The 288,358-nt window shown below is 45.9% G+C and overlaps 5 protein-coding genes and 1 non-coding gene across 34 annotated transcripts in view; 4 read left to right on the top strand and 2 right to left on the bottom strand.

The window, feature by feature from the left end:
- The window catches only part of PTPRU (protein tyrosine phosphatase receptor type U), a 77,511-nt gene extending 40,838 nt beyond the window's left edge, over window positions 1-36,673 (bottom strand). For 2 of the 5 annotated variants that reach the window (XM_036025648.1, XM_028511758.2), the window contains exons 1-11: window positions 36,472-36,667; window positions 21,913-22,044; window positions 18,571-18,842; window positions 18,022-18,103; window positions 17,802-17,917; window positions 17,304-17,478; window positions 16,476-16,769; window positions 6,692-7,000; window positions 2,131-2,240; window positions 1,403-1,604; window positions 951-1,053 (exon numbers count right to left, since the gene is read on the bottom strand). In XM_036025648.1, coding sequence (XP_035881541.1) covers window positions 951-1,053; window positions 1,403-1,604; window positions 2,131-2,240; window positions 6,692-7,000; window positions 16,476-16,769; window positions 17,304-17,478; window positions 17,802-17,917; window positions 18,022-18,103; window positions 18,571-18,842; window positions 21,913-22,044; window positions 36,472-36,544 — 1,868 coding nt within the window. In that variant the 5' untranslated portion in view covers window positions 36,545-36,667. Of the gene's footprint in view, window positions 1-950; window positions 1,054-1,402; window positions 1,605-2,130; window positions 2,241-6,691; window positions 7,001-16,475; window positions 16,770-17,303; window positions 17,479-17,801; window positions 17,918-18,021; window positions 18,104-18,570; window positions 18,843-21,912; window positions 22,045-36,471 lie in introns of all 5 variants that reach the window. The other 3 variants (XM_036025649.1, XM_028511757.2, XM_036025650.1) reach the window with 2 other exon arrangements.
- Window positions 36,674-43,256: 6,583 nt separating this feature from the next.
- Window positions 43,257-73,379, top strand: MECR (mitochondrial trans-2-enoyl-CoA reductase). 3 transcript variants are annotated; one of them, XM_036025651.1, is made up of 10 exons: window positions 43,257-43,476; window positions 55,402-55,499; window positions 55,981-56,112; window positions 62,365-62,508; window positions 65,189-65,291; window positions 66,322-66,424; window positions 67,283-67,356; window positions 68,563-68,623; window positions 68,778-68,850; window positions 73,032-73,379. In XM_036025651.1, exons 1-10 carry the CDS (start codon window positions 43,301-43,303, stop codon window positions 73,106-73,108), a joined length of 1,041 nt encoding a protein of 346 aa, XP_035881544.1. In that variant the 5' UTR covers window positions 43,257-43,300; the 3' UTR covers window positions 73,109-73,379. The 3 variants fall into 3 exon arrangements, with proteins under 3 accessions (XP_035881544.1, XP_035881545.1, XP_028368816.1); XM_028513015.2 differs by lacking the exon at window positions 73,032-73,379 and adding an exon at window positions 70,276-72,604 and having other exon boundaries at window positions 43,259-43,476; XM_036025652.1 differs by lacking the exons at window positions 68,563-68,623; window positions 73,032-73,379 and adding an exon at window positions 70,276-70,348 and having other exon boundaries at window positions 43,258-43,476.
- On the top strand, window positions 44,869-44,972 carry LOC114498244. Its single transcript, XR_003684688.1, has one exon. It is a non-coding gene; the product is annotated as a U6 spliceosomal RNA (small nuclear RNA).
- A 3,305-nt stretch (window positions 73,380-76,684) lies between the features above and the next one.
- On the top strand, window positions 76,685-102,650 carry SRSF4 (serine and arginine rich splicing factor 4). Its single transcript, XM_028511153.2, has 6 exons — window positions 76,685-76,983; window positions 93,184-93,326; window positions 94,222-94,334; window positions 97,656-97,870; window positions 100,790-100,879; window positions 101,146-102,650. The coding sequence occupies exons 1-6, from the start codon at window positions 76,877-76,879 to the stop codon at window positions 101,987-101,989; spliced, it is 1,512 nt and encodes a 503-aa protein (XP_028366954.1). The 5' UTR covers window positions 76,685-76,876; the 3' UTR covers window positions 101,990-102,650.
- Window positions 102,651-116,233: 13,583 nt separating this feature from the next.
- Window positions 116,234-120,235, top strand: TMEM200B (transmembrane protein 200B). Of its 2 annotated transcripts, none has more exons than XM_028511610.2 (2): window positions 116,234-116,347; window positions 118,332-120,235. In XM_028511610.2, the coding sequence occupies exon 2, from the start codon at window positions 118,352-118,354 to the stop codon at window positions 119,273-119,275; it is 924 nt and encodes a 307-aa protein (XP_028367411.1). In that variant the 5' UTR covers window positions 116,234-116,347; window positions 118,332-118,351; the 3' UTR covers window positions 119,276-120,235. The 2 variants fall into 2 exon arrangements, with proteins under 2 accessions (XP_028367411.1, XP_035881540.1); XM_036025647.1 differs by lacking the exon at window positions 116,234-116,347 and adding an exon at window positions 117,687-117,818.
- Window positions 120,236-120,735: 500 nt separating this feature from the next.
- EPB41 (erythrocyte membrane protein band 4.1) lies at window positions 120,736-286,970 on the bottom strand. 22 transcript variants are annotated; one of them, XM_036025637.1, is made up of 23 exons: window positions 286,824-286,970; window positions 212,801-213,261; window positions 208,587-208,799; window positions 206,136-206,240; window positions 196,246-196,288; window positions 190,226-190,301; window positions 187,903-188,121; window positions 179,045-179,132; window positions 174,838-174,990; window positions 172,268-172,365; window positions 169,954-170,126; window positions 165,500-165,705; window positions 162,196-162,252; window positions 162,005-162,046; window positions 160,991-161,053; window positions 155,996-156,172; window positions 154,218-154,268; window positions 134,663-135,112; window positions 133,337-133,465; window positions 128,116-128,217; window positions 126,919-126,999; window positions 123,757-123,861; window positions 122,256-123,061 (listed from the first exon to the last, which is right to left on the bottom strand). In XM_036025637.1, the coding sequence occupies exons 3-22, from the start codon at window positions 208,638-208,640 to the stop codon at window positions 123,763-123,765; spliced, it is 2,466 nt and encodes an 821-aa protein (XP_035881530.1). In that variant the 5' UTR covers window positions 208,641-208,799; window positions 212,801-213,261; window positions 286,824-286,970; the 3' UTR covers window positions 122,256-123,061; window positions 123,757-123,762. The 22 variants fall into 22 exon arrangements, with proteins under 22 accessions (XP_028367408.1, XP_035881530.1, XP_035881524.1 ...); XM_036025631.1 differs by lacking the exon at window positions 286,824-286,970 and adding an exon at window positions 267,571-267,787 and having other exon boundaries at window positions 212,801-213,278; XM_036025627.1 differs by lacking the exon at window positions 286,824-286,970 and having other exon boundaries at window positions 134,702-135,112; window positions 212,801-213,278.
- Window positions 286,971-288,358: the final 1,388 nt, after the last annotated feature.

Here is a 288,358-nt window from a genome sequence, read left to right as displayed (position 1 = left end):
GGGAGTGAAGAAGTGAGTGGAAGGGAGTGAAGAAGCGAGGGGTGTCCAGGGCACCTGAGCGACCCACTGCCTTCTCGAAGGGCTTGCTAGGCCCCGCCCACAGCCAAAGACAGGTTTTCACCTTCTTCCCGAGCATGTACCTTTGTGAGTGGAGAAGATGGACCAGAGGTGCAGGGAGGCTCTGTGACTTCGAGAAAAGGCAGCAGCTTTGCAGACAGACCTGGGTTCCAAACCCCAGCTCTGTCTCTCCCCAGCTGTGTGGCCCTGGGGCCCAGTTCTTTAGGCTCTGAGCCTACTTCCTGATATGTAAAGTAAGGTACTAGTACCCCCTCCGCAGGGTGCCGTGAGGACAAGTGACTGTGCAGGTAAAGTCCCTAGCACGGTGTCTGACTGACAGTGAGTGTGTACACATACCCCACAAATACCCTCACACTCTCTCTCTCTCTCATACACACACACCAACTTGTCTCCAGCACCTTCTCCCCAGTAGAGGCAGCCCCATCAGCACCCCAGTGGGGAAAAGGAAGTGGAGAAGCCAAGTTCTCGGCCACTCCAGAGATGTGGCCCTACCCAGCTGGCTGCCCTAGCCTTCGAGACAGCCCATCCCCGTGTCTCCCTCAAATGAACCCTCCAGGAGATGAGCTGGAAAGAAACAGGGCCCCCGAGTGCCCTTCTCCAAGGGGCCGGAGGGAAGGCTTTCTGGAGCTCCGGGCTGACACAGTCCAGAGATCTCATGACGATCACACCTGACCCCGTGGCCTCGGAAGGGAGTGGCTACAGGCATTCCGCCCGCCCAGGATCAAAGGACATCCTCCTGCAGACACTCCGAACTCTGAGTGGGAGGCTGAGGGAGGAGAGGGTGAGCTGGCCTGGGCAGTGGGCTCTGGGTCAGAGCAGGGGCCTCCTCCCAGTGACCCTGGCCTCCCACCCCTCCCTGCAGGCTCTCCCACCTGATGGGCGCACCACGGCCCTGTGCGGGCCTCAGCAGCACGGTGATGGTGTTCTCGGACTCTCCCAGGGGCGATGGCATGTCAGCATAATCAAAGCTGGGAGCTGGCGGAGGGGACAGGCACGTAAGCACGGAGCCACTGGACCAGAAAGCCAGGCCTCCAGCCTCCTTGACCCCTGTCCTTAGAGCTCTTCCCCTTCAGCCTTAGGCTCCTTGTCCCCTCTCACCTGAGCACCCCTGACCCCTGACCTCAGCCCTCTGATTCCACTGGCCACAGTCTCCTGCACCCTCTGACTTAATTTTCCCTGACCTCAAACCCTAAACAGTTCATTCATCTCAGCAGGATCCAACTGTAACCACCCCCAGGAGGCTCTCTGCCCACCCCACCTCCCATGGAGCCCTAGGATTCTGGGTCTCCTGCGAAGGGGCCAGGCCAAGGTTGCAGGGGCTCACCTGAGATGTTGGTGGTGATCTCCGTGAGGGCCGCCTGGCCGAAGCCTTTGCCCGTGCGGGCCCGCACAGAGAAGAGGTAGGTGGTGCCTGGGTGCAGGTTGGAGAAGACGTGGTAGGTCTCATTGCGGAGCTTGGAGATGGTGCGCCGTGGGCCCGGCACATTCACTGCCGGGTCTGACGACTCGATGCTCTGGTAGCTGATCTGGGGACAGAGGGGCAGGTAGGCAGGCACAGGGATCGGGGAAGGCATCGCTGGCCTAATAGCCTCCCATCCATTAAGGTTAAGGGATGAGGCTGGGCAAAGGGAGCAGCTCGGTGGGACTGTGGGGGCCGCTTAGCCCAGGCTGCTGGGAACTTTCACCTCCTTCTCCTGCCTTCAGGTCCCTTGTCCCTATAACCCAGGGGTCCCCAACCTCTGGGCTGCTACAGACCAGTACCGTTCCGGGTCTATTAGGAACCGGGCCACACAGCAGGAGGTGAGCCTGAATGTAATGTGCTTGAATCATCCCTAAACCATCCCCCCCCACACCCAGCCCATGGGAAAATTGTCTTCCACAAAACTGGTCCCTGATGCCAAAAAGGCTGGGGGCCGCTGCTGCAACCCACAGACACTGATCAGAGTTGAAGGACCCTCAGTGGCCACCCCAGTCCCCACACCACGCTCCTCCCTCTCCAAGCTGTGTGTCTGCTTCCACCGGGCGCCCCCACAGTAAGGGGTCCACACCCACCTCATACTGAGTGATGAGGCCATTGGGTTCCTGTGGCTCCTCCCACTTGAGGAAGATCATGTCCTCCAGCGGAGTGAAGGTGAGAGACTCGGCGGCGATCCCACCAGGCACTGCGAGGGGAAGGCAGCAGGGGGCAGGGGAAAGCTGGCTTTGTAGCCAGAGATCTGAATTCAAGTTCCAGCCCCACCATTTCCAAACAGGCACGCTTGGACTACTCGACCTCTCTGAGCCTCGGTTTCCCCATCAGTGAAATGGGGGTGATTGATAACCTTTCCCTCACCAAAATTAAATCATGTGATGTACATAAAGCAGTTTCCTGTGGCTCAACCTGCTCCTGAGTACTCCAGAAGCTGCTGGCACTTACATCACTCTGCAGGTTGCATTCCTCAGAGAAGGATGTTTAGATGGTCTCATTTCGACCCAGTTGAGTAGTTTTCAGAAAATATAAACATTTGCCAGAGAAATGAAAATAATTGCCTTAGTGGGTAGACACATTCTTTTCTAATTACGTAAACAATATGCTCAATGTATAAAATCAAAATGAGCGGAAAGAAAATTAATGGCACCTACAATTCCATTACCCGAAGAGTAATACTGTTAACATTTCGGCAGAACCCCTTTCGGGCACAGTTTTGTTTTGCTTTGTCTGTTTTTGTTCTCATGTATCATCTTAACAGCAAGTCACAAGATGTTTCTTCTGGGAAGAGAATGGTCTTTGTTTGGGAAAACACCTTAATCAGCCGCTGCTGGGAAGCTCAGCTCCTGGGACAGGGGAAAACTGAAACCGAGATCACAGTCGCCGGAAGCCGACGTGGTCTGCGTGACATCGAGCGGTTGGCGAGGCAACACCACCATCCACCCGCCAAAAGCATGAAATGAAAAAGACAATTCCAAGTGTTGGTGAGCACACAGAGCAGCCAGTTTCCACACTCCTGCTAGTGGGCGTGTAAACGGGTAAAAGCACTTGGGAAAACTGGGTCTATCTACTGGTTGTGAATAAGTCTACTGAAAATATTCTACAAAGATTTTTTCTTTTCAGCACAGTTGAAAGTAGCTGAACATGGAAGACAACGCCAACGCCCAGCGACAGTAAAGAAGATACGTAAATGCAGGGCCTTCACGCAGCGGTCTGCTCAGCCGTGAGAGTAAATTCCCCAGAACCGCACACGCAACATGGCCGAATCTCTCATGCAAAAAGTTGAGAGAAAGAAGCCGAGTGTTTTATACAGTGTATAAAAAGAGCACAGGCTGCATGGTTCCACTGATATATGATTCAAAACCGAGTGGAATTTAATCCACGGCACTACGGGTCTGGACGCCCCGGGAGCCTGTGGGTGGGAAGGTAATGGAGTGGGTCTCCTGGGAGCTGGCGATGCTACTTCTTGGTCTGGGTGCGGGTCATCCTGACGTGTCCCGTCTGTGAGAACCCACTGAGCTGACCCCTTAGTGTAAGCACACCTCCTCTAAGTACTACACTCATCTTAAGTGAAAAGTAACACATAGTAAGCAGTGTGCAGTGGCTGGGAGGAGGAGGGAGGACAGGGGCAGAGAAAGGAGAAAGAAGCCCAAGCCGCCCGAGTGCGGCCTGGTTGGAGGGAGGCGAAGTCTCAACGCTATCCCTCGTGGGCGAGCAGGGCAGAGGTCAAAAGGTTTTAAGAACAGAGTGATCTGATGTTGAACTTGAGGTCGTTTGTGAAGGGTGGCAGAGTATGTTGCCCCCAGACATGCCGCTTGGGCTTCAGGATTACTTTGAGCTGAACTGAGAGGGGAACTGAGGAGAAGCAGATACAGAAGGTCCTTGAATAAGGTCTTTTCATCCAACACGGCTTTATTATAGTGTTGACCGGGAAAAAAGATGGCTTCCCGGCAGGGGCCACCGTCTGTGTGGAGTCTGCAGGTTCTCCCCATGTCCGTGGGCGTTCTCCCCGGGTCCTCCCGGTCCTCCCCACACCCCGCAGACGTGCATGTGGGGCGAGGCACTGTGTCTAAGTGGTCCCAGTGAGTGTGACCTGCCTGAGACGGAAGGGCGTCCTGTCCAGGGTGGGGTCCCGCCTGGGGCCCCGAGCTCCAGCCATCCTCTACCCTGAACTGCGATAAACAGGTTGGAAAATAATTATCTTACTTGTCTTTCATCATCTTTGCAATGTTTACTATTAGAAGTGCTTTGGGTCATTAACTGGAAATATGCCATAAGAGCCTGATTCCTGTTTATAGCAATTAGCCTGCGGTAAACCTGGTGTTGTTCCATGTTGCTTCACTGGAAGTCACGTTGCCGAGAACTTATCACTGACGTTAAGCAGGGACTGTGTAAGAAAAGCTCTCTGCCCTCACCCATGTGCCTAAAAGAAAGACACAAATTTGTAGAGGTGCGCCCCCTCCCCTCTCTCCCCTGAAGGAAAGAAGTTCATCAATGAGACAACGCTACACTAGAAAAATCTACACAAACTTTACTAAATAGCCCTTCTCTACCATTAGTTTCCCCATATTTTTGCCTTCGCATACTCTTTTCCTCTGTCTTGTCACCTCTCTAACAATTCACTGTTCTTTGGTTACGATGCCATCGAAGCCCAAGTTCCAACCAGCCCTTCGAGTTACTCATCGCTGAGCACGCGCTCCTGTGTGTCTGCGCCACGCACATGGTAATAAACTCCCATATGTCTCTCTTGTTAGGCTGTCTTTTCTCAGTCCGATTTACAGAGTCCCGGCCAGTGAAGCTAAGATGGAGAGAAGGGAAAAAGTCCAGCTTTTCCTTCTCTACATTGGCAGTTCCAGGGGTAGACCCCTGGGGTCCTCACCCCCAGCCCAGCAAATCCTCCCCATGTCTGCACGGGGCACGGGGCACGCATGCTGCCTCGGGTGAGCAGGGTTTGGTGAAAACCAAGGGAAGAGCTGAGCCTTGTGTCTGGTCGCTGCCGGGTGCAGCAGGAAGCTGCACACATGGACAGGCAAGGAAAACCATCCGCCAAGCAGCTTCGGGCACCCGGGGATTTGCAGGAACCTGGGGAAGGCTCTGGGCCTGTGCTGGCAGCGGGGCTGCCAGGAATGAAGGAAACTCTGAGGCAGATGCTGGGTTTACAGCCCAGCTCTGTGACCCATCCACTAGCTATGTGACCTCATCTGTAACATGGGGATGGTAACCGTAACCTACCACGTAGGGCTGTCGTGGAATTATATGCACAAATAAATACATGGAAAGCATTCAGAATAGGGCTTGACGTGGGTAGTAAGTGCTGGCTAAGTATTAGCTGCTGGGCGTCAGTAGAAACAGGTCACCCAGCAACGACAGAATGCACGTTTTCCCAAATGCACGTGAAACATTTACCAACATTTAACTATAGGTTGGGCTGCAAAGCAAGGATCAAATTTCAAAAGACCAGAATTAGAGCATGTACTCTGCCCACAGTGGAATTAAGCTAGAAATGAATAACGAAACAATAATTAGAGAAGTCCCAACTGCCCGGGAATTAAGCAACATAATTCTAAACAATTCTTGTGTCAAAGAAGGAATCATGACAAAAATTAGAAAATATTTTGAACAGAATGACAATAAAGATGGGACTTATCAGAACTCATGAGTACAGCTAACGCAGGGCTGATGGGGAAATTTATGGCTTTAAATGCATATATCAGAAATGAAGAGAGTTCAAAATTAATGCTTCCTTTGGAAGACAAAAGGAATAAGCCTCCATCCCAAAAAGCTAAAAGAACAGCTGATCAGATCCAAAGGCAGTATAATAAAAAAGGAAATAAGTATACAATAACAAAAATCAACTAAGCCAAAGCTGCCCCTTTGCAAAGGCTAATAAAATGTATAAATCTCCAGCAAGAGTGAGCAAGTTTTCGAGTCGGGGGGGTCAGCTCTGAATCCCGGCTCCACCAGGTGCAGCAGGAACCTCCTGGCGGTGGAGTCGCTGTCCTTCTCCGAGCCTCAGTGTCCTCAGCTCCCCAGTGAGACCACGAGAGGCCCGACCGCACAGCACGGCTCTGAAGTTCAAGGGAATGTGTGTGAAGCATGTGCAGCAACAGCTAACACCCAATGGGCCCTAAGAAATATTAACTATGGTTTTGTTTTAATGACACAGTTCACCTCCTGAGAGAGCAGACACGAGTTACCATATCAGGAATGAAAAGGGGGATATCATTTAACAGACGTTCAATAAATATAATAAGAGGATTTTATAGCCAACTTTATGTCAAGGAATTTGACAATTTAGGTGAAAGGAAGAAATTCCTTAAAAACACAGTACACCAGAACTGATACAGGAAAAATTCTGAATATCCTAAAATCTATTTTAAAGATTAAAACTGTCACTTAAAAACACTGCCACAAAGAAAACTCCAGGCCCATGGCTTCACTGCTGAATTCTTCCAAACATTTAAGGAAGAAATTATACCCATCAACCCAAAGGCTTCCAGAGAATAAACACTAGCTATCATGACTTTGCTGTCACAGAGTTGATTTGATCCCAAGCAAAGACACTCCCTACGTACGTGTGGGTCCCAGACCCAGGGTGTCTGCGGGAGGCCCCGAGGGCCCTGGGGACCAGGGCGGGGCCCTTACCGTCCTCGTCCGTCTGGAAGGTGACCTCCTTGCCCTCCTTGCGCCCCTCGGGGTTCGTGAGGGCCAGGCGCACGTGGACATTCCGGTAGGGCAGCAGGTTCTTGATGGTGTGGCGGCTGACCCCGCGCTCCATCTTCACGCACTCGCGGACCGTCTGGTTGCGGCTGCTGCCCAGGGTGTAGTGGTAGCACAGCGACACGGTGTAGGTGTGGCAGCGCGTCACGTTGTAGCCCAGCGGCTCCCACTGCAGCGTCAGCTGGCGCGCCTGGACCTCAGCGAGAGCCAGGCCTTTGGGGGCCCTCATGGGCTCTGGGGACCCCGGGAGAGAGAGAGAAGAAAGCAGAGGCAACGGGAAGAGAAGTCAGAGAGGAAACATCTCAATCAGTGGACTGAAATCATCCCTCCTCCGTCCCCAAGAGCTCAAGGGGTCCCCTAGAAGTGCACAGGTGTGTGTTTTGGAGCCAGATGGGGCCACATCTGAACCCTGGCTCTGCCGCTGGCCGCCGACAATCACGGGCTGAGTCGCTGCCCCTCTCTGAGCCTTAGCTTCCTCAGCTTCAAAACGAGACAATGATAAGCCCTGCCTCACAGGGCGGTTGTGAAGTTTACGGTGATGCGTGCAAAGGACACGCAACAACACACACAAGAGGCCCCACAAAATATTAGCTATAATTCTGTTTTGATAACTCAATTTACCTCCTAACTCCTGGACCGCATCAGGCCAGCCTGAATCAACCCATTGCTATATGTTTCCTAAGAGATTGATTCCAAAGTTGTTCTGCAATATATGACACAATAATATATAGAAATCAGGATGATAGAGGAAACGAGAGCCAAATAGTTTGAAAACGCCAGAGAGTGTTAGGGGAAACAGAAGCACATGCCATTATGCGGAATCTAAAATAAGATTCAAATGGAGTGACGAGTACCCTGGCTACCACAGCAACAAGAGAAATACGGTGTTATATAAGGGAAATACTAATAATGGCAGTTAACGTTTACTGGGGGCTTTGTATATGCCGGCATTGTTTTAGAGCCTTTAAAATGCTTTATTCCTCTTTTCCTCCCTAAAATCCAACAGACAGATGCTATCCTTAGCCTCATACAAACGTGCAAGTGGACACACAGAGAGATTAAGTAACCTGCCCGCAGTAGCACAGTCAGGGAAGCGGTGAAGCTGGGATTTCCCTCAGCACAGACTGCCTCCAGAATCCGTGATCTTAACTCACCACCACCACCCAACCTCCCTGCTAGAAATTCACTGTCCAAAAAAAAAAATCACACCGATGCCTCAGGAGAGACAGCTACCCCAACACAGGGAAGGAGCATGCTGTAGCCTCTTGATGGCTCTGTGGGGCCATAAGCATGTCCCCATTGGATAAATGAAAAAAACTGGGGCTTCTGCAGCGAAGCCAGCATGGAACCCAGGGGCTCAGCCCCAAGTCCAGCATCTTCATTGGCCAGCGGTGTGATCTCAGGCGAATCCCTGAGCCTCCACCTCCGCACCTGTAAAACGGGGGCATGAGGGAGAAGCCAAGATTACTTGTGAGGGTCCTCTTCTCTCCTGCACCCAGACCCCGTGAAATGCAGTTTTTTTGCCCTCAAGTTCTATGAGCACCAAAGTGTCCCCAGTGGGACCCCAGTGAGAGGACCTCAGGAAACGCCTTAACGAACCAGAGAGAGAGCACCACTGCTCGGTCTCTCAAAATGATTACGTCCCTATCGTAGTTTCGTCTGTGATGGGTGTGCTCAGGACACACTTCACAAAGAAGGTGCAGAGGGGAACATCAGCCCAGGCTGCTCGGTACAGGGACACGTGGGCGGTACAGCTTTAGAGGCTGGCCCCAAGTCCCGCATGGTACAAGTTTCTGTCTCCACCCTGGAGCTCTCCTTTCTTCCCCGAGCCCCAGGCAAAGACGTCTTCAGGCATGTATCTGGCCACCCAAGAGATATTTCTGCACCTGCTAGGAGCAAGGCCCACCCCTTGACTTCTTGCAGCTCTGGTTGCCTCCTCCCCACAGGAGGCAGTGGCAGACCTGGTCCCCCCCACCCCACGAGGACATGAAAGGGCTGGCTCCTGCTGCTCACTGCAACTGGAGGGCTGCAGACTGCAAGCCCACTCACCACACTTAGGTTTCTCCTGCCCGGACCACAGAGATTTTCCTAATGTTTTTCAATGCAGTCTTGTTTCAACCCATGATTCTTATGTGTCTGGGGTAGAAGGGGTGGATTTTGTGTGTGCTGACTCTGCCGTCTTTTTCAGCGGTCCTAGGTTTATTCCTTGACTTCCTGGCTCTGCTCCTGGCGGCCCCACCTGTTTTGTCCCGAGGTGTCTGTGGAGGCCGGAGCAGCGCTGCCTTCTGTGCACTAATGAGAGGAGGCCTGAGCAACTCTGCGCATGCCGTCCCTGCCCCCGGGAATACCTGCCCCACATTCCTCTCCATCCTTCCGCTCGGCCGAAGCGCTCTGCTTCCTTTGCCCTCCCTCGGCATTTAGGGGCGGGCGGGGAACGTTACATGTGAACTGGTGACACAGACTGGGCCCGGGAGTCTGATAAACAGGACAATGAGCACCCCGTCCAAAACGGGCAGCTGCTGCCCAGCACCAGGCGAGGTCACCAGGCCCGACGACAGGCTCAGGGTTGCCAGATGCCCCCATTTTTTTTACAGAGAAGCCAAAAATTCAGGTTTTTATGTGAAACCTCCAGATTTTTAAACACTGGCAATCTGCTCAGGTCCTTTAAAACCACTTTGCAGGGCCCTGGCTGGTAACAGTGGATTGAGCACAGGCTGTGAACTAAAGGGTCACTGGTTCGATTCCCAGTCAGGGCACATGCCTGGATTGCAGTAGGGACCATGTGAGAGGCAACCACACACTGATGTTTCTCTCCCTCTCTTTCTCCCTCCTTTCCCCTCTCTCTAAAAATAAATAAATAAAATCTTTTTTAAAAAAGACACCACTTTGCAGGGCACAAACAGCAGCCTCTAACTCAGGAGGATGACATGTCCACCCACATGCAGGGGTATCCCCTTCTCCCACGGCGGTGCCAGCCCCCACCGACCTCGCTGGGCCGAGGGGTCTTTGGAACGAAACCTCGAGTTTCTCCTCACTCCCCACCCTGATCAAATCTGGGCAGATCCAGAGGCTGAAAGAGTTTGTTGACTACAGGCTGATATGTTGATTGAGGGGTGTGAATTCATGAGTCTCTGTGTTTCCAAAACCATCTGGCACCCAGACGCACTCCCGCACTCCCGTCAGCTGCCAGCACGCACTGGCAGCGCAGAGCCTGGGGGCCTCCAAGCCCCCTCCCTCTGAATTCCACAGGCTGCAGGCCGCGCAGAGACCAGAGGTCAAAATGCACATTACAGCAAGGAGGCTAACAGTTAGCATCTGTTCAGTTGGTCCAAAATGCGTTTATTTTAATAATTCTGATGAAGATACAGTAACCCTGAACCTTTCAACTGTTTCTGGTGGAAGGGACTTTGGGGTGGGGCCAGGCGCTCCAAATGCAAACCCTACGTCCACCCCCTATTAGTTCTGTGACGTCAGGCAAGTGACTCAACCCCCTTGGCACGTGAGGTCCGTGACCAAAACAAAACGGAGGTGACAACACCCACTTTGAAGGGCAAGTGCGAGAGCTCCAGGGGAGGGGTCAGGCTGCCCAGCCCGAATTCATGAATTAAACAGGTGCGCACTAAGGTGAGAGACACCGGTGGCAGTGCAAGTTAGTACAAGCATTTTTTAAAGCACTATGTGCCAAAGCCCTTTCTTAAAGCACTTCTGTCTACTTATCCTCAAGAAAACTCAGGAAGGAGAGGAAGCACTATAAGCACTGTTTTGACGTCGTATTATTTATACTAATGGCAATCTAGAAATAAACAGTCCAGCGATATGGAGATGCTCAGTGGACTTCTACACCCACTCAACAACGCGATAAACAACCTAACACGTGTACCAGCATCCAGCGAAGGAAGCAGAATACAAACACTTTCTACATCCCAACAACAAGGGTGTAAAAATGTGCACATGGGCAGAGAGTGGAAGAAGACAGAAAAACTGAAACAGCTGCTGGGCTAGGGCAGCAAGATTGAGAGCGATTTTTTCAGTGCCTTTTACTGACATTATATTATTGTTTTTATGGTAAACGATGTTGTGGGAGGGGAGTGTCAGGGGGACAGAGGAGATGACAACACAGCTGGCCACCAGCACAACAGCCACCGGCCCAGGCGCCTGAGCAAGGAGGAAGCGGCTGTGTGGGTGAGGAGAAGCGTGCAATTAACAGGGGCGGGGCGAGCTGCTTGGGTCCTGCCTGCCTGGTCCCTGCCCCGGCTTCCCTCCTGGCCGGCCTGTGTCAGATGGTTCGCAGTGCCCGGCACAAAGCAGGCACTCAGCCCATGCTGGCAGCTGTTTTGATGTTGTTTCAAACATTGGATTGGAAAGCAGGGCATTCGACCTTTGGTTCTGACTCTGCTATGGACTCACTGTGTAGATTTGGGCAAGTGACTAGGTTTCAAAATCTCAAGTTTACTCATCTGGAAAATGGGATCAACAGCCATTACCAGGAAACCTGGAATCTTAACCCACTCGGTGGCCACAGGCAAGTGCCCGCTCCCTCTGGCTTTCCCCCTGTACACCAGCAGGGGCAGAACGGAGATTCTCTGTGGGTCCCCAGCTCTGATTTCTTTCATTCTAAGTACCTACCTGACCGGAACTGGCTTTGAAGAGTTAAAAACACCATAATGATGACAGTTGTCATTTATGAAGTGCTTACTGTGTGTTAGGCACCATATTTCCCATGTATTTAATGCATTTGTATGCAATTACCAGCACTTAACCCCAAATACTGGAGGGCCCTAGGGTGCAGACTTCAAGACTTCACCAGTCCTCTCTTTTCCATCTGCACTTACGCCAGAAAACGTAAGGGCTAAGTGTGGGGTTCTCGGCCTCGGCATTATCAACATTTTGGACTCGATAATTCTTTGCTGTGGGGGGCCGTTTGTGCATTGTAGGATGTTTGGCAGCCCCCCTGCTTCCTCCACCCTTTAATGCCATTGGCAACCCCCACCCCCTCCCACCCCCTGTTGTGACAAGCAGCATGTCTCCAGACACTGCAAATGTCTCCTGGGAGACAAATCACCCCTGGCTGAGAACCACCCGCGTAAAAGACCTCATCTGGTCTCAGGGCTTTAAATACCATCTACACCATGTCTGCTCTGATGACTTCCAAACGTATATCTGCAGCCCGAACCTCTTCCCTGAACTCCACACTCGTAAATCCATCTGCCTGATGAATGTCTCCACTGACCCTCTAACAGGCTCTTCGGCGTCCACAGCTCCAGCCCCGAGCTCCTGACCTGCGACCCGGCCTCACACCCGCTCCTCCCGCGGTGTGTGCCTTCTCACAGTCAACGACAGTTTCGTCCTCCCAGCTGCTCAAGCAAAACACCTTGGAGCCATCCTTGACTTCTCTCATTTCCTTCTCTCTCGTCACATATCCAACCCACCGGCGAGCGTGGTCAGCTCTACCTTCGGAGTCAACCCAGAATCCAACTGCTTTTCACCACTTCCACGTGCCTTCCCGGCTCTCAGCCTCCAGCGTCTCTCAGCCAGAGCGTGGCTGCAGCCTCTTCACTGGCCTCTCCTATGGTCCCCTTGCACTTTTAGAGTCTATTCTCCACAACAGGGCCAGAATCGTCCTTTTAAACAAAGCAGGTGGTGTCACTCCTGCCCTCCAAACCCCACAGTGCCCCCCAGCTCACCCCGAGTAAAACGGCCCTGAGTCCTACATCCCCAGCACGGTTGTGACCTGGTCTCCAGCCCTGTCCCCCTCAGTCACTAGCCAGCAAGGACACCGGTCTCTTTGCCGCTCCTCACCCAAGCCAAGCACACTCCAGCCTACACGGAGCTCACTCCTCCCCATCAGCCAGGAATGCTCCTCCCCCAGCAGTGCCTCCAGCTTCCTGCGTGGCCCAGTCCTCCCCTCCTTCAGGTCTCTGCTGTAATGTCACCTTCTCGGTGAACCGGACCCTCGAGCCTTTTCACAATGACATTCTTGCTACCCCCACACCCCCTGCCCCTCCCTGACCCTTATCATCACTTCACAAACTATATAGTTCCTTGCTGTCTGTCTCCTGCTGCCAGAATGTGAGCTCCACACGCAGAAGAACTCACATGCAAGCGGCCTGTGTCCATCTTGGTCCCAGTCCTATATCCCTGGCAACTATATAGTGCCTGACACATGACAGGCACCCAGTAAGCCTGTTTGGATGAGTCTTCACAGTCTGTACGGTAAAGGTTATTCTCATTCCCACTTTACAAAACAAGGCACCAAAATTCCAAGAGGTTAAGTGACTTGACCTAGATCCCGCAGCTAGAGAGTAATTCCCACTAGAACGCTCTGCCCCACCACCCTCGGGTCTCCCCAAATGTAGCATTAAATTGGATTTTAGCTGGTTCCCAGATCAGCTTTTAAATAAAGCAAAGAACATATATTACTTGTAACTGTAAAAGTCAATATATGCAAATGAAATATGAAAAATCTTGCTGTTACGGATAAAAAGAAACACTTAAGAATATGAATGGCAAAAATAAATAAACCTCAACCTAACACCTTGTCCCTTATTCAAAAATTAATTCAAAATGGGTCATGGACTTAAGCATAAAACATAACACTATTTTACAATTTCGTTAAAAAAAAAACAGGAGAAAATCTTTTGACTCTAGGCTTAGGCAAGGAGTTCTTAAACTTGACACCAAAAGCACAATTCATAAAAGGAAACTTTTACAAATTGGCCCTCATCAAAATTAAAAATGGTCGTTCTATGAAAGACCAGGTAAAGAGGGCAAAAAGACAAGTTAAAAGCTGGGAGAAAAGTATTTACAAAGTATATCCCCAACAAAAGGACTGGATCTAGAATGTGGAAAGAATGCTCAGAACTCCACAGTAGAGAGTGAATAACCTAGTTAGAAAATGGGCAAAAACATGAACAACTGATTGACGAGGAATACGGGTGGCAAATAGCGCACGAAAAGTTGATCGACATCACCATCTTTGCGTTTGAAGAAACGCAAATTAAGACCAGAATGCAATATTACTATACACCTCTCAAAGTGGCTAAAATAAAAAAATCCGACAACAGCAAATGTTGGCAAGAATGCTGAAAACTGGATCACTCACACATGGCTGGTGTAAATGTAAAAACCCCAGCTGCCCTGGCAGTTTCCCATAAAACTAAATATGCCATTACCACATGACCCATCCACTGGGAGCATCAATCCCAGAAAGTTCGTGTCCATAGAACCTCCACGCAAATGTTCACAGCAGCTTCACTTGTCACAGCCAGAAAGCAGTACCAGCCCAGATGTCCTTCAACAGGCAGAAGGTTAAACAAATTGTGCCGTGCCCATACCACAGAACACTACTCAGCCATAAAAAGGAATGAACTGTTAATATACACAACAACTTGGATAAATCTCCAGGGGATTATGCTGAACAAAACAATCACTCTCAGTGCCAAAACAATTCAACCAGAAAAGAAGATTTTTTTTCAATAAATGGTGCTGGGACACCTGGACATCCACGTGCAAGAGAATGAGGCTAGGTCCTTACCTCACACCATATACAAAAATTAACTTAAAATGGGTCAAGGGTCTAAATGTCTATGAAACTCTTGGAAAACATAGGGGTAAATCTTTGTGACTTTGGATTAGGCAGTAATTCTGGATATGACATCTCAAAGCACAAATTGGCTTCATCAAAATTAAAAACTTTTTATGCTTCATAGGACACCATCAAGAAAGTTAAAGGACAACCCACAGAAAGGAAGAAAATGTTTGCAAATATATCCAATAAGAGTCTAGTATCTAGAATATATAAACAACTCCTATAACTCAATAACAAAAAGAAAAAAAAACAACTTAAAATGGGTAAAGGATCTGGATAGACATTTCTACAGAGAAGACACACCAATGACCAATGAGCACATGAAAAAATGTTGAATGTTATTAACCATCAGGGAAAAGGAAACCAAAGCCACAGTAAGATACCACTTCACACCCATGAGGAGGGTCATAATCAGAAGACAGACAATAACAAGTGTTGACGAGAATACGGAGAAATCAGAGCCCTCATACACTACCAATGGGGATGTAACATGGGACAGCCACTCGGAGGTAGTTACTGTGTGACACACATGCTATATACCCAGAAGAAATGCAGACATACATCCACACCAAAACCTGTCCCTGAATATTCATAGTGACATTCTTCATAATAGCCAGAAAGTACAAACACCCCAAATGTCCATCAGCTGGTGAATGGATAAATTGTAGTATTGTCCGTACAACAACAGAATATCAATCAGCAATAAAAGGAACGAAGTACTGACACATGCCACAGGATGGACAAACCTTGAAAACATTATCCTAAGTGAAAGAAGCCCGTTGCACACACAAAAAAACAACTATATATTGTAAGGTTCCATTCACATGAAACGTCCACAAAGAGGTAGCTCTGTAGAGACAGAGGAAATGACTGCTCGCCTAGTGTCGGAGGGCCAGGGAGAGATGGGCGGGCTGCTGAAAGGTGGGAAGTTTCCTCTTGGGGAGATGAGCGTGTTTGAAAACTGATGGTGTTGACGGCTGCCCAGCTCTGTGAATGTGCTAAAAACCACCACGTCCTAATGAGTGAATCGTATGAGGTGTGAATTATAGCTCAGTAAAAGTGGTACCAAATGTAAAAACCAACTCCAAAAGGTTATATAATAACATCATGATTTATATGCCATTTTTGAAATGACATTTTAGAAATGAATGACAGACTGGCAGTGATCAGGGTCTGGGGCACAGGAAGGTCCGGAGGTGAGTGCGGATGTGAGAGGGCAGCACCAAGGTCCTCAGGCTGCCGGGACTGCCTGGCATCTTGACTGTGGTGACACATACACACGCCCACACGTGTGATAGACTGTGTAGCACTAACTGCATACAAATGACTACAAGCGAAACGGGAGAAGTCTGAATAAGATCTGTGGAGTGCATCCATGTCAATATCCTGGTTGTGATATTATGCTACAGTTTTGCAACGTTACCATTGCAGGAAACAGGGTGGAGTGTATAGGGGATTCTGTCTGTGTGTTTTTTTCCTTACAACTGTGTATGAATCTACAATCATTGCAACATAATTCCAATGTTAAGAAAAGCTGAAATCACAGAATGAAAAATTGTTCTTTTTTCAATTTCTCTTCAGATTAAAATGCTTTACCCTTTTCAAGGTGCAAGAGCAGACCTCAGGCTCAAATACCTAGACCAGAGAACCCAGCTCCATTTAATAACACATTTTTTTATTTAACAGGGGTTAGTTGTTTATTTTATCTAGATGATATGATACAGAACAAAGAACACAGATCCTGGAGACAGTCGAGGGTGGCAATGCCAGCTCTGCCACCTACTAGCCATGTTACTTTGGACCACTTAACATCTCTGAGCCTCAGTCACTTCATCTCCAAAACGGGTATGAGCAGAGTACCGAGACCATGGGGTTGCTGTGAGTTTTACATCAGTAAGAGTGTGTGTGCACACACATGTGTAAGTGTCTGGCACAAAGTTACAAGTTAGCCATCATTCTTATCTTTCCCATAACAACGACTGAGGAAAAATCACGTCTTAGCAAGTTTCAGAAGCACAGATGCAGCCCGCACGACCTCTGGGATTGCGCCACTTTCCCCCTTGGATGCCCTGAGCCGGGACCGGGTGTCTGAGGGAAGGAGTGGGTTCAGGAAGCACACACCTGCGCACTTGGTGCGGCTGACCAGGGGCGGCCCGGGGCGGCCGGTGCCTCCCTCACCCGGTCGTGTGAGCAGCACGCTGATCTCGTACTCCGTGTCAGGGTCCAGGTGCCACAGCTTGTAGGTCTGCAGGTTGACCGCGTGCACCTCTGCCCACGGGCCGCGCGACATGCGGTACTCAATCTCCTTGCGCACTATCGGCCCGTCCCCAATAATGGAGTTGGTGTTGAGCTGGATGATGAGGTAGGTGGGACCGGCACGTAGCAGCTGTGGGGGTGCGATGGGAGTGGGGGGCTCTGCGAGGACAGAGGGTGGAGGAGGAGCCGAAGGATGTTGCTGTGAGGCCCCGGGCCCCAGGTCCCCATCCCGTCACACCCAAATCCTCAAGAGCCCTCCCTGTCCTGCCAGGACCCTCGCGCAGCCCCCAGGTCCTCGACCAGAACGCTTCTCCCTTCCCCATTCAATGCCCAGGCCCTAAGGGGCGCCCCGCTCCAAAGGCTGACCCCTACCTAACCTCTCAACCCACACCCTCTCCCTCACTTCCCCTTGGAAGCCCCAAGTCCTCGCCTCCAGGGACTGATCCGGTACCAACTCGGGTCAACCTGGGTCCCTGCTGCTTGATCCCGCCTCGCCGGGCTCACACTTGGACCAGGTGGTCCCGCAGGCCCGTCTCTTGGTCAGACCCCACCCCCTCCATAAAGACCTCCTCAAGAGAGAGACCCTTCTAGCTCCCTAGGCCACGTTTCCTTTGGGTCAGACCCGGAACCTGTAAGACCCCGCTCCCCAGCCCCCCTCGGCCTCGCCCTCCGCGAGCGAGCGCGTGCGCTGACCCTTGACGATGAGCTCTGCGAAGTTGGAGACGCCCGCGCCGCGCGGGGCCTGGGACACACAGCGGTACAGGTCCTGATCCGCGCGGCCGACCGCGGCCAGCGGGAAGGTGGCTAGGAAGCGACGGTGGCTGATGTGCCGCACGCCTGCCGCGGGCACCAGCGCCCCGCTCTGCCGCTGCTCGAGGAGAGGGGCGACAGAGTCAGGGACGCCAGGGAGAGAGGGTCCCAACCTCGCTCTGACCCGGCCGGAGGGAGTAGCAACTGTCCTGGCCCCCGTTTAGCCGTCCCTGCTGCCTACACTGGGGGCACAGGGGGTTGCCGGGGCCCGCTCCGCCACAGGAAGGTGGTCGCTCCGCCTTTGATGGACAGTGTGGCTGGGGGACCCTGGGGCCGCGCTCTGGCCTGGGGGGATGCAGGCACCCAAGAGGGCAGGGCAGAGCCAGGGTCCCGAAGAGGCCCCCAACGCACTGCGGCCAAGGTTCCCTCGCGCCCCCTCACCTGCAGGAGGAAACGCTCCGCCTCCGCAGCTCGGCCCGCGGCCATGCACTGGAAGGAGGCGTTCTGGCCGGCATTGACCTCCACGTCGCCCAGGCGGGAGAAGTGCGGGGCCTTTGCTGCAGGAACACGGCCACGGAGTGAGCTCGGTCTATGCCCCCCCGCAGGCAGAGCCGCGAGGGCCCGCACCCCTCACCTTGAACCCCCGGGGTCTGGAACTCACCGCAGGGGTAGCTGAGGAGCAGGATGTCGTCTAGGCCCATGTAGCCCCTGCGGTCTGGGGAGATGAGGGCCTCGAACAGCACCTGGGAGAGGCGGGAGGGCCCCTGTCACGCTGACATTCCTCCAGCCCTGCCTGGGGAGGTGTCCACAAGAGCCCCCGCCCAGCTCTGCTCCAGCCCCATCCTCAAACCAGCAGAGGTCAGCCCTGCCCGCAGTGACCTGTCAGCACCCAGAGCTAACAAGGTCAAGGCCAGAGGCTCCATCCTAACCCTTCAAGCAGCAAAACTCTTCCCAGCCAGACAGGGGCACAGTTCCAACTCACCCTTGACCCCAGCCGCAGACTATCCCCACCAAGAATGACCTCTGATGCTGAGCCCAGACTGAACCCTCACTGAAAAACCCAGCACTGACCACACACTGACCCCTGACCTTGACCACAGATTGACTCTGACGCCGAACAAACTAATCCCAACCTCAGTCTGGCCTCAAGGGGACGCCCCTCCAGCCCCGCCCCAAAGCATGCGCCGACCACAGACTGCACGCAGCCTACCTGATACTCATTGGGCCAGAAGGTGCTGACAGCCATCTCCGCCTGGTGCCACTGGCGGCCGTGGGATCCGGTCATGTTCCAGACGGGGCTGCCCAGGGGGCCTCCGTTGACCCGCACGTAGATGCCCAGCGTGCCCGGGCTGTGCCCGTCCCGGCTGTACAGGAAGTAGCTGAACTGCACGCAGTGGGTGTCGTTCTCGCTCAGGCTCTGGAAGATGATATGCGCCCGCTGGCCTGGAGCATGCTGGGAGGCATTGACCAGCAGGTAGGAGCCTGGAAGGAGAGGGGGACGAGTCAGGAGCTGAGGAGGGTGCCGGGGAGCACCGAGGTCGGGGGGGCACAGAGGAGGGGGCTCAAACAAGGGACCCCAGGCATGTGCACCCGCCGTGGGCCAGGGGTTCTGAGTTCGGGTCCCAGCTCTCGTTCACCGGGTTCCCTGCACTTCCCTGCATCTGTTCCCCAAAGCAGAGGGCTGGAGCAGCAAAAAAGCCCCAAACCCTCTCGTGCTCCTCTCCCCCTACCATCGCCATCCAAACTCAGGCTGATCCGAGGCTTCCCCGTGTTCGGAGCTGTCCCTCGAGGCAGGGACTGGGCCACTCACCCCTGCGGTCAAGAGCCTGGCATGACTGGCCCTCAAAGGCCGCCTCTTCTGGGGTTTCACCCCCCCACATCTTTCTACGGGCTTCCCCGCCCCCGGCCCTTGGATCATTAATAAAGCCGTGTCTGTTGCCCAGCAGCCTGTGGTGCCTCGGGCCTCCACGGTGTCCCCAGCACAGGCTCTGGACCCCAGCCGAGTGAACATGCAGAGCAGATTGCAAGGAAGGACTCTAACTTCTCTTCCAGCACTGCCCCCCTCCAGCCCCAATCTAAACTCCAATTCTCTTGGTTTCCAACCTGAGGAAAGGCAGCCCCGCCCCTTCCCCAGAGATGCAGGCTGTGGGCAGGGCCTGGGACTGGGGTGAGGGAGTGGGCGGGCCTCCTGGGGACCTGGCTGAAGGGTCATGGCTCCCCTTCTGTGGAGAGAAGGCCCCAGCAGCTGCCAAGGGGGTGCCCGCAGCCACCAGCGCTGCCTCCTCCTGGGCTTGGCCGACAGCCAACACAAACTCATTCAACTCCCAGCTCCGGGAGGACTCCCCAGGGACTCCACGGAGGCGATCTCATTCATCTCCGCGAGCCAGAAGCCTGTGGAGGCTGCTTGGGGTTCGGCCCAGGCGGGTTCGTAAACAAAGCCCCAGGTCCCCGTCCCCTCTCAGGAAGGGACAGATCCCGGCCCCCAGCAGCCTCCCTTGGCCCACTCCACGTCCTCCTCTCCCCTCTCCCTGTCAGCAGCTGTGTGTGCCGCTCCCCACTCCATCTGACACTTTGTTCTTGCTTCTTCCTTCTGCTCCCTCCGCCTCTCTCCTTTCTCTAGGTTTTCTCACTGGGCATCCCCCACCCTTCTTTCATTTACTCCCGTCATCCTGTGGCTCTGCCTTCTCCTGTCTCCTGTCTCTGTCCCTTCTCTCTCCATCCTCCTCGCCCTCCCCAAGACGGACAGCACCAGGAAAGCAGAGACTGTGTCCACCCTGCTGACCACTGCATCCCCAGGATCCAGCCCAAGGCCCACGTTATTTGCTACATTTCTCTCTCCCCTGTCTCACTGGATACGCCTCTGCTCACGTGTGTGAGAGAGGCACAGCCCGCACTTGGGGGTCAGGCCTGTTAGAGGTGAATGCACATCACCTCGTCCCTGCCTGCCAACCACGCACCAGACGGAGCCAGGGCCCTGGGGACACACAGACAGTCCACACAGGGCCCTACCATGGGGGGTGCCTTGACAGGTCACTGTCACACAGGTCAGACTTTGACACCTGAGGGTACAGAGGTCAAACAGAGAGCTGGGAGCCCTGAAGAGGCAGAGAGGAAAGCTCCAGGGAGGGCGCAGGGTGCAGAAGGGGAGGCGGGGAGGCCTCCAGGAGGCAATGCCAGCGAGGGAGGTGAGGACTGGAGGCCATCCAAGCCAGGGCGTGGAGGGCATCTCTCCTGTGGGCTCCCACTCCTGGCCCCGTCACGCAGGAACTTTGGTGCCCTTCCCCCTTCCTTCTCCCCCAAACCCTCAACAGCAGTTGCAATCCTGGCCACTCGGAGAGCTGAGCTGTTGGACCCTGGCCCCCTACTGTGATAGGGCAAAGAGGAAGGGCCCACAGGCTGTCTGTCCCTGAGGGTCCCTCAGCAAGCCCGTGCGGTTCTCACACTATCCTATCTCCTCCCACCCAGTCTTCATCGGTAAGAAGGTCGGTAATTTGGCCTCTACTTGTCTTATCCCTTTACTAACTCCCAGTTGATTCTGCACCCAGCGAAGAGGGGTGCTAGTAATTGGGCCCCCTCAAATACCTCCAACAGCAGCAACTAAACATTAATCAAACCCCTACATGCCATCCCATGTTATGTACTTTATCTAAAACCCCTGTGGGGTGAATTACTCTCCACATTTTACAGTTAAGAAAATGGGAGCCACCCTGGCTGGCGTAGCTCAGTGGATTGAGCGCGGGCTGCGAACCAAAGTGTCGCAGGTTCGATTCCCAGTCAGGGTACATGCCTGGGTTGCAGGCCATGACCCCCAGCAACCGCACATTGATGTTTCTGTCTCTCTCTTTCTCCCTCCCTTCCCTCTCTAAAAAATAAATAAACCTTTTTTAAAATAAATAAATAAATAAATAAAATCTTTTAAAATAAAAAATAAAGAAAGAAATAAAAGAAAAGGGAAGCCCAGAGAAGTTAAGTGACTTGCCCATGGTCACACAGCTGATAAAGTGACAATGCCAGGATTAGATGCCCATTCTTCACGGTGCTGGGACCAGTGCCCTAGGGGCCAGGACCAGAGTAGGAGGCCAGAACTAGAGTCCACGTAGGTAATTTGTCTCCTGGCTCCGCAGTCCAGGGCTCACAACACCCAAAGTGCCCCATCCTGAAACAGCGGCAGGGCACTGCAGAAGGCGGGAAGGATCTGGGGCTTGCAAGAAAAAGGGGCACAGGAAGGAAGGTTTCACACATATATCCAGCCCCTAATGTTACTGCTCTGTCAGCATCTTCGGGTCCTGGGAGACCAGGATGCAGAGGGTTTCTAGGAGAAAGGAGGGGCTTTAATTACCTGGATCTACACCCACTTTACAGGGAAAACCACAGGCTGTGCACAGTTGGGCGGTGTCCAGAGAGCTCCACGTTCGCACTGTAGCATATGTTGCTACAGACGCCAAAATGCAGGAGGCACAGAGGCTGAGGGGTGCACCCGCGGTCACACGGCAGGTGGGCAGAATGCCCCAGAAGGAGATGCATGGGCAATGGCAGCTGAGAGGACACTCACCGTGGGGCAGGTCCGCAGGCGCCCGGGTGCCAGGGTGGATCCGCACCTGCTCCCACTGGAAGTCGTCGTACTGGGCCTGGCTGTACTCGCAGGGCACTGCTGAGTCACTTGCCTCCTCGAAGGTACAGCCGGCTGTGAGGGCGGGGCCTGGTTAGCAAGGCCAGGACAGGGCTGCCGGCCAGGAGGGCTCCTGGGTGTCCTCCAGGTGCCCCCACACTGCCCTCTCCCACCCAGGCCCACCCACTGCCACTCCCTCCCCTCACTGCGCCCTCCCACAAAACTCTCCCTCCTCCACCGTCCCCCTCTACCAAGACCCTCACTTCATCGTCTCCCCCCAATGCCAGGCCTCTGCACAATGCCCGTGCCCCGGTACTTTCCAGGACGCCCTACTGCTGCACCACCCATCAAAGACCCCTCGACAAGAGCTAGTTATCATCACTGCTCCAACATCAGAGTCTCACGACAGCTCCTGACAGCAGGACTAGAACTACCCCCATTTCACAGGTGAGGTGACTGAGGCCCTAAGAGGCAAAATGACCTCTTTCAGGTCACACAGCTGGTGAGTGACGGAGACGGAGTGTGAAACGAGATCCCCTGACTGCCAGTCAGCGTCCCGTCGCCTGCCCCTCCGATGCCATACAGGGGACAGACACAGCGGACCCCGAGACCGGCCAGGTCAGGAACACCCTACGCCAGCCCTGACAGCATGTCCTTCAAAATAACACTGGTGACGGGCTCACGACAAGCCCTGAACACTTCCGACACAGACGCACACTCAGGCCTCGCCTTCACAGCGAGCACCACCACCATCCCCGCTCGGCAGACGAGCTCCGGAGTTTCGGTCATTGCCCAGAGTCACCGGACTAAGGTCTCTGCCTGCAGGAGTGTGACACGCGAAAGCATAGTCGTGTGTGGACAGGGCACACGTATGAGTAGGGGAAGCAAATTCTCATGATTTGGAACCAGTATCTGCAGGTTACACGAGAAGAAGAGGAAGGGGGAGAGGACCGAAGTGGCCGTGAGACCTCTGGCTGGCAACGAGGGCCATAAATCTTAGCGAGCTCATCCAAGCGCTGAGACGGACACCGATGAGCCTGAGAGCACCACGGGATCGGAAAGTGACCGCACGCCGGTCCCTGCACCCACTCCCCAGCCTGTGTTCAGAGTCCCATGGGGGCAGTCGGAAGCATTCAACACTGGACAAGTGCCTGAGCGAGTGGCAAGGAAGCAGGCACACACGCACCAGCCCCGGGTGCCCGCCTGCAGGAGACACACGTGGTGGTGGAGGCTCCAAGGGGTGGAGGGTGCAGCCACAGTGTAACCTGGTGGACGGGTGAGTGGGCTTTGGCATCAGGCAGGCTTGGGAGTGAGTCTTGACTCTGCAGTTTGTGGGCAAGTCACTCCTCCTCTCTGAGCCTCAGTGTCCCATCCACACGTGGGTTGTGAGGATTCAGTGTAGGTCCACTTAGCACAATGCCTACAGCACATGCAAGTACTCAGGAGGAGACAGCAGCTCCTCACGCAGGCCGCTCGAGCCCTCATGAACAGCAAGCAGGATCTGAACCCATGTCAGTCGGTGGCCAAAGTCCACATCTCCCACCAAAAAGGCCTTCACTAAGACAGGGGGCAAATCTGAGCTGCTTCCCAGGCTCAGGAAGAGGTGGGAAGAGACACAGACAGCAGTTGGGGAGTGGGTGCCACGTGCCAGGAACAGTAGTGGCTTTGCACACGCAGCCAGCAACGTCACTGCAGGAGGCTCTTGTTTCATCTGCAGCAGGGACGCGCTAGGCTGTCATGAGGGTCACGTAAAGTGGCGTATGGAAACACGCCCGGCACGGACAGACACAAAGGGGCTCGCCGCCGTTGGGGCGTTTTCCCCTCCTCTCCTTGGACCCTATCGGTGGGCAAAATGATGAGAAGTGGGCATGAGGCTGGCACAGAGGGCATGCGAGGAAATAACAGAAGCCTCTCTGCAGAGCTGGAGCAAGACCCAGGCTGAGCTCTTTGTCTTTTTATGTGAAAAGCCCTGGTCAGCATCCTGTCCTGTGGCCGGTGGGAGGTGGGATTTAACCCCATCAGTGCTGGGAAGGCCTCAGTTCTCCCACTAGAAAATGATCCACAGTACAGCACAGAGACAGGACTTGGCCAGGAGGGGTGGTCAGGGAGGGCTTCCTGGAGAAGGAGATGAGTGAATTCATTCTGCCTGAACTGAGTCTGCTCCTGAGGGTCTTAGCCAAGGCCTCCCTGAGGGAGAGGGATTGCCAGGAAGGGAAGCCGAGGATTTAGAGCCCTAGCGAGGGCTCAGGCTCCTCCTTTTTCTTCACAGGCAACAAAGCAGCTGCCCCACATATCTCACCCACAGCCCTGGCGTGAGCCTGAGAGTGCCAGCTCCCTCCTTCCTGTGCTGCCAGGACTTCCAAATGGACTGACCTGGTCAGAGGGACTCCCAGACCATCCGACCTTAACCAGGGTAGCCCCCCAACTGGCTGACCCAGGTCAGTGACCCCGCACAGGTAGTCCTGAGCCAGAGCGGCCCCACTGCCACCCAGCTGACTGCCAGACCACCTGGCCTCAGCCAGAAGGACCACCAGACTGACTGACTGACCCCAGACCAGCTGACCATGGCCAGAGTGACCCCTGACCTCTGCCACATAACGGACCCCAGCCAGGGAGACGTCCCCAGCTGACGGACTCCACCCAGAGGGCCCCCTGGGGCAGGATGGCTCCCTCTCCCTGGCCCGTGTCCATCCCCAGTCCTGCACATCTGAGCCAGGCCCACTCCAGCCACAGCTCTTAGTGCGTAATATCCTCCAGGAAAGCCCCGCACCCCCGCAGCTCACCCTGGGATGGGAACAAGCAGCCCTCCCAGGCCCTGGGAAAACCCCCATGACCTCCAGTCTGGACGGTGCAGAAGCCAAGATCCAAAGCCAAGTCCCAGCTCCTGCCCGAGACCCGGCTGCTGCCAGGGGCCAGCAGCCCAGGAGGAAAAAATCTAGATCAGACTTTGGGTTCAGAGCAAGAATGGTAGCAGGGAATCCCTCTCAGCTCCACCAACACAGGCGTGGGCACAGGCGTGAGCACTCACACCAACACCACCACGAGGGGGCTGCCCCTCTCCCCTGTGACCGCCCGCACCGGTAAACCCTCACAGTAACTCAGAAGGTGTGTGCTATCGTTATTTCCGTTTAAGCTACAGAAACTGAGGCCCAGAGAGATGAGGTGGCTTGCCCGTGGCCACACCTTCAGCCCCAGAAGCTGGGTCTGAAGCCACCTATTTCTATTCAAGACGACAAGGCAGACAAAGCCAGGCCCTGAGCTACCGCTGGCCACAGGTGTTAGCTCAGCGCCATTCAGGGACAGTGTCCCCTGACAGAATGAGGCAGGGCCCGGGCTGGCACCACTGGAGACACAAGGACGGTAGGACCGCCCTGCCCACAGACCTCCCACTGTGAGTGGGGCGGGGGGACACACAAATGAGAGGTCGCAGGGCGGGATCTAAGAGGGAACGGTGCAGAGGAAAGGTTCCTGGAGATGGGTGCACCTGAGCAGGGCCTGGAGGGACGGGCACCGTCCTGGCCAGCACAGCCAGGTGGAAGGGCCCTGGAGGCACAGGGCCCGGCAGTGGCTGGCGAAGAGAGGCCGTGAGTAAACGCAGTTCGTCCATCTGTCGGGGCACAGAGAGGAGCGACTGCCCGCAGCAGTGGGGTAAGACTGGGGGGAGGGGGTCAGAGCTACAGCAGGGAGGCCTGGATGCCAGGGAGAGAGGGTTGGCCTTCTTTGAATTGGGAAGCCGCGGGCAGGCAGCGCTGGAACAGGGAGCTCCCGAACCCTGCAGAGACGGAGAGATGAGTCCTGTGAGCCCCGAGGAGGCAGGTGCCTCTCCACAGGGCACTACGGGACCAGGAGCCCGAGAAGCCACCAAGGGGCCGGGGGTCAGCTGCCAGGAACTGGTGAGGAAAGGGGCCTCAGTCCCCATCCTGGACGCAAACATCGCACACTCCAGTCTGACTCAGAGAGACACACAACACACTCCCTTACCCCTGCCTAGTCCGAGCCTCAGGGGCACAGTCCCCACTGCACTAGGGACAGGGAGAAAGCCAGGCCCCTCCCTGTCTCCGCCAGGACCTCCCTGAGAGGGCGGGCTTGATCAAAGCAGGACCACCACAAGCTCCCCCAGCCTCAGCTCCAACTGGCCCAGCCACATTCCTCAGCTAATCTCCCCAATCTGGCAGGCGGTTGCCTGAGCAACCGTCAGCCACAATTTGGGGAGGCAGGAGGATGGTTTATCCACATCCGGCTGGCTCTGGATGGGGTGATATAAGGGGCAAAGTAACCTCTGTAGGAGGAGCCAGAGTGTGTGGGGGGTTGGCCCTCGTGTGGGTGTGGTGCGTGAGGGTCTCTGCCACCCCACTGCATGTGTTCCCATGTGCTGAGGCGTGTGCGTCTGTGTACGCATGGCCGTGAGAGGGACAGCCTGGTACCGACTTACAAGTACCCAGGCAGGAGACCCGGATCTAACTCCTGCTGAGCCTCTAGCACACACCCCATGTGACCACGGGGCGGGTGGCTTGCCCTCCCTGAACCCCTGCTTCCTCCCTTACGAAGTGCAAGTGGGGAACCAGGTCACTGCTGACTCCACCTCCAGCACTCTGATCCCATTCGAGTGAGTACGCACGTGAGCAAAAATTACGTGACAGCAAAGATAGATGTCATGGTGGGGAGGCGAGACTGAGCCTGGCTGTCTCCCAGTGGCATCCCCCAGGCATGTGCTGTGAGGCTGTGGGTGTGCAGGGGCATACTCGTGTGCATATTCAGCGATATGCACGTGCCTAAGGGGAAGGTGAGCTGCATGGGGAGGCGGGGGTTGTGCACGCATATGTGTGTGTGTGTACGTGTGGGCACCACAAGCACGTGAGTGCAGACCCTCCTCCCCACCGGGCAGGGAATGCTGCTCTGTGCCCCCACAGCTGCCAGCCCCCACCGGGGGTCCTGAAGGCCCTGGGGGAGCAGAGTTTGCATGCAGTGAGATTTGTGTTCCCTTCAGTTTGTCAACAGAACATCCGTCCTCAAGGGTGGCCCCAGGAGAAAGAAAACTTCTCCCAGAAGATTACACATTGAGAGCTAGGGTCACACCCAATCCCAGCACAGCCCTGGCGTGGGAACCCAAACACCACCCCAGTGACAACACAGGCCCATGTCATCAGCCGAAGCCACACCTCTACTCCAGGCAGCCCCCCCCAAAAAACATGGAGCCAGCACCAGCCCCACCCCTGGACATCCCTGCCCACCCCAGCCCTGTCCCAGGTTCTCCACCCCAACTGAAGTCCCAGTTCCGACCCATCTTACCCCCACCTCCTCCCTTCCCGATGTTAAATCCCCAAGCCCTGTGCAGACTAGATGGCCAATGCGCTCCCCGAGATCTGACCCCGACCAGCCCCACCAGGCTCCAGGACCAGGCATGACCCCAGCCCAGAGACCTGACCCCGCCCACTTCGCTGATCTCCTTGTCCGGACCGTCACGTGCAGACCCCAGCCAGGGCTCTCTGCCGCTGCCCTCCAGAGCCCTGAATAATTGATGAGCAATTAATGAAGGGCAGAGCTGGCCGCAAGAGTCCACCTTCTAATCACACAGGCTTCGGCAGAGCTGCAACCAGGAAGGTCAACGCAAAGGCCAGCCGACTCAAAGGCCAGTGATACAACATCCCTCATCTCCACTGAGGCCAGAAGGAAGCTAACCACAGGAAGGGAAACGAGCCAGACCCACTCCCCATCTCCCTGACCAATAAGCACCCCAAATCCCCAGGCTAACCGTAGGGCCGGTCTACCGGCCATGTAAGGGAAGGCACAGGATGGGGCCAGACTCCTCGGGGAGGCAAAGGACCGCATGGAGGACGGTGCTGTGCAGAGGGACATGGGCCGAGAGGACACAGACCCCTGCCGTGCAGACACCCGGTGTCACACACAAACACAGTGCGGAGCAGGGGGGCAGAGGGCTGTGCACACACCGTGCAGTGGGCGTGCCGAGGGCGCAAGGCCACAGCTCCATGCTGCGCAGAGGCAGAATGTGGCCTCCAGCACGGGGTCCCCTGCAGACTCCAGCACGGGGCCAGGCATGTGGTTGGTGTCCCGTGCACTCTACGGAACGATGTGTCCGGTGCAGGCATGGGAACAGCATGGAGATTCGGGGAAGGAAAGGACACATGTGGTGCAGAAGGAGCTGCTGGGTGTGGAATACAAGCTCGACACAGTCCCACGGAGCAGGGTAGGTGTAGACATGAGGACAGGGGTAGACTGTGGCGCAAACCGGCCCACAAAAACCCAGGCCACTCCCCAGGCCCAACACAGTGGCCCCAAGCTGCAGTACCAGCACAGACCCCTGAGCAGCATGCACGGAGGGGTGGAGGGGCACCCAGTGATGGTGTTCCATGCAAAGATGCTGTTCGGCTGGGGCTGCCAGCAGAAACCCGGGAGAGGCCACCAGCAGGCACCTCAGCGGTCACACTGAGACGGCATGGGTCCCAGGGGGCAGGCAGCATGACAGAGGCAGTGGTGCACAGGGGAGGGCTAGGCCAGGCGCGGGCTCGCACCCCGAGCAGTTCAGCGCAGAGAAGCCATGTGACACGAAGACGCAGTGTTGTGGTGGCATGCCATCTGTTGGCACAGCACAGTGGTGCATTGCTAGGAGCTCTGCCCAAACCCTAGGAGAGTCCACAGCCCAACGCAACAGTGGCATCTGAGAGAGGAATACAGCCCAGACGGGAATGGCAGCGCAGCTGCAGGGCGGAGGTGCAGCCTAGCAAGACTGAGCAAAGGTGGGGCCTCCAGACGCTCGGCCAGTACAGTGCAGCATCCCAGCACAGTCCTGCAGCGCAGGGCGCCCCGGCCTGAGGGTCTGGGTCCAGGGGCCCCGGAGAGCACACACTCAGAGCGGTCCAGGGCCACGACACAGCGCGGTTATCAGTGTAAGGCAAAGGCGTGGCTCACCACAAAGTGGGGAGGGCTGCACCTGCTTCCCCATGATGCCCCAGGAGCAGCGAGCCCAGACCCCTGGAAACACCTGTGTCCAAAGCTCGGTCAGGCTGAGCTGGCTGCCCCAGGGGTCAGGAGCTGAGGCCTGGTCTGCCCCCCGGGCTTCCCTCTACCCCACCCCCAAGCCCCAACATCTTCCACCCCACAGTGGCTCTCCCAAGGCCCAGGGCGAACCGCCGCCACCCATGGGACGGGCAGCACAGCGTCTGGGCATTCATCTCTGAGCAGGGTCCCAGGGCACTGGCAGGCAAACAATGAATTCAGATTTTGCTAAAAAGCTTTTGGACAGCTAAGCACCTCTCCTGGCCCCCAGCCCAAGGCAGAGCAGGAGAGAGACAGAGGGAGACCCGCTGGGTCGGGCGCCGGCACAGGGCGGGTGGCAAGTGGGATGAGTAGCAGAGTGGAAGCCAGAGGCAAGCCAGCCCCGACCCCTCCCTCGGGTCACTCTCGGCCTCCCCACCCCGCCACCCCTCGAAGGCCGGGACTGCATCAGAAGGCGAGAACACACACACGGAACAACAGCTAACACAGGCAGTGCTTACTGTGGGCCAGGACCTGTTCCGAACTGCACACGAGTGCACGTGCACACACACACGCACACACACACACTACACCCTCACAGCAACCCCGGGCAGCGAGTTCCGGAATGACCCGCCTCACCGGTGAAAACACCTCAGGCCCAGGGAAGCCGAGTGCCTCGCCCCAGCGCTGAGCGGCCAGCAGTGGCAGAGCCAGGATTAGAACCCAGAGGGGCTTTACACCCTAGGTGAAGCGTGTATTCACACACATGCACAACCACAAGGGTACACACGTGCCCACACACACACGTGCGCACACTCTGAGTGACGCGTTTCCCACTCCCCCACGTGAGACCCGTCTGTCCTGTCCAGGTGGCCTTCTGACGCCTCCCAGTGGTCACCTTATCCCCCCCCACTGTCCTGCACCCCTGCTCTCCATCCCCCCCTGTCCCTCACACGTCCCCCAGCCTTCAGCTGTCCCCAGCACCGCCCAAGCCCTCACTCCCAGCTGTCCCCACCGCCCAATGTATCTTTATCACTAGTGACCTCTCACCCCCCAGCTGTCCCCAAATCCCCAGCTATCACACCACCCCTGGCTGCAATCTTGACCATCACATGCATCCTGTGCCCCAACAACGCCCAGTTTCCCCATTCCATGCCTCACACGCACACACACACATGCCTCTATCATCAACGCCAAACCGCGATGACCTCTCTCAGCCCCCTTCTCCTCCTCCCCACTGATTCACCACCAGGTCCTGGGGTCAGCACCTCTGGGGTCTGCCAAGACCTCCTGAGTCGTAGCTGCCCTTCCTGTGGTGTCCGCCCGAGGGGTCCTCCTCTCTGCAGGCAATGGCGGCCACTGCCCAGGGCCGGCCAAAGGGGCCTACCACCCCCCTCCCCACGACTGTCCCCTGGAACCCTGCTCCACCTTCCACCCCCACCAACGAGCGGCCCTGTGTACCCAGGGGCTCACACGGATGCAAACACTGAGTGGCACCTGCCACGGACAAGGCCCTGGGGACAGGAGGTGCAAAGACTCGGCCCCGCCCTCAGGGTCTCACAGGGAAGGAGACAGAACACCAGTGCAGCACACCGTGACAGTGTGTCTCGGAGCACTCGGACCCACTGGGCCGGAAGGGTGCGGGAAGACTCCGGTGGGGAAGGGACCCCAGAGCTGGACGCTGAAGGCTGAGCAGGTAGGCAGCCCCGGCAGGCAGCGAGGCCCGACCCAGGCAGTGGTGGAGAGTGTGCAAGGCCCTGGGAGGGGGCAGGGTCAGCACCAGCCTGGCGAGCCCGGAGCTTGTGGTCTGGAGAGGGCAGAGTGGGGTGGGGGTGGGGGTGGGGGGCAGCCACAGCACAGAGCTGTCACAGGAGGCAGGGGCTGGCCCACGCAGGGGCCCCACACAGGGCTGCATCTGCCCATGAGGGTTAGGGTTTCGTCTCGGGGTGCGGGAGAGCCCCAAGGCCGCAGCATGGCAGCCTCCCCTGACCACCTGAGAGAAGTCCCGCGGGTCCCCGGGCAACAGAGGTGCCAGCAGGCTGGTGGCAGAGTCAAGACCCAGGAGGGGCTGTTGCGACCGTCCAGGCAAGAAACGGGGGAGCAAGGGAGCAGGGGTTGTGGATTCAGCCAAACTTTCCTCAATGGCCACTGAGCAATGGTCCATCCAGACCCATCCCACCCCCTGAGGCATCCAGGCCTCGCCCCCCAGACCCGCACTGTCTACAGAACTTCCCACCGTGATGGAAATGCCCTCCACCACACTGACCAATATGGCAGCCACTAGTGACTGAGACTCTTGAGGACCTGAAATTCGGCTGGTGAGACTAAGGGACTGAATTTCTCTTTTAACGAATCTTAACGAACTTCAACTTAATAACCACATGTGACCACGTGGCCACCGTATTAGAGAGTGCAGGTGGAGAACACTTCCATTATTGTTAGAAAGTTCTGGTGTGTTGCGCCGCTCTAGACAGACCACACACGGGGACACGGAGCCACTGGGGCCTCCTCCAGGGGCTCCTGGCCTCGGGGTCTCCAGGAGGATCGGGAGACATGCCCCAGGGAAGGGGCGTCACAAGCTGAGCTGGCACAGTCCCAGTTCCTGGTCCACAGCTGGGCACAGTCACCAGGACATTCCCCAACCAGCTCTCGCACACCCCTTTCCTGAAGACGCTCACACCTGAACAGACAGACAGACACCCCGACCACAGGGCGCCCCACGGCCGAGCTCAAACGTGGGCAGTCCAATGCCTGTGCACCCTGGTGCTGGCTACAGAGACAGCCGTGCTCGGCTGTCCAGGGCCCACCTGCCTCACACCCAGACACCCAGGCTGGACAGCCCCACAGCTGGACACGACACAGAAACACTCCTGCACTGGAACACCCACTGCCCCGAGGACTCCCCGACCTCGGGGCACACCCACCTCCGGACACAGAGGCTGGGATATCCCTATGACGGCTCACCCGATCCTTCCCGTCCTGGCACTGGGAGGCCCACACTAGACACTGAAACACACCCACCAAATAGCTCCACATCCAAACTCCAGGAATTTAACCCTTCGATACCCAGACACCCTGGCATCAGGCTCCCCAAGGCTCAACACAGCTGGCTGCCTCCCTACTCCAAACTCAGGTCCTTCCACACAGAGTAACCAGATGGCCAGACACCCTGACGGGCCACATGTGTGTCCTGTGCCCCGGGCTAGAATCATTCATACACACACACACACACTCACACACACACTCCCCATTCTAACTGTTCAGATGCCAGAATCGCACCTGCCCACACCTTAGCTGGCCTCACCCCACCTGCAGGGGTCGTCACCACAGGGAGCAGCTCTCCCCACTCCCCTCAGGCTCACAGGCAGCCAGGACAGAGGCTGGGACCCCACCTGCCCACTCCCAGACGGGGGACCGAGGGAGTCTCCCCTCCCCACTCCGCCCCAGGCAGGCTCGCTGACGGTTGGGACGCAGCGGCTCTCACCAACTGCCCAACTGCCGAGGCCTCCAGCACAAAGGGCTGTCCACTGACGCCTGGCCAGCTGCTGGGGGTGGGGTTGCCGGGAGGTGGGAGGCAGGGGGGATCGCTGGGGGAGGGGCTGGCAGGCAGCGACCTGCTCCCTTCCTCTCTGCCAGGGACTTAACCTCCCCAATTCACAGCTCCCAGACGACACTCTCTTCGTGGCCTGTTCACACACCACATCATGCCCCAGCAGAATTTTCCAGATTCCTGGAGGGAAACGTCTTTCATCTCCACTTTCAGTGGAATCACTGCGCCCCCATCTGGCACCTCCAGCTCAGAATGTGACCCTCTGGACTTCATTCATTCTCTCTCGCCACCCATCCTTCACTCATCACGTCCGCGGGCCTCGCGCCTGGCACTAAGGATTCAGAGGGGAGCTAAGTACTCAGTCCCTGTCCTCACACAGCGCGCGGTCTGTAAAGGAAAAAGAACCAATAAACTGTAATTACAATAATTACAATGGTATAAAAAACCCAATCAGCCCCTCCTTCCCTTCCAGGGCTGGAACAGGGAGTGACAAGGAAGACTGCAGGCAGGATGTGATGTCTGAGCTGGGAACTGGGGGAGGGGGAGGGGCGCGCCGAGCGAAGGGACAGAGTTGGAAAGTGCAAAGGTGCAGAGAGGAGATGGAGGGCAATGGGCACTCAGGGAACACTGATAAGTGGGTCAGACTGGCCAGAGCACCGGGCAGAGAGGCAAGGGGCACGGAATGAGGTGGGGCCACACAGGCAGACAGGAGCTAGGGCAGGCAACGAGGCCGAGGGAGAGGGACTTAACCCTGAGGGCAATGGGGCGCCTTCAGAGGGTCTCAAACTGGGGCTCCAGACTTGTATTTCATTTTAGGCAGCTCCCTGGCACCATGGAGGGAGCGATGGAAGCAAGAGGCTGGAGCCTTCCTGCAGGTGAGAGAGGCTGAGGGTGGAGAGACGGGGACTGATGGGAGGTCCTGGGAGAGGGTGAGGGCAGGGTGCATCAGGATGCAGGGAAAGAGAGGGCTTAGAGGACGGGAGGGGTTGGAGAGAGGGAGGGGGCCCAAGGCACCCTGCAACTCCAGCTAACCTGGCCCCTGGAGTCTGGCTTGACTGATGAAAGCATGTAAGGGTGGCAGCATGCCTGGAGCAAGCAGGGTGCCCACCCTGGGTTTTCTCTGACACCTGAGCTGGGCACCCCCACTCTGGCCACTGTCACTGCTACCTGCGGAGTCCCCTCCCCTGGCCCCAGGCAGAAGGGCCAGCTGCCCAAACAAGCCTTTATTGCCCAACCTGAAACCACTGGGCAGCCTCTCCCTCATTCCTGCTGTCCACAGCTCTTGCAACAAAAAGGCCCAAACGGGCTCGAATGCAGAGGAAGCAACTGACTGCCAGATTTACGTGACGGAGGGGCCTCACCACCCAGACTAAGGAGGGGAGGGGGACGCAGAAGGCATTCAGGGACCCGGGTTGGCTGTATGTAGACTGGGGGCAGGGCTGATCCCACCCCTTCTACTAAGAGCTTCTGGATTAAGCTCTAACAGTAAGCAATAGCTGCAAGAGTGCCAGGAACTTTAGAAGTGAACTGACCCGCCCAAGGTCACAAGGACGGCAAGTGGTGGAGGCAGAGTTTGAACCAAGTCCCGGAGCTTCAGATCACAGCCCCAGGGGCACTCTGCCACAGCCCTCAAGTCCATCCCTCGTCCCCTGACACTCACAGACAGAGCCTTCCACACCACGTACCATACACCATTTCGATGATGCCCATGAAACAGAGGGAAAAACTGAGGCCTGAAGAAGGGAATTACTTTGCTCAAGGTCTCACTCTCAAAACCTCAGTTCTTGACAATCGTCCCTGCTGGTGGGAGTTGGGGCACCTGAAGAGTCTTGGAATCAAGGCGAAGGTGATAGGGGTGGGGAGAGCACACTGCCCCTTGGGTTAATCTCCAGGCGGGGGAGGGGGACAGAGCTGCTGTGGGGCTAGGGAGGCGTTGGGGAAGCACAGGGAGCAAGGTCGACTTGGCATCCTCTCAGGCCTGGCCAGGCCGAAGGTAAAGCTGTGCGTTAAGGCCCGGGAGCCTGAGAGCTAGTGCCCAGCGGGAGCCGGGAGCCTGCGAGCAGCGTTCGGAAGGCCTGAGAACACAGTGGGGCCCTGCATTCGATCCCAGGGAGGCCCGTTCTCAGAGGCAGGCAGCCAAGAGCAGCCTCTCTCTCCGGCCGGGGCCGAGGTGGCTCAGGCACGTGTTGATCCGGCACAGTGCTGATCCTGCACTGTGCTGATCCCTACCCCGGGCCTCTCCCTGTTATTCGGTGCCCTGGGTACCAGGCTGGAACCGCCCAACCGGTGGGAGTGGGGGAGGCTGAGGCCCCAGGGAGGCGGCTCGGTCACTCCTCCCCAGGGGAGGGGCCGGACACAACTCCGCGGGAGGGGGCCACAGTCTGGGATCCCAGGCCTCAGGGTGGGATGTGGGGGGTTTCGGGGGTGGGGGCGCACAGACACACGGTCCGCAGCACACACGGGCCCAAGACACAAGCTCCAGATACACGCGTAGATATCCGATCACACATACACCTACACACACACACACACACACACACACACACGCGCGCACGCACACCAAAGGACGCCAGACTCCGAAACACACCCAGAGCCGGCGCGATCGCACAGCAGACAGCACAGAGACGTGAACACGCTCTCACACACGCGAAGGTTCTGGCCGGCGGGGAGACAAAGTTGCGGAGTCGACCAAGGGAGTGTCCCGGGAGACCCCGTCGTCCGCGGTGCCTCCTGCGAGCAACCAGAGGGGGGGCCGTCTGGAGGCCGAGAGCCCGGCCCTGCCCTCGCCCGGACGTCGCAGCCCCGCACGGGCCAGCTTGTGCAGTCCCAGCCCTCCCCGCCGCCCTTCGCGTCCACCTCCCGCGTGGGGCTCTCCCAGCCGGCCGCCCGGCGCCCTGCAGCGCCGGCGCGGACTCCGATCAGCCGCCCGCCAGCGCCGCGCGGAACTTGCGAAACAACAAACGGCCCGACATGTCGGAATCGGAATCGGCGGCCGCTGGGCCCCATTTCTCCCTCCTGAGCCTCCAGCCCGGCCTGACCCGGGAGGGGCGGGGGAGACAGGCGCGACAACTTGTTCCGGGCCCGCGCGCCACCCGCACGCGCGCGCGCGCGCGCACACACACACACACACACACATCCTGCCACTGCCCCTCGGGCGGTCCCGGGCACACACTCAGCCACGGCCCAGGCGCGCACCACACTCACCACATTCCTGGACACGCAGCCAGCACGCACGGACACACTCACACACTCACATCCGCTCCAGACACGCTCCTGCACACGCATTCCGGGGGTCACTTGGCATTCACTCGGACCCACGCAGCCCCGGGTGGAGCACACCACCAACCCCAGACACTCCCACAGGCACACAGTGCACGGGGACACACGTTCCGGACCCGTTCCCACGCCTTCACACACGTACACGATCTCACAAGCACACACACCACACACGCGTTCTCTGATCCACACGCGGGCAGAATCCACAGAGCACTCCCGGCCACACATACAACACACAACACATGCTCAGGCACAACAAACATGCTCTGCCACGGCACACAAAATGCGAACAAATGCAACACTAAGCAGATACAACTCCAGCCACACAAACTCAGATGCACACACAACGGACACACAACCTACTTGGCTGCACAAACATTACACACAGGCAAACACACAGATCCTCTGTGCATACCCAGTGCCTCGATATACACAACATTCACTCCAACAAACTCGTGGACACACAACACACACAGCACCTTTTCTTACACACACAACTCATAGATACACAACATTCGCAGGCACAGAGCACCATAAACCCAGGATCGCACATCCAACACTCAGACACACACGGAGAGCAAGCTCGTAATGCCCGGTCATCCCAAACTCACACTTTCTTCCGAGCTGCGCCACGGGCCCGGGGACTCCGCAGGGCAAGCTTGGTCCGACCGACGCGCACTTACCTGCCGGAGTCTCGGTTTCGGGAGCACAGAGCTGGAAGGTGAGCGCCAGGACGAGAGCCTGGGCGCGGGCCATGGTGTGCCGCCGTCTGCCCGGGAGCCTGGCGCTGGGGGCGCCGCCGGAGCCCGAGCCGAGCCCCAGGCAAGCCTGAGCCCGAGCGAAGCAGCGCGGAGCGGACCGGGACTGGCGCCGAGTCCAGAGCGGGAGCCCAGGCAAGCGGGGCGCTGACGTCAGTCCCAGCCTCAGGTTCCGCGGTCTCGAGGCGCCCCCTGGTGGCAGCCTCGGCTTCTGGCGTCGGATACGGTCTAAGGCTGCCTGGGCGCTCCCCTCCCCCACTCCTGCACCCCATCCCACCCCACCCCCCCTCCCCCATCCCGCCTGGAGATCCGGAGTGGGCCTGGACTCCACGCGACTCTGCACTGAGCGATCCAATACCGACATCCTCAAGCGAGCATGCTCACGGTCCACGCCTACCGCTCACACAGTGCTCTCAGGGACAGAGACCCAAAGAAACCCGGCCTCTCTGTCCCGTTTGATGCTTGCACCCCCTCTACCTCTGCCCCTACAAGTGCGCATTCATGCATACCTTGAAGGACAGGAAGCTCACTGCCTGCCAAGAGCTGGTGGTTGGGTCTTTGGAATGTTAACTTTTAGAGCTGGTCATAGTATTCATTGTCCTTTTAATGTCCGTGGGATCTGTAGTGATGTTTCCCCTTCTTTCTGATGTTAGTAATCCACATCATCTCTCTTCTTTTCTTAGTTATCCTGGCTAGAGGCTTGTTTACTTATTGATCTTTTTAAAGAAACAGCCTGTGGTTTGTTTGGGTTTTCTCTATTGATTTTCTGTTTTCCATTTCACTGATTTCTGCTCTCAATTTTATTATTTTTCTTCTGCTTCCTTTGGATTTAATTTGCTCTTTTGCTTTTCTAGTTTCTTAATGCAAGAGCTCAGATGGTTGGTTTTAGATCTTTCCTCTTTTTCTCATATATACATTTGGTGCTATAAATTTTCCTCTAAGCACTGCTTTCGCTGAATCCCACACGTTTTGATAAGCTATGCTTTCATTTTCATTTAATTTTCACTGAGTTCAAAAAAGTTTTACATTTCTCTTGAGATTTCTTCTTTGACTCGTGTGCTATTTAGAAGTGTGTTATTTAATCTCCAAGCGTTTGGGGGGGTTACAGCTCTTTCTGTTATCCATCCAAGTTTAATTCCATTGTGCTCTGAGAGCAATCATCGACTGAGTTCTACTCTTCTGAATTTGCCAACATGCGTTTTATGGCCCAGGATGTAGCCCATCCTGGAGAATATTCCATGTGAGCTTGAGGAGAACGGGTGCCCTGCTGCTGGGTGGAGGGTCTATAAATGTCAGTTACATCCCGTTGACTGATGACGTTGTGGAGTTGGACTGCATCCTTACTGATGCTCTGCCCGCTGGAAATGTCCATTTCTGACAGGGGGGTGCTGACGCCTTCGACTAAAACAGTGGATTCGCCTATTTCTCCTTGCGATGCTGGCTTCTAGAAAGCTCTTCCTTTTCATTCTGTGAAGTCCACCTCCCTCAGGAACTCTCATTGGTTCTAGTCTACTCTCTGGCCACACAGGCCGAGTATTATCAGGGCTCCCACCCAGTATAAACCCTTGTGCCCTGACCACAGACTAGTTGTCCGTGACTGTGTCAGACCAGACACCTCCTGTGGGCTCGCCCGGTCCTCGGCCCTGCCATTCCCACTACGCAGCTGAGAAAACTGAGACACAGAAATAGAGGTGACTTTTCAAAGGTTACGCAGTAGCAGTATGCAGCAGCACCGAGATCTGAATCAGGGTCACCTAGCCTGAATTGCATTGGGGCTGAGAGCTGCCTTCCATCTGGAACAAATCAACGATTACTGAATACTGATTCATTCATTCAATATTTGCTATGAGTCAAAGAGTAGATGTAAAACAGACAAAAATCCCTAGGCTCGTGGAGCTTATAGCCAATGAGAAAACAAGGAAAATGAACAACCAAAAACAGCAAATTCTCTCGTATGTGAGACAGTGACGTCCCAGAGAAACGGGAGAGGGGGACAGTGAGGGGAGAAGCAGGTGGCAGCGGTTTTACACAGAGCATCCACTATACGGCAGATTCGGTATTTGTCTCCACCCCTAGAACATGAGCTCCCCAAGGGCAAGGGCTCTGTCTTATACTCCAGTGCTTGGTATCTGATGTAGTTGGTGCTCAATAAATAGTGAATGGATGAATGAGTGAGCAGTGAGCGAGCGAGTGAGTGAATGAATGAATGAACGAATGAATATAGACATTGTCTTTGCCCTCATGTGGTTTACATTGTAGGGGCAGAGACCAATCGCAAACATGCATGAAATATATCATTACACTCTGCGATGTGTACTCTAAAAGAAATGAATGGAGTGTTGTGATAAATAACTGGAGGGGTGGAGGGATCTGCTTTGGTTAAGACGACCCAAGAGGGATTCCCTGAGCAAGTGATGTGGTGACATTTGAGCTGAGGCTGAAGTATGAGAAGGAGCTGGCCTCATGCAATCACTGGCGAGCAACACTGCAGCCAGAGAAGACAGCCTGCGCAAAGGCAGGAGCTGGTGCGTCTGAGGAGCAGAGAGGCCACGGTGGCTGGAATGGAGTGAGTGGGGAGGAAAGGGGGGCCAGACGCAGCTGTGAAGGCTGGGAGGGCCTGCAGGTCACACAAAAGAACTATGAGGTTTTAGGTTAAACCATAAGAGCAGTGGGAAGTCATTGAAACATAAAGCAGGAAAATTAAAGGTTCTGATCTCTGTTTTTTGTTTTTGTTTTTTTTTTAAAAAAGGAAGGAAAGAAAGAAAGAAATGCTCCCTAAGCAGCCAAAGGGAGAACAGGCTGAGGAAGCAGAGGCCCCTGGAAGCAGATGGATCTAACTAGGTGGCCAGTGACATTGAACAGTACCTAGCAGTTCAAGGTGTATCCAGGCCCTTCCTGTGCACCGCCTCCGCCGTCTGCTGCCTCCGCACTGGGGCTGGCACCGCCAAGGTTGCCCTGGCCCAGAGGAGGCAGGACTGAGGATGCCTGAGCTCTTGGTCTCCTCTCTGGTGAGCCCAGATGAGCTCCAGGCTGAGCCGGGAAGGGGCCAAAAAGACAGCAGGCAAGGACCAGAGGCAGAGAATGAGAGAGAGTCACGGGGAGACAGACAGAAGCAAGAAAAAGGTGATAAGTCCCTGACTGGTGGTTGGGTGCAGTCCCGCAAAGCAAAAGATTGCCAGTTCGATCCCTGATCAGGGCACATGCCTGGGTTGAGGGTTCGGTCCCTAGTCAGGGTGTGTAAAAGAGAAAACCAATCAATGTCTCTCTCCCTCACACTGATGTTTCTCTCCTTCTCTTTCTCCTTCCCTTCCCCTCTCTCTATAAATAAATTCCTTATTTTAAAAAGTGGCGATGGGGAAGAAACGGAGACAGAGAGATGCTGGAGCAGGGAAGAGACAGAAGGCACTACCCAGAAAATGAAACTCAAGGAGAGAAACCTGGGGAACAGCGGGAACAACCAAGAATGCTGCTGTTTGCAGATGACGCTGACAGGGGCCTCCGACAGAGGAACGCCGTGGATTCTACTGGTTCTGGACGTGGAAACCAAGGCTCAGAGAGCATAAGGCACTTGCCGAAGGTCACATGGCTGGTACATGGTGGGCCCAGGACACAAACCTGCACCGGACTGATTCCACTCCCCTCCACTCCCTGTGCAGGGGGGAAGTCTGCAGGGCAGGAACTCTGGTAGAAGGAGGAGGAACACAAGCAACAGGTGGGCAAATGAAAAGAGAACATTCTGCTTTCCTGGAAAAAGACCACAAACCTCTCTCATCCTAGAGAAAAGAGGGAAGGAAGAAGGAAAGTCCTGCCCTGAGTGACCCAAATCTAAGGAAAAGGAGACAGCGCCACAGGCAGGATCAGGCCATGAGGAAATTCAATTACTTTCAACTCATGGAATATTCATGACACCAACCCTGCGCCAGGCCCCGTGTTGGGTGCTGGCGTCACGGAGATGCACCAAACAGGGTTCCACTCTTGCCTGGAGGGGGAAATGGGCACGTAAACAAAAGAGAGGCTGCGTCCTAAAGGCTGTAACACCTACCCAGAGAAAACACAAAGGCAACAGGGGTTGACTCAACTTAAGGATTCAGGAAATAACATCCAAAAAATAATGTGTGAACCTGGAGTTTCCCAGGTAGACAAGGCAGGGAAAAGCATATCAAGCAGAAGGAGCAGGCTGAATAAAGACACAAGACATGGAAGTTCTGAGAAATGTGAGTATCAGGTACAGTTGGATCATGGTCTGTTCACGGTCCAGTAGTAAGAGATAAAGTCAGTGTGGGAGACAGAGTGCAAAGGCCTTGATGCAAGCCCAGGACTATTGGACTTGGCCCCCCCAGATCAATGGTTTTCAAACTTGTCCCTGGGGGGGACCCAGGTGTTCCTCCAGCCAAGTTGAGGGGTTTTACCATTGCATTAAAACCAGTCATATTTTTTCTAATTCACAAGAAGGGAGGTTAATTGCATTGAACGTCATTTTTGGTTGTTGCTTTAAGGTGTCTTTCCTCCCTACATTTTTCTGAAGACTTCAGTAAATGTCAGTAGTGTGAGAGAATTTTAAGTTTAAAATATCCATTGTTAGTGGTGTTTTACAAAGAATATAGTTGCCGGTTCTCTCTAAAGGAAGGGGAGGCAGAAAAAAAGGAGGGGAATTCAGTTAGCGAGAAGCCGCTGACACAGTTATGATAGCTGAGGGCCTACACAGAAGGTGAAGGCGATCAGGATGCAGGGGACTAAGACCAGCCCCAAGGAGGAGACCTGCCAGGCTGCCCACAGAATTGAAAGGAGCCAATTTGGTAGAGAAGATAACGTCAACAGTTCGATGTCACCTAAGGAGTCTCACAAGAGAAGTCGCCCTGTGTGTCACTGTGAAAACAGAAGATAAGCAAGACTGGGAATGTGTGTGTGCATGTACATGAGTGCAATGTGCATCCAAGTCTTTCCCCCGTCATGGGACACCAACTTTCTCTGTCATGAAAGCAAGTACAGCCCTTTCCAGTGCGGCTCAGTTGGTTAGAAGTTGCCAGTTCAGTTCCCCATCAGGGCACATGCCTAGGCTGCAGATTCAGTCCCCAGTCGGAAGCATGTAAGAGAGGCAACCAATTGATGTTTCTCTCTGTCTCCCTACTTCTGTCTCGGAAATCACTAAACATATTTAAAAAAGAAAAGCAAATACTTTTCTGAGCACATCCTCTGAGCCGGATCCTAGTCTGTATATTTCACAGGTGATCTCTCTTATGTAACCTTCACAGTAACCCCCTAAGCACATTGAGCAAAAGCCCTCATGTGCCAAGCATTCTTGTGCTCAGTGCTTCAAGTGAAGTGAATAATATCTCACTTGATCCTCGAAACAGCCTTGAAACAGACGCTATTATTTCCTTCATTTGAAGATAAGGAACTGGAGACACAGAGAGTCAAGAGACTTGTCCAAAATCACTCTGAAGAGGCTTTAGAAAGTGGCTGAGCCAGGACTCAAACCCACATTGGCCCGAGTCCCGCACCTGGGCCCTTCATCCCAGCACTTTGCTTTCTTCTCTTCCTCAAAGAAAAGGCTCTGAATTAAAGAGTTTTGGGTCCATAAAATCCAGCAGAAGGAACTTTTCCTTATCCTTCAAAGCCCTGGCTCAGTGTTTCTCAAAGCCTCTTCCCTGGGCCACCTGCATCAGAATATTCTTAAGAGCTTCTAAGAAATGTACATTCTGGAAGGCCTCTCCAAGATTCTAACCCAGTAGGTCTAAGATGAAACCTCAGGTGCTTTTTGTGCATATGGAAGATTTTGAGTCACAGAACTGGTTCCAACAGCACCTCCTCCAAAAACCCCTCCCCCAGCCCCTTCCCAGATACCTCTCTCCTTGACTCCTACAGTGCCCAGGTCATGTTCTTAACCTTCCACTGGGATTTTAGTCAAACTCATGTCTTCACTCCACCAAAAACATGATCTAGTGTCTTTACTGGGCTACATCTTTTTACAAAGCACTTCCATTGTCCCACTTAATCCTTTTCTACACCAATTTTCAAACGGGGCCCTCCTCCTTGTGAACCCTCCCTTACATCTGACCACACGGCATTTTACAAGGCACTTCCCCGTCCACAGTAACATTATTCTACTGTTTCATCCTATCCGCACAACTGTCTTGAAGGAGGAATATTCTCTCCCTTGTTCCTAGAGGACGACAGACTCCGCGTTCCTGGGGACGACAGTCACTTCCCCAAGGTTCCCAACCTAGGAAGCAGCAGGGCTTAGTTTAGGACCTAAATCTTCTAACTCCAAAGCCAGTACTCTTGCCTCCACGTCAGCTTACATGTACTCTACTCAGTGTAGGGAACTCAGCTTTGCCTCCGTGTGCTATTGAAATCATGCTTTTAATGGCCTGGGCACAGTGAGCACTCTAAATGCTGGGGAAAGGGAGAAACTGAGGCCAGGGGAGGGGAAATGTCTTCCCCAAAATCAAACAGCAGATCGAAGAGTGCAGACATAGCTTTAGGCCAGTCTCAGGCGTTCCTTGTTGGGAAATCAACTGTGGTGGGCTCGAAATCTTCGCGACTCCCTCAAGTTCCCCCACCGCGCACCGCGTAACCCTCGCTTCCCGCGCAGCCTCACAAAGCGCTACAGCGCTACCGCGGAGGAAGGGGATGTCCCTTTAAAAGCAGCAGGGGGCGTGGTCAAGAGGTGGGCCTGGGGGCGGGGCGTCAGAGCGCGGTCGCGGGGAGATGACGTAACCTCGGCGTCCGGCTACGAGTTCTTGGAGTGAACATGTGGGTCAGCGGCACTTTGTGGTTGGCGCGAACCCCGGCCCTGCTGCGGCGGAGGTGGCTACCTGCCCCCGGCTGCCGCCGGTCTGCTGCCACCACCTACTCTGCATCTGCCGACCCCTCCCGGGTCCGGGCGCTGGTCTATGAGCACCACGGGCACCCAGCCAAGGTCGTCGAGTAAGAGACAGCGCCGAACCGGGGATAGGGGACTAGGGTTCTTGTAGGGTTTTAACACGGCTGTGGGGAAGGGGGCCGGGAAGGAAGAGTCAGGGTCCGAGGAAGAAGTCAGAGAATAATAGGACTGAAACAAGCCCAGGGTACGTTTGGTAGCTTGCAAAATCCGTGCTTCTAAGAATTAAAGACCCAAGGGGCACAGTTGTAATGGTAACAGTGGCTGACGTTTATGGGTCAAGGACTATATGTCAGGCAACCCCCGTGTAAATGGATGCTCTCATTTAATCGTCACCACAGCCTTTGGGCTAGGTACTTGACTTAGTCTGAGTTTTCAGATGAGAAAACAGGCGTAAGAGAGGTCAAATCACTTGCCCAAAGCCACACAGCCAATAAGTGGCAGAATCGGAATTTGAATCCAGGTCTGACTAACTGATCTGCCCGCGCTCTTACCTTCTATTATGTTTTGGAGGGGATTTTCAGAATACTTATATACCCATTTGGATCTTCAGTTCTCAGTAAAGTAGGTCAGAGATCATTGCTTCCATTTTACAAAGGACAAGGGACTTGTCCAAAGTGCTTTACTAATAAAGATTGGAACAGAAACGGGAAGCCATAGCTCCTGACATCTCTTCTCCTGTGGTTTCCTCTCCACTGCGCTGTATGTGTGTCTCTAGTTGCAAAGTGCTCCTGTTTTGGAGTCAGTGCAGACCTGAGGTCAAATGCATACTCCGCCTCTTAGTAGCTGTTTGATCTTGGACAAGTCGATCAGCTCCTCTGAGCCCTCATTACTTTCATAATAATGTCCTCCAAAAATTCTGGTAGATCTTAATGATTTTTGCTCATGATGATAAAGACAGTATGTGACTTGTCAACCATTATAAATATGCACATAAGTAACTACGGGCATACCTCGTTTTGTTGCACTTGACAGACATTGGGTGTTTTGCAAAATGAAGGCAAGACCCTATACCAGCGGTAAGATTATGACTCGGTTTATTGATAGACTCACTTTGTTGCAGTGCTCTGGACCCGAACCTGGAAATCTCCTGTGTAGCTACTCAAAAGGGCGAGTGTGGGCTGCAGTGGAGCTAAGGTGAAAGCCCTGATCTGGAATTCAGAAGACCTGGGGTCAAACCCTTGCCCTCCCTGTCTTAGCTGTGTGTTTGGCAAGTGACCGAGGTTCTCTGAGCCTTGGGTTCATCATCTTTAAAAATGGAGACAATACCCTCACAGCTCACAGTGCTAATCAGCGGAGGTCAATCTGGTGCCAGAAAGTACCTACACACTCTCCTGCAGCCCCCTTTTTACAGTTCTGGTCTCCAGCATATAGTGGGACTGTTTTCCAGAGGATAGGCGGAGGGGACTACTTCATGGTTAACAGACAGGCAGGCCAGAGTGCTCGCGTCAGCAGCACATGTAGTGAAATTGGAACGATACAGAGATCAGCGTGGTCTCTGCACAAGGGCGGCACACAGATTCCTGAAGCATTCCATATTTTTATAAAAAAAAAAAAAAAGACAAGGTGGATGTTTTGACAGCCCGAGGGGACACACTTCAGATAAATTCAAAGTCATTCACTCAGCCTAGCCACATCCATTTGAATTGAGACCAAAAGGATTTTGAGAAGACTCATCGGTCAATAAATCCCAAATTGTATGTTGCTCATAAGTAATAAATCACCTGTAAACCCTAAAGTGTATGTTAATCATGAGCAATAAATCACCAGTAAACCCCAAATTCTGTATCAGTCATAAGTAGTAAATTACCCCAAGGACTGTGCTGTAACGATCTGGTAAATCTCCGATGAGCACACCTTTTCCAAACAGGAACAACGCAGAGCCTTTCTCACAGGCTTGTGACACATTTATGTGTCTGCTCCGGGGCCTGCAAACAGGCGCTCCAAAAATGTTATTAGTGTGTGTCTGATTTCAGTAAGAAGTGCATCTTTTATTGCGTTCCGCGGTGCTGAGGAAGGCATCTTCGATGTTCAGAGACCCTGTGGGAAGGCCTGGGAAGGTTGGGCAGTGAGGGCAGTTGCCTTCTGATTGATCTCCTCTTGCAGAGCGAGGGGCACTGGAACAGGCTTGCTGCAGAAGCCACTTAGGGAAAAACAACAACTGTCTTGTCTCCTTCTGTGGAGCCCTAGTAGTAACTTCCCAGCAGTTCAAAGCACAATACTTCAGTGAACCATCGTATTCGGTCTTGGCTTCACATCCCAGTCACCTACGACACTCAGAAACTGCATATTCCCAGGCACCACCCCTGAAGTACTTAGCAAGGCTAGGATGGTCCTGAAATCTGTGTTTTTTAAAGCTCTCCAGGCGACTCTGATGTCTGGCCAGCGTTGAGAACCAGTACCCTGTGGATACGGACGGTCAGGCGGGCAGTTCTCCCTCTGCCTCGGAATGGCAGCTTTCCCGTCTGACCCAGATTCAGGCGGCTTGACTTGATCGTGTATGGACTTCGGCCAGAGGCCGGGATTCTCTTCTTTGTAGTCATGTCTTAGGAGGATAGGGTAACCGCACTGTCACGGAAAGGATCAGGTGTCCTTTAAACATCCTAGCGACTGGGTATGTGGGTCAGGTTACACCAGGTAGGGTCATGGAACTGCAGTCCAAGCAGAGCATTCCCCAGACTCCCGTGGTTCGTGGCGCTGGCACCGAGCGCTGGGAGCAGCGGGGAGGGGACGAGGAATCCTTGGGTCGGAGAGACTGCAGAACTTCTCGGAATGAGGCCTCCAGGGAGCTCCTGCTCTCATTTCAACATTCTGAATGTCATCCTCTTCAGTTCTGCCCCCCCCCACCCCCCGAAAACTGAGCTCTTCCCTCCTCTACTAAGTCTTTTCCCAGATATTTTAGAGTTTCTTTTCCCCCAAAGTGAACTCCCCCATGTACTTGGGCCTTCTTCCTTTAAAGAGGTGAGCTGCTGATCTAAGGAAAGTTATGCGCAGGACAAAACGACGACATGGGAGAGTGACAAGCATTCTAGAGATTGCAGAGGCCCGCGTGGCCATTACCCCTTGTGCAGAGTTCCGGGTTCTCTCCGATGTCCTTCCCTTTCTTTCTGTTCCTGAAAGTTCCCTTCCAGAAGTTAGCATTCGCTGGGGCTTCCGGTGGAAGCTGCTGTCATCATTCTGTACCCACCCTGTGGCGGGCACGGGGCTAAGTTCTCCACATATATTATGCAATTTAATTAAATACCCCAGTTTGGTCATTGTTGTCCCCATTTTACAGACAAGGTAACTGAGGCTCAAGAAGCTAGAAAGTCATTTGTCCAAAATCATACAACTAGGATGTTGCTTAATTCAAAGTCCTTGATACAGACGTAGACCCGAAGAAACAATGACGATCACCCCAGATGGTTTTTGAGACTGAGATGGGGATGGAACTGGGATGAGGCAGGTCAGAAGAGACAAGGGGATGACAGGTCTGCTCTTCACTGGAAGGACACGCACCCGGGGGGGAGATGGCAGGAATGCTGTCCTCTGTCTCTGCCTCTTTTCAGGATCCTGAAGCTTTCGTAGCACAGTGTCCTGGCCATCACGGGTCTCACCTGCCGCTGCTAGCTCAAAACGAGACGCAGCCGGAGAGCCCTTGGACACGCCCCCACTCTGCTGGCCCATGGAGTGTGGGGAGCAGGTGGCAGGCAGCCGGGCGGTGTGGCCGTAGGGGGTTCCCACTGCAGGGCGCTGTCTGTTCTCACGGCGTTTCTTCTTTTTCCAGTTGATGTGAGTGTTCAAACCCGGACTCTGTGCTGGTGACTTGGTTTATAAAACAGAATTGTGGTACTTTGAAAAAAATTAGCATTCTGGTTTGGCATCCTGTTGAAAACCGGGATTTTGTTTGTTTCGTCTCCTGAAGCTCTTTACTGTGGTCCTGAGTGAAGGGGAGGGGACAGAATCCACTAAGTTAGCCTGCATTCATTCTCGGAGGGCCTAGCTCTGTGTGGTCCTCGCCCTCAGGGAACTTGCGATCTAGTGCAGGAGAGAAAGTACAGAAATGTTCCAGGCAGGGCTCCTGCACGTGCAAAAACCTGGAGGGAGGAGAAGAGAGAACGTGGTGTGTGCCATGAACAAATACTCAGTAAGTGCCCATTAGTGACCCTCGGGGGGAGGTGCCTGCTGAAACGGGCGCAGAGGGGACCAGCCTGCACTCCCAGGATTCTGACTCGGGCTGGATTCTGCATCCTGTGGCACCTGAACATCGCCTTCCCTCTGGACTTCACACTAGGCTTCAGGGTTTGGGGCCAAGCCCTCCCCCTCCCCCGCCCCCACTTGCTCATTCTTGCCTCTAAGTGTGAGACCAGCAGGCACACCTCTGGAGGCTAAACGTTCTCCCTGTGTCCGGAGTGTCTGGGAGGAATGTTGCCCCCAGTGTGACCCCAAGTTACTGTGGCTGTCTGGCCCTGGCCTAGCAGCTCGGGAAGCTTCTGGTACGGTTCCAGGCTGTCCCCACCCTGGACGGGGTGGCAGGGTCCTCAGGTTAGAGAAGGACAAGCAAAGCAGATATGAGATTAGTCTGTGGCTCAGGGCATGTCACGGGGGACTGGCTGGGGCTCCGGTCCCCACTCTGCCACTCATTATTACAGCAAGGAAATTGCTCCAGTCTCCATTTTTGGGTTTTTGCTTTTTTCAGTTTCTTTGTTAAAGGGGTTGACCAAAAGTCAGCCGTGGTAAATGCAAGCATTCGTGCTGTCCCCACACCCCCACCTTCTGTGCCAGTGACAAACCTTCAGCAGCTTCCTCATTTATACACCCCAGACCCTGCACACCTCCGTACCCCATTCTTCCCGACAACACTTTCTCCTGCCAAGACAAGAGGAGGCCTCAGCAGTCTTCTCAGCACAGCACTGCAGCCATGGAAATTGTGAGGAGACACGAATCCTCCCGGATCCAACAATTATCTGGCTCCAACGATTCTATGAAACTGAAGCAAGCCTTGGACTGCCTGCTTGCCGGTGGTTGCTCTGGCAACCCCGGGGAGTGCTGCTGTGGCTAGAAATCTGAGGTCCTGGGCACAAGATTTCACTGGGGCCCCCCCTTTGCCATCGGTTGGTTACCCCGTCAGTAGCCCACCAGGCAGGGGCTGTGCAGTCACCTTTGCACGTGTCAGAGACAAAGCAGTGGCAGGCAGAGACTCCGCCTGCTGCCCTGGCCCGGTCGTGCTCTCTGGAGCAACAGGGAGAGTTAGGCCTCGGCAAAGCAAGCGGCGGGACTCGGCAGCTCCCCTCAAGCAAGCATCCTGACGTCAGCAGACTACAATATTGCGGGGCTTGCACGCTTCCTGGGCATCTTAATTGCGGAAGAGTAGGGGATTGAGAAGGAGGGGAGAGGGTTTCCTTGCCAACCTTGGGCAGAAACTTCCAGAAGCTGCCCCAAATCTCTGATTCCCTTTTGTTCAAAATGAGTGAGCAAAACGTCCTGGATGGTAGGAGGGCAAGATTTCTTTGAGTCGGGGAGGAAGGCAGGCGCACCTAGCACACCAAGAGACGTGGAACGGATGAGCTTTGCTCAGGGAAGGGAGCTTCCCTGAGGGCCGAGGACTCCTGTGGAGCCCCTCCCCCACCATTGAGGCCGAGGACATCCCCTGCTGGGGGGTGAGCTGAAGAACTTCATTCCTCCACGATTTCCAGGCTCTACTTATTAATTATTAATCAAGTCTCAGGACAACGTGCCCAGCACAGCAGGCGTTTGACCAAGTCACGGAAGAAGGCTTGTCTGTAACCAGGGGGTTGCAGGCAGGCCAGGGAGAGCTGCATACAATGTCAGCTTCCTCCACCCAGTGCGCCCTGTGACGGGACACGCTCTTTGCTGTCCATGGTGAGCAAGTGAGAACGTGCCCGTGTCCTCTGACTCACTCCCTGCCTGTCCGTTCTGCTCAAAATGACCCTGACCCGTGTGAGGGGACTGGGTGGAAGATGCAAGATAAGTACAAATGGCTGCTCATTAAATGCAGAAGGCGGGAAAGCTGTCCTAGCGGCGCTGGCTAGGGCCCGCCTTACACAGCAGATCTAACTGAGCAGTCCCCAGAGCCCTGGCCTCTTTTTCCCCTCTCAAAAGGCTCTTTCTTCGGCCTGCTTTTGTCTCCCTTGTAGTTCACATGGCATCACAGGTGTATGGCTGCAGCCTCAAAGGAGCCATTGTGACCTTATCCAGCCTGGGATCTGTGGCGTGGAGGCAGCGGCGTCCCTCCAAGGTGCGCGGCGCCATTACCCTCACAGGGGAAGGCCCTGGACATGCAGGGGGAGCAACTAGAGATCTAGCCAGGCTGTGTCTGGGTGCCCCATTTGCGCCCCACTGCGCAGCCACCAGTGCCTTTGGGGAGTTTAAAAAAAAAAAAAAAAAAACAAGAAGAAATTGCTGTCATTACACCAGAGGTCCGACTGCTGGAATTCAGACTCGCCCGCTTTCCTTCCTGTCTTGGCAGACTGGTATCCTTGACGACGCCGTTAGAACTCGGCAGGAGCAGCGGCGTCTGTGGTGTTGATGGCATTCCACGGGGCAGGCCTGGGCTCGTCTCCCCGGTGAGACGCAGCTGGTCCAACACACCTTCCCCCGGGCTCACAGTGTGTATGTCGGGCCTGCCCGCCGTCCTCGCCCACCTGTGTTTTGGCTTCAACTTTCCATCTCCTAGACCCTCGTCCCCACCACGTTCTCCTTCCCTCCCACCTCTGTGGATGTCACCAAGCGCAGAGCGGCCAGGCCCCCCAGAAGACAAAGAGGAGAGCTGGGAGCAGGCTGGCCCCGGTGCAGCACTTCTCCAACCGCTGTCTGGGGGCCACAGTGCCTCGGTGTGCGGTGAGACAGTGTCCCCGGCTGAGCCAAGAGCTCTGATTGCCCGGAGCCGCAGGGGTTTCTTTCCTGGAGGACTTCTCAGAGCCTTGATGACTCTGCTGCTGTGCTGTCTGGATCTTATAAAGGGGATTTAGTAGGCAGCGGTTCCCAAACGAATAGCACCCCAGGGAAGACCTAATAATAGCATCTCTCAGGACAAAATTCCACGAACAGTGGGGGGGGGGGGGGTGCAGGCTTCGAGTTCTGCAGTCTGAGCTGTGGAGTCGGTCTTCGGGTCAAGTCCTGCCACTTCCTAACAGGTCAGCCTTGGACAAGTTACTTACCTTCTGAGCTTCGGTTTCCTGTATGCAAATTAGAGTGATAACGTTCTCCAGGCAGATGTTTTGAGGACTAAACTGTGGGGTATATAAAATGTTAAGCGTAATGCCTGGAGCTTAGTAAACTGTCAACGTTAGTTGCCATTTAACTGTCCAGCCATCGCCCAAAATGTGTTCACTGCCCTAGACTCCACACCATTCGGCTGCGGCCTGCTGTAAGCTTTCTCCCCAGTCCAAAGCACTCTTCTTTTGTCCCCTGGTCATCATCCAGTTACCCAAGCCACAGGCCCAGGGGCCATCAAAGACTTCTCCGTCCCCCCATGTGGAGTCCGTTACCAGGTGACATCAATGCCACTCATTTAAGAGATTCCAGGTCAGGGGCATCAAACTCATTTTCACCGGGGGCCACATCAGCCTCGCAGTTGCCTTCAAAGGGCCGAATGTAATTTAATGCTGTATGAATGTAACTACTGCTTAACTAGGGGCAAGGAGCTCCGAGCTGCTGCTGGGTAGAAACAAGGTGCCGGGGCGCATAAAACAAGGCGGGGGGCTGGGTTCGGCCCAGGGGCCTTATGTTTGCCACCTGTGCTCTGGGTTGTCCGATCCTGCCCATTCCCACAGCTCCAGTCCCCACCACACCTGTCGCCTGGCCGTTTTCTGTGCCACTCTGTCCTTCTTCGCTCCATCCACCCAGTAGACTCCTGTTTATCCTTCGAACCCCAGTTAGACTATCACTTCTTCCCAAGCCCTTTGGCCCACTCCGTTTTCTTCCTCCAGCTGGTTCACCTCCCAGCCGCCGTTAGCACCGTGCGCCTGCCTCCGAGATAGCACTGCTCCCATGTGAGTGCCCACACTGTCAGGTCTTGGGCAGATTTTTTTTCATCTTTAAACCCCATGGTACCATACCTGACACTTAGTAGGACTATCGATAAGTATTTGTTGAATCAAATTCACTTGAATTTTCCAAATAATTTGTCTTCCTTTCAGTGATCCTTTACAGAGGTATGGCCAGCTAATTGTGTCAGAGGCTTCCCTGGACTGGTAACAGGCGCCACGTCGTCAGCACCCGCTGTGTACCGGGCACTCTGAAAGGTGCTTTATGCACGTTAACTCGGGTCACCCTGTGAACCGGGCTCCAGTGTCCTCCCACTTCCACCGACCAGGGTTTTAAGGTTTGCCTAGCTGGTAACTGACCAGGGCTGCATTCAAACCCAGGGCTGCCAACTTCAACCTGAACCCACACTCTGGCCTTCATCTATGAACTGAGTTCTACCTGGGTTCTCATCTTGACCACAGCCGTCTAGATCTTTAAGTTAAAGTGCCATCTTACTGCATATCCGGGCTGAACTTGCCTGTGAGGAAGGGCCATGGGTTTTTGCTCAGACCAGACTCTCTGAGAGGTCATCTCCGTTTCCTTATTTGCTCCCTTCCTTCAGGCCTGTTTTCCCTAAGAGCCCAGGATCAGGAAGAGCAAGTATAAGCCTCGATAGCCAGGTCCCTGTGGTTTGAGCCTCTCCACTGCCCTGAATGACTGGCATTTCCATGCCACGTTTTCTCTCTGGAGAAGAAACTGGGGTCGTCTCTGCACGGAGCCGCGAGCGCTGTCCTGGTCCCAGGCCTTGTGCTGAGACCGAGAGTTCTCTGCCCTCCGTGAGCTCCCGCTCCAACAGGGAGACAGCTCACTGTGACTACAGAACTAGGAGGTCAGTAAAAAGAGCACTGAACTGAATCTGAAGGACCCGGATCTAATTCCAAATTCATACCCACAACTCCAGAATGCAAAAAGCTCTGCACACTGATCCCTGTTTTTCTTTTTTAATCATTTGTTTGTGGTTTTTCATAACTCTTTTGGAGGCAAAGCCTGACCTCCAACACGAAGTTCTTACATGGTCGTTATTCATCCCCCTGAGTGTGAATATGTATGTGTTCTGCTGCAAAACAATGTGTCTGACCGTGGAATGCTGCCCCACCCCCACACGGGGTGTAGATAATACACGCTTCAGAACTCTGAGGTATGTACATCTCACCCCAAGTGTTTTGAAAAGGAATGTGAATTTGTGCCTTGTGATCAATTGAAAAATGTGTGTGAAAAGACTTCATAACCTAGGAAGCAATGAGCTCAGATAAGAGGGTCTTACGGTATGATCACTCTTTCTGTGTAATGGGAGTGCTCAGGATGGAGCCAAGAAGTGGGTCAGAGGATGTCTTGGGGGAGTGAAATTTGAGTTGGGTCTTAAAGGGTCAATTGAATTTTTCACGTCCTGGAGAAGCTGTGGGACAGTCTGGGCTGAGGCAAGAGCATATAGAAACTGCAGGAAAAAAATGGCTTAAATAGCTTGAGCGCATGGACTTTGCCGGCTTAGGCAAAAACTCCGTGTATGTGTCAGAATGCACGAGAGAAGCAGCACGGATAATACACAGGGGCCACTGGTCCCTAGTCCGTGCACCCTGGGCACAGTTTGTCTTCGCAGGGCCAGCGGATACGTGCATTCACAGAAAAGCATCGCCGCCTCCCTGCTTAGCCAGCTGGGGAGCTTCCGGCCCCTTCGCCTCCCCTGGCCCGTCCAGCAGGGATCAAGCCCGCTCACCACTCCTGGCTGGTGCTCTCCTTGCTGCCCTCTGCTCGGTCTGGAGGAAGCCGCTAACCATCTGGCTGCTCCAGCATCAGGCTACCAGGGTCATGTCGGATCAGCCGCTTACTACTTTTGGTGGCCTTGAGCAAGCTGTATCACTCCTTTTGTGCCTTTGTTCCTCAAGTATAAAATCAGAATTATAGTAGAAAGCTGGCGTGGAGAGCAAGCACTTAGCAGAGTGACGCGCTGGCAGGCACTCCGGCAGCAGTTAGTTCTCATTGCAAGCACCTCCCTCCAGCCGCACATAAACACACGCATTCCTCAGCGTTTACCAAAAGAGGGGGCGGGGGATCCCTCTCTGTTCTCTCTGCCCTGGTCATCAACTTCTTCCTGGTTACCCACTTTCTGTAGCAAGTATTTTTATTTTGTTTTTCTGTAGCTGTTTCTCAATCATGGTGAGGCACGGCCTCCCTTATTTTGGTCATAGTCTGGTACAGGGATTCCCACAATGGGACCCTCAGACCCCCAGGGCCCTTACAGGCAGTCAGCGGGGTTCCCAGGCTAATCTCAGGATGCTGGGGACAGGAAGGTAAATAAGAGCACCGACTTTGCAAGCAGGGAAGCCTCGCCATGGTCCAGGTATCTCACCCTGCCCAGTAATCCCTGGCAGCCTCCACACCCTGCCTGATAGAATGGAAATACTGATGCTTTCCTCCCAGAAGTGTTACATCTTAAGTCAGATGATGTATTTAAAGCCCTCAGCACAGGACACCGTGTACAATAAATACCTGCCTGCATTATTAGTATTAGTACAAGACATTTCTTGAAAATCACACTTTTACCTCAAGATGGAGCCTCAGATGTAATTAAAAGGTCAGATTTCCACAGGAAGTGGGCAGAGTTACATCAGTTTAGTGTGGTGACATGGGTGCCTGATGCTCAGAGCCTCCGGCCAGCAGTTACACGTGCCTTTAGTAAGTGCAAATGACGAGAATCGTTTAGCAAGTCCATTTGGGCAGAGAAAGCACCACAGACACGAAGCCTGAGGGGTGTGGAGAAAGAAAGGGTCCCGTAATGAAAAGGCACAAGGACCCACCAGTGTAGTACACTGATCAGTGCTTTCTGGTTGGCAGATCTTAAAAAACCAAAAGTAACACATGGGTATTCTAAGCCCTGGCTGGCGTAGCTCAGTGGATTGAGTGCGGGCTGCGAACCAAAGTGTCGCAGGTTCGATTCCCAGCCAGGGTACATGCTTGGGTTGCAGGCCATAGCCCCCAGCAACTGCACATTGATGCTTCTCTCTCTCTCTGTCTCCCTCCCTTCCCACTCTAAAAGTGAATAAATTTTTTAAAAATCTTTAAAAAACAAAAACAAAAGTAACACATGGATGTTGTCACCAGGCCGCACTCAGAAGCCCTGTGGCAGCTTTTACCCATTGACCAAAGCTCCCAGGGCCTCTGGGGCCCACGGCGATCAAAGGGAGTTGTCACATAGACTGGAAACGAGAACTGCTCCTGGAAGTGATCGGGTGCCAGCCCCACTCCCATCCCTGTTTTACAAGTGGAGAGACAGCCCAGGGTGACACCGCCATCACATGGCAGGGCTTTACACCTAAGATGCTTGCTCTCTGTCCCGTGTGCTTTCTGAGCAGGTTCCTCACCCAGAGCGGGCACCCCACAGGTGAGCCACAGTCGCCAGGGAGTTCTTTCTGACTGACAAAGGCCATCTCAACCTCCCTCATGCCCTCTGATCCTGCAGGAAAGTCCCCCTCCCCTCTGTGTCATGAGGGGGAAGGGGTGAAGGACAAACGAGCCAGCTCAGAGAGTCCTGGTCATGCCTGTCCCTGAGGCCTACCTGGGATGCCCCTGTCTGGAGGTTCTGGTCCGAGGGTCAGAGCCGGGGCCTGGAGCCTGTATTAGTGAGCATGCCAGGCGGCTGATGAGCGAGTTTTGGGAAACATCAAGTTCATCCAGGCCGGTGGGATCTTCAATTGTTTTTCTGTCCTAGAGTGGGCAGTGAGGTTGAGAGGTCACTAGGGATCTTCCCCTTGTAGCTAATGACAGCCTCAGCCTGCATCCTGTTCCTTCCAGCACCTTTCTCTTTTCTGACAGAACCTAGACTCCTGGGCGCACAATGGCAGCACACACGATGGTGCTGCCTGATGTACTCTGGGGAGGTGGTTTGAGTAGAAGATGCCCTTTCCACCGTGGGTGACATTAACCTCTCTCTCTGGCTTTGTGTGCAGACTGAAGAACCTGGAGCTCCCTGCTGTGGGCGGGTCGGACGTCCACGTGAGGATGCTGGCGGCCCCTGTCAACCCATCTGACATAAACATGATCCAAGGTAGCCTTGGTTTCTGTGCCTCACGTGAACTGGCTTCTTTTTTTTTGCTCAGCCACCACCTCGTTTTCATTCATCCCTCCTCAGGTGTGAGTGCGAAATTCCTGGGGTAGCAGCCACTGTCCCCCAGGTGGAGATACACGATCTGCAGGCAGTGCGAGCCCCTGGCCTCCCCTCCCTGGGTTGTGCGGCTCTTCCAGAGTTAGGAGGGTTGCGGTAGGAGTAAACCAGTCACAGTGATGTGCCTGCAACATACTGGGCTCTTTTCTTACATTATCTATCTTGTTGACTCCTCCTAATAACCGAGAATGCAAGAGAGTGTTGTCCCCTTCACAAGGGGAGCAGCTGAGGCTCAGAGAGGCCGGGTGGTCATTAACACAGCTGGTCAAAGGCAGAACCCAGGTCGGACTTAGGCCTGGCTTGAGAGTCCATGCTTTCACTGCCCAAGCCTTGTTGGGTGACCCTCTGCGCTCTTCTTCCTTAGGGAATTATGGCCTCCTTCCCAAACTGCCTGCAGTCGGAGGGAACGAAGGCGTTGGACAGGTGGTGGCGGTGGGCAGTAGCGTGACCGGGGTGAAGCCAGGAGACTGGGTGATCCCAGCAGCTGCTGGTTTGGGTGAGTTTCTGCAGGTACCTGCAGCCTTTTGTTGTTCCGGATCCTCGTTCACGCACGCTGTAAAGGTTTGCTCATTGGCTCGCTGCAACTAAGCAATGCAGGGTCCGTTGTTAAGTGCACAGACCTCACCTACCCTCAGGAGGAGTGGGAACTGGACACAGAGAGCAGAGATTCTGTCTCTTTTGCTCAGAAGGTGAGTTGCCTGCTCTCTCCTCTCTGTGGGCTCGTGTGGATTGGAGCTGTTTCTCTGAATCCCCGAATCCCTGCTGTGAGGTACAGCGTGGAACACAAGTAAGACAGCCCCTGCCCTCCAGGAGGTTAGGGTCCGATTGGAGAAATCTCCAAAGCATTGACCTCAGCATAGGGAGTGCTACAAATTCTCAGGGAGTGGAATACCCTTCTGGCGACTGTGCGCCTCTGTGCGCCTCTGGGCGGGGGAGAGAGACAGTCTTAGGGGAGGATAAGAGCTTCCTGGAGGAGGCTTGTAGGAACAGACCTTTGACAGATGAGCTTTGTCAGAGGGAGATGAGCCAAAATCATTGCATTTGGAGGAAACAGGAGCAAAAACACAAAGATGAGTTTGGGAAATGGCAGGAAATCCGGTGTAGCCTTAGCAGAGGATACGCCCTTGGGAGAGAGGATGGCATCAGCAAGAAGGTCACCAAGGTAGTGGGACCATGGTGGGGGGGGGGCCTGCAAAAGCTGAGCTAAGCGTTAGGGCCTCCTTTTTAGTGAGGGGTCATTGCTGAGTTATTTAACACTTGGTAGTTTGGGGGGCACGAACATGACACAAAGGAGTCCTCCCAGCAGCCACCACAGGGAAGCGGGACAGACATTGTCCACCCCATTGGGCAGGAGGAACTGAAGCTTGAAAAGAAGCCCTCACCCAAGCTGAAACAGCAAACTGGAAGAGAGCTCACCAGCCTCACCTCCTCTGTTTTCCCCGCTGCACTCCAGTGTTAGGACTGTATGGGTTATAACTTCCGGAGAGTCCACTCAAACTTGCTTTACAAAAAGAGAAGTTAATTGGTCTGTGGAACTGGGAAATGCAGGAGATGGAAGGCTTCAGGCAGAGCTGGATCCAGGAACTGCAGTGATGTCAGAGCTCTGTCTTTCTCTTGTTCTCATTCGTTCTTAGATGGGATCTCCCGCACAGTGATATAATAGTAGCAACAAATATTTATTGGCCACTCCCTGTGCACTAGGCACTCTTCCGAGGACCTTACATATATTAACTCATTTATTCCCACATGAGGTAGATACTGTTATTCCCTGTTGCAGAGGAGGCAATGGTAAATGTAAAGGATTAAGCAACTTGCCCGGGGTCATCTAGCCCGTAAGTGGTAGAGCTAAGATTCAAAATCCCCTCTGTTATACACGTTTCACAGATGGCCACCGGCAGCCTGAGGTTTAAACCATTCTGAGAACAAACGAATGAACACATCCTGCACAGTCCATTGAACACAGCCATATCCCTGCCCCAGAAGGGCGCCCACCAACCCTCTCCGGGTCCTTGCCCATCCGTGAACCCACCACCAGGGCGATAGGGTTGGGCCACTCCAATCGCTTAGTTGATTCTCTTGCCCATCTCTGTGGCGTAGAGGGTGGGCCTTGTGGTTGAGAGCCCCAGAGCTTAGGGTGCAGTAGTTCTAGAAGGAAAAAGGTGGGAAAAAAACAAATGAACCAGAGACAGAAGTCTACGAGAAGCTCCTTGCTTCTCTGAGATCAGGAGAGCTGCCAAGAATGGCCGCACCCTCTCCTCCCGCCGCCTGGCAGTGAAGGCACCGGGCTGGTGAGTGAACGGGAGCTGCAAGGGCTCACCGGACACTGACTGGTGCTGGGCCCTGCCCTGAGCTGAGTGAGTAACACATGTGGTGGGGCAGGCAGGGCTCCCGCCTGGGAACAGGAGAACAGCGGTAGGACACAGTATAGCGAGTGCCACCGTCACCTGACAACAGCACAAAGGCGAGTGTCCCTGTCTCAGGAAGCTTTAGGAAAGGCTTCCCAGAGAACTGACGATTGAACTTGGTCGGGAAGACAGTAGAAACGCAGCCAGCGGGCTAGGTGAGGAAGGGCTGCCCCGGCAGGAGTGCAGCATGGGCGAAGGCACGGTGCCGTCACCGCTGCAAGCAGCTCAGTGTGGCTGGGCCGGGGGAGGGACGGTGCAGAAGCAAGGTGAGGCTGGAGAGGCGGGCTGGGGCCCCGACATGGAGGGCTCTCACCCACGGTCAGAGGGTGAAGTGGTAGGAAGAGGATGATCTGATCTGACTCCTGCAGTGCAGAGAAAGTTCGGGAAGGGCAGCAGCCAGGTGGAGGCAGGAAGGCAGTAAGGAAATGCCCGGCAGCTCAGACTTCAGGTGATGAGTGTCTGAGCAGGACGGTGACGCAGGGTGGGGAGGAGACGTGGGTTTAAGAGGTGAAGTAACAGGACATGGCAATTAGACTTGGAGAGAGCACCGGAGGACATCTGCCAGGTGAGTGGGTAATTGCATGGGGTGGGGCGGGGGGGGGGTGGCTAGTGGTGGCCACAACAGGGATTTCTCCCTGGAGGAAAAGTGAGTCGTTTAGACCAGGTGCCAGTCGGAGAGGATGAGGATTTTATGATTATCAGGACTATAATTAGCTCAGTTTATTCAGTAAACATTTTGTGAACATCTGTGGTGTACTGGGCCCTAGCATACAGCAGTGAACAGACAGGTCTTGGCGTGAAGGCTGCAGCTTAGTAAGAGTGGTAATTAGGTAAGCAGCTAAGTATTCAACTTGGTCATTTTTCATGGTATTGAGCTGCCCAGCCATGGCTGTGGCCCTAGCAAGCTTTTTCCCACACACAACCCAACTAGTCCCAAGGGACACTGGGCCAGAGAATGTGTGAACTGACTTACCCATTGCAAACACTCAAAACCTGGCTGAGGCCCTGGCTGGTGTGGCTCAGTGGGTTGAGTGCAGGCCTGCAAACCAAAGGGTCCCTGGTTCAGTTCCCAGCCAGGGCACATGCATGGGTTGCAGGCCAGAACCCCAGTAGGGGGCACACAAGCGGCAAGCACACATTGGTGTTTCTTTCCCTCCCTTTCTCCCTTCCCCTCTGTCAATAAATAAATAAATAAATAAATAATTTTAAAAGCCTGGCTGAGGCAGCATGGAACAGGGGAAAAGGCAGTGGCCTGGGAATCAGATGCAGGCTCTCCTTCCACCCGGCCTGTCTGGCCTTAAGTCACAACTATTTCACTTTGAGCCTCAGTGTGCTCATCTCCAAAATGGACTAATAGTCACTGCCCTGCAGCTCAGACGCAGCTCAAGTGAGGTAATGGTGCAGTGATCTTTACAAACGCTAAATCTCTGTGTGCATTAGATCAGGGGTTGGCAAACTCTTTTCTTGATGGCCAAATAGTAAATATTTTAAGCTCTGCAAAATGTACCACCCCTACTCAACTCTGCCATTTGAAGTAGCCATAAACAATTTTAGAAAGTGAGTGTGGCTGGGTTCCAATAAAACTTTATTTACAGAAATAGGTGGTGAGCCAGATTTGGCCCATGGGCTGTAATCTGCCAACCCTGCATTAGATGACGGAGACGGTGAAGGGTCAGTGGCACGCGTGTGAGGAGTGGCAGTGCTCAGAGCTAGGGCATAAGACTTGGGACCAGCAAAGGGGCAGCGCACATTTCCTGCCCACTCAGCACAGCGGCAGTCCGCACGCATGCCGTCACGTCGAATCTTCATGCTGCAGCGTGAGTGTTCTCCGAGTTCCACAGAGCAGGAAGAGTGGAACTCAGAAAAGGCGCAGTGAGAATTTGAAATCGTACCACTGGTGGGTGGCAGAACAGGGTTTTTAATCAGGTCTCTCCAGCTCCAAAGCCTAAGGGCTTCTCCTTTAAACCCCTGGAGGCCCGTGGGGCTGGCCTGGGCACTGTCCTCACCCCGCCCAGGTCCTTCTGAGCAGAGGGTTAGGGACAGTTGGGCCCCAGAAATCCACGTCAAGGGCCAAATCTCCATCATCGTGCCATTAAGGGGAATTAGAAGACAGCCTTGATTTCATGCACAGAAGCCAGGCACTAGGCGTTTGGCATGGATGAGAGTACAGTAAATGTGGGCTGAGATGCGGGGCGATGATGATGAAGAGCACAGTGAAGCCTTGAAAACCAGGCCGGTGAGGCCCAGAGAATGCCAGGGCCCCTCCTGGACCCCAAAGGAACTCTTCAGTTTTTCAGCCTCATTTTTATCAGTCACAGATCTGCTCCGGGATGGACACAGCCTTTAGTAGTGTCCTGCCTCTTGTCCCCAGTTCCTGGTCTCTAAAGTCCACATATTTTCTACCCTCCTGCAGCACAATTAGTAGTTGCTTAAGCTGCCCCTTTCCCCTCATAGCTGGGACGTGTGGCACCAGGAGACTGTTAGAATCCCAGCAACCAGGTAATGAGTACACACACTCGTGGGCTGCGGAAGTTTCGGCCCAGAGCCCCGAGACAGCACAGCCAGCAGACACTGAGCCAGCAAGGCTCCCCGGAGTTCCCCTGAGGCGGCCTCGTGAGCACACGGCACAGCCTGACTCCGAGGTCTGTCCCTTGCACCTCCACTTTGTACACGATCCTGCCTGCCTGGGTGAGCACCTGCCACCCCGCCTCCAGTGCCCTTCGACCCCTGCTGACATATCGTCAGCAGATAAGTCAAACCCATCTACTTCTCTCCATGCCCACTGCCGGCGTCTTGGTCTAGGCAACCGTCATCTCAGGGCTCAACCCCAGGAGAAGCCTCCTGATCGGGCCTCCCCATCTCCTCTCCGCCCCTCACCATGCCCCATCGCTGCCTTGCAGCAGCAAAGTGTCTTAAAGCATAAATCCAGCGGCCCCAGGGTTCTCTTAAAGCTCATTAGAAACTTCCCATTCACTCAAAATCTATTCTCTATGCCATGGCCCTGAGCTCTGTTTTTCAGACTACAGGGTATGACCCATTAGCAAAATCAGTCGAGTGGGTTGCAAACAGAATTCTTTTTTACTAAGGCAGAATAGAATAAAGAATGAGATGATAGGGCAAATATTGGTCCATGAAAAAATTTGGCTTCTGAGGTGTGTGTGTGTATATATAGGTATACACACACGTAGAGAGAGATACAAAAACACTCACTCAGCCCGTAATACCTCAGCTGCATCTTCACCACCCTTCCCGTCGCTCTCTGCGCCCCATTTCCACCCTGAGGCCGGGCCTGCCTCAGAGTCCCCGTGTGCCGTGTCCTCCTCTGCCTCGGGCATCCCTGAATGGCCTAGGACACCATCCTTTAGCTCTCGCCTGTCAGCCTGTCACCTCCTCAGAGAAGCTGTCGCTGACTCCCATCTAAAGTAACTCTCTCCATTTTTCCTCTGTCCCTCTATAATTTATAATTGTTGTATTTTCTTGTTTGTGTCTCACTTGTTCTACTCCGCTAGAATGGAAACTCCACGGAAGTCAGGCACGTGTCTGCGCTGACCCGTGCCTGGCTCCTAGCAGCCGCAGGGTGGGCGTCTGAGGAGGGAGGGGCAGCCCGGTTTCCAGGCAACTCTGGGCAAGCCGCTTCCTCAGTTTCCTGCCCTGCCGAGTGCGGAGGTTAAACTCCGCACTCTCAGGGGCCTTCTCAGCAGTGACGTTTTATAAGTCTTTTGTCTGGGACTGGAATGTGGGTTGGTAGTTCATGATCATTTCTTTCCAGTCTATGGGATTTTTTTATTGCCCGTATCTCATTTGATCTGTGCAGCTGCTCTCGGAGGAGGCCGGCCAGGCCCTTCTCGACAGTGTCATTTACCTACTGGAGTAATGAAAACTCAAGTGGCTTGGGGATTTGCCCAAGGTATAGCGACTGCCACCACCAGGTCCCAAACCTAGGCCTCCGACTTCTACTTTCGTGCGTTTTCCCATAACCCCACCCACGTCGCCCCCCCCTGGGTGGGAAGAACGAGGGCCCGGAGGAAAATGGGAGCTTTCTGGGCTTCTCATTTTCCCGGCAATGATGTTACTGTCTTACCCTCCAAGTCCAGTAGTTTGAGATTCTTAGCCACCTGCTGGGTGGCATTAGCTGAATCTGATGGTAGCTAACTCGGGAACAACACAATCTACACCTCACTTAACTGTGAGGACTCAGAGACACTCAAAAGGACTTCAGGATTGTCTTCGCTCTCTAACCCTTCTTTGAAATCTGCTGGAGGCCCATTCACGGAGGAGGGTGGGCGGGGCTAGAGGAGGAGTGGGCCTCCTCACTGCCCGGAACTCCTCCTCCGCTGACCCAGGAACCTGGCGGACCCAGGCTGTGTTCAAGGAGGAAGCGCTGATCGCAGTTCCCAGCGACATCCCTCTTCAGAGTGCCGCCACACTGAGCGTCAACCCCTGCACGGCCTACCGGATGCTGGTGGACTTCGAGCAGCTGCGGCCAGGTAGGACCCTGCAGGCGGGAGGAGCAGGCCAGCGTCTCCCAACTGGGCGTGACCCGCATCCTGGCACTGAGGCCATGGGAACTCACTGGGGAGGAAGGCGGGCCCTCACCTGGGCGAGTGTGGTGTGGTTGCTTTTGCTTAGAGAGACGTTAGTTTGGTTCCTGGAAAACACGCTGGAACCCCATGAGGAGCACACTCTGGAAAACTGCTGAAGGGTCACATTCCTAGAGCTTGGGACGGAATCCTGTCAGTCAGCAGAAACAGATCGAATGGGGCTAAACCCTAGGGACACAAAGCCAGGCAAGGCAGACACCGGCCCTGTGTTTGCAGTGGAATGCTGAACTCAGTAATTCCGCTCGGCATCCGCGTACCACTGCAGTTCACACAGGTGCCTTTCCGGCACTCCCACGTCGGATGCGCCCTGCGTCCAGTGGTCAGAGCCGCGCGGTAAGGGTGGCACCGCTGGCTGAGATGCGAGCCCCGGGCTGACAGCCCAGGCCGGCACTCCAGCTTCACCTTCCCCTCACCGGCCTCTCCAGTCATCAGACTTCGTAAAACGGAGGCTGGGAGTTCCGAGGGTGAGCTGAAACCCTGCGGTGTGACACTGGGTGAGGGGCCTGGCACACAGGGCAGTGACCACCCTGCTTTCACCACTCGTCCTTTTGAGGAATGAGGAAGCTGAGGTCCGGAGACGTAAATTATCAGTGTGAGATCCTCAGCAAGGAGTTGACAAAACCAGGTGTCTTATTTGGGGTTCCCTGATAGCAGAATCTGAGACAAAGCCTGGGGACGCACAGTTCACTGGGGAGCTGACCCGGGAAGCAGGAATGCGGGGGACGGGAGAGTGAGACGGGAAGGAGGAGACGCCAGTGAAGGCCAGTTACTGCAGTGGGCAGCCGGGGCTCATCCTGCAGGCACCCTCGAACGACCCTCAGAGAACCACCTCAGCATTAGCCTGCAGTGGCGGGAGGTCACCCACCGACTCTCCCATGTGGGAGGCTTCCCTGCACGTTGTGCATATCCGCAAGCCGGTGGGACCATGGAAGTCTCCCAGCTTACTTCTGCCATGCCAGCGAGGAACCTCAGGCCGAGAGGTGTTGGAATACAGTAAACTCAGGTGGCCGCTGCTGCCCCAGGCTGGCTGGCACCAGTCCCAGCTTCCCTCGGAGAGCAGTGCAGGTCTCACAGTGCTGGCAGAGTGGTCCTAGCAACCAATAGTGGGGAAAGCCAGCAGGCGTGACCGGGACCTTTGCTCAAGCCCAGTGAGTAGACACTCTGGTCACCTGCGTCTCATCTCTTCGGGTCACCCCTGATTCAGGCCACTGCTGTGGTGGACATAGCAGGACATGCTGCCACCACCCCACCTCAGGTGCCCATAATGCCTCTTCGCTTTCCTGACTCGAGGCTGGTGTGGCCCAGGCTACGTCGGCATTGAACTTATCATCATGACCCACAGTGAGAATTCCACTTTACATTAAAATCCAGTACCTAGACATGTATGAATATACATATAATGGGAACCAAAATTTAATGGAGCAATATCTGCCTACCCTCACTATGTGTACTGTTTTATTCTAGTCCCTTCTATTTCACTTAAAAAAAATGCTGCTTGTGACCCACTCCACTGATTTCACAACCCACTAATGAGTGGCAGCCTGCGTGCCAGCCCTGGCCACAGAGAACAGGCGTCCTTCCTGGACGTCCTCTGCCTCTTGCACCAGATCCTGCCGCCCGTCAAGACCCGGATAGCACTCCGGGGGAACAGAGCGCCTTCCCGGGCACAACAGCATCGGCTCCTCCAATTCCGAGCGTCCTGACTGATGCTCGCAGGGCTCCTGCTTTATTGGGAGGGAAACCAGTTCAAAGAGGCCGTGACCTGCCCTGTCTCATTCAGTTACCGTCATTGGTGAAGCGGGACTCATAGCCAGGCCCATCTCATCCCAGGGCCCCGTTTTCCCAACATACCATGCCACCTCCCCAGGAACTAATTCCAGATCAAGGCCTGGGCTTGGACCACAAATTATAGGACCCTGTTTCAGGGGCTGCTTAGCTTCTCCAGGATGGCTGTCATCCCGTTTCTAGGCAGTGAGCCTTTATTAAGCAGTACAGAGGGGGAGAAGGCAGGGCCTTCACCTCAAGGAGCTGCAAGCTCTCGGTACAATTGGACCCATATACAACCAAGTAGAAGATGAGGCCGACCGTGTGTATTGGCAGAGACAGATGCTTGCTGAGTGCTGTGGGGAAGAGTCTGGGAGGGCTTCATGGAGGAAGCCACACTTGCGCTGTACTTCAAAGGATTTCAGTAGGATTTCAAAACAAAGGGAGAAAGAGGAAAGCATTGCACACCAACGAAATAACCTAAGCAGAGACTTGAGGACATAAAAATCGGAGGATGACAAAGGATATAAAATCATTTACACAGCAGGATCTAAATTACGCCCACTGTAGACTCAGAGGTGCAAGTCTTAGGAGGCACCAAGAGTGTTGTGGAAGTTTGGGGGGCCGTTGGGAGAAGAGGGAGCAACACTCTAAGGTCTGAGAAGGCTCAGCAGCCAGGTCCTGGGGCCCCTTGAGCCTCAGCAGGCCATCTCTTGCCTAATGTGATAGGAACGCAGGCTGGAAGCCCTTGACCAATTACATGTCTCCCAGGCCTGATCTGAGTCTCTTCCTGGCTCCACAGGAGATTCTGTCATCCAGAATGCATCCAACAGTGGTGTGGGGCAAGCAGTCATCCAGATCGCCGCAGCCCTGGGCCTAAGGACCATCAACGTGGTCCGAGACAGGTGCGTGGAAGGTGGTATCCCAGATCCTGACTCGGGCCTTTACACCTGGTGTCCCTGCGTCTCCACCAGATGGCGCCCTTGCATAAGCAGGCTGCTTGCACGCACGCACGGACATCAGGAGAAACCAAGTCTGGACTTCAGGACACAGTCTCTCTCAAATGTAAAGGGAGGGCAGGAAGGAGGTGGAGCTGGTGGTGGCTGAACACTGGGAGTATTTGAGACTCTTGACCTGTGATAACCCAATGTTTTCAAAACCACAGTTCATATTTGGGAATGTTTTAAGCTGTGTTACGTTTTCTGTGAACTGTGTAACCCAGGGCCCTTTCCCTTGCATGAGCATGCAACTTCGAAGTGCACTGGACAGGGATTGAAGGGCACGGGGCGGGTTCGTCACCCCCGTTTTACACAGGAGGAAACTGGAGCTTCAGAGAGGAAGCGGCCTGCTCAGGGAGCCGCGCACAGTGAGCCTGTAACAGACTTCCTTTCCTGACTGGCTCCCCTTCCCTCAGATCGCCCAGCTCCTACGCCCCCTGTGCACAAATGTGCCCGTGTCTGTTGTGGAAGTCCAGGCTTAGGGGGAGAATTGATACTCGCCTCAGTTCCCCACGCCCTCGGGCGTGCTGACGGAAACCATCCCTTGCCGTGGCCGGAGAGCCGCAGGCCCACTCCTGGGCTGGAGTGTGTTTGCACAGCCCTCTGAAGGGCCCCTAGAAAAGAGGGGAGCGGAGAGGAAGTGGAGTCCATCTGATCCCTGGAAGAAATCAGGAAGTGAAATGACTTCTGGGCACAGACGGTTCAGAGCATCCCTGAGCTGGCGGGAGCTGCACAAACGGCCCAGCCTGGGGAAACCAAGGCCCAGAGATGCGGGCGCGTGATGACACGGGCAGCCAGGCCCCTCCGAGACCTGGCTGGAATGCGGCCCCAGCTGCCCGCAGGGAAGCTCGCGGCCTCACCGCAGCTGCGGAGGAGCCCTGGGAGCCTTGGTGGGGAAGGGGAGCGCGTGTGACTAAGGACTGTGTTTGCTTTCCAGACCTGACATCCAGACGCTGACCGACAAACTGAAGAATCTGGGGGCCGAGCACGTTATCACAGAAGAGGAACTAAGAAAACCCGAGACAAAAAACCTCTTTAAGGTACCTCGGATGCGGGACATCGCCCTTCCAGTCCGTGCTTGCCCCCTGCAGAGAGCTGGCTTGAACTAGCACAGCTAGGGCCTGGCTCCACTGTCCCTCTTCACATCATTTGTGTTGGGGCCACATCATCCCACACAGCCCACGGGACTCTCAGGACTGGGAGAGGAGCTGAGGACACTGGGGCACAGACAGGAAAGAAAAAGAAAAGAAGTAACATTTCCTAGGTACCTACCTTCCATTTTATCTGTCAGTCCCACAAAGTAGGTGCTGTCTATTTTATAGATGAGGAAACCCAGACTCAGAAAAGGTGAAGGATTTGGCCGAAACCACACTGTCAGTGGTGGAGTCAGGGCTGCCCCCAGGACTCTCTGAACTGAAAGCTCCTGAACCCCCCAGAGCGCCCACCCCAGCACACTCTAAGTGCCCAGACCACATCATCTCAGCCTCTTGCCACTGAGCCCCGGAGTGACCGAGCACACGCTGCGTCAGGAACGCACGCCCCTTGGGGACACTCCCGAAGCAGCGGGTCTAATGTGAACGGAGCTCAAAGTGCCTCGAAGAGGCGCGCTCGGGCAAACGAAGTCCTTGGGAATGGACCGCACATGTCCTTCCGCTCTCCTTTCCCAGAGAAGGCAAGATCTGAACGAAATTCTCGAACAGATCACAGGATTGGGTTGGTAAAGAAAAGGCCATTCCTGAGCAGGGAAAAAACAGAACTCTAAGACGAGAGCTTCCTGTCTTCTTCACCCTCCTCCTCCCGACACTCGGGCCTGGGAAGGGGTGGGTAGCAGCGTCAGCCCCCTACCCCGACCCCGTGCAGAGTGGAAGCCCCCTCAGTGCAGGCCCCTTGTTTTCCAGGACACGCCTCCGCCGCGGCTCGCTCTCAACTGCGTCGGCGGGAAAAGCTCCACTGAGCTGCTGCGGTACTTGGCGTGAGTCTCGGAGCCCTGCAGGGCCAGTGCGCAGGCGCCCCCTGGGCCCAAAGTCACGTCCCAGTTATCCAGGCCTTCCGGTCTCGGCCACCTTCATTACAAGTGACTGGGAGGCCCACCCAGCGCTGTTTTTCCCAGGGACCCACTGCCAGGCTCTCTGTGCGGGGGGAATGGTTAAGAACTTACAACCTACGGGCATCTTAAAAAGTCACTTAGTCCTAGCTTATTAGCTTTTAAAAATAGATTCTAATTTCAGAGGTAATACGATGCTTATTACAAGACATTTTGAAAGCATATAAAAGTACAAAGGAAAAACCAAAGTACCAGAGTTACCTGTTGTCCCACCACCGAGGGGTTGGCACTGTTGACACGGCTAACAGTGCGTGTCCTTCCCTTCTTTTTCCCTCTAATACACACTTGGGAAGAAGTGTGCCCTAAAGGACACTTCCCAGCTACAGCAGGAATCCCCTAAACTGTTTTAGTTAACATGTATTTGCTAGCATTCAGCCGCTACAGAGTATAGAGATGGCTGAGACGCTGGGGCAGAACCCTCTAGAGCTCACCGTCTAGGTGGGCAGATGGGTCAAAGATCTGGGAAAACAGTCACTGAGAGTTTACTGTGCACTGAATCTGTGCCGAGAGTTTGAGGTGCCCCTCCCCCAGCCACCCTGGCCAGGGGTGCTGTGCCCACCCCCTTTTAAACAAGGCCCCGAGAGGACAGTCACCTACCCACGATCAGAGTCAGGCTCAGCCCTGCTCCAGGCAGTCTCCCTGGGAAACTGCAACGCACGTGGTCCCTTGTCTGTCCTGTGTGGGAGGAAGAGAGGCCGGGTCTGGGCCGGTGTCAGCGCCTCGGGCTCACACCTGAAAGCCGAGCAGGCCCCGGTGAACGCAGGCCTTGACCTTTTCTCGGCGGAGCAAGCTTCCCTGCGGCGCCGCCGCCGCCTCACAGTCTGACTGGGCAGTTAGATGGGTGGGTCCCCAGCCCTGCCCCCACACCCATGTCACCCGGAGGGGCAGTGGTGGTTTTTAATAGAGACCCTTGCCCCCTGGTTCATTAGGTCTGGGGGAGGGCCTAGGAATCTGTATTTGGGACCCTTCCCAGGAATTCTGAAAACAAGATTTAGGCTTAGCGTTGGAATAGCAGCACTGTGGCAGATTCCAGAAGGGCCCCACACACCCACTCTGTTCTCTCTGACTCTTCAGGCCCGGGGGAACCATGGTGACCTACGGGGGCATGGCCAAGCAGCCCGTCATAGCTTCCGTGGTAAGCCCGTGCGGGGAGGCAGGCCTGGACACGGGCCAGAACCCACAGCTGTCTGAACTCAGGCAGGCCCGGTCGCTGGGGGAAGAATGTTTACTTTAAGTGGTATCTGAAGTGCTCACCCTCAGAGCCTCAGTGTGTCCTCCTGTGTCCCCAGAGCCTGCTCATTTTTAAGGATCTCAAACTTCGGGGCTTTTGGTTGTCCCAGTGGAAGAAGGACCACAGTCCAGGTGAGTGTGTGGTGGCCCCATTGCCAGGGGTCACACGAGAGGGCAGAGCCTGCTGTAGAAGTGACCAGACTCAGAGCCCTGGATAGGTGAGCAGACGCCCCCAGCCCCACAGCAGGAAAAAGGGAAACAGCCTCTGACTGCAGCTACACTTAGCAAACAGTTATCAGACTAAAGTGGGCTTAGTCCTTGGGGGGCGTAACATTGAGCAAGACATGCCCTGCCCCGTCCGAGAGGCGCTGGCGTGGGAAGACTGCCATGACCAACGACCAAGCAAAGAACACACATTCTGGAGCCGGCCTGCCTGGGCCTCCCGTTTCTGGTTAGAGGTTCTGCCTAGCCCACCTGAGGGACCTGGACAACCTCCGCCCCAGTTTAGATGTCACCACAGTTTAAACTGTTGTTAGCCCTGTTAGGCCGAAGAGGAAACTGAGGTTCAAGTGGTTCAGTAGCTTGCCCAAAGTCACCCCACCTAGGGAAGGGTACAGCCAGGATGCCACTAGCGAACCTCTCTGACCAGAGCCTGAGCTGGTACATTCTTCCCCTCCTGGGGGACTGGCTCCCCAGAGACTGACCCCCAAATTGAGACTGAGGGATGACGAGGGGTTACCCAAGTGAAGAGAGGAAAGTGGTGGATTAATGGGATGTTTCAGGCAGAAAAACAGCATGTGCAAACGCCGAGCAGGGAGAGCAGGAAACTGGCCTTACAGGTTGTGACCACCTTATAAAAGCCCTTATAATCTTCTTAAGGAGTTCAGACACTATCTTAAGACACTTAGAGAGCCATTGAAGTGTTCTAAGCAGAGGGTTTGATCAGCTGTGAATGGTGAATGAATTGATGTCAATGAAAAAACACTTCTCTCAGCCAAGGCCTTCACTTCTGACCTCCTTGTACCATACTGGGTTCTCCATGGGCAGGGACGCTGGTGGCCTCCGCTCCCGGGGTTCTGAGAGAGCCCGGGCTCTCAGGCAGAGCTCCATTCCTGAGCGGAGCTCCTCTGTTCCGCATCAGTGGGTGTGCCGGGTACACCCACCTCCCTCCCTGATCCCTGATCCTCTGCTGGCTTCCCTTTCTGGAGGTGATCCTGCCCCTCCTGCCATTCAGACTCCGGGTTACACCCCAGTCACGTTCTGTGGGTGCGAGCCACCAGTCTGCCTGCCTGTCAGTTCTGAGGCCACTCGCCTTGTTCCTCTGCCCCACCCTGGCTCTCAATGTCCTGAACTCCGGTGGGGCCCAAGCAGCCTCCACAGCCGCCCTGTCTGTGGGCGCGCCCTGGGCTCTCAAGGCTTCCCTGGCACATGCACAGCGAAGCACATGCACATGTGAGAGCGCAGCACCGGCTGCCACAGCGGGGGTGACCCATGTGCCATCTCTGAGCCCTGCCGCTGCCGCCGCACCCCTGTCTCACTGCCTCCAACCTCCCACAGCCCAGTTCAAGGAGCTGATCCTCACTCTGTGCGATCTCATCCACCGAGGCCTGCTCACGGCTCCCGCCTGCGCCGAGGTCCCCCTGCAGGACTACCAGGGAGCCTTGGAGACCTCGATGCAGCCCTTCATGTCTTCAAAACAGATTCTCACCATGTGATAATTCCCGCAGAGCCAGAGTGAAGTGGGAAGGGAAGGGGATCAACAGAACTGGTTTGGGCCCTTAGTCTGGGCCCTCAACCTTCCACAGGCTGCTCCTCTCCTCCCTGTGACTTCCCACCGGGAGAGCTGTGAAGCCAGCCGAGGCTTTCTCCCAGGCCAGCCTCAGGGTACCTAATAAGTCTGGGCTTCCTAAACACAAACAAGCAAAACCCATAGAAGTCGCCCCTTTTGAGAAGGGCCGTCATTGTCACTGTGCACCTGCCATCTCCCGGGACTCAGATGCCCCTCCTTGCCTATCCTCCGTCTCTTCCCTCAGCGACGATCATTTACTGACGTTCTGAAAGCAGAGCCAGGGTGAGCCTGGCAGGGACCAGAGCCAGTGAGACTCAATCTCTGCCCTCAGGCCACCCAAGCCCACGGAGGAGAATATTCTAAAAAGGCAGGCTGAGCCCTGGCTGGTGTGGCCAAGTTGACTGAGCACAACTGAAAGGTCACTGGTTCGATTCCCAATCAGGGCACACGCCTAGGTCGCCGGCCAGGTCCCCAGTTGGGGGCATGCGATATATATCTCTCTCAATTGATACATATCTCTCTCACATTGATGTTTCTCTCCCTCTCTTTCTCCCTCCCCCTCTCCCTAAAAGTAAATAAATACAATATTTTTAAAAATAATGCTGTATTTCTAAGAAAAAATAAATAAAAGTAAAAAAACAAGTTGATTCATTGTCAGGTGGTGTGCAGCTCAACAAAGAATCATCCAGTCCAAAATGCGATAGTGCCTCTGTTGGGAAACCCTTTGTTAAGCCAGTAATCCCACAACAGTTCCCACAGTGATCAGCGAGCTACCGAAGTGTGGGAAGGTCCGTGTGGGAAGGTCTGCAGGTGCCCTCTGGGTAAGATTTGCCACCTTACACACCTGGGTTCAGGATCCACTGCAAGTCCCCCCATCGCCCTGCCCTTTATCCTCAGGACTAGGGGGACAAACGATGTGTACAGAGCTTCTTAGGGCAGTGAGAAAAGCTGGAGAGGTGGTCAGGGGCTGCTCAATGGCTTTAGGAGCGAGAAGTAAGGTCAGGTTCTTCAGGCAGTCCACACTTGGGCTCACAGGGCGTGATAAGCCTGCGCAGAGAAGGGACAGGCCCCTGGTGTGGACCCGCAGGAGGCATACAGGAAGGAGTAAGGTTCAGAGCACCATGGTTAGAGGCCTCTGGAGGGCATTCAAAACTCCTAAAACAATACCCCTAGGGGCCTGGAGGTGACATTTGGGTTGGGCTTTAATGGGTGATCGTTGTTTTCTCAGACAGGAAAGGAAGACAAGCGTTACAGATTAAGAGACTAGATTAAGCAAACTTATAGAGGCAGAACATTTATGTTTGCATCTTCTGATTTTTCCCAAAATAGCCATTCTCTTCCTAGGAATTAAAACTGGTGACCTTTAGGTGGGCACATAGTAGGCTGCAATAAACACTTCCCTGCCTCCCTTGCAGCGGAGAAGGTCTGTCCCTTGTGACCCATGTAAGCAGATTGCGTGTCAGTTTCTTAGGACCCTCTTTGGAGTAACTGCCATCTCTCCTGAACTGCTTCTTCCCTTCCACCTACCGCCTGGCTGGGATGCAGACGTGACTCCTAGGGTTTGCATAGTCATCTTCGACCGCGTTAAGAATGGGGCAGCAGTGAAATCACAGGAGCCTGGGTGATACCCAAAAGCTTTGACTGTCCATCTTGGGAATTGAGAAATAAGTTTTCCTAAGAAATAAGCTTCTGTGATATTTAACCCCCTCGTGTTCGGGCTTTCTCTGAACCTAATCATAACTGATACGTATTCTACGATTCAATTCATATTGAAATCAAGTGAGTCAATCTGAAGCTGAAAAAGTGAATTGTGGCAGTTTGTGATTCCCAGCTAAGGAACGTGGACTTGATCCCATTGGCAGTAAGAAAAGATTTCTGGGCCAAAAGATCAAAAACTGCTTTGGAAAAATCCCGCCGGCAGCATGTTGGAAAATTTGGGGAAGGGAGGCACTAAAAAATAAAATCAGAAATTCCCATGCTCCTGAATGTTAGGTAAGTAAAAATCTCCCCTAAATCTCAAAGACCGACATAGGGGTTACCAGCGTTTACGAGGCCAGCAGAGGAAAGGAGACAGACAAAACAGTGTCAGAAGAGAATCTGACTTCAGCCCTAGTTGGTGTGGTTCGATTGGTTGGGCGTCGTCCCACAAACCAAAGGGTCTCAAGTTTGGTTCCTGGTCAGGGCCCGTGCCCAGGTTGCAGGTTTGGTTCCCAGTAGGGAGCGTGCAGGAGGCAGCTGACACATGTTACTTTCTTACATTGGTGTTCCTTTTCCTCTCTTCCACTCTCTCCGGACTCAATAAAAGAAAAATAAAATTTTTAAAGAGAATCTGACTTAAAATGGATCACCTCTCCCATACTTTACAAGTATGGGATTACTTCTCCCATACTTTACAAGTATGGGATTACTTCTCCCATACTTGGAGACTACTTCTCATTTTCAGGCTGAACAATCAATCTCTCTGTGGGGTTGAGACAGCTCTTCTGGCCCGCTAAGTAAGCAATGCCATATTTAGTGGTTATAGCAGGAACCTTTGGCTCCAGGAGGCTGACAAAAGACAAACCAGCATTACCTCCTAAACCAAAGTGTGGGCACACCTGACACCCTGAGGTTTTATGACTCTGGCTCTCCCTGGCGTCCTCTGGGAGCATCCATCCTGCGACCAGTCTCACAGCCACTGTTGTCATACTGATGACTGTCTTGTGTTTGGAAGATGAGATCATTAAGCCTGCTTTCCTCCGGGAAAGCATGAGGCCCAGAAGAAAAAGGTTCTTGCATCGACCTGTGTACACTGGAAGTGCTCAGTTGTACCCACCAGCCACATGCTTCTTGGCAGGTGCCATGTCCTGGGTGGGACACTGGGCCCAGCCAGAGCAGCTGGAGAAGGTAGAACACAGACTCCGTCCTGGTACAGCACCTGCCTTCGTCTGAAGGCAGGAAACTCCTGGGAGGGTAAGTGGGAAAGAGACACTGGCCTCCTCTGAAAAGGAAGAAAGTTTTCCCTACATCCTTAACTGTCTGCAGTGTGCGAGCACTTTGACGTGCAGCTTCATTTGATTTTTACAACTTCCCTGTATCATTGAGATTTTAATATCACCACTTCACAGAAGAGGAAGATGCTGAGAGAGGTGAGGTGACTTGCTCAGGATCACAGCAGGTAGCAGACCTGCCCCCAGACACCAGGTCCCTGATCCTGTCTGGGCACCATACCAGCCAATCCCAGTTCTTTCGGCCTCACAGTTGGCCTTGAGCTCCCTCTTTTCTCAGGACTCCTTGATCTTGTTCGATGACTATGAACATATCAATCAGAAGAGTTCAATTTTCCCTGAGTCTATGTCTCATGGGCAGCATTAAAAAAAAAAAAAAAAAACAGAATCAGGAGTTCATTGAAGTAGTCCATTTATTCATTCAGTAAATAGTCTGAACACCCATTATGTGAAAATCCCTGTTGTAGGTGCCAGGGATAAAGCAGGAGACAAAAAATACCCCACCAAACAACAACAACAACAAACTAGGGCCCCTGATACCAGGGAACTTATATTCTAGTGGAAAAGGGAAACTGAGTGAGTGAATAAACAAGGTAATTAGAGTATGATAAGTGCAGTGAAAAAAGTAGTATTGGGGGGGTCTTGTACTTGGAACAGGGTGGACAAGGAAGGTCTGAGGCCTGAAGAAGGAGCCAGCCATGTTCCAGACAGAGGGCGCAGCACGCTTAAAAGCCCTGATGTGACCCTGGCCTGGTAGCTCAGTTGTTTAGAGCATCACCTTCATATGCGACAGCTGTGAGTTCAGTCTCTGGTCAGGGCACATATAAGAATCAACCAGTGAATGCACAAACAGGCAGAACATCAAATTGATGTTTCTCCCCCTTCCCTCATCTTCTCCCTCTCTCTAAAAATCAATATATTACAAAACTTTTTTTAAGATTTTATTTATTTATTTTTAGAGAGGGAAGGGAGGGAGATATAGAGAGAGAAATATCAATGTGCAGTTGCTGGGGGTCACGGCCTGCAACCCAGGCATGTACCCTGGCTGGGAATCAAACCTGTGACACTCTGGTTCGCAGCCCGCACTCAATCCACTGAGCTACACCAGCCAGGGAATATATTACAAAACTTTTTAAAAACCCTCATGTGTGAACAGTATGATGAGGCTTGCTTAGTAAATGGAAGTGGAGAAAAGTAAATAGGTTCATGAATATTTAAAAGGAAAAATCAAAAGGACAGACTGGTAGTTGAAGGTTGAACTTTGGCACTTTGCTGGTTAGAGGCACCAGTCCCTGAGTCGGGGAACACCAGAGGAGGGACAGTGTTGGAGACGGGCATTTCCCCTCTGTGGGGCTCTTTTCTCACATGTACGACAGACTGAGCTTGTTCTTAATATTATGATCCTTACACTTTACTAAGTTCCAAATGGATCAAAGATTGCAATAAAAAATAAGCCCTAGAAGTAACAGAATAAACCAGGGGAGGTTTTGTTTTTGGTTTTGTTTGTTTGTTTGTTTTTTGTTGGTTTTTTCTAAACCTCAGTATGAGGAAGGCCTTTCAAACTACAGCACAAAATGCAGAATCAAAGAAATATAAAGAATGGATAAATTTGATCCCATAATTATCGAATATTTTTGCATGGCAAAAAAAAAAAAAAAAAACTAGGTGAAGTCAAAAGTCAACAAGCTGGGGAAAAATATTTGCAACTCATCTGACAAAGAGCTAATTTCCCTATTATACTGTCAGCTCCTATGGAAAAAAATAAGAAAAATGGTCAAAAGATATAAAAGACATAGAAGCTAAAATAGAAGGGTCTCTTAAACATAACATAAGGCTCACTCCACTCAAAATAGGATAATTTCAATTTATTGTACAGTACCCAAGATACCATTTTTTAGCTATCAGATTGACAAAGATCATAAAATTTGATAACAGTGTTAATGAGGAAAGGAAGAATTGAGCAATATCTGTCAAAACTACTTTTGCCCACACCCTTTGAGTACTTCTAGGAATAGATATAATACACACACAGTTACTCCTTGGAGCATAGTGTCCTTCACTAGAGCACTGAATAAATAAATTCCTGTGTATAAAATGTATGAGCTACAAAAACAGTCCTGAGGAAGCTCCTTTTGTACTCATATGTAATGATTTTCAAAATACCAGTGCATAACTGTATGTACACTACTATTTGCTTTATGTGTGTAAAATACCTCCAAAAGGGACATTTAACTGATTACACTGATTGCCTCTAGGGAGGGAAACTAAGCAGCCAGAGGAAAGATGGGAAGACTTTTCACTGTTTATGTCATTTGAATCAGTTAATGAATTATCTTTTCAAAAGTATAAGAAATAAATACAAACAAAACCCAAGAACCTCTTGTGGTTCTAGGGAAAGTGGGTTAGTGAGAAAGGAACCAATATTAAGCTCCTAATGTTCAGTCCAGATACGGTTCCAAGCCCTTCCAACTACACCACCCCACTTACCCTGATATTCCATTGAAATGGGATGTTATTCTAATTTTGCAAGTTAAAAAGTAGGTTAAATTGGTCATGTAACTTAGTCAATGTCAAGACTAATCTCGCTCCAAAGGTCCAGGCTTCTCCATTTTCCAAACTGCTTCTATTTAAGCAAAGTGTCCTATTTAAAAATAATAATACTGGTATTATTTATTGGGCACTTGAGATGTGCTGGGAACAGTACAAAGAGCTTTGCGTAACCATTCTCAAGACAACTATGGAAGGTTGGAATTTCTAGCCCCCTTTCACAGAGAAGACAAACGAGGCGCAGAGAGGTGGCGCGTAAAGAGCCCAAGGTCACAGATACAAGACGATTACAAGCCAGGTTTAATTCCAAAGCTCCTATTCTAAAGTAGAAACCACTCCCGCCCGACCCAAATGATAAAAGCGGAACGCAGGCTGGGCGGGAGAGTTAAGTCGGCGGGAGGAGCACGGGCACTTCCGCCCGAAGGGGCAAAGCCAGCGGCTGCGGAAGGCGGCGTGTGTCCCGCAAAGGCGAGCTCGCGAGAAGATGTGTCGGGCTGGAAGGGGCCAAGGGCCTCCGCACCGCCTCTGCCGCCTGTCAATCACATGGCCCCGCCCCAAGCCGCGCACCCCTGGCAGGCTCCGCCCCCACCCCTGGCTGGGCGGGAAGCGAACGCGCGTTCCCTCCCGTTACCGCCCGCCTGCGGGGAGGGCGGGGGAGGCGGGAGGCGCGCGCTCGAGAACTGCGTGCTCGCGTACGTCGCCGGGGTTCGGCTGCGTCGGTCTTGCCGTCCGCCCGTTGCCGCCGTCGCTGCCGCCGCCGTCGCCGCGCTCTCGCTTCGCCGGCCGCCGCCTAAGGGGGTTGGGGCTGGGCCAAGCTACCGCCGCTGTTGCCGGGATGCCGCGGGTGTACATTGGCCGCCTGAGCTACCAGGCCCGGGAGCGCGATGTGGAGCGCTTCTTTAAGGGCTACGGGAAGATTCTGGAGGTGGATCTGAAGAACGGGTGAGGAGGGCGCAAAAAGGGCCGCCTGGCTGGGGACAGGGCCCCGGCGGTGGCGGGGATGCCGCGGGGACGGGAGAGGGACGCCTGCCGGGCTCGGAGCTGCTATCGGCCTGCTCCGGTTCCGCCATAGTCGCGGCGCTTCGGGGGCACGAGTAGGCCCGGGTTCCCACTGCGCCTGCGCGGGTGGGGGTGGTGGAGGGAAATGGGAGCAATGGTGAGGCTCGGAGTGGGACCGGGAGAAGGAAAACCCGAGTGGGATTGGGGCTCCAGGCAGAAGCGCACAGCTTCAGGGCGCGGAAGAGGCCTGGTTTTTCTCCGGCTAGGCACTGGGGCTGGGGACCGGCTTTTTTTCCGGCTAGAGACCAACCTTTCCCGCTGTACGGGCCGCTGGAAATAGACAGGATTTCCTGCTTCCCTTTCACCTCTTCCCCGGTGTAATGGACCAGACGGTCACAACGCATCTTTCCTGGAGATAGCAGCTCTGGAGAGAAGCCCTGTTTAGACTTGCCATGTGCCACACTTTGTTGAGGCGGGAGACTCCGGTTTGAGTAGTCTAGTGACAGTTTCGAAAGTATCGTCTTGCCATGCTGAAAGACTTCACCGTTCCCTCTACGAGGGTAAAGTCTTAACTCGTTATCTTTAAGACTCAGTACAGAGTTTCCAGGCTGTGGTTTCCGTTCTCCAGCTTGCCAAAAAAATTGTTTTGTCGTTGTAGAATTTGGTGGAGAATTGTGGCCACCCTGGCTAGTACGCGCGTCAACTAGCTACTGTAGGCGTAGACACACAGCGCGAAATTGCTTACTGCCTCCTTGGGTGTATGTGGTCTGTTACTTGTGTTCCTAATCTACTGTGGCAGAGCAGGGCCCGTGGGAGCTACATGTTTCAGGGAAAACCGATGGGGAGTCAGGTCGGGAAAAGACATTCAACAAGGAAAACTGTCAGAATCAGGAAAGTTTAGGTAGGATTTCAAAGACACGGACATAAAAATTAAAAGGAGTTAGGGGCAACATTTTAGGGTACTGAACCTTGGCTTTTTTTTTTAAAGACCTGCCTTGCAAAGGGTCTAACATTGCTACAGTTTGCGCCCCAGCATAACATTAGCAACTAACACTTGAGTAGTTAGGGAATATACCTAAATGTGAGTTGCATGTTTGAGGAAAAATTGGTAACTACCATATACTCAGAATGTTGACTGGGTTTTAAAAAGTCAAACCGATCTAGAAAAATCACTCAGGAAAATGTCCTCAATAAATTGTTTTTTATGAATACTGATTTCGTTTAGAGTAAAAGACTTAGGAAAATATTTTGTTCAATAGAGCTTTCTGTTCTTAAGGGGTTTTTTGTTATTGTAATATATAGAGATGTGAGAGAACAAGTTAAAATTCCCAGTTTCCTTCAAAACCCAAAGAAGTTGACAGAATAACTAAATTTTACGGGGAAAGCATGAGTTTTGAAGCTAGACAGACCTGGGTTAAATCTTAGCTTCACCACTTAGTATCTGTGGGCAAGTTACTTCTCAATTCTAAGTTCCTCACCCAGGAGAATTAGAGATAATAATTGTGAAGCATTTGGCTCATAGTTGTAAATGGTGGCTGTAATTACAGAGATTTGATCGTGGTGTTGACGAGACATCTTAGCTTGTGTTTTGTAACATAAAGCACATTTGGTGAGGCCTATTTTCTAAGGCTGCTCAAGTGACAGTGAGCAGGAAATGATGTTGATATTTAATGGGAAAACTGGTTAATTGAACAAAAATGTTGATAACCAACCAACAGGGTGTCTGCAAAGTGAATTGAGAAGGAGACAAAAGAATTCTGTTCTTGAACACATTAAGTGTTTATGGTTATAAAATGTATACTTCGAGTTAAATGCTTGTTCTCATTTTAAACTCAAACAAGTAAAACTTGGAATGGATTGTTTGAAAAGGATTTTAAAGAATGGATTGCCTAAGGCTTCAAAGGAAGAAAGAGGAATGCCTGGGAATAGCACATGCTGTCACAGGTAATGAGGGGTTAGTCCAATAAGGAATAATTTTGAGAAGTAATAAACAATCTAGTTTGGATTGACTCTCATTAAGGATCTAGAAATTTAACAACATAAACCAAAAACAACTATAAAATTTTATACTAAAAAATCAAAATCATAAATTAAGAATTCAGAGGCCTTAGAGAGAAAAATTGAGCAACCCTAGAAATGCTGGGATGAGAGAAAGGACGGGTTCCTCCGGGACCCTCAATGTCTAGGTCTCGTTTGAGGAACTGTTGGATCTTACAGTTCTGTTGCTGGACCGTGGCGTGCATGAGATCTGCGATTGAGAAGAGAAATAGGACGTTATTTCAGGGATTTGAAGACAGGTGTGACAGTCACCAAGCAGGCACACCTCCTGGAGTCATTACAGAGGAAAATGAGCCAAGAATCAATGATATAGATGTATTTTAAGTAAGAATTGCCTGGGCAAGATGGCAGGAGTGCCAAGGAGTCTGAAAGGAAGGAGCAGGTCCAAAAGGAAAAGGTGGCATAACACAGCAGCCTGTGTAAGCTCGTGGTTCTAGAAACAAAGGAGGATGGGAGGTCTCCCTGAGCAGTATTTTTGAACATACCTGGATTGTGATTAATAGTAATTGAAACTCAAAAGCAGATGTTGGGTGGTTAGGGCATTTAAGAATTGCTGAAGAGTCCAAGTTTGTAGAAGGGAGATCTGATCAGTAGACAGGCATGTTACCGTATTTTGCACATACAGTGCGCTCCTGTGAATAATGCGCACTCATGGTGTTTGTGCACATTACACACAGGATTATTATACCCGTGGTATGTAATCACATACCTATGTATAATGTACATCCTTATTTTTCCCTCAATTCGGGCAAAAAGGTGTGTATTATACTTGGATGGTTGTGGATAAAGTTCAGAATTAATTGCATAGGCATAAAGTACTGCTGTAGTAGAAAGTTGATCAAATGAAGCAGGTGAGCTCTCTAAATGAGACTTGAGTGTCAAGGAGAAGCTTTTATGGGCCCTCTTGGGATTTGGAGAAGATGGGTGTGTGTAGTAGTTCATTGTACCAGGCAACCGTAGTGTAGAGTGCCTTTGTTTTGGGAGAGGTAGGACCACAAACTTGATACAGCTCTCCCAGGCAAATCCCCTTAGGTGGAACCTGCTGCACTAACTCCAGCAAGAGTCGGGGGGGGGGGGGGGGGGGGGGGGGGGGGGGGGGGGGGGTCAAGGAAGCAACAGTATTAGCACGTGGTAACCTTTGCTGCCTCTGACTATTTGTGAATCCTGTGGGCTTTCTTTTTTATTAATAAAACCACTTTACATGTAAAGTGTAGAAGGTTTTTGATACAGTAGTTTCTCTTGTCACAAAATTTTGTGGTTTTAGTCAAAGACCTTTGTATCTTAATTTTTCCATATTTTAGTTAATGAATTAAACATCGCATCCTGAGATTATTCTACTTGCCTAGTAGCTGGACAGGTAAACCCCTCCCCACCAAATCATTGAGGTGGTAGGTTTCTGTTTTGTTGTTTTTGTTGTTTGTTTTAGTTTGTTAAAGGCATGAATTAAAACTTTCAAGGGAAGCTTGACTATAAATTTTAGAATCTGTGTTTCATATTGCAGTGAAATAGTTAATAGCCAGAATTTTTAGGGGATATCCTGGTCTGTATAATTGGATTTTTATGGTACCTAAGTATTACCAGGAAGTTTCGTTCTCACCCTCGTTAAACATTTTTTCAGGTAGCCCTAGCCAGGTGGCTCAGTTGGTTGAAGCACTGTCCCCTACACCAAAAGGTTACAGGTTGGATTCCTGGTCAAAAGGCTGGGATGTGGGAACCATCCCTGGTCAGGCGAGGCGGGCACATTCAGGAGGCCGCTGATTGATGACCTCTCACGGGGTGGGGGCAGGGGGGTGTCTCTCCCTCCTCCCTCCCAGTGTCCCTCCTTCCCTTTCTCTATTAAAATAAATAAACATATCCTCAGTGGATGAGGATTTTAAAAAATTCCTTCAAGTAGAAGGTATCTTATTTAAGTGTATTAAGACTCCTTAATGAGTGGAGACCTTGTTGTATTTGTTTCTGATCTGGGGCATTGTTAGGCCTCGGATACTAAGATGAGTCTCCACCGACCCCAGAACCTACGCAGGGATTTTACCTTTCAACTGCATTGACGAGAGCTTGTTTTTCCCTATTTTTTCTTTTAAAGGGGCAGTAAGGGAGATACATTAGTTTAATGTTCCATGTTAGGTTTTTCATTAATTGAACCTTTTTTCTTTCTTAATTATGTGGAAGATCGCCTTCGCCCATTACCAAAGAGCAAATAAATGTTTTATAATTTTCTGTGGTAACGCTACAATAAATGGGTGACAGGAATGACAAAAGAAAAACACTCTCCCTTTAAGGACCCCTTTTTGTTACTTTTTTGTTCTTGGGCAGTTGTGTTCTCAAAAATGGTGTCATATTTGAACCCACACAGGCCCAGGCTTTGGAGCTGTGTTAAGTAAGGCATTTGTTCTGGATTAATTTTATGATTATCTAAGAAGAGATTAAAACAAAGCTTTCTTTAAAGGAGTGTTTATACATAGTTAACTAATATTTCAAAATAGCATGTTTGTTTCTAATTATAAAATTTTTACATGTTTATTGTAAATTTTTTTAATAGGTAAAAATAAATTATCCAAAGATGACACTCTGCATTTTCACACTTTTTAGAGAAAAGGGAAGGAAGAGAAAAAGAGAAGGCGAGAAACATCAATTGGTTGCCTTTCGCACACCCCCAATTGGGGACCCGGCCCACAATCCAGGCCTGTGCCCTGACTGGGAATCGAACCAGTGACCCTTCAGTTTGAAGGCCAGTGTTCAGTCCACTGAGCCACACCAGCTAGGGCTACATTTTTGACACTTTTACCTTCTCTCACACACTGTCTTCTTATTCCTCCTCCTCCCTTGTTTTAACATATTCAGGGTCATGCTATAATTATAATCCTATTTTGTGGCCTTTCTTTTTCTGACAGCCTGATGGTCCTTTCCCTTGGTCATTAAGTGTTCTCTTACAACCTGGTTATTAATGGCTACATAGTATTTCCGCATATAAATGCTATTTAATACACATAATTAAACCCATGTTGTAAGACATTTAAGGTGCCTTGTTGGTTTTTCACTGTTTCATGCATCTAAAGCACTGCTGTGGGTATCCTTTAGTAAATCTTGTACACGTGCTAGTTGTTACCTCAGGGCAACTTCCTACCAGTGGAACTCTGGAGTCAGTGTATACTGTTCACACTTTTAAGGCTTTTGTTACCCATTGATTTCCATTGCTCTGAACAAATAGTGTTTATGTTTTCACTTGCCATGTATAAGAGTTCCTATTTTCCTGAGCTCTCAACTATCCATTGTTACGATTTTTAATACGATTTTTAATACGATTTTTAAATTAGAATATTTAAAAATTGTGTATGAGGAAGTTATCTTGATGCCTTTAATGCTCATCCATTTAGTCCCATTTAGCCTGCCAACTATAACAAATTCAAGAACTACTTTATTTTTTAAGATTTTATTTATTTATTTTTAGAGGGAAGGAAGGGAGAAAGAAAGGGAGAGAAACATCAATGTGCAGTTGCTGGGGGTCATGGCCTGCAACCCAGGCATGTACCCTGGCTGGGAATTGAACCTGCGACACTTTGGTTCGCAGCCTGCGCTCAATCCACTGAGCTACGCCAGCCAGGAAATTCAAGGACTTTTAAAAACAACAACAACCAAAAACCAAAACAAAAAAAAACCTTCAGGCTGATTGGGGGGGCAGGGTAGGAGGAAAAGGCTCGTGGAGATCGTTCAGACAGCACCAAAAGCACAAAGTGAAAAAGAAGTGTCATTGAGAATACTTTTTCAATAGGCATGGTCTTAGGTGCCATTTTAGGTCCCACTTTTTCTACTTAATTTATCTTGTGTATTTTTTTCCTATTACATTAAAATCTTTCTCATTCACATCATTTTAATGGCTGCATAAAACCCGTTGTATGGCTGTATCATGCTTTACCCAACCGTTCCTCCTAGGTTGTCTCTCATTTCTTGCTGTTAAAAATAACCCTGTGGTGGACATGAGGTGCATACAACTTTGTTCGCATTTTTATCACTCCTGAGGACAGATTCCGGGAAACAAAATTCATATGTCACGGCAGGAATAAACATTTGCAAAGCCATCAATACATACAGCCCAATAACTTTCCCTCCCAGCAGCCTTGCCAGCACTGAGTGTCCATGTTTAAAATCTTTGCAAGTTTAACAAGTGAAATGGTCTTGTGTGTTTTAACCAAGAATTTTTTCTTAAGCAAATAAGACATACTGAGAAGCAGGACTGTGGATTACATAGCAGTCTGTTTTATTAACAGCATGACCGATACAAATGGGACTGAGTTTTTGTACTGAAGTCTTGTTGAAGTCAACCTACCTCCAAAAAAGTTTATTCATAAGTGTGTTACTTTATTTTTCCCAAGACATGGGTAATTTTTTAATTTGTCATTTTGGTAAATCAGTGCCAGGAGACGAATGCCGCACAGGGATTCCGACCAAAGGTTACTGGCGTTGACTACCCTGGCTCAGCCCTTCCACTCCTCGGTCCCGGTCCCTGCAGTGGGTGATCTGGGTGAACATTCTCTTTTTCAGCCAAGTCATTTTAAACCCCTGTTCCTCGGTTACTGTCTAGCCCCTCCCTGCTTCCTCATTGAGGTAGCATGTGAATGAAAGAGCCATGTGAAGAATTTTCCTCTTCTCAAAAGATGGGTACAGGATGTGGACTAGACAGAATGTGCTTTGGGTTATTAGTACATCTGGGCGCTTCCAGGTGACCTAAGGAGAACATTGTGCTTTGAGCTCCTGGAAAGAAAGGTGCTCCAGGCACCCGACAGAGTACTTACTATTGGGGGTGGTATTCAGAAATTTGTGAGCTAACGCTGCGATTGTCAAACTAGAATATATTAACTGTTCATTTGAATGACTTATTTTTTACCTGAGTATATCAAAACACTGTACAAACAAGTGTTGTCTCTAGTTTGTGCTGATGGGGAAACTGAGGCATGAGGAGATTAATGGATTGGACCAAGGCTACAAAATGAGTTGTTGACCTCTGGAAGCGGAAGCTCTTTCCTATTCTGGAAAGAAGCTCTGCATCTGCAGCAGACAGATGCAGTGTGACAGTGTCGGTCAAAGCTGCGCGCATGCCGTCTCTTTCCAGATGGTTCTGTCCTGTCCTTCTGGGACTTGTCTCCAAGGGTGAGAAGGTGGTTCAGGTTCCACAGCTTGTTCAGTCTTTAGTTTCTTGGCAGAAGCTTCCAACAGGCTGGCAAGTTAGCTGCCAAAAAGTATGACAGGTGGTACTTTTTATGACATCAGCCCCGGACAGACTGGTAGTGATTCTTCACCCCGGGCTGCTCTTTGAAGAGCTGTGAGGTAGGCTTTGTGCAGTAAGTGCGGCAAATGACCTCTGCCCTGTTAGCTACGGGTCAGACTGCTCTGAATTTGCGTGCCTGTGTTTTGAGGAAATGCCCTACATGACCTTTTCTTTGTATTGAGATGAAAGTTTGAGGTATCTGAACTGCAAATGATACCTGAGGAAGCACTTTAAGGGTAGTTGTAATCCCTCCGTGGGGTCCCCCAACCATGTCTTTAGCCCTGGGAGCCAAACAGGGCGGGCAGGGGTCTTCCTAGACAGAGACTTTTGAGACCTAGAGGTGGGTGGGGGACTGAAAGGAGGGAGGTTTGGAATGAAAGTCAAGCAGGAGGCTTGGGGAGTCAGGAACCACAGACCGGGAGCACTGACTTTGAGAAAAGTTATTTCATATGGGTGAAATAAGGCTATCAGTTCATTAATTTTAAAGAATTTCATTAAAATATTACATGGCCAGTTTCAGGGGAAGGGCATCCCCAGGAAATAGCATAGGGAGTGTCATCTTTAACCAAAAGTAAAATAAAAATGAGAAAGGAACTGGCTGCAGCCCAGGGACTGTGGGACAGTTACGAAGGACAGGAGAATGGCCAAGATGGTCCCAGAGGCGTGACCTGTAGGAGGCTGTAACAGCTGTCATCCCCCTTATGATGTCTTTTTAGAAGCAGGCACTGGTCTTCTTCGCAGTTTTGGTGTTGGAATCAGGTAGTGCTGTCTGCTGAATGTAAACCTTTATTAATTAGCTACGTGACTTTCATCTTTTGAATTTTTAAAAAATTGTTTGTAATTGTGATTGAGTCTTCATGAAATTTAGTGGGTCATCAGGGAATAGTTGACCCCCTTTTCTTGTGACACCTTCTCATTTCATTTACCCTTACTGTTGACATGTCTGAAAACTGAATAGACACAGGTGTGATTGTGTTGGCCCCCCGCTTAAGGAAAGTAGCCGTGTTGACTTAAAAATGTCAATAATAACATTTAGTTATGACAGGAAGTTCTGGTTGTGGTCATTTGATCTACAAACTGTTTGCAGGTCTGTTGCTTTCTGAAGGTAGTCTCATTTTGTAGGGTAGAAATATGACTGCAACCTAGTAAAAACTGAAGTAGCATAGAATAAAACTAAATTTGAATGTGATTCATATTTCTCTCTACCTCCTAATTTGGAGGAACTATGTTTTATCCCTTAGTTTTTAGGTTAATGATTGTTTCTGTTCTGTTTTCCTCTGGTATGTGAATATTCCTGTAGAGGAGATGGGCTGGTGTTTTCTTTATGGTTTGTCACCTTTCTCTGTTTTCCTAGACTGGTTTTTAAATTTGTGTAAGTTTGGTTCTAATACCCTAGAGAATAATTGTTCACAACTTAGTAGTTACAATACATTGAATGGTATTTCTTGCCATCCAGTTTTTCTTATAAGATGCTAATATTCATGTGGGTATTTGTAACCCACAACACAGTTTGATGAAAGTGATTTTCTGTGTTCCTGGAGGTTGTGTTTCTTAAATCGAGTTTGCCCTGTGGAACATTGTGGTGGAGTGCTGGTTTTCGGTTAGAACCAGGGTTTGGAGAGTCCCAGGTGCTGGGTTTCCTTGGCAAATTGCTTAACTGCTCTAAGTCTTAGTGTCTTCATCTTTGAGCTTGCAGTAAGTGTCAGTTGTGAGAGTTACTACAAAGGAATTTGAAGGAGGGAAGAGTCCTGGCAGGCAGTAGTAGTCATGTTCACCATAGTTCGACATTAAATCGGATCTTAAATGCTTATCTGCAAAGTACTTTCCTGGTTGCTGTAATTCTCATACAGTTGGAGGGCTGTAAACCTTACAGCATTCTTTGATTTCTGGCCCATTTTCCCCATTATTCATGCTTATATATTTTTTTTGATCCCAGTCATTCCTTACAAAACTGACTAAATGCATTTTAAAATACATAATACTGTCAGAGCCCACTCACATCCACCCCCTCTAGGCCCAACTCTGTCGTCTCTATGCTAGTCTAATTTGTGCTGAGTTGAAAACCAAAGACAGATTCTGGGGGTTGATATGGGACCTCCAGAATGGGATTTGCACAGAATAATCTTATTTTTCCTCTATTCTTCTAGTCTGTTATGTTCTGAACCCACACATGTTTTCGGAAGGACCAGATGGCTGACACTGGCTAATGGGAACCAAAAGACGAGTGAAAGTAACGTGATTGTTACATACCTAACCCAGGCTTTGCGGTGCTTCACCCAGCCCGAGAAAAATTTGTTTTTCCCTCTGGAGACAACCCCACTGTGTCAGAAAACTTGCATACCACCTGGCTGACCTGAGGTCAGGCTATCACGTCAAGCAGCAGCGCTTGTTGAATGGAGAGGATTACACTCAGGACGGGGAGAGAAGCATCGGCCTCTACAAAGGCGGTGTAACCTTGTGGTTAAGAGCTTGGATTTTCGAGTCTGTTGGATCTGGGGTCAAATTTACCTATATCACTTATGAGCTCCTTGATAATAAGCAAGTTGCATAGCCTCTCCAAGCCTTGATCTTCTCATTTGTAAAATGGGGGTGATGATAATAGTAGGACTAATAGTATGCTCTGCACCTTTGATATGGGGCATGAGTGAAACATGGACAGTTACTTACTGTGTGCCAAGCACTAAAGATTAACTTTGGTTGTTATTATTAAAGAGCTCATAACCAAATGAGAGGAGAAGCACAAAGAAAAAAGAACAAGGCTTGAAACGACACAACCTTATGTTAAACATAAAAATGGATAGAAGTTTTGAAGCTTTGAAGAAAGTGCTGTGAATGATCAGAGTCAGGCAGGTTTCTGAGACTCATACAAGGTGTATGGAAGAAGGTTGGTGTCATTCACCTTGCATAAGCAAGGTGTTCCAGGTCTAGAGGGTGACACAAACAGAGACATTTAGGAGTCATTATAGACCTCTGAGCGAAAGAATGATAAAGTAGCTGGCTTTCCCTGCTATGTGTAAAGAGACAAATTGACTAAGTAAAAATAGCCTCTCCTAGAATTAAGTAAGTTGATCAGACAGGAAGAGACAGCCCTGAGGGCCCAGCAGAATGAGCAAATTGTGAACTAGGCAATAGGCTGAATGGCCAGCCAGAAAGGAGTAGACAGAGGTGATCGCAAGGTTGTTGGGAGTGAATCAGATGGCCAGGGATCCAGAAGAGAGAAGTCATGAGGTAGGTTTTCTTCTTTGAAGGTGGGGAAAGATCAAGTGCAGACTGAGCTGTGGCCAGCGTTTGCAGACCAGGAATCCACACTAGCTCTAATCAGAGAGCTCTTGGTGTTCAGGAACTGCCGGTTTGCCGACGTGAAAAGAGCCCCAGACTGGGTATTGGTGAGTCCTGAAGTCGCACCCCAGCTCTGCCACTCAGTGAGCACGGGTAAGTCATCCACCTTCTCCGGGTGGCCTTGATGGCCCTTCCTTCTCTGAGGCCAAAGAAAGGAAATCCAGAATGCCCAGAGCAGCCTCCTTCCTGTCTCGAGGTAGAAAAGGGTCTCAGGAACCTACTTCGTGTAGTAGGAGCTTCTAGTTGTGGGTTATAAACAACCCTCTGTAACCGGGAAGGTCAAATTGCGACCGTAGTCAGTGACCCAAACAAGCGACTGTGACACTGGTTACTTCTGCCCTGAGGGCTGGACCACTGCACACCTGGAATGTAGCAGACCTCTGGAACCAGGGGCAGTCACAGTGCTCACTCGCAAGCTGCTCCCCGAGTTGGCCTCACCTGAGCACTAGAGTTGGTTGCAGAGTATCTTTCTGCAGTTTTCCAAGCTCTTTGTGCAGACAGCAAGAATTGCTGTGTTGTTGTTGTTTTAATTACTCTCCTATCAATGTGTCCTAACTTTTTTTGCCTCATAAACACCACGTTGGCTGAAGTACAGGTCCAACACTGAGTGCTTTGAAAGAAAGCTATTTGATTCCTGTTCACTAAATGCCATTTCTTTCAGGGTAGTAGATGTAAGGGCTCTGCCCTTAAAGTACAGTGCTGTTGACCGACCCTAGTTTGAGGGTTCAAGCCGACCCATGGGTTAACTTCAACAGATGAAAATTTTTCCTTGGCTACAGCAACAGCCCTAATCCTGACCAGCCATGGAGAGGTTCGGTTCTTACAAGGAAATGAGTGAATGTGGGAATGGCTCACCACATTGGGAAAACAAAACTCACATCCTGCTGATGGTTGGCTGAGGACTGTCATGTCCACATACAAAGAAAAGCATGTGGCACAGTTGTAGGACAAAGGTGAGCAGAGACCCACTATGGAAAGGGGCACATTTTTGTCATAGAGAGAACATCCAAGGCATGCCCCTCGGTGAGCAGTGTTGGTGGGTGGCCGCAGGCACACGTGTGGCGGCTTGCTTTTCCTGGCTCCCCACGTCCACTCCCTGTCCGTTAGCTCGTGCCCAGCACCGCCTCAGCCAGTCCCTGCCCAGCGAGCCACCGATCAGTGCATCTCCAAGGCAAGCCATGCTCATCGTGTTTCAGACAGGACTTTTCTCCAGTCTCCCTGCTCAGAGATTACGTTGGGAAGACGGTGGTGGCCCTAAGTTATTCCAAAAGGGGTGCGATGAACTCGACATCACCTTCAGTGGGACACAGTGGGTGGAATTTGGAACCACTGGTATAGGTTACTAGTATCAGGGGAAGTCTGTAGCAACAACACAGGCTCAGATGATCATTCTTTGGGGAATTCTTCTAAAATTGAAGTCTCGGAGTACTTCGGTTTGAGAAACATGCCATTCCAATTCGAGCGTTCCGGTGTTCGGACTGGGAGCCTGAGCCGCGCATTCGGTGTTGAGTGAGGAAGGGCATAGCATTGCCAGTGGTGGGAGAATGGACTGAAGCTTAGGACAGCCCACGCCGTTCAGTGTGGCTTTGTTTGCGCTGCCCAGCTGCCTGGCCACACTTGGTCAGAATCGTGGTGCCCACTTTTTTTAGGGAGAAACTAACAAACTCCCACCCCGTCATTTTTTTGACTTCATTTGTCAGAGTAAAACATGACCCCAAGAAAAGGAGTTTGGGAAAAGCCAATAGAAGAGAAATGTCGAAGAAGGGAGATTTTCTTTTAATTGATAACTAGCATTCGTTTCATAATTAGGCCATGCTATTTGTTCTTTCACACGGGCATGGGGAGCAAGGCTGAGAGACGTGACCTCTGGGAGTCTAGAAGGAGGAGGAGCATTGCAGGGCTTGTGTTTGTTTTTATTTTTAGCAATCTCTGCCAGAGAGGGATTTTTAAATTTGTCTTAAATTCAGTTTCCAGAATTCCTTCATCTTCTTTATTTTCATACTGGAATTATGGGAAGATGGTCTTTATTTTTAATAGAATAAGAGAAAGAGTGTCTGCAGCTAGAACTAAGAAGTGTATCATCTGTCGGGCTGTGCTCTTTCTTGAGAGGCTCACTCTCGGGTCACACCAGGGACACGTGTGCATGTGTGTGTTTAATATCACTCCTTCTGACAAAGGAATCAAAAGGAGAGACATTAGTTATCAGAAAGCTCTTTTCAGAGGCACCAAAATTTCACAGACAGTTAAAATGTTTAAATAGAACTGAATGGGACCCATACAGTAGTTTTAAAGGTATTCCAGATGATAAGGATTAAATCTATCCCCGACTGTCTGCCACTCTTGTGCACACCTGTGGTGCCACCACGTTAGTTTAAGGTCCCCCCTTGTTAAGCCAGAGGAGGACTCTTATTTGTCATCCTTCTGATGTTAGAAAAAAACCTAGATGTGTGTAGTGTAGCTCCCTCATTTCATAGACTAGACCCAGAGAAATAAAATTATTTACACGTGCTTTTCAGAGTTGGTCTATAGCTGAGCGAGGGCTAGATCCCACACCAGTTCTTGTTCCTCCGGTCTCACTAGTTACAGTAATGCCTCAGTTTCCTCATCTGTAAAGCAGGGATAACAGTGCCTGATTCTTGAGTATTGTGATTATTAAATAAGATAACATTGCCTTGTATATGGAAATTAATAAATGTTAAGTAACATTTTGTTATGTAGTCTCTGCCTTATTTGGGGAACCCTTTCGCTCTATCGAATGGAACAAGTCATTCTTTGAGTAAAGCAGATCGAAGTAAAACAGGGATGTGGCGGAAGCAAGCTCACTGACCTGGTTTTTACTTTGCTCTTAGAACAGGCAGGCATCTCTGTCGAGTGTGGTTTGTGGTTGTAGGAGGATAGTTGGTTTAATCTTCCAAACCCACCCAGCATGTCAGTGGCAGAGAGAAGTGACAGGTGCCTGATTTACCCTTGGACTGGACTTTGACATTAAAATGTTGCAAATAGTATTTGTGGCTTTTCACAGAGTAGTGGCCAAAATTTTCCTGTGAAATAAATTGGATCTCAAGTCAGCTATTTTAATAAGTGACTTGGATAGCCCCCCCCCCCCCCCAAAATATGGCTCCTAAGTGACCCACCCATTGGGACTTTTTAGTAGGGGATGTTAAAGAGGTTCTGTAGGGGCCATTGTTTTCTAGTAACCCAGATGAATCCCTACAACTCAGGGAAGAATCTTATTGGCAAGGCATGCCTTCCTTCAGCCTCAGTGAGAGAGAGGTCTGACCGAGCCTTAATTTTTGTTTTCGGACCACTGTGCCTCCACTTAACTGACCGTCCTTTCTTTCCCTCGGAGGTCAGAGTAGGTTCTGCGTGTGAACCTGGGGGCAGATCCAGCGCGCACAGGGTGGTCTTTGAGCCTGGGAGAGCGCGCTGCCTCGTAGGTCTAACACGCGCTTCGCTCTTTAACGACAGCTGGACTTTTTACTCCAGATGACTTGCAGAGCTTAGGGTCTTGCATTCTCTGACCACACCCCAGCCCAAGTAGTTACAAACCATCCTAATTCTGAAGGAAGACCATCTGCGTAGGTGATTTTCTGATTTAATCTTTAGGAGTCACTGTTCCTTCCGACGTCACACTAGATGACTTGGGGGTCGCCGAGTGGTGCCGCACCCCTGTTGAGTGTGTGCTCTCGTCCCTCTCTGCTTGGCATCCGCTCGCTCTCACACGGAGCCAAGAGCAGTGATGCTGTGGGCTGAGCAGACCTGTGGCCAGTTTTGACAACTGAATTCAGGTTCTTGGGAGGGGGGAGTGGGTACTTGATTGTGAGCTATTTAGAAATAAACCGAAGTAGAGAGTGGTTAGCTTTGATTTTTTCTATTTGCTTTTCAAATTTTTTTCTCTAAAAATGATATGATGGCTTTCCTCATGACCCACCCTACTTTGGAAAGGAAAAAGCAGTGGCAATATATTTTATCTGTTAAAGATTTTTAGTGACTAAAGCACTTTTAACATAGAAAGTCAATGATTTGGAGAGGCTTTACTTGCTCTGTCAAATATGACATCATATTCAAAATCACTTACTAAGCTGCTCAGCAATTCTAGCCCATGGAATTAATGAAACCATGTTCTAAAGACTTTATAGCCCATAAAGGGAGCCAGGTGCCTTCTGGATAATGTTACTGCAAAACATTTCCCATTAAACAGCTGGGTGTGCCTGTATTACATTTTTTTAAGGGAGTTGAGATTGAGTGACTCTTAACATTTGAATGCCATTATAGACATTTCATCTTAAAGAACCCTCTGAAATTGTTAGCTGTGCATTGTCACCTAGAGAGACTCTTACTGGAGAGGAACTCTTTAGTGAAGAAAGAATCCTGCAAGACCGAGTTCTCTCGCTTAACGTGTTGTGAGTATTATGTGCTGACGAAGCTGGAAGCATTCTGGTCAGGCTGAATGGACTTGTGGCAAGGCTTGTAACCTGTTTTTAGTTCCAGTATGTTTAAACGCAGAGAAACACTAAGTTTGCTGGTGTGCACAGCCTTGTTAGAATTTAAAAAACATTGCTGGTAACTTTCCTTGTGATCAGATACGATCATTAAGATGGTGTTGCTTTTCAGATAGGAGTGGGCGCAAAGTTAGACCTGCCAGGGTGTGACAAACCAAACTAAAAGTTTAGTGATAACATAGTTTATAGGGCATTTGTTTAACCTTGCTTACAAATATTTTATAATTTCTATGCTTTCATTTTATAAGTTGTACTCTGTAGCAGGCATTAATAGAAGTTTGGAGGGAGTTTGTTTTCTTTCGGGTGTGTGTTAAACCCCAAACCTCTTTGCTGGGAAATTCCCAGCAATAGTTTGTATAGGAGTTTGCACAATCGTATGAAGGTTTTAGATAATTCCAGCCTAACTAAAACTTCATAGAAATGAACTTGTAATAACACAGGGAAGTGAATAGCTCTGAGTATTTTTCACTGATAATTTCTGGAACATTTACTCATTTGTGACTAATTTATTTAGGCAGAGGAACAGGAACTTTTTTAAAAAATTGTTTCACTGAGGAGATTAGAGACACTGAGATTATCTTTAACCTGTTATATTACTCCAAACACGACTTAACAGGTGAAGTGCAGGGCCTGAATGAGGTCTAATCAGTGAGTTCTGTGTGGCATTTTGACACCTAATACCAAGCCCCCCTGCAGAGGTCTTTGTAGTTGCCACCAACTACTTGGGGAACAAAAGAGGCGGTCTCCAGATTTAGCCAGTCTCCTTCTAGAAAGACAGGGGTCACCTTGAGAAGTCTCCCTGTCCCCTGGTAGTGCCTGTTGGCACCAAGCAAAGTGGTTTCAGTTGGAGGAGAAAGTCGATCCTTAGTTTGCAAACCCCACCTAACCTTTGCTCAGCATGAACCTCATTGTTTTCTCTTTAATGTAGTGAAGCTGGATGTCAAAAGGGTGCCAACCAGGCTTTCGTTTGTTCTCTTCTAGATATGGGTTTGTGGAGTTTGATGATCTGCGTGATGCAGATGATGCTGTTTATGAACTAAATGGCAAAGACCTTTGTGGTGAGCGAGTAATTGTTGAGCATGCCCGCGGCCCACGTCGAGACGGCAGTTACGGTTCTGGACGCAGTAAGCATTTAAAGGGCATTTGTATCAGTGACATGCCTTTGTTATTAAATGTTAATTTTTTAAGTAATTAAACTATTGTTACGCTGAAATGTAATGATATTTAAGCCATTTGTTTTTAAAATTATGTATCTTAAAATGTAAAATTGCAAATAAACCTCTTTGATAATGTTTAATTTTAATTAAATTAATGGCATAAATTTCTTGTTTTAATACTTTATAAATATGTTTAATGATGTATGTTTGTGTTGTTTTGTTTTTCTCTGTAATGCAATTGTTTAACATAGATTTAACAAAGACCTCAATGTTTTAATTAAAAGAATCCTTTGAGGCTAAGATGACTGCCTGTTCCATTTGCTGACCTTGGGTTACCTTTCCATGCGTGGCTCTTTGAACCATTGTGGCCCTTGGCTGACCAAAACAGGAAGCCATGTGACGACCGCAACCTTTCCCCATTAGACCTGGGTGGTGAGGATCCCAAGGGTTAGACACAGATGAGATTAAACTGAAATAGGTGCCTGAAAATCTTTTTTTTTCTCTCATATAAAATATTCACAAAAACTTTAATCACTGTGAGTAACACCAGTAACTGATTTAGTAATTTGGTTACTTATTTCTAAATTGTTAAATTGTTCATAGTTTTTAATTTATGCATGTTAACTTTAAATATAAATATTAATGAATATATATACTTACAACTTTGTAAATTGAATTAAATTTTCATGTTTGATTGCTTTTTTAAAAGAAAAATCTAGTTTGGATTTGAGGGTGGGGATAGAGTTAAAATATATGTGCAATTTGGGTTGGGGGTGAATGGTATATTTAAGGGGAATATGTGCTATATCCTTTTTGCCTTTTCCCCCACTGAAGTAATCTTATCTATTTGAACCTTCCAAAGGTGGTTATGGTTATAGAAGAAGTGGCCGAGATAAGTATGGCCCTCCCACCCGCACAGAATACAGACTTATTGTGGAAAATTTGTCAAGTCGGTGCAGCTGGCAAGACCTAAAGGTTTGGACCCTGTTAACCTTCTGGGATAAGGTTGGGCAAGAGTTGGCCCTGGCCGGGTAGGTCAGTTGGCTGGAGTGTTGTCCCAATGTGCCAAGGTTGCAGGTTTGATCCCTGGTCAGGACGCAGAAAAGAATCGACCAAAGCATGCATAAATAAGTGGGCCAACAGATCAGTGTGTCTGTCTCTCTCTCTGTCTCTCTCAAAGTAAATGGGTGGATGGCTGGGCAGAAAGTCGCAGTTGGGAAGGAGGAGTTTTTTATGCAGGCCTAGGCACGCGCAGAATGCAGCGGTATTCTGTGGTTGGAGCCTTCCCGAAGCATTTGGAGACTCTGTAAGTGAAGTTTCTGTCTGAGCACAGAAGACATCGGAATTTCACCGCTGCCGTAGGTTATGGGGCCGTCCCTCTAAGGCCAGTCGGTGTTGCGCAAGATTTTCCTCCACGGAGGACGTGAGCGAGAGCGGTTTTCAACCGTTTTCACCTCACGGCGCACGTAAACTAATAACTGAATTCTGTGGCACACCAAAAATATGTTTTTTGCCAATCTAACAAAAAAAAAATAGTATAATTTTGATTCATCACACCAGTTGGCTATTTTTGTGTTGGCTGTTGTCATTTTTTTTATTTGACAGTCCAAGGGAAAACAGGTCTGTGCCTCTGGCTAAATTGGTCAGGTATTCATGTTTTAGAATTCTTATGGCACACTGGTTGAAAATTGATGTTACAGAGAGATACCAGTGTAGGGTTTGTTTGTTTGTTTGTTTGTTTGTTTGTTTGTTTGTTTTTTAATTAAAGAAAAAGTTACAACCACCAGTGTTTCCTGCACCATTAGTTGTAAGGTGCAAGTTTACATCAGCTTCTAGTGTAGGCCCTCTTTGGTAAAAATGGTTATGTGACCCATGTTTTTTCATAAGGTTTATTTGATTTTCATGGAATATTTATCCTGAAAAAGTTTTTAAATTACTTTTTTAAAAAATTTTATTAATTTTTAGAGAGAGGGTAAGGGAGGGAGAGAAATGTCAATGTGTGGTTGCCTCTCACGCACCCCTTGCCAGGGACCTGGCCCACAACCCAGGCATGTGCCCCGACTGGGAATCAAACCAACAACCCTTTGGTCCGCAGGCTAGCGCTCCAGCCAATGAGCCACACCAGCTAAGGCTTTAGCCTGAAAAAGGAAGGGTTTTGTTTGTTTGTTGTTTCTAGAAAACTTGGTTATCTTTAGATAACAAAGATGAGATCCAGAAAAAGGTTAATTCACGCAGTCAGTCTTAGCAGAAGGGCTGGACGTGGGGCCTTCATTGCAGCGGGCCCCTGCGGGGGGCCTGCCAGCACGGCCACACGCACTGGAGGGGGGCCCAGTGTTCTGAGAGCTAAAGGCTGAACACTGCGGGTGGAAACTGGAAAAGCTTTCAACGTTTGGGTTAAAATGGGGCCTAACCAACGTCCTCATTCGGTTTTATATTCTGTACCTTTGGTAGTTTTGCTCTTAGGAAGAGAGAAGAATGAAGTCAATTTTCTAGTAAGTCAAGGCAGCCTTAAGAGCAGGCTTAATCCCAGGTCTGCCATTTATCAGTTACTCCACTTTAGCGCATCAGTTTCCTCTTGTGCTTCATAGTCCTCGCCATAAACTAGGACTAATAGTCACTTCTGCTCAAGGTTATGTGAGAATAGAAGGCATTTTTATATTTTAAAAAAAAAAAAGCCTATACTGTTCCTGGCACAGTAAATGTTAGCTGTTAGTCAAGGAAATGCAAAAATAAAACAGATTCAGGGGATATTGTTACTTTTTAAAATCTGTAAATTCATAACACCCCGTGGTGATGGCACTGAGATGAGATGGATACAGCAGTGCACCTCTGGTGTCGTTGAGGGCGGCCCGCGCTGTGCGGCAGAGGGGCCACGCACCGGCTGCATGTCAATCAGCGGAGGACACGTGCCCATAGACAGTAGTGGGTATGCTGTGTGGCCTGGGTAGATAGTAGGCTCTGCACCGTCCGGGCTGGTTCTGTGTGGGTGCACTCTACGGGCTCCCACGACACAGGTGCCTGACGACACATTTCTCGGGCCAGAACACAAGCACAGCGTGGCTGTTAGGAATTCCAGTTCTGACGGCCGGCTGCTTACTTTACGTTCAGACCCTGGCTCGTTCACCCACTACCTGAATGACCCTGGGCAGTCTACTTAACCTCTCAGTATTCCACTTTTCTCTTGTAAGATGGGGGTAATGATACATCTGCTCACATGGCTGTAATTAGGACTGAATTAATCAGCATATACCTATCATACAGTGAACATTCAACATGTTAGCTGAAGTAAAACAGTTTTTGTGCAAAGATGTTATTGCTGGATTATGAATAATAGCAAAAGACTGTGTGTGTGTGTGTATATAAAACTTAAAAGTCCCAACAATTGTGAAATCCTCAGAAAAAGTATTGGGCACACAAATTATGAAGACATGTAAACATTTTATGATTCACTGAACAAAGAAATAGTATCAAATGGCATGTGTTCAGTGTTTATGACAGTAAAATATAGAAAGGAAAGTAATAAAAATAAATTGTTACTGAATATTCATATTGAGTGTATATTACATATAAAGAAATCTGGAGAAATCGGCCATAAGTCCCTGAGTTTTAAATTCATCTAAATTTCATTTCTTTTCAAGCACTAATCAGACCTCTCTTTTGTATACACTCTCGTACGTGTCTAGCATGTGAGCTGTACTCTCTATTGGGCTGTATCAGGCCCTTAAAGAGAGCGAGGAAGGCAGCCAGGAGCAGTGAAGGGACGCGGGTGGGCTGCAACCAGAGCCGGGCAGCCCTGTTCTGTGGCCTTCTTGTCTGTCGTTTGCTTTGAAGCGATAACAATTTCAAATAAAATTGAAGTTCTAGTTTTATAATCCCTTTATGTATTTGTTTGTGTTATCTATATCTGTACATGTTTTTAGACAAGAATTTATAGTGAAATGTAAAAATCCTGACTTAAAAGTAGTGACAGGAGCCTCTAAAGCTTCTCTAAACAAAGGACGTGCCAGTATAAAATCTAGAAAGTGATAGGTAACTAAAAGGTTTTATATTTACACATAACTTTATTTAAAAGAACAGTTAAATATTTATTATCTCTACCACCTGCCAAATGCCTGATGCTACAAAGAACCTCAGTAAATAGTCGGTGTGTAGATTGAAATATTTTCAGAGTAAACTTTATTCTGAGGAAAGCTAGCATTTCTTCCAAAAAGAAAGGGAAAACTTTTGTAATGGTGATTGCATTAGCTACTTTAGCGAAGTACGTGTTAACCTCTCAGCAACTCTCTTTCCCTCCAGGACTACATGCGCCAGGCGGGAGAAGTGACGTACGCAGACGCTCACAAGGGCCGCAAAAACGAAGGGGTGATTGAATTTGTGTCTTACTCCGATATGAAAAGAGCTTTGGAAAAATTAGATGGAACTGAAGTCAATGGCAGGAAAATCAGATTAGTTGAAGACAAGCCTGGTTCCAGAAGGCGCCGGTCCTACTCCAGGAGCCGGAGCCACTCCAGGTACTGTGCCCTCCGTGTGCCAGAGCCCACTGGGGACTCGTGGGTGAGAGCCCAGAGAGCCTGTTTCCATTCTCCTGCTGGGTTCTCGGTGGCGTGGTTCCATCTGGTTCAGTAACTCAGAACTTTGAACCGAATATTTATTTGTGAAGCTCTTGAACTCTTACGTCATTAATACAAATAGAAGTAAAGTCCTTTCTCTGAGGCAGGAATCGGTGACCTTCTTTGCCATTTCTTCCTGGGTTCACCAGATCACTCCCTCATTGGGCGCAAACACGGTCGCCGATGAGCCCCTTGGTCACTCCCCCAGGTGCTCCAGCTACTCCAGACTGGAGACCTTACTCGGCAGTTACTCTGCAACTGGGCCAGGCACTTGTGAAAAAGGCAAACACGGTCCATGCCCTCATGAAACTCAGGCTAGTGGAGAAGACGGGCGTTGAGGAAGTAATTGCCGATGGCCGAGTTTGTCTGAGGACGTGCACACGCACGACCAGTCCGGAGAGCAGGCACGGGCTTCCCCGGGATGCATGGTAGAAATAGCCTTGGAGGTGGTGGGCGGAGACTAGGTCTGCATGTTGCTATTTATTTATTTATTTTAGAGACGGGAGGGAGGGAGAAACAGAGGGGAAGAAACGTTGATGTGAGAGAAAAACATCGATTGGTTCTCTCTCACGTGCGCCCCAAACGGCGACCAAAGCCACAGCCTTTCGGTCCATGGGATGACGCTCCCACCAGCGGAGCCACACTGGCCAGGGCGGTGAGTCTTAGTTCTCCTGTGAGTCACTGATACATCCTTCTTCGCCTTCTCTTCTTTCCCATGCGTTTAGTTGTTGGAAAAAATGGTTATCTGTTTTGAAGACTTCTTCATAGTTGAGATTTTGCTAATTGTGTCCTTGCGGAGGTGTCTGACACATTCCTTTAGCCTATCCACCATTCTTAGAAACTCACGGTTAGATGTTGAGGCATTTCCAGCAAGGCTCGGTGCGCTTTGTGAGTAGCGCTTCCTGCTCCCTGTTGCCTCGCTTGTGTGGTGTCTGGACGTCCCACTTTGAATGGTTACAACGTGCATCGGTGTGTTCGGGAGTGGTTGGCCCGCGCCGTCCAGTACAGGGCTCTGCATCGCCCCCCCCCCCCCCCAACAGTTTCCTCATCTGTTGATAATCATGGGCTAGAGCCATTCATTGGAGGTTGCAAAATGACTTTCTAATTTTATCGTTCCTTCTGCATTTAAAGGCTGTAATTCTATAAAGGATGATTTCCTTCATCTGTCCTTTTGTTACCCAGAAATAGAGTTGTTACCGGACATGCAAAATAAAGTTTGGTACCTTTATTTACCAACTTTCAGAATATTAAATGTGCCCTAGCAAACCCCAAAGGTGATGAGGGTGGTAGTTTAGTATCATTTTGAATGAATTCTTGGGTGTTTATACATTTAATGTTTCATTTACTGCAGTCATCGTTTTTATGCTCAAATTGTTCCCTTTTTTTGTCATTGGCACCCTTCAAGTTGGCTCCTGTTTCAGTACCTTTTGGTTTGGTTTGGTTTTTGTGTAAATAGGCTTTACTGAATATTTCTCAAACTTACTTTTTATTGCGATTATTTTCAAAGGTGAAAGAATCGTTTACAAAACATCCCTATACTTCCTTCTGGCTTCCGCAGCTGTTAGCATTTTGTCGTCTTCTCTCATCTCCCACTCTGTATGTATGTACAGTTCATACATGACAGAAGTGTGTTTGTGTGTATTTATACACGCACCCTATACATTGGTTTTGTTGCAGTGTTTGAAGAGAAGTTGTATAAATCATGACACTCCGCTCCACAGCACCTCGGCATGTCTCCAAGGAGAATAGTCACATTTGTTTTCTAACCTGAGAACATTCATAGTGACGCTGTCAAGTTATGCCGTGTCCAGGCCGTGTTCCAGTTTCCCCAGTTCTTCCAGGGATGTCTTCGTAGCTGTGCGTGTGCGCGCGCGTGTGTGTGTGTGTGTGTGTGTGTGTTTTCTGACCAAGGTCCAGTCCAGTCCAGTCCAGTCCAGACATGGGTTGCAAGGGGTTGGGAGGTCCCTTCAGTCTGAAGCAGTCCTCCTTCCCCCTTGCCCCTGTGACACTTACTTTCCTTGGGGGTTTTTTAAGCACTATCTCCCATTCTGAATTTGTTTGTTTCCTCTTGGTGTCACTGAATTTGAACTTTATCTCCTGAAGTACCTGTAATCTGAAAGTTAGATCTAAACAGGAGTAAATAAGATGCAGGTTCAACATTGTGGGCGAGAGTCCTTTCATAGATGACGGTTCCCAGGGACCTGTGGAAGTTTTCCCCTTCCTGCTGTGATGAGATCTTCTGGGCCCTTATTTTATTTTATTTTTTTTTTTTTCGTTCATGTCCTGCCTTATACCTGGATCCCTTGTTGCTTTTGGTAGGCAATAATAAGAGTCCATAGTTTCAGCTTATTACAGATGTTTTTTAAAGCTTGGAGTGTATTTTTAAAATGGCTGTGCCTGGTCACAGTGAGTTGCGTAGATGAGGTGTGTAGAGAGCAGAGGCGGGTAGACTGGAGAAGAGGCTGAATGACCAGTATATGAGGAGATGAGGGGGAGAGTCAGGTGGCTGGTGTGAGGAAGGGGTAAGAAACAGCGGCATCCGTGGAAGGAAGGAAGGAGCCCAGCATTGTGGGTCTGGGGGAAAGTACATTATTATTAGAGTTGCTAAGAGTTTTGCGGAAGCCATGCAGGGGGCATGTTTGTGAGCAACTAGATCTGTGGGCCCAGAGCACAGGAAAAAGGTTTCTCTCAACTTCATGTCTGGACAGTCGGTGCTACACGTGTTTTCTTACTGAAAAACTGTCTGAGTGGACTCCATTCAGCTCCACTTTTGTCGGCAAGTTTTTTTTTTTTTTTTTAAGAAATGTTTTCTTCCTGCAGGTCCCGCTCTCGCAGCAGACATTCTCGTAAGAGCAGAAGCCGGAGTGGCAGCAGCAAAAGCAGTCATTCTAAGAGTCGATCTCGGTCCAGGTGGGTCTTCCTTGGTGTAAGTGGAGGGGGTGAGCAGGAAACATCCACACCATTTGCCACGTTGACTTTAATCATGTGACCACTAGTCTTACCTCACCCAGTTTCTCCAGCTCTGCACTGGAATCCTGGGGGTTTAGAAAGCAGTTACTGGCTGGGCCGTGGATTATATTGTGGGGCATAGCTCCATGTTCCCTTGGCCTTTGCATCTGACGATTGGCATCGAGTGTGAAGTTGCGTGTGAATTCGACATCACTGTGTCTTCTCAGGTCGGGCTCCCATTCCCGGAGCAAGAGCCGCAGCCGCAGCAAGAGTCGCAGCCGCAGCAAGAAAGAGAAAAGCCGCAGCCCCAGCAAGGATGACAAGAGTCGCAGCCGCAGCCGCAGTGTGGACAAGCGCCGCAGCAAGAGTAAAGACCAAGTTGAAGAGAAGGTTCAGAACAACAACAACACCGGGAAGTCCAAGAGCAGGAGTCCCAGTCGACATAAAAGCAAGAGTAAAAGCAGGAGTCGGAGTCAGGAGAGGAGAGCGGAGGAGGAGAAGCGGGGCAGCAGGAGCAGGAGCAAGAGCAAGAGCAAGGAGAAGAGCCGGAGTCAGGAGAAAGGCCTCCGCAAGAGCAGGAGCAGGAGCAAGGGAGGCAGCAGGAGCCGCAGCCGGAGTCGCAGCAAAAGCAAGGACAAGAGGAAGGGGCGGAAGAGAAGCCGGGAGGAGAGCCGCAGCCGCAGTCGGAGCCGCAGCCGCAGCAAGAGCAAGAGGAGCAGAAAGCACAGCAGCAAGCGAGACAGCAAGTCGGGCAGCAGCGAGAAGAAGAAGAAGGAAGACGCCGACCGCTCCCAGTCCAGATCACGGTCCCGCTCGGGGTCGAAGGAGCGGGACCGTGCCAAGCCCGAGTCCGGCCAGAAGGAAGGCCGAGGGGAAGGTGAGGATGCTGGCACCAATCAGGAGACCCGGTCCCGGTCAAGGTCCAATTCTAAATCCAAACCAAACCTTCCATCAGAATCACGCTCCAGATCAAAGTCGGCTTCAAAAACCCAGTCTCGGTCCAAGTCTAGATCCAGGTCTGCGTCCAGATCACCTTCCCAGTCTAGATCCAGATCCCACTCAAGGTCCTAACTGGCTACGACCACAGCTGGAACTACCCGAGAAGTTTTGTACATGTTCGGTAGCCGTAGCACAAGTGGTTGAAGTAGAACATATGTCACTGCTGTACATTTTTAACTCCCCCAATGGTGTGTCTACAATTGTTAAATCTAAGTGCTTCCTCTCTGTAAAGCCTCCTGGCACCAGGCCTTCCTGCTCGACTGAAAACAATCTTCTCTTTGAAAACCCCTTTTCCTCATGGCCCACAGTAGAATATCCAAAATGCCTTGGCTTTCAGGCCTGGCCTTTCTTACAGGGAGCTCAGTACCTGGATGGGTTTAAGGCTGGAATGATGACATAGGTAGGTATGGTGAGTTCAACCATTTTTGCCCCTGAATTGATGCCCTTTGATGTACGCCATTTAGTGAAAGTGCTAAGTCTTAAGTTTCCTACCACTTTGGTTTCATATTTTTGGACTTAACAAAGTTGTGAATAGCACAGTCAAGGAAAATTGATACCTGCAGTAACCCATAGGAAATAAACTATAGAGTTCCATATTCTGGTATTGTGATTATATTGTTTTATATTAAAAAAAGAAAAGAAAAGAATTTTTTTTTAATTTTATTTTTCCCCGTCTTGCAAAGTATAGTGACCCCTGTTTCCATTAAATTTGAATAAAGACTATTTTTGCTTGACAAAATTTCATGGTTCTTGAATCAAAGTTGCATTTCCTGGTCTCTCTTGATAACTCTTCTTAGCATAGAAAGTTCAGTGCATGATGATTCCAGCTTCCTGAGATCGCGTCTGGGGAGCCAGCATTTTTCCTACAGGATTTTTCTCACCCAGCAGTACAAAAGAATTTAGTTTCTTAGGAATTTACAGCCCTTCCTCTCTTCAGAACCTAGGACTTGGCCCTGACCACTGTGGCTCGGTTGGGTGTCGTGCTGCAAAGCGAAGGGTCACCAGTTCAGCTCCTGGTTGGGGCACGTGCCTGGGTTGCAGGTCCATCCCTGAATGGGCCACATACAAGAAGCGGCCGATCAATGATTCTCTCCCTCCCTTCCCCTCTAAAAAGTAAAATCTTTAAAAAAAAAAAAATTTAAGTTAGGATTTGAACTCGGGTTTAAGCAGGGTTTCCACAGGACTGAATCTACTTTCCTTAAGCAAAGGTTTCTAAGTGGCTGCAGGACAACACCTCTAGCCCACCTCTGTGAATACATTTTAATTGCTTCATCGTTTGATGAAGACACACAGGCCTGCTTTGGATCGCCCATTTGTCCAGGCCCAGGTCGTCATTCCACATTCTAGGCACCAAGGAATAAAGACAAGATGGTACGTTTTAGCTTCTATAGTAGCTTCTGTAGCAGTACTTTAATGCTCACAAGAATGCATTTAATAGGGAATTTTCCAAAAAGGAAGCAGCCAAAGAAATACAATGGCCCACTATCATTAGCCTCTGGATGCTCAAAATCCACACATACCTTTCTTTTCATACTTAGCCTTTCCTCCCATCTCCCTCCCAAAAAAAGAGTGGAAGGCAAAAATAGGGATAAAACACAAGGGTAATGAAAGTAGTAACAAATGTAGTAGATATTAAACTATGTCAGTAATCACTTGAAATGTCAGTTATGTAGACTCATCAGCCTTGGCCTGGTTTTGCATCATCCTATAAACTGAAAAGTCACAGTTTAAACAGTTTGATTCCCAGTCAGGGCACATGCCTAGGTTGTGGGTTCGGTTCTTGGTCAGGGCAAGTAGGAGAGGCAACCAACCAATCACCGTTTCTGTTCCTCTCTTCCTCCCTTCCCCTCAAAAAAAAAAAAAAAAAAGACTTTCAGTGGAATTTTAAAAACAGCCATCTATATGTTTAAAGAAACCCATTTTAAATATAGAGACACATTAAAAGCAAAGGGATAGAGAAAGTTCATGGTAACACTAATCAAAGAGGTGTAGGGGCTGGGGGATACATGGTGATGGAAGGAGACCTGCGGTGGCGCACGCAATACAGTCTATAGTTGATATCAGTGATTGACAGGTTCAGCAGGCAGCAAATCAGTACGGACAGTTGAACTGAAGAGTGCCATCAGTGAGCTTCATCTAATTGACATCAAGTAATAACAGCAGAATACACATTCTCAAGTTCACATGGATCACTCAAAATAGACCACATTCTAGTCCATAAAACACATTACGAAATTTAAATGCCAAGTATGCTCAGACCACAGTAGAATTAAACTAGAAATGAACAAAAGAAAGCTAGGAAGTTCCAAGATGGTTGGATATTAGACACATATCTAAATAACACATGTGTCAAAGAAGAAATCCTGAGAAATATTTTGAGCAAATGAAAAAAAACAGCTTACCAAAATTTGTGAGATGTAGCAAAAGCAGTCTTGGAAGTTTCAGCATTAAATGCTCCTATTGGAACAAGAAAAAAAATCTAAAATTAATAATCTTACTAAGATTATTAATTCCTAATCTGCCTTAGGAATCCAGGAAAAAGGACAAGTTAAATCCAATGTAAGTAAGCAAAGGAAAGAAAAATTAGAGCAATGAAATTGAAAACAGGAATTCTGTAGAGGAAATCAACAAAACCAAAGGTGATTCAGAAAATTTATATACTTAGGCTAACCAATAAAAAAGGCAGATATAAAATCAGAAATGAAAGGGGCCATATCACTACTAATCCTGTGGACATTAAAAGGATAAAAATGTTATGAGCAACTTATCCCCACAAATTTGGTAATCTAGATGAAATGGAACAATTCCTTGAAAAATGCTCTAGCAGAACTAACAGAGAAAGAGAGAGAGAGAATCAATAACTAAAGGCACCAGGCCCATATGGTTCACTGGTGAATTCTACCAAACATTTAAGGAAAAAATTATACCAATATTCAGTATCTTCCAGAAAATAGAAGCAGAGTAATATGAGGTCTTAGATTTCTTTCACCAGAGATCTTGTACATATTTTGTTCGATGTCTACTTAAGTAATGCATTTTTGAAGGGTATTAGTGTAAATGGTATTGTTTTTAATTTTGAATTCTAGTTCATTGCTGTACATAGGAAAGCAATTGACTGGTATATTAATCCTAACTCATTTTATTAGACCAGCATTACCCCACCATCAAAACCAGACAAAGACATTACAAGAAAAGTATAGACCAACATTCGTGAACATAGGTTTAAACTATTCGCAAGTAGAATCCAATGGTGTATAAAAGGAATTATACAACAGCTCATGCAGAGTGGCTCAGAGCAGAACATAGGTGGGGACTGACCTTGGCCTGCACCACCTGGGAAACCCCAGAGCCTGTGCACCCAGTGGACAGCTACAGACCACATCAGAGCACCACCGTCCTGCTCCTGCACAGCCAGTCCTCCACAGAGGCTGGACATTGGTGGTCAGTGGTCACAGCCAGTCCTTGGAGCTGACTGGCCTGGGTAAATCTGTTGATATGCCAAGCAATCAAGGCTCAACTACAAGAGGAGGATGTACTCAGCCCACGCAATTGGTGCACCTTGAGTATTCAGCTTGGGTGATAGGGGAGGCTGTGCCACCGGACCCTACAGGACACCTACTACATTAGGCTAAGCTACCAAGATAGGGAGTCATAGCAAACACATGGAGTTAGTTAATAGGGAGAAGTTAGTTACAGGGAAGTTGCCAAAACAAAGATACAAGGAAACATGGCCCAAATGAAAGAACAGATCAAAGCTCCAGAAAAAGAACTAAACAAAATGGAGATAAGCAATGTATCATGTAGAGTTCAAAACATTGGTTAAAGGATGCTCAAGGAATTTGGTGAGGACCTTAAGAGTATAAAAAGGATCTAGTCAGAAATGAAGGATACACTAATTGAAATAACAATTTACTGGGAAACAACAGTAGAGTGGATGAAACCAAGAAACAAATCAATGATTTGGAACATAAGGAAGCAAAAAAAAAAAAAAAAAAAACTAATCAGAACAAAAGAAAAAAGAATGGAAAAAAAAAAAAAGATAGCATAAGTAGCCTCTGGGACAACTTCAAGCATTCCAACATTTGCTTCACAGGAGTGCCAGAAAAAGAGAAAGAGCAAGAAATTGGAAATCTATTTGAAAAACTGATGAAAGAAAACTTCCCTAATTTGGTGAAGGAACTAGCCATACAAGTCCAGGAAACACAGAGAATCCCAAACAAGATGGATGCAAAGAGGCCCACTCCAAGACACATCATAATTAAAATGCCAAAGGTTAAAGAGAGAATCTTAAAAGCAGCAAGAGGAAAGAAGTTAGTTATCTACAGGGGAGTTCCCATAGACTGTCAGCTGATTTCTCAAAAGAAACTGCAGGCTAGAAGGGACTGGCAAGACATTGGTTCAGAGTCATGAAAAGCAGAGATCTACAGCCAAGATTGCTCTCCCCAGCAAAGCTATCATTTAGAATCAAAGGGCAGATAAAGAGCTTCCCACACAGGACTTATTTAAGAAAAAGAAGATCAAAACTATGAACAATAAAATGGGAATAAATACCCATCAACAACTGAATCTAAAAAACAAACTTAGCAAACTAGAGCATAGACTGTTATAGATGTTGACAGGGTTTTGATGATTGCTAGATGGCAGGGGGCTGTGGGGGAATGGGTGAAGAGGTGAGGAGATTAAGAAGTACAAATAGGTAGTTACAGAATAGTCACGGGGATGTAAAGTACAATATAGGAAATTGGCTAGCCAGAGCATTTATATGCATGACCCATGGACATGAACAGTTGGGGGGGAGGATTGCCTGAGGGAGTGGGGGTGCTGGGTGGAGTGGGGGGCAAAGGGAAACATTGGGACACCTGTAATAACATAATCAATAAAATATAGCTAAAAAATAAAAAATACACCAAGACCAATTGCAGTTTATTCCAGGTATGCAAGACAGTTCAGCATTCAAAAAACCAATTAATGTAATCCATTACATGAACAGGGCAAAGAAGAAAAACGACATGAGCATATCAATAGATGTAGCAACAGCATTTTTGAAAGCCCAGCACTCATTCATAGTAAAAACTCAGCAAGCTAGGAATAGTTTCCCTCAACTTGATAAAGAAATCTACAAAAGACCTACAAATAACATCATTCATAATTGTGAGAAAATAGATGGTTTTCCCCTAAGAGCAGCAACAAAGCAAGGACATTCCCTCTCACTACTCCTTTTCAACACTGTATTGGATTTTCCAGCTAATGCAATAAGACAAGAAAAGGAAATAAAAGGTAAACAGATTAGGAAGAAAACTATTTGTAAATTACGTAATCTACTCTATAGAAAATCCCAAAGAATCAAGAGAAAAATTCCCAAAACTAAAGCAATTACAGCAAGTTTTCAGAGTACTAGATTAATATATAAGTCAATTGTTTTCTATGTACAGCAATGAATAATTACAACTTAAAGTTAAAAACAGTACCATTTGCATTGTTTAAGTTATAAACCTAACAAAACACATACCAGCTCTGGTGAAACAATTCAAAGGTCTACATAAACAGAGACATTCCATGTTTATGGATACGAAAACTCAATATTGTTAAACTGTCAGCTCTTTCCAACTGGAGCCATCGATTCAATGCAATCCCAATCAAAATGCCAGCAAGTTATTCTGTGGCTATTAAACTGATTTTAAAGTGTGTATGAAAAGGCAAAAGAGAAAAAAACCCAAACAAACAAACCCAGGACAGCCAACACAACACTGAAGAACAAAATCAGAGGATTGATGCCACCCAACTTCAAGGCTTAGTGTAAGCTTCAGGAATCGAGACAGTGTGGTGTTGGCTAAAGAATAGAGAACACAGATCATGGAACAGAATAGAGAGCCCAGAAACAGACCCACACAAATACTGTTAACCGACCTTCCACAAGGAGCAAAGGCAACTCAGTACAAAAGGACAGTCCGATTCTCTCAGCTGCCCCACTCCCCCAAGGTAGAAGTAGGAGACCGCGAGGAAGCAGTCAGTCACACTTTGACAAATGTCTGCTACACGTTTGTGGTATCTGGTGTCAACTTGGATGATCGGGTTCCAAGAGGAACCCGATGAACCAGACATAGGACTTCTCTTCAGGAAGCTTCAGCTAGTTACAGAGCTTTATTTTTGGTGCTAAAAGCCACGTAAACCTAACACATGCTCAGTGCAGCCATACAAGGCAAACATCCCGGGATTTGAAATGCAGGTGCTTCTTTTCACCGCCAACACGCCAGGCGAGTCAAAGACACGCAAACCCAGGGCTTGTACCAGAAGCGTGGAAGCCACATGGGGCACCAAACCCCAATGGCATGCACAAGAATGTCTTTAGCAGCTTTATGTATAATGGCCTCAAATTAGAAACAACCCAAAAGTCTTTTCAAACGTAGCATGGATAAGTTGCGGTACAGTCCCACAACAGAGGACTGTGTAGGTGAGAATGAGCAAACTAGACACGCAGCCACACGGGTGAATCTCCCAAACATAAAGGAGCCAGACGCAAAGAAACACAAACTTAAATTTCACATACATAAACTTTTAAAGTAGCCAAACTAAAATTTCACTGTTTAAAAACAAACAAACAAACACTAAACTATAGTGTTAGAGGTCAGAAGAGCATGTCCTTTTGGATGGAGGGAGGAGGTAGCCGCTGGAGAGGACCCTGCGGGGCCTTCCGGAGTCTGGCTGTGCTCTGTTTCCGGACCAGAGAGGAGGGCTGGGTGGGGGGTTGCTTCATGAAAGTGGACGGAGCTGGACATTCCGGTTTTATACTCAAAACAAAAAGTGGTGTGTGTATTGTACTGGAGGTGTGTTATACCCACAACAAAAGAGTTTTGCTGAAAGGCAGGTGAAGACTTAATCAGATCCCACTGGAATCAGATTCCTTCTTTCACAAGATAGAACACTTATCCTCAAGGCACACTTCCCAGGAACCCCCTGTGTTTCTGAGAGTCTGTTAAGAACCTCAGGGTATTCCTCAAGAAATGTAAATTGGAACGACCATTCAGTATTATTTACATCTGGTATCTATTACGAGCCCCTACCTCCCCACCCCCAGCAACCCCACTAACTCTGAACCGCTGGCTATAAATCACCCAGAATGACAGAAACCCAGAGACAGCAGCCGGTGCTCTCACCCTGGGGCACCCACCCTGAGGGGGCAACTGAAACAAAGAGAAGAGCACCCAGTACAAAGGTCTTCACCCTGCCCACAGGGGTGGCCATCGAGTCTGACTGCGGGACACTCACAGACCCAGTCTCCTCAGCACCCACAGGGGCCTTCTGCACCCACTGGTCCGGTACGCAATTCTGTACCCCATTCCTGAGTTGTTTCTTAAGATTTTATTTATTTTCCTGGCTGGCGTAGCTCAGTGGATTGAGTGCAGGCTGCGAACCAAAGTGTCGCAGGTTCAGTTCCCAGCCAGGGTATATGCCTGGGTTGCAGGCCATAACCCCCAGCAACCGCACATTGATGTTTCTCTATCTCCCTCCCTTTCCTCTCTAAAAATAAATAAATAAAATCTTAAAAAAAGATTTTATTTATTTTAAGACAGAGGCAAAGGAGGGAGAGAAACATCCATCAGTTGCCTCTCACACACCCCGACCTGGGGACCAGGCCCCTAATACAGGTGTGTGCCTTGACAGGGAATTGAACTGGTGATGGTTCAGTTGGAAGGCTAGCACTCAGTCCACTGAGCCACACCACCCGGAGCTATTTCTATGAAAAAGCTTACAAAGGTTTACATATTGAATATCATTTAGTGAATCATCTTTATTGGGAAGACTCAAATTACCTGAAAACTGAAAACGTCACGACCACACATCAGCAACTAGGGCCCGACAGTGTTTTGCATTTAGCTACCATGGAGTGGGCTGTAGACGCCTTCAATGATCTCTGAGTCACCTTAGTGTTTTTCCCTGAGGCGTCTCTCGGCAGGAGATTCGAAAAGTCTCTTGGAGCATCGTCAGTGGTTCTTCCAAACCAGAACCCTGTGCTGGACCCAATGACATCCCCGACACATGGCAAGGGCTCCCACGCAGGGGTGCATTGGTCGAATGATTGGAGGTGCCGGTGTCCTGTGCAGAAACTCTGCCAGGACCTGCGACTATCTGAGGACATTTTCTCATCTTTTGGCTCCTGGAATATGATGAGGGATGTAAGGCTCCTGGGAAACGTCAGTAGGAGACCAAGTAAATGATCCAGTACTAGCTGTGTCCTGCCCACCCACCCGCAAGGCACAGTGGAGAGGCTTTGCACATGGCAGGTCACCTGGGGCTCACAGCAGCCTCCTAAGGTCAGTGTGTTGCCCGAGTTTTACAGGTGAGGAAATGAGAGATTCCAGGAAGGGTGTGACTCTCACCACCTTCTTGCTGTGTGATGTTGGACAAGTTACTTAAAATCTCTGGGCCATCATTTCCTCAACTGTAAAATTCATACCCCTATCACCCTACTTTGTTGAGAAGGCTTGGAGGCAGAGAGAGCTGGTCTGGAGTCATTTCATCCCTGAACCTGCAGATGAGGTCAATGTCAATCATACCAGCCTGGCTTAGAGTAAGGGCTAGGTGAGTGGTGCCCTTGGCCTCAGATACCTTTCCTGCCCCCGCCCTCATACCAACCCCTCCACTGGGGGGGGGGGGGGCACTCCTCCAGGGATGCCCACTGCTGCCTGCCATGTCCTCGGTCTCCTCGTCTGTAAATGTGCCACAAAGCTGCGCTGATGCCCACGTCCCTGGGTCCAGCTGCTCTCTGCATCGCTCAGCATTGGAAGCGAAGGAAGGAGAGGGCATTTGTGAGGGAGCTCCCCAGGCTTTCTGACCCCTTCACCTGGTGATACAGGCATCGCGAACATCAAAGGACCCATGGCTGTCTGGTAAAAACGCAAACCTCTGCAGGCCAGGGCCGAATCCCCAAGCACGGGACCCGGCCAGGCAAGCCTGCAGCAAGTCCTCCGAGACAGAAGTTCGGGATTAGATCAGGCGGTCCTGGGGTCCAGCCCAGCTCTGGCTATTACCAAGTGTCTGTACAAGCGTTTCCGGTCGGCACAGCCAGAGGGGGGCGGTGCTGCCCTCTCTGAGCCGCCCGGAGGATTACACAGGAACCGCACCTGCAGCGCCTCCAGCAGAGGGGCTCCCGCGGCGCTGGTCTGACTCCGCCTTCCACTCCCACGGCTTCGGCCCTTAGGGTCCACCACAGTTTTGTGCCCTCTTTCTCCCGCACCCCGACCTCCCCCAGCGGAATCCCTCTGCCGTGAGAGACCTGCACTGTGCCAGGGGAGCGCATCCATAGGCCTGAAGGCCAGTGACTCTGGGTTCTGGACGGGGCCCGAGGGGGACACGTACGGCCCAGGATCCCCCCATGGGGAGTCAGCGGAGAGGCGGCATTGAGTCCCCGCTGCAAACGCGGTGGTCCTCTGGGCCTGGAAGGGAGAGGCGGGAGGAAGTGGGCCGCGGGTGGGCAACGTGAGCCTCCGCGCAGGGGAAAAGGAGCCCGCCGGTGCAGGTGCAGGGCCTCGCCTCCAGGTGGCGCCAGGCTGGCCCTGGCAGCTACTCCGCCTGCCTTTGGCGTCCAGACTTCTGAGTCCACGGACTCTATGTCTCCATCGCTGTCTTGGGCATAGTTCCTGCTGTCCCGGCCTAGGGGCCTGGGTCCTAAGCTCTCGGCACAGCTTGGAGGCAAGGGGTTACTCCCTGGAACCGGAGTCTTGCTTTGCTGAGATGGGGAAGAGTGAACTGAGGTGATTTAACTCATCATCAAGCTGTGTGACTTTGGGCATGCCAGTCACCCTCTCTGGGCCTCCTTACTTTGTCTTTATGTTTACAAAGGACTTTATTCAGACCTCTGGAAAGCTGGCATTTGATCCCACGTTACAGACAGGACTGGGACCAGTCCAGTGTTGCAGTGTAGGGGTGGGAGAAACTGGACCATATGATCTGAGAGCTGGTCTCTGCAGGACAGGGCGACCAACAGGAAGATGGAGAGACAGTCCCCACAGGCCTAAACAGGAAGCTCAGTTCTGCATGTGTGACACAGGTGATAATGGTACCTCATGTTCAGGGTGGCCTTGTACACTTGGAAGGTAACGGATATAAAGGGCCTGGTAGCCGACAGAGTTCGACCAGAACAGGACATTCCCGCTGTTGTCCCTCGGCCTAGGGATCAGGGCAGGAGGCTGGCTTTGCCCTGTTCCCCAGGCGGGTCTCATCTCCTCGACGTTCTCAGTGTCACCTGGGCTCTGCCTGTTTCTCCTTCTGGGCTGGGGAGAGCCATGGAGACGGGGACCCATCCTCCCTAAGGGCTTTGCCATGGCCCAGAGACACCAGGTGAGCAGCCCAGTGGCCCAGCTCAGAGCTTCCATGGGGTGGGACAGGGAGTTAACGTTCACATCCCAGGATCCTCCGAGGGCCTGACCCTGGATGGGACCCTGTGGCTGTGGGGAACTCCTCTGACCCTGAAACGCAGTGGGAATGCCACTAGCTGGGTCACCCCGGTCAAGTCACTGCCCCTCTCTGTGCACTGGTTTCTGCCCCTGTAAAAGAGAGCATTCAAACTAGGGTTCTAGAGTCTCCCTGCCAATCCCTTTCAGAATCAGCACACGAGTCCTGCCTGCGAGGGACAGAATGCAGAGGCAGAAGCTGTGGGGGAGTGCCGTGACATGCCCCAGGTCACTTAGGGGAATGACTGAGCAGCACAATCAGAACTGGGACTCAGCCACGCGGTGCCCCCTGAGCCAGCCTCGAATTCTCAGTTGAGGGTGTAGTCACTCCAGAGGTGGGGGCACTTGGGCACAGGGCTGTGTCCCGAGCACCCCTGGGACAGCCCTGACACAGGACGGTTTTAGAAACCCCTGGGGTTCTGGCAGGAAACCTGGGGCCAGCCAGGTGGTTCCCAAAGTAGAGGCGAGAGAAGGTGAACTTCCAGGCCCATGGCATTTGTTCTGTGGCCCCAGGTGAGGCTGTGACATGCAGGAGAGGACAGCTGCTCCCTGCCCGGTCCCTGGGGCACAACGCACCCAGGCCCGGCCTTCAGAAGTGAGAGCCCAGGTCACACAGAGGCCAGCGCAGATTCAGGAGGAAACCGGTGCCCCGACAGTGAGGCGACTGCTGCCCACACACGCAGGCCTGGTGGGCACCCCTCCCGGAGTGGGAGGGCACTGCTCGGTCTGGCTGTGTGTCTGTGGGCTGCCTCTCTGAGCCAGTGTCCTCATCTGGAAACCAGGCTTAACATCGACTCCCTAGAGCTCTCAAGGGACTTAAAAGAGGTTATAGAGAAGGAAAGGGGACCCTTCTCTCCCCCACCACCCCAAACAGGCCCAGGGAAGGTTTCTATAGCCCCCAAACACTGCTCTCTGAGCCTGGAGCCCAGCGGTCAGGGGAGGGAGCCGCTGTTTGGCGGGCACCCGTCCACTTTGTACCGGATGTTGGACATGTGTATTTTTAAAATCCTCACCCAAGGATGTGCTGACTGATTTTAGAGAGAAGACGGGGGTGGGGGTGGGCAGCACCCATTGGGTGCCTCCTGTATGCACCCTGACTGGGGATCAAACCCGCAATCTAGGAATGTGCCCTGACCAAGGATCGAACCTGCAACCTTTTGGTGTACAGGACTACACTAAAAAAACTGAGCCACCTGGCCAGGACTGAACATACGTATTCTCATTTAATCTTCAAAACAACGCTGGGAGTTAAATACTATCTCCCCATCACTTTTGGTTGAACAGATGGGGAAACTGAGATGCAAACAGCTGAGTCCCCCCACTGCTGTCTGGGTGGGGCCGAGGGGTAGAGATTAGGAAGGGGCCTGGGGTGGGGGAGACACAGGCCCGCCTAGGGCCAGTTGTGGGCAGGCGCTCTGCTGGGCACGGGGCTCCAGGGCTGAGCAACACAGATCCACTCCTGCCCCTCTGAGCTCAGGGCAGGGCGGCACAGATAGGAAGCAGACTCAGTTTCCAAACACTGACCTCCGTGTGCCTGAGCGCCGTCAGGGTGTGTGATGGAGGGGCTGACCGGGCCTGGGGGCCAGAGAAGGTCTGGAGGATGAGCAGGAGCCAAAGGAACGACCAGGGGGCCCCACAGCACAGATCAGAAGGTGGAAACAAGTCCAGCTACCCAGGGAGGGCGAATGTGAGAGGGGCAGGGGCCAGTTTGTGGAAGTGAGAAGGGGTTTTAAATTCCACGTGGACCACGATGGGGAGCCATTGAGGGTTTTAAGCAGGAAGTGAGAGGGGGGTTCAGATTCAGGGTAGGGATGCTCCGTGTCCCTCTGCACAGCCTGCCTGCAGGACAGCTCCCTGGGGCAGGGAGAAGGTGACTAGTTCCAGATCAAAAGGCCAGGGTCTGGGAGCTTAATACATTCAATGGAAGGGGAAGAGGAAGGAGCCTAAGGTGGCCCCTGGCCTTGGAGGTGGGGGGCAGTGGGGCTCTTCACAGAGGGTGAACAGGAGGAACAGGAATGGCCAGGATTACTGGGCCCAGGGAGACTTCGGAAAGGTTGTCTGGCTAGTAGTGAGGCTGGGCTTGTGGGCCCAGGTTGGAGGAGCCCCAACTCCAGGGGGAGGAAAGGAGGCCAGGGACGGGGTGAACCCAGGAGGGACAGGCAGGAAACACGAGGACAGGTGGAGTGCCCGGGACAAGTCCAGCCAGGCAGTCCAGGCTTGGCCTCCAGAGTTGCCGTCCCCAGGAAGGGCAGTGACTGAGGGAGCAGGAGGAGGGCATCTGTGAGGGCGGGGGGCAGGTTGCGGGGAGTCAGTGTGCGCCCGGGTGGGTGAAATACAGAGTGGATTTGGGGGTCTTACACGAAGGAGGTGTCGGGAGGCGGGAGGAAGCAGGAATCAGGCTGCTGCCTCAGTGGGGCGCAAGCGGCAGCCCAGGCGGAGAGCTGAGGGCGTTCTCTTCCCAGCTCAGGCCACCGGAGCCCTCAGTCCCACGTGGGCTGCAGGAGGATGGTCGTGGCCGAGCTCTCGGACCACAGGGGGCCACCCTGGAGACTCAGCCCCACCCCCTGTGGCCTCCTCTGGACACCAGTAATCTCCAGGTCGGTCCACCCGAGGAGGCTCTGCTCCCAGGGGTGGCTGAGGATGCCTGGTCCCCAGGGGCTGGGAGAGGGGGCTCCCGGGAGCGCCAGTGCCATCCCCAGTGCCTCTCCACCGAGCCGGAGGGCAGGAGCCGGGGCGCAGGAGCCGGTGTTCGAGGCCTAGCTGTGCCATGAGGCTTCGGGACTCGCTCTGCCATGCGTCGGGAGGTGGGGTGGCCCAGGCCGGCGACGTCCTCCAGTTCCCCCTCGCAGCCTGGGGCGCACAGCCGGGTCTCATTACCTCCCATACCCCGCCCCTCGCGCCCCGCGTGCCGGGGGGTCTCGGCGGCCGGGGGAGGGGCGCGCTCTAATCAATCCCAGGCCGGAAATTCCTCCCGAGGGGCCCGGCAGGGCTGCGGGAGTGAGGTGGGGGCCCGGCACGGAACCTGGCAGTCCTCCCGCGCCCCCCTCCTCTGAGCCCGCCCCCCGCATCATGGAAACTGGGCTGCCGGCCGACCCCCGCGCTCGGCGCCACATTCTTGCCTCTGGGGGCGGGCGGGGCGCGAAAGCCAAGTCGCCCCATTCGGGCCGGTCCGCGGGCGCTGTGCGGTCCTCGGTGCCCCCCTCCCGCTTTGGGACAAGCGCCGCCCTCCCCCACCTCCGGGCCGGACGCATCTTCTTAGGGGTGCGGGGGGCCGAGCAGGACCCGCGACAGCACTTTTGATTCCCTCAGTTCTGGGCTCGTCCGAATACCCGCACCCGCACCCCCGCCGCGACTCCTGGCCCCTGAGCGCTCGCTGGGGGGACCGGGCTGCGCGCCCCGCCCCAACGGCCGGAGTTTAGCCCCCCGGCGTCTGGCGGAGCGGACGCCGTCTGCCCATTTCACAGGTGAAGGCAGTGAGGCCGGGCAGCGGAAGGGCCGGCGGAGCAGGAACGCGGGCCACCTCCTCCGGGCAGCTCCCCGGACGACGCCGGGCGTCAGCGGCTCTCGGAGCCCCCGCAAGTCCCCTCCCCGGCGCCCGGACCGAGGGGGCCTGGGCAGCGCCGGACCGTGTGCGGCCTCCGACCCCTCGGGCGGCGGGGCAGGGCAGGGGGCTCTCGGTTCCCTCTCGCGGGAAGAGGGCGCCCTCCCGGCTTTTGCGGACGTAAGCGGGGCACTCGGGCCGCGTCTGCACGCGCGCGCCCTGCACCTACCTGCGACCCGCAGACCTGAGTTGTCGCTTCTTCCCGCGGCCCGGCCCGGCGGGGCGCGGGTCGGCCCGGCCCCGGGACTCCCGGAGGGCGGGGCCCGGGCTGCGCGGGGCGGGGCGGGGGCGGGGCCGGGGACCCGGATTCCGTGGAGACCGCGGCAGCGCCGCGAGTCACGGCGCGCGGACTCGGACCCGGACCCACCCGGGGGCCAGGTGAGCAAAGCAGGGTCCCGGGGTTCGTTCCTCACTTTTCCCAACTTTCTGTTTGGCTCCTCCCTCGGCACAGGCCCGGGCGGGCGGGGGCCGGCGCTCCCTCTCCCCGGGACTGGGGAGCGGACGCGGGCGGAGGCGGGTTCCGAAGTGCCCGGACCTGGAGCCGAAGAACTTCCCGCGACCTGGGACCTTCGGACTGCGTCGCCCAGTGTTGGCCCCTCGGGGCTCCCCAGCGTCCACGCACACCCTCCAGAGCCTCGGGGTCTCGGGGCACGTCCCCATCTCTCCGCACGCCTCCGACTCCCTCCCCGCAGGGATGCCCGGGGGCTCGGGGTGACTTCTCCAGTTGGGGCTGGGGCGCTAGCCCTGACCTGGGGCGCGGCGGTCCCTTCTCTGGCTCGGGGCTGCGGAGAGGTCCTCACACTCAGCCACGAGTGGGGAACGGGCCTCGCCCCCTGCCAGGACCCTCCGTGGCTGTGCGGAGAAGTGCCCCGCGCTGAACCAGGTCCCGAGGCCCCGCGTCGGGTCCTGGCGGAGCCCCCGCCTTGTATGGCGGCGTGACCGCGGCGGACTCCTCGCTCGGCCACAGTTGCCATCTGCGAAGAGCGGGCTGTGGACGCGGCAGACGCTGCTACTCCATGCTAGGCCCTGGGCTTCCCGCTCTCCTTTCGGGGGCGGGGATGGGTGTCCTGCTTTGAGCTTCTGGGGTGCGGATGGGGAGTGGGTAGGGTAGCAAGGCCTCGCCCCTGGGGCCTTGGGGCGAGTTCCAGCGCCGGGGCTGTTTACAAACCAGATTGGGGTTGGGAGGACACACCACTGGGTCGCGCAAAGTCCTAATCCCCCTCTCCTGCGGCCCCGGGCGCCTGGGCGGGCATTTCTTCCTACACCCTCCCTTCCTTGGGGGCCACACCACACGCAGCCCGGTTACTCCTGCTCCGGCCCGGATCCAGTCCCCGGGCTGGGCCGAACCGGCAGCGGGAGGGACTAGAGCCCGGCGCCCGGACCCTGGGGCGGCCCTAGGAGCAGGGGCGGTGCTGCACCGGCCGGGACGCGGGCCACTGGGGCCTCGGGCAGAGGAGGCCGCAGAGAAGGCCAGGCGGCGGGAAAGGGGAATGATTCATCCAGAGGAGCCCGAATTGGAAACGTTGCAACCTGGGAACAGCCTTGCCCGGGCCGAGGGGCGAGCCAGGAGGGGAGTCCACCGGACAAGGCCTGCGCCCGGCCCGGAACCCCCTGCCTCCTGCCCGCCGCAGCCGGGCTGCTGGGGCGGGGTGGGGGGCGGCCCCCTCTGAGCGGAGTTCACGGAAATCCCGGGCAAAGTCTCCCGCTGGTCACGGCCAGAGTGGTCTTCCCGGAGTCTTGCTCACGTCTCTCCTGCTGCAGCTTCAGCGCTGACTGAGGAGGATGGAAGGAGGAGGGGGCGGGCAGGAAGAGGCTGGAGTCGGCGACACCCCCTCCTTTCTGCGCTGCGGTATGCGAAGCGCAGTAGGGGAAGAGGGGCCCGCGAGCGAGCGGCTCGGGCGGCCGGGCGGCCTGCCTCCCCCCACCCCCTTTACTACGGTGCTGCCACGTGCGGGGGTGAGGTCGCGCCCGGGCGGGACTTACCCTGCAGACGCCGTTTCCGGGGCCCCCACACCTCCCGGGGCTCGGGACCGCGGGTTGGCGGCGAGGGCGTCGGCGGTCGGAGCCCTGCAGCCGAGGATGCGCCAGGCAGCAGCGGGCGCCCCCCTCCCTCCTCTCCGCCCGCAGGCCCGGCCAACTCGGGCTTCTGCCGCGCGGCCCTGGCTCGGAGCGCGGCTGCGGAAAACCGGAGTGGGGGCGGCTCCCTGCCTGGCAGCCCGGGAAAATCCGGGGGTGGCCGCCAGGGATCTCCAAGCGTCCCGGGCGAGGCAGCCCGATCTTCCCTCCCGGATTTGTGCCCCCAGCCTGGCGCTCCGGCACTAGGCCCGTCGGTTCAGCCCCTGCCTCCGCCTTCTCTCCGCAGAGCGCCCAGACGACGGCGGGATGACTGCCGGGAGCCCCGGAGACCGCGCGGAGGTGCGGAGGAGCCCCGAGGGCCGCGTCTCTCGCCTGGGCCGCCGCCTGGGCCGCCGCCGGCGCCCGCGCTCCCCGCCGGAGCCTCTGCGGGTGCGGGCGCGGCTGCGGCTGCGCTCGCCGTCGGGGGCGTTCGCAGCGCTGGGGGCGCTCGTGGTCCTGGTGGGCATGGGCATCGCGGTGGCCGGCTACTGGCCGCACCGCGCGGGGGCCCCGGGGCCCCGGGCTGCCAATGCCAGCGCGCCGCCGGTGAGCGAGCTGCGACGCGAGGGTCGCGGTGCCGGCCGGGCCCACGGCCCGCACGAGCGGCTGCGGCTCCTGGGGCCCGTGGTCATGGGCGTGGGCCTGTTCGTGTTCATCTGCGCCAACACGCTGCTCTACGAAAACCGTGACTTGGAGACCAAACGGCTTCGCCAGGGGGCACTGCGGGCCCAGGCGCTGCGGCCCCCCGACGGCCCTGGCTGGGACTTCGCTCTGCTCCCCAGCCCCGGCCCGAGGACGCCCCTGGCCGTGGGCTGTGCGGAGCCAGAAAGCTGGGACCTGTCGCCACGCCGGGGCACCTCGCCTGTCCCGTCAGTGCGGAGTCTGCGTTCAGAACCTGCTAACCCTCGCCTAGGGCTGCCTGCCCTGCTCAACAGTTACCCGCTGAAGGGCCCGGGGCTGCCTCCACCCTGGGGCCCGCGGACCCAGGCTGGCCATGTGATCATCACCGTGCAGCCCTCCGGCTCCTGCATCGAACACTCCAAGTCTCTGGATCTGGGCCTTGGGGAGCTCCTGCTTGGGGCCCCCGCTACTCGGGACTGTGCTCACCGCAGCTGGCCGCGGCTGGATCACCTCAGCCTGGAGGGCTATGCCAAGCTGGGAGGGGGAGTGGACTTGGGGGCTCGGGTTTGAGCAGCAGCGGGTGGCCTGCGGTGAGGCTGCACCGCGGACCTGGTAGCAGGACCGGCGCTTGTCACTTCCCAGACTGGGGGATGGATGCTCCGGCCGCAGCCGCTGCTGAGGCGTCCTGACTGCATGTCAGCAGACAAGTGCCAGCTGCACCAGGGTTCCACGCGCTGGCATGTGCTTCAGTGTGGACTCGAGACCAGCATGGCTCGGCCTCAGGAAGTCCTTCAGCCTCCAAAGTGGCCTTAGCCCTGAGCAGGTACCTGAGGGGCTTGTGGTCCAGGCCAGGGTACCTGGGAGATGCACCTGGTGTCTGGGCAAACCTGAAGCGGTGGGAAAGGACCCTGAAGACTTGGAAGGTAGATTGGGATGTTCCAGCTTCCCCCGAGGTGGCAGTGGTGACTGGGCTTGGGCCTCCAGGAAGGTGGGTGATGGGCGATGGGGTACAGCTGAGACCTTTCACTGCCATCTGGGGTGGGGACTGAGCCTTCACCTCCCACCACCCCAGGCCCTGTCCTCCCTCAGCCACTCGGGGTCCGCCCTGAGAGGGGTGCACCCTGATAGGGCTCCACTACTGCCAACGCCTTCCTGCGGGGGCTCTGCCCCCTCCCACCCCCGCAGGTCTGAGAAGCCCCCTTCTCCCTTCCGTCCTGGTCTATGCTGCAGACTCCCTCCAGGTGGCAAAAAGTATTTGCCAGTCCTCAGAAATCTTTTTACACAATGTTGAAGCTGCATTTTGGCTAATGTTGGTAGTTTACTTTAGCAAAAAGGGAAGAGAACTTTAAAAGTCGATCAGTCCTCAGAGACTCAGTCTTTTTTTTTTTTTCTAGTTTATTGAAAAATGCAGTACAAGAAGCAAGACCAAACACATACCTAAACACTACAGTTCTCTTACTACGAAAGGCCAAAACAGCAGACCTCATTATTGCCTGTGGAACCTAAGGATTTTGCCAATTTGATTCTGCTGCCACAGTTCCGATTTTGTCGAGAAATGTAAACAACTACTTGATATGATTCATAATTTTTAAAAATTTTACAAAGCTCCTTCATTTTTGTCACCAAAATAATACATTTGAGAGAGGTAGGACCACCGGCCTGGGGCCGGGGTCCTGGGCAGGTGTTTCCTGGGATCACCGTCCCCTGGTGCTGGTCCGGCCGGAGCTCTGGCTCCGTCTCCCCGGGCGGCAGCTGCCCGCTCGCCCGCAGCTGCCCCGCAGAACTCAGGGCGGAGGGCCCGGGAAGGTGGCCCAGGTGCCCGACAGGCCCCTGCAGCCGGGCTTTGTGGGCCCTCGGCTCACACACGCGGGGCCAGCTGGGCGCGTGGGTGGGCGGCAGAACCTCATGTGGCTCGGAGGAAGTCTTTATTTCTCAAGTGAAATAAAAATAAAGTTGCAGCGAAAGTTGTCACCGTGATATGTCTGAGTCACTTTAGGAAAACCGCCGCCGAGTCCCTCCCCTCTGTTCTCCCGCCCGGACAGAGCCTGTGTTTCTTCACGCGTGCACACACACACACACACACACACCCGCAGGAGGAAAAAATCCAAAGTATTGCCAAACCCCGAGGTCTGTTACCAGAGGAGGAGGAGGAGAGGGGAAGAGGCTTGGAAGGACCCCCCCGCCCCTTACTAGTCCAGGTCAGAACCTCTCAGCGCCGGAAGGGCGTTGGAGACCTTCCAGTCCAGTTCACAGAAAAGGAGGCAGCGAGAAGGGTGGCGAGTTGGTGGCAGAGCTGAGGGAAAGGTGAGGCCCCCAGGTGTGTGGCCCCTGCTCCGAGAGCCACCACGCTGGTCTGGACAGCACGGAATATGCAGTCTGCCAGATTCCCAGTGCGCGGGCTGTGCTCGCTTCCTGTCCCCCACCCTCTTCGTTCTGCAGGTTCCAGCTCTGGGAGCCACGGGGGGCTTTCGGCAGGACTGCCCGCCACTGGGAAGTGAGCTCCCATAGGCTTGTTTGGTGTGAGCTGGACCACCCAGGCTTGGGCACCAACCAGAAAGCCCCATCCATAGCGACACCTATGCCCACAGGCTGTAAGTCTGTTCCTGAGACAGGACAACCTCCCCGAGCCGGCCACGCGTCCCACCTGAGGTCCTCCTGAACCCCCAGCCCCCTCCGGAGAGAGCTGCCTGTTGCTTAATCACAATCTCACACCACTATTAAGAGAAAAACGCACACACCTGAAGTACGTTCAAACCAGCTGCGCCTGCCTGAGCAGAACCCGGCCAGCAGAGGCTTTGGACACACGCCGCGGGCTCCCACTGCGGGGAGCAGAAGGGCAGGCCTCTCTCCTGCTAACGGCCCTGCAGCCCCCGGGGACTGCAGCCTCTGACCAACCGTGTCCCTCCCCCTGCCCCGCCCGCCTCATGAATTCACACCTGCCCCAGAATGAGGATTCTCAGGACTTCCAGGCAGATCTGTTTGTGGGAGCAAGCTGGAAGATCAGAGAAGCCCCACTGAATAAAAGTGCCCCCAAGTCTGTACCTGGAATGGTGGAACTGAGACATCACCCCTCATTTTCAAAACCAAACCACAACAAAAGAATTAAACCCAAGTCCACCATACATATCAAGCCCACAAACCCTGGCAGCCCTCGGGGGGCGGGGAGGAGTGAGAGTGGGCAGAGCTGGTGCTTGTCCCCCTTGGCACGTGGGGTCTTGTGGGCAGAATGGCCCCTAGAAGCCAACTGCCCTGCTCCACAAGGGTGCCTGCAGGCAGGTGCTGGTGGTAAGAAGACAGGTCAAGGATGCCAGCCTCCTCCCTGCGTCACATTCCTGATCACCCAGGATCAGGGAAGAGGCCCGGGGGAGGCACCTGGACATGCTGCTTAGCAGGCTCCGCCCGAGGGACAGCCCGCCATCCCTGTGTGGGGTGCGCAGCCCCAGAGCCAGAAAACCTTTCAAAACCCTCATTCGCTCTCTTTGCCCTAATCGCCACGGAAAATGTGCCTCTAGTGCTCTGGGCCACAAGTGCCCAGTTTCCCGTGAGTCTGGGTCTCCTGAGACGGGAGGTGGGGGAGCGCGCAGCAGAGCCGCCGCCGCTTCTGACGAGGTCGAAGGAGGGGGTGGGGCAGGACGGTGAAGGCCACGGGTCTGTTCGAACATTCACAGTATCAGATGCAGCTGAGCGGCTTCTTACGTCTTTGATCTAAAGAAGCTCCGAAGAGAAAGAACAGGAGGAAGGAAAAGCAATACTACATTCTCAGCAGAGGGCTCTGCCTCGCCAAAACCACCTCCGCAAAGGGACAGGGGCACTCTTCCTGGGGCCTGTGGATCAGGGCCGCACCCTGCCTGCCATTCTGGGAACGTCACATCGCTGGCTCCGAGACAGGGCTGGTTTTGGAAGTCTCTGCTGTCATCCGAAGGGCACAAAACTGGGAGAGGAGCAGGGCAGCCCCATTAAGCTGGCTTTGGCCCCCAACACAGCTGACAGAGGCTTTGGAGGATTTCCAGAGGAGTTCTGCGGACGCTGTCAGTAGCTGGGTTGGAAATACAGGGGGAGAGGCTAGACTGAATGAAGGGATTACAAACCACCCCATAAAAACCCCAAAAGCTCTTTAAAAACAGTCCGGACAGTGAAAAGTTGAACAATCTCTGGTATCACAATATAGAAAAAGGTATTCAAAGGGATCGGTGATGTCTAGAAGACTCTGTTGGTATAAACTCCAAATAGAAAGTGAAATTAATTTTCTGGTGGTTTATAATAATCTTGCAAGTCTGAAGTCTGACTATTGCAGTTTAGCTTCTTGATCATTTCTCATGGATGGGAGACGGGCAGGGAGTTGGGGGTAAACGATTCCTAGAGGAAAGAAAAGCAAAGTGGATAAATCCTGAAAAGAAGCCCTACCCAGTCCCATTACCAAATTCCTGTGGCTGCGAATGTAATCAAGGCCTGCGAGGTTCCACAGCACCCAGTCCCGACTGGTGCCTGAGGGCGTCTTCAAGTCACTTGTAAACTGCTTTTGGGCGTGAATTTATCGGGATCCCTGTCTCCCAAAAAGCAGCTGCTCTGCCTTCAACCCCCTAGTCCGGTCCGAGAACTTGAGCCATGTCTTCCCTGTCCCCCAACCCCTCCATTTCCAGACAGCCCGGTCCTGCTTTTCTTGGTCCCGTTCTCCTCCTCTGGCCCTCCTCCGGGACAGCAGAGAGCAGAGCAGCAGAGAGAAGGACCGGAAGCCAGGCGAGCTGGAAAAGCAGGAGCGGCATGAAGATGCAGGAGGTGGGTGGGAGTCTGCATCCCTGTCTGGGATGTCTCCTCTACCCCGTCACTGCTGCCACCACTAAGCAAGGGCAGGAGGGCGCGAGGAGACCTAGCTGCTTTAGCAGGAGCCAGATACTTAATAACCTCATCAATCTCTCCTCTGCCTTCTCTGTACCAAGCTCCAGGGCGGACCCCTCTAGGGGCATGGCTTCCAGAGGGGCCAGGGGTCCCATCCAGTGCTTTCTGAGGCTGGGATAGTGAGCACCCTCCACCCCAGCAAGAGCAGCCCCTACCTGAGCTCATTCCTCAGAGATTTCAGTCTCCTGATGGACGACCACCTTGGTCACTGACATGTCTGGGTGCTGCTCCTTTGCCTCCTTGATGGCCTGCACGAGGACCTGAGAAAGACAGACAGGACACCCATCAGGAGGACAGCAGCCTGGCTGATGAAGTAAGGCAGGGGTCACAGGACAGCACTTCTCTGGCAAATTCAATCCTGTCTGCAGAACCAGGGCAGCATTTAGGCTAAGCCACGCTGATAATGACCTTAACTACTGCATCCCGCACGAGGAAGCTCCCGGACTAAACGCAGAGACAGGGAAGGTTAGAGCTGTCTCTAAGGAGTCAGAGAGGGACTTCAGGGGCCATGGCTGCACCTGCTTGGTGCGTCTGGTGGAGGACCCACTCGGAAGTGAGTCTAAAGGACAAAGCAAAAGCTGTGTTCAACGAAAGGTAACTGGGAAGTCCAGAACAGGCGAGGGAGACACAGAAGCGTGCTATGAAAAGGGAGAGATGCGTTTGGCTAAAGCCGGGAGAAGACAGGAGGCGTGGGAGGGCCTCCTGTCATGCACCAGCCTAACCACATTACTTATTATTATACAAGTATAATTAGTCTTCACAGCCACCCAAAGAATGAAAGTAAAAATCATTATTTCCCTTTTATACACAAGGAAGCTGAGGTTCAGTGCTTAAAGTGCCTGGTGTTTCACTAGGTTACAGTGCCTAGTAAGTAACGCAACAGAAGTTTTAACTTAAGTCCATCCAATTTTCCTCTTTACCATACTGTCTTTTAGATTCTGGGGAGGAGGGGCCCTGTTTTAGCATCTGAAGGGGTTTTGGTGCTTTAGAAAAGCTAGAGGGAGCAGAGGGAAAGACGAGCAATGGAGCCACCACTCTCCTTGGGCTGCAAGTCTCTGAGCCTCCAGCTCAGAGCACCCCAAGGCGCTAAAGCCTTTGGAGGCTGGTGGCACAGCGATTCTCAGAGACAGCCCCCCGCCCACCATTAAAAAGGATTCTAGCTAGACCTGCCTGTTGACTCTGGCTCTTAAGAATCATCTCTAGCTCTGCCTGGTGTAGCTCAGTGGATTGAGTGCGGACCTGCAAACCAAAGGGTTGCCAGTTCAATTCCCAGTCACGGCACACGCCTGGGTTCCAGGCCTGGTCCCCATAGGGGGCGTATGAGAGGTAACCACACATTGATGTTTCTCTTCCTCTCTCTCGCTCTCCCTTCCCTTCTCTCTAAAAATAAATAAATATTTTTTTAAAAGAATAATCTCTAAGATGGACAGGGAAGGGTAGAGGAAAAAGGGAGATCCCTCTTTTGGTCTCCTGGCTCCATGAAAGCTATTGCTGGAACCACCACCTCTATAGGCCCCTGCTCATCTTCCCTGATCCCTTTTTGCCCAGCTTTTCTGCTCATGCTTCAAGGCCCAGCCCAAGCCCTGGCTTTGGCTACCCCAGCCTTCACCCATCTCTCTACGAAAGCCTGCACCGCATGGCTTCTCCTGAACAGTCAGTCCTTCTTGGAGCACTTCCCTCCCCTGTCCAGAGGGCACGCCTTATCCTCCACGGAGCCCTCAGCGCCCAGAAGAACTGAGGGACCCTGGAGCAGCTCTTTGTCACAACAACCCTGAAGAAACCTATGATTTTCTTTATTCTATAGATGGTGAAACTACATCTCAGAGAAATAAAATAACTTGCTCAAGGGCATACAACCAGTGAGCCAGGGAGTCGGGGTTCAACCCAGGTCTGTCTCGCTGCAGACCCTACACACCCTTCCAGCCTGCTGCTCCTGCTGCCCAGCACAGACTGAGCACATAGCGGGGCCCAGATCTGCTCAGAGAGAGAGGTGGGTGCAGGCGGGTGATGCAGCAGGCCCCCTGAGCTGGGGCTGCGAGGCCTCTCCCTTGGGCTGAGCAGCCTTGTTGCTGGGACCCTGAGCCCAGCATTCTTATCTGTAAGTCTCAACCCTGCTACCAATGGAACCCCCAGCACTGCTCAGGTTTTATTTTCCTTTTTTTTTTTAAAGGCACTCAGCATATCAGAATAAAGGCCACAGAAGCACCGCTCCAGCGCTCCTGTCAATGATTCCAGATGCGTTTGCATGCAGTGTCTTCCGCCCCCTCTTTGCTGTGGCTTGCCTGCCTGCCGTAACCTCTCTGACAGGGAATTGGGAACGTTAATCCTGACCTTATTATTTGCTAATTGCTTGCAGCACACAATTAGTACCTAATTAACATGAAAACACAGAACTTAGCTCTCAGAAGGGCCCAGAAATTATCTAGATCAGTGTACTGTTTTGGGAGAGGAAAAAAATCAGAGGCAAGGTGTTTCACCCAAGGTCACACAGTGAGTTAGTGTTCGATCTAGGGCAGAAAGCAAGTCAAGTCCATGTCCCCCTAGCTGTCTCCTCAGCTACGACAGCCCCGAGGGCAGAGTTCCTACCTTCCCTTTGCTTTGATGTCACCTACTGTCCCTAGCACAGGTTTAGGTCCCGGATATCCCTCCAACAGCAACAGCTCCATTTACTTGGAGCCCACCAGGTGCCACACGCTGGACACCCGTGTCTCACCCGATTCTCAAAACCACCTTGAGAGGAAGGTGTTACAACGCCCACCGTATAGATGAGAGGGCGGGAGCCTGGGGAGTTAAGCGTTAGAATTGGGTAAGCCCGAGGATTGGAACTCAGGTGTTCTGAAACTAAAGTCCACATCTTCCTATTATACCTCCTTGCTCCCCAGTCTATGGCCACCACCCCACAGGCCTCAGTGAGTGGATTCCCTTTGTCTTTCTTCTTCTTTTTCTTCTTCTTCTTTTTTAAGATTTTATTTATTTATTTTTAGAGAAATGGGAAGGAAAGGAGAGAAAAAGAGGCAGAGAAACAATGACGTGTGAGAGAAACATCAATTGGCTGCCTCTCGCACGAGCCCCAACTGGGGACCGGGCCCCAACCCAGGCATGTGCCCTGACCAGGAATCAAACCAGCAACCTTTTGCCTTGCAGGACGATGCTCAGCCAACTGAGTCACGCAGGTCAGGGCTGTCTTTCTCCTTGAGTAAGAGCTAGAGTAGCCCAGGGGGCTCTTTGGAGGTGAAGTTGGCAGAGGTATCTTTTACACCCATCAACCTCCTCCCCAGGGACCCCTCCCGTCCCCACAATCTCCTCCGCATTCCCACCTGATCGTGGTCAATATCAGCATCTCCTGTGATCACAATTCTCTTTTCGATCCGGGTCTCTGATATCCCACCTTTTACAGTCTGAAACCGAAGGGAGGTGGTCATATGAGAAGGAAAGAAAAGAGAAACAGCAAGGGATCATTCTGCAAGCTCCACTCCAAACTTGAACCTGCTGCCGGCACCGCACAGAGCAGCTCTCTCACGTGCTTGTCCGGAATCTTGGCTGGACCTGCTGAGTGAACACACCTCTCTCCCCTTGTATTGCTAAAATCTTTAATAAGTTCAACAAAAAAAAATCAGAATTCTCTATTTACTTACTTTTCCCTTTTTCTTCCTCCTAAATACCGTAAAAATTCAGTGAGTACACAAAATAGATAGGTACTCTGTTTATTCTTTACCAGCCTATTTTATTATTTTCAGGAGGAAAAAAATCAGAAGACTGACCAAAAGTGTTATGCAGCCTGAAACGGGGCTCTGTATTTTAAAGCATGTTCATATTATTGACGACAAAAACGCTTCAAATCGCCTCCTCAGGGTGGGGAGGTCTCCTGACTTGACACAGGAAGGAAACCAGGACCTAGACGTGCTGAGTGGCTGGCTTCCAGTCAGCTCTGTGTCGATGGGCAGAGCTCGGCCAGAGCCCTAGGTTTCTTACTTGTCAGAAAATGCATTTCCCCTAGCGCTGCAGCAAACATGGACTGTCTCTGATTTTCTGGGAGCAGTTCCAATGTTATACATACTGTCCCTCTTGCCTTCATAAGCAACGCTGTGATACTTCCAGTATTTCAGCATCCAAACTACAGTTCCCATGGCCGTGATCCTGGACAGGGTCCTGATTTTTTTGGCTTGGATACCAAGAACACTTGCCCTTAAACTGACTTTTTAAACTTACCTCCATAGCCAGATGGCCCAGCCAGATAGAAGACTCCGCAACCAGAGAGACGGACAGGTGTGTAAGGAGAACCACCACGTGTGACTTTATGACACCACTAAGGAGGCAGGGACACTCTCGGGGCCTCCCCAGCCTTATTCCTGGGGAAAGCAGCAGGTCCTTGCCACCTGGGACACTTGGAATAATTTGCCTCAGGAGGGCTGGGGCAGAGAACCCTTGTTTACGGACCGGAGTCCTGCCTGCAGAGAGGCAGCACGCCTGACATGCCCCTGGGTTCCGGAAGAGCGGACCGGCTGGTCTGTTACCTTAGTAATCTGAGTTGTGGTGGTGCTGCTGGTGGTCTCTGACGTGATGGTCTGAGCTGTCAGCAAGACTCCGGGGTCCAAGTCCCCATTGCTGTCCTCAGTCTGCAGGAGGGAGGGAAACAACCGGTCACTGTGCCTTGCAGGCAGCTTTGCGGGCAGACGTTGCGGGCGCAGTTTTGCTCCTCAGCTGTACATTCTGAATTGGAAACCTGATTCCTTTACAGCGACCTCTCTCTCTCCCTTTTTAAAAAAATTTTTCTTCCCTTTTATTTTTCTTTTATTTTTTTTTACAGAGAGGAGAAAGGAGGGAGAACAAGAGGAAGAGAAACATCGATGCATTAACTTGTTTAATTTTGTACGCGCTGACTATGGAACAAACCCCACAACCTAGGGATGTGCCCTGGCCAGGAATTGAACCTGTGACCTTCTGGTTTTCAGGATGATGCCCAACCAACTGAGACACTTTGGACAGGGCTATAGTGATCTCTTAATAAATACATTTAAATAAATAAATAAAGCCAGCCCCGGCCAGGTGGCTCATTCGGTGAGCCAAGGAATCTCAAGCTATCTTCTTTGAAGGTGGAGATGGAAGACAGGAAACAAATGAAGTAGGAAGGGTCCCTTTAAAGCAGAGTGGAAGGAAATATACATAATATCTCAGTGGCATTTCTGACAACAACACTATTATTGAAATGGATCCTCCTTATTATAGGAGGGGTTTTCAAAATGCCAAGCTAGGACTGGGGTACTTCTTGTTTCTCTGGGGCTCGTCACTCATGACGGAAACAAACACACTGTGGTCAGGCTGAGACGTGGCGTCAGCAGAAGGAAGAGAGATGGCTGGCCCGGGGCCAAACTCAACCCGGAGAGCAGCGGTCAGCAGTCATTTGGGCTGTGTGACTCGCTGCTGCAAACCCCAAACCAAGGTGGACACACATGAGACTGAGGACACAGGGGCTGCCTATAGCCACGTGCTCTTCACCCGACAGTGACCTACAACACCTGGCACTGGTAGTGCGCACTGATCCGGAGGGGCATTTGGAGAACTGCAATTATTTTCATAAAGAATCCTGAAGCAAAAGAGGTGAACGGTGTCAGGTTATTCTCTTTTCCCTCCCCATAAACAGTCATTTGCATGATAAGCAGAGGCCTCCAACCTTTTTATGAGAAGGACCACATGTTACTAAGGCAGAACTTTGACATGGGCGGGCGGGGCTCAGGTGGAGGAAGGAGAAGAGAATTAGGAAAGAGGAAAGTCCCTGGCCGGGTTCTTGTCCGAGTAGGAATCTAGACGGAACGAAGACAGGGAGCAGGGTCGTGTCGTCTAAGTTTCACACATGGCACCACCACTCCGGGTAGATAGTGGGCTGGTTCACTGACTCTGTCTGCCGCCCTGACCCCCTTACCCACCTCAGATTCAGACTTAACTAAGATGTGCTGCACCCCTACTATGTGTCAAGCACATAGTGCGAGTGTTATCTCAATGGCACGTCTCAGTATCTGAAGTAGGTCCTGTTATTATTGTACGGACAGTGTACAATTAAGAAAACTGCCGTCCAGAGAGATTAAGTAACTGGTCACGGTTCTATAGTTAATAAGTGTTTAAACTAGGACTTCGGGCAAGAAATTTGTGAAGTTTCAAGTTTTGAAGTTTGAAGACTGAGGTTCGGATCTCGGCTCAAATAACTGGGCAACTTATCCTGACTTCTCTCAGCTTCAGTCTTCCCATTTATAACAGGTAATACGGTAGTACACGCCTGCTCTGCCTCCACCACCGCATTGTTTCGAAGATCAAAAAAGATCACAGAGATGAAAACAGTTTATGAAGTGTTATAAGAATATACATGTGCATGCCAGGAGGGCCGAGCCTGTTTAGAGAGTCCCTCCTGTACTGAACCTGAGACTCAGTGTTTCCTACCTGGTCCCGGGCCCCTTGCTCCTCCCCTCCGGTCCCCGAGGAAGGTGGCGGGTGGAGGAGACACACCGGGATTCTTCTCTGGGACCGTCTCACCAGTGCTTCCTCAAAGGGTACTGCGGCTTTGACTGCTGCTTACAGAGTTAAACACCCATGTGTCCTGTGACCCGGCAATTCTACTCCTCAGGATTTGCCCGAGAAAAGTGAGGACTTGTTCACAGAGAGACGCGCACGTGCACGTGGACAGCGGCTTCAGTCCTATTTGCCCCGAACCGGGGCCAACTCAAGTGTCCATCAACAAATAAAAGGATAAATTGTGGAATATTTGCACAACACAATACTATTTGACAATACAAAACAGTAAACTGGATTCACATAACATGGATGGGCCTGAAGGACACGTTCAGACACAAAAGTGTACTGCAGTATACTCTGTTTATATCACGTCCAAGAACAGGCAAAACTATGGCGACAGAAATCAGAGCAGTTGCCTAGAAGGGTAGGGAGCGGCCGGGGAAGGCTACAAAGAAAGGAGTGATGGGAATGCTCTGTGTCCGCAGTGCACCTTGGTCATACAGGCATATACGTTTGCCGGAACCAATCAAATCGAGCACTTAAAACCCGTGCATTTCACTGGACGTAAACGGGACCTCAGGCGCGCACGTCCGCACAAACACACAAACAGAAAGGCCCTATGCCGGCTCCCCATCTGCTCCCACCCTGTCTCCCTAACAGTGGGGTTGTGGGAGAAGAACCGCAAGGTCCCTGGGCTTAGTAGTCTGGTCAGATAATAAAAACAGAAGTAAAAATACTCTTATAACAAATAAAATAAATAATAATAGCAAAGGATTATCTGGCACTTATCATGCACCAGGCACTTTTTTTTCTACAGGTTATTTCCAGTTTATACTGTGCTTTTTCACTTACCAGTTTATCATGTAGATGATTCTCATCAGAAGCTTTTTAAAATAGTTGCTTAGAATTACCTTAATTGGACAGACCATACTTTATTTAACTGTGCCCCACGGATGGACATTTAGGTTGTATCCATGGCAGTGACCACGTAAAAGGCTCCCTCCCATAGCAAGTAATTCTTTCCTACCTCCTCTGGCTTTTTCAGTCCCCTTCACTGCCAAGCCCTATTCACTCATTTGTGTCTCCCTTGCTGACACAGCTCTCTCCTGCTTCCTCAGGCTACACTTCAGCTCTCCACAAGGATCTCCCAGACCTGCTTCAGTCGTACTCCTGTCTCCAGGCAGCCCCTACTTTCATATATTCAGGACACAGCTTTAGGAGTCACCTTCCAAGATCCCTGCTTTAATGATGCCACTTTATCACCACTATTAAAAAACTTCATGCAACTGCTCATTATTTACCAAACTCAAGCTCCACACTCAGAAGAGAGAGAAGGGGGAAGCATTTCAACATTAACCAAGCACTTGACAGACATCCTTTCACTGGATACACCCCCCCCCCCCCCCCAGATCTTGCAATGGTAGGTGGTATATCCCCATTTTACAGCCGAGGAGCCAGAGGCTTGGCGAGATGAGTGATTCGTGTCACGTGACCCAACTAGTCATCCTGGATCCGCAAGGCCTCGTGGCCAAAATATCTACTCCCCAAAGAGGGTTTTCCAGACGATTCCAGCCCCAAAGTAGCAATCTTTCATGTAATCCCGGGTTGTCTAACTCTTTATTTTAGTTTAGTTTCTTTACAGCACTTGTCACTGTCCCAGATTTACACGGCTATTTATGTGTTTTACGGCCTGTCTCTCCCGACTGAACGTACGTTCCAGAGGGCAGAGCCTGTGTTTACCGTGGACATTGCTTTGGCCTAATAAAGAAATGCTCGAGCCCTGGCTGGTGTAGCTCAGTGGATTGAGCGCGGGCTGGGAACCAAAGTGTCCCAGGTTCGATTCCCAGCCAGGGTACATTCCTGGGTTGCAGGCCAGAACCCCCAGCAACCTCACATTGACTCCCTCTCTCTCTCTCCCTCTCTCTCTCTCTCTCTCTCTCTCTCTCTCTCTCTCTCTCTCTCTCTCTCTCCCCCCCTCCCTCCCCTCCCTCTCTAAAAATAAATAAATAAACTCTTTAAAAAAAAAGAAAAAAAAAAGAAAAAAAAAAAGAAATGCTCGAGAAATGCTCACTGCAGGAAGAATGAACAGTTCAGCTTATAGAGGGAAAAGTGTTTCTTTTTTCTTTCTTTTTTTTGGGGGGGGAGTTTTTCTTATTGTTGGCTTCTGTGATTTAAAAAAGGAAAGAAAAACAACATAAGCAACCCTAACTCATTCAAATTGTCAATAATGAAAGAGAAATTTTATTAAAAGTGGGAAGCAAACAAAAATTTTAAATACAAAGATTCTTATGTGATATTAAATTTGATTTAATTGTACTGAATTGATTATAATTATCATAGCTGTTATTTATGCTCTCAGGTTTGGCGTTCAAGTCAATTCCATGCAGTACTATGTCTTATATAATCTTTTTTAAACAGATTTGATTTATTTATTTTTAGAGAGAGGGGACGGGAGGGAGACAGAAAGGGAGAGAAACATCAGTTGGATGCCTCTCGCATGTGCCCCAGCTGGGGACCAGGCCCACAACCCAGGCATGCGCCCTGGCTAGGAATCAAACCAGCAATCTCCCCCTTTGTGGGATGATGCCCAACCAACTGAGCCATGCTGGCCAGGGCAATGTCTTATGCAATCTTCATAACAAAATCATGAGGCAGCTACAGGTTCTAACATCACGTGGGTGGAGGTGGGGGGGTGGGACAGGGCATCAAGGCTCAGAGATGTTCAGTTACTTGCTTAAGTCGATAAATGGAGAGGCCAGGACCTGCACTCTGGTGTGTTTGACCCAAAGCTCATATTCTGAACCATTCCACTGGACCACTCTCCCTCAGTGAATTGGGTGGCCAGAAACAGTCAGATCCAAGACAGTTTTGATTTTAATAAATTACTTTGGGGCAGGGGTCCCCAACCCCCAGGCCACCAGTACCAGTCAGAGGCCTGTTAGGAACCAGGGCGCGCCGCAGGAGGTGACCCAGGATGGAGGAAAGGAACCTTACCACTGGAGCTCCGCCTCCTGCTGTCTCCTCCCCAGCCCCGCCCCCCCACCCCAAACCCATGCCAAAAAGGTTGGGGACCGCTGCTCCCGGGCATTCTCAGATCAGTGATGTCTTCTAAAAAGAATGGCCCATAAAAGCCTAGCATTATTTGGAGCAAACAATTAGGCACCCTGTGAAAAAAGGTTATTTATTGTGTTTATTCCGTCTTTGGTTGTGAAACGTTAAACGGTGTCCTACCTGAGCAGCCTCATAGGTGATGGTCTTGGTCTCGGTGTGGACGATGGGGACGTCTTTGGTGGGGATCTCGCTCTTCACGGCGTCGGCAGTATCTGAGAGGGTGACAGTCTGGGTCTTCACCAGGGGAGGCTGCGGAGCAGTAAGGAAACGGTTACCGGGACCTTCTGAAGGCGCTGGAGGGCTCACCTTCTGACATTGACCTGATCAAAGTGACAGCTCGAACCAAGCAGAGGGCCAGTTCAACCTCTGCCCAAGATTTGGACACTACTCCAAAGTAGCTCTGACAAGGTGTCAGATCCTGAGAGATATTAAAGAACAGCATTACTGTAATCACTTCCATACGCTTAATGGAAAGCTATACGATCAGACAATTATGATCGGTGATAAAAAACACTTCAGACTGACCTTCAGAATTTGAATATAAAACCACTTGCCAAATAGCTGTCTTCTTTGTTTGTCCTTCCGACCGCACCATTAAGAAAATCAGCCATAGTTCCTCCACTTAGTTCAAGCGGTACATGAAACAGCAGTGGCATTGAAATGCATTACCCTGAATTCATTAACTTCTTTCAAATCAATGTCAGACATTCACTTTGGAGTGATTGAGAAGAAACAGTATTTGGAAAACTGGGGGAAAAAATCAGTTCTACCACCACCTGGTGATTAATCTCAGAATTTCAGAAGAATGAATATTAGTAGAATATCAAAGGCTACTCATCTACCAGTCACCTTCCCCGAGACCAGAAACCACCCTAGAACTAGCAGTTGATTGTGATGAAGGTGAGTGGCCATCCACCTCAGCCCAGGAGATCAGTGCCCACGATCACGGAAGCCCCTGTGAGTGGGGTCAGTGGGAGTGGTGAGCTGTACTGTGTGGTTGCAATACATAAATAATTTGGGGGAGGGTCTGAAATCTCATAATAAAATCATTGACCCCTTCTAATTAAGTGCATTGTAATTTTTCGAGCACAGTCGCGGAACACTGCAGGCTCCTCATCACGTAAGTCTCAAAAATTCACCTCTTCGCATTGCCCGTCTTGACCGAGGAAGAGAAACACACACCAGCTCCGTAAAGGTGAGCCCCTGGAGTTTACTCCCAAGAGTCCTGTTAAGTCATCAGGGGAAAGAGCACTTGGAAGCCATGCAGGTGATTCCTCTGGTGAAATTTCTTTAGAGTAACCAAGGGCTTCCATTGTATTCTGTGATTTGGAAAACAGCAGAGGGGCTACTGCCCTCACCACCACCACCACCGCCTCCTCCACAGAACAGAGTGGGGCCCTCTCCCGGCGTGAGTCATCAGACCTGCGTCACTGAACCAGTTACTACCTGGAAACTTCGAATGAGGGTGGGGAACTGGTTACCCACACGAGAGTCAAGACACGATCCGCTCTGCTTTCCGAGTGGCTCTCCTGGTGCAACATGGTCTTCACTACTCTCTGCCTTGTTCTCACCAGGTTGCAGCTGACAGGAAGCTGGGGACACTGGGACCTTTAAGGCACTGGCCTGATCCTCCACTCCCATACATTCCCCACTTGGGCCTCGGGGCATCTCCTTAGTATCAAGAGGGCCAGCTTCCCCCTGCTCCTTCTCTTCTGTCTCCTTGCTGCTTATGGAGAGGGAGCCCATGTCAAAGCCTTGCGGAGACTCCAACGGGGTGGCCGTCTGGCTCTCACTAGGAATTACTGAGGGCTCGGGGCCCGCCCGTTCAGAGTCAGGCTTGGCGAGTAGCCCCTGTGGCACGGCAGCCGCCTCCTCTGTGCGAATGCCATTTACATTCTACAAATAAATGAACACATACAAAAGCAAGAATATTAGGAATAAGTGGGGAATGTGGTGAGCTCTGAGAATCAACAATGACTTTTAAGAGGCCTCGACAGTATTAATGCAAATAGAAACCAAAAAGCTTAGCGCCTGAAGTAGTCAAAAGAAGAATTACGTCAGCAGCTTAAGTAAGCTCCAACTTCATTTTGGTCACGGTTCTAGAACTCTGTTAGTCTGAGGAGTAATTCTGATGTCCTTTGCCCACTATCAAGAACTTGGTATTACTACGGCCTTTCCTTTATGACACACTCTTCTTACATAAAGCAGTTACCAGTGCTTTGCCATTGCTAAATACTCAAGTCATTACTGTACACGGGGCACGATGCAACGTATGTGAGTCAGCCAAAACATCCTTGAGGAGCCTGATTAGGCTGAAAACATTTCAAGTCTCCAAGACATATGTATCATCACCCTAGCACCTAATACAGGAGCTAAAATCTAGGCTTTGGTTGGTGCAGATATAGAAGCTGAGTTCATCCAGCACAGACTTAGTCTAATCATCACCATGGAATTAAATATAATATCAAAACTAGTGAAATATTTCTTTGTAAACAGAATAAAAATGGCCCAGCAGCTGAGGTCATTTCTTCACAGATGACTGACTACCGTCTCCAACCCCTAAGGGAAACGAATCCCGGAAACACAGAGTTCCCTCTTTGGCTAAATGCCTCACATCACAGGAAAAACAGGTCTAAAATAAGTGCTTCCAGGAGAATGAGGATGAGAAGAACACGTCGCGGTAGATGGGCCTATTCCTAAACTTGAAAGAAAGGTGCTGGAGGTGGGAGAAGGAAAGCAATTCACACAAGCAGGAAAAGAACGAGCCATCTGAAAAATTAACAATCTAGCAGAAGCCAAACGTAATGAAAAGTTACCAATGCAAGTGCTCACCAGAAAGCTGTAAATGTGCCACTTAGGCCTGAAACTTGGGTGAGGTCAAACTGCACACTACATACCACACCGGAACTTAATGACTGACAGGGACTGTTTTAAAAAGGTGCTCCTGAAGCAAACGACAAATGTTTGGACCAGCTTACACACTGTAGCACTCAAACCACATTGTATGGATTACATTGTAGACAATCACTGCTTCTCCTTTCCTTGTAAATCAGCCCAGTTGTGACGAAAAACAAAACAAAACAAAACAAAACACTGCTCTATTAAGGCAAGAAAAGATGCAGCACACTCAAGAACTCGAGGCCGACTCTTCTTGTAAACCATCTTGAAACAGTCGGCAGCATCACAATTAGGCAGGTCTCTCAGGGACGGGTTATAAATATTACTTAGGACATAAAAAATGGAACTGAGAAATGACAATAGAAACTGTCTCTGCAGATGTATCAGAGATACAGAAAATATCCTTGCTAAGGGCACATGAATTTCCTCATACTTAAAATGAGAAAACCCATACTTGGTTTGACTCACAGGGTTCTGAAGATCAAATACAATAGTCTATAAGAAAGCACTGTGTAAATTCTAAAGTACCATATACATTCACTTAATTCAGTCAACATTATCGGAGCACCTCTAATAGGCTACAGTCTGGGGACACTAGAATGAACTTGTTATACTTTCTGGGGCACTTATCTCATCATTTCTTTTGGGTTAGGCTAGCTGATGTAGAGATATCCAAAAATAGATGGACTGGTAACAAACAAATAGGCTTTCCCAAGTTGCTATACGCTAGCTCTGTGAATAGCATACCCACATCTATTCACATGGAGAGGAACTTCATCAGAAATGGCTGATTAATAACCAGGAAAATACCTAAGAAAATCGATCAAGTAAGAGACAATTTTATACCAGTCTACTCAAGTGATAAGTGTAGTCTGTCATCAAGAAGCCATTTCTGGCAAGATGGAGGCATAGGGAGATACGCTTTGCTTCCTCACACAATCAAAAGAAGGACGACAAATTTGAAAACAAAAAACAACCAGAACTGCCAGAAAATTGAACTGTGTGGAAGTCCGACACTAAGGAGTTAAAGAAGAAACATTCGTCCAGACCCGTAGGAGGGGTGGAGACAGGCAGCTGGGTGGAGAGGATGCCCGGCAAGGCGGCAGACTGGGAGGTCCCACATTCGTGTCAGGATAAGCCAGGAGGAACAACTGGGGAGCAAGATAGACTGCACAACCCAAGGTTCCATCACAGGAAACTAAAGCCTCAAAACCTCTGGCTGAAAAAACCTGTGGGGATTGCAGCAGTGAGAGAAACTCTCAGCCTCACAGGAGTGTTCATTGGAGAGACCCACAGGGTCCTAGAATGCACACAAACCCACCCACGCACTCACCCAGGAATCAGCACCAGAAGGGCCCAATTTGTTTGTGGGTAGTGGGGGAAGTGACTGAAAGCCACAGAGAGCTGAGCAAGTGGCACTGTTCCCTCTTGGACCCCTCCCCCACATACAGGCCACAACGCAGCAACATGGATTGCCCTGCCCTGGTGAATAGCCAAGGCTCTGCCCCTTACAATATAACAGGTGTACTGAGACAAAGAAATGTGGCCCAAATGAAAGAACTGCTCAAAACTCCAGAAAAAAACTAAGCAACAAGGAGATAGCCAGCCTATCAGATGTGGAGTTCAAAACACTGGTAATCAGGATACTCACAGAATTGGTTGAGTATGGTCGCAAAACAGAGGAAAAAGTGAAGGCTATGCTAAGTGAAATAAAACAAAATATACAGGGAACCAACAGTGAAGGGAAGGAAACTGGGACGCCAATCGATGATTTGGAACGGATGAAAGAAATAAACATTCAACCAGAACAGAATGAAGAAACAAGAATTCAAAACAATGAGGAGAGGCTTAGGAACCTCTGGGACAACTTTAAAATGTTGCAACAGCTGAATCACAGGGGTGCCAGAGGGAGAAGAGGAAGAGCAAGGAATTGAAAACTTATTTGAAAAAATGAAGGGAAACTTCCCTAATCTGGCGAAGGAAATAAACTTCCAGGAAGTCCAGGAAGGTCAGAGAGTCCCAAAGAAATTGGACCCAAGGAGGAACACACCAAGGTACATCATAATTACATTGCCCAAGATTAAAGATAAGGAGAGAATCTTACAGCACCAAGAGAAAAGGAGACAGTTACCTACAAAGGAGTTCCCATAAGACTATCAGCTGATTTCTCAAAAGAAACCTTACAGGCAAGTAGGGGCTAGAAAGAAGGATTCAAAGTCATGAAAGGCAAGGATTTATATCCAAGATTGCTCTATTCAGCAGAGCTATCATTTAGAGTGGGAGGCAGATAAAGTGCGTCCCAGACAAGGTCAAGTTAAAGGAGTGCATCATCACCAAGCCCTTATTATATGAAATGTTAAAGGGACTTATCTAAGAAAAAGAAGAAAATTAAAACTATGAATAGTAAAATGACAACAAACTCACAATTATCAACAACTGAACCTAAAATACAAAAACAATCTAAGCAAACAATCAGAACAGGAACAGAATCACAGAAATAGAGATCATATGGAGGGTTATAAGCGGGGAAGGGGAATGGGGAGAATGGGGGAAAAGTACAGGGAATAAGAAACATAAATGGTAGGTACAAAATAGACAGGGAGAGGTTAAGAACAGTATAGGGAATGGCAAAGCCAAAGAACATATATGTACGACCCATGGACATGAACGAATGAGGGGGAATGCTGGTGGGACTGGGGTGCAGGCTGGAGGGGGATAGAGGAGAGAAAAAAATGGGACAACTGTAACAGCATAATCAAAATATACTTAAAAATAAAAATAATATTTATTAGCATAAAAAATAACAATAAAATTAAAATCAACATTGCTCAGGCCAGCACCACCTGGCCCAAAGTTGCCTACTGCTGAGTAAAATTAGAGAGATCCATCATTCTTTTCAAAGCACGTACAGAGGAGGCCAAGGGTAAAGGCTGTAGCCACGGTAATATCAATTCAACAAATATTTACTGATCACCTAATATGCGTTAGTCATTGGGAAAAAGGAAAACTGACAACAGTCGGGTTAAATGACCACTCGCAGCAAGCACTCGCACACACGGTCAAACCAGCCTCTCCAGCGGCGCTGCTGTCCAGACCTCTTGGATAACACAGCCAGCTGCTTGCTGGACATCCTCCCAGGTTGCGTATGAAATGCAACATGCCCCGAATTACACTCATTTCTGCTGCTGTCTGGACCCGCCACCCCGACCTCCTCCATCGTTTCTGTTACCGTTACCAATGGCACCATCGTTCACCCAGTAACAGAAACGATAACAGAAATGCTTGTTTCTACTGCACATTTACTATCTTCATTCCAGCTCTTACACTGCCTCACCCTGCTCGTGACTCATGCGCTCAGTTTTTCTTCTTTCCTTCTTTCCCATCTCAAGCCTTCCTTGAATGCATCCTCTATTCTACTGCTAAAGTGTTTGTTTCTAAAACGAAACATTGAAAATCCCAATTTGCAGCTTAAAACCCTTCAGTGACTCTTCATTTCCTTCTGGTTAAGTCCAGACCCTTTAGTAAGACATAGAAAATACTTTAAAATGTGGCTCTTAGCCCTGGCTGGTGTAGCTCAGTGGACTGAGCGCAGGCTGTAAAACCAAAGGGTAGCCAGTTAGATTCCAGGTCAGGGCACATGCCTGGGTTGCGGTTAGGTCCGTGTGCCAGAGGCAGCAGATCGATGTTTCTCTCACCCTCTTCCACCCTTCCCCTCCCTCTGAAAACAAATAAATAAAATCTTTTTTAAAAAGGAACACAAGAACCTGCTATTGTCTCATTTTTATCTTTCTCTCGATTAAAATCTCGGGCAGGCAGGTGAGGGCCGAGTGGACGACAGCAGGGTCCCTGCCCACACTGCCCTGAGACCACAGGGAAGGGCTTCCCTCTCGGGACCAGGATCTGATGCTGCAATGAGGAAAAAGCCACAGATGCTAACCGCCAAGCCTACACCTTCCTCCTGATAATGTGCTGCTTTATTTCTTATCCATTTAAAAATTATATGTTCTTATGCATATAATTATACACATGAAAAAGACCTTAAGTACAGTAAAATATCACTAGTTTAATTTCTTTGTGTTTCTCTGTACTTCCTAACCTTCCTAAAATAAATATGCATTACTTTTTAAAATAAAAAATGTTATTAAATTATTTTCCTATGCAAGCTTCTGCATCTGGTTTCATAATGAAACGATCTATAAAACCTGAAGAATCTGGTAAACAATCTTTATCATGTTTAATGCTTTCTGATTTGGAGAGGGCAGGAATATTCTCAGGAATGCAAATGAAAATATGGTTGTAGCTGTAATTTAATTCCTAAGTAAATTTTCTTACTAGATACCTCCCTCTGCAACGGTGAAGACATTCAAAGAAAATGATCACTCTCTTGGTAAAGTCATGAGAGCAACTAGGAATACAGAACATGAAAAATCAAAGTATCCCCAAACTGGGTCTGAGTAATAACTCTAGATTAGTGATATAGAGCAACACTATCATACTTCACATCAGAATGATTTATGATTCATAGTTCTCTCTCTTTCTCTTTCAGCTGAGTGCCCTGCACCTCAAGGTGAAATCTTGTTTTATTAAAGTCAAGTATGAAACATCAGAATGAATTGACCAAGTTCAATAGATAGTTGCTTAATTGCCATCTCAGAAGAGAAGACCTTTGGGTGGTTTTTAGGATAATGAGAGAAAGAAAGGACCCAATCTCCAGGATACTTAGATTGAGTTGAATGAAGATATTGATGTCGATACATACAAATGGCAGTTAAGCATGTTTACATAGTAAGCTCAGGGCCACATGGTGCTTGTGGCAATGGTGGAACCTTGGGAAAAGGCCAGCTTTTGTCAGAGCTGGTTTCTGTACTTAATTACAGTGTCTTGTTTGGTTTGGTTTGGTTTGGTGCATTCTCAGTATTATAATGTTACACTAAGCACTGAAATAAACAAATCAGCAATGTTACTGAGTCTACCACAAGCAGAATTAGACAGTTGAGAGAAAAATTTTTGAAAGAAAGAAGAAAATAGTCATGTCAGTTATAAAGCTAACTTCTAATGAAGGTCTTGGAATCATTATGTGTTTAAGTTTTCAAAAAATGTTTTCCCTCATATTCCATTCAATGTTTTCAAAGATCTATCTTTAGATCTTTGAAAATACCTGTGAAAATTTTACTTGCATATATATGCATGGTTAAACATACATTATAAACAAGTTAATAAATTGGGTTTTCTTACTTGCTGAAATTATACAAGACAAATTTTATTTAAAAAAATTTTTTAAATTGATTTGAGGGAGAGAAACATCAATCTTATTGTTCCACTATTTATGATTCATTGGTTGATATTTTTTAATCCTCACCAAAGCATAAGTTCATTGATTTTAGAGAGAGAGGAAAAGAGAAAGAGAGAGAGAGAAGCATTGATGTGTGAGAGAAACATCAATCAGTTGCCTCATGCATGTGCCCCCACAGGGAATCGAACCTGCAATCTTTTGGTGTAGGGGACAATGCTCCAACCAACTGAGCCACCCAGCTAGGGAGGCTGATTCTTATATGTGCCCTGACTGGGGATCAAACCCGCTACCTTGGCTTATCAGGGACAATGCTCTAACCAACTGAGCTATCTGGCCAGGGCCAATATAAGACAAAGTGTAAGGGAGGGCCATTAACATGCTAAAGTAACATTTTATCAAATTGACTAAATTGAGAAGTAGAAAACGCAAATGATGATTGCAAAAAGAATTTTCATAGTCCAACCAGACCAAAATACAAATTCTTTCACTAAATTGCACAAATACCCTGGCCTACCTCATTGTACCAATACCATCTTCAATAATCTCAAACCCTCTATTCCAATCAATGAGAGTTTTGCATTTACATAAATATACTTAGGGGCTCAAGCAGAGAACACCAAAAATACTTTCTTTGATGAAGAACAAATATTTATTAGAGTTACAAAATGTCATTTGGTTTGATGATGGTATTTTTTGCTTTGTTCGCTTTTAGATACCAACTAAATTGTCTTCTAACTTTGTGCTTGAGGCTTGGTTTAATTAACATGAATTTATTGATTTATTTTTAAAGATTTTATTTATTTCTTTTTAGACAGAGGGGAAGGGAGGGAGAAAGAGAGGGAGAGAAACATGAGTGTGTGGTTGCCTCTTGAGCACTCCCCTACTGGGGACGTGGCTCACAGCCTAGGCATGTGCCCTGACTAGGAATCGAACCAGCAACCTGTCAGTTCTCTGGTCGGCACCCAGTCCACTGAGCCACACCAGCTAGGGCTATAATTATTTTAAAGCTTCATAGATTTATTGTTTCTAAACCCAAAGCATAGCTTCCTGTGTTACTAGCCACAGGTTTTGTTTCCTGAAATTTACTGACTTTTGCAAGAAAGAGCCTGAAATTTGCATACTACCCCTATAGTTACTTACACAGCACAACCCTAAATGCAACCACATCTGTTAAACTACCACTGGTTATCACATTCTCTTCATTCTATTTTGCCATTCTAACAAGTACACTCAGAGTGAGGACTGGCCTTGTAATGTCTCCATCATCTGTGCAATGATTTTGTGGCCTGTTGAAATGCAAACACCTCCGGAAAAAAAAAAGGGGGGAATTTGGGGGATCCATTAGACTTCTTAATAAGATTTGTATAATTTTTAAAAATAAATGTTTGGTAAGAAAAAGGGAGTGAGCAGAAGGTGACAGTGGGCTTCAAGGGGATGGGTGTGCACAGACACACAGGTACCCAGAGTGCATTACCCTCGTCGTGCAAGCCCAGTAAGAAGCGCTCTGCGCTGCCAGTGCCCACAGAACCAGCAGGAATCGAGGTTATCTTAGCACAGAAGGAAGATACCCAGCGGAAGAGTCCAGCGCCTGGTTCTTAACTAAAGTGAACAATAAATACGACAGTCACTTAAATGATCAACAATGTATTTAAATAATACCCCCGAATGGTCTGCAACATGCAAACGAAAACATGTACAGTCCCATCCTGATAAGATCAGTTCATTGCGAGTGCTTCGTTTCTATGACCTTGAACAAAACATGGCAAGTCGGCAAAGCATGGCCTTCAATGCCTTTGGGAAAAGCTCTAAAAAACAAAACATACCAAAATTTGTGGTATTATTCCTGTTTTGAAAAATTAACAACAGTGTTTCCCTTGGTTGTATAATAATCACTAGGAACATAAACCTAGTGATTTCTTAATTTAATCTTCAATGTATTTTTTCCCATTACCATTTAGTGCCCTTATACTCCCCTCCCCCAGCAATCAGCACAGTGTTGTCCATAATTTTTTAAATTTGTCGAGTTAAACAAAATGCTTTTGAATGGGCACTTGCAATAAGAGATAAATCAGACGTGGTAATGGCTTCTTTTGTAAAAGCCACATGTAAACAGCACACGAAGTTGACAAGTGAAGCAGCAGGAGCCCATTCTTCAGCCAAAAAAGGAAAGAAATGAAGAAAGAAGAACAAAAATTACCAAAAAGAAAAAACATTCCCTGGTCCTCTGCCCCCCAAAGCCTCGGCAATAACAGTTTTGGTACACTTTTGCTGGGAAACTCAGGCCAACTGATGGGTTAAAAAAGGACATTAGAATGGCAAACACTGCATGTGGGGATAAACTAACAACAGAGTAACTGTGTGGCCAGCAAAAGATGGTTTAAAAATTCTATCTTTCCTCTCCAGTGTGCCATTTTGTTTTAAATCATGCAATACATGTTTCTGCATTCTAAAGTTTCTGTCTTGGCTATACCCTCCCCAACTTTTAAAAAAAAATAACATTTGTGTGCTATTGATCCCTAGCTAGAAATACAACCTTGTAGAGCTCACTCACGAGCTTCTCCATGAAACTCGAGTCATTTTCCTGGTCCATTGCCGCTTTCTGGCACACAAAGATGACATCTGGATAAAGGAGCTTATTTAGGAAGATGTTGGCCTTAATTAAATCACAGTTGGTAAAACTGCTTATTATATGAAAATCACTTCGTAACACAGCCTTTCATAAGTGCCAGCAAGTGGAATTTGCCCGTGACGCATCCTTTAAGCATAGTTTTTATAATTTCCTAAATAGTGCTGTTATTAGATTATCCCCACAATATGCGAAGGGAAAAGCAAACAGCTTCAAAATCAGTGCCCGCTGCAAAATTTTAACTATTAGGTAATAGAAAATTTTGCCTTCACACCGCACTCACCAGCAAGGACTCCACAGATCAAATGAGGGTTCTCAGACTTGAACAGAGCTACAGACGTCAAAGTGATGGAGCAAGCATTAAAGGTTATGCTAAGCACACCTAGGAGACCAGAAGCCTTCGTCGGTCAGTTCTGTTTCCTTAGACTAAGAAGGGCTGAGGAACAGAGATGCAGATGGAGAGAAGGAGCTCTAACCTGCACGAAAACTCACTTAGCGTGGAACACAATGAAACACATTTGGCAGGGTTTCTCAGAAGTCCCCATTCCAAAAATGATAAAGCCATAATAATAAGCACTTCAGAAAACTATAGGTACTAGCTAGCAGTGTCTTCTCCTCCTGAAGAAATCTGTAATAATGAAAATGGCTTTCCATGCTAACATTTTCAACAAATTCCTAAAAGAAATGTGGCTTTGGAGAAACACTGCAATTTTTTTACATTGCTCAGACCTCCACAGGGTACTTACTTTGAGCTGGTAAACAGATCACTTCAAAATGCGGAGTGTTGGTTCTAAGTAATCACCTGGGTAATACAATAGAATCTAGAACGGTGAGGGCAGGATGAGAGATAAGGTTCATCCAGGGTGAAGTAAGACATCAAGCGGAACGCTGTCTGCTAATTCCACATCACAGGGGCAAGCTCTCCGCACACCCACGGCCCACGCCCACCCCATCTTTCGTTCTTCTGTTGATCGGAGGGGAAGTCCTGGCAGGTTAATAGCTACTGATTTGTAGAGTGCTTTTAGAAAAAAAAAAAAAACAACCCAAAGACATATCCAGCATATTAAAAAATGCTCCTAACAGATGTGACAATTGCATAGCGACCGATTAAGTTGGTAAGAAAAAGTCATTTTAAAAACTTGGGATAAATTAGTCAAATGAGTTCCAAGCTTATTTAAAATATTAGTATTCTGAGAACTGAACACGTGTCAATAGGTTACCTCGGTTTCAGGACTGAACAAAAGACAACTACTGGCGGAGATAAGAGGAAAACAGAAAAACAGGAGACTGTTTCTGGGAAGACTGGCTGACAGTGTCTCTTGGTGATCCAATGAGGCAGAGGTTCCTCTCCCACCCCCCCACCCCGCCCCCCACCACCCCCCGCAGCGTGGCCTGTCTAGGTACAGCATGACTAGCTCCTACTTTCCTTGATAACTAGTATCAGCCAGCAAAAGATTTGCAATAAGATTTATTCATCATAAATGTACATATTAACAGAGCCAATAACATGAGAAAAATATCAAAGAAACTGTTCCAAAAGAGAAGTTCTTAGCAGATTTTTTTTTAGGCTTAAATATTTGCTGAACTGCTAAATGGATAAACAGTTTACTCGACTGAGCATCAGAGCTCAGAAATCCTGGACCAGGGACCAAAAGGAAACACAGCGTTAGGGTTTAGAAAGCACCTCCCAAAGCTCACTGTAGACCAAGGGGCCCTTCAGAACACAACCGTGTCAACTGGGGGGCAAAGACACTTACGAAAGAAGGTAACTTCATTTTATTCTGACTTATTGGTAGACACTGCCGCATTAGGCTCTAATTGAGGGATTCCTCTCAGAAAAATCTCTTTATTTTCAAAGAGGACCCCTTCTAAAATGTTTTCCTAAATACCCAATTGCTTAAAACACTAAGCAAAAGTTCAGAGTGAAAATTATTTCACTTTCTTTACTGTGTTTGTTAGGTAATGTCTAAAATCTGGCTAAAGAGAAGGTAAATTTGGGAATCGACTATTCCCTAGGGGGAAATAGAGATAAACTCTTAAAAACTAAGACACAAACACCAGACAAGTTAGCTGGATTGATCACTGAGTGCATTTTAAGCACAGTTAACAGAGAATTATTTGGAAAACTGGCAAAGGCAGGTGTGCTGGGGTGGTTACAGTTATTTTAGATTATAGTTCAGGTGTACCCCCACGGCCACATAAACAGAAACAAATAGCTTGTCTTTTGTTTTCCATTTCTAATCGCAAACAAGATGCAAAAACACTTCAACACTGAATGAAGATGCCGAGACTGGGAAACAGCACAAAGGCAGGGGATGTAAGGAAGCGGTTCTCTGGCTCCCTGGACCCATGTCAGGGCTCAGCAGACTGCGGCCGATGGGCCAAATCCAGCCCTCTCCTGCTTTCTGTGTGGCTATGAGCTAAGAATGGCTTTACATATTCAAATGGATGGGGGAAAATAGAATAATATTGAATGACAAAAATGATCTAAAATTCAAGTTCCAGGGTGCGTGAGTAAAGTCTGATTAGAGCACATTCATGTCCGTTCGCTAACTCACTGTCTCTGCTGCTTTGACTCTGCAAGGGCGAGGTCTGTGGCGTGCAAAGCCGAAAATAGTTGTTATCTGGCCCTTTACCGAAAAAATTTGCCAACCCTTGGTCTATCTGATGGATAAAACTCTTGATATCACAAGTTTGATGCAATTGGTTGTTTTGTATCTTGTAAAACACAAAAGACAAACGTATCCAACTTCCCTCTGCAATGTATGTCTGGATAAACACAAATTGTCAAATAACTGATTCCCTGCCTGATATTACAATCCAAGATGAACCTATATATACAGAAATGCACCCTCGTCTCGAGAATATGTTCTATAGCGAAAAAGTTGATTATCATCTGTGGGAAATGGATAAGCGATTTTAACTGAACCAAATTACAAGACATCACTAGAGAGACTGACACCCATCACAGAGGTATATGCAGATTCTTTGAATAAACCAGGGACCATGCTGCAGAATTAACATGCAACAGAGGCTTCTGGGTCTTACAAGGGGTTTTGGGGGCCACCCGCACGTACCAACTGGGCCTACGGTGATTAATTTCGCACACATCTGTGTTCCAATAGAAGACATTGTAGGTGAAGAGTTAGAGTCGATCCAGTGCCATCTGTGATTTATCATTTAACAATTATCGTTTGTTATATGTCTGAGATATAAAGGTGATAGACTGACAAACAGCTAAATAAAGCAAAGCTTCTCGCTTTGAGAATCTCACAGTTTTGAGGATGACAAACTGAAAGAGATAGGTTAATAATATTTCAAATTTTTAATATCATTTTTTTGGTGGGAATCTAAGTCATAATCAGAATGTTAACAGAGAGTAAGTTCCCATAATTTTATCATATCGCACTGGTATAAATCAAATCACTTGGGGGTGCTAAAGTATGCAAGGACAGTCAGCTGCCAGAGGCAGCAGGCAAACTTAGGATGCAGACTCTGGCGGTACGCTTCTTCAAAATAAAATAGTGCTACTCACTTGTCAACAGATTCTGGCTACAAGACGTTTCCAATGCTACAAAACTATCCCACCCCAACCCTTTGGTCTAAAAAATAAGTCCCAGGCCTTGGCTGGTGTGGCTCAGTGGATTGAGCACTGGCCTGTGAACCAAAAGGTCCCCAGTTCGAGTCCCAGTCAGGGCACATGCCTGGGTTGCAGGCCAGGTCCCTGGTTGGGGGCATGTGAGAGGCAACCAACTACTGTTTCTCTCCCTCTCTTTCTCTTTTCCTTCCCCTCTCTCTGAAAATAAATAAAATATCTGAAAAAATAAAAAGTAAATCCCAAGTGCCTGTGTGATCTGTGAAGAAGCTGGGATTTCCAGAAATTTCAAAATGTTCTTTTAGAGAGGACATAAAGCTAAAAAAAAAAAATGGGGAAGCAACCTACGGGTGATAGAGCCAGAAAGAGAAAGAGCTGGTAAAGCCAGGAAAACGAGAAAAAGGGAGGAAGAGAGCAGACAGGCTAGGAGGAGGCCTGGAGCCATCCGGACATAAGATGGTAAGTTATATGAGGACAATGACTGTCTAATTCCAACATGCAAGTTACTTTTAACTATACAAAGAGCTTATAACGTGGAAGATAGAAAATTCTTCAGGACCAAGAAGAGAAAGCTATGAGAAAACATTTTGACTCAACATAAGAATGATTTATATACAGAAACCAGAGATGTCCAGAGATGTCATGTGTTATATATCTTGGGAGATATTTAAACACAGGCTAGGAGCCACCTGGTCTCTACGTCTCTGTGTGACCCTGTACAGCAGAGTCAAGCATTACAGGGGAGAGGAGCTGGCTCCTAAACTTCTGATAATGCCACCTCTTAACACCCCTGCAATTCATTACCCTCGAGGGCCATGAACAAATGAACAAATGAATAGACAGCAGTCGCCATGTTTTTCCCTAATTTTTATTCTCTGTGTATTTTGAGATGGGGTCCTGCACAGACTCTTCCTCAAAGAGGCAACGGAGGAGGAGAGAGACTAAACAGCATCCTCTGCCAATTTGGGGGACCGAACGAGGCCGTTGGGACCCTCTGCTTCCTTTTCCCCTTTAAACTCCAAAATGTTAGATTTCTTCACTATTTACCCCAAACAGAATCCTGACTATGACAAAGGGGAGGGCTGCCTTCAAGGGTATCAATCACAACAGATGAGGAAAGTGCCCCCAAAGCATCTGTTTCCTCAACAATCTGCCGTGCATACATTTAGTCAGGCTACTATCAAAGCTACTTAGTGTTTAGTCCGTATTTCCTATGGATGGATGTAATAAACTACTTTCTCTTCTTTTTGTCTTTCAAGTATGTCTTTTTAGTATGATAGGAATATCATTCACAAAATGAAATCCTCCCTGAATTTGCAACTGCTCATTATAGCCACTCTCTTCCTGATCCAGCCTAACTTTCTGTGGCTTCTTCTCTCCAACAGCCACACCCTCTCAACCAGGGCAGGTGCCCATTCCTCAGCCTGCACCAGCGTGCCCCTATCTGCATCACGTGCTGTTGCCGTACAAGGGAGGCCGACCCTAAACTGTGTGGGGTAATAGCAGCAGAAATGAGAGCAGACTTACTGATGCTATCCACTACAGTGCAGAAGGAAGATTGGGATTTTGCAACTTTATACTCAACACCCTTGCCAAAAAAAAAAAAAAAAGCAACAGTGAGAAAGCATCTCATGTTATCTTTGAATTTTAGGGCTTCCTTTTGAAAATACATCATCACTGGGTAAAGCCTAAATATACATTTTGATTGGTAATGCCTTCTAAAAAAACCCAAACCTCTAAAGCTTAGTGTATCGTATGTGCTTATCTGTAGGAAGTATTCCAGAAGTGACTTAGTGATGTAGGAGAAAGTGAATTGGCTTATATCCACAGAAATGTCAGACTAAAATTTATAATAATGTTTAATAGGAAGAAGTGTACTGGGTCCTAGGATCTAGAATGATCTGGAAATCTAATCCACAGATAAGCCCAGCCTAATGTTAGCTAACGGAGTCAACATCTTCTCCCTTCAAAACGCTTACCGAAGATGTAAACAAGTATAAAACTGGCCCATGCAAACTGAATGTCCTTCGTACTCCAAGTACTGGCAGAAGAGAATGACGGAAAGATAGGCCCGAAACCCTGACGCTGGCTTTATTCATGCGTATTGCCCTCTCTAAATATACTATACGAATAAGGTGAATTGTTTAAGAGTGTAAAGAATTTGGAAAGACATTTTTAACTTTAGTCATTTTAAACACTTGTTCAAATACCAATAAGGACTAGATGGAAATAAACAGAGCTATTTAATTGCTTCCTTTCATATAAAAAATTTCAAGAAGTTGACGTGTGTTTGTTTTTTAGTTTCCGTCTTCCTGGCCCCCAAAAGATCAAGAATTGAACAATAACCAGAGCTTCTGGTGCCTGGAACATGTTACACATTCATTCTCACGAGGTAGGTTTGTTTCTACATTACTGGGTGGAAATCTGGGTGTCGGGCAGGTCTCAGCGAACTTCTCAGTCACCCTAGAAATAACTAATAACAAAGGCAAGGCAAGAGCAAGGCTTTCTACTGGTCTGTATTAATAACTTTAGTCCAAATTATTTTTAATTATCAACCTGCCATTAAGAAACTGAATCAAGGTAACACCAACCAAGGGTATCCTATCTTTTGGTGTCTCTTTTGGTGACACTGGAAAAAGAAAAGTTGTCTTGGGACACACATTAAATACACAAACACTAATGAAAAGTAATGAGCAAAAAAAATTTTTTTTAAGTAAGTTTACGATTTTGTGTTGGGCCGCATTCATAGGCATCCTGGGCCGCATAAGGCCCATGGGCCAAGGGTTAGACACCCCTGAGACACAGTTATTAGGATCTGTCTCTGGTATTAAGAACGGAATGAGGTATGAGAAGGCAACCAAAACTATTTACAGGTTTATGTGACCAACACAGACAGCATTAGCTTCAGGTACTACAAAGCTGCAATGTCCAATATTCTGCCTCTGGTAATTGTGCTGGGCTATCAGAGCCCGCACAGGCCCCTCCCCTCAAGCATCAGGACGGCTCTGGAAGGACTCCCACTGCGCTCAGGAACACTGGAAAGTACTGTCAGCATCCCCCAGACTTAATGAGCTTGGAGTAACTCCAATACAAAGGGAAACAAAATTCAAGGTGAAGTTTACAATAATAACTAATAAAATGCCATGCACAGGAATGAAAACTGGAAATATAATCTGAAACAGTTATAAAACTACCAATAGAATTCTAAGATTATTTCCTTTTCAGTTCCTTGAAAAAAGGATTTAAACCAATGCGACGGTTTTGTTTATTTCACAAAGAAAGCTCTTAGATCTCCATTTCAGAGGTAAAGGGGAGTACTTACAATGATCCCTTTCTGGGTTAGAGAATAATCTTGCAATATTTCAGGCTGACTTGAGATCTCTTATAATGAGTAAATCAATAAATATTCTTAATTATAAACATGTGTTGTAAACAGACATAGTCTGTGACATGAAAGATACATAATCACGCCATATTTTTAAATTTAACCCAATCTGCTTCCTTTTCCCTTTTTTTCGGGGTGGGGGGGAAGCTTATAATCACAGAGCAGCACTTTTCAGGAGTACCAGAGAATTATTTCTGCATGTCTGCAGAGACAATAAAACAACAGCGGTGAATGAAGGACAAAAGATTCTTGGCTTTACTGTTCTTTTTTTCTCTAAGAAGCCATCACCTTCAAAATAAAAAGTCTTGTTTAGCAGTTTCATCAACTGAAAAGCATCAAGAGGTAAAATAAAGTGCAATAATCCCACTTTGATAGCCCTGTGGACTCAGATTTCAAAACAAATATTTGAGACAACATTAACCAAATCATCCATATTGGTACATTCAAGTGCCATAAAAAGCAAGCTACATGCAAGACTTCATCAATGCAGAGGTGGAAATGACAGGTTAGACATCGGAGTTTTGTTACAGAGAGCGCGCTCGTCTTTACTTCAGGAAAGTCTGAAAAGTCAACATGCAAACAGAGGACACATACTTGTCACATAGAACTCTACAGATCACAAGGCCATCAGTTAAAAACAATTGATTTCAACACAAGTGTAAGAACAAACAGGTCTGATATGTATCAAGAAAACAAAAAAAATATATATATATATTTTTTAAGCTTACCATATGGCTAAATATTGCTCCTAGTAATATAACTACTTAAGTCATAAAGAAGTAACACAGTATTTTAATTCAGAAGAGGGTATGTTTATGCACAGACCTTGAATAAATCTGTATTCCAGGACTTTTAAAGACGGGCAGAGTAGTCTGGGAAGTTCAGCCCCGGCTGGAGGCTAGGCCAGGGACACCAGCACCATTTTCCTTAAACCACCAGCATGTTACTTATGAAAAGATGGCATTTAACCTTCGCGGCTCTCTTTTCTACGCCAGGCAGGATAAAGTTGTTTGTCCCTGAACGTCTCAGAAATACACGTAGAGAAGGCCACAGAAAACAAAAGCCCTTTCCCAGAAAAAGGCCTTTGTATGTACTGGTTTGATATCGCAAGAAAAGGAGTGGCTTTGGATTCATAGATTAAAACGTGTCTTTTTAAGGCTTTGGAAAGGTTAGCAAGTTGAAATGTTTTCTTAAGTTACAAAGCCCACGCCACACAAACAGCTACGGAAGATTAGGGAAATATTGCACCCGATGCTTCTGCAGAGTGTCCGGCGTTGTGTGAACTCCTGGAGAGGAGGACACAGCCCACTAAATGAAAACACGCAGAATGAAAAGGCGGACGCTTTGGGGGAAAGAAGCAACCCGCCACAAGCTTAAATCTGATTCTTCTGCCCTTGTTAAACTTCAGGAAGGAAAGCTGGCTTGGGCAATCTATTCCTACTCCTTTGTGCCCCAGAATACGTATTCGACAAAGAGTAACATTTATTGACAGAAAAACGATCACAAGAGCTTTTCTAGGACAGTGAGCTATTAAGATCAGAGGGCATCATACAGGAGATAACACGGTAGAAGTCAGTGACAGGTTTGACAGTTTTAGTCTTGACGTTTCGGATGAGCACCCTGTTTTCCGGTCACAGAAAGACCAACCACCACACAGCCAACGCCAGAACCACGAGAAAAGACATCATGAAAGGGAAACGAGGAGATGGAAAAGTACTAGAGTAGAGGCGGCACTTTTTGAAAGACTTGTGATCCTCGGGGATTGGAATAGAAACCTTGGGAAGAATTTCTTCATTTTCTTGCTGGGGTAAAGCTCTTTCAGGAGATCTCTCTTGCCTTTTAATTTTCTCTTCATCCTGCACTAACAGAGCACGTTCCTGTGTCCGCTTTCACGGTAGAAGATCAAGAAAGACAGAGAAAGATGAACAAAATGACAGATGAGAAATGCTTAAAAGTGATACTTGGGGATGTGCAAAGGATTTGGGAAGGTCTTTTGGACATTCTATTTTACTTTACTTTGGCAATTTCCCCCAGCAAAGTTTCTATGACAACAGTACTCCATACATAATTTTTTTTTAATGAATGGACATTAGAAGTCCTGAAAGTTCAAGGAATCATGGACTTCCTTATAGTACTTATTTGCCCTTCGAGGACATTCAGAGAAGAATTTGGGGTTATTTTTCACTACTTTGTTGCTACCAGTTTTTCCCAGGTCAGTTGGGCAAAGCCAATAATGAAGCATTCTTCTTGCCATCACAAAAGTCATCTTTATTACAAATAGAATGGTAGAATATAAAAAGTTATCCTCATATCTCTCATATAGATTTAAAAAAACTGTAACAGTTCATTCAATATGGCAATTAGCTTTTGCTCAAGGCAATAAAAATCTGAATCCTTTACATTTTAAAGACTGCAAAGAAAAAAAGTATAAAAGTTCATGTGTGTCTCCAAGGTCTACTAAAAAAAAAAACAAACCCACAAATCTTAACGATGGCAAACTCCCTTCCCCTCTCTCTCAGAATTATGATTAAAAATAATAATGACCATTATGAAGGTTTATACATCACATTAAGCAAATACTTCTGACACTTTTAAGAAAAATTATTTTTTTTATAATTGTCCAATTGTAAACCCCCAACCCCCAAATCTCTGTCCTCTGCCATCCAGTGCAGACAGCTGTTATCTATGAAAGGAAAAACCTGGCTCTCAGTTCTCTCAGCTGAGCCAGCCTTCTCGGGTCAGTCTGGAAACTCGACACCGGTTCTTTGCACACCCCTAAGCGATATGTATCAGGGAGAAAGTAGCTGGGGGACTGGTCAGCAAAAAAGAAAAAAAAAAAAGGAAAAGAAAGGATGCAAAATTATAATAATGATTTTTAAAAGAAAATAAAGGGGGAGAAGAAAGACAACATAAAAAGAATAGGGTACAATTAAATTCATTTTTTTTCTCTGAATACATATTTCTATCTTCATGCAGCTTTTCAAACAGCCATGCGCCAAAATAAGCAAATCGAAAGCTGCAAAAGCTGCAGCAGTGGAAAGGTTATGTGTTAGGTCAAAAGGTGGCATATGTGAATCTACTAGTATAGCCAAAAGAAAAAAAAGGTACTCAGCAGCTGCTGTCCGATTCTGGGGGATTATCTGCTTAGTGCCATGACAAGAGCAAACTGTGATTGAGAAGCACAAGTCGTAACAGCAGCTTTACCTCTGGCCCACCAACCTTTCTTTCCGAGGGAAGGATAGAGGTTTTCTTCACCTGGTCATACACAAATTACACACAATTCAGTTGCTTGCAATGCAACAAAAATGCTGTCAAAGGTGGAAGAGGTATCCCCAGAGAACGTAAACATTGTCTTAATTATTTTTTTAAAAGTAAATATGCCAGAAAGTGGAATTATCCTATGTAAAAGCTTGTGACAGTATAGTTCTTACTTATTCCACTATTCGTTTAGAGGGTGATAGACACAAACGCAGAGCTAAGGTGGCTCGCCTATCCCCACCGATCTAATTCAATTTATAAAGAGTCATTTCTTTAAAAGTCCACAGGATGACACAGCCACTCCCCAGAGCAGCCCTGAGATGGTTTCTGAAGGGTTTCCTATTCAGATGTAAGGCATTTTCTGGAACTGGAGACTGATTCAACTTTGCCCAACCTCATCCAAGAAAATACTGTTACTTTTTCAAAGCAGTTGAGCATCTTTTATTATATGTACAGACTCCAAAAGAAAACCTCTAGAAAACACGCAGTTACCAGGCGAGAGAGCAACAAGGCATCGTCTCTGTGAGGAGAAAGCCAGTTCAGGGGACATTAGCTGGATTCGGAATACAAAGCCATCATCCAGGTATATCAGGGCGTGGAGACCAAGAGGACAGTGGGTAGGAACCACTGCATCCCACCACCTCTGGGAGCTCTATTTAGCTGCCCCTCATTCAGGAATTCTCCACCCTTGCTCAGGGAAACTGGCTCAGTTCTGTTTAGAGAGTCATTAGCCAAGTTTAATCACATTTTGAAAAATATAAAAAGTACCCTTTGTCAACCAATTTTTATTATCCTCTCCAGTTCCAGAAACTAAATACGTTGAGTAGTTTATCATAGATTCTAAATATAAAAACCAGGTTTTTTTAAATTATTAAGACATCACTTTACCTTTCTTAACTAGAATTGTTAATGCTTTGGGGAAAAAACAAGCATATAATTTAAAAATCATTACAATCACTCATTGAGTCATTGTGACTATTTATATAAATCTTTAGCCTGCCAGGCTAAAGAGTAAGTAAAGACTTTTTGAATATATGCTCAAGGTAACTTTTTCATTGCACATACTCATTTCTTTAGGTGTAGAATTCCTACAATAGGTGATGACAACGATAGAAAAGAACAGCCCCTGAAAGGTATCTAACTGTGACTATGTTACAAAACAGTGAATTAAAAGTTTGATGTTACTCATAAAAGAAAAAAAATCAATAGTTTTTCTAAAAATGAAACACAACTATTAATACTTGGTATTCTACATTCTCTGGCTTAGGAGCCTCCTGGGTTTATTATATAATTGTGGTCAACCATTCCAGACATTTCTAAGTTGTGCAAATGTTCAAATAAAGTTTTTTTTAAAAAATGCGTATTCCTTTCCAATTTTGACCTTACTAAATTTAGTACCATCCCTAGTTCCCGAAGGCACAGCTTGAACATAAAGTTCCACGGGCTTATGGCCAGTTTGCAGACACACACTCGCGTGCAGCTGCTGAGCGAGTTCTCAGGCCGCTCGTCCACCGGGAGCTGTGTGAGTGGCTCCCACAACCAGACCGGGTCGTCCACGTGACTCAGCCCACAAGTGTTGGATGAGTGCCTGAAAGCTGCCGTGAATTGGTGAGGCACCAAAAATAAATTTCAGCTCTAGACTTTCTCTCAGATACAGAACATTAATATGCAAAAACACTTATTTCACTCATTCTCCCAACTGGTCATGCGGGCAAAGTACTCACTCCTTCTCCTGTGGGGATTTGGCCATTGATGTTAAGTGATCGGAACGGGGAGTGAGTGGATAAGCGTTTATCCCATTCGCTAGGCCGTGGTTCCGGTACAGACTCCATAAAGTTCTTCTTCAGCTCACTGATGCTGGCGTGATGTTTTTTGATCTCTTCTTGACTTTTTTCTAAATCCTACAGTTGAAAGGACAAAGATGCAAAACAATAAATACCCGGAGGAATAAATCCACACCAAGGGAAGCCCATCACAGACTATGGGCACAGGTAGAAAACACACCACATCCAGGAGAGATATTACTAATCCAAAAATTGCATTCGAATTGTAAATATACAACATGGTATATTTGCTTGCTTTTTTTTTTAAACAAGGTGCTTTTCTTAGAAGCAATGAAGCATCATAACCCCACAGCTCTTAGCAGTTATATAACCCAGAAGGAGCTCACTCGGTTTTACAACTCTTCTTCCCATTATGACACAGTGCTGGCTCTCCAACTCCTCATCCCAAGAAGGTAATCCCACAACTCAATTTGCCTCAGATTGATATGAACTGATTTGGGCTCAGCTCAGGCAGGATGGAGAGAGCAAAAGACAAGGAGAAACTATTAAACGAAGGACAAGGCAAAAGATTCAGCTTTCATCACTGACTGCCTTGCACTGGGGTAAGTTGCAACTGGACGGTACCCCTCTATTTCTACCTAGAGATAGTTTTGCTTCCCTATTATTAGGGGGCTGTTGTTGGTTTCTGGTAAACAAGAATAGCCCTTTCTTGATATAAGAATTTATTACTGGTACATAAAAGTTGAATCACTATGTTGTACACCTGAAACTAATATAATATTGTATGTCAACTACAATTGTTTTTAAAAAAGATATTCCTCTGGGAGAAAGTGATTGATTCCAAGATTACAAAAAAAAAATGTTGAAATTCATGACTCAGGCCTTCGGAGCAGGTTGTTACTATCTCTGAGTAATTACTCAGGGGTATGTAATATAGTGGCTTTTTTCCTTTGCCAATACTACTCACACAAATTAAAAGGCTTGTGCTTTCTAGCTCCTGACAGCTTCACTTCATTCTTTAGTACCATTCAAACTAGGGACCTTCTTCTACTAACCTTCAATGAATGGGGAGTGATTTAGCAAGAATTCTTCAAATAGCTTATATATCCCCTCATGATTTAAAATACCTCAACTGGCCCTGGCCAGGTGGCTCAGTTGGTTGGAGTGCTGTCCCATGTACCAGAAGGTCACGAGTTTGATCCCTGGTCAGGGCACATACCTAGGTTGTGGGTTCAGTCCCCAGCTGGGGCCCATATGGGAAGCAACCAATTAACGTTTCTCTCTCACAGAGATATTTCTCTCTCTAAAAATCAGCAATAAAAACATATCCTCTGGCGAGGATTAAAAAATAATAAAAAAATAAAAGAATAAATAAAATACCTCAACTGTTCCAGCAGATTTGCATACTGGACAACTAGGGGTAAGCTCTTACAAGAGTATATTTTAGGGAGAAATGATCAACACTAGGTTAATAAAGCTAGACATAATGAGAACTATTTAGGTTTATATAATAGGAAGTATATAACAACTTTCAAAAGGGAGATTGGCCAGAAATAATCTGAGAAATACAACTTGAAGACAAAAACACAAATGTTCTTTGTCCAAAATACTTCTCTGAAAAAACTCAAAAGATTGAGACCAAAATATGTGGGAGCCCGTCACTTGATAACTGCTAAGAATTCTATGTTTATTATATATCAAGGCAGCTCTGTGTCCAAGAAAAGTATAATACTAAATATATCTCCTAATATGCTGTGTGAATTTTGGGATTAGTCTTTTTTATTCTTTTAGACTCCGTGGGAAACAGCCTCATTTTGAAAAAAAAAATGACGCCCATTTCATTAAAAAGTTTCTTTTTCTGGAGCCATTTAGGCTTCAATTAAGTTAAATGTTTTTTTCCAAAGCAATGTCAAAGGGAGCAATAGCATAGGAAAAGAGAATCGGTTGGGACACATGACACAATTTTGATTCTGGAGATATTCATTCAGAAAATGTATTTAATAGTCTATCCTTTCAATTCTCGCAAGAATGAACAACGTGTATTTGCTCTGTGATCATTCCAAGAGAAAACTGACGCGCAAGGGCAGTCCCGAGGCTCTCTGGGATGAAGGGTGAGTAGAGCTCATGAACCTGGGCTTCCCCATAAGGAAACAGCAGTTTGCCCTCTCATTCTAGCTGAAGGCGAGAAAAGCATATTCGCTAGCTAAAGAGACGTCGTGAACCAGCGCAGTCAGAGACTCAGTAGGAGGCTGAGCAACTGAGAACCACCAGGCTCGGAAGGCCCTGTGTGTGACCCAGCGCCTGACTGGAAATTAAATCTGCTTGGGCCAAAAACAACCTAACGTTTCAGGGAGAGTTAAACATGTGAATGGAGCAAAACAAAAATGAGCAAGAGATGCTATGGTAAAACCATAACCCTCCAGGTTAGCCTTTTAACGTGAGAGATTTGTGACTCTTCTTGGCTAGCTTTTCACTGGCTGCAACCTGAGGAAATAAACGTTTCAGTAACATCAGTAGCTTCTGAGGGAGCTTTCTCCATCCTTCTTAGCTGGCTCTGTTGGAAACCTGTGGGGGCACAGAGTAAAATTAAGATCTCAAAGGGACCTGTTCCAAATAGAATTCGTCATAGACACTTGCTACCAGTTCCCTCTGGGAGATGGAGGAGGAGGCGGTACATCTAAAAATGAACTCGACCTTATTTGTGCCAGAACAAAGCATTAGTGGGAGTGGGGGAGGAGTGAGGGGAGGAATGCTTAAAAAAAAAAAAAAAACTGCCAGAGTGACAGATAGGTTGAGAGAACTTCCTTAGGAGGAACGAAAAAAAAACCCAAACTTTTACAATAACTAGAGAATGATGGTTAGCCAAACTTTAGCCATTTTCAGGTTAGACACTTTTTGATGCCTATCATATTATAATTTAAGCAGCAATCAAACCAAACCATTTAATATGAAATATTCTCAAAAGGTAGTTAGTAGTTTTAATTTTCAAACACACACTTATTAGAAATCCCCTCTCACTGCTGTCAATGAAATGCAGGGGAAGAACACATCACACACAGGGACTTCGTGAGTCTCAGAAGCCATAACACACCTTGTGGAACAAATGACAAATATATGATTGGTACTGCAGGTTCCAGGTAAGAGGAAGCACTAAAGATGGACTAGCCAAGAAATAGACATGTTTAAAATTGGGAGATGTTGTGTTGCTGAGTTCAAGAAGATCAGCTGACTTCTGTCATTCTTCCTAATCTCAGAAGAGGAACCATCCAGCTGTGGTTTCAGCTCTGGGCTAAAGCAAAGAGATCTAGTCGCCACGTTTGAAATGTCCTAGGGTTAGCCGTGACCTCGTGTTACACGAGGTCAGTGTATGTAGAGCACTTGGTGTTGTGCCCGCCACACAGGACACAATCAATGAAGGCTGGCGATAATTTGTGTTACTTCCATCAAAGTACCTCAAACATAGCAGGCACTTAAAATATACATTTTGACCAAGAGTAAGATGAGCTTAAGTAATTAGTAGAGACCATGACATTAAATCAGGTATCTACCTCAGGAAGTTGTTTCACACTTCCAGATTAATAATATTGACCACATTTAACACATGTTCATCTTTCAGGTCTCAGTGAAAATGTCTCTTCAGAGAGAATTTCCTGCCCATTTTATTCCGAGTAGATCCCTTTCATTAGCACAGCCTATGGGTTATTTCCTTCATTGTTTTTATTATAACTTGTAATAATTTTATTGCTATTTGTTTACTTATCATTTTTCTCCTCCCCACTCCCCCACGCTGTGAGCCTCCTGAAGGCAGGAACCATGTTTATCATCTTCCTATATATTTATATCTAATGCCTATATTACATACCTATATTTATATTCTTTATATCTAAGTTAAATCCCTGATATCAGAGTCTGTGCTCATTTCTTTTGGCTCTGTCTTGAGCGGAACTGCAAAATAATCTGGCCATCAACTTTTATATAAGAGTTTTTCAACGTGTAACCTAACACGGACTCAGTTTTTTCCACACAGAAAAATTCTAATTTCCTTAATTTTTCCTCATGGAGTTTCCCTGAATCTTCTAATGAGTTTTACATGTATATCTCTTTATCCAATGTGGAGAGCCCCAAACTAGATAAAGTATGCAACATAACTCCGGTAAAAATCTCACCAATGTTGAATGTAGCAGGAAAATGACCTTACAGTTGCTACAGCAGACAGTATGTTGCTATTTCTGAATGGGTGGGGGGGGGGAGGGGGGAGTGTAGTTTAATAGACTAGATAGGCCCTATCTGAAATCCTGGCTTTACCAATTTACCAATTCTGTGACCACAGGGAAATCAACTCCTTTCTCTAAGCCTCAATTTTCTCATCTCTAAAATAACAATCTCACACCTACACACCTGTTTCTATGAGTAAACTATCTTCTGTCATACGAACTACTCATTACGTGCTAAGCTCCCTCCTTTCCTTCCTGTCTCTCACTTTCCCCTCCGACTGTCTTTCTGTCATTGTCTGGTATCCCCAATATTTTAAACCCACTTTGAATTATGATCACGTATCTTACTTTTCCAGTTCAGAAGATAACGAATTTGATGCTTGGGGCATATAGTAGTTTATACTCTTGGAAAATTTGAAAAATTTTCTAAGAGCGATAAAAATTTTGCAGAAGTGGGTAAAACAATGGAACCAGAAGAGGCAAAGGTAGTCCCAATCATATATTTTTTAGGTAAGTATGAGAGATGGAAGCTAAAGAGAAATCACGTGAGATGGTTACAGATCTTCATGTTCACCAACATGCAAAAGCACTTGAAACCTAAAATTCTCCCATGCAGTGGCATGCAAAACCAAATGCGGCACAGAAAGAAGAAAGGGGCAGCAGCGGAGAATGCAGAAGGTTACAGGCAACCAACTGAAATAAGCTTCAAGTTCATACAAACCTCCAACATTAAATTGCTATGTCTGATATAAATGTTTTCACCATCTAGTCTCTCTCTCTTTTTCTGTGAAAATGAAAGAGGGGAAAAACAGAAAAGCATAACAAATTAAAAAGTCGTTCTTGCGGGCAAAAATTGCAAATTGGCAAACCAAAAGTTATTCAAAATTAAATGTCCACAGCGCAGCAGATGCCAACACGAAATGGTCACAGAACACAGAGACACACAGAGAACACAATTACCACGGAGAACGGATGGCCTTGTGCATGAATGATGGGAGGGTGTGATGATGCTATTTAAATAGACAGTGCTCCTGGCTTCACTGGCTTCTTACATAACACGCTGCTTCGTGTTCGTTCCTGAAGCTGAGCTGTTGAGGGGTTTTCTTAAAATACATGATTTTAAGAAGGTTTAAAACTCCATGTTCCACAGAGTAGAGGAATACTTTAAGACATTCGTTTTTTGACGAATGCCATACTCAGCAATACTGCAGTATGTACATCTCTAACCCTTTCCATGAGAGAGATCTATGGGCATTTTATACATGATCATTCGATAGCATAGTCAGCAGAAACCGATTCGCCCCACTCTGTAGCTGGGAAGAAAGAGGCGCAGAGCAGCCAAGCACAGAGTTATTAACAACACTGGCAGATGCCATGATGGTTTCACAATAAATACATATAAAATATTGCCAACGATTTCAAGAACATGGTGCCTTGTGGAATATTTCTTATAAAGTTGAATAAAGGATAGGTTCAGTCTTTACTAATTCTTTCATGTTGCAAAAGATATTTTCCTACTGGAAAAATTTTCAATACATAGTAAAGGATTATAATTTCTTTTGCATACATATGCATGTGCATATATGCATATATACACACACGTCTATCTGCTATCTGAAAGCAATTTCTGATTAAGAGAAATCAATGAGAAGAATGGATCACTGTCTTTTTAATGCACTGTAAAAGTCAGCATGGGTGATGCTAATGCAGGTTTGTGAAGTGAAAAATGGCTAACCTTCCTCATTCTTATCAGATCTTCAGTTTTTCCTGCAAGCTTCTGTTTTGCCATTATTAAAAAAAAGAAAGAAAAATGATAAAATATTGGCTCGTTGAAGTTTGTCTGAACCTTTGTTTACATTTTTTTAAGGGGGGGAGGGAGACATTGAGGAGGGAGGGGAGGGGAGCGAGCAGCCTGCTGGCACAAACCTGCACTCGGTCACCATTCGAGGTGGGTACTGTGACCTCGATGTGGGTTTTTTCCACCTACATTTAAGAAATAAAGTGGTAGAAACATTTTAGGTTAGTAGGTTTCTATGAATAGCATTGTTTCCAAATAAGCCGCATCTTTAAGCTGGTTGTGAAATAAGCTGATAGGCAGTCACCTTGATGCAGCCTTTAGGGGGTGTCACGGGGAGGGAGGTCACCCTCAAGGGTAACCTGTTAGTTCACCAGCACGTTTTCAAGGCTGGAGACATAATATGGACAGCCAAACGAGCAAAAGAGAACATTGAGGTAATTATTCTACTGATGTAGCAAATATTATATACTTATTTACTAAAAAGTACTTATTAAAGATAATAATTAGGCTTAAATAAGCTATGTGTTTTTGTGTTGCTTTTTAATGATCTGGAAGTTCCTTAAGTAACATTTAAACACAAATTCACAAATGAAGATATTCATGGACGACATACAAGGTAGTTAGAAAGTCTCTGCAGTTAAAGCACACGAATAAATAAACCACATATAACACCAAGCAGGTAAAAATACAAAACATTTTGTTAAGTGATCAATGTCTTTAAGGAGGCCGTTTCATCCTCGAGTTTATTAGACAACAAAACATCAAAATAAACTTAATCCAAATTGCTGCCGATGCATGCAGCTGTTACCAAGGGCGGTTTATGCGCTCGCACACAGGGCTCAGCTGCGGTTTCCAGCGCCTGTCATCTCCTCTCTGGGGAGGGGGGCCCACGTGTGTGGTGAATGGGGAAGAGTCCTCCTTCGTGCTAGGAAGAGAATAACTAAGGCTCCTGCCTAACTTTGAAATATCTTTGTAATAGTCATTTTATATACCCCAAATGGAGTAAGTATACATTAAAAAAACCTACACAGACTATTAACAGGAAGCGTAATAACGTGAGCCATGCCTAATACACCGGATATCTCAAAACGAGAAACTGTTTTTTATGAAGGGTCAACTCGATCACTTTGTATCATTAAGTTATTTATAGAATCACATCACTCAGTCATTTTGACATACACCTTTTAGTCATGCTTGGCAGCGTTACTTTGAAGTACAATGTCACTGGGCTATCTTCTCTAGGGCTGAACATGAAGAACATAGAACAACACCAAACCCTGAGACACTGTCACGTCCCCAGCACATCCAGCAGTAGCACTGTTAACTACCAGAGGCAGTTAATGAACGATTTGGGTCAGTCCTACTCGGAATCCCAGGATACTGGCTGTGCAGCCATTAGCAAGTTACTTCACCTCTGAGTTCAAGTTTTGTATTGATAAAATAGAAATAATATCTTCACAGAGTTGTGAATGCGTAGCAAATGGTAGTTTATAATTATTTTGTAAAGCTTGACTTGCTTATATAAATGAATAATGACTTTTCTGTTTTGGGTGCTTAGCAATCCAACAGCAAGAAACTGAGAATCTCTGCTTCAGTGTAAGAATAGAGGCCCAGTGGCGACAGCAGGCACCTCTGTGTGTGCCACCAGAGAACACTGAATGGGATAAAGAGGTGCACACCGCAAAGCAGGTCTTGCCAAAAGGCTCAAGATGCCAAAAAGCTCTAACTGGCATCAACTTGGTGTTAGATAATGAAATGTACACAGTTACACTTTAATAGTAATAATATTATTATTGCTCCATGCAATAAATATTGCTTCAGGTAAATTCCATAATTATTTTCTAACTGCTACAAATAAAATCGACTCAGAGTTACTCTGAATCCTGTTACTGTTATTATGGTAACATAAGGTTATCAGAGGTGGCTTCCAGTCTGATCTCTACACAAGTATCTCAGAAAAATAGAATACAGAACTAAGTGGGGAGCAAGCACTTAAATGGGGAGTATATACCAGAAAGTGATCTCTCCACTCTGCCAAGGTCCCAAGAGCAAAGAGAACCTTTCTTGAAGATACTTGTGTCTGCCTATAGGCAAAAGAACAAGTTAGCTGAAAGCCAAAGGAACCTTAGCTACTCAAAAAGAGTCCCTTGCTCACTCCAGTAAAATCTAACACTTCCCAGTCAGTATGACAGTTGAAAGTGCCAGGTGAGAGACCCTAGCATTAAAGACTGCCGTTGACACTGACCCCGATGGCTCCTGCCATGCGCACTTGGCTGGCTACAGAAACGCAAACACCTACCCTTCAGTCAGTTTTTTCCCTCTCTGGACTCAAGTTGGTCTCAAAGGACAATAAAACTACATGTCATATTGAACAGTTTTTTATGTATATTTTACTGATTATGCTATCAGTTTTCCCAATTTTTTTCTCCCCTTAATCCCGCCTCCACCCTGTACCCTCCCCTCCAGCATCCCCCCCCCCCCCGTTAGTTCATGTCCAGGGGTTGTGCATATAATGAACAGTCTTTTTAATACAGTCAAAACAGAGCCAGGCTGGCCTCTGCTCTACAGATAAACTAGGTAGTGAGCTGACTCCAAAAGAACAGGATTAATCCGTCTGCCAAGGTGAGAACACTTACTAAGATCTTACGTGGTTTTAAATTTCTTAACAGATACGCAAACGCCATTTTTCTTAGAAAGACTGTGTCTATGAATTCCTGTTTCAACAGTGAGACTTGCATGTGCTATGTTCCACTGAGTCTGAACTAGTGCCTCAACTCCATCACTGCTCAAATGTGTTCAAAAGGCTTACCAACACATAAAAGATCAGCCCAGTTACTGTTACTCCTGGGAAATCTAATTAAATCGGTAATTTTTCAACGAGGTTCAGTGACTAAGGGTACAGCCAAGTCAGAACTGTGAGCAAGTCAGTAGTATAACCTCTCCTGCATAACAGGACTCCCCCCATTTTTAAAGCTACTTAGGGCTTCAGCAGCCGCACAGATGTGCTTCCTGCAACACCCGGGCACGCTCTGGCTGTGCAACACACACTTCCAACTTCAGGAAACCAAACTGTAGCTCAGCTTACTCTTAGAAAGGAATGTGGAGATTCCTTCTGGGCGAGTAAAACTTAACTTTTAAGAGCATACAATCACAGTGCTGCCACGTTTTATGGACTTCATTCTTTTAATGTAAGAGTTTGGTAAAGGTTGGGTCACGTGAAAACTTCTCTGGGACAGCTTATAGTCTTCACGACATAATTCTATGGACGCATTTTACAGGTTCTTGGGAGATACCCTCTTCCAGAAAGAGTGAGGAAGAAATGACTTCACTAGGACCCTGTAAGCATCAGCGCTTTGAAAACCTTCCTGGTCAAGGAGTTCCCACCTGGAAAGCAGAAAGCGCACTTGCCAGATCCCGGGACTCAGGACGTACCTGCCATATCTCCGCGGCCGCCGACTCGTCTGGCTCAGGGGGCACTTCTTCCTTTTCCACTTCAGCCTCCACGGTGTCCTCCTGCTCTTTAGAAGCCCCCGTTTTCTTGGCGGGGGCACCCGGCACACTGCCTTCCACGTCCTGCCTCTGAGCGATGGCTGGGGCAGAAGTGGGCCGAGCACTGCGGTCCGTTGAGTCCACGGCCGCTGTGACGTGAGAAAAGGGAACAAGGGAACGAGAAGAGTGAGTGGAGCAGGCAAGGGTCGCCGCACCACTTCTAAGTCACCAGGTGGCACACACGAGTGCTACAGTGTCCAGTGGACTATCACACAGAAGGTATAAAAATAAGTCAGTAGTAGTGCTCTGCCAGGTAACTGGTGGCAATAAGAAAGCTAAAATAGAAAAGTTAAAATGTGCCGGCGATCGTGTTCCGGAACGGGACTGTGGGTGGAGGTGCTGATGTCAAAATAAGAAAAGAAACTGAAAACTCACTCTATTAAAACGTTAGCAGTTGTTTAACCTTGCAATGTGTTTGTTAGTCTTAAGAACCTATAACACAGTCTATGTAAGGGGAAAAGTTAATTAAGTTTATTTCTTCCATAAAGCCTTTTTGAAATAAAGATTTATTCACTTTTTGGTAATTTCTCGAACCTAAAAATATGTCTTAGGAAAAAGGATTAAGTCTGATTTCTTCTGTTATGGAATGATTACAAAAGAACTTGATAAATGGATCTTCTAAGATGTGTATTCTTTTGATGATTGTCTAAGGGCAAATCTTTGAATGGAAACACTTTGATTTTTAATAAGTCATTTGATTAACATAATATGAATTCAAAACCTTTGGCCATTAGTCTTTAAAATAAACAATGCCCCACCCCCAACCTTTTGAGTTTTGTTCCACTATCTATCTCCTCGAGTCTTATCAGCTTGCACAGAACTCCTATCCTCTAGTATATTCAGGGCAGCAGGTCTCAACCAGAGGTGATTTCACCCCCTGGGCAGTGTCTAGACGTGTTTTTAGTTGCCACGCCTGGGAAGGGAAGTGGGAGGGGGCACGGGCACCCACTGTGCACAGGCCAAGGTTGCTGAAGTTAAGAAACCTTAATTCTGGAAAACGGTTATGTGCAGACTGTTTTAGAGAGAACATGCAATGTAGGTTTATGATAAAATTTGATCTTTTCACAGAGTTCATATTTCTTTTGGTTTGGACTATTTGGCATCTTGGTTTAAGATCGCTTACTTCAATCACTGACACTCTTGTGATGTTTATCTTTGTTCTTCCAGGGGCCAGAAGAAAACATCTACACACTTTGCAGTAAAACCTCACTTCTCTGGCAGTGTCTGGGGTTGTAGTGTTTCCACACGGTTCAATATTTCTGATAACAAATTACCCTTTCATGTACTGACAGGTTTAAATTGTAATTATTTTGCATGAAAACCTCTACCATTCTGTTTTTTTAAAGATTATTTTATTTTTAGAAAGAGGAATAGAGGGAGAAAGAAAAGGAGAGAAACATCGATGTGAGAAAGAAACATCAGTCAGTTGTTGCTCATTCATGCCCCAATCAAGGACCAAACCCACAACCCAAGCATGTGCCCTGGCCAGGGATCGAACAAGCAAACTTACGCTTTGCAGGATGATACCCAACCAACTGAGCCACATCAGTGAGGGCGAAAACCTTTACAATTTTTATGACACATTTTCCTGCCCGTTAAACTGAGTATACTGAACTTAATCTATTCTGATAAATTTAGATTTATAAACAGTAAAGATTGGATAAGGAAATCCATGAATCAGAACAGATTAAAAAATTGAAATTCATGACAACTTCATTCAGACAGCACCAAGAAAGAAATGCCCTGTAATGATCTCCAGTGAAAGAAATCATTCCTCAGACATACATTAAAAAAAAAACGACAGAAACATAAGAATCTACCTTATCTTTCAATGGAAACTGCCCTGTTGCAAGTTCCTGCTACTCCTGGGTGCTCTAAGCCAATCAGTGCAAAAATGGCAGATGGTAAACCAAACCCAACAACACAGGGGAATGTGACAAAATATTTTGCTCACAGTTGTGTGAAAGTATCATTATACATGTGTATTCACACCTCCTCTCAAAGAATTAATTCGACTCTGACTGGCATCAGAGAAACGCAGCCCATGCTTCCACCATGTGTTATTTTGCCACTTGCATTTGGTCGTAATCCAATCCTAATACTGCAGAGCCAAACGATTTACGTCTCCAGCATTCCTAGCCCTGGCAATCTGTACCACATGTGGAAAAGCAGATAGAAGTGTGGAAACTGGCAGTTGGAAACAGAGGCAGAAAGCTTCATCCTTTGTAAAATGTGGAAGATATTAAGTCCACAGAATAGTGGGGGAAGGCATATTCAATGGCTATAAAAATAGTTAACAAATCCTGCCCTGGCCGGTGTGGCTCAGTGGATTGAGTGCCAGCCTGCAAACCGAAAGGTTGCCCGTTTGATTTCCAGTCAGAGCACATGCTTGGGTTGCCTGCTACGGGCCCCAGCTGGGGGCGTGCAAGGAGCAACGGACATATCTCTCACACAAGCAACCGAAGTCTCTCTCACACATCGATGCCTCTCTCCCTCTCTTTCTAGCTAAGGAAATAAATAAATATCTTTTAAAAATACTTAATAAACCTAAACATTAATAACTTTTAATGTCATACCTGAGTCTTTGTGTTTCTTTTGTTATGGGTTAATATTATTTCAAGACCACGTGGGGCAAAACCTATGTATACACAAATATGTAATCCAAGTGAAAGATATAACTTGGGAGCCCTAGAAAGGGGCAAATTTCTTTCCTCTTTTCAGTAAGAAGACTACAAACCATGGACCACAACAGAGAATCATGGTAGTGTCTCTGGTTGTTGAGATATAATTCACATACCATGCAATTTGCCCATTTAGAATGCTCAGTTCAATGGTTTTTAGTATATTCACAGTGTTGTAGGTTGTGAATATTTTTAAAGATGTTTTGGCTCTGCAGCTTTATGAATTCATCTGTTAACTATTATAAGATTTTGATGCACATGCAGAGAACACATGACCTAAAAATTCAAATATTTCCCATAGCTGAAGAGTGCAGTTTGTGATAACCTTATGGACCCATTCATTCCAGTATTATATTGCTCCTGCCTGGCAATAGAAACTTAGATAGTTATACATCAGAGCAGTAAAGAGTAAAACTCAAAACCCTCACGCTGAGTAAAAGGAGACATAAATCCCTAGCTCTGAAACTTACTAGCACAGTTTCTGCTAGTATAGTACAGGCAGAACAGGTAGCAACGAATCAGTATTTCCGTGATTGGAGGGACCCCACAGGAATCATCTGTGATCTTAAAAACAGAACGGAACAAAAAAACACCAGCTGATGCTTGGGTCCGCCATAGATGAGATGCCCAAGAGTGAGGCCTGGGCATTTGTTTTCAAGCCCCGAAGATGATAGGCATGTATGCGTCTGGCAAAAATCGCTGCAACCACTACTCAACGCATGGATGAACTTTCTGGCTGTGTTACCCCAGCAAGCGATATAACTTTTTTGTGCCCTAGTTTCCTCATGAGTGAAACAAGAATTCCTAAATGCTTCTTGCTACTAAGTGGTTGTTGGTATTCAATAGGAATATATGGAAATGGTTTGAAAAGCAACAAGGACAACAAAAATGTAAGGTGGAAAATCCTCGTCATCACTAGTAGCCATCCTTGCGGCTGCTGTATAAAGTGGGATCTGAACTGGCTGCAGTCCTTCAGCTGGCGAGGCGGATGCTCTGAGCACCAGAGGGAAAACACTCTACTTTGCTTCCTGCCTTCTGAACGTATTTACTGGCCGCCTTTCTTCTTCAGTGTCGTAAAGAACCGAATATAGCTTGCTACTTCATTTCAGGAATGCTCACATATCCTTGAGACTAAACTTAGAAAAATTCACAGATCTTCTGTCAGAATACACAATCACGAAACGTACTGCTTCACTGTTTTATTTAAACAAAATCTGGAGACCCCAGTAACAGGACCGCTTTTCCTGTTCATAATTGCCACAGGACAAGTGATCTAAACTTTTTAAATCATTGCTCTAATGAGGCAGACCTTTTTCCTCTTTCCTACTGGAAAAAAATAACTCTGTGACAACATCCAGGAGGGCTTTATTTCAGTACACTACGTTAGGTTTTCACTGTGGTAGGTACTCTGGATTCTAATTCCAGTCGGGTTCCGTCCACTACTGCCTGCCAGTGGAACCCTGGTCTAGTTACTACTCTCTCTGACCCTCACTTCTCCTTTTCTTAGGATGATTCCACCGACTTAGACAATTAGTGGGATCCATTTCATTTTGCCACTGACATTCTTCAATTTGGCTCTCTCATAGATACCTGCACTTCCTTTATCTCTCCCTAAAGAGTTGGGGCCGTAAGCAATCACCAATATTCAGTACGAACCTCCATCAAGGCTCCGGGATGCGCGTTTGCTTGCTGTACGCTCGAAGTGAGGGGCGGGCCTGTCGATCAGAGCGCTGGCTTGCCTGGTCTGAGCCTGAGTTCGGCCGCTGTACCGAAATTTGGATCCCAGGGCAAGAAACTTGCTCTTAGGAATGGTGTCTGTAGACGTCAACCTGGGGGCAGAAAAAAAACATAACGATCATATAGTATATATTTATTTCACTCCAATGAGATGGTGAGATAGAAGACAAAAGTCTAGATTTTTAAAAGTTTCAAAATTCTCAAAGTTTCCTTATAGTTAGTAAGAGAGATTTCAAATCAAGCAATCATTAGTTTAATTCTATGTCATTTCTCAAAGCAACATACCATTCACTTGTGGCCTATAGTAATAGTATTATCTTACATAAATAGGGCCTTATGGTTTCAAACACTTTTGAAGCACTGTAACATTTTCACTATGTCCCATAATATTGTCATGATTTTAGAGATCCAAGAAACTGAACCTCAAGAAGTAAGTTACTTGCTGAAGGTCACATGGTTGTTAAGAGGCTGGGCAGTAACAGAGTCCGAGGCCAGAGCTCTTTTTCCACTCCACTAGAACGGGTCTGTCAAGTGCACTCCAAACCCCATTAATGCCCGGTAACCTATTTAATAGGTTATCTGATGTATTTTCAACTCAGTTAGGAGCCCTGTCTTCTTTTTATACAGGACCCCATGCTCTCTTTTGTAGTGGCATGGACTGCACTGAATGAAACAATTTGTGTGCCGGTCTCCACTACCAGACTGTGAGCTCGCTAAGGGCAAAGGATAAAGACTGTGACTTACTCTTCTTGGTATTTTCACCTGGCATAGTGCCTGGCATGGATTTGGCACTCAACAAATGTTTGCTGAATAAAAAATTACTACATCAACTACTATAAAAAAGAGTATTTTTTCCTTGGAGATAGTTCATTTTAATTCAGCAAATACCAACTTTCTTTTAAGCAACGAAGCATTACATGTTAATACATCCTTTTATTTTGATGCAACGGATTTAAATATGCTATTCCCCAAGTAAATACATTGGCTACAGCTAAAATATATACCATAGATATTAAACATTCAAATAACTTTTTTCTCTTTTCCTTACCCTTTTTCAAACTTCTATTTTCTTGGTTTGATTTTAAAGAAGAGGAAGATGAAAGCATAAAAAAGTATCTTAATGCCAATAATTAAGATTCTTTAACTGGCTATAAAATGTACCCTCATGTTTTATTTGAAATGAGAATCAATGTTATTTTTTCCCTGACGTTTCTTCCTGACCACCTGCTAGAGCACTACGCATGACATGAAATTACAAACAGAAGGAAAAGGTATCGTGACTCTCTCTCTTGAGAGCTATTCATGCAGTCAAATTTATTTATGAATGACATGACATGAGGTCTTGGATTTACTTCAAAATAACCTGGGAAGCAGTGGGAAGAATTGGGTGGGGCTGTAGATAAACCGATAAACGAGACTGGCCTTGGGGTGAAAATTACTGAAGCTGGTTGACAGGTACCCGATGAGTTCATTACTCTATTCTCTGTACTGTTGTTATGTATGCAAATTTCCATAATAAAAGAACTTGTCTTTAAAAGGCAAGCTGACCATAAAAAGCTGGCTCTCCTTTCAATACAAGTAATTATTGCCCATGGTCTGTATTTTCTGCTAGACTTCACGTTCTTGTGTTATATTCTCAGTGCCTACTACAGTACCCACACAGAGGGCAAGCACAGAGAAAATGCTTGGTAAATGAATACAGGGAGTTATGATATGGCCTCTTGAAAACCAGAGGAGACAAAAACTTTTTTCTACCTCCTGATTATTTGATATAATTGGGCTTCAAAGATGGTTCTCTTTGCTCCCTTCCTGGGGATGGTTAGGGCCAAGATAATGATCAGTTTCATACCTTTAACCTTCCAGTAAACACCCCACAGAAAGCAGTCAAGCATTGCTTAGAGAGACTGCATGCGGAGGTAAGTTCCGGGTACCTCCTCCTGAACAGACTGATTTCAGCTCCAGTTAGGGCAACCACAGAGCCCCTGTAAACACAGGGTCCTAGTGCTCACTCCTCTTGTCCTTCTACTGTACACAGAAAGGTGCTCTGGGAGTGTTGAGGCATGATTTTCAACCCAAAGGAGAAATGGATTCATTTTGTCTTACTTAAGATGATCTTACCTGAGCTAAATAAAAGAATGCCAGCCACACAAAGAAGGGAATTTTAATAGCAGGCTTAAAATAGAAACATGCACAAATAATTTATCCTTGAAAAATAGTTAAGTGAGAAGAATACCTGAAAAATGTGTGATGCTCTACACAGACTTTCCATAATTTCTTAGCTGCTCGGTAGCTGGGGAGTTTGAATCCAATGGTACTTTCATACTGTTCTTGCTATAAAAACACAGATAAATATAGAACATAAAGGATTACTTGACTACAGTAATACAGGACCAGAGAAATATGGTGCCACGGAAAAGGTCATCAAGAATAAAAACAACATTCCTCATCTGAAGACATAAAATATTTGAAATTTTCCCTACTTACAAAAAGAAATATACTCACCAAGGTGACTTTTTCCACAACCAGGAAGCCAGGGAATGCATCTTATTTTGTTCAGAAAAACACACGCACACAGAGCACATTTTTCTGAGCCATAATTAAGTCACCTTTTGGCTGTGCAGACACTGCTGTTCCTTAAGGTCACCGCCTGCACTTGGGATGCTAGACTACTCCGTGCTCAGGGAATGCCATAGATACGATTCCTCCAATCAATATTATTACGCAGTCCTCTTTTTTTTGTAATAGGAACTAAAGATTAAAGATTTTGGCTCAAATCAATTCTTGAATTATTGTCTTCTCTTTTTTTCTTTTGGTTGATCATTAATCTATCTCAATACTTATTTTCTTTCTTTTTTTTTAATCTGCACCAGAGGACATTTATTTTCATTGCTTTTTAGAGAGAGACAGGGAGGGAGAGAGAGAAACGTCGACTGGCTGCCTCCTGTATGCATCCAGTCCAGGGAAATCAGACCCGCAACCTAGGTATGTGCCCTGACCGGGAATGGAACCCTCAACCCTCTGACTACAGGAACATGCTCCAACAAACTGAGCCACACCAGCCAGGGCTACCTCCATACCTCTTTGACTGAAGCAAACCCTATTCTGCCAGGGCTACTAGAAACACTGTCCTGCTGGGCCCTTGCTTCTTTGTTTCTGCCTTAAGCATACTTTTTAAAATGGAAAGGAAACTAACATTTACTTCCAGTGCCCATTATTGCCAACAACAATATGATGAGATAGTATTACACATGAAAAAGCTGAGGTCAGACAAGTTACTTCTCAGTCTCACAGGTATGAAGTGGCAGAACCAGAATTTCATGGTTTCCACTAAACCATGCTACTTCTGAATCATCTACTGTACTCATAATACTTCACTTCTCAAAATCCTACTGTTGTTTCTGATTGCCTTCTTAAAGTAAGGGTGCTGTATTTTTAGTATACAGTATACAGTTGACATTTAAAGAAACCAAGGACTTCAACTATCAAACTTATTAAAATTTGTGTGTATGTGTATGTGTATATATATATATATATGTATAAATACATACAGCCTCTGCCTTCCCACATTAAAATGTAAGATTGTTGAGAGATGGACTCTCTCATTCACTGTTCCTCTCCCCAAAAATAGTGCTTGGCACAAAGAATGCCATCAATTAGTATCTGTTGACTAAATGACTTTTGGATTTGAAACTCTTCGTTGGAAGATAGTGATTGCTGTGACAGGCACAGGCAAATAATTATGGTCCTAAGTGCTTCAGTGATAATCCTTATGAGACTTTTAATGCTGCACGTTCAGTATTTCAATGCTCAAATAATGAGACATTTTCACCAGCAGATGGTGATATACACACAAAAGCCACTTTACATTAGTTGGATGTTTTCCTGCTTATATCGTTTGCAGCTGTCATCTCGTCTGATCTCCAACTCTGGCAGAGACAGTATTTACCTGCTTTGAATGATAAAGAAGCTGAGCTTTAGATTTCTTCAGGGTCTTTTATTTAGTAGGTGGCAGAGTAGGAGCTAGAACTTTTTTAAACATTTAATTCCTATTTAAACAATTTTCCACTATACCGTGATTGCTCTTTTTTTTTTTAATTTTTTATTTTATTTTTAGAGAGGGAAGGGAGGGAGATAGAGAGAGAGAGAGAGAAATATCAATGTGCGGTTGCTGGGGGTCATGGCCTGCAACCCAAGCATGTACCCTGGCTGGGAATCGAACCTGGGACACTTTGGTTCCCGGCCCGCGCTCAATCCACTGAGCTACGCCAGCCAGGGCCCGTGATTGCTCTTTAACATAAAAGTTAAATTTGGTCAGCTTCAGTATATCCTGAAACTTGCCCACCAACTAATAACTGAATTATCTGACACAAAGTTAAATAACTCTATTAGAAATCTACAAGTTGGCCCTAGAATATATTCCCAGTAACTACTAGAAGCTACACATACAAATGTATTTTAACTATATGAGGGAAGAGATTGGTGATACAAACCTAACTTAACCCCACAATTTAAAAATGTCACACTACTTAACTGAAAACTATTTTCCATCAAGATTTTACCTAGAGTAAATGATCCAAGTTTCACTTCCGGCCATGGTATGTTTACTTACATAAAGAGGAATGCCCCAAAACCAGTGGTAAGGAGGAAAAGCCTTACAGGACTGATTTAGAAAACAGAGCATCAGCTCCTGTATCCTTAACTATAGGGAACTTTTAGATGACAAAACAAGGAAAACAGGAAGGAGGAGACATTTTAGACGTGGTCTGTGTTTGATTCAGCAAGAAAGAAACACAAGTTCTGTACCTCTCCAGGCCGAATCTTGATGAAAAAGCTGCTACGTTTATAAGAAATCTTCAGCACTTTGGGCCAAGGAAAGCGGTTAATTCTCAGCTTATCTTTGTAAACCAGAAGGCCGCTAGAGCAGACACCCAGGATGATATCCACTCCCTCCAAGTCCTGAAAGAGAGAAGCGTTAGCATCTCGTTCTTGAGCAAAGTGCTCGACACACTGTCGACTCTTAGTAGACAATCGGAAGCCATCAACAACCAAAAACAGTAATAATCACAACCCCTGGGACTATTCAGCCTATGTAAAAATGTCATTACTCTGCCACTTTTTAAAAAAATCAATGTTATTACCTATTACAAATATCTTTAAATGTCCAAATCAGACACAATAATTCTATTTCTGTAATCTGTTCCAAGAAAATAATTCAAATCACAGAAAATATTTTATACAGGAAAATGTTCAGAATGTTATAGGGGTGAAAAGCTGGATATAACCTAAGTACTCAAGCAAGAGGGTTACATTACTGTCCATCCTTTGGTGAAATAAAATGTGGCCATTAAAATAAGTCTATAAAATTTGGGAGATAAATGGGAAAATAATTGTTTTGTAATGTTAAGTGAAATAAAGCAGGTTAAAGCTGCATATACAATTTGATCCCAACAATATAAAAAATATACACAGAAGAAAGATGAATATACCAAAATGTTAACAATGGCATTTTTTAGGTGGTACAAATTATGAGCAATTTTTTATTTTAGTTTTCTGTACTTTCCAAATATAAAGAATATGTGTTTCTTAAAAACATTTAAATATCACAAAAACATATATGTGTATAAAAAATTCAAGCAATACAGAAGTGTGTAAAATAAAAGTAAAATTCTACCCTCTCTTCCCACACTCCTTAACAGTAACCAGTAATAACTTGATAATTTCCAGGATTATCATCTTATTTTCTAGGTATATACAAATATGTTTGGGTAAGACATACACACATACCTATTACTAATAATTATTATATTACATAATTTAGATACATATATATCACCTTTATAATCAGGAAAACAATGAGGAAAAATTACAGTCCAGTCCTTGAGGGTAGAAATTGTAGCTTAATCATTTCTGTATCACCCCCAATACTGTCTGTTATTGACAACATACTCAATAAATGTTTACATTAAATTTGTTACCTGCCTACATTACTATTCATAATTTATTATGACAAATATCAGTAAATTCTTTGCCTCTGATTTACAACACTTTTGACTCATGTAGACTGACAAATTAAAGAATTTCACAGTATTTTAGTAACAAAACACATGAGACTTAAACCTTCGATCATTAGCATAAATGATCCCATTCATTATTAGTGACTCTGAGCGAACGTCAGCTCTTCTCTTGTCCAAGAACACATCTCACACCCTGGAGGGAGCAACTGCTGTAGGAAGCAATACAGCCGCCGCCACCACCACCGCCACCTCTCAAAGCCGCGTGAAAGGTCACTGGGCTTGCATCTCACCCTCCTTTACAACATTCCTCCCGTAAAACTGAGCCTCTGCCACCAAAAAGGCCTTCCTTAATGATCCAAAAAGAGACACCAATTTCCTTTTACCATGCCTGTCTGTATATGAAAGGTCTAGTGAACACTGATGTTCTCATTTTGGCCTCTGAGTTCTAAAATACTCAAACCCATCACTATCATAATCAGCAAACAATTACTACAGTAGCTGTGGTAGCTGCCTATCCTATACACATACGTTTAAGTCAGCACACCACGTGACTGCCTGGAGGCCAGAGCTTAGAGCTATGTATACCACCAGGCATCACGCACAACTAAAATTCTTTTTAAAAAAATGATAAAGTGGACGTCCCTCCAAAAATCATAATAAGTAAAGGAGTTAACTTTATTCCTATATAAGCTCCGTGTGAGAGAATCACAGATTCTTATAATTATGTTAAGTATATTAAATTATAAATATCACCCCCAAGGTAAGAAAGAACAGTAAGAAAAATATAGTCATATGTACATATGTCTTTCCTCAAAGAAAATTTTATTTTTTTCTTTTAATTAGATTTTATTGATTGTGCTATTACCAGTTGTCCTGATTTTTCCCTCTTTGCCCCCTTCCACCCAGCACCCTCCACTCCCTCAGGCAATCCCCATGCCACTGTTCAAGTCCATGGGTCATGCATACAAGTTCTTTGGCTTCTCCATTTCCTATGCTGTACTTTACATCCCCGTGGCTATTCTGCAACTACCTGTTTGTACTTCTTAATCCCCTCACCTCTTCACTCATTTCTTAGAGAAAATTTTAGAAATTAAATATATGTTAACATCTATAGCTACAATTCAAGGAAACTAAATTTCACCTGGGTTAATCTCTGCAGATGATCACTATTTAGATGAGTAATCAACACAGAGAGTTAAATGCTTCTTGACTACTTCTCTCCCAGAACTAAGTGTAGAGAAACGTATCAGTGCCTACACGTGTGTGTACAAGCACACTCAAGAAGCAGGAATTATATATAGCTCCAATTCAACGACTACGTAACCGAGAATTTTTCAGAAGAGGCCCTCTTAAATTCTTAAAATATGTGGGTACAACTATATCTCTCAATTGTATGCTCTGGAGAAACAGTTTGCTTTACAACACTTGGGAAAGGAACGTGCTACCTGACTTCCCCATCTATTCCAGATAATTACTGAATCAGCAACCAGCCTCCTGCGGGAACTGAGAAGCAAAACCAAACGATTTCAGTTCTGGAAACACAGCTGACCTGACGATATACGAGGCTTCCTACCATCTACTTTACAGAGTCACAGATTACATAGATTCGAGTCACAGTACTCAGCCCAAAACAGTCCGGAGTAACATCTTAAGGGAAGCACTAACATGCAATGAAATTTTAATAGAATTAATGTAACTTAAATAAAGAAAAGACTTCAGATGTCAGATACTCAGGTTGGGAGAAGCCTGGAAGGTCATAACACAATCACCCACCATGTGTTTGAATGTCCTTTGCTAAATTCCTTTCAAGCAATTCTACTGCCTCTCTCTGAATCCCTCCAGCGAGAAAGACCTCACTGCCTTATGAGGCAGCTCTGACTGGTACACAGTTTGTCAGACTGAGCTGAACAGTCTTTCCCTGTAGTTTCCACTTTACTGCCTCTAGTTCTGCACTCTGGAACAACAGTAAAATCTCCACTTCACACACCAATCCTTTAAATACATGAAGACAGACATTACGCCTTCCCAGTTTTCCCTTCTGTGGGCTAAGTAGCTCTGTTCCTTTGCTGGTTTCTCATGGGACATAGTTTTGAGTCCCCTCTTCATGCATCCTAGTTAAGTTCCTCTAAACGAACCTCTGATCATCCCTTGAGCCCCTTCCCTCAAAAACTCCTCGGCCTCCCAGCCACTCCAGTAGCTGAAGATGACAGAAGCCCAGCGACTTCCCTGAAGTATTCATCCTGTTAGGTTGCATTAAGCAGAACCAGGATTAAAGCTCAAGTTTCCAATTTCATAACTCAGTGGTTTTCAAATGAGCCACTATCACTCATGCCATGTGTACGAGAATCACCGAACAGCTTGGTTCAGCAGATTGCTGGGCTCCAGGCACAAAGTTTCTGATTCAGCAGTTCTGGGATGGGGCCCGAAATGTGCATTTCTAACAATTTCCTAGAGATGCTAAATGCTGGTTCAGAGGTCACATTTTGAGAACTGCTACCTTCGGCCAATGGGTCACAGATTCAAGCATAGATGAGAACCGTCTGGGATGTTCATTAAATCCGGAAACTTAGCCTCTCCTCCGAAATAACTCAAAATAAATCTGGGAGGAGTTTGGGAACCTGCATATTTAACAAACGCTCCAAGTGAGTCTGACATAGTGACGCTGGCTGTGAAACGTGTGTTGGTGCTACTCTACGTTTTCAAATGTATCTGCATTTTGAGAAAACATAATTTCTTTTGCTCTGGGTGCTGTATCTTTTGATCTATACGGTGGCTTGGATATGCAACTTGAACTCTGATGGTGGAACTGCAAAGGGGTAATTCAATTTATATACTTGATATACTTGATTGACTCAATTTGTAGACTTCAAATTCTAATATGAATTCCTATCTCTTTAGGATGTTTTACAAAAACATCCCAGATAAATGTTGGTAAGAAGCACTATATGACACAGGTCTGACACATGCATGTGAATAAAGGCCAAAGTTATCATTACCTTTGCTTTGTGGAGGTCAACACCATACATGGACAACTTTTTGGCATTCTCAAGAAATTCCAGGTCAGCTTGAGCTGGAGTCATGGACCTTTGATAGGATACAAATTTAAAACTCTTTCAGTGTCACAGCATCAACATTTACAATAATATTTGTATAATGATTATATTTTATATAAACACATCACCATATATGCACCAATATGTGTGTAGATAATAGTTCACAGTTCTAAAAGTAGAATATTATGGAAAATGATTCTTAAAATATGCCTTCAAATAAGAGATCTTAAAGAAACAAAAAGCCCACCAAAAAGCTATCAGAAAAAGTTAAAAAAAAATTCTACTAAACAGTTTCCTTAAAGTAGCCCCATCTGCCATCAGTTCCGCCCCTCCCTCTCCTGAGCCCTTTCCTCCAACACACATAAACTCCACCCACTACGTTCTCTCACTAAAGGGGTGACCAGATTAAATCCTCAGAGGGCAGGGTACAATTTACAATATCCTCTTAGTTGCCTTTTTCTCGCCATCCCCCTAAATTGAGTTATTATGGAAATTAAACAGGAGGGCAGCTGAAGTTACTTAACTGAACTCTTAATGGGGGCAGGCTTGATGAAAAGAAAATTTCTGGTAACAGATGGTGTTCCTGCCCACTGATCTAAACAAAATAAATTGGTTAATAGAAGCATGTAGATAATGGGGCTGCTTTCTCTGTTATTAAGATGTCTTCATTACTAGGCATATAATGAATTTCACTTGTTTGAAAACAATCAGTCTCATTGCCTAAACATTCACTGTGACGGTCTTTCCTTCTCCTTTTTAACTTTCCTTTCTTTGGAAAAGTGCTTATGAGCAGTTACATTGAGCTTTGGAGAGAAAGATATCACTCCTAGTGCTGCACGATTCAGACCAATCAAATATAACCTCAGAGTAACAAGAATGCACACATTCCCCCAAAGAAAAACCATGGAAATGCCTATTTCCCATAAGACTGGCTCAAGCTATATAAAGCAGCAGTGGCCTGTTCATTTAACAGGATGGAAAACGTCTCTTCCTAACCCATCTGTCTTTACCCTCATTAAAAAGGACAAAGGGTTTCTCGGAACAACAACCAAAAAAAAAATCTTGGGAGAGAGGGAGCCGATCTGTTAACGTCTCAGCCTCCCTGAATAAACTGCTTTTCACCAGCACCGCACTATCACATCTGAGCTCTGTTTGTTAATGGATCTCAAATTGAACACACACACCAAAAAAAAGGAAAAAATAACATATTTACAAGTCTGTATATTTAAGTCATTAAAAACATCTCAAGAAAGTTTTGTGGTCCCCCTGACCCCCTCCCACATACGTAAGTTAAATACTTTTATAATTAAGGTTACTCCAGTCATTTTATGGTTTTTGTTGTTACTATTACTGGTGGCTTGAATTTTAGGATCTTGAAGCTCGAATGGAGCCGGAAGGTTACAGAGTCCAACACTTTCATTTTGCTGATGAAGAAATAGGCCCTGAGGGATCACATGGTCATGGGCAAGTTGTAACTCCTTGTTTATGGCAGCAAGATCTAGTCAGCACTCAAGTTTTATCGCTTGAACTGGAATCCTGGCTCCTGTATTTAAAAGTGGTGACCTCGTGTCTCCTTCAATATCCCAGCTACACAGAATCATAACAATACTTCCGAGACTAGGATAGGCAATGACTTTGGTCTGTGCTGAATGAATAAATGTGACTGGTAGGACAAAATGAGGTAATGGTTGTAAAACTGCATCATAAAATACAAATGTTTATTATTATTGCAAACTTAGGTTTCTGATGGTACAGTGATACAGCTTATGCAGCTCATAAAAGAGAAATGATTTGGACCACATGAATTTGAAGACAAATTTTAAAACATTAAGTGAAGCAATCATGACAAAATCTTCCCTAAACTCACTCCTCCAACTCTAAGGGAACTTAATGGAGTCAATCAATTTCAATACAGATTTAAATTTCAAACTACGTGGTTAAATGCTTTTCTGAGTAAGCATGCTTTAAAACTGTATTGTGGGAAGGTAGTAAAAAGAGATCTTTAACTTTATAACTTTCCTTATTAGTTGAAAATAATATAATTTAACAAATTTTAAAACACACACACTTAAAAGTTACCTATAACACAAAAACTAGTACAAAATAATATTGAATGTAAACTGTAATTGAAAAATAAAATCTTTAAAATAAGTTACCTATAATACAAGTAATTTTTTTCCTGAACCGTGAGAGTAAACTGTCAACCTAATGACTCATCACTTCCAAATGTGTGTCATTCCTACAAATAAGGACATTCTCCTACATAACCTCAATATAACTGTCAAAACTACGAAATGTTAATACATTACTACCATCTAACCCCCATTCCAGTTTAACCAGTTTCAAAAACATCCTGCATAGCAAAAGGATCCAGTTTAGCATCACAAGTTTCATTGAGTTCATGACTCTTTAGTCTCCTTCAGTCTGGGACAGTTCGTTAATCTTTGTTTCATAACCTGGACCTTTGGAAGATCATAGGCCAGTTATTCTATAGAAAGCCTCCTCCATTTGGGACTGCAGTTCTCCACGAGTTGATGAGGATTTTGCATCTTTGACAGCAACACACAGAAATGGTCCCGGGTCTTCAGTGCACCCTCACAGGTGGAACACAGTTTCAGGCTGTCCCTTCACGGATGATGTTCATGGTGACCACTGATGTCTGCCAGGCTCCTCCTCCTCATCTTTTTGTAATTAATAAGCGCTTTGTGGGAACGTAGTTTGAAATCTTTCTCTATCTATTATAGTCTTTTCTTTTAAATTAATTGAAACCTTTTGAATATCGCATTTCTTATCAAACTTTAAATTTACTCATTTATTTATATCAGTATGAAGTCATGGATTCTCATTTTATTCAATGCACTATAATTATTTCCCTTACTTATTTTGTGTTTAAATTGCTCCAGGTTGGTCTGTGGGAGTGTCTCCAACCTGTATTCTGTCCTTCCGACCATTTCCTATCATTTTTCAAGCACCTCCTTTTGATACAAAGTAGAGTTAGAGCATGTCAGTATCTGTGTGTGCATGTGTGTGATTGTGTGTGTGATTGTGTGTGTGTGTGTGTGTGTGTATCTACCAACCTACCTACCGGATACCATGAGTTCACTTTGGAACCTCCAGTTTTAATGCAGTATCACAGGGTTCATTTTAGTCTCTCATTCTCCAAAATTTGTATCTCTTAACACGTTGTATGCGGGAAACGTATTTATACATTTTATGTTGACTGGTAGTAGAGCGCGTGATAAAAATTACCCGCAAACAATGTGCTAATTTACGGACAGTAAGAAGCCTGACTCCTATTATCCTTAATGTATTGACTGATTTGATCGCCCTCCTATGTAGAACCAGTCTCTCATTGCTGCCCTCGACTTGTCCCCCACGTGGACAGGTCGAGGGCACCTCTTCACCCACTTGGACTCTGAATCCCCCACACTGGGCTGCTCCCCACACGGGGTTGTCCTTCCTGCCTCACTCAGGTTCCACCTCCTGGGGTAAGGCCACCCCTTTCCGTGGACATCTTCGTCTTGCTCAGGCTTCACCACCCCGAACCAGGTACCACCCATAGGGACGTCCCCCACACCATGCAGGCCTTACCCCCACGTGGAGGCCTTTCTCACTCTGCTCTGGCTCTGATAACCGCCACCGCGTGCCCACACATGACTACGCTCTTCATCCTATTTGAACTCTGACTTTTCACACCAAGCTGCTCCCCAGACCCCTATGAACGCTCTCCCCACCCTGCTTAGGGCCGAATGTCCCCAGCCAGACCACCCTTCTGCCTGGATAACTATCTTGCTGTACCCCACCTAATGACTTTAGAAAAAAACTGTTTAAGGAAGCCTTTTCCGATTATAAAAATCATATATATTCACTGTGTGAAATTTGGAAAATATCATTAAGAGCACAGGAAAAAAAACCCTCCTATAATCCTATCACCTACAGATATTTATGCATGTAAATATAACATTTTATAAATGTAATATTATGTATTAAACTTAAATTATTTTCAACTTAACATTTTAAAGATTACGGCTTTTTCCCAAGTTTTCCAAGACTCTTAAAAGTAGTAACAAAGTAGCTGGGAAGAGATTAGATACTTCTAAACCATTAAGATTGCTGTCTTGAATTATTAAGTACCGCCTAATCGTTGACTACTTGAAAGTACTGCCGCTCCCAAAAGTACCTACCCAGGGAGCTTTGACACTGGTTAATTCTTGCTCATTAAAAAGGAGAGTTGTAACAAAGTTTCTCTGTATTTATTTTGAGCAAGTTGGGTCAGGATATAGAGCCACTCAGTGAGCTCCAGTGTCATGTGACAGCCTCTTAATGATGTCTGTTGCATCTCTTAATTAAGGACTGTGATTTTAAATAATTAAGGAGGATAACTGACAAGTTTACATACCGTCCTAGTACCCATAAAATGGAGGGCAATTAATTTTAAAGCTTGATTTGCTAGTGTAAGTTTAAAGTGTCATTACAGCTTCAAAGTCTCTGTCTAGGCAGAGGGCCACTACTAAGGGTTCCATATACAGTGTTTGTCTCCTGCTTTACCTGAGGAGCAGGGGGTCATTCGTCTGCACTTTTCAGTGGGCAGTAAAACACTTCTGCCTGAGCAGAAGTGTCTTTGGATTGGTTAAAATGCCATGTTGTTGGACAGAATTAAAACTCCCATTTGGCTTTCTGTTTGTAAGGGTTGCTGATCATTCTAAAAAGGAGCAAGTAAATTCCAAAATGACAGACTACTAAATTTTCTATTCAAGGAGATTCATTACTGTTCAATTACTCTCTGTATACCTAACAGGACATCAACTGAACCATATCCATTTGTCCTCTGAGATCGTTTTGCTTTTTGGGATATAAATTGTGTTAAGTTCCGAAGAGGGGTTCTCTAAACCCAGACTCACATTCATCAGTTATAAAACAGGGACAAGAATTATTACTATCCTAGCAAACATCTGAATTCCCACTATACAGTAATCGTGATGCTAAGCACTTTACATGGATTTTTTAATTTAACCATCATAAAATTTATATCATCACCCTTACTTTTCAGATTAAAACCTGAAGCTTAGAGCACTTAAGTAACTTACTTAATGACTTTTAGTCATTAAGCTGACAAGGGATGGCACCTGCTCTCAGAGTGAGACGGGCTGACCCCGGAGCCCATGCTTCCGTCTTATTACCCAGCTCAGTGGTTCTCAAAGTTTTGGACCTCGGGATGCCTTTCCTCTCTTTTTGTATAAAAACTAACAGTACTTTTTGTGTAAAAAGTAACAATATTTTCCCAAAGTGTAGTAACAAATGGACATTGTTTTACATATTTACAAATTTTTTAAATGCCTGGCTTAGGTTGGATATCCCTGTCCACTTCTGCATTCAATCTGCTGCAATACGTTGATTTTGTTATGATATACTAACGTGATCTCACACAGACACATAGTTGGAAAAGGAAGGATTGAGAATTAAAAACATTCTTCTTTGATATGACACAAAAACTCAACAATGGCAGTTGCTTAAAGGTCACTTGCAATGTGAAATATGAAAACATATCAATAAATTTTATATTGTGTTACATTAAAATCCATTGGTCTATCTTGCATTTGAATGTTTTAAATGGACCTTTTCTTAAGGTCCATTTGAAAAAAACACTAATTTGAAAAAAAAAAAACACTAATTCACTGAATGTAAGACTTCCAAATGTTGACATGCTTCATTGTACAATATAAGAAAAAAATCACATTCATTAAAATCATTACAACTTCATCAGAAAAGCCTTTTTTTAAAGATTTTATTTATTTATTTTTAGAGAGGGAAGGGAGGGAGAAAGAGAGAGAGAGAAACATCAATGTGTGGTTGCTGGGGGTCATGGCCTGCAACCCAGGCATGTGCCCTGACTGGGAATCGAACCTGCGACACTTTGGTTCACAGCCCACGCTCAATCCACTGAGCTATGCAAGCCAGGGCAGAAAAGCCTTTAAGTATTTGGATCCTGTCAAGATCATGGTAGCAAAACAAGTTTTCCAAACTTTTAATTTTCACTTGAAAGCTTGACTTTTGTCATTAGCAACAAACACCGTCAGGTTGTTTACTAACCCTAAAAGTACCAGGTTAGTACACATTTTTAAGAAAACAACTTCCAAATAACCAAGTCTGCATAATGATAGTCATTTTTTTCACGTAGAAATGGTGTTCATTAAAAAGGAGGCTAATTCAGCTCACGACTGCGAACGGTCACGCAGGAGCTGTCCTCAAGACGAGTACTGTGTCAGTGCGCAGCGGAACTGTATCGGTGCGCAGCAGAACTGCTTTCTGTGCACGTCGTGTTTAATCACACAGAATATTAAATGGAAACGTGCTTGAGACTTTAAAAAATGATCATCTTTTTTCCTGCCTCATCAAGAAGATTTCTACTTGAACCAACCCTGTGAGTCTTATTTTTAACTGCAAGTTAAAAAACGAAGGTGCATGTTGGTAGAGAACATAATGACCACTAGCGTGGTGTCACTCACTGCCTTGTTTGTGCGCCCCCCATTCCAACACAGGGAAGGGCAAATATCGCCATGGCATTACCATGAAAATAATTTAGACCTCGTGGACCCTGTGAAAAAATCTTGAAGATGACCAGGCTGGCCTAACTCAAAGGGTGGTTATATAGATTAAATGTGATACTGTACATAAAGTGCTTAGCATAGTATCTGACACATAATCGATACGCCATAATTAGCAGCTTATAATGATTGTGTGCTAATATTACAACAGAGAGTCAAGCATGAGAGTTAAGACTACAAAGTCCTCCCAAACCTGAGGTTCTATTATGATCAAATAACCATTCAAAGAATCATCAGAGACAGATTTAAAGTACCGATCATAATCTGACATTGTCTGCTGTTTGGCTCCACAGCAGTAATACAAAAAAATTATACACACACACACATACACACACTTACTATTTTACTGATTGTCCAGAATTATACTACTAATAATAAGGCATGCCTTATCTATCTATCTATCTATCTATCGATCGATCGATCTATTTTTAGAGAGAGGGGAAGGGCGGGAGAAAGAGAGGCAGAGAAACATCGATGTGCAACAACATTGATTGGCTGTCTCTCACATGCCCCTAACCAAGAACCTGGCCCACAGCCCAGGCATGTGCCCAGGAAACCTTTTGGTTTGCAGGATGATGCCTAACCCACTAAGCCACACCAGTCAGGGCATAAAATCATTTCTAAATTATTAGAAAATAAAAAGAGCATTCCCCTACTACCCTGACATTCTAACAAATCAAATTATTTCAACTGATTATTTCTTTCTACTCCTTGCTTTTGTATATATAAAGGTAGTGAATATATTTTATGTATAGATACATAAATTTCTAGAATCATCAAGATATAAATAAAATTATTAAAATGTAATTAAGGACAATGTAACATCCTTAAGTTATAATCATCAACAAGTTGCAAATGCTATATTTAGTGGGTCCTGATATTAGTGCACCGTTCTCATTGCACTATGGGGAGACAGGATGACCCCATGAGAGTGGGGTGATTCCTTTAAGACTACTGCTATGCAGGTTGCAGACTTAAAATCCTCGTGGTTCTCATGACTGATACACAAGAACTTACAGGAGCAATAAGAGTCAGAATTGGCACACCTTGAGTTAAAGCTCTCTTACTTGAAGCATCTCAATCTATTGGAACCACTTCAAGGAAAATAAGATTGCTCAACAGAGAGACAGAACACTTGTTACTATTGTGTAAAGCCTGCTAAGACTGTTCTGGGATGGCTGGGGTGGCAGGGCAGGGGGGAACGGTGGAGGTAATGGAGACCACTGTACTTGAACAATAACCAAAAAAAGAAAAGTAAAAAAAAAGACTGTTCCAGATTTCTCAGCAGTGTGACCCTCCGGAACGTCATAACATAACTCAAGGTAGTAACTCAAAGCCAAGATCAGACATTTGCCTTAGTAGATGAAGGCAGTTTACAAAATCTAGCATAGCAAGTCACTCAAACAACAATGAGGTGTACGGGAGAAGAAACACAAATTATCCTGGCACTTTACCATTAGCTAACATTTATTGAATTTTTACTATGTGTAAGACATTGGATTAAGTTTTTCCACCCTTTATCTTTTCTAACCCTATCAACCACCCTACTTCCTCTGAGGGAGATAATCTCTCTGAGACTTATAAAAAACCTGGGGCTCAGAGAGATGAAATGAATGGCCCAAAGTCCCAAGGGCAGGACCACGCAGAGCCAAAATTTGCGACCCAGCTTAGTGTACAAGCCCTTGCTCTTGATAAATGTGTTATGATACCTCCCAACATCATCAATATTTCCATGAAAAAAAAAACCACAGTAAATTTAACAGACTTTAAATACATCTTCGGGGGTTTCATGGGCCCTCTGAAGTCCATCCCTGTACATAGACTCCCAAGTCAAGAAACTCTGCACTAAGGATCACAAGACACCTAATACAGCATAGGTTTAAAATATGGAAAAATTAGGTACGGCCATCATGATAATAGCTATCACTTACTATGTGCCAGAGACACCGTCCTTAGTGCTTTGCATATATGACCTCATTTTGTTTTCTCTTACAATGCAACACCCATTACCCTGATGTGAAAACAGGTTCAGAGACCTTTAAACAGCTTACCCAAAGAATTGGGAGGGAATTAAGCTTATACCAACTCTTTCTATGGCACCAGTTCCTGCTAAGGCAAATACTGAATCAATGCCAGGTCAATGGTTTAAGCTTACTGCCGAAACAAACACAGAATAAAGCCCGGAGGCACATTTACCTGTATGATTTATGCAGCTCCATGACCTTCTCTTCAAGTTCCTTGGTCTGGTTTGGGGCCAGTTTGAAATCACTAACATAATCCGCACCGTGGAGCTCTGGGTCATAGTCGCCCAGCTCAGACTGGATGGTGTAAGAACCTAGTAATGCTAAGGTTGCAAAGGAACAAGGCAGACGTCCTGCAACTATGTCCTGCCGAAGTTGAAGACATAAATAATATCTACAGCCAAAAGAGAAAAGACGTCACCATGTCAGCAACAACAATGACAAAATATAGGGAGAGAAAAGGAAGAAAGGGGAGAGAGACGGAGGAAGAGAGAAAAAAGTGACTGAGTAAATATGAGATAATATTAATAATTGTTCAATCCGTGTAGTGGCTATATGGTTGTTCCTTGTGTTGTCATTGGTTCTTTTCTGTGTGCTTGCAATTTTTTCATATAAAAAGGTTTTATTTTAAACTTGGAGTCATGGTTGGGAAGAAGTTTAGAAAGAAAAGAGGGAAAGTTGGGCAAAGTCTGAAGGAAGTAGAGAAACTATGTTTTGTTGACTGCATTAAGAATCACACACACATATACACTTGTCTAACCTCAAGAGAGAAAACCCGTGGCGGGGGGGGGGGGGGGTCACTGCTGGATTACAGGTGAGGAGTCAGCCTCCGAGGGTGAGCTCACTCCGTGTGGGGCTGTAACAAAGGCTGTTTGACTTGGAAGTCGGGCCCCGCCTTTTCCATCACTCCCTTTGCCAGTATATTGCTCATCATATACAAAAATGACATTACTGATACATTTTCCCTAGAATATGAACAGTTTTCAGTGTGTTTTTCCTCCAAGATGGGCTTAAGTTGCATTCAGCCTTCACACACTGTCATCTTGTAAGATTCACCCTACCAGTGTGCTAACTGTTGGGAACTCAGTTTGGTGTTAAAACAGTTCAGTCCGACAGACCAACTGAATGTCCCTCCTTGTGTTAGACCCTCACTGCTGTCAGTATCATGTTCACACCTATGACCCTGACCTCCTAGCTCTTGTTCTAACTGACCGAGTTGACCAGTTCAGACTGTTTTACCAAAGAGGAAAGCTAGGAGGTATGATTACATTTAATTCTGTATATTATTCAGAATCATATCCTTGCTTTGATCATAATAAAATATTGAATAACATATTTATAGCAATAGTTTTTGCTATCTGTAATTAGTCACTACTATATTTATGTTTAAAAAAGAACAATGCCAACCAACCACAAGAATCTTAATTAAGCTCTTCTAAAATATGATTAATAAATATTTTTTAGAGATTTGTTTTGTTGTATACATAACAAACCTCAATGAAGAAAGATGAGTAAGTAGCAACTCTAAGAGACAAATATTGCCTGTGAAAAAGAAATAACAAAAGCATTTTTTCAGGCAGAGATTGCGTATCTCAACTTTAAGAATGTACGAAGTATAACAAGACAAAGAATAATTTTTTAAAAACCATATAGAAATTTCACAGTACTTAACAATCAGACATTTTAAGAGTCTTAGGCTATTCTCTTATTTGAGAGAGAAAAACAACTAAAGCCCAGAAATGTGTGTTTGTCTGTAATCAGATAGTTGAACAGCAAAGAACAGAACTAGAAAGTAATTTCTCAACAACCAACAGTTCAATTGGAAAGACACTGCCAAGTACCTACTATGCACAGGCTCCAAGCAAGGTGCTACATATATAAACATGTACAGTAGCACTCTTTACTATATACTGCTTCTCCACTTTCTTTTTTGTTAATATTTATATAGAATTCAATGAAGGCCACACTCTTAAATCAGCAAGTTGTGTTTTAAAAGTACAAGACTTACTCCATAAATTAAGTGGGCTTAAAAATTACTGAGGAAGACTTAGGTCATAAGGACCATCTACCTAATCACACACTTTAAAAGGGAGATAGGAAGAACTAATAATAACACTTAGGCCTTAGCTTTTTAAATCCCTATAAGAAAGAACATGGTGGGAGAGGAGTATTTTTAACAAAAAGCAAAGCTATCTTACTACTACATTTGTGTCTGGCCCTCTTTGGAGGTTGGTATGGTTGATTGGTGCCCGGTCCATGGCTTAGCACAATACTCGTGATGGGCACGGTTAATTCCCCCGCCAATTTTTTCCAGTCGAGGCACAGATATTTGAGGCTTTTAGGCTCACCTATTTGCTAGCCTGCCTTGAGGTCACCAGCAACTTTCTATCTTAGTTTAATAGATCATCATTTTTCTTCAGTTCTGAAAAGAGAAATTCTCAGAGCTTGTGATAAGGAGAATGACTTATTACATAGTTAACTATTAGTAAATGGTTTACCTTGTTATATCTTCAGTTAACTGTGCTGGGTCGGGTGGATAAAACTTTACATTAAATGTGAAATTCCAAGGGATACCTGTAAAAATAAATGCAAAAGAATTTTATGCTTATGCCTAAGTTTTTGATTGTTAGAAATACCTAAAATATTCAAATTTTTCTTTCCTGAAGTTTTAATATTGTCATGCTCTGTGAATGAAATAATTTCATTTCTTTAAAAGTTGTTTAGATACCATTTAAGAGGTAGAGTTAGATGATTTCATTTAAAAAAAAACTTAATACAGTCTTGTTTATAAGACTAAAATCATATAGACAAAATAACACAAAGGTAACCATCTTATAGTATAGGGAACCGTTCCATGTGGTGTGGGAAATGTAGCCCAGGCAGATTCGGAAAAGTAACGGGGAGCGAGGTCGGCACACAGGACCCACACCCATGGATAGGTTTTCCCATGGGGAATCAGGCCTGCAATGTACCTAGGCTGCTATGAGCCTTGCTTTTGCTAAAACTCCCTCACCCTGAATTGAGGCAGCAAATATTTACTGCATATCTTTAAAGTAACTTCCTAAAATCTATGCTAAACCTCCCAAGGACGAGTGTAACCAGTTCAACCACTTTTCCCTTTGCATTTGCAAATATCCTTCTTCTTTGATGTAATTAGCAACATCCTCTCCTTTGTTTTCTGTAAAAGGTAACCACCTAACAAACCTGTGCATAGTAAATGAGGACCATCCTCAATGTAATGAGCCCGGAAAAGCAATAAAAGCCTGTCCAGGCAGGGGTTGGGACCTTCTCTCACTCAGAGTGGCCATGCTCCCCTTTTTCTCCACAGGACTTCTGCAGTCTGTGTGAATTTGTTCATTGAATCCACAACACATGGACCACGCAGGCAGGGTTCCGCATCATTATAGGTCAACATGTTTACAGCAACAGTTTTCAAAATGTGATCTGTATGCCACTCTGTGTCCTCAGAAGTCATCTGAATGATCCATGAATGTTCTCTTTTGGTGGTAGCATCATTTATTTGTGACATCTCTCAATACAGGCATACCTCATTTTATTGAACTTTGCTTTATCACACTTTGCAGATATTGTGGCGGGAGTTGTTTTGTTTTGTTTTGTTTTGTTTTTAACAAAGTTTAGTGCAAGTCTATCAGCACCATTTTTCTAACAGGTTCAGATGACAGTTTACCTTTTTTAGCAATGAGGTGCTTTTTAAATCAGGTATGTACATCGTTTTCTTAGACAATGCTATTGCACATCTAGTAGACTACAGCATACTTTTCTACATACTGGGAAACCAAAAATTTTGTGTGGCCCTCATTATTGTGATAGTTGCTTTATTGCAATAGTCTGAAACCAAATGGGCATATCTCCAAGGTATGCCCAAGAGAAACGTCGACATGAGAGACAAACGTCGACTGGTTGCTTCCTGTACACACCTCAACAGGGGACCAAATACGCAACCCAGGCATGTGACCTGACAGGGAATCCAAACAGCAACCTCTCGCTTTACAGGACACTGCCCAACCAACTGAGCCATGCTGGCCAGAGCTGTTGTTTTACTTTCTGATATGATAAAATCCTATCAATCTAGCCATTGTCAATTCATAACTTCCCATACAAACTTTTTTTAAAAAGGTGATTTCTATATTACCTATAAAATGTTTGGCTAGAGCAAATCCATATGGAAAACAAGCTAGCCAAAAGAATGTTTAAGCTATCTATGTGAATTCAGCATTTAAGAACTTCAAACATAAATTTACTTATTTCATAATGTACTGTATTTTTGGACCATAAGGTGCACCTAGGTTTTAGAGGAGGAAAATAGGGGAAAAAAATTTGAAGCAAAAAATGTGTTAAAATATTTAATAACATAAATAACATAATATTTCCCCAATGTAAATGTAAATGGAACTCAACGGCAGTATTAACAACCATTATTCCTCCCAAACTGGGGGGAGAGAGTGAATCTTATAGTCCAAAAAATACAGTATATAAATAACAATTTTTTAATTGTACAGGAAGAATAACAGTAAGGAAATCAAATTAGTAATAGTTTACTGCCCTCACTGGTATAGCTCTTTGGGTTGGGTGTCATTCCACAAAACAAAAGGTCACAGGTTTAATTCCCAGTCAGGACACATGCCTGGGTTGCAGGCCAGGTCCCTCGTTGGGGGTGTGCATAACCCATCGATGTTTCTCTCCATTTCTCCCTCCCTTCCCCTCTAACAATAAATAAATAAAAATTTTTTTAAAATTAGCAACAGTTTATAAAGTGTGATTTTTTTTTCTTTGAGCTCTGTGTTAAGTAACTGATATCAAAAGCTTAATGACCCCGGGGTTGGTGGGGAAATAAAGCACTTTCATTTACTGCCAATGTGAGTGTAAACTGGTACAAAACTATGAAGAATAACTTGACAGATATCTATCAAAATGTAAAATGTATATATACCCTGCCACCCAAAATTTCGTTTCTATCTATCTATATCTATCTAAACATATATTTAATTGTGGTCAAAATGAAATGTGTGTAAGGAATGTTTACAATAGCAACTATCTAGAAACAATCTGAATATATTTATTTAGCAAAAGAAGATATAGCTCCAAGATACACTGTTAAGTGAAAAAAAATCAAGGCAAAGAATAGCACAGACAGAAAGCAACCATGAAAGCTGGGGTAGGAAGAAAATACATACTACAGGTATAATTACATACGCGTAGTCTACTCCTATAAGGACACACGACAAACCAGTCACAGTAGGTGAGAAACAAGAAGGGGACGCCTGGGGAGGGAGAGTGAGAGGCTCGGGGAGAACGGTTAGGAGGGAGACCTACTCTCGCTACATTCTATTTCACGGCATTTCAACTTTGTGCTTTGTACATGTACTACTTAACAGATATATGCATATATGTATAGATATACACACCTACACACATCTGTAATTAAGAAGGATAAACTTTGTCTCCTCCCACTGAAACGCTAATATCCAAGGACAAGAGTTTTTTTTGTTTTATTTAATGTGTATCCCTAGTGCCTGAAACAGTGCTTGGCATATCACGGATGCTGAAGAACCACTTGCTGAGTGAATAGATGAAATAAAGTAGCTGACCTCATGCACTGTTGTGAAGGTTATAGGAGAATGCTACAGCTCCAGAAGAAAAAAAAATTTTTAAAGGACTGCATAAAAGAAGAATAGGTACTAGTATATTAAAATTATTTATTGTCCTAGCCAGGTGGCTTTGTTGGTTGGAGCATCATCCCATATGCCACAAGGCTATGGGTCTGGTTCCTGGTCAGGGCTCATACCCAGCTTGTGAGCTCCACCCCTGGTTGGGGCGCATATGGACGGCAACCGATCAGTGTTTCTCTCACAGCAATGGGTGTGTCCATCTGTCTCTCTCTCTCTTCCTCCCTCCCTCCCTCTCTAAAATTAATAAACATACCCTTGAGGGAGGATTAAAAAATTACCTATTTATTTATTAATCCAGATCCCCCACTGATCTCAAGTCACTAGATCTAATCAAACAAAAATCACACACACACGCACACAAACCCTATATTCTGACTGGATTTTTCCTCTCTATTTAACTCGAAATAAGGAAATTTAACTATTAAAAATAATATCTAAACAGAAATGCCCCCCAAATTAGCTCTTTCACTTTTGTTAATAGCAACTGTAAGCAGGGGAACCCAAACTTTCAGTTCAAATTTTTTCCATTCAAGAGATGCAAGTTTTGGATACTTTAAAAAAAGATGTCCAGCTTCACTGCACACAAGCTCAGGGTCAAATGCAATAGGGAGGCTAAAAAAGTTAATCAGTTGGGATTTTTAAAAATATTAAAATTAAGCCTTAGTCAGTGACTATTTCTAGAATATGATACATACTGTTAGTAATTCCTTATTGAGAAGGTTCAGTGGGGAAAAAAATGGTAGCTGGAAACGCCCTAAAAAGTTTCAACATTAAAATTTCTGCCTTTAAATCAGTAACAGTTCGATGACATTCCTGCCAAAGTGCATAACTTTAAGATTCATGTACCATGAAGAAAAACCAGACCAACTCAAAGTTACCACTTAAAAAACAACTGGTCTGGGTTCTTCAAAACTGTTAGTATCATGAAATACTTGAAAGACTCCGGAACTGCTCCAGATTAAAGACAGCTAAAGAGATGTGATACCAAATGCAAAGTGGCGCCTTGGACTTTCCTTTCTATAAAAGCGTTATGGGAACAACTGACAAGTAAGGTCTCTAGGCTACAGTGCTGCCTCAGCGCTCACTTCCTGCTTTTACTAATGTTATGTAAGAAACCAATTCCTAGTTTTTACGGAATGCAAACTGAAGTATTTCGGGGTGAAAGGGTGTCATGACAGCAACTCTTTTTTTAAGTCTGGTGAAACTCCCACAAAGCCATTTTAAAGTATAAAAGTCCGTACATTCACTCATATAATGAAGTGGCACTGAGTCCATTCACAATCTTGTACGACCACCACCTCTATCTAGCTTCAAACCATGTTCATCACTCACAAAAAAGACTCCGTACCCATGAAGCACTCACCCCCTCAGCTCTCCCGGCCTTGGCGAGCTCAGTGTGCTTTCTGTCTCTATGGGTCTACGTATTCCGGATAAATCATACCAATGGCATCATAGAATATGTGGCCCTTTGTGTCAGGCTTCTTTTCCTTCTGCAATGTTTTTTAGGTTCATCCATGCTGGAACAGTTCCCAGTACTGCATTTCTTTTTCGAGGCTGAATAATATGCCATTGTATGCCCCCCCCCCCATTTTGTTTATCCGCTATCCACTGATAGACACCGGGTTGGTTTTCCCCCTTCTGACTAATGCAAATGGTGCTACCATGATGCAACTTACTCTCTAACCAGCTAAGCTACCCAGCCAGGGCCTATAAACTCGACTTTTAACTGTTCTTCCTAAAGAATCTTCTCATAAAATCACTTATTCCTAAGCAAAATTGAACATTAAAAGTATTTTCATTGAAAGGGGCTAGGAGTTGTGTTTTTCTTTTCATGTCTTAAATCTGCCAAGTATTTTTTGCAGACTTGCATTGTAAAACAAGTTTTTTAGGCTGAGAGCAAATATGGAAAGTTGATAGTCCAAAAGAGCATTTTGTTTCTCTGTCTTAAGAAATATAAATTATAAATAGGGTCTAGAGGAAAACATTTCACTATAATAAAATTATTTTATTTAAGAAACAAAAATTAAAACGTGTTTTCAGGTGATAAAGAGATTAAAACTTACTAATGATGATGAATAACGTCTTTGCAGTTCCTAGAAGTTTCCTCAAAATACACTAAACTCAAAGGATATCTGGTCACGAATAGTGGGGGGCTGGGGGAGGAGGTCTCTACCCTTCAGCCAGCCCACTAAGCCTGCAGCCAGGAAACTGTAATCTATGCTTTTCTGACCTAGAAACGTACTAGTCGGAGAAGGGTGTGCAGCAGCAATAGAGTCTAGAGGGTCTGACGCTGGGACAAAGCCACAATGTGAGAAGGATCACAGGCAAAGGATTCTTATTCTTCTATTCTTACACTTTAATTTGGAAGAGGAATGTTGAAAATGGACAAAAAGAACCATGGAGAGGAAAACATGAAGACGGTTAGCCCAGAACAATTTGAAAAGTACAAAACCAGGCAGCACACTTTGAACTGAAGGCTACTACAGTTTCAACCACTGCCCTTCTGAGAACCCACTCCCGTATCCTTTTTCTCTTTTCATCTTTGTTCTCTTCCACCTCCTGTTTCTCTCAGCTGGCCCTATCCTCCCCAACTTTGCCTAGTTGTAAAAAAAAAAAATCATCAAGATCTGACCTACATCTCGACAGCATCCACTACTGCTGTACCTTTCTATTATGGAATCTCTTCCTTCCAGGGGAAGGCTTCATCTCCATTTCAAAGCCATCTGCTCTAGCCAGGATTCTAAAGTGCCTAACAGTCAGAAAATGGTTAGAAATCCTCTGACCCACTAAAAGAAAGAACTATTAAAAAAAAGGCAACGTTCACTTACCACGAACCTGCTTTTTTATTTCTTTGGCAGAGTCCAGCCATGTCTGTAAAAAGAAGAAAAGGCATTCACACAGATCTCCGAAACGTAAACAAGAGAGTACCGGAATCAGGGTTGCTGACCATCTTCAAACGGTGCCTCCGGGTCAACCTACGTCTCCAGTATTCTTGGCATTCATTCCCCAGACACAGTGGTTTCCAGTAGAAAAATGGGGCTGGGCAGTTGGGCTGGAATCCTAGCTGCGCTGCTTCCTAGCTGAGTGTCTTTAGGCATCCCTGTGCCTCAGTTTCCTCATCGATAAAATAAGATATTAGTAGTAGTGCCTACCTCAGAGAGTTACTGTGAAGGTTAAATGAATATACGTAAAACTCTTAATAAATGAGAAATGCTAAATAAGCTCTTGTTATTTTCATTACACTATAAAGTCTAGTAGAGATCTATGACCAGGATTACTGACATCAGCCGGATCTTATTTCCCCTCCGACTCTGACCCCCGGTCTCGTCTGGCCCTTCTGTGTCAGCACAGCACTTGGGACGTGGTTCGCCTCAATAAATGCTCACTGAGTGACTATTCGGTTTCCCCTTGTCCACACCAATCTCTCCCTTCACTGTTCTTCAGCCCCACTTAGCGTCTGCCCACCACGGTGATGGACCATGCAAAGTAATGGTACTTGAAAAAAGCCTCACCCTTAACATCTTTCATAGGCTCCTAGGGAAATTTTTAAAAGCAGAAGTTTCTAAAGTAAATTGCTTAAAGGATTTTTATTGGCATAAGATACATACAGAAAAGTACATAAAACGTAAGTGCATAGAGCAATAAATTATCAGAGCAAACATATAACACTACCAGCATCCCAGGAGCTCCTCCCAATCTTCCCCATTCCCTCCTCTAAAAAGTTTAAAATTGAATCTCAGTGGTATGTAGATGAGAAGAGTAAGGTGCCCCCTCTTTACCCTCTACCAACAAGGGCAAAGCACAGGTGGCCATCCAACACACCCCACCCAAGCGATGAACTTGAACACCCCCATCTTATATTTCATTGGATCCCACTTTAACTACTATAAGAGATCGTCACTACAACAGACAACAAGCACAAGAGTGAAGACGAGTTTCCTTTTAGCTCCCCTGCTCCCACGATTAACACAGATGATTAAGAAGTGTATGTTAAAAATGCCATAATACAAACTTGTTCTATAGTATAAAACCAAGCACACATTAGTTTAAGCCCTGTCAGAAAGCGGGTAACCAGGGTGTTTCTCCTTCACCTCTCGTCGAGACCGAAGAACTTTAGGTCCAAAGGCAAGGGGAGACTTTAAATGTGCTAACGGATAGGTTTTGTGGACCCTCTGAGAGCTATGGTTTATACCATGTAATCCAGAATTCTTAACACAGACTGCTTGTTACCACTTTAAAGTAAACATCTCCCCACCATAGTGAGGCGACTCCATATTTTCCACTATTTTTAAGAGAAACCTCCCAAAATAACCTGAAGCTGCCAAGCTTCCTACAGAGATTTCATAAGCCATTCCCCACAATCCGACATAGAGAGGGCAAACCCAGATTTGTATCGATCACATGGTACCCCAAGGTATGCGCTACCTTATAGAATACATTATTGTTGCTTCAGTATCTCAACTTCCAAATCAAAATTAAAAACAGTGTGCACAAGAATAGGTACTTTTATGTTCAATTTAAATGCTTCATTTCATAGCATTTTATTTAGCCAACAAATATTTGAGGAATGCCTCCACAAGCTAGGTAGCACAGTTACAAAAAGGGATTTAAAAATAGCACTTGTCTTCGAGGAGCTGTCTGTCTAATGGGAGCAGCGAACGCTGAGCGATCAGTTTGTTCTGGGCGCCATAATCACCATGACAGAAGTGCAGGAGAGTGCTGTGCTGTGCGAGGGCAGAGAGTGCTCTCAGAGCCGAGAGGGGGTGCGCCAAAACGGACTGGGGATGCGAGGCAGCTAGGAAATGTTTCTCAGAAAGAATGTTTGGGAGACCCACAGTGAGGCTTGAGGGACAAACAAGAATTAGCCATGCAAAAAAGAGGAGGAAGTAGTTAGAAAGGCACAAGGTATACGAGAGAACACGATATATCTGAGTTGCGGCCTGTACTTCCACACAGCTGGAACACAGAGGTACGGAGGAGAGATGTAAAACGGACGGGGACATGGCATTCCATGCTAAGAAACTTGGACTTTATTGAGTTCTAGGCAAGGGGGGGCCACTTAAGGCTCTGAAGTGGAGTGGCATGGATTTGAGGAAACACGACTGTACACAGCGAGACCAAATAAGAGGTTGCTGTTGAGAATGATAAATGTGGTCCAGAGCAGAGCAGTGGTTACGGGTACCAGTTTTGAGATCAGAGAGCCTTGCATTCTGAGCCTACCTTGACCTCTCCACCACTTACTAGTAATGCAACTTTATATAAGACAATCTTTCCGAGTCTTGATTTTCTCATGTATACAATTGGGATAAAACTGCCTTCCTCACAGTTATTGTGGATTAAATTACACCATGTACATAAAAAAACATATAGCCAGTATTAAATAAAGTATACTGATATTGATCATTGAAAGAGTGTAATGGGATAAAGTCTATGGGACAGAGAAGATGACCATTTTAGGAGCTAAAATGGTCAGGATTTATGACTGACTGTTGGTAAAGTATAATGGTAAAGGATAATTCCCAAGTTGCTGGCTTGGGCAACTAGGGAGATGTGAGAATAGGAAATCCCCACATCTGAAATAAGAAATGGAATTAATTTTCATGAAGAAGAGAAAACATAGCAAAAAACTGGAAACAACACAAATGTCTCCCTGTCAGGAGTCCATTTTGCCAATTATATCTGAGTCTGAGTGAGTTAAATAAATTAATATTTTAAGCAGAATTTAAGTTTGTGCATTAAAAAAATTGTTTTCCTATATAGGTAAACAAAGCCTGCCTCCTTGCACAACCACATGAAAACTACAACTAAATTATAGAACAACCGTAACTCAAAACGATCAGAAATCAAGTTGAGTGGAAGTCTCACAACTACTGAATTAAAAGAAACCACATCCGTCCAGACCGGTAGGAGAGGTGGAGATGTGGAACAGGCTGGTCCCACATCCAAACGTGATGAATAAAAATTTGGGTGAGATATCTCGGGAGCGAGGAGTGCCAGTCCCACACCAGCCACGCCCCCTGCCTCCCGCCCAATATTCCAGTGCCAAGAAAATAAGTCCCCACAACTTCCGGCTACAAAAACCAGCAGGGATTGAGTCAGTGGAAGAAACTTCTGGAGTCCCAAGCAGTTCCTCTTAAAGAATCCATACACAGACCTACTCAGACTCACTCCCTCTGAGCTCCAGCACAGGGGTAGCAGCTTGAAAGGCACTAGTAACACAGGAGGAACTCAAGTGTCTGGCATCATGGTGTGAGCTGGGGACAGCTTTCTCCCAGACAGAAAGAAAGTCAGGCAAAGGCCACTGTCCCTTTTCTGAACCCTCCCTCAAGAGAGCCACAGAGCAGACAGGTGACATATCTTAGACTCCATCAACCAGGCTAACGCTGTTTGCCCTGCCCTGGAGATCCCCTGAGGCTCTGTCCCACCCAACACACAGCTGTTAACAATGGTTTCTACATATGAGTGACTGGTCTTGGCTCCTGCTTCATAACTTCCTAATTCCTTTCAAACACGCAACAGCTGGCCCCAGAGAGTAAGTGGCCCCAGGCACCGCACTAGCAGCAGCCAGCTTAGATTCATGGCTTGGCTTCCCTGGGAATCTCCAGGCCCAGCATAAGTAGTAGTCATCTCAGATTGTTTTATAGCTCTGGTGGGGTGGCCCCAGGCAAAACACTGGTGTGAGCTGACCTTGGCCTGCAGTGGGGGAAACCCCAGGGCCTGCACAACCAATGGACAGCAACAGAGCACATGGGAGCACCACCACCCTGCCCCCGCACAGCTGAACCTCCAAGGAGGGCAGAGGTTGGTGGTCAGTCGTCACAGCCAGTCCTTGCAGCTGACTGGTTTGCTGCAATGGGAAGGTTAATCCTTTCCATTGACCTGCCAACAGCAACTAAGGCTCAACTATAAGAGGAGGGTACACTCAGCCCACACAAAGGGCATACCTTGAGTACCCAACTTGCGTGATAGGAGAGGCTGTGCCACTGGACCCAACAGGACACCTACTACATTAGGCCACGCTACCAAGACAGGGATTCATAGCAGCTCTAATACATAGAAACAGACACAGGAAGGCTGCCAAAACAAGGAGACAAAGAAACATGGTCCAAGTGAAAGAACAGATCAAAACTTCAGAAAAAGAATTAAACAAAATGGAGATAAGCAATCTATCATGTAGAATTCAAAACACTGGTTATAAGGATGCTCAAGGAACCTAGTGAGGACCTTAACAGCATAAAAAAGATCCAGTCAGAAATAAAGGATACACTAATTGAACTAAAGAATAATTTACAGGGAAACAATAGTAGTGCAGCTGAAGCCAAGGATCAAATCAATAATTTGGAACATAAAGAAGCAAAAAACAACCAATCAGAACAAGAAGAAAAAATAATCCAAAAAAACTAGGATAGTGTAAGCAGCCTCTGGGACAACTGCAAGTGTTCCAACATTCGCAACACAGGGGTGCTAGAAGGAGAAGAGAAAGAGCAAGAAATTAGAAATCTATTTGAAAAGATAATGAAAGAAAACTTCCCTAATTTGGTGAAGAAAATAGCCATGTAAGTCCAGGAAGCACAGAGAATCCCAAACAAGATGGATGCAAAGAGGCCCACTACAAGACACATCATAATTAAAATGGCAAAGGTTAAAGATAAAGGGAGAATCTTAAAAGCAGCAAGAGGAAAGAAGTTAGTTACCTACAGGGGAGTTCCCATAAGACTGTCAGCTGATTGATTTCTCAAAAGAAACTTTGCAGGCTAGAAGGGACTGGCAAGAAATATTCAAAGTCATAAAAGCAGGGACCTACATCCAAGATTGCTCTCCCCAGCAAAGCTATCATTTAGAATTGAAGGGCAGATAAAGAGCTTCCCAGATGAGAAAAAACTAAAGGAGTTTATAATCACCCGACCATTATTATTTGAAATGTTAAAGGGACTTATTTGAGAAAAAGAAGATCGAAACTATGAACAATAGAATGGCAATATATACATATCTATCAACAATTGAATCTAAAAAACAAACTAAGCAAACTAGTTCATAGACAGAATCATGGATATGGAGAGCATTTTGATGGTTGCCAGATGGGAGAAGGGTGTAGGGGAGTGGGTGAAGAGGTGAGGGGATTTAAGAAGTACAAATAGGCAGTTACAGCATAGCCACGGGGATGTAAAGTGCAGTGTAGGAAATGGAGTAGTGAAAGAACTTACAGGCATGACCCATGGACATGAACAATGGTGTGGGGAGTACTGGGTGGAGGGGGGACAGAGGGAGTAAAATCAGAACAACTGTAATAGCATAATCAATAAAATATCATTTTAAATAAATAAATAAATAGATTGCATTCTTTCTTGAGCTTAAAAAATGTTTCAAACTAATATAGAAATGAGGAGCAGTCAGTCAGTCAGTCTGCGAGTTCCCTGAGAAAGAGACTATGTCTTTTATAGTTCAGCCCAGCAGAAGGCAGGTGCTATCTACTCAATAATGTTTGATGAATGAATAAATGAGTGAAAAAATAAAGAATGCTACTGAAATAAATCAGGACAGCCAGGATAAAGTTTTAACTAAGGGGACGGCATAAATCTCTCGCAGGGATATAGAAGTTCGCTTCTCACTGCCTTCCCTCTTTTCTTGCCAGACTCAGTTTGGCAATTATCGTGCAGTCAGCAGGGAAAAGAGCAAGCAAGCTATTCCTTGTGAGGAAAAAGTCAATCCAATTAACTCCCCTCCCTGATAAAGGTACCAAATTCTCGACAAACAACGCACACAGATACGGATGCTCTTAAGGAGAGAAGTTACACATACAAAGGATAAATCTTTACACACACAAAAGGAGACACTAGATCTTGGGGATGTATTTATTTCTCCTTGTAAAAAATGTATTTCTCCTTGTATTATGGTTCACATTTTTGCCCACAATATGAGTAACTAACTCTGTAGTTAGGAAGCGAAAACCAAGAAACAAAGATACAATGTTGAAATCAAGGAAAGAGACAGAAAGCTGAAGAAGAAAATCACTCAGGGAGGGCGGCAGGCAAGGGGTTCCAGAAGCGAGTGGAGTGTGTGGCTTCGAGGAAGCCACTCAGTCTTCACGGACCACAGTTCTCTCATGTCTAAAATGAGGGGGACGAGCCCCCAGAGCCTGTTTTCAGAACGACAGAAAACTCAGATGTATGACAATCATAGATTAATTGCTCTGCAGATTTAATCATCCCATGAATAGCTATATACTTAGAGGATCTGGAAATCTGGCTTATAGAAAGTAAATGCATAGGGAATGGTAACTAAAGTGAAGTCAGAATACCTGACTAAAGACATTAATTTTAAGTAAAAAGTATACTACTCTCCAGTATTCCCTGCCTGAGAAAAGATCGGGTAGTTTATTCAAGCTGAAGTAGGGTCCAGAATGTGCCTCTAGATTATGAAACACACATCTAATTTTTTTAAGCAAAGGCGTTGGTTACTTGGTAATTTCTTTTTAAAATAATACTATCATAATAACAAGATATAGCTAACTTTTACCAAATGCTTTCTACATGCCAGGCACCATTCTACATGCTTTTACAAAGATGTATCTCATTATAATTCCTATTTTACCAAGAACAAGAGAGGGATAAGTCATTTACCTAACTCCTAACTAATAAGTGGAAAGCAGTTCTCAGAAGTGTGATATGTCTACTCTTTCAACAAACATTTAGTGAATGCCTACTACACTCAAACCAGGCAATGTGCTAGACAATGGCATTTTTAGGACATCACAGTGCAGTCAAGAAAACATACATAGGCCCAGAACAGTAGATGATGACCTACAACAAGATGCATCACTGTAAATCTCAGAACCCTAAAGAAAAAAAAGAAAGAAAAGTAAAAAAGGTTCTACTAACTTAATTCTACAAAGGTGGAAGAGTGGGGATGTTAGACAAAGGATCAAAAGTCGGGATGGCTTTGGACTTATTAATAGCAACATTGGAAATCAGAAGTCAATGGAGTAATGCCTCCAAAATGAAGGTAAATAGTTTCAAGCCTAAAATTCTATACCCAACCAAACTAACAACTAAATGTGAGGGTAGAATAAAGATATTTTTCAGGCATGTAATGTCTGAAAAAGATTACATCTCATGTACCATTTCTCAGAAGAAGCACTCTAACAAAACAAAAGGAAAAGGTAGGATCAAGGAAGCAGAAGAAACATCACTAGAGAGTTATATACAAGACAGAATGGGCAGCCCACCCACACTGAAGAAGTATGACCCAAGAGCTATCATAGCAAGGGAGGACTGTCGTCATCAAGATCACTTTTGTAGCAGTATTGGCCTTTAACTTGGCAATGCTAAGGAAGTCTTCCCCAGATTCATTTTTAGACACGGTTTATTTGGGCCATGTGCTAATGAAGTTCCTGCTTTCCCCTCAACGCAGGATGAGCTGAAGATCCTCATTGTGACCCCCCAAAAATTCTGCTTTGCCCTATTTCTGAGGGCTGAGTGTTAGCCACAATGAATTTACAAGCAAAAAATATAGAACAGCCCATTGCCCCTGACCATGTTCCTTTCAGATATTCTGTGTGAACCTGGCCCATACTACAGACCTGCCAGATACTCTGAATATAAGCCCTATGTTTCCCAGGATTCAACTGCCCTCTGACTTCTCCACAAGGGGCTCTTACAAACTATCAGGAAAGTTAAAGCTAGATAATGATTCAAAGAAATCAGCTGTTCTTTTCCAGAAATATGTTATCTAAGAAGGATAATAATGCTTTTTTTACATAGCTAGGTTCATACTGCTATTCAGCTTTTATATTTGGCACTTTTAACATCACTTTGTACATTGATATATAAATGTATATAAATAAAGCAACTTCATAGTTGCCTGTTAAAAAATAAATAAGATAATGAAAAGTACTATAAAGGAAACATTTGCTGACAAAACAGAGTATAAATTACACCAACAATGATGAAAGTTTTATACCAACGTGGGCCCTAGAAGCTCAACTGCAAGTGGAAAGAATTTCCTTTGCTGAATGTCTTTAGATGAGCCAGCTTCAGAAATTTAAGCATACCTGGTTCATAGAAAAATTATCTCCAGTTATATTAAACAAGTACTCAGTGACTTTATTTATATGACGAATTCAAGCATTCTCAATTATTCTCAAATCAACCATGGGGCAATATAAAAACACTCAATTTTATCTCATGGAGCTTGTATAACATAAAATACATTTCAGAGTATTTTTCTTGATTTGTGGAAGAATTTCAACAGCTGCAGAAAGTTTTTCACTGCAGTTCTAGGGGTATTGTTTTGTTTTTTGGTTGCATTCAATCTTTGCTTATGATGGAAATTAGAGACTTCAGTATACAAGTTTGGTGTGGGCCTTTAAGGAGACAAAGTTAGGGTTAAATCCTTAAAGAACAGTATTAACCTAGTGCTGGTAGACATAGTTCTTCTGTTTGAATCAACAGTCATTCATAGAAAGAATAACTATTGCAAATTACTAGAACTACTAGTACTATATTCTACAGATTTTATCTAGGCAAAGGGTAATTCCATGTCTTCTAGTACGCATTGTCTAACTCGAATGACCCAATCTACAGAGTTTGCAGTTGTTAAGGGATGCTGTCCTTCAACTTCTCATAATACAAATCATCTAGGAAAAAGAACCAGCTAAAATGATTTAAACACATTGCACTCAAGACTCTCTGTCCACTACCTGGCCCCTCTGTAGCCCTCCACATGCAACTATTACTCTAGTCCTCACTTTCCACACTCAGCCGGGCTAGACGGCTCTTAGTTCCTCCGATGCCACTTTCTCCACACCAGGCTGTTCTCTCTCCACTTCGCTTGCCCATTTCACCTTCCAGGTCTCAGCTTAGGCATCAGCTCTCCAGAGAGGACTTCCCTAGGCTCACCCTCCATGACATCTTCTACTTCCTGCTGTATGACACTCATCACATCCAGCTGTAAGCTCCAGAGGGCAAGGATCGTGTCTACCTATTCACGGCTGGATTTGCATCATCTGGTGTAGCGCCTACAATACTTGTTAAACTGGACTGAAGTTTTTATCATTTGACTTTAAGGTAGATATTTGTAACTTTAAGTAATTGGTCCAGGAAATAATTCAAGTTTTCTGAAGTAAATATTTGACTTTTAACCTTTCTTCCCTCCTTTATGTCCGCACACTTTCTTTTACCTCCTTCAAAATTAAATTTACTGGTTTTCTTTTAGGCTGGAAGAAAATGGCAGAGTCTCTGTTTAATTGTTTCAACAATATTGGGACTTCATTCTCTTTTACTTTCAAATATATTATAGGTACTCTCGAATTATAAGTACATATCATATTATAAGTTACTCTCAAATTATCAGTATATATCATAATTATCCTATCATTACAATATTGATAGAACCATCCACTTAACAAACATTTACTATGAACCTCCTCCATTTAGATCAAATACTAATTGTATAACACATAAAGTTATAGAGATATGCTTGCTAGTCAGGACATCATAGCTCCGTACTTTCCCTGTCTTTTAAAAATAAACAGTAGATACTTTCATGATGAAGGAACATACCGGCAATGATTTTTTTTCTTTAAAATGTTCCTTCTAGAGAAACAACAATAACTCTGAGTGCATTGTGGCTTGGAGAGGCAGGCATAAATACATTCTTAACAACCAAAGAATCAAAGCAATCCTTTTTCAGCCTCTTACATTACCAGCAGTGTCCTCACCTTGGAGGTTTCATTATCCCAAATGGCTAGACCAAAGTAGTCTTCTTCCAACAGATTGAGGTGCTCACACACTCGCTTGAGCAAATCTTGTCCTTTTGCATGTTTCTGCGAAGATATGCATACTTTAGTTAAGGTTTCCTTTTATTCCTGTATTCGTCACCAAATAAAATAAATTTCATTTTCCAATTTCCTCTTTTACCTTTGGTCACCAACACTTTCAAATGTGAGTTACAAAAATCTCATTTCATTATTTGTAAACAAATACACAACACACTTACAGTGGCTTGGAAACAGTGCTCTAATTCGAAGCAAAATTCCACCTTCCCTCCATCTACCGCCACACCCTCACCTGCATCCTGAACACAGCATGCTTTACTGTCTGGTGCAGTATTTCCTGAAGCTCACTATGGGCTGCTGTGGCTCGTCAGGACCACCTGGATTAACTGAATCAACTGTTGACACTGACAGGTATTAATGGCTTTGAAAATCATTAAACTCACTATCATTCTCAGACCAGATGTCCCAAAAGAATGAACTATGTCTCAAGTCTGTTCAATCCCTTTCAGAAAAATGTATAAAATGTAAAATTCTAGATACTCTGCCTATATGAACTACTGCAGTCGCTCTTTCAGTTGTGCTACAAGTCATTTTCTTAATGTCCCTTTACCTAGAAAATAAACCACTACCAATTGTAAACCACTACCAGGTACTTGCATTCCTGTCTATGGAGAGGAAATGCCCTAACTTAGGAGCTAAAATTTAGAGACAAAAAATCCTGGCTCATCCATACACTAGCGAAACAACCTGAGTCTATTCAATTACTACTTCTGAACATTAGCTTTCATTTTTACACCTGTCCTATTTATTGACTGGAATATTTGAAAAGAAAATCAAATATGCTAGTCAACGCCTTCTGAGAAACATTTTTAAAATATAAAAAAATTAGAAATAATCTTTTGGAACACATATGATACATGACGTGTCCTTTTCCCCATGAGCTGAGTTATTTTTAATAACTATTAGTAATTCACATAGATACGAATTCACTTTCAAACTTAACCCATTTATATTACATCATTTTCTCACCTATGTTTTCACTCTAAATGACGGAGATGATTTGGGAATTCTGCACGTATAGGTCCCTACTCCCTTGTGATAATTTCAAATCGAGAAGTTAAGTGACAGCTATTTTTGTCAAAGCTCATTTGAAGGCAAATTCTGAACTGTTATGGGGCTATTTTTGATCTTTTATTAATCATATTAAAATGAATCTTCAACATTTTACCACAAAAATAATGTGTTTGACCAAATAATGTCTGACTGCTATACATTCTACTAGGTGTAGTATGAAATATGCAGAACATGTACTTATAGCTTTTCTAAAACCCAAAATATTCTGAATTCTCAAACATATCTGCCTCCAAGTATTTCAGATATAAGGGGCCCATATCTGGATCTTGGTCTGAATGGGAAGAATGAGCGTGGAATAGCTTTCTTCATCTCTAAACTAACTCATGGTGAGGACTAGGGCATACCATAGGTCCATAGGTCTCCTCTAGTTACCCTGTAGAGTAGGTATTTTCAAAGTTCAACAGTTTATTTTTCTGGATTTATTTTTTAAAACTTAGAGAGGGAATACCTATTAATAAATATATTTTAGACTATTTGTGCTTTGATATATTTGCATTTGCACACAAATAATTCAATTCAGAAATAATTGGTTACAAACCTAAGATACAAGTGTATATGAATTGTTTTATTAGTAAAAGCTATTATTAACAATGCTCACAATTGCTTTATACCAAGCATATAATTGACAATTACTGCTCTAGTTAAAAAAAAATACCTAACAGGTTTTAAAGGATTTTAACTTGTATTGAAAGAGCAAAAGAATAATTAAATAACATATTTTTATTCAATCTTGATTCAATTCTTTATTCTTTCAGAAAATAATAGAGAATTTTAAGAAATGGCATTACTTGAATTAAAATTTTTATATCCTATTTCATGGGGATAAAGAAATACATTAAGTAAACTAAAGCTTATTAAGATTTAGACAGCAGAAATGAACAGATAGTAATTTTTTTTGACAAATACAATTATGGGGATAACTGCATCTAATACCAGAAATTGAGGCTATCCTAGGAAATTTGTCACGGAAGGTTACTCTACAAATAACAAACCTATTTTTTTCAACAGAATTGTTTTTGAATCATAAAAGTAACACAGGCTCAATTCACAAGATTTGACAGATGCAGAAAAAAACTGAAGAAAACAGACTCACTCACAATCCTTCCATACCTCTCCCTCCAGAAGAATCACTGTTAACATTTCAGCCCTTAGAAAATGGTTGTTGCACTGGGTCTTACCTCAGGCCATGGCACCCCTCACCCAACCCTACATGAAATAAGTTGTAAGACTTCTAACCACTGAAACTGAAACAGCACTTACTTCCACAACGCATTCATAAACTGTGTCATCCAACAAAGAAATTTTGCAATGCATGTTTCTGTGTCTTCTGATCGACTTATGGGAAGCTTTTATTTCTCTTTCTGCTTTTGATTCAGGACTTTCTTCTTTCGCTTCTGTTTTAGAGCACTCTTCCACTCCTCCTTCTTCCTTAGTTTCAAAATCTGGATCTTCTCTCTGTTCTTCCTGAGCAGGCTACGTATACATGACATCGCCAAGTCAGTAATACAAGCATTTCCCAAAACATTCTATATACACTTCTACCTATAATAATGCTTCCAACAAAAGCACTAACTGAAGAAAAGAAATTGTTGAAACAAATATATGTGATATTAAGTTTATTTTTCTATAAAAGATATTAGTTTCCCAAAAGATCTACAGACTATATTCTTAAAACTTCATAATAGAAGGTAGAATCCCATCTTTCAAATCAATAAATGAAGGTTTCGAGTAAACTAGAGGACACAAATCTGCTGTTTTCAGCATTATATATTCCTACCTATGCCATTATATATTTTTAAAGTCTATCAAAACTTTAACATCTCTGTGCCATGCTCCTCAATTTTAGCAAGGAGGCCTAATGAATTGTAAAATGAGATGTGATTTGTCACATATCCTAAATTTTGTGAATGGTTAAGAGGAGTTTGGGGACCAATTTTAGAGCATAAAGCAACATATATAGTAGGCTAACAACTGTAACTACTAATTAACTGATACTAGGTATCAATCATGATAAATGAGAAGATCCAGAGAAGCAAGAGACAGATTGAAACCTGGGTCTCCTAGGACCTAAACTGTTATGGGGCTATTTTTAATCTTTATCCATCTTAGAATGAATCTTCATATAGTTTACATTTACATCCCAAAGTTACACAGGTAAGTGGAATGACATTTTGGCAGACTTTTACTTCCAGCAAAACAAAAATGCTGAAAGATTCTTAACTAAACCTCACTAACTCTTTTCTTTCAAAAAGAATACATGACTGACATTTAGGAAAAAGGATTTCATTACGTGACTCCTGTATTAAATTTTGGAAGAGGTCTGAAAGGCTCCTTTCCAATCTTCATGACCCTCTTAAAATGCAACCTCTTCGGAGGGGTCTTTTTTTTTTTAAGGTTTTTACTTATTTATTTATTTTTAGAGAGGGGGAAGGGAGGGACAAAGAGAGGGAGAGAAACATCAATGTGTGGTTGCCTCTCACGCCCCCAACTGGGGACCTGGCCCGCAACCCAGGCATGTGCCCTGACTGGGAATCGAACCGGTGATGCTTTGGTTCACAGCCTGCACTCAATCCACTGAGCTATACCAGCCAGGGCCAGAAGGGTCTTCATTGGCTATCCTATATATCCTATTCTTCACATCAGTACCCTGTGTTTTACCTTCCTAACATTAAATATGATAAACAATTATTTTGTATTTACTACTTTTTTGTCTCCTCTGTTAAGACTATAAAGTACTTGAGAGTAGGAAATCATGTTTGATTTATAAAAATAAAGCAAACATTTACATAACAATTACAATAGGCCACTTATTGTAAAAGCATTACTCATATGAACACATTTTTATTCTCATAATAACCTCTAGAAAGGACACTACTATTATCCCCATTTGACAGATAAGAAGCTGGGGCCAGAGAAGGTCAAGCAACTTGCCTAAGATCATAGTTAATAAGTCACATGTCAGTCTGGCTCCAAAATTCACGATCTCAAACCTCTTCACCATATTGTAGTTTTTACTTAACAATGTATATTCAACTTAGGGCCTGGTAAACATAGTAGGTTTTCAATAAACATTTGTTTCATGAATAAATAAATATTAAAAACTGACACATGGCATCCAAAAAAATCCAAGGCATTCTAGGTGAAAACTGTAAGGCAAACTCAGTTTTTTAAAAAATCCTGGAGAGAAAAGGCCCACTCAAATGAAATTCTCCTACAGCCTTTATTCACAAGGTCTGAGCCACAACGGGTTGACTTTAAACACTAGCTTCCAAAAAGCCCCAAAACAGTTTCCTCCTTTAAACAATATCCCCTTGAGCCCTGGCTGGCATGGCTCAGTGGATTGAGCACAGGCTGTGAACCAAAGCATTGCAGGTTCGATTCCCAGTCAGGGCACATGCCTGGGTTGCAGGCCATGGCCCCCAGCAACCGCACATTGATGTTTCTCTCTCTCTTTCTCCCTCCCTTCCCTCTTTAAAAATAAATAAATAAAATCTTTAAAAATTAAAAAAAAATCCCCTTGAAATTTTGTTATTTTGTTTCTTTTTCTTTATCTGTAGTCAAATACCTGCACACGATTTATCCCAACTCAGAATTAATGAAGTTTCAATGAATGAGATTTTAGTTAAATCTAGAATTGTGTCCTTCATCTGTTTCAACTTCAGTACAAATGCTACGATCTTCAGTCAAAATAAACCAATTCTGAGTCAAATGCTAACTAAAATGAGATCCGGATTTTTTCCCTACATAAAGCAGAGGACAAAAAAAAACAGTTAAAAACCTCCTGAAAGTACCAGGCTTCCTGAAAGATGATATAATTTAGCTCTTTTGGTATTCTCTTTTTTAAAAAATGTTTAAGATTTTATTATTTATTTAGTTAGTTGGTTAGTTTTAGAGAGGGAAAGGGAAGGAGAAAGAGACAGAGAGAAACATCAATGTGTGGAAACATCGCATGCCCCCCACTGGGGACCTGGCCCACAACCCAGGCATGTGTCTTGACTGGGAATCGAACCTGCAATGCTTTGGTTCACAGCCTGTGCTCAATCCACTGAGCCATACCAGCCAGGGCTCTTTTGGTATTCTTAAAATAAAATTAATGATATTAAGATATGTAGAGTTTCTTTGCCTTTACTGTTCACATTTATTCAATGAATAACAACTAACGTCTATTGATGTTACTATATGCCAGACAATGCCTTAAGAGCTTTATATGTTTACCTCTTCACTCCTCATAATTACCAAATGAGGCGAATACTATTACCCTCCCTGCATGAGGAGGGAACGGATAAAGCCAGTGTCACTTCTCTATGATTTGAACGCTCCAGTCCGATTCCAAAGCCTGCATCCTTATCTGTTACACTGTGCAGTAAATCTTGCTTTCAATCTTGTTTCACTAATAGCAAGAATGTAACTACAACTTTATCCTAAATTTTCCTCTTAGGACCTTTAAAATACAATATTTCTAAAGATGCATGTAATACTTTTAAGAAATTCTAATAAAATCATACAGCCCAAACCTGAAACCTATGATAGAAATACATAGGACTTCTACTTTTACTATGCAGATAATGCTCACATGCTTCAGGAATAAAAAGACTGAAAATTTCCCCACATTTTTTGGACAGATGAACAAATTCACAGCTCGTGTTTAAGTTTCACTACACTGTAACACAGTTAAGCCTTCAAATTACTATATATTACAATGGTGATGTAAAGAGCTAGACATCCTCATCTGTTTCTTACGTTCTGTGATAATGTGGTCTCGTTGGAGAGCAAGACAAAAATAAGGCAGGCACGGCTCAAATCTTCCCATGCCTCTGGACGGCCTGAGTCTGTCACGTAGCTTCTATGAGACTGCCATAGAAGAATCGTGTCTGCTGATAACTATCCCACGCCTAATAATCCCAACAAAACGAACTCTAAACCACCTGAATCCTTTTTTCCTTTGTATTAAAAATATGAACTTGTTCCACTATTACAGTAAAATGATACATAGGCTGAATAAAACCATGTGATAAATTCTTTTTTCACTTTCTTGTCTTTGATTTATACTATATAAGTATCTTTTTAAAAATCAAATTTCCATGGACTACATTGTTTTATTTTTAAAATTTTATTTTTCAACTACAGTTTACACTCAGTATTATTTTGCATTAGTTTCAGGTGTACAGCCTAGTGGTTAGACAATTACATACTTTACAAAGGGATCCCCTCGATATTTCAAGTACTCACCTGGCACCATACATAGTGATTACATTATCGTATGTAATATACAATATATCCCCTATGCTGCGCTTTACGTCCCCATGACCACATTAATTTCTTTAGAGCAGCAACTCCAAACCTTCATGTTACTTATCACGATCAATGCCAAGTCAACTGGCTAGTGAGGAACAAAACCAGAGGTTCTTACATGAAAAGTAAGGTGTGGAACCTGCCTTCATTATACCCTCCTCCCACGCGTCTGCACCCCTTACCTGTGTTTCCGCGCTGCTTAATGAGTGAAGGTCCAAGGATGGGTCTGTTTTGAGTTCAGGTTCGGGGGCTGCAATGGGGGCCTTTAAAATGATCTCTTCATCAAGACTGGTGGCAAATTCTGCTTCTTTCTGACCTCCTTCACCTTTCTCTTTAGCTGGCTCTACCTCTTTGCCTTCTTCCTCCGAGACCTGAGATTTAGGCCTCTTGAGAAAGGAGGAGAAGAGCCGTGACAGGCCCCTGTTCTCCGAGGTCCGCTCCTTGTTCTTGGTCAAGTCTTCACGCGTGGGAGTGTCTCCATTAGATGTCTTCAGCTTCTGCTCACACGGATGCTCTCCCTCGGCTGCTGCTTGGGAAGCCTCTTCCCGCTGAGTCTCTCGCTGGCCTGAGTTCGTAGCTCCCTCGCCCTCTTCCTTCTGTTGTTGGTGTTGTGAATTTTCAGCCTCGGCCACTAAACTCTTCTCTGTTGTCATGATGTTGCTATTAAAAAGAAGTTGGGAAAGGAGGCCTCATAAGCACAACACATGACCGTAGGCAAAACCCCAAATCAGGTCAAGTGGGCCAAAATGACTATATTTAGGTATTTAATCACCACTAGACAATACTCCAGTCCATTAAACATGAGGCTTTCCATTAAAGCCCAGAAATGTTTACCTACACATCCTGAATAAATTATTAATGCCTTGACTTGCTAAAGATATGCACATAGAGAAACTGGCTTAAAATAGAATCCCCTGAGGTCACCTTAGTGAAATGTATCCTATTTTAAATTCAATGCTCAGAACTGTACATAGCAAGTACAGTTTTATCCTGCATTAAAAAGGGATATTTGTATAATGTCCTCTGAGGGTGCAAGGTTTGCAGGAATTACTCCTTCATACCCCAAAAGATAATGACATTAAAGGTTCTCCAACTCTTTATTGTTTTTTCCCCTATATTTCTTAGAATGCATAGACATCTGTATTAAAAACAGAAAATTCAGAATTCTGATCATTTATGAAAACTGACAATAGCAATGACAAATATACAGTTAAAAGAATCACAAAAAATTCCTTACATCTTCATCTTGCAATACTAAATTATAGGCTTTTGAAGAAGTATCCTACTTTATTTTTTAAGTTTGTTTATTTGTTTATTTATTTATAGGAGATGGAAGGGAGAAAGAGAGGGAGGGAAACATTGATGCAAGAGAGAAACAACGATTGGTTGCCTCTCACACGTGCCCTGACTGGGGACCGAACCTGCAACCCAGGAATGTGCCTGGACTGGAAATTCAACCAGCAACGTTTCACTTTGTGAGGTCACACAACCAACTGAGCCACACCAGTCAGGGCCCGCTTTAAGTTCTTTAAGACCTTTTTTCTTTCTAATAAATATAATTTTGAATGCTCAGCATTTTTAAGAGTAGGCACTTAAACTCTTAAAATGTAGAGAAATAATGGAGAAAAACAAAGAAACAAAATAGAGAAGAAAATGTAGTAAGCAAACAACGCAATCGTAGGAGAGAAGAAGGTAGGCTGTAGACCTCACATATTTCAAATCTGTTGGTTTCTAGCCTCTTGATCTCAAAACAAAACAGCCAAAGAGCATTGTCACACCTTGTTTACTAAAGAACAGCCAACACGCAAGGGAACTTCTGAGACACTAGCCAATAAAGCTCTCTGATTCACTGTTAAACATGAAAGGACTCCATGTGAAAAGCAGCATTTACATTGTCTTTACATTTGCTCCATACTATCTATCTATCTATCTATTTATTTATTTATGTGTTAAAGATCTTATTTATTCATTTTTAGAGAGGGAAGGGAGGGAGAAAGAGAGAGAAACATCAAGGTGCGGTTGCTGGGGGCTGTGGCCTGCATCCCAGGCATGTGCCCTGACTGGGAATTGAACCTGCGATGCTTTGGTTCACAGCCTGCGCTCTATCCACTGAGCTATGCCAGCCAGGGCTATTTATTCATTTTTAAAGAGAGGGGAAGGGAAGGAGAAAGAGAGGGAGAGAAACATCAGTGTGTGGTTGCCTCTCACGTGGCCCCCACTGGGGAACTGACCTGCAACCCAGGCATGTGCCCTGACTGGGAATTGAACCAGCAACCCTTTGGTTTGCAGCCCTAGCTCAATCCACTGAGCTACACCAGTCAGGGTTGCTCCATACTATTTAGATGAAGTAATTTTATTTGGGTGTTAACAATCCAAATTAATTCATTATATTTAGCCCATTCCCTTCTCAGGCCTTTGCACTTGCTGTTCTCTCTACTCAAGATGGTCTCCTCCTGGCTATTTGAAAGCTGTTCCTTTTCTCATCATCACTGTCTCTGCTCTGCTATCACTTCCTTAGAAAGGTCTCCCCCACACATCCTGTCCAAAGTAGCGGCCCTTACTCCTCCAGATGGCCTCGCACCACTGCTGCACTTACTACAATCTGTAATTATCCTGTTAACTTAATTGTTTACTGGTTTATTGCCCTCTCCCTTTCTCTCTCCCCAGCCAAAATTTAAGTTCCACGGCAAATGAAGACCTGGCACATTACAGGTCTTCATTAAAGTTTGGTGAATCAATGAATTTCAACGGAATATACCTGACAAGTACAAACTACAAAGGCATTCTCTAAGTTTATTTAAGCAAGTTTATTCAAATGCATGATACTCATTCATTCAACAAATCCTCATCAAGCACCTAGCACAGGTGCTCTGTCAGGCGCTCAGGGTGCAAGAGTGAACAAAACAAAACAAGTAAGGTCTATGCCATTATGGAGTTTATATTCTTGAATCAACTTTAACCAGTATGAAAAAATTCAAGGGAAATCTTATTTACAATATGAGCAAAATCTAAATGGTTGTGTATAAATGGAACAAAGCAGTAAAAAGAGAAAGAAATTAATTTTATTGAGCACTAGTTCTGTGTCAGGTCCCATATCGGGGCATTATCGACATTATATCAAATCAGCCTTTCAGTGAGCCTGAAGGGGAAAGAGGAATCTCTAGTCTTACAGCTGAAGAAACCTGAAACTCCAAAAGCAACTTGCCCAAGGTCACACTGTTAGTAGGTGGCAAACCAACTACTTTTAAGTGGCACTGAACTGAATAAAGGTATATTAAAAGGAAAAGCCTTTCTGTTGGCCCTTACTCCTAATCTGCTCAAATTATTTTAAGTGTTAAAAATATTTTAAGTAATAAAATTTTTTACTGAAGCACATTTTTTAATCTCATTTACTAGTCATCAAACTTACTCTGCACTAATAAAATAAGCAATCCAGTCTTTATAAACACTACTGAAAGTATTTACCACCCAATATGCATTATTAATTTGTTACCGCTAAGTGAGATATACTTGTATTTAAATTTAAAAAAATAAAAATTTTCAATTCCTCCTTACATTAGAAGTAGGCAATTGATTTTTCCAAAATTCTTTTTCTTTAATCTCTAAATAATCAAATGTGACCCCGAAAGAAAATCTAGATATTAACTCATCAGTTATCCTAAAAGAGTAATAACTTGATGTGAGAGCGCCAATTTCTTCACACTTCCTTTGCAAAAACAGAGGACAAGCTGAAGGTCTAGCACTCTTTCCACAGGTTTCAGATACGACTTTACCATCACCTTGCTGAAGAGGCAGACACCACTTCTATCGTAACATCTTCCTACACAACGGTTTACAACGAGGTCTCTCATAAAGACCTGTAAGAAACTACAAATTATTTGTGAAAATTTTAGCAGATACGAAAATCGCTTAAACCTCATTTTCTAACAGTCTTTTACTTGTATCTTTCAGTAAATAAACAGTAACAGTATTTATGTTTTGTTTTACAATTTTTCTGATAAATTTAAAAATAGAAAAGATCTCCTAAGGAGACTCCTATAATTGCTCTCCCTTAAAGGGGTGTCTTATCTCTAAGAAAGTAAGTTGAATGAGTCTAGGAACCCAACTGTTAAACAAAAACACCCAGAGAGTCACAGTCCATATGCTAAATGTGTTTGCTAAACTTTAATGTGTATCCGACCGTCTAGCAATGTTGTTAAAATACAGATTCTGACTCAGCAGAGCTGGAACAGGGCCTGAGACTCTGGGATTCCAACAAACTCTCAGATGTTGCCCACGCTGCTGGCCCACTGACCATATTTTGAGTAGCGAGGCAGAGAAAATCACTATTACTTTGGGAACATACTCAAAATGCCTAAGAAACAAAGATGGTAAAGTGGAATATGAACAATGAGAAATACTTGACACAATAAATGCTAAACAAGTGCTTGATGAGTTAATGAACAAAGCGAAGAATGCAACATATTATTAAATGTGGAAGCTACACCATTAACATTTTTTTAGAACTCATCTGGTGCATAATCAAAAATTAACTGAAATTGTTAACCACAGGGCTGTGCAAATTCCAGGTTACCCGTGCATGTAGCCATGGCCCTTGCCCAGTTATTATTCTTGCTGTCTCCATTGATGTGATCTCTTTGCCACATTTCGGAAGAAATGATCAAGACATGAATAAAGAATTAGAGAACAGCATCTATCAGAGCTAACTCAATACATTTTTCCACATAATTGGACATATGTAAAAAAAAACTGAACACAAGAACAAACGAGAACACAATATAAGGAATAGGCACACAAGCAGAAGGGCAAAAGAATTCTTTTGCAACATACTGCAACCAGCTTCAGGTAATATCATAAATGCAAGAAAACAGACAATGCAGCATTCAGCAGAGGCCACAATTCAGTCTATGCAAGGAAAGGTAGATAAAACATAAATTATTAAGGATGGTTTTATGCATGTTCTTTCCAGCTTTGCACATGAGCAGTGATGTAAGGAAGACCCACAAAAACAAAGGTGGGGTGGGGCAAGAAAATACAAAATGAAAACAAAAAACTGGGCAAGTATCTCTGGTTAGCTCTGAGGCTGATCAGAATTAAGCAAATAAATAGAAAAAAGAAAGATTCTATGAGCTATTTACGAAAAAGCTCAAACTAATCCTGACAAATCTGTTACACATGCAGCCAAATTCTTCACATTACAAATGACAGAATGGGGAACCAGAGGAAAAGATAAAAAGAAGTCAAGCAGTAAAAAACAGGATAAATGTTCAGGAACGACTATAAGGACACATGGAAAAAACCAAGGAGGGGGGTGGAAGCAAGGGAGAGAGGTGAGTTTGGCTGGGGTGGGGGGGCCTAGTGGGGGGGAATGCAGACAACTGTAAGTGAACAATAAAATAATTAATTTTTAAAAAAAACAGGGTAAATGCTTACAAATAGACCTTTCCCCTATAAATAATACTATTTTTCATTCTGGACAAAATCCAAAGGAAGTATCTGTTTATGTAATGTCAGAAAGAGGTCTTGTGATTTTTTAAAAAAATCAGCACAGCACTGAAGACAAAGTAATGAGTTCCCATTCCATTTCAATCCTAACCCTCCAAACCCCGGGAATTATACCGCAGCTCGTATCAAAGATACACTTGTGTTAACAGTGTGCATCTGTTGACTTCGGGCAAATCAGATCTCTAACAACCTGATACGGGGAAGACTGCAAGTGCTGGGTGCTATCTTTCATCTTTTTTGTGTCTCCTTCTAACATTAGCACAGTCAGTACTCCACTAATGCTTCTTGGGTGAAAAACTTTGCAAAAAGCACCATTAAAAAAATCCCCCTTACAATCATCATTTAGGAATAAAGTTTAATGATTTGATTATTAGTAATACTATTCAAATTAGCTCACTGAATACCGATTCCATGTTTATTGGGTACTACATATAAGGTGTTGGCTCAGCTCGTGGAGAGGGGCTTAGAAAGGATAATATACAATTCTTAAGGAGATAAGACACAGGGTGGGGCAAAAGCAGGTTTATAGTTGTGAGTACATGGAACAGCTTATTCTTGTATTATTATTTATTAATTATTGCATTATTTTCCGTGTGAACAAATGTGAACCTATTTTTGCCTCACCTGGTATACAGATAACTAAACCACAAGGTAGTACCGGGTGCTTAATTTGACGAGTCCTCATGAATGGAACCAATTAAGCATTAAAAAAAAGTAGAAAGAACTTGCAGCTAGAGCAGCGATTTTCAACCAGTGTGCCATAACACCTGATAAATAGTCAGGGGACTGACCCTCTTTTCCCTGAGATTCTCAAATAAAAAATGACAACAGTTAACACGACAATAGCCGTCCGGTGTGAATGAATCAAAACTACACTTAATGTTTTTTGTCAAAAAATATTTTTTATTGTGTCACAGAATTTTAGTAATTAGTTTATATGTGCCATGAGATGAAAAAGGTTGAAAATCGCTAAACTAGAGTGATCACAAAAGGCCATATTGAAAAGATGGTTTTAAAGTTAGGCTTTGAAAGATGAGTGTAAGATATCAATAGAAACTTGAAGTGCAGAGGGTACATGGAATTCCAGATAAGGGAACTGGAATACTGTAGATATTCGGGAACTAGTAAGTGGTCAAGACTAGTTGGAATAGAGCTACAAAAGTAGGAAGTAAGGTTATGAATAGAGTTACCATTTAATATTAATTGTAGGTGGCAGGGCTGGGTGAAGGAGGTGACGGGATTAAGGAAAGAAACCTCAGACAATAGTGTGGAGATTACTGTAAGAGGGAGAGGAGGTTGGGGGGATGAGAAGAAGTATGGAGGGAAGAAAAAATTCTAACAAATAATAATAGTAGCCAGCATTCATTGAGCACCTACTAAACATCACATACTTCATCATGTTACCTAGGACTTTTCATTTCCCAAATAAACAGGTTCTGAGAGGTTAAAAAACTTTCCTCAGATTATAAAACTAAGCCATATTTTTAATAAAACTATTAATATACTATGGGGTAGTGATTCTACTGTAAATCCCCAGGACAGCATTTGTCTTTCTAAAATGTGGTATTTCAGATGCTTCTACTCCACTGTTCTCTGTTAAGGATTTATGAACAGGCTATTCACCTGGCCAAGACCACCTTGGTTCCCACCAGTTTCAAGTCCCCTACTCATTTACATTCATAGAGTGTATATAAAGATGGAATGGGGAGACAGGGAAAGACAGGCAAAGAGGACAGATTATGAAGGGACTTGAATAACATGCTAAACAGTCTGGACTTTATCCTGGAGGCAGTGGAGAACCACTGAAGGCTTCTAAACACAGAAGTGGGTAAACAAAGTGAAGGCAGGAGAGGCTAGAGAAAGAAGCTCCGCAAAGGATTGGGTAAATTCAGGTTATCAGCGGGTAAGTAAACAATGGGAATCCCTAGGGAAGCTGAAACAAATACTGGGCAGAGAAACTTGAAAAGCCTTTGCAATCAAAGCTTAAGAACTACTGTCGCCCTTGGTTTCTCCAGCTTATTCTCATTAGCATGCTTCTCATTAACCTAGATGGTTTCATGTCTGAGCCTGAAGTCATTTTTATAATAAACCTTCCTTGACTTACTGTGATAAATGGTGTAATAAAAGAGGAATAGCAATAGAACCAAAATAGAAAAGCGAGGGAAGAGAGATGGATATCTCACAGGCATCCCAATACATATGTCCAAAATTAGACTCTGATTCTCTCTCTTTTTCCTATCCTGCAGCTCAGACCAGAAACCTAAGCATCATCCTTGTCTCAGTCTTCTCCATTTCCCTTCCCAGGCAAATCTACCTGTCAGTACTATAGCCTACGTCCAAAATACATTTAGAATCAGTCCATTTTTCCTCGGCTCTACTGCTACCATGTTTGTGCAAGCTTCTTTCACTTCTCCCCTGAACTACAGGTCCTTGAATATCTCAGCAACCTCACCATGTTCTGCTTTTCCTCTTAGCCTCTATACTCTAGTCTCACTAGCCCAGTGCTTTTCTGACTTCAGACAGTGGCGCATGCCATTTCCTTGGGCTGAAATGCACCCCACCCCTGCAACAAGTCTGGTTTCTCCTTATACTTCAAGTTTCGGCTACAGTACGTCCTCCTCAAACAACCTTCCTTGGCTGTACGAACATCTACATAACTCTCCCCATAAGTCGCTTCCCCACTCCTCTACTCCAGAATCTACGCATTTCCTTCACAGAACTTCCCCCAGTGTATAAGAACACACGTGTTGTTTACCTGTGTAATGTGCCTTCCTTCCCCACTGCACCACTGCCATCTACACTGTAATGTCCATGCAGCAGGGCAGCCTTCCCTTGCACAGGACGCCTAGTACCCAGCACAGAACCTAGAAATAGCACAGAACCTAGTACCTAGTACACTGTACCCAGGCACTGTGGGTACTCAATAAATATTTGTTCAATAAATGAATAAACATAAGGGAAAAGAATCATTTAGATTCAACCATATCAATTATACATACACTGGACGGAGGTTTACAATTTCATAATTCATAAGAAAAGGGTGTTAAGGTCCTCATTGAACATGCTCCAGAGATATAAAGCTAATAATCTTCAGCTACATTTCTAGATGTACAGTAACCAGAGAACTCATTGGACTCTTCAACATCTATTTTCAGAGAACATTATGGCGTTCTGTGCAGTACAGTAGGCAGTGGGTTTGCAGCAGGGAGAAGAACACACACTCCCTGGCTCCCCTCTCCACGCAGAAGATCATGGAACGTAACAACCCCTCCGTTCTCGTTATTTATATTACATCTGAAAGCTTACATTCAATCCTGGGCAGTTTATTTAAGAGAAACCAGAATCTGTCTGAAGAAGGGATAGATGATGACGGAATCTGAAACCATGTCATAAGGTAAGTACTTGAAAGATGTTGGAATGCTCAGCCTAGAAAAAGGGATTCCAAGGCAGGGACTGACTTGGTTGCTGCCCAACACATTTCCAGAGTTGCCAAATTCTATGTGATCCCTGAGGGCAGAACTCCGATTAATCTGTGGAAATTAGAGACACACAGTTTTCATCCCAATCAAGTAAAAGAAAGTCCAAGTCATTAGAGATACCCAAGAATTAAGTGGGTTGATTAGGAACAGGGAGGTTTTTATCAGTGGAAATATTCACTCAGAAGCTGAATGACCACCTGTCACGGATGCCAGAGAAAATGTTCCTCCATTAAATGGGTACTTACATTAACTGACCTCTGAGGTCCCATTCAATGCTAACATTCTACAGGAAGGAAAGGGAGCACTAAAACAAAAGGGACATTAAGCTAGTGATGCAATTGGGTTATTTTCTAAAGCCTTTACTCTAAAGGCAGAATTACCACTTAGGCTAGAAGAGTAACAGAGAGGAAAGATGAAAAATAACGGCCAAAAGGCCCTTTTACTTCTCTAATCAGACAACAGGATCCAGTAGCATTCTTTCAGACAGAAAGAAAAAAATGTTCAAATATTTGAAGTTTCAAAAACTGTGCTAAACAATAGTGTTCCCCAATAAAATCAATCACCTCAAAACCACAGGAAAGCGTCTTTCCTTTACAACTCAATTTAAGTACACAAGTAGCACTTTTAGAAAAATAGGATAACCGCTTATATGATTTTGAGATACAAATGGTAATTTAAAACATACAAAAGTTTCTTTGTGATTCTCCCTCCGTACTCCAAAAATTATTTGAATCTTAAAGTACTGCTTATGTAGACTTTTAAAGAATACTTGCATACTGAGTGAATCAGGAATGTCACTTAGCATGAACACACCATTTTCAACAATTTGCTTTTGAATTTAAGTCATTTCCATGGTGACTAACACCATTGAATCAACCCCTTCAAAGGTATTTTTATTTTTCATTTTAAGGTTTTATTTATTTATTTTCAGAGAGAGGAGAAGGGAGGGAGAAAGAGAGGGAGAGAAACACCAATGTGTGAGAGATGCATCGACGGATCACCCCCAACCAGGAACCTGGCCTGCAACCCAGGTATGCGCTCTGACTGGGAATTGAATCTGTGACCCATTGGTTCACAGGCTGGCACTCAATCCACTGATTGAGCCACACCGGACAGGGCTCAAAGATATTTTTAAATAAACAAACTCTTACTCATCTCCTTCTAAGAAGACCAAAAAAATGTTCTATATAGATCCATAGAATTCAAGCTTGTACTGAGACAATGTCTGGACATATTCTAAAAGTACACACACCACGCCCCACCGGAAAAATACACTACCCCTATAATTATGAGGCATCACTGAGGAAGGTGTGAGACAAAAAAAAAAATCATTTTCCATAGAACCCAGTTTTACTCCTTTTAAGTATCAAAACATGTTAGTTTAGTCATTCTGAGTGGAAATCACTATAAAATAGATTATATGCTTCCTCGCTTCATTTTAAAAACCTACAGAACATAATTAGACTTGTATTGACTTAGTCACCATTATGAAGCTCAATTACTACGCAGCGCTAATGTCCTCAAGGGCTACTGCAGCCTGCAGGGACAGTAAGTTCGGCCATGAGGATACCTGAGTACTGTATTTTTAAATGTTCTGTACCTGCCTTCGGTAGTTTCCTCGTTTGTCCGCCTGCAAAATTCACTCACACTTCCTGCTGATGTCCAGGTGGCCTATCCATAAGTAGCTGCCAACATCTCTTCTAATCTGTTATTTGCTGATCTATCACTGACTAGGAAGCCAAGAGCCAAGTGTGTTAAAATTGTGTCTAAAATAAGAGCTAAGTGCTAAGGAAGAGTTAGACTAATGCCTCACATAAGTAATTTCAACACATGAGCTTTATGAAATCTATTTTAGCCCTTCAGATACCACAGAGGCCCACCATGAGGCTCCCGTTATATTGTACCTAGCTCGGGCTCTTACATAAGTGCCTTTCAGGTAAGTCACACCAGTGTAACGACTGTTCTCTTTCTTTACAAGTAAAGATCAAAAGTCTTTAATGTTGTTATTTACATAAGGTGTTGTATTCATTTAAGTAGTCATATAAACTTTTCTGGAAAACAAAAACCAAAATAATAGTTTAGTCTGAAATGTAACAAAAAGGGAGAACTACTTAATTAGCATAAGAAATCTCAAGGTAAGTACAAACAAAACCTGAAAATGTCCAGCTAAAAAGGGGTTTTTAGCTAAGACTATGGAATCTTATCTTCATTTTATCTTAGAGCTAATTCAATCTCACATTCTTAGTAGTATCTAAACTCAAGATATTCCCTAAGATTTATTATACAGGTAAATTTCACTTTCACCAGAAAATAACAGTAAATTAACTGAATAACAAATGTCATCTGACTAGAATACAAGTGTGAATCAGAAACTTGCTTTGGACCATGGTTTGCTTTCACAAATATCTGAAGATGGGCACAGAGGCTATGATTGTCTCCCACCACTGCGAAGCATGAAAAATATACTACAGACTACCAGCAGGTACAATGCTTCCTCAGTTGTAACACTGGTGGACAGACAAGATTTAGTGATGGTGGAGTATTTCAAATAGCCCACTATTGGCTAAAAGCATTCAATAAAATTTTTGACTAAACTTGATGCCATTTTTCTCTCTCCAAAGAGAAAGGCCCTCTATTGTGTACTTCATTTTGAGCAATAAAGAATAATTTGTTGGTGACATGAACACATCTGGAAGCTGGACAGAAAATAACTCCACAAATTTTTTTTATATTGAAAAAAGAAGTAGATCATAATCAAATCTATAAGCTTATTATAAACAAATATTTAAACACTTAAAGAAAAGTAAGGCATGATTCCACAGCCAAGGATGTTATAAGAATATAGAACTTGTAAGGATAAGGCAATTCTTGAAAGTGAAGTTCATTCACTACATTTCAATAGATATATATTAAGTGCCAGATTCTTTTCTAGGCTATGGGGCTATGGCAACAAATTTTTTTCTACACAATTAGAAACTTAGAGGAAAACATGAAGAAAGTATTAAAGACACAGTCATGAACAGCAAGGAAATTATGGAGACATACATATAAAAATGTTTTTACAATAGCATTCCAAAGTAATGCTTACAAAAATAATGGCCAAAAGGCTAAGGCCCACCAAAGGATGAAGCTTTAAAAAAAGAAAGAAAAAGAACACTTCTTAAAAAAAAGAAAAGGGTGAGGGGAGGAAAGTTCAAACCAACACTAAAACTTGAGAGAAAACAGAATAGTGTTAACATGTGCCAGAGACAAAATTACCTGTGCCCTTTCAATCCAAACAATATAAAGAATTTATAACCAAAGATAGTTCAAGCTAGTATAGATAACCTTCATGTTAAAATGTGTTTAGTCCCCCAGTTCCAGAAAAAGATCACATTCTAAAGTTCAGAAGTAACCTGCAAAATCTGATCTCAGATTCACTAACACACCAAGGGTCCTTACCAAATTTACGATAGTTTCATCGAATCATGGTTCAAAAAAATCTCAAAATGGAAAGATGGACCAAACCCAAAAAGGTGAATTTAAAAGAAATGTAAGGTTTCTGCATTGAAGTTTGAAAAATAATTACAAAAAATAGAAGAAACAAATATCCATCAATCAGAGAACAGATGAATAAATTAATAACAAATTCACAGGATAGAAACTACAGCAGTGAAAACAAACAAGAACTACATATGAGCATAGACCCGTGTCTTCTTTGATAAAACAAGCATACTGAAGAAATATATTATGTAATAGTTTCTATAAAATTGAAAAACATAAAATACACATTACATATATGCTCAGAAATAAACAGGTAACAAAAGTATAAAGAAATGCATGCTCACAAAATTTAGATCAGTGATCACCTCCAGAGACAGGGGGGGAAATGAGATTGGAGAGAGATACCGCAGGGACTCTCAACTATTATCAGTACTGTTCTATTTTGTAAATATCAGTATTTTGTAAATTGGTAATGTTTATTTCTTTCTATTTCTTAAATACTTTACAACAAATTTTAAAAGAATTTCATAATTATATTGTGAGAAAGACCTAATCTAACTTGATAACAGTATTTTAAAAGATTTCATATGAGCCAAAAATGGGATGTGATTTCTAAAAAGATTAATATAATTTTCATAGAAATACAGTACCCATAATATGGGGAATCACTGAGCCACTGCATTCTTCATAGTTAAGAAAAGAATATTGTTGTATACCCTAAGAATCCCAAAACACCAATTCAAAAGACTTATGTACCCCTATGTTCATAGCAGCACTATTTACAATAGCCAAGTGCTGGAAACAGCCTAAGTGACCATCAGTAGATGAGTGGATCAAAAAACCGTGGTACATTGACACAATGGAATATTATACAGCAGAAAGAAAGCAGGAACTCCTCCTACCTTTCGCAACAGCATGAATAGAACTGGAGAATATTATGCCAAGTAAAAACAAGCCAGTCGGTGAAAGACAAATACTATATGATCTCACTTATAAAAGGAATCTAATGAACAAAATAAACTAACGAGCAAACTAGAACCAGACATGGAAACATGAAACAGGCTGACAGCAGCTGGAGGGGAGGGGAAGGGGCAAATGGTGGAAAGAAGGGGAAGGGACTAGCCAAGGAACATGTATAAATGACCCGTGGACACGGACAACAGGGTGGGGATTGACTGTGGAAGAGGGGGAGCAGGCTGGATGAAGAAGAACAAAGGGGGGAAAATTAGGACAACTTTAATAGAACAACAATAAAAAATATCCCAAAAAAAGAATATCACTTTATTCTGAACACTTCATTTTAAGCAGGGCACTAACAAAACAGAGCATATTCAATGATCAGAATGATAAGGCTAGACACAAGGACCTCAGATAATCCACCGAAATAAGCCTACTTCTGCTTCCTTGTAAGTGGCTTTTCAAATCTTTGAAGACAGAATTAGTCGGAACTAGATGAAACTGTCAATATTCAACCACTTTTTACCTTAAAAAACAAACAAAAAGCAATTTCATATGGTTCAACTTAGTGTATTGTTTTTCACCCCTCACTCACACTGCTCCAGTTTCCTTTGGTCTTTTCTTTCTAAGGCTAAATATTCCCAGATCCTTAAACTGTTCCTATAGAATAGCTTACTAGTTTCTCACTAGATTACAGAGCGAAATTCTTGGCCCTTCTGACTCCATCTTGTTCAAGCCTGCTTTGTTCCCATGGCCTTCAGGCTAATAGCTTCACTTAGTCTTGCATATAAACACACTAATTCTTAGAGGAATTCTGCTTGCAGCCTGAATTTTACAAAAAGAGCCCCTTACCAGAGAGTGCCTCTCCTGAGAAGATAAAGGAAGCGTGTGTTGTTTATTAAAGATTTGCAGGAACCTTGTGACAAGACTCGTATCAACTAGGGTCAAAAGACTAAGCACAATCTTCTTCAAACCCATCCTGGTGCCCAGATGTCTGAGCCACCAATCACCTCCGGCTCCTCCCATTTCCCCCTCCCCTTGACATAACAAAAGCTGAACTCTGTACTTTCTGAAGATGGATCTGAGGCACCTCTAAGTCTCCCAACTTCTTGGCGGGCATCTTCTCAATCAATAAGCCTTTCCTTACTCCAAACTCTGACATTCAGTTTTGGGTACGTGGACATTGGGCCAGAAACAACTATGCTCATTAGCCTGCTCCAAAGAGATTCCAAAGTATCAGTATCTTTCTTTCATATGTGGTACTCGGAACCAAATGCATTTTCCTAAATGACCACCATCAGAAAAGTTCTGATACGAATCCAGTTGTATAACCTAATTCTGAACTGAAAACCAAAGTCGGTTCTCAGAATAAAAGACAAAATCTTTTCCACCACCTCCCCTGCTCTAGACACATTCATCTCCTCACTCTTCCTTAAACATGCTGAGCACACTCTGGATCCGGGTCTTTGTATTTGTGGTTCCCTCTGCCTGGAAAGCTGTTTGCCAGCCACAAGGCTTGCTCCCAATGGAACTTTGCTCAAATCTCACTCTCTTAGCCACCCTACCCAAAACTGGAGTCCCCATTACATTTTTTTTTCCTTTTCCTTTATTTTCCTTGCAGCACTTATAACTCTTTAATGACATACTATATAGTTTTGCCTTATTTATTTTATTCATTGTCTGTCTACCCCACTAGAACGTAAACTAGAACTCCATTGAAGCAAAGGATTTTTCCTGTTTTTTTCATTGCTTCATATCTGGAACCCAGAATGCTGCACCAGAATATCATGCTAAGTGAAATAAGTCAGTCAGAGGAAAGCAAGTACCACATTATGTCACTTATATGTGGGATCTAATGAACAAAACAAACCAACAAACAAAATAGAAACAGACTCAGATACAGAGAACACACTGACAGCTGTTGGAGGGGAAGGCGGTTGGGGGCTGGGTGAAAAAGGTGAGGGGATTAAGCAAAGAAAAAAAAGAAAACCTCAGCCCTGGCTGGTGTGGCTCAGTAGATAGAGTGCTGGCCTTCGAACCAGAGGGTCACTGGTTCGGTTCCCAGTCAGGGCACATGCCTGGGTTGCAGGCCAGGTCCCCAATTGGTGGTGCATGAGAGGCAACCACACATTGATATTTCCCTCCCATTCTCTATCTAAAAATAAATTTTAAAAAATATTTTTAAAAGAAAAAAAACTCAGAGGCACAGACAACAGTATGGTGATGACAAGAGGGAATAGGGCTGGGGGGAGGTAGGAAAGGGTAAAGGAAGGAGACTGGACTTCGGGTGAACACACAATACAATATACAAGTGGTGTATTATACAGCTGTACACCTGAAACCTATATAATTTTATTAACCAATGTCACCCCAATAAATTCAATTAAAAAAAAACAAATAAATGAACAAATGAATGAAGGAAATTGATCTTGATATGCTCAAAGCTCGAAAATTATTTTCCTCATGATAAAAGATGTTCATAAATAATTTAGTGACAGATGAAGAAATTCAGAGTTTAGACATACTCAAGAAGAATACAAAGGCCTTATTTACATATGCAGGGCATTCAGAGACTTCAGATGTGGATATGCTAACTCCTTTTACAATAAACTGAAGATAGGCAATAATCAATATCAAAAACTTTGTATTAGTCTTCCAAAGCTTTTTTTAACTTATAAGTACTATTTTAAAGAAAGCATTCACTCATAGGAGAATGTTTTTGTAATTTAATTATAAAACAATTAGCTAAATTATTGTCTTGCCTAGCCGCAAAAGGAAATTAATATGCTAAGACCTTGAAAACGCTCAAGTTTATTCCAAATGTTTTCTGGTGGAGTCCAGATAGTCTCCAACAAAGGTAACACTCACAGGAAATCAGAGTGATGTTAATCAACGCAAATGGTAATGACCTCAGGTTCCCTAAGGGTGTACAGTTCTGGGTCAGCTCCCAGGGGCCTGAGTCTGGAGAGAAGTAGGCCTAGCCATTCCTACCTAACCTCTAGGTCATTCTTCATTTATATGTGCTCTGAAAAAGTAAGGTTGTGTTTCAATACCGCTGCTGCTGAGAGGACCATGCACCTAATGAGATACCAGACACACTGTTAACTCATTCTATATCTGCATCTGATTCATTCACCTTCTTTCTCTTCAATATAGTCTCCAGATTGACACCTATTCTTTTAATTAATAACACCCTATAAGGAATAAAAGACAAAATATAAGGAGTTCTTTCTATCCAGAAATAACTTTCAAAAAATTCTTTTAAAAAATTATTAATTTTAGAGAAAAAGAGGGAAGAAGGGGGAGAGAGGCAGAGAGAGAGAGAGAGAGAGAGAAACATTGATTGTCATTCCTTATTTATGCATTTGTTGGTTGATTCTTACATGTGCCCTGACCAGGGATAAAACCCACAACCTTGGTGTATCAGGACGACACTCTAACCAAAGGAGCTACTGGCCAGGACCTCAAAAAAATTTTTAAAAAGGAATTATAAAATGTTTCCTTGAATTATTTAGGTTCTATGAAAATTTTTAAACAGTATATAAAATTTCCTTGGAGGCCAATGAAAATTACAATATAAAAAGCAGCATTTTCCCATAAATAAATAACAAGATATTTTTCTTCTTCCTCTTTTGAGGAAAGTAACAATTAAAGTTATATCAAAATTATAAATAATATAAAAAACCCATTCATTAATTTAAACAAACCCATGTGCTAATATTAAAATATATAATTCCTGTATGTCTGGTGATAGAATTATTGCCACAAGAACAATATCAGGATATGTACATGCAAAAGAATTAATCTGGACCTCTACCTTATACACTATTAGGAAAACCTCAAAATACATCAAGTCCTAATATAGAAACTAAAACTATAAAATTCTTAGAAGAAAACATAGATGTAAATATTCATGACCTTGAATTAGGCAAGGGTTTCTTAGATACGACAGCTAAAGCACAAGTAACCAAGGAGCAAATAGATGTTAGACTTCATCGAAAATTTTTCTTTTATGCTTTCCAATAACACTATCAAACAAGTAAAAAGACAACCCACAAAATGGGAGGAAATATTTGCAAAGCATGTATCTGATAAGGGTCTAAGGGTCTAGGATCCAGACCCTTAAATTAACTCCTAAAATTCAATAATAAAAAGACAAATAACCCAGTTTTAAAATGGGCAAAGGATTTGCACAGACATTTCTCCAAAGATATACAAATGGCCAATAAGTAAATGAAAAGATGCTAAACATCATTAGTCATTAATGAAATGCAAATCAAAATTGCAATGAGATACCACTTCATAACCACTAGGATGGCTATAATAAAATAAGTAAACAAACAAACAGAAAATAACAAGTGTTGGTGCGGATGTGGAGAAACTGGTACTCTCATACACTGCTGGAGGGATATAAAATTGTACAACCACTGTGGAAAACAGTATGGTACTTCCTCAAACAGTTAAAAATGGAGTTTCATGACTTAGCAATTCCACTCCTAGGTATAAACCACATAGAGTTGAAAACATGTTCACAAAAGGGCTTATATATGAATGTTCAGAGCAGTATTACACATAACTGTCAAAAAGTGGAAGCAACCCAAATGTCCATCAACTGAAGAACAGATAAACAAAACATGGTATATATCTATACAATGGAACTATTAATCAGCCATACAAAGAAATGAAATACAAATAAATGCTACCACATGGGTGAGCCTTGAAAAAACGTTATGCTAAGTGAAAGAAACCAGACACAAAGGCCACATATTATATGATTCCATTTACATGAAATGTCCAGAATATGCAAATCCATAGAGAAAGAAAGTAGATTCTAATTGCCAGAGGCTATAGGAAGGAGAGAACAGGGAGTGAATGACTGCTGACATGTAAGAGTTTCTTGGGGTGATGAACATGTATTGGAATTAGGTAGTAGTGATCATTCCACAATTTTTGAACACACTAAAAACCATGAATTATCCACTGTAGTATACAATCAGTGTATAATTTGTGATATTTAAATTATATCTCAATAAAAAAGCAAAGCACTAATATCAACTAGAGAAATTTACTTAAGAGTAAGAGCAAAAACCAACTTAAAAATTACTTCTAAGTCTGTGAACGACAATAACATGTATGCTAAAGTCACCCTTGCCGAAAAAGCTATAAACCCATGATGAGTTTCTATGTAGAAGTGAACCTAGTCTGTTCTCCTCACAAATGAAGAGAAAATCGATGGGAGTTTCCTCTAAGGATTTATTGCCCTCCTGGATCTGGATCTAGAAAGGGAGAACCAAACCTTATGATAGTAATTTGCAATAGTATGAAATTGAACTTCTATTTTGCCTTTGTGAAAGCATGAGTTATAAGTGTTAATATACACGTTCCTGAGAAATGTATTACAGATTAACGCACACACAGAAGGACACAGCTTGGTCAACAGTCTCACCTTATTTCATCCCTAAGTAGATGAAACACCTATTATGCCCATTTTACCAAAAAAGATAATGTCAGAGGATAGCATGACCTATCCAAGACCCTACGGCAGTAGAGCAGGGGCTAATGGACCAGATGCTCCCATTCCTGACACTGGTTTACTTTCATGAAATCAAGGTTCTCTAGCTTTGGCATGTTTCCTCCTTTCATTTGACAAGTCTGTCACTCAAATACTTTAATGCACTGTTTGTGGAAAAACAAAACTAATTTCTAAATCATGGTATTATTAATTCTTAATAAAGCATAATCTATTTACAAACCAGGACACTCTGTAAATATAGAAACTACTTCAAGCACACGTTACATCTAATTCACCTAAAGTCATTCATCTCAAAACCTCAAATGTCGCCCTGGCTGGTGTACCTCAGTGGATTGAGCACGGGCTGCGAACCAGGCATCACAGGTTCAATTCCCAGTCAGGGCACATGCCTAGGTTGCAGGCCATGGCCCCCAGCAACTACACATTGATGTTTCTCTCTCTCTCTCTCTCTCTCTCTCTCTCTCTCTCTTCTCTTTCTCCCTCCCTTCCCTCTCTAAAAATAAATAAAATAAAATCTTAAAAAAAAAAACCCTCAAATGTCACAAGAGTTCAAATAAACAACACTATAAAACACATACCACTTATAAGAGAGCTTCTTTGGGCCCTCACTCAGAGTTCATTTACCTCTATTTTAAGACTAATTCTAACAAGCTTACTTGTCTAATTTATCAGGTAAATTATCTAATAGGTTATGATTCTACTAGATAGATGTTCACATTGAGAGTAAAGTGACAACAAAAAAGGAGACTCACAAAAATCCAAAGGCGTAGCAATCTTGGCCATTTGTAGGGATAACAAATCCCACACAGTCCAAGGTTTTTATTATTGTTCAAAATACTCCACAATCACCAATAAAAGAATGGTAATTCTACATATTTTATTCAAGAAGGCAGGAAAAATATAACTCCTCTTTTCTCAAACTCAAAACCTTGGATTCTCCTATTCCCCTGTTGTACCCAATTAGTTAAATCCAATCAGTTGCCAAATCCCAGAGATTCTACCTCTCCATTTGTACTGTTCTTGCTCTCATTCACTCAAGAATGCTACATAAAAAGTAATGGGGAAAAAATACAATAAAGATTAAATTAAAAATATAAATAAAATAAAAAGTAATTTAATAACCTGCCACTATTTCCAGTCCCTGCTGCTACAAAAGTTATCCTCCTATAACAAAGATTTAATCATGTCACTCTTTTATTCATTTGGTTAACAAATATTTATTGAAAGATCTAACTTTTAAAGGCTCTGTCATTGGGCCTGCTGGGTGGAGAGGGGGAAAGGGGGAAAAAATTGGGACAACTGTGATAGCATAAACAATAAAACAAAATCAAATTTTTTAAAAAATTAAAGCTCTGTAATTGCTATAGTACAAAATCCAAACTCCTTTTTCATGGCACCTTAGTCTGGCTGTGATTAGCCCTCACCCTAACATTCTGTCTCTTTTCCCGCCGCTGCCACCTGGAACCACTAAGCTGCCTGAATCAGCCTGCAGCTCCCTGCTCCTGCCCCTCCGCTTCCTGTAATACCCTGTGCCTGCGTCTCCACCTACTGAAATTCCAACCCTCCTTCAAGGCCCAGCCAAAATGCTGTGCATTCCATGAAACTTCCTGTCACCTTCCAGTCATAATTAATCTCTCCACCTAAGTGTCTTTATTTATTTAAACTATATTATACATTCTCCTTAAATATCCAGCTGCAGAGTATTTTACTGCATAAATGCCACAGGTTTTATTCAAAGGTGACATACAATTTCTAAAAATAATTATTATTTTATATAGAGAAGACAAAAATAATCCTGTAATCCCATTGACAAGATAACACCTGTTGCCCCTTAAAGAAAATAAGTAATAAAAGCCCCTGGTTAGAAGATTCAAACAATACAGAAAGGTTATTTGCTAGAATTATAACAGCAACTTCAACTAAGTAGAAGGTAGAGAGAACCACACCAGATGAGTATGAAGAGGGTAAGAAGAATTGAGGGAGCAGCACAGGTTCACATAATTATAAATATTCACTGAAATTTATTTATTTTTCCTCCAAAATAAAATAGGCCATTTTTAAAGACCCAGTCTTTGAAAAAATGACCCGTTATAAAAAAATTTTCTTGCTGTGTTTCTGTAGGGCAAATTGAACATTCTTTTCACCTTTTTTCTTTTTTCTTTTGACAGTTTCTCCACATAGGGAAGGAAAAGTGGACTATGTAGAAGTAATCAGTCATTAGCAAAATCAGTGAACATCCCCATGAAGGTGTCTATTTCTAATGTTCTCTAACTTCCTCTGCAGAGTATCCTTCATGGGAAAGGTTTTTGTGCCTTGACTGGTGTGGCTCAGTTGGCTGGGCATCGTCCCACAAGGCAACTGTTCAACATTTTTCTCCGTCTCTTTCTTCCTCCCTCCCCCTCTCTTTAAAATTAAATAAGTAAAAATTCAAAACCATTTTTTAAAGGCTTTTGCTATATAGTGTGGTTCTATCCTGCCAAAACCAGATCTGACAGATGTAAGCCATACGCAGAGGATATACTGCCTACCCAACTTTAATGCAAAAGCCTCCTATTTAAAGGTTAATTTACTCCAGATTCAACCAAACTACTCTTCATTCTTCACACTATATACAATTTAGTCTTTCTTAAGCTATGCTTTCTTGATGCCTTGCCTACAGAATTCTTCCTGCTATTTCAAGGCCACACGTACTTTGCAGCTCTTCCAGGAAGCCTTTCCTTCCCTCCAGCCCTCTGTGATCTTTCTCCCCTCAAAATCTAGAGAGCTTGTTGATGCCACATTACCCAGCATTTCATTAAATGCTACTTTCTCCATTATTTCATGTGTATTACCAACTGCAAGCTCCTTGAAGGCCGGGTTTATATCCTAAATGTCTGTATTTCCCACAATACCTAATCAGAGGAGTTGCATAGAAGGTTCTCAATAAATGACATTTTAAACAATTCCCATTGTTAATTATTTTTATAGTAATGTAAATGTTAAACCTTTGCATATATAATTCTGTAACCATAAACTTGAATTCCTCAAGTTTATTTGTGGTTACATGTTGCATAAAGGCAATACTACTAATACAGATTGCAACCCAACAAAGATTCATCTGTCAAGCAACCTTCCAAGAAATGAATAGCTCAATCTCTAAATCTCAAGAAAAACTCCTTGTTCTTAGAGACCTGAGTGTAGATCTGCCGAATGAGTGGCAGTTGCTTACTTTCAATTCTCTAAAACGAATTATTTTTCCCTACAGCTGTGTTTACTCACACCATGCCTCATTTATACTAGAGGTGTAAAACAGCAAAGCCCAGATCTCTCCCCCCTCTATGTTTTCCCTTGCCTTTGTTATTTGCCTTTCTGCAGCTTGCTAGCCAAAGCCATAATTAGCCCCCCACAGGGACCTATGTTTTTCTAATAAAGAACAGCCTACAGCACAATGGCATGTATACACACACAGCCATGTGTACTCCTAGCAAATTAGGAATATTTTACACGTGCAAGCCTTCAATAGCTAAATGAGAGCACTTTGCAGTGCAGCTGCAACTGACTCACGACAACGACTGCAAATTGATTCGTCCCTTTTCTTACTGCGCACACAATCTGACCAAGGGAAACCACCTCGCTGAGACTGAGTGAGCTTATGAATGCAGGTCCTAAAGCAGACCTTCGTAAGCAAACCATATTTGTCAAGAAACTTTCTCCCCACAGATTACTACAAAGTTGTGGTGTTTGTTACATGACAGTTTACTGGGATTTTGCTGTAAGGTCATAGTTTTCAGCCAGACAGATTAATGGGTGCTTCTAAACACAGGCAGGCAGCACCTCCGCGAAGACTCTGAATCCTGCTGTGCGTTGCCTTTGCCATTCAAACTCCTCAGTCTCCCACCCTGCATCGCCTTTCACTCACTCTTCTCCACCGCTGGCCATTAACCTTGTCGGGCCACAGCCCCACACCCTTTCAGTAAATGGAGGAGAGTCAAGTAGCAAAATGCATGATCAAATTGAAGAAAAAAGCAACAGCTCATTTGTTAAACATTTAATTTACAAGTAAAATTCAAGTAGAAATAAAAGATGTGGGCCTTCCCCACTAAGGCAATATGAATGAAAATTCCCTCACTCTTGTACAAATATCCACTGTAACTGGCTTATGTCCTCGCATTAGCAATAGTTATTACTGGTAAGTGTAATGACCAACTTCATTGAAAGTAAGGGCCTCGGCGGCTTTGGCGTTTTTAACAAAGGGTTCAAAAAGCCATATTCGCCGATATTGCCCGTAGACTAAATAATGGTTTCCATAGATACTACTATTTTTCAAAAGTATATAGATGCTGTTTTGATTAATAAAGTCAGACTACATTTAAAACATTTACTGACTTGTGCCCTGACTGGTGTGGCTCAGTTGGTCCCATTCGCAGTCAGGGCACATGCCTGGGTGGCAGGTCCTGTCCCTGGTCGGGGCGTGTAGGAGAGGCAACTGATCAATGTTTCTCTCCTCCTCTTTCTCCCTCCCTTCCCCTCTCTCTAAAGATAAATAAATAAAATCTTTAAACAAAAGATTTACTGACTTATAATAGTTTTGTCATGTATTTTGTTAATTAGTAATTACTGAAATTATAGCTACTGTCACATGAAGATCCACTAAAATATTTTACTTAAAAAGGAATCTACATAACTGAATGGTTATTAATTGAGTTTGAAAATTAAGGATGAATGAAGGTTGAAAATCTCAGTCTTAAGGTTGAAAATCATTCTGTGAAGCTGGACTCCTTGAATTGGAACTGTATATAAGTTAACTTATATAAGACACAGGACTTACTGAATAAATGTGCTTTTGAACTACGCTGAACATGGCTTGAACGCGGGGAGTCTGAATCTCCCTTCGGCATGGTTTTCAAGTTGGTAAAAGATTTTAAAGCCCTAACATTTTTAAACGTGTGAGATGTGAAGTAGAAATATCAATATATTGTATGAGGTTAGAGCCTCTCCTTAGAAAATGTTATTCAAGAACTACCAGTTTCTTAGCCCTGGCTGGCGTAGCTCAGTGGATTGAGCGCGGGCTGGGAACCAAAGTGTCCCAGGTTCGATTCCCAGCCAGGGTACATTCCTGGGTTGCAGGCCATAACCCCCAGCAACCGCACATTGATGTTTCTCTCTCTCTCTCTCTCTCTCTCTCCCTCCCTTCCCTCTCTAAAAATAAATAAATAAAATATTAAAAAAAAAAAAAAAAGAACTACCAGTTTCTTATCACCCTAACTGGCAGTCTGATCTGTCCACTCTAAACGTGATGGAGATGTCATTGCTCCTCAGTGGCTCACACACATAACCGTTAACGAAAAGTTCAAGATCTAACACTAAACAAAGGGGTTCCCTGCTTGAGGTTCCTCAGGCCAAACTATTTTCAGTCTCCCTTTGGAAAATATTAACCATCTTGGAACAGCAGTTATGCTTTGCAGCAAACAAGAGCCTCGGCACTGATTTGTCAGGGGCAGGTGCCAACAGCTTTGTTTTTATTTTTGCCTTTATTTACTTTGCCTTCTGTTGTGATGATAAATAGTACATTACAAAATGATGAATCCTCCCTAATCGGTTGCCCCTTTTATGGTAATATCACAAGCCTATAACATTTTAAAATGGAAAATGAATGAACATTTCTTGGTAAATAATAAAGAGGGATAAACTAAACAATTATAGCAGCGGTTCTCGATCTGGGGTGCACATGAGAATCACTGCAAAATATGTTAAAAATATAGCTGCCCAGACCCCAGCAGAGCATAAGAGTGTGGTGTTGTTTTTAAAGCTCCAAAGGTAATTCTAATGCAGACCCTCGGTTAAACTTGAAACCAAAGGTTCTCAAAGTGTAGTCCCTATATCAATAGCATCAACATCACCTGGGAACTTGTTAAAAACATAAATTCCCAGGCTTCCCCCTGACTGAATCAGAAACTCTGGGGATGATGCCCAGCAATCCATTTGCTCAAGACCTCCAAGTTATTCTGATGCATGCCAAAGTCTGAGAACCTCCTTTACCCCATGGTGTCCACCCTCTCTTCGTTAAGTCCGTAAGACGAAAATGTGATTTAACTAATACAAATATACTTAAGGCATTTTTTAATGGAAAAACTTCGTTTTGCCTTAATGAATCATTAAGTTATGACTTTCATTGGTTCAATTTGTCAAGTTCTTGGACCAGGCTTCCTTTGTAAACATAAAGGTGCCTGACATCAGACAAGAGAGCCAAGGTCAGCATGCCATTCTGCCTGTTCTTCGTCTGGTCCTGGGTGGCAGGGGTTTCTCAAGTCGGCTGCTTAATTGCAACCCTTGAGATGGGAAAAACCACATGGTTTTTCTTTCTTCATTTTAATTTTAAGATTAAATGATGTCTAGATTCAATGACCAATTTACAGAAAATACAAAGAACAAAGAAATCTGTTAAACGCACCATGGAACTGAAGTCGGCAAAATCCAAACCAAGTAGAAATGCCACAGAATAAATGACCCAGTTTCTTCAAAAAACAAATTATAAGAAAAAAGAGAGAGATAAGGAGGAACCTATGGATTAAAAAAAAAAAAACTTAAGAAGCCTATCAATCACCTGCAATGGATTCTAACTAAAACAAATTACAAAAAAATAGTATTTCAGACTATTGGAAATCTGAACACTAAATGGATATCTGATTTTAAATAATTGCTGCTGCCCTGGCCGGGTGGCTTCGTTGGTTGGAACATTATCTCACACACCAAAAAGTTGTTGGTTTGATGCCCCCAGTGGGGGCATGTATGAGAGGCAACAGATCAATGTTTCTCTCTCACACTGATTCCTCTCTCTCTCTCCCTCACCCCCTTCCTCTCTCTCTAAAATCAATAAATATAATTCTGCTAATTTTTAGGTAAAATAATGGTATAATTATTTTTAAAGTGTACTTATCTTTTAAAAAATATCAAGTTATTATAGATAAAATGATATGTCTTGGATCTGCTTCAAAATAATGCAAGAGGAAGAAAAGCCAGTGGATGGCAGAGACGAAACAAGACTGCCCATGAGTTAATAATCATCGAAGCTGGGTGGCGAGTACCTGGGCGGCGTTATAGTGGACTTTCAATTATCCTATTACATACAATAGTTATGAGTATCCTTAAAGTTATCCAAAGTTTTAAAGTTTTAAACCAAATGAAGTTAAAAGAGATTAGCAAAGCTGTGACCAGAATATTTGTTCCATGTATTGTCTGAAATGTTAAAATCAGGAAAAGATTCAAAATAAGCCACTTAGCACTTTTACGAGCTTAAAAACACAAGTCTAAATACTATACTTTGCAATTTAAGGAACGAGATGGCTAAAGTACATGCTTATGAGCTGCTCAGTTTTCTTAAGTATTTTTAATTCTCTGAGAAAACAACTACAGGACCCACATTTTCCCACCCTGGTGTCTAGGTCCACACAGATAATTATGCCGATGCCCTCAGCCGCCCAAGGCGTTATTAAATGGCTATAGTGTGCACACATATGCTTTCTTCCCTTGAGCCGTTCTATCAGCTTCTTCCTAAATGGGGTGACAGAGAAACCACAGCTGAGGTCCTGCATAAAATCTGTCACAGTGCTTTCATGAAAAGGCAAGTTAAATCTTTACCTTCATCCTAATTTTACACAAGAAATTTATTTTAAAAATGAGAAACTGTCAAGAGAAAAAACTTCAAGATAGCAGCCCTTGCCTGGAAATAGTTATCCTCTAAAATTTATAATACACATAATTGATCATCTAACACCATCGTATCGATAATAGTATATTTACAATATACTATTTAAGAAATATAGTAAAGCTAACAATGGCTCTCTCCTTGTGGAAGGATGTTTTTCTTCCTCCTTTTCAGCATTTCCCAGATTTACCACAAAGAGCATGTATCACTTTGATAACTGGGAAGAAAAAGTGCCCCTCCACTCCAAGGGCAGAAGAAAATTTATTTTACCACATTATATAGTAAATTGTAAGTCCCTTTACACAATTCAATTTGGCCCAACTTAACACAGGCTATAATTTTGTTTTTCTTCTACCTTCATCCTTGCTTGTATCCCCAGTATAAATGAGACATCTTTTTCTCAGTAATCCTCATCAGTAAGGAGACAGACAGGTCACCCCTGTTTCTCCATAGGTCAACTCCAAAGGTTAGATAACACTAATCTTCAAATCACTTCCTAGTTTGAAAACTCCTGGGTTCAAGAAATAATCCACAAACTAGTATCTTTTCCCTTTTTTTTAAAATATTTTATTTATTTATTTATTTATTTTAGAGAGGGAAGGGAGGGAGATAGAGAGAGAGAGAGAGAGAGAGAGAGAGAGAGAGAGAAACATCAATGTGCGGTTGCTGGGGGTTATGGCCTGCAACCCAGGAATGTACCCTGGCTGGGAATCGAACCTGGGACACTTTGGTTCCCAGCCCGCGCTCAATCCACTGAGCTATGCCAGCCAGGGCTCCTTTTTTAAAAAATTTTATTTACAGATTTGAGAGAGAAAAACATTGATTTGTTGTTCTATTTATTCATGCACTCATTGGTTGCTTCTCGTATGTGCCCTGACCAGGGATCAAACTCAGAACCTTGGCCCATCAGGGTGATGCTCTAACCAACTGAGCCACCTGGCCAAGGCCTACTGGTATCTTTTTTCTAGGCAAATTCTGTCTGCCTAGGCCAGATCCTCTTAGAAGTTATCTTCTCATTCAAATTTGTTCTAATTGATTTGTTTCTACTCTATTATTGTACTCCGTTCAGTCTTGTCCTTAAATTCCTCCAAAATACAGCAAATTACTTCATTTTTTAGCCTATTTTGTGTTCAGTCCCTACCCTATTTCTAAGCACCAGTACATTGGGATGATGTAAAAATAAAATTTCATGTGATTCGACCTAATGTTCAACCTGATATCAGGTTCAACCTGATTAAAAACCAACAACTATAGGCCCTGATGGGATAGCTCAGTTGGTTACAGCAGCATCCCAATATGCCAAGGTTGTGGGTTCAATCCCCCCTCAAGGAACATACAAGAAACAACCAGTGAATGTATAAATAAATAGAACAACAAATCACTGTTTCTCCCCCTTCTTCTCTCTCTCTTTCTAAAATTGATAAATATTTTTTTTTCAAACCAACAACTAAAACACCATCCTTGGTAAATTGAAGAATGTTGTACTTCTTCACCTGGTCTTGATATAAGCGTGCAGAAACTGCTCAGAGCCTATCCAAGATGTCTCTCTCTTTTTCTTGATAACAAAATCCCCATATAATTAAGGGCAGGATGTGCCTGACTAAAAGGCTACATTTCCCAGCTATCCTTACAGATAAAGAGTCTGCCAGTGGGATATAAATGGAAGTCATTGCCCTTTGGCCTTCTACCCTTCCCCCTCCTGCCTCCTTGCCTAGGACGCAGATGGCTCGGTGGGATGTAAGCAGCCATCTTTCGACCTTCAGAATGGAGGCCATATGTTAAGGCTGGCAGAGCACAATTAAGAGACTAGTTCCCTAATTTCATGGGACTCTGAAAGTTTTCTGTTTAATATACACAACAGTTTTACTCTCTAAAATAGATCTATGACTTAAGCATGCACACTAACAAGCACCCCAGTTATACTATATCTAAAACCTGACTATGGATACTTACCGTAGGAAAGGAAAACAATTTCCTGATTAAGTTCTGGTTCTGCACTTAAACACAAATCTGAACCTGTTCAGACAACTTGCTGCCTACGAGGCTCCTTGGACACGTAACATCTCTATGCCACAGTTTCTTCATTAAACTGTTGGCAGTCAGGGTTGTTCTGATTATTAAATTCTAATGCTTAGTACCACAGCTAGTATGATGTTGTATGGTGGAACATGTGTACTCTATGACCCAACAATTCTACTCATAACTATCTACCCTAGAGAAACTTTGATAGCTTATACATGTCTACACATCCAACACACACACACACACACAAGGAGACCTCTCACACACACATAAGAACACAGGTACAAGAATGTAATGTTCATTGCAGCATTGCAATGTCTATCAGAAAAATGAACCATTGTGGAATAGTTTACACAATGGAAAATTATACCACAGTAAAAGTGAGTCAACTACAATTATATACAATAACATATAAACAAGCAAAGCTAAATGATATATTTCTAGGGATATATATACAGTAAAATTATCTTTTAAATAAATGTAAAATACAAAATGTACAGCAGCAGTTATTCCTGAGGGGACGGCAGGAAAATGGATGGGGGAGGGGAACACTGGTAGACTTAATAGAACTGGTAATGTCCTAGTTCTCACGTTGGATAGTAGGTTTATAGGTATTTCTTTCATTACTATACCTCCTAAATTACATTTCATGTTTCACATAGACTTTTAATGTATCAAATGTCACCTAATAAGCATATATAAAAATAGTGTTTACGGATACTAAAGTCCTGGCTTAAATAAATAAAAAACAAATTCCATTCTTGCTACACTCAGATAGTTGCTGCTTCAGTTTCAATAACCAATTCTCATCACTAAACACAAATAACTATTATACTGTCCTTAGCAGCTTTCCAAGAACCGTTGATTTGCTTTGTTTTCTCTCAGAGTACATGTCAAATGTCTCTTGAAGAAATAAAATTTCCTCATGATTTGAGACACAAAATATAACTTCTACAAGTATGTTAGTATAAAAGCTAAGATGTGACAATTTCCACAAGTATGTTTTATAATGAGCCACGGGAGTGTTTAAAGAGAACATGAAAACAAATTGAAATTATTAAATAACTTCAATTTATAGCAAGCCAAAATGCATGTTAGTCATTATACTAAAATAATTGAAACAATTTTGCTATTTGACAAGAATTAATATGAATATTTACAAAATTAAACATTAAGATGTCCAAACTCTTCTGTGGAATACCTAAAATAACTATATTTTCCACGGCATCCAAACACTGGAAGAGTCCCTAGACACACCTAACAAAATGAAAGCCATTCATCCTTGAGGGATTAAGAGGCCTATTTAAAATTCATAATTAAGCAAAGCAAAGAATTTGAAGTTACACTTATCTACGAATTTGGCCTCCTATTTGTACACACCCACAGCTGCTCCCTTCCCAGTCCTGAATAATTACCTACTCCCCCTCACCTCCCTTGTTTTTCCACCACGCTCTGCATATTCTTTCCATACACAGGATCTCTCCTTTCAGCCATGACGTAGGTTTCTCTGCCTCTCCTTTTGTATGAGTTTATTTCATTCCACATTAAAAACACAAACACCTGAAGTATTCATGAACACTCCACTTATCCTCAGAAATGTCCTGACTACATCCAAGAGCAGGAACTGGGCCAGCAAACGCTAGGACCACCCTTTGAGATTTAAACCAGCTAAACATCTTCATTACTTGATTTTTATCAGTCAAAATTATGTGCTGAATGCAGGGGAAAAGAGGAAGTATTGGCACAAAACAAAATGCAGTCACTACCTTAATGAAATCAAAAGTGGAGTCATTATTGCAAGTAAAATTCTAACCAAGTATTATTCAAGTTACAATTATTTACACACGACACAAATCCAAAAATCTCATCTAGTGGAAGTCAACGGACCAAAATAAAAAGTGGTCCCTAAAACAGCAAGTATCCCACATTTTCACATCATGCCGAGTCACCCTGAATTGTTAATGTCCACATTTTGCCAAGTTCCAATTCAACTGGTACAGGTAGGTGAGACAGCAGAGGAGATTTCTCTTTTGAATGAGGAGTTAAAATAGATAAACTTTAAGGTTCTTTTCAAGCATAAAGTATTATATACATTAGTAAAAAGCTACAAACATTTACGAAGCCATAAAATATTACACATTATCAATAACCCAAATCTGTGTCAACACCATTTTTATTCTTCCATTCATTCACAATATCTATTTGAAAGACATAAACTCATCTTCTTCAAAGACAGATTTTCCAAACACCACACCACGTCCATCCTCCTGTCACAGTCACCACGGACATTCTGACTGATTCTCAAGTAGAAAAGCAGCCTGAGGTTATCTAGCAAAATGAGACTATATTAATCAACACTACTGTAACATCACTGGCAAATCTTGACTAATTTTAGATGTCAATCTAATTCAGTCAGCCCAATAAGATTTGTATCATCGAAAGCAAATTTATTTTCTAATTTTGTTGTCAAACCTGTTTTAGGAATCCTGCCTGCTAGAGCAGACAATTAAAATGTAAACACAGAGTACTCTAATAATATGTTAATATATAGAATATTCTAATAATAACCTTACAATGCACATCAATCCAATAACTTTACCCCAGTTTCTAACTTAAAGAAAATCAGCCCTGGCTGGTGTAGCATAGTGAATTGACCATCAGCCTGAGAATCAAAAGGTCACCAGTTTGATTCCCAGCCAAGGCACAATGCCTGGGTGTGAGCCACATCCCCAGTTAGGGGTGTGCAAGAGGAAACCAATCAGTGATTCCCTCGCACGTAGATGTTTCTCTCCCTCTCTTTCCCCCTCCCTTCTTCTCTCTCTAAAAATAAATAAATAAAATCTTTAAAAAAAAAAGGAAGAAAAACAAAACATTAAATACATATACCTAATACATTCTACAGATCCACAAGATCTTTCTTCCTTTAGAGTTGTGAAAGTCATAACTCCAGAGTGATGCTTTGTTGCAATGTAAAAGATACCTTCTACCTATTGTCATTTACAGTATTTTGAGTTGGTGATATAGCTACTTTAAAAACCATCAGTTTAGCCCTGGCTGGTGTGGCTCAGTGGACTGAGTGCCGGCCTGCAAACTAGAGAGCCTCCAGTTCTATTCCCAATCAGGGCACATGCCTGAGTTGCGGGCCAGGACCCCAGCAGGGGGCATGTGAGAGGCAACCTCACATTGATGTTTCCCTCTCGTTCTCCCTTCTTTCCCTTCTCTCTATAAATAAATAAGTAAATACATAAGTAAATAAATAAATCTAAAAATAGAGATAAAATTTAAAAACAAATTAGTTTCAAAATCTTGATTTTATTCCTTAGAATCAAAGAAACTGCTTTTTGAAAGCTTTTACCAAACTAACATCAGATTGTTTATCTGTTCCATTGACCAGGGCTGAAACCTATACTCCTCATATGTAAACAGGAGGAACTTCTTCTTTTCTTTGTTCTTTTCTTCTAATAAACTGAGCTGACATTCCTATTAGAATTTAAAAATTAAACAAAGTAAGAGCAAAGAGCTAAAACTATATGGAATCAGAGTGGGAGAGGTTGGGGATATGAAATCCATAAAGTTCCATATTTCCTCATCAAATGAAAAAATTTTAAGTTCAAAAAGAAATACCATCAAAATGTTTATAGCATTACTATTGTTTGCTAAAATTATGGGTAATTTTTAGTTTTGTCTTTATACTTTATCGCCCAAATTTTTTAAAACTCCACAATTATTACTTTTAAAATCAGAGGGAAAGGCATTTTAAGTAATTTATTTCTATGGATCTTCTTTGCAGAAAAACCATCTCTGCTGATAAATTAATAGCACAACTTAAGTAGTTTTTGATATGTACCTCTTAAAACTCAGTGTAGATTCATTAAAAACAGTTCTTCCTCCACAGGATACTCATCTAATAAAATCTGCTTATAACCACCTACAATTCACTCTTCCTTATAATTTGACTCCACACCAAATGTTATAATAATCTGGTATTCTATTGAAACCTGTGAAACATGTCCTGAAAACCAAAATTACAATCTAGTGATTTTCTATGTGCTTTTCATACCCCCTACTTCAGGGTGATGGGTAAATCATTAAGACCTTCAGACGTGAAAAGTCCCCAGTAAGAAAAGTGAATGTCATGCTTTCATTTTCTTATCAAGCCACACACTGAATATCCTAATACATATTTCTTGGTAGATCACATGTCAGACAGTTGTAAATATTTTTTTTGGTTCTATGACAGCCAATTTCTGGATATTCTGGTTTCCCTATTTAAGACCAGTATAACTTTCTAGCTCAAAATTAAACATAGTTGCTAACCAAACTAGAATAGTGCTGTGACATGCAAAAGAATGGATTTAGACTCCTGCCTCAGACCCCATAAAAAATTAACTCAAAATGGATCAAAGGTATGGATGTAAGAGGTGAAACTATAAAGCCCTTAGAAGGAAACATCTGTAAATATCCGTGACCTTAGATTAAGCAATGGTTTCTTAGACAGGACACCAAAAGCACAAGCAATGAAAAAACTTTTTTGATTAATTGGACTTCACCAAAACTAAAAACTTTTGTGCTCCCAAGGACACAATCAAGAAATTCTCATATTTTCACAATCAAGAAAGTGAAAATACAGTCCATAGAACAGGAGAAAATATTTGCAAATCATGTAGTCCCTGGGCATTTTTCCTCACGGAGCTATTCCCACTCTGACCGGTGGTTTCTCTAGGGTAGGAACTGTGCCTTGTCCACCTCTGAAACCCTTATTTCTAGTGTAGAAACTAACAGGAATAAGGTACTGGAGACACAAGCGGTGGAGAGAAGTGACGACATTAAGCCTCCGAAAGTGGAGTCAATCCACGACACTGAAAAGACAGACCGGAACATGGGTGTCAGGGCTGGAAAATGTAGGTCTCAGATTCAGCTGCTTTAGGTAGTATAGAATCTCTAAAAATAGAGAAAAGCCTTAGAGAAAGGAAGATGAAATATAGAGAGAAAAGCAAAGAGTTTCTCAGTGTGTCTACACACCAAAGTAAAACCAGTCTGTCCTGGTCACAGTTTTAACATATAACCTCTCTGATGAGAATGGGTAATCTATCATTTGTCATACCTGCTTTTCTATATGGTTAAAAATAAAGTCAAAGAGAAATATAAATAAGAAATCATTGCCCTGGCTGGTGTGGCTCAGTGGATTGAGTGTGGGCCTGTGAACCAAAGGGTCCGAGGTTCAATTCCCGTCAGGGCACATGCCTGGGATGTGGGCCAGGTCTCCAGTTGGGGGCACATGAGAGGCGACCACGCATTGATGTTTCTCCCCCTCTCTTTCTCCCTCCCTTTCCCTCTCTCTAGAAATAAATAAATAAAATCTTTTAAAAAAGCATTTGGATATTTTCAAGTTTAGTAATAATAGGAGCAAGGGAAACAAAAATAAACAAAAAAAAAAACAGCTTTTCTCTTAACCAGTCGGTCATATGGACTAACCATGTCTAAGATTTCTAGGTGCTATAAGGAATATGACAAAACAGGAGACTAAGCCTCCGCACTTAAATTACACTGTAATTGGAAAGATGTCATACACAGGTAAAGTGATGCAAGGCAGTGTAAGATATGTCACGTACAAGTATAAAAGTTTTCAGAAAAGAATCAAGGGAATCTTTTTTTGACATGAATCAATTCTCCCTAATTTATCTTTTTAAAAATTTGGATTTTCATACATCGAGCTTTTGCAAAAAGAAATGCAATATGTTTATAAAGTAATTACGTAAAAATCAGAAGAACAGTGGTTGCCTCCTGAAGGGTGTGAGTAAGCAGGGAGTAACTGGGAAGGAATGTGAGGGCACTCAGATTAAGATAATGTTCTTTTTAAAAAAATTGTGTTTTTTCCATTACCATTTAGTACTCTTGTACTCCCTCCCCTCAGCAATCACCACACTGTTGCCCATGCCCATGAGTCCTTTTTCCTTTTTGCTCAATCCCTCCACCCCCTAACCTCCCCCTACTAGCTGCCATCCTGCTCCCCATCTATGCGTCTGTCCCCATTTTCCTTGTTCAGTTTGTCCATCAGAGTCCACATAAGAGTGAAAGCACATGATACTTGTCTTCCTCTGACTGGCTCATTTCACTTAGCATAATGTTCTCCAGGTCCATTCATACTGTCACGAAAGGTAAAACTTTCTTCTTTGTAAGAGACAGTGTTCTGTATCAGGGTGCTCAAATCCCCAGACCTGCATCACTAGATGGTTAGAAATGCAAATTCCAAGGCCCCACTTCAGACCTACTGAGTCAGAAACTCTACGGATGGGGCCCAGTAATCAATTTTAAAGTAGTCTGTGAAACTTGAAAGAGAAACAAGATATTGAATAACTTCAAATACTTCCCCCAGATATTTATTAATTATGTGGTGCTTGTAACACGTATCTATTAATTCTTTCATATTCTCTTTTCCAGGACATGGGGCTTGATTCCCTTGAATGTAAGCTGCACTTAGTGACTTGATTCTTTTAGTACAAGAATAAAAAGGAAAAATATATTAAATTTATAGTGGAGAAACCTGGTGGATACTTCCTTAACCAATACTAGTTAACTAGTAATAACTAATATCATACATCCCCTGTCATGTGATAAGGATATACCATATCTGTGATATTCCTCTCAAAAATGTACAACTTACCTAATCATGAAAAAAGTCAGACAAACTCAAATTAAAGGACTTTCTACAAAACACCTGGCCAGTGCTCTTTAAAAGTTTCAAGGCCGCAAAAGGCCGAGAGACTGAGAAACTGTCACAAACTGAAGGAGACTAGGAAGGACCTGACCCCTCACCCAGCGTGGTATCCTACATTGAATCCTGCCTGGAATGGAGGGAAAGACAACAGTGGAAAAACCAGAAACTGAAATAAAGTCTGTGATTAATAGTATTGTACCAATGTCAATCTCTTACTTTTGATAAATGTGCAGAGATTATGAAAGATGTTAAGATTATGGAAGCTGAGTAAAGGGTATGAGAACTTTCTGTACTATCTTGGCAAGGTTCTGCATTGTTGATTCTAATGCAAACTGGAGTTTGAGAACGATTATTCTTTATCATGTTCTATGTCTGATAAGAGAGGTGAGTTACGCAAGTCTTAGGCACTTGTCAACAATCACTGTTCACTTTAAGATTTGTGCTTGTTGCCCCGGGCAGCTCGGCTGGTTAGAGCTTGTCCCAATACATCAAGGTTGAGGGTTCGATCCAATGAATGTATAAATAAGTGGGACAACAAATCTATGTCTCTCTCTCTCAATAAACTAAAAACAATTTTTAAGATTTGTACATGTCACCATAAATTATATCTCAAAATTAAATAACTGTAAAAATCTAATCACAAAGTGTTTCCTCTCCCCCAACACGTAATTTTGAGAAAATTAAATTGCTACATATTAATGGTAACAGTTCCATGTAAACAGGTAAAGGAATGCACATAGACATTTAAGTTAGTCAAGTATTTTATCAAGCAGAAGATACTAATTTATGTAGAAAAAAGCCAATTCCATACATTAAGAGCTTCATAATTCAGTTAAAATTGACTCTTTAAAGTTTATTTATCCAAAAAAGTAAATCAGTGATGAAAATCTCAATGAAAAGTATTCAAAGCAGGGCTTAGCACATAGCAGGAATTACTTCAGCTCTTTATTTTCTTCAGCTATAGTGGGATTGCATCTACTTCTTAAGTACATATAAATACAAAAAGTACCAATACCCAGTAATATCATAACAAGTTACCAGTAGACTTTCAGTGCCATCCTTGCCAAAAATTATGAAAAAATAAGAATGTCTCATCTGTCTCTTCCATACCTGGACTCTCAATCTTTGTTTCTACTGTCTTAAAATAGAGACAATTGTTCTCTCACTTAACAGGGCCTTGCCCAGACCATCAAAACAGACATGTTCTAGGGCATGTTAGACTGCAGAATCCCAGGCCTCAGCCCAGACCTATTGTACCAGAATCTGCATTTTAACAAGATCCTCAGGAGATTTGTATGCACATTAAGGGTTAAGAAATACTGAAATAGATATGTTAATACACTTTTACCCAAAAATGTTGCATAAGAACACCACAGTAGAAGTTCAATAATTTAGAGTGCAATAAATTATGACTTGTGAAAATCTGAACAGGATGAAATGAAAGTCTACCGCTACCCCACCCGTAACAGGAGCACCAATCTCATCAGCATGCTGGAAACCAGCTTTGGCTAAACCCAACTAAAGTCAACTAAACCCAGGTTTAAGTCTAAGTCCCCCAGTTATTACCTGCATGATCTTCGACCAATTATTTCACCTCTCCTAGCCTTAGTTTACTACTTTGTTAAAGGAAAGTACCATCTTCTGACTCATAGGATTGCAAAAAAAATACTTAGTAAAGTCCTCAGCACAGGATACTCGATGAATCTTCTTCACTTCTTCCCTTATTTTTGAATAGGACAAGATAGACTCAGAAAAATGTTGCAATCTAATCATCATCAAAATATAATGAATACAGCAAATGTGTTTTGATCCAAAATGATTTTCTGATGCTGCCTTTTATTGATTAAATCTCAAAACAAACAAAAGAAAGTTTGCCCTGACAAGTGTGGCTAGGTCAGTTGGGTATTGTACCACAAAGCAAAAGGTCACCAGTTTGATTCCTGGTCAGGGGACATGCCTAGGTGGCAGGCCACTCCCCAGTTAGGGCAGGTGCAAGAGGCAACCAATTGATGTTTCTCTCACACACCAATATTTATCTCCTTCTCTTTCTTCCTTCCTTCCCCTCTCTCTAAAAATAAATAAATAAATACTTTCTTTAAAAAGGAACAAAAGAACATTTAAAATGTTCAGCTGGGACAGATCATATCAGATCATTTTCAGTGTGATTTAGAAAGCATATTATTTTTAAAATTTTTTATTTAAATTTTAAAATATAGTATATTATGCAAAATAATGCACTATGAAGTAAATTACCATACCTATAATTAAATTTGGATTATAGAAATGTAGTAACTCTTAAAAACTGGGAAAATATTAAATATTCAACTACATACAAATTAAATATACAAAATATACTTAGCTCAAAATCTAACTGTATTGTGCTCTTGATGCTGAAATTGTCAATGAAGGTATTTAAAAATATAACAAAATGGCCCTGGCTGCTATGGCTCAGTAGATTGAGTGCTGGCTTGTGAACCAAAGGGTCAATGGTTCAATTCCCAGTCTAGGGCACACGCCTGGGTTGCGGGTTAGGTCCCCAGTGGGGGGTGAAGGAGAAGCAACCACACATTGATATTTCTCTCCCTGTCTTTCCACCTTCCTTCCCCTCTCTAAAAAGAAATAAATAAGCCCTGGCTGGTGTAGCTCAGTGGATTGAGTGTGGGCTGCAAACCAAAGTGTCGCAGGTTCAATTCCCAGTCAGGGCACATGCCTGGGTTGCAGGCCACGGCCCCCAGCAACTGCACATTGATGTTTCTCTCTCTCTTTCTCCCTCCCTTCCCTCTCTAAAAGTAAATAAATAAAATCATTTTAAAAAAAAAAAATAAATAAAATCTTTTTTAGCCCCAGCTGGTGTGGCTCAATGGATTGAGCACTAGCCTGCAAAACAATAGGTCGCCAGTTCAATTCCGAGTCAGGGCACATGCCTGGGATGGGGGCCAGGTCCCCAGTATGGGGCATGTGAGAGGCAACCACACATTGATGTTTCTCTCCCTCTCTTTCTTTCTCCCTTCCCCCTCTAAAACTTAAATCTTTAAAACAAAAATCTTTTTAAAATTTAAAAATAAATAAATAAAAGTAAAAATATAACAAAATATTTAGACTTTTGTCAATAAAACAGTAGTATACACCTTAGAGAAAAAGCAAAGTTCTACTCTCACTAGCTTCTCATATTTTTCTGTCCTATTTGTAAATCCTTGACCTCCAGAAATTTACACCAAAAATAAAACTGTAAATAACCAATAATATTCATAAGATGCCAGGGTCATACTGTCATGGAGCAAATTTATTTCTAAGTGATTTGTAGAGCACATGGTCTTTTAATAGTCTAACTGTATTTGACTTACACTAACACCAGAAGAAGAGATAAACGTAATTAAAGTTGACGTGGAAGAGTAAATGTGCTGAGGGCCTAAAAACACAGACTATTTAGTCTGAAACTGAACAGAATAGACATCTCGGGCTGAAAAATACATGACTATTCCCAACTTAGGCTTGGCCTGTTTTTATCCCCACACTAACACTAGCGCAAACCATCTGGGGAAAAAAGATGTCTGAGTTTGGAGGGGTGGGAGGAGGTGAAAAAATATCTTTGGCTGTCAAGTAGGAATAACTAGTACTGCACACTCCTAGAAAGAAAGATACTATAGAAATATATGTAAATAAGTTTATAATTGAATGTTTAATCCCAGAAAGAATGGTTCACAATAAGTAACTTATAACAAACAACTATAATCAGTGATTAGAATACAGAATATGCATATTACAACCCCTTGGTTAATATGTTAAGATTATTTGCTGTGCAAAGATAGACTTACTATGAAACTAAAAAAACTTAAGCTTCAGGGCCCTCATTTGTACTGCCAACTTCATGTGGTAGAGCAAAGAATGAATTATCTTTCTATTGTCTCTATAGAAAATGATATTACAAACTCACAATATGAAAATCTTTGGAGGAGTATGAAGCCAAAAATATAGAAAAAAATTACATCAGTATAACGGGCAGTTAGCTAATAAAAAAGTCATGATATTTTTCTCAATTCTGTGATGTTTATGCTATTTTTCAGCTTTTTAAAATATGTAATTGTGATTTATTTTCTCTTTCTAAATATTTTTCCTCTAACTTTGTATTCATAATTTTGTATTTTTTAAAGATTTTATTTATTTATTTTTAAAGAAAGGGGAAGGGAGGGAGAAGGAGAAGGAGAGAAACATCAGTGTGTAGCTGCCTCTCATAAACCCCTACTGTGGACCTGGCCTGCAACCCAGTCATGTGCCCTGACTGGGAATTGAACCAGAGACTCTTTGATTTGCAGGCCGGCACTGAATCCACTGAGCCACATCACCCAGGGCTGTAGTCTTTTTCTTTTGAAAGTTCCTGTTGGTAAGCATTTTGTATATTGGTGAAATAATTTAACCTGCCTTATAATTTTAATATCATTGTATTAAAGACCTGTTTAAAGATCTCTCCTTCTATCACAGATCTTGGGTGTTACTCATCACCAGGTACAATATTCCAAGTCACAGGTCAAATTTCAGCAGAATTTTATTTAGAACCTTATTTTTTCTCTTTGGATAGATGGTACATCTAACAGAAAAATGGATTCATTTGCAATGAGGTTATTTATTTAGGCAGGATGAAATACAACTAAACAGTAAGAACAAAATAAAAAATAATCAGAAAGCTATTGGTAACTAACAGTGCAGACAGCTGACAGAAAACAGGAGACCATGGAATCCAAGAGAACAAAATGATTAAAAAAAATAATCAAGGGCAGCTCTTCAAAATTTAACAGAGTTACCATACGACCCAACAATTCCTCTCCTGGGCATATACTCAGAAGGAATGAAAACATGTTCACACAAAACTTGTGCATGAATGGTCACAGTAGCATTATTCATAACAGTCAAAAAGTGGGAGCAGTCCAAATGCCTATCAGCTAATGAATGAACAAATGAAATGTGGCATAACCATATAATAAAGTATTATTCAGCAATAAAAAGGAATGAGCTATTATAGCAACAACCAAAATTAAGTACCTAGGAATCAACCAAGGAGATAAAAGATGTATACTCGGAAAACTACAGAACACAGAAGAAGGAAATTAAGGAAGATACAAATAAGTGGAAGCATACACCGTGTTCATGGATTGGAAGAATTAACGTCATTAAAATGTCCATACTACCCAAAGCAATCTATAGATTCAACACAAGCCCCATTAAAATACCAATGACATATTTCACAGATCTAGAACAAAAATTTATATGGAACTAAAAAAAAACCCTGAATGGCCTCATCAATCTTGAGAAAGAAGAACAAAGTAGGAGGGATCACAATACCTGATATCAAACTATACTATAAGACCACTATAATCAAAACAGTCTGGTCCTGGCATAAGATCAATGTCAGTAATCAATGCCAGTCTGGTACAAACACATAGATCAATGGAACAGAATGGAGAGCCCAGAAATAAACCCATGTCTCTGTGGTCTATTAATATTTGACAAAGGAGTCAGAAGCATACAATGGAGTAAAAATAGCCTCTTCAATAAATGGTGTTGGGAAAACTGGACTGGTACATGCAGAAAAAAAATGAAACTAGACCATCAATTTACACCATACACCAGAATAAACTCAAAATGGAAAAAAGGCTTAATTATAAATTGTGATACCATAAAAGTCCTACAGGAAAACATAGGCAGCAAAGTTTCAGATATCCCACTCAGCAATGTTTTTACTGCAATACTCCTAGGGCAAGGGAAATAATGGGGGGAAAATAAACAAACAGGACTACATCAAATTGAAAACCTTCTGCACAGATAGATGAAAAGGGACCAACTGTATGGGAAAACATATTTGCCAACGATACCACAGACAAGAGTTTCATCTCCAAAATATATAAAGAACTCATACAACTCAACACCAGGATGTCAAACAAGCCAATTAAAAAATGGGCAAAGGACCTGAATAGACACTTCCCCAAGAAGGACATACAGATGGCCCACAGAAAAGATGCTCAACATCACTACCCATCAGAGAGATGCAAATTAAAACCACAATGAGATAACACTTCACACTGGTCAGAATGGCCATCATTAACAAATCAACAAACAGCAAGTGCTGGAGAGGATGTGGAGAAAATGGAACCCTAGTGCACTGTTGGGAATGCAGACTGATACAGCCACTATGGAAAACAGTATGGAATTTCCTCAAAAAACTAAAAATGGATCTGCCTTTTGACCCAGCAATTTCCTGCTGGGAAGATACCCTAAGAATCCCGAAACACCAATTCAAAAGAACCTATGCACCCCTATGTTCATAGCAGTGCCCATCAGTAAATGAGTGAATCAAAAAACTGTGGTACATTTACACAATGGAATACTACGCAGCAGGAAGAAAGAAGGAGTTCCTATCTTTTGAGATAGCATGGATGGAAGTGGAGAATATTATACTAAGTGAAATAAGCTAGTCGGTGGAAGACAAATACCATATGATCCCACCTATTAGAGGAACCTAATGAGCAAAATAAACTAATGAGCAAAATAGAACCACAGGCAGGGAAACGAGGAACAGACTGGCAGAGGCCAAAGGGGAGGAGGGAGAAGGATAAGGGTGGAAAGAAGGGGAAGGGACTAGGCAAGGAACAGCTATGAATGACCCACGGACATGGACAACAGGGAGGGAAATGGCTGTAGGAGTGAGGGGTTGGCTGGGAGGAGGGGAGCAAAGGGGGGAAAATTGGGACAACTGGAACAGAATACATGTTACCACACGGATAAACCCTGAAAATGCTATCATAAGTGAAATAAGCCAATCACAAAAGGCCCCATATTATATGTTTTCATTTATGTGAAATATCCAGAATAGGCAAATCTATAGGTTGCCTAGTGCTGGGGTTGAAGACTGGGAAATGGGATTGACTGCTGACGGGTGTGGGATTTCTTTTGAGGGAAAAAATGTTCTAAAATTAGATTGAGGTGATGGCAGCGAAACCCTGTGAACATACTAGAAAACAATGAATTATACATTTTAAATGGGTAAATCATATGCTGTGTTCATTATAATCTTAATAAAGTTATCCAAAAAATGCCAAGGTCAGAACATATGTAAGTCATCTACAAGCTGGATTTTAAAGAAATTTCATTTAAAATAATAATAATAATACTTTCTTATTCATTAAGTGTCCATTACATTCAGCATATATTACTTCTAATCTTTTCAGCAATTCTAAAAGGTAGGTTTATGGTGTTAAATGTTATATAAGTTTAACAGATGAAGAAACTGAGAAACAGGGAAGATAAGTGACTTGCCTAAATACACACAGCTAATCAGTGTCAGCCAGGACTCTAAACCAGAGCTGTGACTACAAAGGTCTTTGACCTCGTTACTCTTTTCCTATCTTAGAAACAAGCTCAGGAACTTTGTATCGGTAGCCTAGTTCTATATCGCCTTCCAGAATTAATCGTCTGTGATACAAAGGACACCTCCTTTAGCATTTAAACTCAGCCTGCTCAGGGCAGCATGTGCTCCACCTTGATCACACCAAGGTATGTTTATCGCCGCTGTCCTCAGCCAAACTTTGGACCTGGTTAAGCGCTTAGGATCTTCTCAGGCAAAACTCTGAGATAGAATTACAACAAACTGAAGGATAGCTCCTTAGGTATCAAATGTTGTTAAGAATCAAAGAATGGGAAGGGAATGTTTATTGAGAGCTATTTTGTACCAAATTGCTGAGCTATGATCAGAGATTGTATGACCTGAGGTAAATGATTACAAGGAGACCCCCTCCCGCATCTACCCCAAATCCCTGTATTGCTTGTGTTTCTCTTCTGTGAATAGTATTTAGATACTGTATGAGTAACTGTGGTGTCTCCCCTAAGGGTTGTATAGACATAGTGTTGATCACAAGAAGAAGTGGGTCCTCTCTTAGTGGTAACCTTAGGTTAGCAATTTCCCAGCAATGTGCAAGATACATCAATCAGTTGCCTCTTGCACTCCCCCACCTGGGGGCCTGGCTTCCAACCCAGGCAGGTGCTCTAACCAGGAATCGAACCACTGACCTTTTGGTTCACAGGCTGGCACTCAGTGCTCAGTTCACTGAGCCACACCAACCAGGGCTAAAGGAGAGTTTTATCTTGTGAGCCAGATTACACAGGAGCGTATTTGTAACTTTGTGTTTATTTCCCTTTTATATCTCTGAGTCCTTAGTAAATACAAAATGTGTCAGCCGGGCCTCAGCTTGTACAGCAGGGGTATTAAGAGAAGACTCACCTCTGGGACAGAAAAGTAAAGAGAGAGCAACACTCCCTAATGTCGGCAAGGTATTATTCCTCCCCGGGAAGGCGAATCTTCAGGAACAAGTCATTGCTGTGAACTCCAACTTTCCCCCCCATGTGCAGAACCCCCTTCTAAAGCCAATTCTAGAAGATCTTGACTTTTATTTATTAAGAGAGAAAGCAGTTTTTTCCTACCAAGAATGGACCTTACTGTAAACCCAGATCTATTTGATCCCAAATCCATAGTCTTATTGGCTGCTATATCACATTGACTCTGAAATACTATAAATAGAAAACTGTTCAGGAAAAGTATGGGAGAGAATTATTTAAGAAGAGAAGGTGGAAGAAGGTGGAAAGAGAGGGAGGGTGGGAGAGGAAAGGAGGAAAAGGAAAGGAATGGATTTTGCCAAAGCATAAAAACTCATTGTGGACTGAATGTCAAAGAGGGAAATATTTTCATATATGCATTTAGCATAAATGGAGAGTAGTGCCTGAGGTACAGCTAGTGTCTGTTATGTTTAAATTCCCTTTCTTAGGAACGAAGACAAGAGGCATGTAGAAAAATGCTGTCTTGCCCTGCCCATGTGGCTCAGTTAGTTGAAGCACTGTTCCCATACAACAAAGGTTGCAGTTCCATCCCCAGTCAGGGCACACACCTAGGCTGCCCCTTTGGTCCCTGCCCCGTTAGGGCTCATATGGGAGGCAACCGATCAATGTTTCTCTCTCACATCAATGTTTTTCTCTCTCTTTCTCTCCCCACCCCTTAAAATCAATAAACGTATCATCAGAAGATTTTTTAAAAAAAGAAAAATTCTGCCTTAATCATTAGCTTTTGAAAAAGTTCAAGTGCCATGATATTAGAACAAATATCTGACAACAAAAAACACTCCACATTTCCTTACTGAAAAATATTCTATAGGTAAAAAGAACCCAGAATTGTGGCAACTATAAAAGTTATACATCTGTTCTCTGTTTCAAACAAAAAGGAGAACACACCAGCTCACTTCTCCAATATGTTTAAATGCAAAAATACATACTAAGTCACGACTTCATTAAACTGCAAAACCATTTGCTTTCTTATTGACTTTAACACAATAAGGTATTGTCTTAAAGTAAATCTTCTGCTAAGTCACAACGGTTCAAGGCACTTCAGACTTCAGGTGGCTTGTGTACAAGTTCCCCCGCAAACACACCCTCCCAAGGAGCATCGGCCAAACCTCTTCCTGTTTTTCACCTTGTATGTTTACTTTCACATCTGCTGCAAAAGATAAAAGCAACAATGGGAACATCAACCACGTGACCCAGCCCGACCAAACCGGAAATGAAACTATGAAGCCAGAGCTGCTGTGAAATGGGTCTTTAGACACAAGCTTGAAGCTGTTATGTATAAGTCTGAATCAAATCCAAAGATCACCACTAGATGAAACCATATACTATATTTTATATAGCTATATTTATTCATATATAATAATCATATAGATACATAAATGCCCAATTTAAGAAGAAAAAGGTATCAGTCAAGATGCAAAAATGATTGTTCTTAATCAGATTATTCTCCCCTATCTCCATGAGGTCAGATTTTATCAAAGGGAAAAGGGAACTAACATTTATTTATTGAGTATTTGGATGTGACAGGCACACTGCAAGGTTTATTTTTGTTTGTTATTACTATGTGTTCTGTGTGATGTGGGTATTATCCTCATTTTACAGAAGAGGAAACTGAGACACAGAAAAGTACTTTCACATGATCACAATCATTAAGAAATCATTAGGTTTGGCCCTGGCCAGGTAGCTCAGTTGGCTAGAGCATCACCCCAGTACGCCAAGGTTGCAGGTTTGACCTCTGGTCAGGGCACATGCAAGAAGCAACCAATGAAAACATAAATGAGTGGAACAACAAATCAATGTGTCTGCTTGTCTGTCTGTCTGTCTGTCTGTCTCTCCCCCACCTTCTCTAAAATCAATCAATCAATAGTTTTTTTTTTAAGAAAAAGAACCCATTAGCTTTGGCAGAAGGCCTGCATGCAGATCGCTTCTTCCCTACTTGCTCACGGACATATTCAGTAAAGTTCAGAAAATCGTGTAACTGAGGATAAGTTATTTAACTTTTAACATACTACTTAAAACAGAAAATGGAATTGATCACACTCACTCCATGGGTTTGTGGGGAGGTTTAAATGCAAAAATAATGGATAACATTTATCTGGTATCAGACACTGTTCTAAATACTTCACATATATTAACTCATTTAATCATCATAACAACCTTAAAAGGTAACTATTTTTATCATCCTAATGTTATATGAGTAAACTAAGGTACAGAAGTCACTGTACACAACTTGCCTAAGGTCAGCAGCTAGAGGGGCACAGCTGGAGTTTAAAACCAGGCACTCCAGCCCTGGAGTCCGCGCCTTGGACACCTGAGCCATACCTACAAGCACACAGCACAGGGCTTGGCTCATAATAGGTCATCAGTAAACACTAGCATTTTTATTTTCCCTGGCACATAATACCACCCAGTAAATACTGGCTGCAATGTGTTAAACCAAGTAGAAGAGCCAGAACTCTAGCCCAGGTTTCACTCTGTCCTTTCTACGTGTCTTTCTGTGACACAGCATGTCTATTCCGAAGTATTTTGTGCATGCCCAGTCATCTCTACTAACACTAGATCATCCAGCTTCTTTAGGACAGGGGTCACACCTTCTATATTCCTGCGCTCACATGCACTCCAGGGCCCTGCTCATTATAGATAATCAATTAACATGTATTAAATGATCATGCCATTGCTCTGCTCAAAATCATGTCAAAAATGCCTGTCTCAGAAAAAAATGCAAAGTCTGGAACTTAGCCAACAAGGCTCTCCTCCGTGAAATGCCGCTTCTCCAACCACAAGCTCTCCGAACTCAACCCCTGCTGCTTTCCCCTAGCTCATTTCAGTCCCATCCTGCCGGCTTGCTTAGTGTTTCTCCATCACTCCACACATGCCTCACCTCTGTGCATATTGTCCTTCTGCCTGAAATCCTCTTCTCCAAATACCAGGCAGGACTCTGCTCAAGAGTCGCGTCGTCTGAGAGGTCGTCTCAGGCCACTCGATGTAAACTATCCGCCCCACCTCCCTCCCGCTTTGTCCCCTCATCCTGCTCTCCCTGATCTTCACTAAAATTTTATGTTTTATCCCCGATTGGTACATTTGTTTATTATTTGTCCTCTCCCACTAAAATGTAAGCTCCACGAAAGCAGATATTTCTATTCTTCCTTTTATCATCAGATAACTTTATTCACTGCATATCCCGATGCACTTAGCACAGCATCTGGTAACAGTAGACAATTGATAATAGTTATTAAATTAATAAGTGGTAGGTGTATTTGTTATTTATTGTTGTACAGCACATTACCCCCAAAACTTGATGGTGGTAAACCAACGAACACTCAGTCTCTCAGTCTCTGCGGGTCAGAAATTCAGGCATGGCTTAGCTGGCTGCCTTTGGGGCAGGGTCTCTTATGAAGTCAGAGCCAAGCAGTCAGCCAGGTTTGCATTCATCTCACGGCTCTGCCTGGACAATCTGCTCCCAAGCTCTCTCACATGGCTGTTGTCCAACCTCAGGAGATCCGTTCCCAGCTCGCTTACATAGTTACCGGCAGACCTTGGTTTCTCATCACATGGGCCTCTCCAGAGGCTGCTGGAACATTCACAGGATATGGCAGCTAACAATCCAAGTGACAGGAAGAGGGCCAGAGAGTGTCCAAATGAGAGTGCCCAAGACAGAAGCCATCGCCTTTTGTAGCTTAATCTTGGAAGTGACATTCCCTCACCGGTGTACTGTACCCATTAGAAGTCAGTCACAGGTCCAGGCGACAACTCAAGGGAAGGGACTACACAGGGGGCACAAATAGAAGGGGCAGGGATGGTTGGAACTATCTTAAAGGCTTCCCACCTCAGTGAGTATAATAAAAATCTTTAAAAAACAAAACACAGCTTGCCCTTTGGCCACCTGATAGATTCTTTAGTGTATCTATTTAAAATTATTCTATAATCATTATGCAATCATTCATCCCAGTGCTAGTCATTTCCATCTTACAAAACACCAAGGGCATACACTCACTGTTGAACATTGCTTGTTACCCAGTGTTCACGAACAGCCCTATGAGAGATGATAGGACTAGCAAGGATCAGTCAACAAAAAGAGCTTCCAGAGAAAAAAGAATTATTGAATAAACTTTGCTACGTACATGACATCAGTTGTTTAAAAAAATATGTATTAGATATTGGTTGATATTATAGAAATACTAATTTTCTTAGGTTTGATAACGTGGCATTGTGGTTATGTAGGATAACATGTTTATTCTTAGGAAAGGCATACTGAAGTGTTTTAGGAGTAAAGTGTCATGATACCTGCACTTTACTCTCCAAGAAAACAGGATACATGTACACACTTACAGAGAGAGGTCATCAGAAGCAGAGTCAGAATTATAAACCAGGTCTTAAGTCTTAGTTATCCTGGAATTCACATTCTCACTATACCTCTCTCTGTCTACCGTGTCCCCTATGTTATGTATCTAGCTACTATACTAAGCAATATTTGTGTTTGGGGGATGGGGAGGACAACGAAAGATATGACATTGCCCCTTTGCCCTCCAGAAGTTGACAGTCTTACTGGGAAATACAAACTTTATATGCAGTATAAAATAATACATGAAAAATCTGGTGTGGAACAAATGCCAAAAGAGTTCAGAAGAGGATTCCAATAAATCTTCAGAGAAGATTGGTAATAAAAGATCTTTAAAACCTCTTTCCTTTAGCAGGTTTCTTATTCTTGGCCTCCTTTCCCTTAAATACTTCTCCTTTATTTCCTTGGCACCGACTGACTGATTATTTCCTACCTAACAAAATTATCTGGAGACTATCTAAACATAAAATACATGTTTTGCCTGTTTGGAACACAGGATATGATTTTTTTTTAAATAAAATACTGTTTACATTTTTACTGGAAAAACCACTAAATGTACTATCTGAATTTTCTTGCCTTCAGAAGCAATTGTGTTGTTTCAAGTCTTGAGGATGCCAGAAAGCTTGACGATTTAAAAATAACCTCACAAAGAGCTCATTTCCAACACCAGATGGAAAGAAATTACTCTAAAGACACATGTGTGGGAGGACATACATACAACATCATATGACACCATGCAAAGGGCTATATAGTTATGTAATACCATCAAAACTAGCAGGACTCTGCAAGTAGTAAGTTAGCAACAGTATCAATTCTCTGAATCATTAAAAAATATAAAAGGGCAAGAAACAGCAAGTGGGCGGTAGCAAAAAAAAGCCTTCACTTTAAGCTGCCTTCCATGTGTCCCCGGTGCACACTGAAATGGTTGGCAGGTAAAATCTGAGGGCTTAAATCCTTCGAGCTCTTGACAGCTCTGCCTGTGTCCATATGGTCAGAACCCCGCGGAGGGAGGGCGGAGGAGAGGGAGGGAATGAATTTCAGCAATCTGCACCAAGTGTATTATTAAGGTGAAACACTTTTCATTTGAATATATATAGAACATCAAATTGGTAAATTAAAATACACACTTAACATATCAATTAAAAATAACACTTCTTTATAAGATATTTGATTTTTATATTCAAAGATATACTGTTAAGCTAGCACTGTGTTAAAATGATTCTAATAGGGTTAGTTAATTTATGGAAGCATTAAGTAATGGCTAAACAGCCATTCATCACAAAGGAAGCTTGGCACAGTGCATCCATTCACAAATTACCAAAAGTGTACGTTTCTATTGCTCTTGTGGGTCGTAGACTTAAATTTAACTATTTCAAAATAACCCTATGCTTTAACGTTAAATCACTGAGAGTTTCTCACTCAAGATTTTTAATCATAATTTTTATGGCTCATTGTAGATATTACCAAAATATAATCCAAAAGTTTCTGAGTGAATATTAATGTAGACGGTATCTAAACCTCAGTCTGTGTTATGTCCAGTGCTGTAACTCAGGCATGTAGAGAGCCTGCTGAAAGGTGATTTGGATTAGGATTATTTTTGTAGGGGGTAGAAGGCATAAGAACAGTCAGGTTGCACTCATAAATCAGTTAAATACAGGAGTGTATGTTATACCCTGTGTTCTCTTATTTTTCCCACCTATTTCCCACAAAATTTCCCACAAAAGAAGTTGAGTGGAAATTTCTAATTGGGTGGAAGTGACCCAAAGAGCCTTCAGCCATGGATGGAAGAGAAGTAGCAGTTTAATAAACAATCATAGTTTAATCCATATGGATTTATCTTGGTGATAATTAGGAGATAACTACAAAATGAGAAATGGTCTTAAATAATAAAAAAATAAAATAAATAAGTACTGAAATAAACACGATGCCAGAGTGGCTCTGGAATTTCTAAACAGAAGAGATTTTTAGGGGTAGCACATATACTTAGGGGACTTTGGGAAAGCTGGTGAAGACTAGCAGTAGGGTATATTAAAGTCTCTCTAAGTCGTATCTTGAGTTGTATTGGTCACACCTATAGTATGTTGCTTTTCTTGGAAGTTAAAAAGAGCTAGCCAATTTATTTTTGAATACTTTAAGATGGGTACAATCCCATTTAAATAAAAATAATTGGCAAAAATAAGTATAAACAGATTTTTGATCATAATCAGATTTTCCCACTAGACTTTCTAGAACCAACATTTGAAGTAGTGTCAGTGAGGAAGTTAATTCTAAATAAGATCAACACTCAAAATAAAACATCAAGGTCTCCTTTCTAGCAACACCAATTTCTCAGTACTGTTCATAGCTATAATTTTTTCTTTATCCTTCTCACTGTGTATTCATTATATAGCAGCAAAGAAAATCAAAATACTAATCTAACCCAGTGTGTACACCAGAGTATTTGTTGCATTGCATTTTTCCAAACAAATTATGGCCCCACTCATAAAAAGGACACAGAATAAACCATCAGTGGCATGCCAACAAACTTAAATAGACAACTAACATACATATTTGAAATCTGGCTATTCTCTAACTAAAAGCCATTATAAATGCGATGAATCAATTACCTTCCCATAATTCTACATAAATAAGGCCCATAACTGATCAATTCATCATGTTATCTTTATTAAAAATTTTTAAAGTTTTGAAAAAAAAAGAAAAAAATTTTAAAGTTTCACCTTTGGGAGCAATATTCTGAGAAAAAAAGCAAAGTTGTTCATTAGAAAAAAGTTATTAGAATTATTATTGTTTAGCTCACAAATAAAATAAGGTGACTGATTCCATGCTTGAGCAATAAGGGGAAAACAATCCCTTTAAACGTAGCAGTGAATCTGCACATCAATCTGCATGTGACCAACCATGAATCTGATGGGACTTTTGGAAAAATACACCGGCGGCACTTGGGTTGGCCTGCTCCTTAGACAACAAGGAAACACACTGTGGTCTAAACGTACACACCTCTTGATTTCAGAACCAAATTCAGTTCCCGAGGGCCACTGCTATTCTAACGTTACAATACCAGATCATCAATATTAAGTTGGATTTGCGCATTCAGTATACAATGTAAGCAAGCCCGATCACTCACATCACAAATTACAGATGACGTATTTTAAATCACAGTCTACTGGTAAGCGTGTCACAGTACCTGCAGAGAATCCAAGAACCCCTTGACTGCTATTAGAAAACACATCTGACAAGCACAGCTGAAAGCTTTCTTAGGAACAGGAGGAAGGAACCCAAATAGCATTGTAAGCACGCTATCCCCCATAATATGAACTTGTTAAAAATTAAGAACGTTAGCTAAGGAATGAGCTGGAAGGCTAGCTCTGTAATTTGCAGAAATGTTCAATTCAAGCTGCACACAAGGAAACATCACACCGGTGAACTTTAAATGTGGGGCACAAACCTGACAAAACAGGAAAAATATGTAGGTCATATCTCAACGAAATACCACAACCATTTTTTTTCAGAGGCAACAGGAATCATTTAAAATCAGATATTAAGCCCTGGCTGGCGTAGCTCAGTGGATTGAGCTCGGGCTGGGAACCAAAGTGTCCCAGGTTCGATTCCCAGCCAGGGTACATGTCTGGGTCGCAGGCTATAACCCCCAGCAACCGCACATTGATGTCTCTCTCTCTATCTCTATCTCCCTCCCCTCTCTAAAAATAAATAAATAAAATATATTTTTAAAAAATCAGATATTAGAAGTGTTTCTCAAGGAAAAAAGGAGGTAAGGTGAAAGACTAAATATACAAAGAGGGAGATTTGTGTATTATTTTGTTAATATTATGTAAGTTATTATATCATGTTATTTTATGTATTTTGTTGAGGATAAGCCTACTTTATTTTTTTTAAAACTTCATTTCTGTTTTCTTTTTTTATAAAGACTTTATTTATTTATTTTTAGACAGGGAAGGGAGGGAGGGAGAGAGAGAAACATCAATGTGCAGTTGCTAGGGGCCATGGCCTACAACCCAGGCATGTGCCCTGACTGGGAATCGAACCTGCGATGCTTTGGATCGCAGCCTGCACTCAATCCACTGAGCTACGCCAGCCAGGGAGGATAAGCCTTCTTTAAAAGAACTCACCATATCTACAACTCACCTTGTAGGTTTACTCACTGTATCTACTGCTGTAATAAACATGATTTGATGTTTAGCAAACACCGAGGACCACCAAGAAAGAGAACGGAAGCCTAAGAGCTTTTCTTAACCTACCACCAACCACCATCCACCGTAAGGGCCACACATACTGATGCAGCACATAGGACTAAACTGTTTTAACAAACACCAGTTGAAGAAAATTCAACTGGCTGGCCCTACTAAGGAAGCTCCAAGAAAACTCAAAACAAAAAGTTCCTTCAAGTGCCTTCAACATAGGGAACTTTCCCCCACCCTTCAAATTACTAATATAGTTAACACTTTTAAGGTAAGAGAACTGAAACAGGTCAGGAGGAATATACATACATGACAAGCACAGATGAAACCAGGTGGCCAAACGACAGAGATGGGGAAGTATGGGTTATTGGTGAGCAGTTCTTTTTTGGTTGGAAAATACAAGTAATAAGAATACCTACAGAAACTGAGAATAAATTTGTGTTGTTTTAAGCAGCTGTCAAAAAGAATAGCCCTGACCAGTATAGCTCAGTTTGCTGGGTATCATCCTGCAAAGTGAGGGGTCACCGGTTGGATTCCTGGTCAGGACACATGCCTGGGTTGCAGGTTCAGTCCCCAGTCTGGGCACATGCCAGAGGCAGACAACTGATGTTTCTCTCTCACACTGATGTGTGTGTGTGTGTGTCTCCCTCTCTCTCTCTCTTTCTCTCCTTCCCTCCCCTTGTCTCTAAAAATAAATAAAATCTTTTTAAAAAATAAAAGGAGGATAAAGAAGGAAGTGCAGATTGGGATCACACTGTACAAGGACTTACCTATAAGACATTTGGTATAAAACACTGGTATAAATGTTGAGAGGACTTCGGTGAGGCCTAAAGCTTAAAAACATTTATTTCTAAGCCTAAATTCAACTATACAAGGGGGGGAAAGTATAGTTTTGTTACTAGAAGAGAAAAGAATCAGGTTAGCATGCTGAGCTTGGGTCTACCCAGCAAGTTCACTTTTAACAGTGGCAAAGATACTGTGCTTTGGTTTCCCCAGGGATATGAGTAATGCCTACCTTTATCTTAATTATAACCTGCTCACAGAAAGCACTCTGAATTAGCACCTTCATTCCAAGGCAATCTGATGTTCAGTCATTATACCCATATTTTTAATCTGTCATTTATTGAGTGCTTACTGTGTGCCAGATATGCTACTATATAGCCTACATGGGTTCTATTTATAACACTCCAAGAAACGATTTCATAAAACCAAAAATTGTACAGCTAACAAAGAACTTGTACATTTCCAATTTACAGAAAAGGAAAATGAAGAGTAGTTAAGTTTCCATTAAAAGTAAGGGCTAATGCTACACTCACAACATTGGGATGAAAAGAAATATACAAAGGAGACATATATATCATAAGTTATCATAAGACATATATATAAGATATCTTAAACATGTGTGTATATACTTAATTAAAAGGATCAAACCAACTAAAAATCTTGCCAGAACTGAGAATACTGAAAGCAGTAATGATGAACAACAGCCTTGAGTACATATCCTCAAGAGAGTATAAATGCACTATAATAATATCCAAGATACAAGACATAACAGTTTCTTGCAATTTTCCCTAAAAACAGAAAGAACAAAATAGCAGCTGTGAAATCACCCAGACTACTAAAAACAGCTCAGCATCTCTTAAAAAAAAAAAAGAAAAGACACACACACACACACACCACTATCTCCTAATCAGCAATACATGCCAAAAACCGACAAGTCTCTACAGACTAGTCATTTATGGTAGGTTACAGTTAGAGAAACAACAGAATGACACTCGCTATCATGTGGCCAGAAACCAATCCGTCAGCAATTTGTTTCACGTGAGATCACTTTCTCTCTCCAGAGAATGCCCGATGCTGGGAAGAACAAACCGGCTCTGGCAAAGCCCGCTCAGGAAGAATAGCCTGCTGATGAATCTTGGAGGGAGAGCCTCCATCCAGGCTCTCCACAGGTATTTAAAAAAAAAAAAAAAAGGCAGCCCAGCGAGCAGGAGGAAATACTTCCAAGGCGACAGATGCGCGAACTGAAAAAGGAGGTCACAATGCTGAGGGAAGAGATTTAACCCGCTGGTCAAGGGAACCGTGAAGACGAAGGGGGAGCGCGGTGGAGCCCTCCGGGCTGGCGAGTGGTTTAAACGATGCGGGCGGCTATGGCGGGAAGGCCTGCACGTCCTCGCAGGGCTCCGGCCCCCCTCGGCTGGTGCCCGACTTCTCCAGGCAGCCGGCTGCCTCGCCACGAAGAAAGCACTCTGCAGCTGCACCCCACACCTCCACCACCCGAAACCTGCGATTCTCCCCGCTAGCTTTCCTGCCAAGGCTCCTGCCCACAGTGCAGTGATTGACGGACCAGACCGCACTGGTTTCCCCGCGTCAAAAATAAACCCCAAGCCTAACTTCCAAACGCTCCCCCAGATCAGCCCCCCGCCTCTCTCCCCTCTGGCTCGCCGCTTCCCGGCTCCAGTCCCTTAGCCTCCGCTGTGCGAGGGCGGGACAGCCGGTGTCCCCGGCCAGGGCCTGCGGGGGGCTGGAGACAAAGAGGCTGCAGCAACGCTGCGGCCGCCAGGACGCCAGGACCGTCCCCTCGGGGACAGCTCCGTGCCCCGCCCCCGGTCCCCCCAGCAACCCGCTCCCGAGCCGCAGCCGTCCAGCCTCACCCGCGGCTCCCGGGCCCGGGGTCCTGCGCCCGCCCGCTGCTGCAGCTGTCGGATGAACAATGGCAGGAGGAGGCGCCGGCGTCCAGGGCTCCGGCCCTCTGCGACTCGCGGCCCGCGGCTGCAGGCGAGCTGACTGACTGACTAACCCACCGGCAGAGGGAGGGAGCAAGTGAGCACGCAGGAGGCTCCGCGGCGCACCCTCCCGCCTTCCCTCTGCGCGGCTAGGCCGGCCCGGCCCGCAGCCAGCCCGCCCGCCGGCACCCGCCCCTCCCACTCTGGTCGCCACAACATTGTAGTAAATTTCTATTGGACAGCGCCGGAGGGAAGGAGGGGGCCGGGCCCGCGGCCCCTCAGCCCATTGGATGAGGCCAAGTGGCTCCTCTGGTGCCCCAACCCCCCAAGGCGGGTAAGGATTGGAGAGCGAAGGAAAAAGAGGGGAAAAGGCTAGGGGGCTGGCCTCGTGTGTGCGTGTGCGCACGCGCAAGTCGAACCTGCTCTGGAGTCCGGGTGTTCCCAGCCCCTGCAGCACCCACGTGGGTAATGAGGCAGCTAGTGCCCGAGACGAAGGTGAGGCCCTTCCCACCCAGAGGAGGGCCAGGTAAGAGGCTGAGATTTGAAATCCTCAGAGAAAACGGAGGTTGCTGCCAGACTACTCCAGCCAACTGTACCCTAATGCACCTAGTGACTTCGGTTAAGTCATTCCGCTTTTCTGGACCTCAGTTTCCCTTTCTAGTAACCTGACCATCTCTAGATACCATTCTAACCTTGACATTCGATTAGACTTTACCTCTTCTGGCAGATGTATAAGGAATCGAAGTCTGAGATGGAGTGTTAGGGCCACACCAACATTTCAGCTGTCTTCTGGGTTGAATGATCTCCTAATACTGCCCTGGCACCCTCAGAATCACAAAAACCTAGCTGAACTCCGGATTGCTCTGACAATTGCCTATGTGCCTTAATTTGCTTTCAGATGTTTCAGAGGTCCCTTGACCCTTCTCATTCCCTGCCAAGTTGGTCCCTGAACAGGCTGGGGCCCCACAGAGCAGAAAGAAGGCTCTGTTTTAAGCATGCTCCCTAAAAAGTAAAACAGGTTCTGCTATTTTCATTTTAGAGAAAAAGAAACCCAAGCAGAGAGACTTAGATTTGCCAGGGTAAGAAGCCAGGCAATCTGACATCAGAGCCTGTATGTGCCAGCTACATTGTCTCTCCATATCTAATCACAGCCCTCACGGCTCAGCTCAGCCTCTAGAAACAAACTACCTAGGTTCAGTTACCAGACTCTAGCCCTCCCTAATTGTTATGCCTTCTCTGTGCCTGTTTTGGACTCCATAAAAGGGGATGATAATAATTTCTACCTCGTAAGAGTTATTGTAGGAATTAAATAAGTTAAAATGTGTAAAGGTCTTTGAACAGTGCCTAGGTCATAGTAAAGGCTACGTATGTGTTATTATTACTGCTATTTGAAGACTAAAATAAGGACTGAGAGGTGTGGAGCTGGCTAACATAATAATAATAATATATTTGTTAAGCACTCAATTGTTGTCAGCACTGAACTGAGCACATTATATGAATTATCTGTTTGAAATATCCTGAGAACCCCTAGAGGACCACCTGATCACCCTAGCTAAAACTGCCTCCACTCACACTCCCTTGCCCTGCTCTTATTTTGCTTCATAGCACTTACCTCTGCCTGACTCTGCTATATATGCATTATTTATTTGTTGTCTCTCTCAATAGGCTGCTGCAGTGTAGACCCATTAGAATGCAAGCTCCAGGAGGGCAGGGACTTTGTCCTTCTTCATCTCATGAACAAGTTATTTTATGTATAAGGAAGTGAAGGCTTATAAGGTCAGATGATTTGGCCAAAGTCATTCTGTATACTAGGGGTTAAGCCCCTCTTCTTAAATGCTCTGGTTCCCTGTCTCAGGTCCTCCAGTTCAGCTGTGCTTTTGTTTGGGGGAGTCCTAGCCCTACCACCTCTGTGCCTCAGAGGCTTCCTACACCACCAAATTCAGATGTATAAAAACCAATATTCTCGACACTACGAAGCGCTAGACAATGACACATCATATTAAAGAGACTTGGTCGGATGCATGGAGTGGATAGTATTTAACAAACACCACCCTGAAAAAAAGCAGGTGGTCTCAGGCTAGCAGGAAATGGCCAGTACAGGCAGGTGTACACCACTCTTAAATTCAGAATGCTATGCAACACCACACCAGGAACTGTTAGCACAGGTTTTAGAATCTGAAGGATTTAAGTTCTAGTTCTGGGTTTTCATTCTTAGCCTGAAGATGAAAGAGCTTTGTAAACTGTAAAGTACCATCCACACAAGGGGGATTTTTTTGTTATTAATTAGGTACACACCATCACCTGTTAAGTTAAATGCCCAGTCCCTAAGTATAGCTGGACCCAATGCATAATTGTTGGGGGTGGGGGGTGAGTAATGCCCGATCTGAAGGCAGAGAAATTGCCCTTATTCATATGCCCTTCTGTCCTCTCAAAGGAGGCCTCTCAAAAGAGACCTCTGCAAACCAGACATTGAGTCCCAGCTCGCCCCGCGGAGGCTGCCACTGGGTACCAAGGTTAAAGATCTCACGCACCATCTCTGAAGCCAATCACCTAGACGGAAACTCAGTTCCCTGCCCTTCCTGCTCCATGCTCACATCTGGGTGGCGGCTGTGCCATGCTCCAAGCCCCAGGACGGGATCTCTAGGGGCCATCTCTATCCCGCCTGCCAGCTGAGCCTGCCGCTATCTCCCCCAACCACCCCTCCTGTTCCTTCCTAGGGAATACAGGCCCTGCTAGCTGCCTGTCAGCCCCTGGAGCAGTCAAGGCCACTAAGGAAAAAAACAAAGAAAAAAAGATGGCATGAAAGGGTCCTAATCCTCCCCCAATGCAAACTGAGCTCCAGCAAAGCAAACACCAGCTGCATGGATGAGGGTGAAATTAGATGGTGAAATTAGGTGGTGACCAGAGGAGGGAGCCTGGGAGGGTAGATGGGACCTCCAATGACCTGGAAGAGATGAGACTGAAAGAAAGTGGGGGTAGAGTGGGGGCACAGTTGGAGTCTGAGCCATTCCCAAATCTGGGACGGAGGCGGATTAGGGACACAGCTGGCCTGACAGCCCAACGATAGGCTCATAGAAAATATTTGTCTGTTGGGAGGGATGGCAAGAGATGAAGAGGGCTTTGAAAAGCTGGGCCCACCAGCAAAGTGCTCCCAACAGCCACAGTTGAATAAAAACCAGTCCTGGCACCAAAAGCGCATGAAGAGCAGAGCTTTCCATCGTGCCCATGGTCATGACATTGCAGTCATTTTAGACCTTTTAAACGCAAATGCTAAATCAAACAAGCTGTAACAAGGCAGAAAAATTTCTGTTCATGCAGTGGTATGCCTTTCTAGGGGGTTATTTTTAGTAGTAGGACTTGAATTGCTCATAGAAAATATATAGTTACATTAAAAGAAAAAAATTACCATAAAGCCATCAGTCACAAATAATCATTGATATTTTGGTGGGAGATTTCCCTTCAAGTACCTTTTCTTGCAGATAATTTTTTCTTTATAAGTATATGCATATATATAATTATCATATGAAATTGCTGATTTTATAGGTTAAAATGATCAAGTATCAGAAAATTACATATGGTTCAACCTAATGCTTTTTACATTTTAGATCATATTTTTTCAGAACCAACTTTTTTCACTTAAGCATATATTATGACTTTTACATCACCATATTTAACAGAGCCCTGTTATAGTATTATAATAATAAGTGTGTATTCCATAATTTAGTTAAACCTAAATGTTGGACATTTAGGTCATTTCCCATTTTTTTTGCTCTAATATGATACCTGGCAAACATCCTTTTATCTAAATCATACCCATGATTATTTTTCTAGGATGTATGGATGACAGCATGTTTTTTCTGTTCTTTTCCAGCACTGTGAAACAATTTGTTTCACTGAACACATAAAGCCATAAAACAAATCTCAAAAACATGAAGGAATTAGACTGTTGCCGCACACGAGGCCGCCTGTTCTGCTGAGATGAAGGCGAAAGAACTCACAGGCCACGGGAACACCGTCTGAAAACACAGCCTGTTTCAGCCTCTTTGACACAATGCATTTTGCTTACAAAGTTACATTAAGATCTGTCATGAAGAGTTTTCTGTGCACAGTAAAAGCAAAAAACTAAATGTAAGTAAAATATATACATTAGAATTGACGCCTGATGTCCTTTCTGCTGTGGGGACACTCCAAAAACCCAGGGCGGAAGGGAAGGCAGTTGACGCCTTTTACGAAGAGGCCTGTTGAAGCGGTTCTGAGGCGTTCCTTCCGGCCTCTAGATTCACAAAATGTCAGGACTGGACAGGACCTTAGCGATCAGCAAGACCAAGCACTAACTTTTAAACAGTTTGAGAAATGGGTCCACAAACCAGGAGGGACTTGCGCAGGGTCACACAGTACAGAGGTTGCAAGCCTAAACTTGAACCCAAGTCTTCCAACCTCTACTACAGGACTCTGTTCACTGCCCTCTTCTAAGTTCAGTTACATTTCCCTTCCAAAGCTGGAGGCGAGGCCAAATTCTGCAGCCATAAAACTCAGGAATGTCTGAGCTGGAAGGGACTTGAGAGGTAACTGATTATTAAAAAATAATGACAACTACATTTATTAGGTGTTTACTATGTGTCTGGCACATACTAAATACTTCATATGCATTATTGCATTCACCTTGTATTGGGTTGGCCAAAAAGTCCGTATAATTTTTTCTGTAAAATAAAAGACACATTTTTCACTTTCAGCAATAACTTTATTGATTTGGATATTTTGAGTATGTTGGCTATCTCCGGCTATTGGATTCTAGTGGGTAGAGGCCAGGGGTGCTGCTAAACATCTTCCAATGCATAAGACAGCCCCACAGCAAATAATTATTTGGCCAAAAGATCAATAGTACCAAGAAACTTCACAAACTACTTTTGACACATTCGATCAGTCACAGCACCTTCTCTTTTTTTGTGTTTCAGTTCCGTTTTACCTTTCTTGAAATAATAAAGCATAATATGCCAAAAATGTTGTGTATCTTCTTCCATTTTCAGTATTAAAATGGCTGCACAAAAAATTCACCAATTTTGATACATTGTTTTAAATGTACACTGATATGACAGCTGTCACAATACAATCTAACAAAACTGTTTGAAATGAAGTTAAAGACAACTAACAGCACTTCCAGAGCCATCGCACGGCAAAAACTATTTGAACTTTTTGGCCAACCCGACAGTACCGCTGCAAGATATTATTAGTTTCAACTACGGTTAAAGAAACTACAGCCTAGAAATGTTAGGTGATTTGCCTAAAAGGCACACAGCTTAAACTAGATCTGGGTGCTGCCACTGTCCTCTTCCCCACACTGCTTACATACCGCTCTCAGAAAAGCAATCCGGAAATGATGTGAATGAGCATCATCACATCTGTCCTGGCCTTGGCCAGGCTGCTCAGCTGGCTAGAGCATCACCCCCATACACCAAGGGTGCAGGTTTGATCGTTAGTCGGGGCACATACAAGAATCAACCAATGAATGGTTAATAAGCAGAATAACAAATTGATGTCTCTTTCTCTCTGTCTCTCAGTTAAAAAAAAAAAAAAAAAAAAAGCTGTCCCTTGACCCCAAGGAAAATCTGTCATGACTGCTTCTGATTGTAGCCCCGAGACATTCAAGGAGGGACGCAAGCATCTGGCCTCTCATGACCCTCCCACCCCTTCCCTCACCAGCTGGAATGAGCCTAATGACCCTGATCCAGCAAAGCCTCCAGCTCACTCAAGCTTAACCAACTAATTCCCTCTCCCTATGGCAGGGAACCCTCTCGGCTAGTGAATTTCCCAAGAAACACAGGGATAGGCTCAGTGCCATCAGCTAGTGGAGCCCTTTCTAAAACGGGTCAAGTCAGCCTGGCCCGCCCCTGGGAGAGGGCAGAGAAGGAGGAATAGGGAAGAGGGGGCATTGGGCAGCCAGAAACAGCCCAGCTTTGACTCGCCCCAAGATCCTCCAAAGCTGCTGTGGCGGGACAGTCCCTGAGCTGCCGTCTAGCATTGAACTTGTCTCAATTTCTTAGCCTTCCAGAGTCTGGGAGGGCTTCAGTGGGGAAGACAGAGACAAGTGACTGCAGCTAACTTCCAGCCTTAGCTCTGCCAAAAGTTCGCCGTGTGACCCTGGGCAAGTCACTTACCCTCTGTCTTGGATTGGGCTGCCACAGCAAAACACCGCAGACTGAGTGGCTTAAGCAACAGAAATTTACTTTCTCCCAGTTCTGAGGGCTGGAAGTCCAAGAGCAGGATCGCAGGCTGGCTGGGTTCTGATGAAGGCTCTCTTCCTGGCGTGTAGGCGGCTGCCTGCTCTCTGTGTCCTTACGTGGCAGAGAGAGCGAGCTCTCTGGTGTGGCTTCTTATAAGGGTACCAATCCCATCACCAGGGATGCTCCCTTATGTCCTCATCTAATCCTAATTACCCCCAAGAGATAATTGCCTGCATCTCCACCATGGTCATTATAAGATGACCAGCAAAGGTGTATAGAACACTCACTGTGTGCCTAGGTACCTGACCTGCACCCTCCTATTTGGCTCTCACAACAACCTTATGGAGTGGGCACCATTTTAACTCCATTCTATAGCTTTGGAAGCTGAAGTCAGAGAAGTGGAGCAGCTTGCCCCATGATAAACATTTAGAAATGGGCGTAGCTGGGAAGCCAGGTGTGTCTGACTCCGGAAGTCTGTCCTCTGCCAACTACACTACCCTGCCTCTCTTTCCCAAGGAAGCCAAGGAGGTGTCTTTACCTCTATTTGACAGATGAAAAAGCTGAGACCCAGAAAGAGGTAGTGGTCTGTGGGCCTAAGGTGACCCAACAACTCAGCAGCTAAGCAGGGATTTGAACCAGGCTCCTGAGTCTTATACCCAGGGTCATTTCCCCCACCCCTACTACCTGAATCCTGAGCATCGGAAAATGCCCCTCTCTGCTGGACACTGGGAAACTCTACACCTAGCCCCCCCAGGGGCACAGGGAGCCCCCTCTATTTAGGAGTGTTGGGGAGAAACTTGGCAGAATAATGCCCCAGGGAAGAGAGCAGCTGAGCTGATTATTCAAGTGTCCCTAGCTGGGGGTACCTCCATCTGGCTGTCCCCCAGCCAGGGGCCCTGGGAAGGGGGCAGTTACAGAGGAAGCTGCTCTGGGCCTGGGCCTCAGTGGCTGGTGCAGCTCTCCGCTGCGATTTCTGCTTTCTGGCGGAAAACAAAAGCTGGATCCTCTGAACCTAAGTGCTAATTACCAATAATGACATAATAACCATTGTGGGCCCAACAGCCATAACAGCCTCAACTAGAAATACCGCATAGCTGGGGCTCAGGAACAAAACGCTTGGGCACTCGAACTGAAACTGATGCCCTGGCAGGGAACGTCAGGAGCAAAAGGGCTTCAGGGTTGACCCAGCCGAAGTCTTATCTGACAGATGGAGAGGGTGATGCCCACTCGTGCAGTTGCTAATTGAGAATCTCCTGTGTGCTGAGCACAGTGCTAGACCCAGAGAGGAAAAGCTTTATTTATTTATTAATCCATCCCACAAATATTTACTGAGTGCCTGCTACGAACCACGCACTGTTCTAGGAACAGGGAATATAACACTGAACGAGACAATCAAAAATCACTGTTATCACTGAGCTTACATTCCAGTCAGGGGAGGCAAACAATACACAAATATTCAATAAAATATAGTGCTGCGGGGGAAATAAGCCAGGACGGAGGACAGGGAGTATTGGCGTTGCGGCAGGAAAGAGTGTTACAATATCAAATAGGCTAGTCAGGAAGGGCTTTACTGAGAAGGGGGCAAAAACAAAAAAATTAAGAAGATGAGAGAACAGTCACAGCAGTATTTGGAGGTAGAGTCTTCCGGGCTGAAGGACCAGCAAGTGCAAAGGTCCTGGGGCAGAAGTGTGCCTGGAGCACTCAAGGACTTCCCTGACATCATACCTCTGGTCATTAACAGACCTGGGAGAGGACAGGAATCAGTCTGATCACCCACTGTGCACTTGAACTCTCTCAAGCCTTACAACAATTCTGGAGGTAAGGATTATGCTCCCTACTCCACCATTTTACAGTGGAGGGAGTGAAGCCCAAAGAAAAAAAGTAACTGATCCCACATCCAACAGCTAGAATAGGCGGGCCTGTTTCGCTCCAGCTTCCTCCAGCCTCCCTGCTCCTCTTCTCTGCGTCCCGTCCATCCAAATCCAAAATATTTGCTGAGCGAATGAACGGTAAGGAATAAATCCTGCACATGTCTTAACCCCACCCTCGCGACGCACTGTTTTCTGACTGGCCTTGACTGATTTCTTCTTCTTGTCTCCACTCAATCATGAGTAATGACAATAGTTCCAAAGTGCCAGCTGTACACTGAGAACTCTCCCCAAATTATCTAATTCAGCCTGTAAGTAATCCTAGGAGAAGGTGCTAATATTTTTTTCCCATTTTATAAGTGAAAAAAAACCGAAAGCTCACTGAGATGAAACAACTCGCTAGAGGTCCCCCAGCTGGCAAGTGGTGGGGCTGGGATTGAAATGAGATCTGTCGGCTCCCAAATCCCTTTTTTTATCCCATAATATTAGTAGAAACCTCTGACATCAATCCGTCCCCTTCCTTTTATAGATCAGAAAACAAACGCAGTGGCATTTGATCAGAGAAGCCTGCAGAAGGGAACTGTCCTCGTGTGGCTTCTGGAAGAGAGATGGTGCGGGCGCGGAGCCAGCAGGACAGAGATCATCTGGGGGCAGGGGCCAAAATCAGGCCGAGGGTGAGGCTAGAGTGCTCCAGCCAACCAGGGGAGGGGGAATTTGGGGTAGGGATGGGGGGAGATGCTGCGCCTCCGGCTTTCAAAACCGGTCTATTGGGTGTCATTTGTTCAACAAGAGACTGTATCAAAATTCCAAGTCTCTAGGCTGGAAAGGTGAGGGCAGAGAAGACTCTTAGAGGCAGCAATTACAAAAGCAATAACACTAGCTACCCACCACTGAGGACTCACAGAGCTGAGCACTGGACTGCGCTGTACCTGCATTGGCCAGCCCTCACAGTAAAGTCAGCCCCTTCTACAGCAGAGAAAACTGAGGCTCAGAGAAATACAGTGGCCACCGCCCAGGTCAGTCATCGTATCGCACCCATTCATAGGATGGTGCAGAAAAGAGTCCAGAGACCTCGGTTCCTGCCTCGTGACCTTGTACCATTAGCTACCTGCTCTGATCTGAGGTTCTGCGTCTGTCCCAAAAAGGACTTGGTCGCCAGCCTCTGCTGTAGAATCCAGGAGGCTCAGGGATCCAGGTCTGCCCAGACTATGGGGTCTCCCACGGATACAGGACTTCTCCCAACCATGCAGAAAAAAAGGCCTGATTACCAGCGTCCAGGGAGAAAAAAAATAAAACTACATTTTTTTCAAAGTGTTTGTCCCTTTTTCAAGACTGCTGCTGGCTTTGGCCTCTAGCGAGGGAGAAGCTTCTAGGGTGGGGAGCTGGGAGGAGCCCAGGCCTCAAGACTGAGTGTCCTTGGGCCTGCAGCCAGGGGCAGGAGAGAGTGGGCTGGCAGTGGGCCAGGCCCCCTCTGGAGATTTGGGCTTGTTTCTTAATCCCTTCCTTCCTTTGTGGGCCAGATCAGGCTGCCAAAAGAGGCAGGGGAAGCGGTGGGTGGGACCGAGGGGACAGAGCAGTTCAAATCCTGATGAAATAATCCTTTCTGCGGGTGTCCGTTCTGTGTGCAAGGCCCCTTGTGGGGGTTATCTTACTGAAGCCTCCACCCCTCCCTGGGAGGAAGGCCTGCGGTCCCCATGTCCCCAAGGTGGAAACTAAGGTTCAGACGGGACTGCAGGCCACATTACTTCTAAGCGGCAGCGGGTGGGGAGTCCAGGTGTTGACTTGTGAGAGAGGCAGCCTCTGGGTTTGACTAGGGTCAGGATGAGAGAGGAACACGGCGAGGAGGCGGGCGAGGAGCAGGGTGGGAAGGGCCCTGGCAGTCTCAGTGAGAACAGGCAGCTGTGAGGACACAGCAGGGAGAGGGTAGCAAGTGAGCATCTGCAAAGTGACTGAGTGTCTGCAAAGCCCAGCTTGGTCGGGCCCTGCCTCCCTGTCTAGCCTCACTCCCTCTGCCACCTCCCTCTCCCCCACGCCCTCGCCACACCCAACTACAGAATTCACGTCCCTGAGCACATTACGTGGGTTCAAGCCTTCACATATGCTGTTCCCTATGCCTAGAAATTTGTTCCCCCCACCACCCACCTAGAGAGCTCTTATCCATCCTTCAAATTCCAGGTTAGATATCTCTCCACCTGATGCCTAGAAAGAGTTAACTACCCGCCGTGCTGGCCTTGCTCGGGAGTGTTTCATGCTGACTGAGAAGGAGGAACCCCATCTGAGTCATCGTGCACCCCCAAAATACACGGTCAGTGTTCATTAAATTATTGTTGTCTCTAATTAGACTTTATCACTGAATCTTTCAGGCAGGCAAAGCAGGCTTTCTTATATTTGCTTTCAAGGGAGGGAAAGGAAGGCAAGAGAGAGGGTGACTTCAGAGGTCACACAGACATTCGGTGACACTGGCAGCACTAGAAGCCAGGGCTTCTCTGTACCACACAGCCCCTGTGTGACCCCTTCCCCAAAGAGCTGTCCTTGCTGCCAGACCTGCCACTATCACCACGAGGGACCCCCCCAAGGCAGGAGTCGGGGGTGTGAGCCCTGGTGACCAGGGGCCTTGCCCAGTGTCCAGCCCAGACATAGGTACTCCTGGGGGAACTGAGGCAGAAGATGGCAAGGAGCAGACAGGTGGCTTCCCCCGCCCCAACCCAGCTCTGGTTCCTCCTCCCACCATGTCCCTCGGCCAGAGACCCCGGCAGACCCCAACATCCTCCAGACCCCAAGATCTCACTCACCTCTTTCCTCACCTACCTGCCCACTGCGAACCGCTATCACATCCCTCTGGCTCTGCCTCCTAAACAGACCTCACATACACCCCACCGCTCCCCACCCCACAGCACAATCCTCGCCCCATATCTCAGCAGCTCTCACCTGGAGATTTGCCTCCATCCCTCCCCTCCTGTTCATCCTCCACATCAATTGATCCTCCCAGAATACAAGCCCGACCATGTCCTTCCCCTGCTTAAAATCCAATGGCTCCCCATTGCCCCCAGGTCAAGTCCCTCAATGCTCCTGAGCCTGGCGCTTCAGCCCCATTGCCCAGAGTGCAGGTCACAGCTCCACAGGTCAGCAGGGCAGTTCCTGCAACGAGGAGCGCCGCTTCTGCTGGGCTTTGCCGGAGAGGGTATGCACAGTTCACACTGCAGTGCATCGGTCCAGGTGGAGTTGGCGGTTTCTGTGCCTTTCTCCCCAAAACTAGACTCTGAGCTCCTGGGGAGGTAGGGGGCAGAGACAACACAGATTCATCTCTGTGTCCCCTGCCCTGTGACAGAGTGGGTATTAGTGAAAGCAGATGACACAAAGCAGGTGGCTAGGCGACTAGATGACCTTTCAAGAGGTCTCCTCCCTCCCTTCACCTGACAGGTTGGTGCCTTTCAGAACCCGTCAGACCAGGTTGCTCCCTGCCTGTCTCCAGCAGACCCCTCCCAGACGTGGTCCCCACTGTCCCAGAAGGGATATCTTTATAATCCCAAAATTATACTCATAATTATACCTATAATAATAACACTAATGACTATCATTGATTAGTCACCATGTGGCTCATACGCATTATTAATCCTCAAAAGAACTCTCCAGGATCTAGAAAATAGGTGGGTTTTTTTATTATCCCCATTTTACAGGGAAGGAAATGAAGGTTCCAAGAGGTTAAGTATCTTGCCCAAGGTCACAAAAGAAGGAAGCAACAGATGCGGAATTCAAAGCCAGGTCTGTCTGACTCGGCCGCTATGGTGTCTGGCTTTCTCCTGCTTTCAGTTGTCTTTCTCTTCAAAACTCTCAGAGCAGCAGGCCTGGGAGGAGATGCTGCGTGTGTGTGTGTGTGTGTGTGTGTGTGTGTGTGTGAATGTATCCACTCAGCAAAATTTCAGCAGTTCCCGCTGGCCCAGTGCTGAGCATTGCTGATGAGCAGAGATGACTCAAACACAGCCTCTGTCTCCTTGGGGGAGACAGGAGAGTCTCACACTAAGAACGTGGGCTTTGGGGTGAGCAGACTCGAGACTGAGCCCCAGCCCCACCCTGTATAACTATGTGACTCTGGGTAACTCACTTGGTTTACTCAGCACCAGTGCCCTCCTCCATAAAGTGGGGATCGTAATGCCCAAGTCCCCGGGAGGACTAGATGAGATAACGTATCTGAAACAGCATAAACAGCCAGCCCAGCATGTAAGACATATCCAATAAATGGCAATAATACGTATGATGATTAGAGACTCTCTGGATCCCTAGGCTGTGATGGGATTAACTCTCCAGGGCTCTCTCCCTGGAGCCTCCTCAGCCAGACCTGAAGAGTAATCACAGCGTTAATGCCTAACCCACCCAGTTTCTCATTAAATAATTCTTCAAGGGAAGTGTCCCTTATTAAGCCTGCTTTGTAGATGAGGCAATGGAGGCCCAGAGTAGGTGGGTTACTGAACTGAGTCACACAGCGAAAGAACGGCCATGCCGGGACTTCCACTGAGCTACTTGTGCACCAGGCAGAGCCCGGCCCTATCCCAGGGCCCTGACCAGGCTGCTGAGGAGTGTGGGGCTCCCGCCTCCTAGATTCTAGCCCCAGCTAGGTGAGCACTTAAAAGGAGGAGAAAAGAGCCAAAAAGAGGGGCACTTTACTTGGTCCCCTCCCAAAATGAGCCCAGGGCTGAGAGGAAACCACCAATGATCACACAGGCCCTGGGCTGGGCACTTCTCCTTGGCTCCTCCCCATGCCCGTGCAGGGGAAGCGTTATGACGTACAGTCACAGATGAGGTCTCTGAGATTCAGGGAAGTTAAAGATCTGTCCAAGGTCACAGAGTGAGGGACGTGGAAGCACTGGGAGGCACAGCCTCTCCTCACCCCTCCCATCTTCAGCCCCAACCCTCCCTCTCTTCTAAGGAAACCCAGAGGCCCTGCCACGCCCTCCCCCGTCCTAAGCAGAGGCCCTGACAGGCCTGGGCCCCTCGCTGCCGGCTGATGGACGCGGTACTCGGCCCCACACTCATTCAGAGGGCCCAGAGCTCACTTCACAGCACTCTGCCCCTCAGCCCCAAGAACTCAGTCTAGTGAGCAAAGAGGAAACTCATATTCACGAGCCCTTACAATGCTGGGCACTCGATATCTGTTAGTTTTTTAATCCAGTACAAAGAACACAGATAGGCATAGTGACACTGAATGAACAAATAGGTTCATTCAGAAATATTCATTGAGCACCTACTACCTGCCACTATATCCTCGGTGCTAGGGATACAGCCGTGAACAGTTGAACAAAAATCCCTGCCCTCGTGGGCATTGCATGAAGAAAAGAACAAACATGCCTGTGTCCGGTAGAAGCTAATATTCCCACTTTACAGATGAGAAACTGAGATGCAAGATGCACCCAGCTACAAGTGGCAGAATAAGGTTTTTATTCCAGACCAGTCTGGCCCCGAAGACCTTTGCATCCTATTGTGGGACCCCAAAATCACAGCAGTGTGTTGAGCATCTGGAGTGAAGTCAGCGGGTTGTGGTAGGACCCAAGGTCACAGAAACTCTCTGTCCTTCCACCCCCACCCCGGGCTTCCCTTCACTCCTTGGAGTGGCCCCAGAGCCACGGGACATGCATCAGAATCGAGCCCACAGGGCAGCCATTTAGCCAACCCAGTACTCACCCAGAAGAAGCCATCGGGGTCGTGCAGCCAATCAGGAGAAGCCGTGGAGCCATCGCCGCAGTGGCACATGGAAGCAAAGGACAGCAGTGAGACACAAGCCACCAACAAACTCTGTGGGGGCCCCTCTTGGGCCTGGGCCTGGGCCAGGGGTGAAACTCTGCCCTCCCTCCGCCTCTGCTGGGCCTCTGCTGGGGCAGATAGCCCCTTAGTCAGCAGTCTGATCATGTGATAATCCACCCTGAGCTCATCAGGACTCCCAGGACGCAGCCCACTGGAGGCAGCGGGATCCCTATGGACAAATACTAACTGAGCACCTACTGTGTGCCAGGTGTTGGGGCTCAGCACAAAGAAAACAGACACGATCCTTGCCCTCAGGGAGCCTACAGTGCAGTGAGGACACAGTCATATAGCACTAACTGATTGCAGCTGTGCTGAATGCTCCAAGGAGGAAACCTACGAGTTGGGGTTCAAACCCTGGCCCTACCAGTCACTAGCCCTGTGACATTGGACCTATTTCTTAACTCCTCTGTGACTCAGTTATCGTCTGTACAATGAGGACAGCATCAGTACCAACCTCCAGGGGTGTTGTGAGGGTTAAATGAGTGAATATACGAGGCAGGACCTCCCAAAAAACAGAATTGATTTATTAAAAAAGTGTGTATTTATTCTCACGTGTTTAAACTTCAGTCACCTTCAAAGTACTCTCCATTTGATGCAATACACTTATCAAGACATTTTTTCTCTGCTCAAAATAGTTTTGACTCGTCGATTTGGATGCCTTTTATTGCTTCTGCTGTTTTTTTTTGTTTCACCACCTCTATATCAGTTTCCCTTTGAGGACTTTTTTCATCCCGGGGGAAAAAGTTGCTGGGGGTAAGATTGGGTAATAGGGGAGGTGGAGCATAGGGGCCATGCCGTTTCGGTCAAAAACTGCTGAACACTCAGCACGGTGTGGGTTGGTGCACTCATAAACTACCCATCGTGAAATGGGCAAATGCATTGAAAGAGTCTTAAAAAAAATGTCACTGACACCGAATGCAGCCTCTCACTACAACACCAGCTGGTACACTATGATACAGATGTACACTCACCTAGCGGGGAAAGCCTGTACTACAAGGGGCTCAGCTCACCCTCCAGAAGATAATTCTGGGGGTGGGGGGTTGGGTCCCTTCTCATACATAAAACATTTTGCACAATGTGTGGCACACACTGAACTGTCCATTCGTGTTAGCTACTATTGCTCCAGGGGGCTGTAGGCATGGGTTTTAGAGGGACCTAGAAGGGGTCAGGCCACCACCTGCCTGACAAGGCAAGGGTTAAAGGAGACAATGGGTGGTGAAGCTCTGAGCCCAGGGCCTGGCTCATGGTAACTATTCAATAAATGGTGGTGGCATTCTTAGAGCTGTTCTCCACACTTAACCAGCATAAAGCATCTCAGCAGAGGCGCTATCAGAAGTGCCCTCTGCCCCCGATCACACACCCAGAACTGCAGCTTTGCACTGAAAAATACCCCGCACCCACATTCTCACCTGATTCTACAAATGCCTGATCTCCTCTGACCTTCACAATAACCCAGGAAGTGGACAAAGGAGAAACTATGATTACTCCCATTTTACAGACGATGGCAGTGAGAAGGGACTCACTCCTCTGTGTATTTCCGGCCTAGTTACATGGTCCAGCCAGGATTCCAGCTGGCATCTGCCTGGATTTTGCTCTGCAGGTCCTCCCTTGCTCCTTTCCTGCAGCCTCTGCAACACCAGCTGCACAGCCCCAGACAAGCCTTGGAACCTCTCCAACTCCAGGCCCTTCATCTGAAACAGCTGCCAACCCAGGATCCGAGCTGTCCCCGACCCAACTCTTCCTCCACGGGCTCACGCACTGCTACCCCAACCCCACCTCTAACCTTTCACCCCATCGTTGACTTCAGTCATGAACCCATGAACCCAGAAATGTCTGCACTCAACTACTAAAATTCAAGTTTTTCAGATGAAGATACTGAAGTCCCAAGTTGGCCACATAGCCAAGGTTGCCTTTCGGTGTCCAGCTTTTGCACTTGAGCAGTGGTCAAGTGCAGCTGGCTGTCTGGGGAAACTTCCGGTGGGGCTCTGACCCTCAGGATGCTCCTTCTGCTCCTTCCCCCATACCAGGCACAACTGGGCATTGGCACGGCCTGTGCCCCAGCTCCCGCCTGAATACACCAGCACTCCAAGCTTACCCAGCAGGGGTCAGGCAGGTTCCAGAAGTTAAGGGGTAGGCAATATGGACACAGGTAAGGGTGAGTACCTGTAGAATGGAGGCTCCCCCTTTTAGTGAGTCTGGCCTTTGAAGTCAGACAGACCTAGGTTCAAATCCCAGCCCAGCCACTTCCTAGCTGTGTGACTTTGGTCAAGTCGACTCACCTCCCTGATGCCTGTGAAATAAAGATAATTCCTATTCCCTCACGAGGTTGTAAGGATGACATTAGTTAATGCTACATAGTAAAGGCTTAGCACAGAGTTCCATGTATAGTAAGTATGGCTATCATTACGCTCAGAGAATGTAGGCCAAGAAAAGGACTTGGGGGCACACCACACTCAACCTTGCCCTTGCCCTTGCCCTGTACTGTCCACTGCCCCTTATGTGGGTGAGGTAGGGGCTGGACTAAGTCCCAAAACACATACTGGAGACTGGAGCAATGGGTGCTGGAAGACTGTTAGAGACTCCAGGCTCATCTCCCCCTCATTTCCCAGAAAGAGAAACTGAAACCCAGGGAGAAAAGTAATTGGCCCACGGACTATAAGGGAGTAAAACCCTGCCTCCTTTCATAAACATCCGAATCTTAGGACCTGGGGAAATTCTGAATGCCCCCCACCCCAGGGACTACCATAAAGATTCACTCTGTTAGCTCCTAGCAAATTTCGGTCCACCATAGTCTGTATGGTGAGCCCTCCATGGGTCTCCTGTTTAGCTCTGTGGCTAGGAAACCTATACACGGCACACAGTAGGTACTCAAGAAAGGCTTAGGGTATAAGCCTATGAAGTTTCTCTCTGGTTCCATGGCTTTGCTCAGGCTCTCCCTCCAGGGGTTTCTCCGTGTTATCTCTCTTCAGTCACTTCCACCCTGGCCTCTGTCTCACCCCGCAGCCCAGGTCCCATAAACTGGGCCCAACCCCACCCAGCAGAGTTCTGGGCCTCCAGAGGCCTGTACAGTGTCAGCACCTTCGCAGCCAGACTGGGATGTTCCTGCTCAGCACAGCTAGCCGGGCTCCTGGCCAGGATCCACTCTGCAGAGGGGGTGCTGGCCCTGCCCTGGCAGAGGCCCCACCCCCACTGGCCTGGTGGGTGGCGCAGCCTGGGAGCCCTGGGAGCTTCTATCAGCACCCCTGGGGCCTGCAGAAGGGAGGCCAGCCTGGTTGAGGCAGCACAGGGATGGGCTGATCAGCAGACAGACAGGTGTGGGCTTCCTTGCCTCACTGAGTATCACCTACACACCCAGGTGCTCCACCTGCATCCCACATTGCTGAGACCTGGCAGGCCCTGCCTGGCTCTGCTGTAAACACAGAGGAAACCTCGGGGCTTCTGCACTCCATTCCCTCCTTAAAACACCTCCACTGGCCTGCTCCCAGACCAGCTACCACTCTGGTCCTGCACACTCATTCCTTCATTTGATTCTGCTAATGCCTGTGAGACCCAGATTATTGACTAAGAAAAAACCCGGGACTCAGAGAGGTGAACCGACTCATGCCACAACATCACACAGCAAGGAAATGGCAGGTCCAAGATTCGAACCCAGTTCTGCTGTATGAAAAGCCTACAGGGCACAGGATGTCCCTACTCTCCCTCTTCTCCACTTCCTACAGCTTCTGGATCCCCTTCCTCCCAAAACTTCTACCTCTTCCCCCATTCCTAGTCAGAATTAACAATTCCCATCTCATGACTACTATTACACCTTGTTTACCTGCCCAACAGACGCAGGGTACAGGAGTTATTTCTGAGGTGTCTGTCTCTGACACACAGAGAGGCCTTGAAGGCAGAGAGTGATCCCAGTAGGTGGTCCTTAGACCTGATGGTCTGTAACTTCTATCTCCACCGGCCCCTTCCCCCCACCCCACACAAAAGTCCTCTGGCCTCCTGCTGTTGATCTCCCCATCCCCCGCCTCCTGTCAAGCCCAGCCTCCAGGCCTGTAACTGGGGTGAAGGTGGGGAGCTCTGAAGGTAGGGAGCTCGCTGAATCCTCAGGGGCCCTGTGCTGGTGCTCTGGCCCCACCCTCTCCCCTTTGGTAGCTGGGGATCTGACCCAGACCTGACACCAGGCGGTTCTCACGGGGACTCCCAGCTGCCCTAAGCATCAGCTCCAACCAGGCGCTCCCCAAGCCGCCTCCTTCTGGAGAAAAGGGCTCCAGAAACACACAAGGGGAACACTGCCTAAAGTCAGCCACTCCCTCCCAAGTGAAGCTGTGGGCCTAGCAATAACATCCCCCAAACCTCCCGGGATAGTTCTCCCCTCCCCGCTTCTGGAGCAAACTGGGCTGGGGTCTGTCTGGACGACTCCCCGCCTCCAACTTGTCGGAGGCGAGAACTGTTCTACCCCTAAGAAGTGGGGTCTACCAGAAAGTGTAGGCTAGGACAAGAAAACTCTAGTAGAAAAACAGGGGACAGGAACAGGGAGAGACTGGGGACAGGGCTGCACAGAGACCAGAGATGAGAGACACCGGGAATCGGGGAATGAGAGCACGCAGGAATCTGAGACCGACAGAGAGGCTGGGGAGAGACCAGAGACAGAGGGAAGTCCCCTAGACCAAGCCTGGAAGGGCGCGTGCAGGGCAGTGCCGGCGCCCCAGCTCGCGGTCCCGCAGTCCGGAAACTCAAAGTCAGTTACGTAAGGACCGGAGCGGGGCGCCGGGACCGGGGCTCCGGGCCCGGGTGCCCCGTCCCGGTGGGCGACTCCCGCACTCCCGTGGGCTCCTTCCCGCGCCACGGAGGATCCAACAAGAGCATGCGGGGCGGTCAGGGCGGGGTTGGGAGGAGGGGACCTTCGGCTGCACCACTCCGCAGAGGCGCGGGCCGGCGGGAACCAAACCCAGGACCCCCGCCCAGGCAGGCCCGAGACACGCTGGGACCGTCAGCCGCAGGAGTCCAGCTCCGGACCCGAGCTCCCGGTCCTCCTCTTCTGTCGCCAGTGCCCCTCTCCGCACCCAGAACTTCGAAATGCCTAAGACCCTCTGGACCCCTACTTCAGATCTTGGAACCCGAGGCCCCTAGACACCCCCCCCAACACACACACACACACACACATACACAGACGCGCGCGCTCCTGACCCTTACACTCAGTTCTCTCCAGTACCGGGACGGCCTGGGCCCTTGGGAGTCGGTCCATCTGGTCTCCTCCCGTCCCTCCCGGGGACCCGGGGAAGCTCCGCGGGTGGTCCAGGCTCACCTGTGCCGGACGGGGCGAGGAACTGGCCGGGCCAGGCCGGGCCGGGCCGCGTTCTCGCTGTCCGCCGTTCTCTCCCTTTAAGAGGTTCCTGCCACTTTGCCCGGCTGGGGGCCTCCACCTGCACTGACAGGGCAACTCTGGCTGAGGCCCCGCCCCAAACTCGGGAGGCCTTCTGATTGGCGCGAGCAACTGCCAATCGGCGGGGCGATGGAGCGGACTGGACGGAGGAGTGCAAGCGTAGCAACCGGGAAGGGGCGGGGGCTGCAGGTGCGGCAGAACCCGAACGCCTAGCCCAGGGCAGCTGCATGTTAACCTCAGAGGTTCAGGGGAGGGTTGAGCAGGAAGCTACTGGATTGGCTAGTATTGTCTCTGACGTCATGTGCAAAAGTATGATGCAATTTGCCATGTGGTGCTGCCCCTAAGGGCAAAAAGGGAGGTAGGAGGGTAGTTGTCATAGGGAACCTAAGGAAGTGACCTTGGCGAGACACCTCGATCACCTGCCCACCATTTCATCCTGTGTGACCTTGAGCAAGTCACTTCTCTGAATCTGAGTTTCCTCACCTATAAACCTCACCATGTCTTCCTGAGATTAGCAATATGGCAAGCATAGCTCTGGCACACAGTAGGAGACTTTCAGTGAATGCAGGTTCTGGTTCCTCTCATTCCCATCTTGCACTCTTCTCCGAGACGTTCTCCTCTTGCTGGTCCATCTCAGTGCTAGAAGGGGCTTGTATAGTCAGGGATCCAAGTCTCCTCACCTCTACCTCACTTCAGAACTGTGCTCACATAACCTGAGTGGCAGGAAACTCACCACCTTCCAGGATGGCCTCATTCATGTCAAAACCGCCCTGGAGACTGCAAAAGCTCTTCCTAAAATTAAGGCCAAATCTGCCCTCTATGATTTCTGCCCACAGAGAACAAACCTGGTCCTTCTTCTATGTAAAGGTATCATAGAATCACAGGATATTTCAGGTCAGAGAGCCATGGAGAGCTTACCACTCTTCTGTGTGAATGGGAAAAACCGAGGCCCACCATGGGCAAGTGACATCCTACGGTTCAGTGGTCTTTCTGTTAAATGGGCTCTGGAATCAGGCTGCCTGGGTCTCAGTCTTGCACGCTGCCACTCGCTAACTGTGCATTATTTGGGGTGAGCTACTAACCCTCTGCAAGCCAGTTTCCTCCTCTATAAAATGGGGTTAATAAAAGTATATTCATCAAAGGTTGTTGTGAGAATTAAATGAAATAATCCATGTAAAGTACTGGGAATAAATGCCAGTCTCAGGGTAAGCATCCGAAAAATGGTTAGCATTTATTATGATTACTGATGTTAAGGTTATATCAAGATCATAAGTTCATGTATTGCCCCACTCCCACCCTCAAATTTGCTGAAGCCTCCTCTGATTCAGGTCTTATTTGAGGGCCCAGGACCCTGGTCCCCGCCTTCAAGAAGCTCACAGGGTCACAGAGGAAGATCTGACTGAGCCCCCAGATCCGAGGGACGCTTTCTGATATAAGTGGGTGGGCTCCAACACATC

The sequence above is a fragment of the Phyllostomus discolor genome, chromosome 5 (genome assembly GCF_004126475.2).
Source record: "Phyllostomus discolor isolate MPI-MPIP mPhyDis1 chromosome 5, mPhyDis1.pri.v3, whole genome shotgun sequence".
NCBI classification, from domain to species: Eukaryota; Metazoa; Chordata; class Mammalia; order Chiroptera; family Phyllostomidae; genus Phyllostomus; species Phyllostomus discolor.
Note: the sequence above shows the minus strand (reverse complement) of the source record. Positions and strands in the feature narration are given on the sequence as shown.

Bases quoted from the DNA above. Each gene is read 5' to 3' on its own strand.
- MECR (XM_028513015.2), top strand. From the start codon at position 43,301: ATGTGGGTCAGCGGCACTTTGTGGTTGGCGCGAACCCCGGCCCTGCTG. The intron at 66,425-67,282 runs GTACCTCGGATG...CTTGTTTTCCAG, and splicing joins AGACAAAAAACCTCTTTAAG to GACACGCCTCCGCCGCGGCT. The intron at 67,357-68,562 runs GTGAGTCTCGGA...CTGACTCTTCAG, and splicing joins GAGCTGCTGCGGTACTTGGC to GCCCGGGGGAACCATGGTGA.
- SRSF4 (XM_028511153.2), top strand. From the start codon at position 76,877: ATGCCGCGGGTGTACATTGGCCGCCTGAGCTACCAGGCCCGGGAGCGC. The intron at 93,327-94,221 runs GTAAGCATTTAA...AACCTTCCAAAG, and splicing joins CAGTTACGGTTCTGGACGCA to GTGGTTATGGTTATAGAAGA. The intron at 94,335-97,655 runs GTTTGGACCCTG...CTTTCCCTCCAG, and splicing joins GCAGCTGGCAAGACCTAAAG to GACTACATGCGCCAGGCGGG.
- TMEM200B (XM_036025647.1), top strand. From the start codon at position 117,752: ATGGAAGGAGGAGGGGGCGGGCAGGAAGAGGCTGGAGTCGGCGACACC. The intron at 117,819-118,331 runs GTATGCGAAGCG...TTCTCTCCGCAG, and splicing joins CCCCTCCTTTCTGCGCTGCG to AGCGCCCAGACGACGGCGGG.
- EPB41 (XM_036025631.1), bottom strand. From the start codon at position 213,271: ATGACAACAGAGAAGAGTTTAGTGGCCGAGGCTGAAAATTCACAACAC. The intron at 174,991-179,044 runs GTAATGATAACT...TCTCTCTTTCAG, and splicing joins TTGACCTCCACAAAGCAAAG to GACTTGGAGGGAGTGGATAT. The intron at 133,466-134,662 runs GTAGTAACTGGT...ACTGCTCCGCAG, and splicing joins CCCTCATTCGAAGTTTCCAG to CCTCCCCTGGTGAAGACCCA.